At 45.0% G+C, this 286,294-nt stretch overlaps 5 protein-coding genes and 1 long non-coding RNA gene across 20 annotated transcripts in view; 3 read left to right on the forward strand and 3 right to left on the reverse strand.

Moving 5' to 3' along the window:
• The window catches only part of CD99 (CD99 molecule (Xg blood group)), a 52,131-nt gene extending 22,688 nt beyond the window's left edge, over nt 1-29,443 (forward strand). Inside the window, exons 2-11 of one of the 8 annotated variants that reach the window (XR_003117349.1) lie at nt 2,248-2,280; nt 5,448-5,495; nt 6,779-6,823; nt 7,472-7,540; nt 9,707-9,754; nt 10,520-10,570; nt 14,048-14,161; nt 21,188-21,206; nt 26,316-26,369; nt 28,909-29,443. Coding sequence is in view for 7 of the 8 variants with exons in the window: in XM_025372043.1 (XP_025227828.1) it covers nt 2,248-2,280; nt 5,448-5,495; nt 6,779-6,823; nt 7,472-7,540; nt 9,707-9,754; nt 10,520-10,570; nt 14,048-14,161; nt 26,313-26,369; nt 28,909-28,934 (491 nt within the window). In the remaining variant the exon portion in view is untranslated. Of the gene's footprint in view, nt 1-2,247; nt 2,281-5,447; nt 5,496-6,778; nt 6,824-7,471; nt 7,541-9,706; nt 9,755-10,519; nt 10,571-14,047; nt 14,162-21,187; nt 21,796-26,312; nt 26,370-28,908 lie in introns of those variants that run through there. The other 7 variants (XM_025372043.1, XM_025372044.1, XM_025372048.1 and 4 more) reach the window with 7 other exon arrangements.
• Nucleotides 29,444-42,635: 13,192 nt separating this feature from the next.
• XG (Xg glycoprotein (Xg blood group)) lies at nt 42,636-108,647 on the forward strand. 4 transcript variants are annotated; one of them, XM_025373602.1, is made up of 11 exons: nt 42,636-43,618; nt 63,617-63,662; nt 67,310-67,333; nt 75,454-75,516; nt 82,741-82,806; nt 87,527-87,589; nt 90,259-90,309; nt 98,873-98,917; nt 100,363-100,398; nt 103,509-103,625; nt 106,510-108,647. In XM_025373602.1, the coding sequence occupies exons 2-11, from the start codon at nt 63,650-63,652 to the stop codon at nt 106,524-106,526; spliced, it is 495 nt and encodes a 164-aa protein (XP_025229387.1). In that variant the 5' UTR covers nt 42,636-43,618; nt 63,617-63,649; the 3' UTR covers nt 106,527-108,647. The 4 variants fall into 4 exon arrangements, with proteins under 4 accessions (XP_025229387.1, XP_025229384.1, XP_025229386.1 ...); XM_025373599.1 differs by having other exon boundaries at nt 42,781-43,618; nt 63,617-63,658; XM_025373600.1 differs by having other exon boundaries at nt 42,786-43,618; nt 63,617-63,658; nt 82,741-82,803.
• LOC112616614 lies at nt 104,162-120,390 on the reverse strand. The gene is made up of 3 exons (XR_003117679.1): nt 120,357-120,390; nt 107,630-107,890; nt 104,162-104,509 (listed from the first exon to the last, which is right to left on the reverse strand). It is a non-coding gene; the product is annotated as an uncharacterized LOC112616614 (long non-coding RNA).
• Nucleotides 120,391-139,728: 19,338 nt separating this feature from the next.
• On the forward strand, nt 139,729-178,517 carry GYG2 (glycogenin 2). Its single transcript, XM_025372467.1, has 10 exons — nt 139,729-139,821; nt 139,945-140,086; nt 149,106-149,280; nt 150,123-150,285; nt 151,894-152,020; nt 155,324-155,546; nt 156,981-157,181; nt 171,653-171,757; nt 173,042-173,146; nt 176,884-178,517. Exons 1-10 carry the CDS (start codon nt 139,815-139,817, stop codon nt 177,043-177,045), a joined length of 1,410 nt encoding a protein of 469 aa, XP_025228252.1. The 5' UTR covers nt 139,729-139,814; the 3' UTR covers nt 177,046-178,517.
• Nucleotides 178,518-199,798: 21,281 nt separating this feature from the next.
• ARSD (arylsulfatase D) lies at nt 199,799-225,947 on the reverse strand. The gene is made up of 10 exons (XM_025372463.1): nt 225,810-225,947; nt 222,870-223,019; nt 219,063-219,184; nt 217,779-217,901; nt 212,169-212,592; nt 209,950-210,086; nt 206,484-206,618; nt 205,634-205,796; nt 204,745-204,866; nt 199,799-203,423 (listed from the first exon to the last, which is right to left on the reverse strand). The coding sequence occupies exons 1-10, from the start codon at nt 225,851-225,853 to the stop codon at nt 203,047-203,049; spliced, it is 1,797 nt and encodes a 598-aa protein (XP_025228248.1). The 5' UTR covers nt 225,854-225,947; the 3' UTR covers nt 199,799-203,046.
• A 5,293-nt stretch (nt 225,948-231,240) lies between these two features.
• On the reverse strand, nt 231,241-262,992 carry ARSE (arylsulfatase E). Of its 5 annotated transcripts, XM_025372460.1 has the most exons (12): nt 258,925-259,160; nt 255,078-255,120; nt 254,541-254,826; nt 253,217-253,388; nt 250,353-250,474; nt 248,058-248,180; nt 244,250-244,673; nt 241,346-241,482; nt 238,100-238,234; nt 234,869-235,031; nt 233,504-233,625; nt 231,241-231,621 (listed from the first exon to the last, which is right to left on the reverse strand). In XM_025372460.1, the coding sequence occupies exons 4-12, from the start codon at nt 253,348-253,350 to the stop codon at nt 231,263-231,265; spliced, it is 1,719 nt and encodes a 572-aa protein (XP_025228245.1). In that variant the 5' UTR covers nt 253,351-253,388; nt 254,541-254,826; nt 255,078-255,120; nt 258,925-259,160; the 3' UTR covers nt 231,241-231,262. The 5 variants fall into 5 exon arrangements, with proteins under 5 accessions (XP_025228245.1, XP_025228246.1, XP_025228243.1 ...); XM_025372461.1 differs by lacking the exons at nt 254,541-254,826; nt 258,925-259,160 and adding an exon at nt 262,831-262,920; XM_025372458.1 differs by lacking the exon at nt 254,541-254,826 and having other exon boundaries at nt 258,925-259,291.
• Between the last annotated feature and the right edge of the window lie 23,302 nt (nt 262,993-286,294).

Below are 286,294 nucleotides of genomic sequence, written 5' to 3' on the forward strand. Positions count from 1 at the left end.
AAAAAACTAGCCGGGCGAGGTGGCGGGCGCCTGTAGTCCCAGCTACTCGGGAGGCTGAGGCAGGAGAATGGCGTAAACCCGGGAGGCGGAGCTTGCAGTGAGCTGAGGTCCGGCCACTGCACTCCAGCTCGGGCGACAGAGCGAGACTCCGTCTCAAAAAAAAAAAAAAAAAGAAAAAGTAATACAACTTCAAAAAATACAGTTATAGATGTCTATGGAAACATATGAACACGAATGCATATATATGTGTGTGTGTGTGTACATGCCTTATGGTTTATTCCAGATCAGTAGGATCCTCCCTTGCTACTGTCTAAAGATCTGCCGCATGCTGCAGGAGGAGCTGTAATTGCATTTGTTATGTCTGGCAAACGTCCTGTTGTAGAAAAAGCCATTTCAGGGCTCTGAGGTTGTGGAAACAACTCCACTCTGGTTGCTGGCATGGGGCCCACAGAGCTGTTCAGAGGATTTAGTCTACTTTCTACTTACTGTTGACACACACAGAAACACACAAGCAGCCATGGGTACACACACACAGACATACAAGCAGACATAGACACACCTACCTGTATGTACATACTCAATACACGCCTTCACACTATGCACACCTACCCATACGCACACGTGCACACAACTACATGTGTGCACACAGCACATGCATACATGCACCTACGCATATGCACACATGGAAACACACCACACTACACACGCACGCACAAACCCACAAATGCACACACCTACACGCATGCACAAACCCACAAATGCACACACCTACACACGCACGCACAAACCCACAAATGCACACACCTACACATGCACGCACAAACCCACAAATGCACACACCTACACATGCACACACAAACGCACCTACACATATACACACATTGACACATGCACACACACATGCATGCAACTGCACACATGCACATGAAAAACATACACACTACATCCGCCTACACATACACACACAAACCCACATATACATGCACCTACACATATGCATACATAACACCTACACATTTGCATACAGAACCCACACATACATGCAACTATCCATAGGCACACAGAAGCAGGTACACACTACACACACCTGCATATGCACACACAAACCTACACGAACATGCACTGACACATATGCACACAGAAAACACTGAGACACTGCGTACACACACACACAGGCACAAACCCACAAAATGCACCTCCACAGTTTCACAAAACACGCCCACACAGATGCACATATGCAAACCCACTCATACATGCACTTGTATATATGCACACACAACACATACATACACATATACACACACAGAACCCACCTACACACCCCATGCATGCACACAAAACCCACAAATACATACCTTTGCACTGCAAATGCCCAAATATACATGCACACGCACACACACAGCCCTGTGACATATGCATGCCCTCTTCATTTATACACACAGGAGCGCGGCCCGGTCGCTTGCACCTGCTGTGGAACTGGACACATTTCTGTTGTTCACAGGGCTCCCGCGGGTTGTCCTTGGTTGTTCCTCAGCACCCACTGCAGGTGTTTCCTGACGGTTGAGAGGTGTTGCACGCCTTTGGTGCTGAGGAGTGGGGACGCTGGATGGTGACGATTATCCTAACTCTTCCTCCGGTTAACCAAACAGTCCAAGTCGACTTTTCCAAATTTTCCTGAATTTGGCTTTTCTTCAGTGCGCCAGAGATGGCCACGTTGAAGTAGCATTGAAATTCTTGTAATTAACAACTGTAGAAACAGGATAGCCTATCAATAATTGAGCGTGACAGTTTCCTCATTCTGTGAGATTCCATGAGATTTTTTTTTAAAAATTGTCTAGTGTTTCCGCTATATTTTGGTTTGTAATTACAGGACAGTTGCCAATAAAAAATGGAGAATTTTGTTCCCCATGTTCTTTTCAGTACATATTCAAAATTGTTACTCCTCTGTTTCAAAGGAACTGCCTTTTAGGAATAATACACAAAATGATCACGTTTTCCCACTATTTTAATTTCTACTAAGCTCAAAGGTCATTGTTTCTTTAAAACCTAGGCTAACATATTCTTACTTTTAGGCATGAAAGTGAATATTTAGAATGAAAAGAGAAATCACAGCACCTTGTAAATTTTTTTAAGTAGCTGTTTTAAATGTCACAAAAGTCAAAATCACCTATCATTTTTTATCTCTATAATTTTCAAATTTATTTTTATTTTTCTTGTTTCTAAGTTGACTCTTTTTTTCCCTCTTAGATGATGGTTTCGATTTATCTGATGCCCTTCCTGGTGAGTAACAACATCAATTTTTAAAATCCTGTCAATATTTTATGTTAACATAGTAAATACAGGCACATCCCAGACATTTCCGGCTCAGTTCTAGAACACCGCAGTACCGGGAGTCATAGCAATTTTTGGCTTCCCAGTACATATAAATGTTATATTTACTCTTGACTGTAGTCTGTTAAGTATGCAATAGCATTACTTCTAAAAACAGTATACTCTAATTGAAAATAACTTATTGCTAAAAAATGCAGATACAGAGACAGGAAGTGGGGCATGTGCTGTTGGAAAGAATGATGCCGAGAGTCTGGCTTGGCGCAGAGGTGCTGCAGACCTTCTGTTTGTAAAACACATAGTATTTGCAAAGCACCTTAAGACAAAGTGCAGTGAAGGAGGTCTGCCTGTATGTGTCCACCTGCCTTATTCTAAAAACTAGATTCATAGATGACAAGGAAAAGCAAGATGCCCTCGTTAAGATAAACGAACCACCCTGGTGGAATAATTCACACTCCTGTGATGGTCGAAGGCCGAGCGAAAACTTGCCAGGTGCTTGGGGAAGGGGCTAGAGGAGGTGAGCAAATGGAGGTCCCCCTGGAGAGAGGGGCGTCCAGTCCTGGCGTCCTCCCTCTCAAAATCGGCACCCACTCTCTCCATGGGGCCACTCCTTCCTTTTTCTGCAGCTCTTCCTGTCCCCCGCTCCTCACCCAGAGCCCTCGGTGAAGGGCATGGGAAAAGGAATTGAAGGAATCCGTCTTATCACTCTATCTGCTTCTGGGTCTTGTCATCCCTTTGTATTTGTTTCCTGGGGCTGCCATAAAAAGGTACCACCAACTGGGGGCTTAAACCACAGGGATTTACCATCTTCCAGACCTGGACAACGGAAGTCTGAGATCAAGGTGTAGACAGACCCATGCTCCCTCTAGGGAGCTCTAGGGGAGGGTCCTTCCTGCCTTTCCCAGCTCCTGGGGACTCCAGGTGTCCCTGGGCTTGTGGCCGCATCACTCCAGTCTCTGCCTCCTTCTCCATGGGGCCTCCTCCTCTGTGTCTCTGTCTCCTTTTCTTTCTTTTACAAGGACACTTGTGATTGGGTTTAGGGCCACCATACTCCAGGATAACCTCATCTCAAGATCCTTCTCAAGCACATCTGCAAAGACCCTATTTCCAAATAAAGTCTCAATACCAGGTTCTAGGCTTAGGATGTAGATATGTCTTTTGGGGGAACCACTGCTCAATCCACTGCAGTTATATCCAGTTCTTTTTGATGGCTCTAGGGGAGGATCCTTCCTGCCTCTCCCAGCTTTTGAGGGCTCCAGGTGTCCCTGTGCTTGTGGCCGCATCACTCTAGGCTCTGCCTTTGTCTACACTGGTCTCTTCCCTGTGTCTCCATGTATCCAAATTTCCTTCTTATAAGGGCACCAGTCATTAGGATCTATCCTAATCTGTTCTAACTTCATCTTAAGTAATTACAACTGCAAAGACCCTGTTTCCAAATAAGAGCACCTATTGAGGTTTGGGGTGGATGTGGATTTTGGAGGAATGCTCTTCAACCCAGGACAGCCCTCTTCACTTTTTTTTTTTATTTGTTTTTGAGATGGAGTCTCTCTCTCTCGCCCAGGCTAGAGCGCAGTGGCGCGATCTTGGCTCACTGCAACCTCCACCTCCCAGGTTCAAGTGATTCTCCTACCTCCACCTCCTAAGTAGCTAGGATTACAGGCATGCACCACCATGCCTGGCTAGTTTTTGTATTTTCAGTAGAGATGGGGATTCACCACGTCACCACGTTGGTCAGGCTGGTCTCGAACTCCTGACCTCGTAATCTGCCCACCTTTGCCTCCCAGAGTGCTAGGATTACAGGCATGAGCCACTGAGCCTGGCCACCCTCTTCACTTTTTTATGTTTTACTTTTTTTTTTTTTTTTTTGAGACACTGTCTCACTGTGTTGCTCAGGTTGGAGTGCAGTGTTGGGATCTTGGCTCACGGCAGCCTTGACCGTCTGGGCTCAAGCAGTTCTCCCACCTCAGCCTCCTGAGTAGCTGGGACTACAGGCATGTGCCACCTCACCTGGTACAGTAAGCAATACGGGGTCTCACTACGTTGCTCAGGTTGGAGTGCTGTGGTGGGATCTTGGCTCACTGCAGCCTTGACCATGTGAGCTCAAGCAGTCCTCCCACCTCAGCCTCCCAAAGTACTGAGGTGTGAGAGGATTGCAGACGCGAGCCACTGCACGTGGCCAGCTTTTAATTTTATGTCCTGTGGTGCAATGCCGATGGTTTGAGAGAAACAGTGCTAATGGGGATCATCTCTTTCCTGATCACCTACCCCTTCTTAGCCCTTGGGAACAGGTGTTCACTGCAGTGGGAGGTGCCCTTAGTCTTAAAACCTCCACCTGATTTGCCTGATTGACTTCCATTCCCAGAGGGGGCAGCCTAGGCAGAGGCCTGACAGAGCCAAAAGTGTGTTTCATATGAGAAATGTGAACAGCCTTTCAACCATCAATCCGGTGTCTCCTTCTCATGCATAGATCTTGGGCTCTGAAAGGGCAGTTTTTCTCCTAACTTTGCCATTCTCCTGCCTTCCTGGCTTACATCTCGGTCACAGTCCCATTTAATGTCAAGAAGTGGAAAAGGGCTGGGCGCGCGGTGGCTCACGCCTGTCATCCCAGCACTTTGGGAGGCTGAGGTGGGTGGATCACCTGAGGTCAGGAGTTCGAGACCAGCCTGGCCAACATGGTGAAACCCCATCTCTAGTGAAAATACAAAAAATTAGCCGGAAGTGATGGCATGCGCCTGTAAACCCAGCTACTCGGGAGGCTGAGGCAGGAGAATTGCTTGAACCCAGGAGGCAGAGGTTGTGGTGAGTGGAGACCACACCATTGCACTCCAGCCTGGGTGACAGAGCAAGACTTGGTCTCAAAAAAAAAAAAAAAAAAGAAAAAAGTGGAGAAGGGGCCCCTGGTCTCTGTGGAAACCATGGCTGGTAGCAGCCTCTGTGCCTGTCTTCTGGGCTCAAGAGTCATCCTGTGAAGCTCAGCCCACTTGGGCTGGAGAGGGAAAACAATGCTAAAAACATTCTCCAGCTGTTTCCAAGAAAGTGAAACAGCCTTCACCACAAAAGAGTTGACACTTGTTTTCCCAGCCGCAACTTTGACTGACTAAAATGTCTTCTCTCTTTAGACAAAGAAGGCAAGAAACCCACTGCAACCCCCAAGAAGCCCAGTGCTGGTGAGAAGGACTTGTTCCTAGTATGCAAAGAAAAAGAACAAATCATTTTCTGTCACAGCAGGACGGGACTTAGGCAACTAGAAAGAAGAGAGAAGTGATTGGAGTGCTCCGGGCGGAGTCTGGTTCATGCTGGAATTGTGTTAGGATGTGGACATTGCATCTGGTGATTCCAGGAGACAATGGTTGCTGATGTGAAATGTTTTGGGGTCATTGGGACAATATCTCCGGGTGCTTTTATTCTAAGGATCTGAGTTACTCTGTCTTTAGATTTTCTTCTCCCTTTTTTTTTCCGGCTAATTTTTTGTATTTTTACAAAATGCAAAAGTCAGAAACAAAAGTCAGAAACAAGGGCCACATGATGGAATTGCCCAAGGGTCAACCCCACTGGTGGATAAACAGAGTAAAAATGATGCCCAAACTTATGGCATCACTGTCTTGTCTTAGCACTTCTGAGTTTTCTAATATAAAACACGAATAGCTCCACTTCATTACTGGACTTGCTGTCTAGAGTGTCAGCTCATGAGCAGAGGGACCCCGTGTCCCCAGATCTTTGAACGATGCAGTCGTGCAGACAGCACCCAATGAGTAGGTGTTGAACGTCTGGATTTGTACTATTACAGTCTCCTTGAGGAAGGGACTGGAAATTCCCATACGTGACTCAGGATGGCTCAGTACGTGCTGTTGGGTGGATGCCAGCAACCATTCCTCCATCTTAGTTGGGTATTCAAAATCATTCTTCCTACTAGAAGACAAGCTCTGAGGCCATGGTGAATTGTCACGTCCATTGCAGAGCACATGTGGGTTGCCAGAGCCGCATTTTAGACACCCTCTAGCCTAAATCTGATCGCAGTCATCTGTCCTCTTCTCTTAGGGTCTGCCTTTCAAAAGTTGTTAGGGACCTGGGAGGAGAGGGTGATGGGATGGGGAGTCAACAGGAGAAAATCATGTGCAGGTGGAATTGGAATTTCACCTTGGTCCAGGCAACACAATTCATTTATAAATTACTTTATTTCTGTCTCTCTCTCCCCTGCCCCTCCTCTGAGAGCTTCTCTCCTAGCTCTTTGTCTCTCTGTGTCTCTTTTTGTTTTTTACTCTTTTAGTCTGAGAGAATAGTGATGTAAAAATGGTCAGGAATTCACTTTTTCTAATGAGATCCTGGTCAAGCTGATATTCAGAAAAGTATTCAGGAATGTGGGGCTGTGGTGTTTTTTCGATCTGTTCATGATCATTCTTCCTCGTTTCGCTCTGAAATTTGGTATTAACTGCTTTTTTCCCTCTTTTAGGGGATGACTTCGACTTAGGAGATGCTGTTGTTGATGGAGGAAATGGTGAGTATTATCCTTTAATCTCTTCTGCTCCTGGCCTGCTTATTATCACCCAATTATGATCATTTCAGAGAGAATTCTCCCATTTAAATTATAAAGGGAGCCAGCTTTCACAGTGGAAACCTAGGGAATAGGTATGTTGGTTTGTTCTTGCTGTTGTCGTTGGGTTTTTCTTTACAACCAGTACATGTGCTTTTATTGTAAAACTGTTACAGCCTTTGGAAGGACATGAGACACATGTGCCTACCCTGGCCAGGGCTGGCCTCACGAGCATGTGACCTGTGCAGTGGCACGGGACCCCATGGCATGTTGGTTTGACATGGGCACCATACTGGTTTACTGTTCTGGTGCCGCCGTCTTGGAATACTTAACAGAATTTGAAAAATGGGTCCCACCTTTTTATTTTGGCCCCAGAAATTCTGCAGCTGGTGTGGATACCCGCTTTAATTTTTATTGAACATACTTGAAATTAAGAACTGTGGCTCAAAGTTGATGGGAGGAAATTGGCAGGAGACTGTGTGTATGGGTATCCCCACCAGGACAAAGGCCAAGGTCCAGTTTCTGCTGAGGGAACCGTCTGTATGTAAACTGATGTTTCATTTTCTTTACTGCAAGGCACTTACCATTGCAACTCTCATCTTTCACAAACAGACGACCCACCACCACCGAACCCACCCAAGCCGAAGCCAAATCCAAACCCCAACCAGGCCGGTTCCTCTGGTAAGAGTCTCTGACCCTGTGAGCTGTCTCCATGTTGTTCAGAATTCAGTGATATTTATGTCAGCCGAGACGAGGTGATTAAGGATGAATGTGTGCTTACTGTTGACTGCCTGTGTTCATGTAGTGGAAAAGGTACCTTTCAAAAATAGATATTCAGCTTGGATTTTAGTTTTAATTTGCTTTTTTTTTTTTTTTTTGAGACAGAGTCTCGCTCTGTCACCCGGGCTGGAGTGCAGTGGTGCCATCTTGGCTCACTGCAACCTCCACCTACTGGGTTCAAGTGATTCTCCTGCATCAGCCTCCTGAGTAGCTGGAATTACAGGCACACACTGCCATGCCCAGCTAATTTTTGTATGTTTAGTAGAGTCAGGGTTTTGCTGTGTTGGCCAGGCTGGTCTCGAACTCCTGACCTCAAGTGATCTGCCCACCTTGGCTTCCCGAAAGTGCTGGGATTACAGATATGAGCCACTGTGCCTGGCCTAGTTTGCTACTTTTACTTCCAAGTTCCATCTTATGGAACTTCTAAAAAATTGAATACAAGAATTTAAATATAGACTTAATAAAGAGAAAAGTATTGGCATACACATTCCTTATGGAGAAGCTAGTGTGTTTTAAATCTTTTTGCCCTTAAATATTTAAGAAAAAAATATTTTCTGACATATTACAGCATTTTCAGTGTAATTTGAATAGCACCAGTTTTTTTTTAGCTGAATGATTGTTGAAAGTTTATATGCTTAGGGTTTTTTTGTTTACATATTTAATTTTTAACACAGAAATATATTAATGATGTCCACATCTTGTTGACATTTTGATGGTGATTAGTGCTAGTATTTTATGTATCTTTTTTTTTTTGAGACAGGGTCTCACTGTGTTGTCCAGGCTAGAGTACAGTGGTGTGATCATATTAAACATAGGAGCATACCACAGCCTCCAACTCCTGGGCTAGAGAGATCCCCCTGCCTCAGTCTTTCAAGAAGCTGGGGCTACAGGCACACAGCACCGTGACCAGTTAGTTTTGTTATTTTTTGTAGAGATGGGGTCTCAGTATGTTGCCCAGGCTGGTCTGAAACTCCTGGCCTCAAGCAATCCTCTTGCCTCAGCGTCCCAAATCTCTTGAGATTATAGGCATGAGCCACCTCACCCAGCCTATATATTAATCTAAATGAAATAAATTTTAAGCAAAGTTCCAAGTCTTTTGTTTATACTGCATTGTAACATTACTTTTTGCTTACTGATACTCCATGAACATTTTTCCATGTCACATAATCATTTCTATCGTATGACTTTTACCGATAATCATGTACTATTACATACTACATATATAATTATATACTTCCTCTAATTCTGAAAATGTTGTGTTTCTTCTGGCATTTTAGAATTATGAATTAACAAAGCAAATCTGAGTCAACTCCATGCACTATTTTTATTCCTTCGAAGAAATTTCTAGCATTCAAGTTGTTTAGATCAATGTGTATGAGTACTTGTATAGCTTTTGACCTGGTTTTTAATTTGCTGCAGAATTTTAGCAATTTATTTTGATGCCAGGGGTGTGTGCAAATGTCCCTGTCTTCACACCATCTCCAATATTAGTTATCACCTAGGAAACCTTTGCAAATAGTGTGAAATATTCTGTCAACTTTCTCCTGGTTTCATGACTTTACTTCTAAAATTAAAAAAAAAAACAACCTGCATCCATTGGCCGTGGGTACTTCTTATTTTGTGTATTGTATGCTTTGCCTTTTATTCTTATATTCTGATATGACATTATTGATTTATAAACCTTCTTCATTTATTTACAGACATTAAATATTGCCAGCATGCAATATTATGCTCACGTTTTTCCACTTTATTTATGATTTTTTGTTTTGTTTTGTTTTGAGACTGAGTTTAGCTCTTGTTGCCCAGGCTGGAGTGCAGTGGTGCCATCTTGGCTCACTGCAACCTCCACCTCCAGGGTTCAAGTGATTCTCCTGCCTCATCCTCCCAAGTAGCTGGGATTACATGTGCCTGTCACCACACCCAGCTAATTTTTATATTCTTAGTAGAGATGGGGTTTCACTATGTTGATGAACAGGCTGATTTTCCTGAGTTTTTCCTTTATTCTAAGACATGAAGACCCTTGGAGGAGTTCCAGGTTGACAGATGATGCTGTATTTTCTTTCCTAGGTAGCTTCTCAGATGCTGACCTTGCGGATGGCGTTTCAGGTGGAGAAGGTACAGTTACCTTGTTTTCTGTCTCTTTTCTCTCCATCCCATGATGCCCACCTGCTCTGCAGAATCACTACAGGGTCTAAACTCTGAGCCCTCTGTGAACTCACAGTGAAATGTTCAGTCATTTCTGTGGGAACTGCCCGTTTGCTGAGGCTTCAAGGTTGTGGGAAGTAAAGGCTGCCCCATAGAGGATCGGTCCTGGGAGAAGAGTTCAGGGCCCAGGCAGCTGTCCCACTTTTCTGAGGGACAGGGCCTGTTGAATGGGCCCTTCTCACCACCTCCTCACCCATCCATTCACCTGTGTATTCTTTCGAATAGCTAGTGTTGTTTCAGCTTCGTTTTATTGGGCTGTTTTCTGTAATTTAAGGAACGTGAATATTAAAGCCCTAAGAATAAAGAGAGAATGCCTGGGAGTACAGGTTCTCAGAGTACCCCTGGAGTGTAACAGGCAGCACCCCAGCTCTGTAGCTGGGTAACATGCACTCCCATAGAGTGTAACAGGCAGCATCCCAGCCCAGCTCTGTAGCTGGGTAACATGCACCCCCACAGAGTGTAACAGGCAGCACCCCAGCTCTGTAGCTGTGTAACATGCACCCCCACAGTGTAATAGGCAGAGGCAGGACTCCAGCTCTGTAGCTGGGTAACATGTATCACCGTAGAGTGTAAGAAACAGGACCCCAGCCTCTTCACGGTCCTGGCTGTGAATTTTTCCTTGATCCTGAATCTTCCAGATGCAGATTGTCAGCAGATGTTGCTTTTGTGTTGCAGGAAAAGGAGGCAGTGATGGTGGAGGAAGCCACAGGAAAGAAGGGGAGGAGGGTAGGTGCACCTGGCTTCTGCCATTTTTCTTCTTGTCTCTCCCATGTGGTGTTGAGAAGGGGAAGCAGAATGTCTGAGAGCTGGCGGACTACACTGGCATCGGCCTCCTGAAGCTACTGGCAGGAGACACGGGTGTTCTGTGCCCAGTGCTCCCAAGCGGTATAGCCACAGAGGTCCCCCCAGCAAACCAGCCCTGCTCCAGGTGCCCACGTGACCCAGATTTTACATTTGGTCACCTGCCCATGATGTTCTGGCTGGCGATCTGATCCCTACATCATGCTTAGCCTTGTCCTTGTGTTTACTAAAGCTCCTACACTCACCCTAACGATCAGAAGCTTGTGACGCGGCATCCTCGGTTGCGCTTGGCCCTTGAGAACGTCAGTGACCAGGTGGGAGGTGGGAATGTGGATTGCTCCCACCCTGGCTGTAACAGGCATTGTGTTCTCCATGAAAGTGCCGGTGATGTATCTCCTGTCTCCTTTTTCATAACCTTTTCCCTTAGATGGGACAAGAAAATAACAACAGAAAGAATTCCTTTTAAAACTATAAAGAAAAAAAAATGAGGTAAGAGAAAGAGAAAATAGGGAGGAAGGAAGAAGGGAAGGAAAGAAGGAAGGAGGGATGGAGAGAGAGAAGGAAGGAAGGAGGAAAGAAGGGAAGAAGGAAGGAAGAGAGGGAAGGGAGGAAGGAAGGGAGGAGGAAGGGAGGGTGGGAGGAAGGAAGGAAGGAAAAGAGGGAGGGAGGGAGGGAGGAAGGAAGGACAAGAAAGACGGAGGGAGGGAAAAGAAGGGAGGAGGAAGAAGGAAGGGAGGGAGGGAGGGAAGGGAAAGAGGGGAGGGAGGGAGGGAGGGAAAGAAGGAAGGAAAGCAGGAGAAGGGAGGAGGAAAGGAAGGAAGGAATGAAGGAGAAGGGAGGAAAGGAATGAAGAAGAAGGGAGGAAAGGAAGGAAGGAGAGAGGGAAACAGAAGAAAAGAAGGAAAGAGGGAAGGAGAGAGGAGAGACAGAAGAGAGGGAGGGGCGAGGACAATAGCTTCGTATTTTAGTATCTCACATCTCTAAAATTCTCAGGGACTTTGCTTCTAGCAAAATGCCTGGTTTTAAGCAACTTCTTTGGCAGAAGAGGTACTAACTTGGCCAAAGATTTTAATACCTGTTTGCCATTTTAATCGCTGATAAAATGTGAATTCTTGAAATACACAACGAATGTTTGTGGAAAAAGAAAAGTGGGTAGTCTACCCTTGTTTTAGGTAGTTATTATTTTTATGGATACAGTTCTTGAATTCTAGGCTTTCTTTGAAGAGGTAGTAATCTGTCTGTAGCCCTCACCTGGGACTACACGGTCATTTAAAAAAAAATCGCTAAGAAAAGCCATGTCTGGCATGTTTATGGCAGGCCGTCGCTCTTGGCCTTCCGGAGAGTTCATGTTTACTATGCCACTTCATCAGGGAGGGGTAGTTAAGCTTGAAAAATCTTTCCATGACATGACTGTGTCTTGCACATATTAAAGACTGGCCGAGTGAACACACCACCCACAGACCATGTTTGGAGCCAGTGTTTTTGCTGAAAGTCAGACAATTCTCCTTCCCCGTCACCGAGGGCAGAGAAGACTCTATCTGGAGAAGGGTCCTCTAAAGCTCACATCTGGCATTTGGAATTAAGAATCTCTTCATCGGCCGGGCGCCATGGCTCACACCTGTCATCCCAGCACTTTCATGGCTCACACCTGTCATCCCAGCACTTTGGGAGGCTAAGGCGGGAGGATTGCTTGAGACCAAGAGTTCGAAATCAGCCTGGCCAACATGGTGAAACCCCTTCTCTACAAAAAAATACAAAAATTAGGCCAGGTGTGGTGGCTCACGCCTGTAATCCCAGCACTTCGGGAGGCCAAGGTGGGTGGATCACTTGAGGTCAGGAGTTTTGAGACCAGCCTGGTTAACATGATGAAACCCCATCTCTACAAAAAATACAAAAATTAGCAGGGCGTGTAGCATGCACCTATAGTCCCAGCTACTCGAGAGGCACAAGAATTGCTTGAACCCGGGAGGCAGAGGCTGCAGTGAACTGAAATCGTGCCACTGCACTCCAGCCTGGGTGACAAAGTAAGACTGCATTTCAAAAAAAAAAAAAAAAAAAAAATTAGCCAGTGGTGGTGGCACATATCTGTAATCCCAGCTACTTGGGAGGCTGAGGCAGGAGACTAGCTGGAACCCGGGATGCAGAGGTTGCAGTGAGCCGAGACTGCACCATTGCACTCCAGCCTGGGCAATACAGCAAGACTCTTGTCTCCCAAAAACAAAAAAGAATTATTGCTGGAATGACATTTAAAAAAAAAATAGGCTGGGTGTGGTGGCTCATGCATGTAATCCCAGCATTTTGGGAGGCCTAGGCAGGCAGGTTGCTTTAGGCTGGAGTTCAAGATCAGACTGGGCAACATAGCAAGACCCCAATTCTATAAAACCACAATAACTAACCAGACATGGTGGTGCATACCTGTAGTCCCAGCTACTCGGAAGGCTGAAGTGGGAGGATCTCATGAGCCCAGGAAGATTGTGGTGAGCTGTGATTGCATCATTGCACTGCAGCCTGTTTGACAGAGTAAGAACCCATCTCAAAATAATAAACAATAATAATAATTAGTTAAATAGCTATGGATTTAAAATATTTGCATTGAAACCCAAAGCTGTTTTCAGGGGGTGAAAAAGGAACATTCTAACGATACAGAATGCTGTGGCAAAGCACCAAGCATTGCAGGGCTCTGCTGCTTCATCTTCTGCCCCTATCTGGGCTCTTTTCTCCAGGTTTCATGTCCAGCTCTCTCTTTCTTTTTTGTTTTGTTTTGTTTTGAGATGGTGAATTGCTCTGTCACCCAGGCTGGAGTGCAGTGGCACGATCTCGGCTCACTGCAACCTCCGCCTCCCGGGTTCAAGCAATTCTCTAGACTCAGCCTCCCGAGTAGCTGGGGTTAAAGGCGCCCGCCCCTACTCCCAGCTAAGTTTTATATTTTTCATAGAGACAGGTTTTACCATGTTGACTAGGCTGGTCTCGAACTCCTGACCTCAGGTGATCCACCCGCCTTGGCCTCCCAAAGTGCTGGGATTACAGGTGTGAGCCATTGCGCCCAGACCCAGCTCTCTCTTTCCATAGGTCTTTGTCTGTCTTTGTCTCTGCCTTGGTTCTGCTGAGCTTCTTCCTGTACCTCGCTGGCCTCTCTTCATGTCTCTTTTCTCCCTGCTCCACTCCCTCCACGGTCTGACCAGGTCTGCCCAGCATGGCTGGTGATGGGAGACTGTGCCTTGCTTTGCCTTCCTGTGTACCATTCTCGGCGTGCTCCCTTTGCAAATCGGTCAGCTCGGGTGACTGAGATGTTCTGAGGATCTTGGTGCTCTCAGACTGACTGTCTCTGCCAGCCACTGCTCCCTGGGATCTTCTCGGCACCGTGCGTGTCTCAGTCATGATGCTGTGTGCTTCCTCCTGCAGCGGACGCCCCAGGTGTGATCCCCGGGATTGTGGGGGCCATCGTGGTCGCCGTGGCCGGAGCCATCTCTAGCTTCATTGCTTACCAGAAAAAGAAGCTGTGCTTCAAAGAAAACGGTAAGGCTCGCTCTGCCAGTGCCGCCCCTTCATGCCTTGCTGATTGGAAAACTGTGCTTTCTTTAAAAGGCAGAGACCAAACTCGGGCTGGCACGAAACAGGTGCACGATGACTGGTGGTTCGTGAAACCACTAAAACTTTGGAATCAGACCTTCTGGCTTTGATTCCAGGGCTGTTCTGCCTTGTGTTTCGTTGTGTGAAAGTTTACAAGTTCCTCACTGCTGCAGTGCTTGGGTTTTTTATGTCTACAAAGTGGGAAATGGTTGGTACATACGCCGAGGAATTGTTGCAGGGGCTAGAGACAGTCCTGCAGGAAAGCCTCCACAAGTTTCCCTGCAGAGAGCAAAGGTGGAAGACACTTAGCTCTGATGATTCCTGCCTTGTTATTTACAATCAATGTCATCATTAGGAGGAGAGCCGTGATGAGGGGGCTGTCACGGTCCTTTCTTCACCCAGGAGAGTTAAGTTAAAACCCAGCACAAGGCCGGACACAGTGGCTCACAGCTGTAATCCCAGCACTTTGGGAAGCCAAGATGGGTGGATCATGAAGTCAGGAGATCGAGACCATCCTGGCTAACATGGTGAAACCCCATCTCTATTAAAAATACAAAAAATTAGCCGGGCATGGTGGCGGGCGCCTGTAGTCCCAGCTACTCAGGAGGCTGAGACAGGAGAATGGCATGAACCCAGGAAGCAGAGCTTGCAGTGAGCCGAGATCGTACCACTGCGCTCCAGCCTGGGCGACAGAGCGAGACTCCGTCTCAAAAAACAAAACAAAACAAAAACCAGCACTGCAGATTCCCTTTCTGTTAGTACTGAAAACCCACACGCACCCAGGACCTGGGAAGTTTCTTGGGTCGGGACTAAAATTTACAGGGGAATTAGGAGGAGCACGTACTCACCATTGCAGTCCTCCTAGGCCAGTCAGCAGGCTCTTTGGGATCTTGTATTCAAAAGTCCCTAAATCATTTAGGATCCGCTGTGAAGTTGGGAAGTAAACCCTGCTATTTGGAACACAGCTAACGTGCATGCATCACTGGGCAGTTATGTTTAGCTCTGGCCTCCCTCTTGCATGACCAAGCAGTGTGGTTTGCAGGGATCTCATCGACCGGGAACAGCTACTCTTATTTTTCATTTTTTTTCTTGAGGCAGAGTTTTGCTTTGTTGCCCAGGCCGGAGTGCAGTGGCGCAATCTCGGCTCACTGCATCCTCCAGCCCACCGGGTTCAAGCAATTCTCCTGCCTCAGCCTCCTGAGTAGCTGGGATTATAGGCGCCCGCCACCATGCCCGGCTAATTTTTGTATTTTTAGTAGAGACCGGGTCTCACCATGTTGGCCGGGCTGGTCTCCAACTCCGGACCTCAAGTGATCCACCCGCCTCAGCCTTCCAAAGTGCTGGGATTACAGGTGTGAGGCACCACACCCGGCCAACAACCACTGTTTTATGGAGGAGCCTCTGGGGTCCTTCACGCCTCTGGGTGTCTGAACATCTCACCCTACTTAGATCTTAAGTCCTGACTCATTCTTGGTCACTGATGTCATCCACCCAAAGCACTGCTTCCTGAAGATTTTAGGGAGATTCCTAGAACATTTGAATAGATGCTGGTATGGACAAAGTTAGACCGTAGGGGTGGAGTTTCCCCGTAATCTCCCATCATTCCAGCATTTGACATCCACAGACGTTATTTAGAGTGTAAAATGGAGAGTCCTAAACAGCTTTCAGGTCTCAAGACTTTAAATGAGCTGCGGGTGTTTATATTGCCATTCTTGCTATGGGGTTTTGGGCAGTGTGTGGAAGACAGTTGCCTCCTACCTGCTGGGTGGACTAGTGGGAATGGTGTTTGGTTGTTTGTTTGTTTGTTTATTGAGATGAAGTCTCAGTCTGTCACCCAGGCTGGAATGCAATGGCTCCATCTCAGCTCACTGCAACCTCCACCTCCCGGGTTCTCCCACCTCAGCCTCCCAAGTAGCTGGGGTTACAGGTGCACACCACCACGCACGGCTAATTTTTGTTTTTTTAGTAGAGGTGGAGTTTCATTATGTTGGTCAGGCTGGTCTCGAACTCCTGACCTTGGGTGATCCGCCCGCCATGACCTCCCAAAGTGCTGGGATTGCAGGCATAAGCCACCGTGCCCAGCTGGCATTTCGCTGATTGAATGGCAGTGTTGAGCGAGGCCCAAATGGACAGATTACCACCTTCAAGGAGATGTCTATAAGAGACCTACAATTAGAACCACGTTGGAAAAAAGCAAACAGCAAAACATTCTTCTCCCCTCTTGCTGCTTCTAGAAGTAGCAGAGAGGTTAAAACAGTAGGGACACAATGAAAGGGAATTTGTGTTTGCTTTTCAATGACATTTCTTTTTCTTTTCTGAAACTGTTCAACTCACAGCGTAATATTCAACCAGGAGGTATGGAAGGCTTGTTTGCCAGGACAGGATGTGTAATATTCTAGATGTTTTATTTCAAACTCTCGTTTTTTTTTTTTTTTTTTTTTTTTTTTTTGAGACGGAGTGTCGCTCTGTCACTCCGAGTGGAGTGCAGTGGCGCAATCTCGGCTCACTGCAACCTCTGCCTCCTGGGTTCAAGCAATTCTCCTGCCTCAGCCTCCCAAGTAGCTGGAATTACAGGTGTGCATCACCACACCCGGCTAATTTTTGTGTTTTTAGTAGAGACAGGGTTTCACCATGTTGAACACACTGGTCTCCAACTCCTGACCTCAGGTGATCCCCCCACCTTGGCCTCCCAAAGTGCTGGGATTATAGGCGTGAGTCAAAGCACCCGGCCTCTAGCTCTTTTTTAGAATCCCAGATAATTGTTGAACACTTTCGCATTAAACTACAAAATCTCTGATTGATGATTCTCTGAAAATCTTTGGGTCAACCCAAATTGGATTCATGAGTTGCAAAGGATGTTTATTATCTTGTGCATGCGGTCTTAGGAACTTTTGGGATCTTGTAATGCTATTTCGTATTCACATCCTGTATTAGTCTGTTTTCACACTGCTCTGAAGAACTGCCTAAGACTGGGTAATTCATGAAGGAAAGAGGTTTAATTGATTCACAGTTCAGCATGGGCGGGGAGGCGTCAGGAAACTTACAATCATGGCAGAAGGGGACGCAATGCACCATCCCATTATCATGAGAACAGCATGGGGGAACCTCCGCCATGATTCAGTGACCCCCACCTGCTCTCTCTCTTGACACCTGGGGATTATGGGAATTACAATCAAGATGAGATTTGGGTGGAGACACAGAGCCTCACCATACCACATCCCAAGACACACAAACTTGGGAAGGCACCCAGGAGGCTTAATAGGCTTGATTTTGTCAAAAATTTGGAAATAGAGTTGGGAAAAGGAAAAACAATATTTCCTCTGCCTTATCCGCGCCCCCACCCCTGGGTCTTGGTCTTGGGTGGGAGCATTATCTTCATTTATTGCAGGAGTTGGGGCAGGCATGAACAATGAAAGCTCTCACTGAGTAGAAACAATTTTCCTAGATTTTTCAAGAACAAAAGCAAATGTGTCCCGGCCTGGTGGCCCACACCTGTAATCCCAGCACTTTGGGAGTCCGAGGAAAGAGGATCGCGTGAGCCCAGGAGTTCAAGATCAGCTTGGGCAACATAGCGAAACCTCATCTCTGCAAAAAATGTAAAAAATTAGCTGGGCGTGCTTGCATATGCCTGTGGTCCCAACTACTCTGGAGGCTGAGGCATGAGGATTGCTTGAGCCCAGGAATTGGAGGCTGCAGTAAGCCATGATTGCACCACTGCACTCTAGCCTGGACGACAGACAGAGACCCTGTCTCTAGATATAAAAATAAAAATAACTTTTTGTTTTGTTTTGTTTTTTTTGAGACGGAGTCTCTCTGTGTCAGCCAGCCTGGAGTGCAATGGCGCGATCTCGGCTCACTGCAGCCTCTGCCTCCCGGGTTCAAGCGACTCTCCTGCCTCAGCCTCCCGAGCACCTGGGACTACAGGCGTGTGCCACCACGCCCAGCTAATTTTTCATATTTTTAGCAGAGACAGGGTTTCACCGTGTTAGCCAGGATGGTCTTGATCTCCTGACCTCATGATCTGCCCGCCTTGGCCTCCCAAAGTGCTGGGATTATAGGCGTGAGCCACTGCGCCCGGCCCCCAAAATAATTTTTTTTAAAAAAGCATCCTTTCTGAAGAATTGGCTCAGGGGAGTCCAAGATTCACTTTATACTACTGAGATGCTAGGGTAATTTTCTTCTAATATTTTCCGTAAGTCTTTAATTCTGATGCCAAATTAACAGAAGGTCCAACTTTCAATTCCTGGTTTGCTTTCTAGTTGTCCAGGGATTGATTTTCTTGGCCTTTTGTAAATGCACAAATCAAAGGACCAAAAAGAAAATAAATAAAGCATAGTAAGAGAAGCAAGAGATGGTGAAACCCCATCTTTACTAGAAATACAAAAATTAGCTGTGCCTGGTTGTGGGTGCCTGTAATCCCAGCTACTTGGGAGGCTGAGGCAGTGAATTGCTTGAACCTGGGAGGCGAAGGTTGCCGTGAACCAAGATTGTACCACTGTACTCCAGCCTGGACAACAGAGCGAGACTCTGTCTCAAAAAAAAAAAAAAAAAAAAAAAGAAAAAGAAAAAGAAAACGAAAACAAGGCACTATTCTATAAATGCCAAGACACTGCCTCAAAAGAGGACTTTTCCAACTGCATCCACTCACATCTTGGTTTTTATACCTGAATTATAAAATGAGTTTAATGTTTATCTCAGTGACACAGTTTTATTAGTAGACATGGAATTGTGATGTTGGATCGAGGTATCCGGAAGACAAAAGATGTCAGAGCCCTCAGCCTCTGTGGCAGGATTTTGCTTTATGGGTTTGATTTCTGGGATGGTGATTTTGAGATCTTGCAATCCCATAGGTTTATGGGGAGCTTGGCGATTTCATAAGAAGGATGTGAGTATAGCATGCCCCGGTCCTTCAAGAAACCATGGGCCAGGCGCAGTGGCTCATGCCTATAATCCCAGCACTTTGAGAGGCTGAGGCAGACGGATCACCTGAGGTCAGGAGTTCGAGGCCATCCTGACCAACATGGTGAAACCCTGGCTTTACTAAAAATACAAAAATTAGCCAGGCATGGTGGCGCACACATGTAATCCCAGGTACTTGGGAGACTGAGGCAGGAGAATCGCTTGAACCCGGGAGGCAGAGGTTGCAGTGAGCCAAGATCAAGCCACTGCACTCTAGCCTGGGGACAAGAGCGAGACTTTATCTCCGAAAAAGAAAAGAAAAGAAACCATGCCCAGTTTTGGGGATACCGTTACAGACTCATTTTCCAGGACTGTGTCATGGCATTGAAATTTTCGGTGTTTGTTAAATTTGCATTAAAATTAGTCCCAGGCAAGTGGGTAGACATAGGTGAGTCTTCCGCATCTTTTCAACAAGGAGATGCCGTCATCAAATCCTGTAGCTTGATATAGGTTTATCGAGAAGCTTTGCAGTGTTATGTTTTGGGGCTCACGGATTAGAAACTCCTTGTGGGATCAGACAGCTCTGTCGTATGTTGGTGCAAAACTTACTGCGGTTTATGCCATTAAAAGTAATAGCAACATAGCAAGACCTCATGTCTACAAAAAATGTACAAAAAAAAAAAAAATTAGCTGAGTGTGGTGGCTCTCAGCTAATCTTTTACCTTTTTTTTTTTTTGTAGAGACACAGTCTTGCTATGTTGCCATTACTTTTAATGGCAAAAACCACAATTACTTTTGCACCAGCCTCCCTTCTTCCCTTCCTACAGATTTGAGTTGGTGGTGCTTGGGCTTCTCCTGGTTTTTGTCCACATGATATGAAGGGGCCTGTTTAAGCTGCTTCTCTCATGCGCTCGGGTCTCTGACTTTGCATCTGGGTGTGTTGGCTTCATGGAGGACCTGGCTCAGACCACTAACCGCACGGAGCCTGACCGCTTCTCACAGAGCCCAGCTTCCGTGGTTGGCACGGGGTGTTAAGGACGCTGTCCTTTGGGTGTGGTGGCTGGTCCTAACGCTGTGTTTACCAGGGTCCTGGGCTCACAGTGGGTTTCTTGAGGCTTTGGCAAGATGGGCTATTGGCTCTCCCTGCCTCCTCCTTTCTCTTCTTCTCTGCCTTTCTTCCTTCCCTCCTCCTTTCTTTCCCCCTCCCTCCTTCTTTCCTCTCTTCCTTCCTTGCTTTTCTCTTTCTTCCTTTGCCCTCAATTCTTCTTTTCATTCTTTCTTGAACTCTCCCTCTTTCTTCCCCCCTCCCTCCCTTCCATCCCTCCTTCCCTTCCATCCCTCCTTCTTTTCCTCCTTTTTTCCTTTTTCTCTCTTCCTTTTCTCTATCTCTTCCTTTCTTCCTTCGCTTTTCTTCTTATGTACCTCTTTCTTTTTTTCTCTCTCCCTTCTTTCTTTCCTTCCATCCCTCCCTCCTTCTTTCCTTTTTCTCCCTCCATCCTTCCTTTTTTCTCCCTCCATCCCTTCCTCCTTTCCTTCCTTCCTTTCTTCTTCTCTCTATTCTTCCTCTCTTCATCCATCTCTCCTTTTCTTACATGCCTCTTTCCTCCTCTCTCCTTCCTTTCCTTCCTTCCCCCCTCCTTTTCTTCCTTCCTTCCCTTCCTCCCTCCCTCATTTCCCTCCTCCCTGCTTCACTTCTTCCTCCCTCCTTTCCTCCCTCTCTCCATACCTCCCCCTTTCCTTTTTTCCAACCTCCTTCCCTCCTTGTTCCTTCCCTCTCTTTCTGCCTTCCTCCCTTCCTTTCCCCCATCCCTCCTTCCTTCCTCCCTCCTGCCCTCCCTGTTCCCTGCCTCCCTCCCTGCCTTCCTCTGTCTCTCCCTTCCTCCACTCCTTAATTTTGGTTTCCGCTTCCCACTCTCACACTTTCAGCTTCTTACCCCGTTACCTCCTTGCTCAGAGCAGCTCTTTCTAACACCTCCCTGCCGCTGGGGGCCCAGCGCACAGCAAAAGCAGACCTAGCACCAGTTTACTTTTTTTATTTTTATTTTTTTTGTCTCTTTCAACCTTCCATTTCAGATGAGCTGAAGACCTAGGGGTGAGCAGAGAACCCAGCCCAGGCCTGCGGAGCATCCTGACCGTAATCGTTTTATCTGCTAAGAGGCAGCCTTAAAGCAAACCCTTCCATCTGCCACTCCCCTCGCCCCGCTGGCAAATTCCCACCACAATGGGATTCTCACTCACGTGACAGATTCTCTGCCTTCAATTCCATATGCTTTTGCCTTTCTTGATGCACAGAATCTCATTATAGCAAATCATATTTCTGCACAAGAGCTTCAGAAAATGAAGTACAGATATGTTCTTTTAAACGTAAATGTAACAGGGCAGTGACTTCCATGTTTTAATGAGTTTTGTCCCCAGGTCTATCCCTGCCAAGGGAACAAACTGGGACCCGGGGTGGCCACCCGCTTCCCTGCAGTATCCTAGGTTAAGCTCACTCACGTCCTAAGGATTTGACTTTCCAGGTCATGCATGGATTTTTAAATCTTCAACCTTTTCAGCCCTTGACTTGCATTTCTCACTGCACTTCCTATGAGGCGGTTCTTAACTCTTTCTGTGATCAGTGTTCCAAACAGGTGCACATCTTGGTTCCTAGAAAAACAAAATTCATATGTTGAGGAATCACCCAAACATCTCCTGATCTTCATATTCTAAGGCCTGTTGGGAATTGGTGGGTGGTCAGGTCCCTATTCACATGTCTGAGCACAGAGCCTCCCCAGGCGTCTTCTTCAGATTCTCCCATATGCCTGAAACACACAGATTGTACCTGGATTTTCCTTCCGTTTCCGAAGTCCACCAACTTGTTCTTCAGCGTAATTGATTCTAACTTTTTCTTTCTTTTACTTACTTCTTTTTTTCTTTCTTTCCATTTTTTCTTACTTCTTTTCCTTCTATTTATTTTACTTTTCTTCTTTGTTATATGTTATTTCTTTTTCTTTTTTTACTTTTCTTCTTTTTTCATTTTTCTTTTATTTATTTTTTGAGATGAAGTCTCACTCTGTTGCCCAGGCTGCAGTGCAGTGGTACAGTCTTGGCTCACTGCAACCTCCACCTCCTGGGTTCAAGCGATTCTCCTGCCTCAGCCTCCTGAGTAGCTGGGACTATAGGCACACACCACCACACCCAGCTAATTTTTGTATTTTTAGTAGAGACAGGGTTTCTCCATGTTGGCCAGGCTGGTCTCAAACTTCTGACCTCAGGTTATCTGCCTGCCTCAGCCTCCCAAAGTGCTGGGATTACAGGCATGAGCCACTGTGCCTGGCCCTTTTTCTTTTTTCTTATTCCTTTTACTTTTCTTGTTTCTTGTTTCTTATTTCTTTTTCTTTTTCTCTTATTTCTTTTTTCTTATTTGTTTCCCTTTTTGCTTTTTCTTTTTTTATCTTACTTATTTTACTTATTTTTCTTTTACTTTTATTCTCCATTTTTATTCATTCTTTTCCTCTTATTTCTTTGACTTTTCTGATTTTTTTTTTCATATTTTCCTCTTTTTTCATATTCCTTTTGCTTTTTTCTTATTTTACTTTTCTTATTTGCCCTCTTGTGGAAATGAGGCACAGCCTCCCTTATGGTTTAGCGGTAGTTCTAGCTGAGCACGGATGGTTTGATCCTCCTGTGTTGGGGCACTGTATGGTGTGAGGGCACAAAATCCTGACCCACATGGGTCTGGTCACCTCACAGAGGTCACCTTTACAGCCCCCCACTCTTTGAAGGATGTGTCCCAAGGTGTCTCAAGTCTGATGCAATGAAAGCTTCCCCCCAGTGACCACAGAACTGAGTCCAGAATGTCCTGTGTGTTTCCCAAAATGTCTGTCCTAACACCATTTAAAGATTAGCCACTGCTAGACAGTGATCCGCAGGTATATGGTTTCAGGATTGGCCCCAAGTGCATGGTGTGTGTGTGTATAAATATATATTCACAAAGCATAGGGACCCATTAAAGGCATATTACTTTGCTTAATGGTTCTAATAGCTAAAAATGATTTCTAACCTGAAAGAAAAGCACCACGAATTGTTTGAAGTTGACTTGTCAGATGTGGCGTGCTTGGTCTAAGTTTTGACAGGAAGGGTATGTGGGTGGGGGTGTACGGAGCATCTCATGAGACCAGTTCTCCTGAGAGGTCCGTGATATTGGAACTGTTGCCCCAGATGGACTTTGCCCTTGTGAGACTTTATTCTTTTCAATTGACTTTTTCCCTCTTTAAAACTTGCCAGCTTTTATGTAGTGTTTTATAAAATTACAGGAATAAAAAGAATATCTTTTATGCTTTTTAACCAATGAGGGGGGAAGGAGAAATTATTTGTCCTCTGAAATGAATGCACGTTTTCAGTTTCTAGCCAGGACAGTTGGCTGCAAAATGCACCCGTGTTGACAACTTGCCACCAGCAGAGAACAAATCACATTTGTGCTGAACATTTTCAGATCGTTTCGAATGTTCTCCTCTTTGGGGGTTTTTCCTCTCTTTCTTTTTCTTAAATCATAGAACTTTGGCCTCTTTATGTGGGAGTCATTTAGTGGCTAGGGAAGAATGGATGAAACCATGAGTTCGTGTAGTATAAACTGGCGAGGCTGCCTCTGCTGCTAGCTCGGCACGGTGGTTCACACCTGTAATCCCAGCACTTTGGGAGGCTGAGGCGGGCGGATCACGAGGTCAGGAGATCGAGACCATCCTGGCTAACACGGTGAAACCCCGTCTCTACTAAAAATACAAAAAATTAGCCGGGCGTGGTGGCGGGCGCCTGTAGTCCCAGCTACTCGGGAGGCTGAGGCAGGAGAATGGCGTGAACCCTGGAGGCGGAGGTTGCAGTGAGCTGAGATCACGCCACTGCATTCCAGCCTGAGTGGCAGAGCGAGACTCTGTCTCAAAAAAAAAAAAAACAAAGTTACATTGCTGCACCATACAAACGTGTCCCTTTATGAAGGCATTCGAACCACAGATGGGGCCGTTTTACAAATAGTACGGTCTTTGTGAGTGGGAAACGCATGGCCACAGATTCAATGAGCTGCTTCTGCTGCTTCTCTTTGTGTTGAAAACGTAGGTGTTTCTTCACACCAACGCTGGAAAGAAATAAATATATATAGATCTGTGCATCTCTTACGCGTTTCCAATTCTGTTGGCTTATGCTGTGCGTCGGAAAAGAAGCGACACCGACAACATTTGGGGAGATGACCCTGTTTGCATTGTGGCATGTTTGAAACATTTTTTAATAGAAATTTGGGAACAGAGGGCCGGGCGCCATGGCTTAGGCCTGTAGTCCCAGCACTTTGGGAGGCTGAGGCGGGCGGATCACGAGGTCAGGAGATTGAGACCATCCTGGCTAACACGGTGAAACCCCATCTCTATTAAAAATACAAAAAATTAGCTGGGCATGGTGGTGCGTGCCTGTAATCCCAGCTACTCTGGAGGCTGAGGCAGGAGAATCGCTTGAACCCAGGAGGCAGAGGTTGCAATGAGCTGAGATCGCGCCACAGCACTCCAGCCTGGGCGACAGAGCAAAACGCTGTCTCAAAAAAATACTAATAATAATTTAAAAAAAAAGAAATTTGGGAATAGAAACAAGACTCGGAAAAATGCTGGAGGAGGAAGAAAACTGGGTACACGAGACCCCTTGGCTCTCTTGTCCTTTGATGGCTGGGGCGGCTCTTAGTGGTCTGAGTCCTCACTTATCTCACTCTGCATTCTGGGGGAGGTAGAAGGCGGGGTAGGAGAGCCGATTCAACCTGAGAAGGATGATCAGTGGGGGTTAGATAAAGGAAGAAAGTCCCCTTTCCCCAGGTACTGAAAAGATGTTAATCTGCTGAGATTCTCTGCATTTATTTTTATTTATTTTAATTTTTATTTTGGGACAGTCTCGCTCTGTCACCCACGCTGGAGTGCAGTGCCATGATCTTGGCTCACTGCAACCTCCGCCTCTTGGGTTCAAGTGATTCTCCTGCCTCAGCCTCCCAAATAGCTGGGACTACAGGTGCACGCCACCACGCCCGGCTAATTTTTGTATTTTTAATAGAGACAGGGTTTCACCATGTTGGCCAGGATGGTTTTGATCTCTTGACCTTGTGATCTGCCCACCTGGGCCTCCCAAAGTGCTGGGATTACAGGTGTGAGCCACTGTGCCCAGCCTCTGCATTTGTTTTTATTTATTTTTATTTTAAGACAGTCTCGCCCTGTCACCCAGGCTGGAGTGCAGTGGTGCGATCTCAGCTCACTGCAACCTCCACCTCCTGGGTTCAAACGATCCTCCTGCCTAAGCCTCCCGAGTAGCTGGGCGTACAGGTGCACGCCACCACACCCAGCTAAATTTTGTATTTTTTAGTAGAGACAGGGTTTCACCATGTTGGCCAGGCTGGTCTCGAACTCCTGACCTCAAGTGATCCACCTGCCTCAGCTTCCCAAAGTGCTGGGATTACAGGCGTGAGCCACCGTGCCCAGCCATCTGCATTTGTTTGATGAGTTTGGGGGCAGTTATTAAGAATCTTATTTTCATAGATGCATGTACTTTTTTTTATATATGTATAGAAAGGGCTTCCATGTGCATGTTCCTCAGTGTTTAGGGAGAAGAAAGCAACCCTTAAAATAGAGGAAAATAAAGCTGCTTGGATTACCCTGTTGAAGTTTATCTCTGCCTGTGCCATGCATGAAAAAATACTGGCAGCCGGGCGCGATGGCTCATACCTGTAATCCCAGCACTTTGGGAGGCCGAGGCGGATGGATCACAAGGTCAGGAGATTGAGACCATCCTGGCTAACATGGTGAAACCCCATCTCTACTAAAAATACAAAAAATTAGCTGGGTGTGGTGGCGGGTGCCTGTAGTCCCAGCTATTGGGGAGGCTGAGGCAGGAGAATAGCGTGAACCCGGGAGGTGGAGCTTGCAGTGAGCGGAGATCGCACCACTGCGCTCCAACCTGGGTGACAGAGCAAGACTCCGTCTCATACAAAAAGAAAAAGAAAAAATACTGGCAAAGTCTTCACTTAGTTGAGTGTTAGACTCCATATTCCCAGTGGGTCTTGGGGTTCAGAACTGAGTGCTCTCATCCAAGCAATAGGAGCGTCAACCTCAGGAAAGCCCAAGTATTTTGTGTGTATTTTGAGGAGAGGGTTCTCTGTCGCACTGAGCCTCTCTGTGTGTTTTCTTCTTGTTTTCAGCAGAACAAGGGGAGGTGGACATGGAGAGCCACCGGAACGCCAACGCAGAGCCAGCTGGTAAGAAGGACGGGGAACAGCGGTCCGCACATGTGGCCAGTGTTCCCATTTTATCTTCTCCATGCTCTCCCATCTTGCTATCCTGCTCACATTCTCAAATTTGGTTGCATGGCTTTGAAGGTCTTCCTTTATGTCTCGTTGCTTTTGAGGGATACTTTCAAGAGACAATGAATGTATAAACTTCCTAGGGCCTGGGCCTTCAGAGAAGACCTATATGTGCCTAAGTCTCTGTTTAACAAAATATTAAGGAAGATTTCCCAGGAGTTCGAGACCAGCCTGGTCAACATGGTGAAACCCCGTCTCTACTAAAAATACAAAATTAGCTGGGTGTGGTGGTGGGCGCCTGTAATCCCAGCTACTTGGGAGACTAAGGCAGAAGAATCACTTGAACCCCAGAGGTAGAGGTTGCAGTGAACCGAGATTGTGCCACTGCACTCCAGCCTGGATGACACAGTGAGACTGTTTCAAAAAAAAAAGTTCCAGGTGGCACACGATTGTTGCATCATCGGGAAGTCCACAGCTGGCTGGCGTGCACTGGGAATTAAAAGTCCTCCTGAAATGTATCTCCTGAAATGTAACTTGTCAAGTTTTGCTGTCAACTTTTTTTTGTTGTTAGAGATAGGGTCTCACTTTGTCGCCCAAGCTGGAGTGCAGCGGCACGATCATAGCTTACTGCAGCCTCGACCTCCTGGGCTCAAGGGATCCTCCCACCTCAGCCTCCTGATTGTCTGGAACCACAGGCGTGTGCACCACCATGCCCGACTGATTGGTTTTTTTATTTTGTGGAGACAAGGTCTCACTAGGTTGCGCAGACAGGGTGTCACTATGTTGCCCATCCTGACCTCAAGCAGCCCTCCCACCTCAGCTTCCCAAAGTGCTGGGATTCCAGGCGTGAACGACCGCACCCAGCCTGCTATCACTTTCTACAACTCCTCTCAACCAGGTGGAAAATGTGGTTAAGAAGATGCTATTTAATTCGTGAGAAGCTTCTCAGGGTAAAAGGCATTTTGCCATTAGAAGCACTTTTGAAAATGGCGAGAAAGACATTTCTGTGTGTATATATGTGCGTGAGTTTTGTCTTTCATTTGTACGTCATTGGAACCTTCTCATTTGCCTGAGAGATGCCACGTTTATTTTTAATAGGAGCTGTCAAATTGAGATGTATTTTTAGTGAAATGATTTAAAGTATTTTAATTTTTTTTCTTTTTGAGATGGAGTCTCTCTCTGTCGCCAGAGTGCAGGGGTGCGACCTCTGTTCACTGCAGCCCCCGCCTCCCGGGTTGAAGTGAGTCTCCTTCCTCAGCCTCCTGAGTAGCTGGAACCACAGGCACCTACCGTCGTGCCCCACTAATTTTCTTTCTATTTTCAGTAGAGACCGGGCTTTCACCATGTTTTCCAGACTGGTGTCGAACTCCTGACCTCAAGTGATCTGCCCACCTTGGCCTCCCAAAGTGCTGGGATTACAGGCATGGGCCACCGTGCCTGGCATTCAGTTTTAAAGATAGAGACTTCTAGAAAGTTAGTGTCTCCCCAGATGCGGTGGCTCATGCCTGTAATCCCAACACTTTGGGAGGCTGAGGCGGGCGGATCACCTGAGGTTGGGAGTTCGAGACCAGCCTGACCAATATGGAGAAACCCCGTCTCTACTTTAAAAAAAAAAAAAAAAATACAAAATTAGCCACGCGTGGTGGCACATGCCTGTAATTCCAGCTACTTGGAAGCCTGAGGCAGGAGAATCGCTTGAACCCGGGAGGCGGAGGTTGTGGTGAGCCAAGATCGTGCCATTGCACTCCAGCCTGGGCGACAAGAGCACAACTCTGTGTGAAAAATAATAATAATAATAATAAGAATAAAAGAAAGTTAGTGTCTTGTTGAGTGCTCTTTCGAGTCAGGGAAAGATGTTTAGAACAAGCTATATCTTGAAGAGAAAAGGAAGATTTCTTCTGCCCACCAATGAAGTTGTCTGGCTTCAGTAGCCAGTACATTGGTATATATGTGTGGGGCCCTCATTACCTGAAGGGCTTGGCATTCCAGTGTTTTCTGCCAGCCTGTTTGGAAGAAAAATACCATTGTTCTTAATTCCTTCTTCCAAATCCCGGCTTCTCCCTCCAAAATAATTTTAAGACTGACATGCAGAATAAAGTTTCCAAAACTTAAATGAACGGACCAGAAAATCTCAGCCTGGCATAATTGCAAATCAATAAAAACTGCACACTCTCATTTAGAAGATTTATTCTTCCATTTGGTAAGTTATAGGCATTTGTTACTATCTCTGTGACGTCGTTAGTGGAAATTGCCTTCTGCCGTTTTCCTTCTGCTTTTTCTGCAGTACCTTTTTTTTTTTTTTATATGAATGGCATCATTCAATGAAATTGATTGAGTTGATTGAGAGTTAGGGTTTTGCTTTTTCGTGATGAGTTTTGGGCCCATTTTTCTTATGCAGAAATAAAACCACCGGCTCCTGAAAGTTTTAGGAACTGTGTCCACGTGAGTGCTCAGGGAACTGGGAATGACTTTCTCTTCTCTCTGTCTCTCACAGTTCAGCGTACTCTTTTAGAGAAATAGAAGATTGTCGGCAGAAACAGCCCAGGCTTGGCGGCAGGGTTAGAACAGCTGCCTGAGGCTCCTCCCCGAAGGACACTTGCGTGAGAGCAGAGACGGAGGCCTTCTGTTCACGGCGGATTCTTTGTTTTAATCTTGCGATGTGCTTTGCTTGTTGTTGCTGGGCGGATGATGTTTACTAATGATGAAACATCCAAAGGGGGATAGGCACTTGGACCCCCATTCTCCAAGGCCCGGGGGAGAGGGGTTTCCCATGGGATGTGAAAGGCTGGCCATTATTAAGTCCCCGTAACTCAAATGTCAACCCCACCGAGGCACCCCCTGTCCCCCAGAATCTCGGCTGTTTACAAATCACGTGTCCATTGAGCACGTCTGAAACTTCCCTGGTAGCCCTGACTTTTTTTTTTTAATTAAAATAAGGTAAGCCCTTCAATTTGTTTCTTCAATATTTCTTTCATTTGTAGGGATATTTCTTTTTCATGTCAGACTAATAAAAAGAAATTAGAAACCAAGTACTTTTTTTTTTTTTTTTTTTTTTACTTAAGTGTTTTGCCATGGGTGCATGTTAAAGAAGGCTGTGGTAATTTACAGGATGGGTTCCAAGTTCTTTTTCTGGGGCTTTAAGGCAAATTTTCAGCCTAAGTGTTAGCTCTTTATTTCCAAAATGTCCTTGTTGGGCTCTTTTCCTTTCCCATGTCCTGCCACATTGGGACGGGTGCTCTTCTGCACCCAGATACTCCCAGCCAGATACTCTTCTCCATCCAGATACTTTGTTTCCAGATACTCTCCCCGCAGCTAGGTACCCTGCCCCGAGTCCAGATACTCCCTGCTTCCAGATACTCCTGTATATTCAGATACTCGTCTGAATCCAGCTACTCCCTACATCCAGATACTCTCCTCCATCCAGATTTTGGTTCATAGCCAGGTGCTTCCTGCATCCAGATACTCCCTGCATTTTGGTACCCCCACTGAGTTCACATACTCCCTGCGTCCAGTTGTTCCCCTGAATCCAGATACTCTATGAATCTAGGTACTTACTGCATCCAGAGACTCCTCACATCCAGGTACTCTCCTCCATTGAGATACTCCCTATATCTGGATACTCCCTGCATCCAGATGTTCCCTTTCATCCAAATACTGTCTTCCATCCAGATACTCCCTTTCATCCAATTACTCCCTTCCATCTAGATACTCTCCTTCATCCAAATACTCCCATCCACTGTTCTCTATCCACATACTCCCTTCCAGATACTCTCCTTCATCCAGATACTCCCTTGTATCCAGGTACTCCCTGCATCCAGATGCCCCCTGCATCCAGATACTCCATCCAGGTACTCCCTTCCATTCAGTTACTCTCCTGTACCCACATACTCCCTTCCTTCTAGATACTCTCCTCCATCCAGATACTCCCTTTCATCTACTTTCTTCCATCCAGTTACTCTCTTCTATTCATGTATGCTTTTCCTTCCACACACCCCCTTCCAGATATTTTCCTCCATCTGGATACTCCCTTCTATCCAGATACTCCCTCCCATCCAGTTACTCTCCTCCGTCCAGATACTCCCTTGTATCCAGGAACTCCCTGCATCCAGATGTTCCATGCATCCAGATATTCTCTGTATCCAGCTACCCCCTGTATCCAGGTACCCTCTGAGTCCAGATACTCCCTGCTTCCAGATACTTCCCTGCATCCAGGTACTTCCTGCATCCTGATACTCACCTGCACCTAGATACTTCCCTGTGTTCTCTTGAGTTTCATATGGGTTGAATATCACAAATTTACGAACAGTCTGTCCAGTGTTTACACAGTGTGGAACTACTTCGATGTGAAAGCTGGGTTTAATGTGGGGGTAACATAGCCTTGTGGCTGAGAAAACCCTCGTACCCTTTCTAACAAGTTGGGATTAACCGAAAGCCTGTTCTCTTCTCTACAATACATGACAACTTTTCCACATTGAGAATTGTTTCCCCATTAAGGCTTTCAAAATACATGTCTCTATGAAAGCTTGGAGAGGGCTCCACTTGCATTTTGTGCTAATCTCATAGAGATCTAAAGTCCTGATATTCGGAATGGGATTGACTTCATAAACTTTCCTCCACCGGAAAATGAGGATATCATCAGTATGTCCTCTGTCGCACAGGCAGGCTAACGTGAAGTTGTTAAAATAGTCATGCAGAGAAAGGCAATTGCAAGGGAATGTTCATTTTGCCACTGATGATGGTGTTAAAAACTGCTGCACGTCACAAAAGCTAGGTTTCCCATGTATCTGTCTACGCAAAGGTATGGTGTTACCATACCCGTGTCAAAAATCGTCTGATTTGGGGGGAAGAGGTTGGATGAAGGAGTCAGTCATAAATGCTGGGTCTTTCCCATTTCTAAGCTCAGAAACTCTGCCTTCAATTTCAGTTCTGGTTGGGGGTCATCCAAGCAGTCTCCCTGCTGTTGAGGATTCAGCACCTTTTTACCTCCCATCATTCTCAGGATATTGATGGGCACAGCCAGCTGGCTTTTTCTGGCATTGGAGTTATTTCTTCTGATTTTGATACTAGTGGTAACTTGGAGTGTGTGAAATCGGGTGAATACAGTGGCAGGAACCCCTTGGTTATTTATCTTACCTTTTCATTGCTTCCTTGAGCAAATACCTATAGGATGCCACCTGTGGTGCAGGTGTGTGGAGATGACCTTCTAGATTCTCCAGGATGTATTGACACATCACAAATGCCTCATCCTGTCCACCCTTGAGGGGGCCGACCACGGATGTGAATGTTTAATTTTTTAAGGATACTGTCAGTCCATTCCCCATAGAAGTTTCGCAAGTGCCTGGGACTTGAAAGATGTCTCAGATCTGTTTCCTAAGAGCCCTACAAACTCTCTGATTATTGCCAATCTCTTAGTTGAAAAATGATATCAAATGGACTATCTTCATAAAATCATCTGCGTTCCATTTCTGGAAAACGTTTAAATTGCCCTTTGTTTTTATACAGGTGTTGGGTCCTTTTCTTATTGATCTATAGGGGACTGTTTACATATGAAAGGTAGTGCCCTTAGTGAAGTAGGTGGTACATATTATTTTTCACTTAATCCTTAGTCTGGTGAATCTTCAAGGGCCGAAAGCTGGATTAACGAGCATGCCTGGCCGCTTTGCGGAGTGACCATCACTTGTTATAAAGTTAGAGGGTGGTGTTTCTAGTCTTCCCCAATGAATCATCAAGAATTGTCTTCGAAGTCAGATTCTTCACACCAACTAACTTTAGAATAATAAAAAGAAAAAATACATTAAATCTGTTGTCATTCTATGAATAACATTGACATTTTTGTAAGTATTATAATCATACTATCCACAGAAATGGCTCATTAAACAAGAAGCAGAATAATAAGAATAGTAAAAAAAAAAAAAAAAGGGTTTTTTTTTTTTTAAGATATGTCAAATTAGGGCTTATTTACAAATAAATCTATACTTCCAAGAAATGTGTCAACAAGACTTTTTGTGGAGGGTGGATGTCCATCTTTGTAGATGATTCATTTTAATTTCTCATGGACATAAAAATAAACATGATTTTATTGAGAGTGGGTTATTTGAAAACTAAAGTTTAAATTATATGGCTTGTTGGATCATTAAATACCTGGGTAAAACAACTCTTTGTTTCATTATTTTGGAACTTCTATGTAAAGAAAGTCCAATGATTTTGGGAATGATGATTAAAAAGTTATTTAAGGGCTGGACATGGCAGCTCACATCTGTAATCCCAGCACTTTTGGAGGCCTTGGCAGGCAGATCACTTGAGGTCAGGAGTTTGAGACCAGCCTGGCCAACATGGTGAAATCCCGACTCTACTAAAAATAGAAAAATTAGCCAGGTGTGGTGATGCACACCTGTAGTCCCAGCTACTTGGGAGGCTGAGGCAGGAGAATCACTTGAACCCAGGAGGCGGAGGTTGCAGTGAGCCAAGATCGCCCCACTGTACTCCAGCCTGGGTGAAAGAGCAAGACTCTGTCTCAAAAAAAGAAAAAAAAAAAAAAAAAGAAAATAAAAAAGAAAAAAAAAATGATATTTAAGGACTAATAGAACATAGAATAAAACACTTTATAAATTTTTGAAATAATAGTGTTTGGAATAGTATGGTAGTTGTTGGTATGAGAGCCAATCTCTAACTTCTTAAGGCGAGAGGCTTTTCTGTGATTTATTCTGCAACTGTTTACTGAGCTTCAGTACATGCTGGGCAGTGTCCGTAAACAAAAAGACCCTTGACACATTCATTCTTTTTAACAAGGCAGAAGATCCATTGCAACCTGGGCCATAATGTATTCAACCAAACCACTTAAGCTGTGGTCAAGTCTTCAGTGTCGGGAAAATGTGGTCCATCTTGTACATCTTAGGAAGTACATGATTGTGAACTCATGTAAGTGAATTTGTTGTAATCTCAAAGGTAGCTTTCTTAGGTTAAAAAAAAATGCATGTTTAATTGTTTATGGACACTGTCAAATCACTCCCCCAGACATTGTGCAAATTCACAGGACTCGAAGGATGCTTCAGATCTGTTTCCTAGGAGCCCTGCAAACTTTCTGGTCACTGCCAATCTCTCAGTTGAAAAATGATATCAAATCAACTCTGTTAACATTGCATTTCTCTTACCTTGACTGAGGTTGAGGGTCTGTGTGTTGAGAAGCCATTTCCAGAAACCACTTGAACTGCACTTTGTTCATTTTTATGTGTTATCAGTCCATTTCTTATTGATCTATAGGAACTCTTTACATATGAAAGATAGTGCCCTTAGTGAAGTAGACAGCAAGTATGCCTTTTCACTTTATCCTTAGCCTTTTGAATCTTTAAGTGGCATTTTATTTTTCATTCTAGTATTTACTATTTTTATGTGGTTAAATGAATGGTTTCTGGTCTTCCTGTAATATTTAGAACAGCTTTGCCCATACTCAACGTTACTAAAAAAAAAAAAAAAAAAGAACACTCATATTCTTCTAAAACTTCTGTGGGAATTTTTTTCTCTGTTACATTAAAATATCTGGGCTCCCAGGGATGCACTTTTTGTATAGGAAAGAGGAAGAGATTCATCTCTATCTAGTATTTCCCCCACCATGGGGTAATCTCATTATTCTCAAACCGTTTACTGAATAATCCATGTTTTCCCCACTGATTTGAAATGCAGTTTACATCACGCGCTAACTCCCTGTATGTCCCACGGGTTGGTGGGGAGACTTTCTGTCCTCTCCTGTCTCTCACTGATCACTCTGCAAATGAGGTAATGCCACATGATGTTAATGACGGTAGCTGGAGAATGATAGTTTTTCATGTATGACAAGGCTCACTGCCTTTCCCATTCATCTTTTCAGGATGTTGTTGGCCGTCTTTTGCTGTTTAATTTTTCATTTGTATTTTAGGATCAGCTTGCCCATTTTCTAAGAAAAACCCTGTTAATATTTTTATAAGAATTACATTAAATTTAGATTAATTTAGGAATGTTTGTAGTCTAGAGTATAAGAATAAAATACATCTTTCTCTCTCTTTTTCTTCTTTTTTTTTGAAATGGAGTCTCACTCAGTTGCCAGGCTGGAGTGTAGTGGTGTGATCTCGGCTCACTGCAACCTCCACCTCCCGGGTTCAAGCGATTCTCCTGCCTCAGCCTCCCAAGTAGCTGGACTACAGGTGCACCACCATGCCCAGCAAATTGGTGTATTTTTAGTAGAAACGGGGTTTCACCATGTTGGCCAGGATGGTCTCAATCCGTTGACCTCATGATCTCCCTGCCTCAACCTCCCAAAGTGCTGGGATTACAGGCATGAGCCACTGTGCCCGGCCCAATACAGCTCTTTTTTTAGTTGACTTCTTTTGTATCTCTTCACAGCGTTTTCACATTTTTATATTGATTTGTACCTTTCATATTTTATATATTTAAACTACCTACTTATGTTAATTCTGTGCCATACTAACTTCCTTCATTCATGATTCATACGGGCATACATACAGTCATGGATACAACAGGCTTTCATCTATAAAATTATGAAAAAATGTGTCTATTCTCTTAACATTTTGTGGGGATACAACAGATTTTCATATATAAATCATGAAAAAAATGCATCTACTAACACTTTGTGGAGGTACAACAAGTTTTCATACATAAAGTAATGAAAAAATGTATTTATTCTTCTAACGCTTTGTGGGGATACAACAGGTTTTCATATATAAAATTATGAAAAAAATTCTTCTAACAATTTTGTGGGGATACAAAAGGCTTTCATATATAAAATCATGAAAAAGGCCGGGTGCAGTGGCTCATACTTGTAATCCCAGCACTTTGGGAGGCCGAGGTGGGTGGATGAAGAGGTCAGGAGATTGAGACCATCCTGGCCAACATGATGAAACCCCGTCTCTACTAAAAATACAAAAATTAGCTGGGCATGGTGGCATGCACCTGTAATCCCAGCTACTCGGGAGGCTGAGGCAGGAGAATCGCTTGAACTCGGGAGGCGGAGGTTGCAGTGAGCCGAGATCGCGCCACTGCACCCCAGCCTGGCGACAGAGCAAGAGTCCATCTTAAAAAAAAAAAAAAAATCATGAAAAAAAAAATTCTTCTAACACTTTTGTGAAGGTTACAACAGATTTTCATCTATAAAATAATGAAAAAATGTATCTATTCCTTTCTTAAGAACATTTGTCAGGAATGGGTATGAAATTCAGTCAAGTGCTTTTTTGGGATGCAACATGATGACTGCATGGTTTTCTACTTTGACCTATTAATCTGGTGAATTAAATATAATGACATAAAATCGATCATCCTTCAATCCAATCTTATTTGGTGTTACACTTTAGTTTTGTTATTTTCTTTAGGATTATTGTGTCAACATTCAAAAGTCAAATTCATGTGTGTTATATGTTTGCACGTAATATATTTCAATATTGTGCTTTCTTCATACATAGATTTTGGTGGATTTTCTTCTTTCTGTTGTGGAAAATCTGATTGGCTAAAGTTTTCTGGGCATGGGGTGTGTGTGTGTGTGTGTGTGTGTGTGTGTGTGTGTGTGTGTCTGTGTGTGTTTTAGAGGGGGCAAAGGGTTTTTGTTTCTGTCTAATGGAGAGACATTTGTATTTATTTATTTAGAGATGGAGTCTCACTGTGTCGCCCAGGCTGGAGTGCAGTGGCACGATCTTGGCTCACTGCAACTTCCACCTCCCAAGTTCAAGCGATTCTCCTGCCTCAGCCTCCCAAGTAGCTGGAATTACAGGCATACACCACCATGCCTGGCTAATTTTTGTATATTTAGTAGAGGTGGGGTTTCACCATGTTGATCAGGCAGGTCTTGAACTCCTGACTTCAAGTGATCTGCCTGCCTTGGCCTCCCAAAGTGCTGGGATTACAGGCATAAGTCTCTGTACCTGGCCAGGAAATGAATTAAAAAAAAAAAAAAAAGGCCGGGCGCGGTGGCTCAAGCCTGTAATCCCAGCACTTTGGGAGGCCGAGGCGGGTGGATCACAAGGTCAGGAGATCGAGACTATCCTGGCTAACATGGTGAAACCCCGTCTCTACTAAAAATACAAAAAAAAAAAAAAAAAACTAGCCGGGTGTGGTGGCGGGCGCCTGTAATCTCAGCTACTTGAGAGGCTGAGGCGGGAGAATGGCATGAACCCGGGAGGCGGAGCTTGCAGTGAGCCGAGATCAGGCCACTGCACTCCAGCCTGGGAGACACAGCGAGACTCCGTCTCAAAAAAAAAAAAAAAAAAAAAACAAAAACAAACAAAAAAAAACTGTCTGTATTTCTACTTCTTCATTGGAAAGTCATTCATACTTACTTAAGTTTTCAAATATCACAGTGCAGATTAGAGCAAAGTAATTGTTTATAATCCTTCCACATCCTCCAAGTGTATGGAGAAGCTCGCATTCTTCTTGTTTTGTGCTGTCATTATTTTAGTTGGTTATCTTCGTCAGTTTTAGTTTTCTCAAATAATGTTTAAATTATGTGACAAACCATTTCTCAAGTTTTAATGCATTAATTTCCTCCACCTGCCTTTCTGGGGTTTAATGTGATATCCACTCTCCCCACAGGATGACTTCTTGAGTTGAATGTTCATTCCATGTATTTTCATTCTTTCTTGCTTAATGTTGTAAGCACGTGAGATTCTAACTTTTCATCTGCGTGCTGCAAGCTCTCAGGTTCTTTCATGGAGAGCTTGTATCACGGTCATTTTCTAGTATTTAGCATTTTTGGCTTTTGTTTCCTGTCAACCCAACATTAAAAGTTTTTAAAAATATCTGGGTGATCTTGTTGCTTTGTTTGCTTTCCTGGTTTCATTATCCATTTTCAATGTTACTGCTGTGAATTTGCACAGTCTCCTTGGGGAGTGATTTGGCTGTATATTAGTCAGCGTTCTCTAGAGGTACAGAACTAATGAAATATATATATATATACACAAAGGGGAGTTTATTAAGTATTAACTCAGATGATCACAAGGTCCCACACTAGGCCGTCTGCAGGCTGAGGAGCAAGGAGAGCCAGTCCCAGTCCCAAAACTGAAAAGCTTGCAGTCGGATGTTTGAGGGCAGGAAGCATCCAGCACCGGACAGAGATGTGGGCTGGGAGGTTGGGCCAGTGTCTCTTTTCACATTGTTTTGCCTGCTTTATATTCTAGCCTCGATGGCAGCTGACTAGATTATGTCCACCCAGATTAGGGTCGGGGGGGGGGGCCTGCCTTTCCCAGCCCGCGGACTCAAACATTCATCTCCTTTGCAACGCCCTCACAGACACACCCAAGAGCAATACTTTGTGTCAATCAATCCAATCAGGTTGACAGTCAGTGTGAACCATCACAGGCAGTGTCTACAAACAATGAAACATTTATACACCTTTCTACCTAATTCCTGCCCATTCCTGACAAACATTCCTAAGAAAGGAATAGATTGATTTTTTCTTGATTTTATATTAGACCTGTTGTATCCATGTCTGTATGTGTGCCAGGGTGACTCACAAAGTCAGGAAGTTAGTGTGACACAGAATAAGAATATGTTTATTCTTTTATTTTTTATTACTTTTTGTTTTTGAGACAGAGTCTCACTCTGTCCCGCAGGCTGGAGAGTGCAGTGGCCTGATCTCAGCTCACTACAACCTTCACCTTTCCGGTTCAAGGGATTCTCCTGCCTCAGCCTCCCAAGTAGCTGGGATTACAGGCACACGCCACCACACCCGGCTAATTTTTGTATTTTTAGTAGAAATGTGGTTTCACCATGTTGGCCAGGCTGGTCTCAAACTCCTGACCTCAGGTGATCCATCTGCCTCGGCCTCCTAAAGTGCTGGGATTGCAGGTGTGAGCCATCACGCATGGCCTAGAATATTCTTAGTCTTATTTCCAATTTTACAGCAACAGCATCTCTTCTGTCTTGTTTCTACTTAAAAAAAACAGTTTGCTAAAGCTTTCTTTGTAGTGCAATTGTGAATTTTCAGGAGCATCCCATGAACATTGAAAAGGAGACGCATTTGCACTTTTTAACGTATCGAGGATGTGAAAATTAAAATCAGCTTTGGAAATTCTGCCGTGTCTGTGAGCTCCCGGCATTTGATCAGTTGAGGCTTCGAGCGGGGAAGTAGAGTGCTTTTCCCCTAATGTGCTCTGATCTGGAGCCTGCGTGTGTTACCACTGGGCACACAGCCTGCCCCGACCAGCCATCTGGCTGCAGATGAGCTATGTGGTCACGTGGTCCTTGTGGTTACTTTAGTGAAGCAGAGGTGATAAAACTGTGTTTCATAGGACTCGCACGACACACAGCTTTGATGTCGGCAAACTAGAACCCCGGCGCCAAATCTGCCCACAGTGAGTTTTTGTACAGCTTTCAAGGTAAGAATTTTATTATTATTATTGTCGTTATTGTTGTTTTGAGATGGAGTCCCACTCTGTCACCCAGGCTGGAGTCCAGTGGTGTGATCTTGGCTCACTGCAACCTCCACCCGCTGGGTTCAAGTGATTCTCCTGCCTCAGTCACGAGCAGCTGGAACTATAGGCATGCGCCACCACGCCCGGCTACTTTTTGTATTTTTAGTAGAGACAGGGTTCACCATGTTGGCCGGGCTGGTTTCGAACTCCTGGCCTCAACGATCTGCCTGCCTCTGGCTCTCAAAGTCCTGGAATTACAGACATGAGTCACGGTGCCCAGCCAAGAATGGTTTTTACATGTCTGAATAATTTTTAAAATTCCAAAGAACAATAATATTTTGTAATGCATGAAACTTATGTGACACTCAAATTTTTATGTCCATAAAGTCCACTTGGCACACAGACATTGGTTACATATTGCGGCAGAATCGATATGGTTTGCAAAGATAAATGCCTTTACTATCTGACCTACAGAAAAGCTTATCTACTCTTGCCTTAAGAAGCATGTAAAATACAACACTGTCTGGCACATGGTAGGCATGGTGGAAATCATAGCAATTATTTTGCAATCTGAGAGGATTTCCTGAATTTAACCATTTAACCTAATTCCTCACTACCTTTTCGGAAACATTTTTTTTTTTAAATTAAGGTGAAATTCACAATCATAGAATTAACTGGGTTTTTTTTTGTTTTTTTTTGTTTTTTTTTTTGACACGGAGTCTCTGTTGCCCAGGCTGGCGTGATCTTGTCTCATTGCAACCTCTACTTCCCAGGTTCAGGCGATTCTCGTGCCTCAACCTGCCAAGTAGTTGGGATTACAGGCAGTCACCACCACATCTGGCTAATTTTTGTATTTTTAGTAGAGATGGGTTTCATCATGTTGGCCAGACTGGTCTCTAACTCCTGACCTCAGGTGGTCTACCAGCCTCAGCCTCCGAAAGTGCTGGGATGACAGGAGAATTCACCATTTTAAAGTGAACAATTCAGGGCGCTTGCTGCTTTCACAGTGTTGTGTGGCCACCACTTCTACCTAGTTCCAAGATAATTTCACTGCCCCCAAAAGAAATCCCATTAGCAGCTGTTTTTTATATTGGCTTCCTGGGGACTGTCATAAAAACATGCTTCAAACTGGGGAGGGGGCTTGAAAAACAGATAGTTAAGCTGTCACAGTTCTGGAGCATAGAGGTCTGAAATCAAGGTGCAAACAGGTTGGGTCCCTCCCTCCCTCCCTTCCTTCCTTTCTCTTTCTTCCTTTCCTTTCCTTCCCTTTCCCTTTCCTCTTTCTCTTTCTTTCCTTCTTTCCTTCTCTTTCTTTCTTTCTTTCTTTCTTTCTTTTTCTTTCTTTCTTTCTTTCTTTCTTTCTTTCTTTCTTTCTTTCTTTCTTTCTTTCTTTTCTTTCTTTTTCTTTCTTTCTTTCTCTCTCTCTTTCTTTCTTTCTTTTCTTTCTTTCTCTCTTTCTTTTTCTCCTTCCTTCCTTCCTTCCTTCCTTCTTTCCTTCCTTCCTTCCTTCCTTCCTTCCTTCCTTCCTTCCTTCCTTCCTTCCTTCTTTCCTTCTTTCTTCTCTCTCTCTCTTGCTCTCTCTTTCTTTCTAACAGAGTCTCACTCTGTTTCTGTTGCCTAGTCTGGAGTGCAGTGGCACAATCTCAGCTCACTGCAACCTCTGCCTCCCGGGTTCAAGCGATTCTCCTGCCTCAGCTTCCCAAGTAGCTGGGATTACAGGCTCACGCCACCATGCCTAGCTAATTTTTGTATTTTTAGTAGAAATGGTGTTTCACCATGTTGGCCAGGCTGGTCTCGAACTTCTAGTCTCTACTGATCCACCCACCTCAGCCTCCCAAAGTGCTGGCATTACAGACGTGAGCCACTGAGCCCAGCCAGCAGGGCTGATTTCTTCTGACGCTGTGAGGTAGAATGGATTCCATGCCCCTCCCATTGCGTCCAGTGGTTTGCTGCCAATATCCCTTGGCTTATAGGTGCATCACCCCAATCTCCCACTTCATGTTCTCAAGGCCTTCTCCCTGTGTGCATGTCGGTGTCCAGATTTCTCTCTTCTTTTAAAATACCAATCATATTGCATTGGGGCCCATCCTGTTCCAGTATGACCTCATCTTAACTAATGATTAGGTTAGTGCAAAAGTAATTGCGGTTTTCGCCTTTAAAAGTAATGGCGAGGGGCTGGGCACGCTAGCTCCTGCCTGTAATCTCAGCACTTTGAGAGGCCAAGGTGGGTGGATTATGAGGTCAGAAGTTTGAGACCAGCCTGGCCAACATGGTGAAACCTCATCTTTACTAAAAATGCAAAAATTAACAGGCTGTGGTGGTGCATGCCTGTAATTCCAGCTAGTCAGGAGGCTGAGGCAGGAGAATCACTTGAACTCAGGAGGCAGAAGTTGCAGTGAGCAGAGATCGAGCCACTGCACTCCAGCCTGGGTGACAGAGTGAGCCTCTGTCTCAAAAAAACAAACAAACAAAAGTCATGGTGAAAATTGCAATTGCTTTTGCACCAAAGTAATACATCTGCAAATATTTTATTTCCAAAGAAAGTCACATTCTGAAGTACTGAAGGGTAGGGTTTCAATATATGAAGTTTGGGGGGGACAAAATGCAACTCATAATATACCCATTCCCATGTCTTTCCAGCCCCTGGCAACCAGCAATGCGCTTTCACTCTCTGCAGATTTGCCTGTTCTGGACATTTCAGAGAAATGGAATCCTACACAATGCGTTCTTCTGTGTCTGTTTTCTGTAACTCAGCATCCAGTTTTTGACTTCCATCCACTTTGTAGCAGGTGTCACAGTGTCAGTCCTCTTTAGGGTCAGGAGACTTTGAAGGAAGTATCTTTCTAAATGCATCAACTGCTTCCTGGACTCTACCATTCAGAGTTTAGAGATTGCACAAGCTAACTGCCTTAGAGCATTTCCCCCATATGCATACACACACATGCACACACATGCACACACATGCGCACACATGCACACACATATGCACACACACGCACATGTGCACACACATGCACACACATGCACACGCTCACACACTCACACATACATGCACACGTGCACCTGCACGCACGTGCACACGCATGTACACACATGCACACATGCACACGCACGCACATACACAAATATGCATACCCACACACATGCACACGCACGTGCACACACACGCACACACAAATGCACATACACACATACCCCTGTTTGCACAGGAACTTCATCCAAGTGGCTTACCTTTATAAAGACGTTGCAGTCCAGGCACGGTGGCTGTAATCCCAGCACTTTGGGAAGCCGAGGCAGGTGGATCACTTGAGGTCAGGAGTTCAAGACCAGCCTGGGCAATGCAGGTGAAACCCTGTCTGTACTAAAAATACAGAACTTAGCCGGGCGTGGTGGCAGGTGCCCGTAATCCCAGCTACTTGGGCGGCTGAGGCAGGAGAATTGCTTGAACCTGAGAGGCGGAGTTTGTAGTGAGCCGAGATCACATCACTGCATTCCAGCCTGGGCAACAGAGTGAGACTCTGTCAAAAAAAAAAAGAAAAAAAAAAAAAAAAAAGAAAAGAAAAGAAAAGAAAGGAAGGAAGGAAGGAAGGAAAGAAAGAAAGAAGATTACATAGAAGACAAATCCCAAACACCAGATCAACAACATGAACAGATGTAGCACTTCCAAGTGCTCACATCTGCAGAGAGAAAAGTCCAAGGTTTATTTCTCCTTTTGGGTCTGTTTGCCATGAATCCTGCTTCTCCAGGAATTCAGAAGCTGCCCTCATAACTAAGACTGACTTTCCCCTTTCTCCTGCAGCTAATCTACTTACCAGAGGACTTCAAAGCTGTTTGCAAATGCTAACTTTGTAAGTTCTTGCCTACTGCTTCGGGGTAGGTAGAGTGTAAGGGTTAACCTACGAGTTGTATATGGATAAATTAGACACAGTCACAGATCTGCAGGGAAAAATATAATAATAACCATTGTGAAAGCAGGATTAATCATCAAACTGAGCTATCCAGTCATAGTTCTTCTCCAGGGAGATTTCAAATAGAAGATGTAAATTTTGGTAGTTAGATAAAATGTCTCAGATTTAAGTGAAAGCCACAAAAGTCACGTGTCATCTGCTTTTCCTGAACAACAGTCTCTGCTGAAATATTAGTTCTGCCACCTACAAGACAACTGAAGGCTGAGGATGATAAATCCGTCTCGGAAGTCGCTGAGTTTGTTAGGTATAAAAGCCAAGACTTCAACTGAGGTCTTTGCACTGACATGTGCGTTAGCCCCACACTGGGTATCGCTGGACGATCACGTACTGCAGGAGGAAGATACAGGCGGCCAGTGTCTTCTCTGCTTTCTGGGTTGGTGACTTTGAACTTGCTACAGCTCCCACGCCCGCAGCGAGCAGAGTTGCCAAGCAAGTGTGCCGGCTTCCAGAAGCCTGAGCTGCCCGTTGGCGCTGGGGAACCACCCCGGTGTCCCCATCCTCTGCGCTGCTGCAGATTGGTGGGGCAGCCCGGGGAGGCTGGCTCCCAGACGTGACTGAGCGTGCCTACACTGGTCCCACAGGTTTTCAGCTGTGGAGTTTGGGATCTGAGCTTGGAGCCCATTTGTTTCTGGCAGTTCGGTTCATATTTTCCACTTGAAGACATCACTTCCCTTCCTTCCAAGCTGGGAGACCAGAAGTCAACAACAGGAGGGTGGAGAGGCCAGATCTCACAATCCGCTTGGCTGGGGAGTCCGCTGAGGTTCTTGCATCCTGAAGCAAACTATGGAGAGCTGGTGGGGACTTCCTTGTCTTGCGTTCCTGTGTTTTCTAATGCACGCCCGAGGTAAGACGCATTTTGCTTTGAGGGAGATCTGCCTGGGCGTGGATTTTTCTCTTCTTGCTTTAAGAAACTCCTTCCAAAGGAGTTGCTGTGAAGTGAATGGGGATAATTTGCCCAATGGGATTAGAAAGGAGACTAAGAGGGATGGGTGGCTGGGAGGGGAGGGAGAGGACTGGCTGCTCCAATTTGGAAACTGGGAATTAGATCCAGAAGGGCAGGATGTTAGCTGATAGAATTTAGATATTCACCCTATTTTCCTGTTTTGATCCGTGTGTCCCAAGCGTTTAAAAAATGACCTATTTAACTCCATGATTCAAGCATGACTGGGCATGTGGGGAATGTCAATCATTTCTTTCTGATTTTAAAAATTAGTTCTGACCATTTCCACATGGTAAAAATAGAGCTGAAACTACTTCATCCCATGGGGCAGATTATTAGAGATTCGTTTGCCAGAAGGGTTGCATTTGTTCAGATTTTTAAGCCTTTTCCTAAACACTGTCATTCATTCTTGCAAATTAAAACCACCTGAATAGTTTTACATCAAAAACTTCAACATGAACTTGCAGGCTGGCTGTCCCAGACTCCAAGATTAGAGTTTTTAGTTCCGTGTGAGGACCTCTTTGAGAAACTCCAGTGAATTCATAAAGAATAGGATTTGAACAACAATTGAGTAAGTTTCTTTGGTCATTTTAATGTGGCGATTCCAGAGAAGGGAATACCCAGGCGAATCTTAACAGGGAGAAGTATTTCTGCTAGGAATGAAAACACATCATTCAGATGTTCCTGTGGCAGCACTTCCTGTTTATCCTGTTTAAAGACTTGGATGTAATTAAGATTGGAGTTGGCTGTTTGCGGGCAGAGGCAATGCTGGGATGGATAGATCCTGGTGGACATAGTCTGGGATCTGCAGTGAGGATTTTGTATTATTCCGTGCTGTCTTCAGGTCTCACCTAGTGAGTGGATGATGCGGCAATGCATTCATTAGTTTCTGTTTACAGGGAGATGTTCGACAGTAAACCCACCTCCTCAGAAAAGTACTTCCAGGACTTTATATCATTCACAGTAAGAGCCAAAGGTTAAACATATCCCCCTGGGCGAATCAACTTCTACAAAGTGCAGTATACAGACAGTTCCCAACTTACGATGGTTTGACACGATGGTTCAATTTAAGATTTTTCAACTTTACAATGGTGCAAAATTGGTATGCATTCAGTGCAAACTAAAACTGTACTTTGAGTACCCCTAAAACTGTTCTTTTTTTTTTTTGAGATGTAGTGTTGTTCTGTTGTCCAGGCTGGAGTGCAATGGCACAATCTCAGCTCATTGCAACCTCCACCTCCTGGATTCAAGCAATTCTCCTGCCTCAGCATCTCAAGTAGCTGGGATTATAGGAGCCTGCCCACCACACCCAGCTAATTTTTGTATTTGTAGTAGAGACTAGGTTTCACCATGTTGGCCAGGCTGGTCTCGAACTCCTGACCTCAGGTGATCCACCTGCCTCGGCCTCCCAAAGCGCTGGAATTAAAAGTGTGCGCCACCGTGCCCGGCCCCATACAGCCATTCTGTTTTTCACTTTCAGTGCAATATTCAATAAATTATGTGAGGTGTGCAAAACCTCATTACAAAGTCGACTTTGTGCTAGATGATTTGTCCATCCATTGGCTGATGGAAGTGTTCTGAGCACTTTCAAGGCAGGTAAGGCTAAGCTATGGCGTTTGGTAGGGTAGTTGTATTAAACGCACTTATGACATAAAATGTTTTCTTTTTTTAATGCGTTTTAACTTTTTTTGAGGGAGGGGCCCACTGTGTCACCTAGACTGGAGTGCAGTGGTTCCATCATAGCTCACTGCAGCCTTCACCCCAGGGGTTCAAACAAACCTCCCACCTCAGCCTCCACAGTAGCTGGGACTACAGGCATTTGCCGCCATGCCTGACTAGTTTTTAAAACTTTTTGTAGAGATGGGATCTCACTATGTTGTCCAGGCTGGACTTGAACTTCTAAGCTCAAATGATCCTCCTGCCTTGGCCTCCCCAAATCATGAGATTGCAGGCATCAGCCACCACACCGTGTCCTGTGCTAAATTCTTTGAATGACACCAGCACTTCCTATGCACTAGGCATGGATTAACTTAGTTGATTGTCCCTCAGCCCTATGACGGGAGTGTCGTGCCTGATGTCATTTTACAGATGGTGTATTAGTCAGGGTTCTCTAGAGGGACAGAGCTGATGCAATAGAAATAGATATAGAGAGAGGAGTTTATTAAGTATGAACTCACATGATCACAAGGTCCCACAACAGGCCGTCTGCAGGCTGAGGAGCAAGGAGAGCCAGTCCAGATTCCAAAACCGAAGAACTTGGAGTCTGATGTTCCAGCATCCAGCACGGGAGAAAGATGTAGGCCGGAACACTAGGCCAGTGTCTCTTTTCACATTTTTCTGCCTGCTTATGTTCTAGCCACAGTGGCAGCTGATTAGATGGTGCCTGCCCAGATTGAGGGTGGGTCCGCCCCTTCCAGTCCACTGACTCAAATGTTAATCTCCTTTGGCAACACCCTCACAGACCCACCCAGGATCGATACTTTGTATCCTTCGATCCGAGCAAGTTGACATTCAGTATTAACCCTCACAGATATGGGTAAACTGAGGCACTGAGGATTTGGACGGGGGCAGCTGGCAGCAGAATTTGAGCTGTCTTGCAGCTCTCTCTGGGAAGACTCCAATGAGCATCCTGCTCTATCCCAAGCCTTGTCTTCTGAAAATCAGAATCTTCCCTTCTCGGAGTGTTACAGGAAAAAGGTCCGGATCCAGAGCCCAAGACAGGGTTCTTGGATCTCACTCAATAAAGAATTCAGGGCAAGTCTGTAAAGTGAAAACAAGTTTATTAGGAAAGTAAAGGAAGAAAGGAATGGCTACTCCACAGACAGAGCAGCCCTGAGAGCTGCTGGTGGCCCATTTTTATGGTTATTTCTTGATATGCTAAAGAAGGGATGGATTATTCATGCCTCCCCTCTTCAGACCATGCAGAGTTCCTGACATTGCCATGGCATTTGTAACTGTCATGGCGCTGGTGGAAGTGTAACAGTGAGGACAACCAGAGGTCACTCTCGTCACCATCTGGGTTTTGGTAGGTTTTGGCCGGCTTCTTTATTACAACCTGTTTTATCAGCAAGGTCTTTATGACCTGTATCTTGTGCAGACCTTCAATCTCATCCTGTGACTCAGAATGCCTTAATCATCAGGGAATGCAGCCCAGTAGGTCTCAGCCTTCTATTGCCCAGCCCCTTTTCAAGATGGAGTCGCTCTGGTTCCAGTGCCTCTGACACAAGTAGCACCCCATAGGGACGTTACAGGAGGGACTGGAAAGAAAGTGAGGTCTGGATCAGGGCCCTTCTGTGTAAATACGATGATGTGAACTCAACAGCTGGGTATGTCCTGGGTAATTCATTAAATGCACAGATGACCCTGTTACATCCTCAGCCATCACCAGCTGGAAACGGAGCACATTCCCAAGATCCCAGAAACATTCTGCAAGGCTGCTGGGATGATTGCTATGAAGTACTTAAGAAAACAGATTATTGATCAGAATAAATAGCTAATGCATGTGGGGCTTAATGCTTACGTGACGGGTTGATAGGTGCAGCAAACCACCATGGCACATGGTTACCTATGTAACAAACCTGCACATCCTGCATCTGTATCACGGAACTTAAAATTAAATAAAGAAAACAGAGTATTGTTAATGGTTAATATACTATAAATCATTATTATTATTACTAAATTATCAACACAAAACAAGATAATAATAAGAATATGGTCATATTCCTAACAGAGGTTCACATTTTAGCAGCCCCACATTTCCACTGTATTTAATTAGTATTTGCCATCCAATCCAGAGGGACATGAAGGAACATGAGACACAATCAGGTCTTCTAACAGCTGAGAACCAGAAGTGGAAACATCAAAGGGCAGTGTATGAAATGTCATTTATTGAGGGAAAAAAAGAAAATTATAGGGTTTGATAGAAGAAATAAGCACTAGTGTTAGATAATCAGTAGGGTGACTTTAGTTTACAATAATCTATTGTAGATTTCAAAATAGAAGAGTTGGAATGGTTCTAACATGAAGAAAAGACAAATATTTAAGGTGGATGGATATCCCAAGTACACTGATTTGATCTTTACAAATTATATAAATGTATTAAATTATTATATGTACCCTGAAGCTATGTACATCTGTTATGAATCAATTAAAAATAAATTAAAAGAAAAGAAAAGGATACATGTCCAGGATATACACCAGCTAAGACAGTCTCTTCCAAGTCTATTGTATATTGTTCCCTTATCAGATTTGAAACCTGAGAGTTCCCTGACCCCCCTCACAGGACGTGCGACAGGGATGTGGTTCATCTGTTTGACCGCCACACACTGAAACCTCTTATGGGAGGCAGAGCTTGCAGATAGGCAGATACAGCAGCTAGCATGAGTGTTTTTGAGCTCTGGGCTCCATGGTAGCATCTAGGGGTGGGTGCCTGTGACCCCTGAAGCCCCAGTGGGTGTGTTACGGTGCTCTTTTAGCTCTGCCATCTGCAGGTGGCTTAAGTGTTAACTATTAAGTGTTAACTAGCTCAGTGCCCTCTTGGTGCCCGGGTTCTTTTTTTTTTTTTTTTTTTTTTGAGACGGAATCTCTCTCTGTCACCCAGGCTGGAGTGCAGTGACCGGATCTCAGCTCACTGCAAGCTCCACCTCCCGGGTTCCCGCCATTCTCCTGCCTCAGCCTCCCAAATAGCTGGGACTACAGGCGCCCGCCACCACGCCCAGCTAGTTTTTTGTATTTTTTTAGTAGAGACGGGGTTTCACCGTGTTAGCCAGGATGGTCTCAATCTCCTGACCTTGTGGTCCGCCCATCTCGGCCTCCCAAAGCGCTGAGATTACAGGCTTGAGCCACTGCGCCCGGCCAGTACCCGGGTTCTTGTCCAGCGTCCAGGAAGAATCAGGTCACACGAACAAACTGAAGGATGGTAAATGCAGAAATGTTTATTGCCAGATGGAGATGACTCTCAGTGGGATGATTGGGGAGCTGGAAAGGGGATGGAGTGGGAAGATGATCTTCCCCTGGAGTTTGGTTGTCCTGCGGCTGATCTCTTCTCCAGCCATCCCCAGCTGAACACCTCTCAGTGTCCTTCTCTTCTCTCCTTCTCTGCTGTGCTGCTCTTCAGTTCCTCTGCTTTTCTGCTCATCCGTCTGTCTGCACGTGGGGTCTGGGGTTTGGGGTTTGGTGTTTATATGGGTACAGGGCAGGGGTGCATGGTGGGTCAAAAGGCAACATTTGGGCACAAAAATAGGAATTTCCATTTAGGACGACAGGTTTCCAGGCTTGAGGGTGGGGCCTTTGCTGGGGAACTGCCCTCTTCTATCTAGTATCTTCCTGCCTCCTGTCCGTATCAACATGACTTAAAATGTGTGTGCATTTGTACAGAGCTGTGTTTCTATGTAGAGACTAAAAAAACTTATGAAAAAGACCACTCAGAGCTCTGAACAGTAGCACATCATATTTCTGAGTACTTCCTGTTGAGTAAAGATACGTCAGCTGTTGTGACAAGTACTTTTCATTACTTGCTGCATTAGGTTGTCACAGGCTGTTTAGTTGACTTCTAAAAACTGGGATATGGGGAAGTTGTGGGCCGGGCACAGTGGCTCATGTTTGTAATCCCAGCAGTTTAGGAGGCCGAGCTGGGTGGATCACTTGAGGTCAGGAGTTTGAGAACAGCCTGGCCAACATGGCAGAATGCTGTTTCTACTAAAAACACAAAAATTAGCCAGGCATGGTGGGGGGGTGTCTGTAATCCCAGCTATTCAGGAGGCTCAGGCAGGAGAATCGCTTGAACCTGGGAGGAAGTGGTTGCAATAAGCTGAGATTGTACCACTGCACTCCAGCTTGGGTGACAGAGTAAGACTCCATCTCAAAAAAAAAAAAAAAAAAAAAAGTTATGATGATCGCCTAAGGTAAGAAGCCATACCATGCCAGGGTACAGAACCCCAAACCACGCCAGCCTCATCCTATGTCTCAGTTATGTTTTTCTTGACTTGCTTCCATTCTGGTGCCCCCTCTCTCCCTGCCCCCTCCTTCTCTGCAAGCATCCTTTGATCTAGCAAATTTGTAGCTTGGAAAGGGAACCACAAATGGGTCATTTCCCTGCCATTGTTACCTTGGGCATTGCAGCCATTTAGTGCGGTGATTCTCTGTCTTTGATGTGCAGGTCATCACCTTGAAGGGAGGAGGTATTAAAAGCACCACCCCGGTCCCCACCCACTGAGATCTTTATTCAGTAGGCGCGGGTCGGGCATTTGGGAGCTGGGAGACCTGCATCTTAAGAAGCACCCCAGGTGATGCCCAAGCGGAGCTATGTGCTTCTTTTAAGAGATGATGACTCTGTGTGCAACCATCTGGTTACCTTTGGGTGGAGTCTCATGGATCCCTGCCACAGTGGGGAGGCAGCTCTGTGGTCTCCAATTCAGTCATGTGTCATTCAATCTATGCAGGCCCAAGGTGACACCCCCAGGTACAGATGCTGCCATCCAGCCATTCTCAACCAGGGATCATGTTTATCCACAGGGACACTTGTCAATATCTTGAGGCAGGGATGCTCCTGGCAACTAGTGGGTGGAGCCCAGGGATGCTGCTCAACACCCTGCAGTGCACAGGACACCCCACAGAAAATAATGATCCAACCTCATATGTCAGTAGGACTGAGGTTGAGGAACCTTGCCTTAGCATGAGAGATACTGTCTGTCTGTCTGCCTATCTATAGATCTATCCATCATCTACCATTATCCATCGACCTATCTGTCTCTACTATATCCACCTATTATCTATCTGTCATTTATTGATTATCTATGTCAATGATTTTTCTACCTGTCGTTTATTATCTATCTCTGTCAATGATTTTTCTGTCATCTATCTATCTATCTATCTATCTATCTATCTATCTATCTATCTATCATTATCCATTGATCTATCTGTCTCTATTATATCCACTTATTATCTATCTAATCTATGCGTTGATCTATCTGTCAAAAATTTTCTCATTTATTGATTCTCTATCATCTATCATTCTGCCTACTTATCTAACTATCCAACTCTCATCTCTATTCTCTATCTGTCTGTCTATCTACTTCCCTAACCAACTCTCATGTCTATCATCTATCATCTCTCTGTCTATCATCTATCTACCTATCTATCTTTCTACCTACTTCTCCAACTATCCAACTCTCATCTCTATTATCTATGTATCTATCTATCTATCTATCTTTCTACCTACTTCTCCAACTATTCAACTCTCATATCTATCTATCTATCTACCTATCTATTTATCTATCTATCTATCTGATTATCTATCTATCTATCTGTCTATCTATCTATCTATCTACTATCTATCCATCCATCTATCAACCTATGTATCTAGCTGTCCATCATCTATCTATGACATTCTTCTGCTCCCCAGGGATAATTGTGTTCCTCAAGTAACACTTGGCAATGTCTGGAAACAGTTTTGGTAGTTGCACGGGGATGGGTGTTCTGGCGTCTGGTGGGTGGAGACAAGGCATGTTGTTCAACACCTTACAGTGCACAGGACAGCACCCATGACAGAGAGTTATGCAGCTCCAAGCGTCATTAGTGCTGTAGTGGAGAACCTGCTGTTAGTCATAACTTCTAACCCTGGGAAAGGGGACAGGTTGGAAATGTCATGCTCCTGTACACTATAGGAGGTATAGTTGTCTGGAGGTATAGTTGTACCGTACAGTATAGGAGGAATGGTATAGTTGTCTGGGGCATTTTTAAATGGATCTGACTGTCAGAATGCACTTGTAGGATCTTTCCCTCATACGGCATAGAGCCGTTGCACATATAACCCAGAAGCTAAGCGTTCCATAGTTTCCTTGTTGGAGTAGGAAGGGGCTGTGCAGAAACAGTCTATGGCTATTTGGCACCTGAGTGTGAAGGCATCTGGCAAATATTGGAGCACATAGTCCAAGAAATGTCTCCCCTTCCTTGGATAACAATTGACCCTTCCTTTGAGGCCCCCCCAATTCCAGTCATTTTCTTCACTCTTATTGGCATACAGGGGATAGAAAAGTGGGGTTCTGCCTCCAGATGGAGCTCTCCCAGACACTGCTAAGCTTCTGGGAATTCCCCCGATGGATCAGGGGCCAGAGGCACTTAAACCTGTCAGCGATGTGTCCAGCCCCAGTGCTGAGGCTGGGAAACTCTGCTGTGGCCTGTGAATCCCAGCCTCTGGGAGGCTTCAGATGTTTAAAAACCCAAGAGGAGTCATCACATCCACAAAAATCTTCACATTTTTATGTGGCAAAATTAGATTTTATAAAAGCTTTAAAAACGTTTGCAAATCTATCTGTCTCCCAAAAAACAGCACATGCTGGGATTGGGGTGATTTTTAAAATTTTCTTCTTCTTGATCTTTGTTAATATGTATATGACTCAAGTTTCTCCAAAGAAATAGAACCAATAAGATATGTTTATATCTAACTCTATATATACCTATATCTCTATCTGCCTTTCATCTGTCTCAAAAGTCTACCTATCTATTTATCATCTCTTTATCTCTCTATTATCTATCTGTTCATCTATCTCCAATATCTATCTTCAATATCTATCTATCTATCTATCTATCTATCTATCTATCTATCTATCATATATCCCATCTACCTATCTATTGACCTATCTATCTAAAATACATTTGTTTTCCTTACTTGGGAGGCTGAGGCAGACAGATCCCTTGAGCTCAGGAGTTCAGGGCTGCAGTGAACTATGATTGCACCACTGCACTGCGGCCAGGGCAACAAAGCTAGACCTTGTCAGAAGAAGGAAGAGGAGGAGGAGGAGAAGGAGAGGAAGGGGAAGAGGAAGAGGAAGAGGAAGAAGAAGAAAGAAGAAGAAGAAGAAGAGGAAGAAGAGGAAGAGGAAAGGAGGAAGGGGAAGGGGAGGAGGAAGAAGAGGAAGACAAAGAGGAACAAGCAGAAGCAGAACAAAGAAAGAGAAAGAAAGAAGAAAGAAAGAAAACAAAACAAAACAAAACAAAACAAAACAAAGAAAAAGAAAGAAGTGCATTTCAACCTAAGAACATTTCCTTCAACCCGAATGAATGCCTCCTGAGGTTTTTCTAAAAAATATTTTCTTATTGTATTATAATCACAATAAAACGCAATTATAGCCCCACACAGACCTGCTGATCCAGAATCTGCATGTGGCTGGATTCTGGGCTGATCTGGAATCTTCATGTGGCTGGATTCTGGGCTGATCTGGGCATGGAGGTATGTGTCTGTAATCCCAGCTACTCAGGAGGCTGAGGTGAGAGAATTGCTTGAACCCGGGAGGCAGAGGTGAGCTGAGATTGCGCTGTTGCACTGCAGTGAGCCAAGATTGCACCGATGCACTCCAGCCTGGGTAAAGAGCAAGACTGTCTCACAAAAAAAAAAATTAAGGAAGAGTGTTATTCAGGGCATGGGCCAGGCACGTGATGTTGCTGAGATGAAACTGTCTCTCCAGATTGCCAAAGCCTGGTTGTCTCCACTGAACCAGGCTGTCCAATGGCATCCCCATTGTTGTTGACCATGTCCCATGGTTTAACTCTGTTGTGAGCCAAATTGTACCCTCCTCAATTTTACAAATGGAAGTTCTAACCTATAGGACCTCCAATTGTGACTGTGTTTGGAGATGGGGTCTGAGATGGGGTTTGGAGATGTGTTTGGAGAGGGGTCTTTAAAGAGGTGGTTCAGGTGGGGTGCGGTGGCTCAGGCCTGTAATCCCAGCACTTTGGGAGGCTGAGGCAGGCAGATCATGAGGTCAGGAGGTGGAGACCATCCTGGCTAACACGGTGAAACCCCATCTCTACTAAAAATACAAAAAGCACACACACACACAAAATTAGCTGGGCGTGCCTGTAGTCCCAGTTACTTGGAAGCATGAGGCAGGAGAATTGCTTGAACCTGGGGGGCAGAGGTTGCAGTGAGCCGATATCATGCTACTGCACGCCAGCCTGGGTGACAGAGCTAGACTCTGTCTCAAAAAAAAAAAAAAAAAAAAGTGATTCAGGCAAAATGAGGTCACTAGGTTGGGCCCTGATCCAACAGGACTGCAGACCTTATAAAAAGAAGAGATGAGGACACAGACATGCACAGAGGGATGACCCTCTGCCCATGCCTGGGTCTCAGACGTCCAGCCTCCAGGACTGTGGGAGAATCAATGTCTGTGGTTTACAATCCACCCAGTCTATGGTAGTCCATGATAGCAGCCTGCAATGGACTAAGACATCTCATAAGAAGAGCAGATGAGGACACAGACACACACAGAGGGAGGATCACATGGGGACACAGGGAGAAGATGGCGTCTACAAGCCCAGGAGAGAGGCCTCAGGAGGAACCAGCCCTGCCCATACCCTGATCTCAGACGTCCAGCCTCCAGGACTGTGGGAGAATCAATGTCTTTTGTGTATCAGCCACCCAGTCTATGGTATTCTGTGATAGCAGCCTGAAATGGACTAAGACACCTCATAAGAAGAGGAGATGAGGACACAGACACACACAGAGGGACGACCCTGTGAGGACACAGGGAGAAGACAGAATCTACAGCCCAAGGAGAGAGGCCTCAGGAGGAACCAGCCCTGCCCACACCTTGATCTCAGACCTCTGGCTTCCAGCCTCCAGGACTGTGGGAGAATCAATGTCTGTTGCTTATAAGCCACCCAGTCTATGGTATGCTGTGACAGCAGCCTGAAATGGACTAGGATACCTCATAAGAAAAGGAGATGAGGACACGGACATACACAGAGGGACGACCACATGGGGACTCATGGAGAAGATGGCATCTACAAGCCCAGGAGAGAGGCCTCAGGAGGAAGCGGCCCTGCCCACACCTTGATCTCAGACTTCCAGCTTCCAGGACTGTGGGGGAATCGAGGTTGTTATTTAAGCTGCCCGGTCTTTGGGATTTTATTGTAGCAACTCTGGGAAGCCATTACCAAGTCTCTGTCCTGCAAAGTGAGATCCATGGATCTGTAGCCTTGACATCCCCCGGGAGCTGACGAGAAACACTGCGCCTTGGGCCCAGCCAGACCTGCTGAAGCATAGTCTGTGTGTCACCCATGTTGTGAGGGATCCGCGTGCACGCCACTCTGGGAAGACTGGTTTACCACACACCGTTGACAAGTGCCCCATTGCATGGTCTGTGGTATTTTCCTCAAGTTTTCCTTGCTCCAAAGATGTCTTGCCTTTTGTGATGAATGATGATTCCTTCCTCTTTGAAACAAAATACTTCAACCTCTGGAGACACTGTCTGTTGTGCTACAGACATACACTGAGGCCTGAATTCTCATTGCCAATGGTTGCTCCAATAGAGCTTCAATCTGCAACTGCATAATACGGTCACTGGGAAGTCAAGAGCGGGGCCAATTGGTTGACCTTCTGGGGAGAGGCTGGGCTGCTCGGATGCTGAGACCGTGGAGGATTCATGGGTTCTGAGGAGCAGATCATGCACCAGGGTGGCCTGCTCAGCTCCGGCGTCTACAGCCGCGGTGAGCTTGAGTGTTAGGGAGTCCCTGGATATTCATGTTGAGGTGTGCAGGAGGAGACTCCAGCTGTGTTTGATTTCCTGCCCTGCTGCAAACAAAAACTTCCTAACCAATTAGAAAACAGAATGGATTTCATCTTATCCATGGGGATAAAGTGGAACTCATCCCTTGGCAAACAAGGCCCACTGGGAATAAGATTCCCCATTGGGGCAGCAGCCTTCCTTGTCACTTTCTGTTGTAACCTACAGTCCTAACCTAATCATATTATTTAATGTTTTCTATTCCGTGAATCATGCCGTCCTGGGAGACAGTGAGATGGAGCAAAGACACGCCTCTTCGGGGCCTGCCAGGCACTCTCCCTAGCATGGAAATAAAGGAAAACCTTGAGTTCCTTCAAGGGAAATGTCAAGGGAAATTCCAGGCACCTCACTGGCCTTGAGAAGTACATGGAGCAGCTTAATAAGCAAGAAGGTGATTGCAGTGTAGAACAACAGCCAAGGAAGAAAGGACCTCAAGATGTTTAGTTTCCTGTAAAGACTAAAGATAACATCCTTTTTTGAGAGGAGTCTTGCTCTGTCACCCAGATTGCAGTGCAGTGGTTCAGTCGGCTCACTGCAACCTCTGGCACCTCCTGGGTTCAAGCGATTCTCATGCATCAGCCTCCCAAATAGCTGGGACTACAGGTACGCGCCACTACGCCCTAATTTTTGTATTTTTAGTAGAGACAGGGTTTCGGCATATTGGCCAGTCTGGTCTCGAACTCCTGACCTCAGGTAATCTGCCCGCCACGGCCTCCCAAAGTGCTGGGATTCCCAGTGTGAGCCACCATGCCCAGCCAAGGTAACATCTTACTATATGGCCCTGAGTTGATCTTCAGGAACCCAGACCCCCGCCAAATAAAAAATGCCATCTGCTGACTTGTAGTCGAGTAAGAGAAACTGAGGCCTGAATTCTTATTGCCAATGTTTGTTCTAAATTCCTTCCCTGGAGCGTGTGGTGGCGGGAGGGGTGTGGAGGGGGGTGCAGGGAGGTGCTGGAGGAAGTCATACCCATGGGCCAAAACTAGCATTCATTTTTGCTGACCCCAAATGTTCACACAAAGCTTTACCTCCTTAACCGATGACAAATCAGAGAAGCTTTGAATCCTCATTAGGTCCCTGCTTCCAGGTACCCCACCTTTTTAGGTCAAAGCAATGTATAGCCTGCATGTATTATGGCTTTGCCTGTAACCTCTGCCTCCTTGCCGTTGAAAACCCTCACCTACTGGCCACCCAGGGGGTTGAGTCTTAAGGCATCAAGGAAGTTGCCTGATGCCCTCTAAAGAGCTTGGAATAAATGCCTCACTTCCTTACACTGCAATCCCGATGGCAGTGTTCGGCTTTACTGCACTGGGCTGGTGGACCTGAGTTGAGTTTGTTGGAGGTGTTCGAACCAGGGCAACCCCAGCTTGAGTAGGGGCTGGGTAAAATGAGGCCGAGAGCTGCTGGGCTACATTCCCTGATGGTCAAGGCATTCTAAAGGTACAGGATGAGATGAGAAGTTGGCACAAGATTCAGGTCATAAAGACATTGCTGATGAAACAGCTTGCTGTAGAGAAGTTGGCCACATTTTACCAAATCCAAGATGGCGACGAGAGTGACCTCTGGTGGTCCTCACTACTACCTTCGCACCGGCGCCATGACAGTTTACAAATGCCATGGCAGTGTCAGGAAGTTACCCTCTACGGTCTAAAAAGAGGAGCCATGAATACTCTACTCCTTGTTTAGCATAGCATCAAGAAATAACCAGGCCGGGCGCGGTGGCTCAAGCTTGTAATCCCAGCACTTTGGGAGGCCGAGACGGGCGGATCACGAGGTCAAGAGATCGAGACCATCCTGGCTAACATGGTGAAACCCTGTCTCTACTAAAAAAATACAAAAAGCTAGGCGGGCGCCTGTAGTCCCAGCTACTCCGGAGGCTGAGGCAGCGTAAACCCGGGAGGCAGAGCTTGCAGTGAGCTGAGATCCGGCCACTGCACTCCAGGCCAGGCGACAGAGCGAGTCTCTGTCTCAAAAAAAAAAAAAAAGAAATAACCATATAAATGGGCCGCCAGCGGCCCTGGGGCTGCTCTATGGAGTAGCCATTCTTTATTCCCCTACTTTCCTAATAAACTTGCTTTCACTTTATGGACTCACCACACATTCTTTCTTGTGCAAGATCCAAGAACCCTCTCCTGGGGTCTGATTTCAGGCCCTTTCCAGTGACAAGTTCAGTCACAAGAACCATTAGCATATGCTTTCTGTATATTCACATATATAGTTTGTAATTGCTGAGCTGGAGTCAAAGAGAAACCTTAGGATTTGCCTGAAGGAAGTTAAGATTTGTTCTTCTCGGGGTCCCTGTGCCAGGTTTGTAGAACCTCAGAACTTTCCCCTCGGTGGGCTTCCTCAAGCTGAGAAGGGTTCTATGGGTTTAAGACCCACTAAGTGGCTTCAACCACAGCAGCTGACCCCAGAAAGATTGGTTTAAATGAACCCACACTTCAGAGAAAACCAGTACAATCCTATGTAAAGAAAGAAAAAACAGGCGGGGGACAGTGGCTCATGCCTGTAATTACAGCACTTTGGGAGGCCGAGGCAGGTGGACCACTTGAGGCCAGGAGTTCAACACCATCCTGGCCAATATGGTGAAACCCCGTCTCTACTAAAAATACAAAAATTACCTGGGCGTAGTGGTACGCACCTGTAATCCCAGCTACTCGCGAGACTGAGGCAGGAGAATCGCTCGAACCAGGGAGGTAGGGGTTGTAGTGACCCAAGATTGCGCCATTGCACTGCAGCCTGGGCAACATAGTGAGATTCGATATCAAAAAAAAAAAAAAAAAAAAAAAAAAAAAAGGATAGGCGCGGTGGCTTATGCCTGTAATCCCAGCACTTTGGGAGGCCAAGGTGGGCGAATCACGAGGTTAGGAGTTCGAGACCAGCCTGGTCAACATGGTGAAACCCCATCTCTACTAAAAACAAAAAAAAAAATAGCTGAGCATAGTGGGAGGCGCCTGTAATCCCAGTTACTCTGGAGGCTGAGGCAGGAGAATCGCTTGAACCTGTGAGGCGGAGGTTGCAGTGAGCTGAGACTGCGCCATTGTACTCCAGCCTGGGCAACATAGTGAGGTTCTATATAAAAGAAGAAAAAGAAAGAAGGAGAAAGAGAGAAAGAGAGAGGGAGGGAAGGAGGGAGGGAGGGAAGGAAGGAAGGGAGGGAGGAAGGGAGGGAGGGAGGGAGGGAGGAAGGAAGGAAGGAAGGAAAGAAGGAAGGAAGGAAGGAAGGAAGAAGAGAACAATTGCTTTAAAGGGCTTTGTTTCTCCAGGGCACGCAGATCAAAGGATATTGGATTGAATAGTGAAACAGAAGAGCCTGTCTGAATTTGCTAATGTGGTTGCACGTCCTGTGATGACTCTAATTCAATTCCGTGGTGTACAAATTCTGCTGGCAATAGCGGTAATTGGGGTCAGGGATTTAGACAGTCTCTGTGTGTTCCTTTTTATTTTCTGCTCAGAGCCTGCCGGGAGCTGATTTTCTTCTTTAGATTGAGGTAAATAATTCAATGGGAAGCAGGGGTTTTGCTGTGGGTCAATTGCTCTCCTGTGCTGCGTGGCAGCTGTGCTGGTGGCAGCTAATGTTCAGTGGTCATTGGCCTTGACATTGCATTATTATTATTTGAGCAACGGTACGTTCTTTGCTTGGCAAAATTGCTGTTTGTTATATTGACTTTCTGGGGTCGTGGCCCCTGATGTGTTACTGAAAATCATGGACACGAAGCAGATGGATTAATTGGAGAAAAGACATACAAATGTATTTAACGTGTATACAGGGGAGCATTCAGAATGAAGACCCCAAGTTACAAGGGGAGATTGTCTATTTTTATGCTTTGGTTCAACCAAGTCTGGATAGCTGTGTAGAAATAGGGTTGGACAAAAAGGGCCTGATCCAATGCTGAAGGTCTGAGCGGGGAAACCCAGCCAGGCCTGTGTGTCTAGATTCTTCTGGGCCTCTCTCTCTCTCTCTCTCTCTTTTTTTTTAGACGGAGTCTCACTCTGTTGCCAGGCTGGAGTTCAGTGGCGCAGTCTCAGCTCACTGCAATCTCCGCTTCCCAGGTTCAAGCCATTCTCCTGCCTCAGCCTCCTGAGTAGCTGGGATTACAGGCGTGCACCACCACGCCCAGCTAATTTTTGTATTTTTAGTAGAGACGGGGTTTCACCATGTTGGCCAGGATGGTCTCGATCTCTTGACCTCATGATCTGCCCTCCTGGGCCTCCCAAAGTGCTGGGATGACAGGCGTGAGCCACTGTGCCCGGCCTCTTGGCCTCTCTGAGCAGCACTCCTTCCTTCCGGGTACGGGGCTGGCGGCTTCTCTGGGATGGGGTCTTAGGACGCCCAAACAAGGCAGGTCAGGGAATTTCCTTATGGCCACTCTTTGTTCGTTTTTTTTTTCGAGACGTATTCTCGCTCTGTCGCCCAGGCTGGAGTGCAGTGGCGTGAAATCGGCTCACTGCAAGCTCCGCCTCCCGGGTTCACACCTTTCTCCTGCCTCAGCCTCCCGAGTAGCTGGGACTACAGGCGCCCGCCACCACGCCCGGCTAAATTTTTTGTAGTTTTAGTAGAGACGGGGTTTCACTGTGTTAGCCAGGATGGTCTCGATCTCCTGACCTTGTGATCCGCCCGCCTCGGTCTCCCAAGTGCTGGGATTACAGGCGTGAGCCACCGCGCCCGGCCTGTGCCACTCTTTATACAGATAGGATAGAGGGACAGTTAGAGTCCTGTTTTTAGGTTTTATGGCTGGCTTTGGGGGAGAGGTGTTCTTGTTTCTGGGACCCGTCTTGGGAAGAGGGATTCTAGTTCCTTCGGTGCCTCAGGGGAGAATGGGACTCAGAGACCGAGGGGCTGGAGAAGTTCCCAGAGAAACGTCTGCTTCTGAGGCTGCTGCTGAGGCCTGCCCTTGGCGGTCTTGTTTCGTAAGCCTGAACCACGTAGGTCTGAATCAACGTCAGGAATTTGGGTGGGGGGGGGGGCAGGGCAACTCCAATAAGAAGCATCTTTGACTCTGGCAGAGGTGGAATTTGGGCCCAAGAGGGGTTTGGTGACTGCGGGCTACAGAAGAATGCTTCAGAGCGCTGTGTCACATGGCTGGGGTCCTGAGCACAGCTTTACTGGGGGCTCATGTGTAACGCTCGGCCCTCCCATCCACCAACAGGAGCCACTTAATCGACATCTCCAGGATGCCAGCAACCGAGGACCATTGTCACAGTCCCAGCACAAAATGAGGCTGCTTTCTTCTTGGGGGTTTAGGGATCCCAGAACACAAGGATTTGATTAAAAGCTGCTGAGTTCACTAAGTATAAGCAAAGCAAATCGGAAACAGATCTCCTGTTCCTGCCCCGTCTTATGTTCCCGGTGGAAAATAAACCCCGTGAAAGCAATAGCATCATGTGCAACCCCGACCTTGGAGACAGAGACCCCAGAGTTAGCATCGTCTACCTGGGACATCTCCCAGCCCAGGGTTCTTACTCCAGGCCGATGAGGACCCCAGCCGTGGCTTTGCTGTAACTTCCCTGGAGAGGAGAGAGGACGGGGGCCCTGCCTGGGAGATAGATTTCCTGCCTGGCGTGCAGGACTGGAGACTGTCTCAGTGCCCAGGCCGCCTGATGCTGGCCAGAGTCCGCCTTGTTTATGTAACGAGGTCTGGGTGTGACCGACAACAGCCTCGTGTGTATGAGTCATGAATGCAGCAACTGCTGGCTGCAGTGCAACCCCTGAAACCAAGCAAAGCCTAAAACCCCCAGGCTCTACTTCCTCTGTGACACTCCCCACCCTCAATTCCCGTCATCCCCCAGGGTCATCCAGAGCATCTCAAAGCTGAAGGAACCTCCGCTGCAACCTGGCCTCCTGCTGCAGGATGAGACGAGCTGTGTGCAGCCCTCCCATGCCGCCTGCCTGTTTTATGCAACAGCATTTCAGAGAGGAGGGACTGGGAGGGGAGAGATAACACTGAGGCCTTTGGTTATTTAGGGCAACAGCAGGGAGTGGCCGGGTACACGGATTGGGAGGAGATTGTTAAGTAGTTGCTGAGGGGATGCCTGGAATTGCTGGGATGGGCCGAGATACAACGCAGTGAAAGATATTGGTCAACGGTGAACACAGATTGGAATGGAAATTCTCAGGGTGTGTGCATAGCCAAGACGCTTAACTCTGGGGTCCTGGACAGGTGTCTTGACTGGAACTGCTGGCAGCCTTGGACGGGAGATGTCGCACGGATCCAAGAGGCTGAGGCGGCTCCTGTCCCCGAGCCCAGTCTGAGCAGCTTGGACCATGATGACCAAGAGAGCTGGAGGAGGCCAGGTGCAGTGGCTCACGCCTGTAATCCCAGCATTTTGGGAGGCCAAGGCAGGCGGATCACTTGAGGTCAGCAGTTCGAGACCAGTCTGGCCCAACATGGTGAAACCCTGTCTCTACTAAAAATACAAAAGTTAGCTGGGTGTGATGGCATGCACCTGTAATCCCACATACTTAGGGGGCTGAGGCAAGAGAATCGTTTGAACCCAGGAGGTGGGGGTTGCAGTGGGCTGAGATTGTGCCACTGCACTCCAGCCTAGGCGACAGAGCGAGACTCCATCTAAAAACAAAACAAACAAAAAGAAAACAACAACAAATAGGGAGAATGCTGGAGGGAGCAAAGAAGGGCTGGGTTGTTCTTCAAGGCGAGCCTGCAGTGATCACTGGCAGCAGAGAACATCATCTGAGAGGGACGTGGGGCACCCAGAGTTTGAGAGAAATGGCTGTGTGGGATTTGACCTGCGATGGCACCACCAGCTCCCAGCCTCCAGTCTGGGCCCAGGGGCAGCTGCTGTGTGTGCCCTGGGCTCAGAGTCCCCCTTCCCTCCAAGGTTTGTGACTCTGTCCTGATTGGGGGCTCCTGTCTGGGGATGCACGTTCGGCTCTGGAGAGGCCCTGATTACCTCCACGAGGAGCTGCAAACCTGCCTGGGTGGCATCTGGCTGGAGCCATGCCACAGGCTGTACGAATCTATGTTGGAGCCCTTGAACCTTCCCACAGAGCAAGCATCACCCAGGCAGACAGATTTTTGGGAGGGAGACAGACATCAGAGCAGGGGAGAGCCAGCACCGAGGGCTCACCTGGTTCCCCCAGGCTTAGTCTCCTCCATGGCTTAGTGTTTGAGTGAGAGGTTGTCCCCCCTGGACAATTCTGCAGATTCTGACTCTGCTCCTGCCTTGCCCTGAACGTCCCGGAACCTCAGGTTCTTCCTTTGGGAAATATGCATGCTGGTCATACCAACATCCTCGGGTGGGCGGATGAGATGCTTGGGTGCCTGGTATTATTGCAACAGAACTCAATGCATAGTAACTGCTGATTCAATGTGCTCCTGGCTGCATCCTCTACTTCCTGATAAATTCTCTGGTGGTGTTTTCTCTACAAGGTTAGTACTGGCAGGGGGCAAGGGAGGAATAAGAGCAAGGTGTGCATATGTGTCAGCAAGAGGGACTCTTCATCCTCACAAATTCTGCAGTGTGTTTTTAATGATGAGTCACAAAGATGTGAATGTTCTCTTCTCTCTGCTGCAGACACATTCATTAGGTTAACTGCTTTTGGATCAGGTAGGAACCTCAGCTTGTCCACAGAGGTTGCTTCCTGACCCTGTATTTGTCAGCGTAGGCTAGCTGCTGTAACAAACATCCCCCAAAGAATGAAAAGTTTGTTTCTTTTTTGTGTTGCAACCAGGTGAGGTGGCAAAGGTGTCCTATGTTCCATATAGTCTCTCAGGGATCCAGGATCCTCACATTGTTATGCTTCACCTTCTTCTAGGGCAGCCCCTCTCAACGTAGACTCTGTGTGGGGTGGGGGGCGGGGGGCAGGAAATGCCAGTTCTAAGCTGTGAGTGGTACAGTCCAGAGTCCAGGAGAGAAGTCTATGTGCTTGGAGAGAGGCTTCCTTCAAAGTTTCCTGGCCATGAGCAGGAATGAAGCTCTGACACAAGTTGCAACGTGAATGCAACTCAAGAGCATCATGCTCAGTGAAAGAAGCAAGGCGCAAAATACCACATATTGTAGGATTCTATTTACACGAAATTCGCAGAACAGACAATTCATGGAGACAGAAAGTGGATTAGTGGTTGTCAGGGGCTGGGGAGGCGGAAGGGGAAGTGACTGCTGAATGGGGACACAGGTCTTCTTTTGGGTAATGAGTATGTTCTGGGACTAGGTGGAGGTGGTGGTTGCATCTCCCACGTAGCTCATAGTCAGGTTAGTTTTAGTGCTCTGGGTGACCCTAGGCTTGCAGGAGGAGGGGAGCAGCATGAGGTGAGGAACAAGGGGGATTCTGGCTTTTCTATCATGGGGTGACTTATGCCCTGTTTGCTCCCAATAGGTCAAAGAGACTTTGACTTGGCAGACGCCCTTGATGACCCCGGTAAGTGCCGATATTTCAAGGGGAGCCTTCTCTTTTCAGCTTGGATCTAACAGCATCAGCTGTATAGTTACTTTGGGGTTGGATTGGGCCAGTGTTGGGAATGTCTTGGTGTTGAGAGCTCTGTTCTTCGTGGGAGATTACAAACGCCTCGAGACAAATATTTACACACTCTCTAAATGTCTCAGACTCATTTCTTGGTAGGTCTGTGCTTCTAAACCTGTGGTTTAGGAATATGCTAGTATTTTATTATTTTATTTTATTTTATTTTACTTTATTTTACTGAGATGGGAGTCTCGTTCTGTTGCCCAGGCTGGAGTGCAGTGTTGCAATCATAGCTTACCACATAGCCTCAACTTCCCGGCTCAAGTGATCCTCCCACCTCAGCCTCCCAAGTAGCTGGAACAACAGGTGTGTGCCCCCATGCCAAGCTTTTTCTTTTCTTTTCTTTTCTTTTCTTTTTGTAGAGACGGATTCTCACTACGTTGCCGAGGTTGGTCTTGAACCCCTGGGCTCAAGCAATCCTCTCAAAATGCTGGGATTACAGACGTGCACCAGCATGACCGGCCCAGTTTCTGCTTTTCTTACACTTCATTTCATGTCCCTCATTGTCCTACACCCTGGTCCCAATCCATGGCCTCCAATCTCTCCTCCCAGAGCACACTTCATTCTGTTCTCCCATCAGCTTGTCTGATTACTTTCACTCATGGGGCTGTGAGTTTTTCTTCTCCAGGGTACTGAGGACCTGGAATCTTCCCATTCTGTGTTTTATCAGTTCAAGGTCAGCTGGAACATTTCTGACTGACCAGAATGCTGAAAATATGCATCCTGGACCCTGCAGAAAGTCCTGCTCGAGGCAGACAGTCTAATTGAGATTCAAACATTTATAGTGAAAGAAAAATAATCTTTTATGTACACAGAGGAAGACTCCATTGGGCTTTAGCATTGGGAACAACTGGTCGACCAGGGCAGTTACATAATGGTGTTTGCTGGAGGAAGAGAGAATGATAACCAGATCTGATCCTAAAAAGCCGACAACAAGATAATAGGAACTCATCTCTCTCCCAGTTTTCTGCGCACAGTGATGTTTTTGCTAATAATGATCCTACAAAGCAGATACAAAATTGTTGTCTGTGCAACAGGAAAATGTAATGACCCACCCCAACATGAAGTTGCCATTTCTCCCATCAAGTTAGAAAAGATGAAGATTGAATCTTACCCTGTCAAGGCAGACTGAGGGGTGGGAGTTGGAGGCAGGTGTGTGGTTGCAACCACTTTGGAAGCATTGGGGGATTTTCTCCAAAATTCAGACCGAGTGTGTAGCACCAGCATTTGGTTTGGACAAAGAATGAGGCATAGCTGCAAGAGAACCCTGTGCAATAGTAAAGGACGGGCTGGCTGGTAGGCTCAGATACAGAACAAGACATGTTACTGATATGGAAGATCACTGACATGTGACCCCGGAGTTCCACTCCTAGACAGGTACCCAAGAGAATTGGGAGCAGGGACTCAAACAGATATTTGTGTACCCATGTTTACAGCAGCAATCTTCACAATAAGCCAAAGGTGGAAACAACACAACTGTCCATCAGGAGATGAATGAATGAACGCAATGTGGTCCCTCCATGCAACAGAATATTATTTGGCTGTAAAAAGGAAGAGGGGTTCGGATACATACTACCTGAGCCTTGAAAATGTGCTCCGTGAAAGAAGCCAGGCACAAAAGGCCACAGGGTGTAGGATCCCATTAATATGAAATATCCAGAACAGGCAAATTCAGAGAGACAGAAAGTGGCTTAGCGATGGTTGGGCTTGAAGAGGGGAGAAAAGGGAGGGACTGCTCGTGGTTATGGGGTCTCCTTTTGGGGGGATGAAACTGTTCTGGAACAGATAGAGGTGGTGATTGTATAGTATTGTGAAAATATGAAACACCATTGAATTGTACACCTTAAAATGTCAAATTTTATGATATGTGAGTTTCATGTTGATTTTTTAAAAATCACAGAAATAAACTTCCTTGCCACTCACCTGTTACTACCTTTTCATTGCTCACCTAGAAGACTGTCAGTGCCTGCAAACACATCTTTGAATGCATCATTTTGCTGCCAAGAGCCCCCCATGAATGGGCAGGCATGTGCCTGCTCATCCACAGCCCTTCCATATGGGAAGGAAGCCCCAGTGCACAGGAACCACAGTCACCTGTATGGCGACTGTGGGGTATTCGCTTTTCACTGTCTATACTGCTTGGGCTTTAAGAAACTCTGTGAGTGTATCACTATTTTAAAAAATCTTTATAATTTTACATTTTAAAAAGAAGATGGAGAAAGGAAGGATGGGAGAGAGGGAGGGAGGGTGGGAGGAGAAAGGAAGGGAAAAGGAAGAGAAGCAAGAAAAGAGAAGGAAACAATGAAAGGAGGGAGGAAAAGAGGGAGGGAGGGAGGAAAAAAGGATGGAAAGAAGGAGGGAAGAAAAGGGAGGAGAAAGGGAACGATGGAGGGAAGGAAGGAAGAAGAAAGGAGATGAGATAGGAAAAGACTGAGGGAAGGAAGGAAGGAGGAAGGGAAGAAAGGAAGAAAGGAGCGGGGGAAGGAAAGAAAGACAGATGGGGGAAGAAAGGAAGAAGAAGGAAAAGAAAGAAGGAAGGATGGAGGGAAGGAAGGAGAGAGGGAGAGAAGAAAGGATGGAGGGGAGGAAGGAAGAAAGGAGGGTGGGGAAGAAGAAAAGAAGAAGGGGGAAAAGGAGAGAGGGAAGGAAGAAAGGAGAGAAGGAGGGAAGCAGAGGAAGAAGGAAGAAGTGAGGGCAGGAAGGGAGAGGGAGGTGGCAGGAAGGAGAAAAGGCGATGGGAAACCTTCAATTAAAATACAGGACATGCGAAATCGTATGTCCCCTTTGGAGCTTCAGACTCTCCTTTTTGCAGTCTCTGCACCCCCAGTGAATGCCCCCACCACACGTATACCCCTGTGTTCCAGCTTCCTCCTACCAAGGCAATGCGAGGCTGTTATGTGAACCATGCTTTCAAATACACTGTTTCCTCTGTTTGGAAGAAGTCTGGCCATTGCACAGCCCTGAAGCTCCAATTTTCCCAGCCATGGCCGACTCCACCTCCTTTGACTTATCTTCCTCAAACCTCCTCCTGCCCCTGTCTGCCCACCCTCACTGCACACCCAGGTTCACTGAGCAGGGTGGTCACAGGCTGCACCCTGAGCACTCCTGACCTGATAGCCACATCCATACAATACATGTTTGCTGAATGAATAAATGAGTGAATGAAAGAAAGTGAGAAAAGCCATCATTCTAGAAGCTGAAAGTCTTTCTCCATCTTTTCTTTTGCCTCCCCCTGCCCCGCTCTCCACCGTCCAGCTCTATGGTGGCTCTACGGGCAGGTAGCTCACTTACTTGTCTTGGATGTTCTCAGCTACTTTGGCCATCCTGTGGGCATCCTCACAGCCTCAAGGGTGGATTGTTTTTGAATGGATTTTAAGGGTGTTTTCTTGCTTTTCTTCTGAATACAACATGGAATTTGTGTCCATATCATTTACTTTGTATTGCTTTGTCACTCCCTTTTCATCTTTCATCAGGGCATTCATGGCCTTTCTTTGTGCTTCTGATGAATCTTCAATGCATATTGAATTTATTTTCTCTCTTTGTTCACAGAACCCACCAAGAAGCCAAACTCAGGTGAGTGACTCTTTGGCTGGGAAAAACTGAGGCAATGTCCTTGAACTGATGCTTATGGAGGGATGGTTGAGGATGTTTTACAGAACTGTGGGGTGTATGAAGAAGATGCAAAAACTATACCAGATAGTAGATATTGAAAGCAAAATGTGGTGATTAGGGAAATGCAGATCACAACCACAGTGAAGCACCACTTCATACTCACTGAGATGGCTAAAATCTAAAATGGAAAATAACAAGTGTTGGCAAGGATGTGACAAAACTGCAATGTTTGTACATTGCTGGTGGGAGTCTAAAATGGTACAGCCACTGTGAACAAATTCTTTGGTGGATTCTCAAAAAGTTAAATATAGAATTACTCTGTGAACCAGCAATTCCACTCCTAGGTATGTACTCAAAATAATTGAAAACAAGGGTTCCAAGAAAAATATGTACACAAATGTTCACAGCAGCACTATTCATTATAGCTAAAAGGCAGAAATAACTCATATGTTCATCAGTGGAAGGAATGGATACACAAAATGTGGTCCATCCACACAATGGAATACTATTTAGCCTTGAAGAGGAATGAAGCACTGAAAATTGATACAAAGTGGTTGAGCCTCAAAAACATTTTACAAAGAGAAAGAAGCCAGACACAAATAATCACATAGTGTATATTTTTATGAAAATGAAATTTCAAGAATAGGCGAATCCCTAGAACCAGAAGCAGTGTCGTGACTGCCAGGGGCTGGAGGGGAAAGGGACAGTGACTGCTTGATAAAATCCAGGTTTCTTTTTGGGGGGACAAAAGTGTTCTGGAAGTACACAGAGGTGATGGCTGCACAACACTGTGAATGTTCTAAATGCCCCTGAATTGTTCACTTTTAAATGGCGAATTATATGTAAATTTTGCTTCAATTTATTTATTTATTTATTTTCAATTAAAAAGGTAACCTTTGGCCAGGGGTGGTGGCTCACACTTGTAATCCCAGTGCTTTGAAAGGCTGACGTGGGCAGATCACCTGAGGTCAGGGGTTTGAGACCAACCTTGCCAACATGGTGAAACCCGGTCTCTACTAAATATAAAAAAATTAGCTGGGCATGATGGCACATGCCTGTAATCCCAGCTACTTGGGAGGCTGAGGCAGGAGAATCACTTGAACCTGGGAGGCGGAGGTTGCAGTGAGCCGAGATCACACCACTGCACTCCAACCTGGGTGACAGAGCAAGATTCCGTCTCAAAAAAAAAAAAAAGAAAAGAAAAGAAAAAAGAAAAAGAAATAACTCCCAGACTTCTAGCAGACTCCTTGACGGCCTTCCTGACATGAGAGATGTCAGCAAGTCAATGGACAGGCATTTATAGGTTGTTCAGGAAATGTTCACTATCAAGCAAGAATTGAAAATGCAGCTAAATTGCTGTTGGAGAGTGATGATAGCGTAAATATTTCCAACAAGGAGCTCTGCAATTCTTGCTGAAAAATCTTCCAAATGATGCTCTGCCTTAAGAAGAAATTCACACCCTGAATAGCACAGCAGGATGCGAACAGCAATGCCAGCCAAAGACATTGGAAACAAGCCGGTAAAACTAAGTGATTGTTAGCTGTTTAACAAAATAATAACTGGTGTTAACAACAAAGTGAAACTTAATTTCTATAGATTAGGCTACCTTCACAGAGAGGATAAGAAAGGGAAGAAGTGAGTAAAAGTAGTTAGATGTTGCTGGATTTTGACATTTTAAGGTTAAGTGTTCCTGTTAAAAATAGAAATTGAACATATAACTCCTGAACTAGTGGAGGAAAATGAAGAATGAAGAATAAAATTAAATACAAAAAAATGAAGAATAAAATTAAATACCAAAATTAGCCAAGTGTCGTGGTGAGCGCCTGTAGTCCCAGCTACTCAGGAAGCTGAGGTGGGGGGATCACTTGAGTCCTGGAGGTAGAGGTTGCAGTGAGCTGAGATTGCGCCACTGCCCTTCAGTCTGGGTGGCAGAGCCAGGCTTTGTCTCAAAAATAAAAAAATAATAATAATAAAATTAAAAACTGAATACTAAATGGAAGTTAGGAAGGAAGGAGTTAAAAAAGAAGAAAAGTAAAATAAAATAGTAGGAATAGTGTATCCTTAGTTTTGTTCGATGTTCAATGATTTGATAAATCTGTAAAAAGAGATTAGATTATGCAATTTAAAATGTTTCATGCTATTTACAAGAGAAGTGTTTGCAACAAAATGCCCAAGGGAAGGTGAAAATAGCTAGGAAAAAAAAATGCGCAAAGCAAATACCAATAGAAAGAAAGCTAAGTTGGGCTAGCAAAATCAGACAAAATAACCCTCGAGGTGCAAACAACTTTGAGGCCCAAATAGAGGTTCTTCACACTAAAAGAATGATTCTCTGAATGATAATGGAATCTTGACCCAGCCTGCACCTCAGGTTAAGTCAAAAGTGGAAATTTAAAGATCTAAGTGTGAGATATTAAAAAGCATTTCCCCAGAAATACCAGGATCTGTAGATGGAAATGTTATTAAGAAATAAGATGTGGAGCTGGGCGTGGTGGCTCACACCTGTAATCCCAGCGCTTTGGGAGGCCGAGACTGGCGGATTTCTTGAGCCCAGGAGTTTGAGACTAGCCTGGGCAACATAGTGAGACCCCATCTTTAAAAAAAATTTAAAAAAACATTAGCTGGACATGGTGGCATGCACCTGTGGTCCCAGTTACTCCGGAGGCTGAGGTGGGAGGATCACCTGTGCCCAAGAGAGGTTGAGGCTGCAGTGAGCCATGATCACGCCACTGCACTGCAGCCTGGGTGATAGAGCGAGACCCTGTCTCAAAAGAAAAAAAAAAGAAATGAAAACCATAGCTCAGAGACAGAGAAACTGAGCAATGCATAGGTTCAGAAGGGTTTGAAACAGACTGACTAAATTGTGTCTTGGCATATGAGACAGGTCGCAGTTATAAAACAATGAGAGAAGAAACCAAATTCCACATAGGCAGGACTGAGACAATTGGCTGTTCTTGTGGATGATATGTGATCAAATCTCAACTTCATGCAAAACTTTTTTTTTTTTTTTTTTTTTTTTGAGACGGAGTCTCGCTCTGTCACCCAGGCTACAGTGCAGCGGTGTGATCTCACCTCCCTGCAAACTTCTCCTCCAGGGTTCAAGTAGTTCTTGTGCCTCAACTGGGACTACAGGCATGTGCCACCACGCCTGGCTAATTTTTGCATTTTTAGTAGAGATGCGGTTTCACCAAGTTGGCCAGGCTGGTCTCGAACTCCTGACCTCAGGTGATCTGCCCATCTCGGTCTCCCAAAGTGCTGGGATTACAAGTGTGAACCACAGCGCCCGGCCTCATGTAATACTTAAAAATGAACTACAGGTGGATTACAAACCTGAATGTAAAAGAAAAAAATTTTTTTTTTTTTGAGAAATAGAGGGAAATATCTTATAACCTCAGGGTTAGGAGTTTTTCTTAGATAAAATACAAAAAGCATAACCATGCCTGTAGTCCCAGCTACTCAGGAGGCTGAGGCATAAGAATCACTTGAGCTTGAGAGGCGGAGGTTGCAGTGAGCCAAGATCCTGCCATTGCACTCCAGCTGAGGCTACAGAGTGAGACTCCATCTCAAAAAAAAAAACAAAAAAAAAAAAAAGCATAACCTTTAAAAGTGGGTTAGACTATGCCTACATTTTAAAAATAATAACCATAATAATAATAATGTTCTGACTTCAGGCTCTAAAAATGTCAAAAGATGAGCTGTCAACTGGAAGAGGCTCCTTCCTGCCCGTATCACCAGGGAAAGTTTAATATGCAAAATGCAGTCATCCTTCAGAATTCATGGGGTATTAGTTTTAAGACCCCTTCTTCCCCGCAGACACCAAAATCCACAGCTGCTGAAGTTCCTGATATAAAATGGTGCAGTATTTGCATATAATGCAAGTATATGTTCCTGTATATTTTTATTTATTTATTTATTTATTTGGAGACAGAATCTCACTCTGTTGCCCAGGCTGGAGTGCAGTGGCGTGATCTTGGCTCACTGTAACCTCCACCTCCCGGGTTCAAGAGATTCTCCTGACTCAGCCTCCCAAGTAGCTGGGATTACAGGTATGCGCCACTATTCCCAGCGAATTTTTGTATTTTTAGTAGAGACGGGTTTTAACCACGTTGTCCAGGCTGGTTTCGAACTCCTGCCCTCACGTAATCTGTCCACCTTGGCCTCCCAAAGTGCTGAAATTACAGGGGTGAGCCACAGGGTCCAGCCTGTGGTATACTTTAAATTATCTCTAGGTTACTCATAACTCCTGATACGGTGTAAATGCTATGCAAATAGTTGTTATACTATATTATTATTATTATTTTATTATTATTTTTTTTTGAGACGGAGTCTCGCTCTGTCGCCCAGGCTGGAGTGCAGTGGCCGGATCTCAGCTCACTGCAAGCTCCGCCTCCCGGGTTCCCGCCATTCTCCTGCCTCAGCCTCCAGAGTAGCTGGGACTACAGGCACCCGCCACCATGCCGGGCTAGTTTTTTGTATTTTTAGTAGAGACAGGGTTTCACCGTGTTAGCCAGGATAGTCTCTATCTCCTGACCTCATGATCTGCCCGCCTCGGCCTCCCAAAGTGCTGGGATTACAGACTTGAGCCACGGCACCTGGCTATTATTTTTTATTTGTATTACTTTTTATTGGATTGCTATATTTTATTTTTTGAAATATTTGCTTCTTTTTTTTTCTTTTTTCTTTTTTTTTGAGACGGAGTCTTGCTCTGTCACCCAGGCTGGGTGCAGTGGTGCGATTTCGGCTCACTGCAACCTCCGCCTCCTGGGTTCATGCCATTCCCCTGGCTCAGACTCCCAAGTAACTGGGACTACAGGCGCCCGCCACCACGCCCGGCTAATTTTTTTTTTTGTATTTTTAGTAGAGACAGGTTTTCACCGTGTTAGCCAGGATAGTCTGGATCTCCTGACCTCCTGATCCGCCCGCCTCGGCCTCCCAAAGTGCTGGGATTACAGGCGTGAGCCACCGCGCCCGGTCGAAATATTTTCAATACAAGACTAGTTGGATCTATAGATGCAGAAATTCTGGTTACAGAGCACAAACTGTGTATAGATAGCTCCTACCAAAACAGACGGATAGCAAAAAAAAAAAAAAAAAAAAAAGGAAAGAAAAGAAAAGAAAAAGAAAATAGAGGAGAGCGACTATAAGGCGACTAAAAGAAGAGGGATATGATCATTGCATTTGCTGAAAAGAAAAATTCAAAGAAGAGGGAATTACACAGTTGACCAGCTGATGTGTGTAAGAAATGCTCAGGGTCACACATAGTCATTGAAAGTCAATTTAAGCCACTGTTTAAATTTAAATCAATTTAAACAATTGGGCTTTTATTTTCTAAAAAAAAAAAAAAAAAAAGTCAATTAGGCTAGGCAAGGTGGCTCACGCATGTAATCTCAGCACTCTGGGAGGCCGAGGTGGGTGGATCACAAGGTCAGGAGTTTGAGACCAGACTGGCCAATATGGTGAAACCGCGTCTCTACCAAAAATACAAAAGTTAGCTGGGTGTGGTGGCAGGGGCTTGTAGTCCCAGCTGCTCAGGAGGCTGAGGCAGGAGAATCGCTTGGACCCAGGAGGCGGAGGTTGCAGTGAGCCGAGATCATGTCATTGCACTCCAGCCTGAGCAACAGAGCAAAACTCCATTTCAAAAAAAAAAAAAAAAAGGTCAATTAAAGGTGTGGCAATGGCGATTTGAGACAGCCCAAGAGCTGACCAATCGCTGGTGGGATTATAACCCTGTCAAAGTCCTGAAGAGACCTTCAGGGACATCCGAATATGAGCATATCTCCCTTCTGATTCTGCTTGCGGTGCACACACAGCAACAGCACAACCACGTGGGCATGGGGGAAAGCTGGGAAAGCTGGTGGCCCCATTGTTCATAAGAGAAGAAAGAACATGAAATGCTCACCAGTGACATCATCGTGGAACAGGGGCGATGGTGCTGCTGATACGAATGAAGTGGGTCTCTAGCACCAGTAGGAATACCTCTCAAAAATATCACAAGCAGTTTAAAAGACAGGCAGAGGAAAGGTAACCAAAGGAAGACAACACTGATGTCCATTTTAACATGCACCAAAGAAAACTATAGCTTGATTATGAACGCACACACACACGCACTTGTGTAATAAAGTTTTTTTTCTTTTAGAGGTGGGATCTTGCTCTGTTGCGCAGGCTGGAGTGCAGTGACATGATCATGACTCACTGCAGCCTCGAACTCCTTGGCTCAAGTGATCCTCCCACCTCAGCCTCCCAAGTAGCTTGGATGATAAGCATGCATCGTCATACCCAGTTATTGCTTATTTATTTATATTTTTTGTAGAGATAAGTTCTTGCTATGTTGTGCAGGCTGGTCTCAAATTCCTGGCCTCAAGTGATCCTCATGCCTCAGCCTCCCAAAGTGCTGGGATTATAGGCATGAGCCATTATGCCCAGCCTGTAGTAAGAGTGGTTTAAAAAAATCACCTAGAGGCAGGGCGCGGTGGCTCATGCCTGTAATCCTAGCACTTTGGGAGGCTGAGGCGGGAGGATCACGAGGTCGGGAGATCGAGACCATCCTGGCTAACACAGTGAAATCCCGTCACTACTAAAAATACAAAAAAAATTAGCCGGGCATGGTGGCAGGCACCTGTAGTCCCAGGCACTCAGGAGGCTGAGGCAGGAGAAAGGCATGAACCCGGGAGACAGAGGTTGCAGTGAGCCGAGATAATGCCACTGCACTCCAGCCTGGGCAACAGAGCGAGACTGTCTCAAAAAAAAAAAAAAAAGAAGTATATTGGTTCAGTCTGGAAAGATGGAACAACTTGAAGCAAAGGCGGGAAGACTGGAATCAGGGAGGGGGTTTCCAGGTCACGAACAGGTGAGAGACAAAACAGTTGCCTTCTTTTGAGTTTCTGATGAGCCTTTCCAAAGGAGGCGATCAGATACGCAGTGGCCTCAGTGAGCAGAGGGGTGACTTTGAATAGAATGGGAGGCAGAGGCCCTAAGCAGTTCCCAGCTGGACTTTTCCCTTTAGCTTAGTGACTTGGGGGCCCCAAGATTTATGTTCCTTTCACAGTGTGTGAGTGAGAGCACTTGGAAACTGAGAAGTGGAAGTGTGGCAGGCCAGGTCTCACTAACACAGGCCCCCACGACACCTGTTTCAGTATTGACTGACGGGTTAAATATTAAAAGCCAGCGCCCTTATACAAAGGCTGGAAGGTAACAAAAGCCCACCAAGAGTTTTTCCCAGGCCTTCCCTGGGCCTTAAAGGATGACAAAATAATGAAGAAATTCTTCACAGGACCCATTTAGGATTAAACAAGTTTTACTGGGGGTCTGCAGAAACTCCCCAGACCTCCACAAACAAGCTTATTGGGGCTTTGAAGGAACGCCCCAAACCTCCGTGACTTAGCAGGAGACAAGATAAGGGTAATCACCGCAGCACCTGGACCCACTTCGATGAAGTCAATTTACTGAGGCTCCAGAGGAAGGTCCTCAGGACTCACACCTTAGTTATAGATGAAAAGAAGTTAATCACTTATATCTTTAGATAAATGCACACACGTATATCCACATAGCTTGGAAGGTATATAAGCTCTGGAAAACTAATTTTGAGTTAGTCTGGTGATACTTTCCAGGGCTTCTCCCTGTAACAGGTTGCAGAAATAAAAACTTGCTTCCTGCCCAGCTCACCTGTGTTTCATTATTGGGCCGTGAGAAATAGCAGCCCAGTTTGGTCCGGGAACAGAAGGTTTGGTGTTATTTTCATCACAGGCGCTGGACTGTCAGTAATGTATTCCACGACAATTCTTAGATTTCTTTTTTGTATGGCTTGCTCCGTCATGGCAGACAGCTACACTGGCTTCTGGCCATAGAAACGAACTTCTAGTAACAAAACGGACACCTCTTTTTTTTTTTTTAAGTTTCAGGATTCAAGGCTTTCTATCTGCAAAGTGATTTTTAAGCAGACAATGGCAATCTATAAACACACCGTGGGCAGCAAATGAGAACAAACTGCAAGGTGGACAGTCACGCTGAGGTGCTTGTTTCCGCAGGCTGCTCCTAAGGGAAGGACAATTTTCTCCTCTAACAGTGCAATGTCGTTTTCTCCACAGATATCTACCCAAAGCCGAAACCACCTTCCTACCCACAGCCCGAGAATCCCAACAGCGGTGGAAGTAAGAATCCGCAGGCCTGAAACTCTTCCTCAGTCTGCTTGCATGATGTTTGCCGTTTTATTTACTAGCAGGTTTAGCCTGGCTGCATTTGAAATATGTGTGTAATAGTTCCCTTACTGGGAATGTACTTTCCTTCCTCACTGGGGGGAGCAAGAAAGTCCAGTGGACAGAAACAATCTCATTTTCCCTTTGCTTTGACATCTGGAAACCACTAAGATGTACTTGTAACCACCCAACTGGTTCACTTTGTTGGCTGCCTAGACAGAGCTGATTTATCAAGATAGGGGAATTGCAATGGAGAAAGAGTCATTCATGCAGAGCAGGCTCTAAGGGAGACCGGAGTTTTATTACGACTCAATTCAGTCTCCGGAACACCTGGGGAGCAGAGTTGTTAAGGATAAGTTGGCGGCTAGGGGCTTGGGAAGCAGGGAGGGCTGATTGGTCAGGTTGGAGATGGAGCCATAGGGGGTTGAAGTGAGGTTTTCTTGCTGTTTTCTGTTCCTGGGTGGATGGCAGACCTGGTTGAGCCAGATTATGGGGCTGGATGGGACCAGCTGATCCATCCAGTGCGGGGGCTGCAAAAATATCTCAAGCACTGACCTTAGGTTTAACATCACAATAGTGATGTTACCCCCGGGAGAAACTTGGGGAGGTTCAGACTCTCGCAGCCAGAGGCTGCATGAACCCTAAACTGTCATTTCTAACCTTGTAGCTAATTTGTTAGTCCTGCAAAGGCAGACTGGTTCCCAGGCAAGCAGGGGGCCTTTTTGGGAAAGGGGTATTATCAATTTTGTTTCAGAGTGAAACCATGAACTAAATTCCTTCCAAAGGCTAGTTTGGCCTACACCCAGGAAAGAGCAAGGACAGCTTAAAGGTTAGAAGCAAGATGGAGCTGGTTAGGTCTGACCTCTTTCACTGTCCTCATTTCCTCAGTCATAATTTTCGCAAAGGCGGTTTTATATTCAAAGAACACTTTGCATTATCATCACAGAAAGCATATCAGGCTGCGAGACAAGTCCTTTTTCTCACTTGTGTTCAGTGCTCCAAATACCTTTGGCTTAACCATTCACAAAACTCCACGTGTGCCGTGCACTTTATGTATTTCAGAGTTGGTTTCTCCGTTTTTTCTAACATTTGGCAGACAGTTTTTTCCACAGATTTATTACACTCACTGAAAAATATGCAATTCAAAAAAAGAAAGAGAGTGAACGAGAGAGAGAAGAGTGGGTGGTAGGGAGAGAGAAAGAGAAAGAGAAAAGAAAGGGAAACGAAGAAAGGAAAAGATAGATTCTGGCCATTAAAGTTATCAGCAGTTCAACAACCTTAAAAACCTAAATGTTTGCCAGGCAGAGCAGCGTGAGGCTGGCTAAATCAAGAGGGGTTCTGGAAGCTTCCTGGTAGCTTGTTCTGGCTTTATACTTTTCCAGCTTAACAGCGTGTCCATTCATTGCAGACACAGCACATTCAGATGGACAAAAATGATCTCCTCTTACAAGGAGTCATTAAAAATAGAGACCAAGACCCAAGGGAGATGATACCCACTTGAAAAACAACACTTCAGGCCGGGCGCGGTGGCTCCCGCCTGGATTCCCAGCACTTTGGGAGGCTGAGGAGGGTGGATCACCTGAAGTCAGGAGTTCGAGAACAGCCTTGCCCACATGACAAAACCCTGTCTCTACCAAAAATACAAAAATTAGCTGGGCATGGTAGCATGCGCCTATAATCCCAACTACTTGGGAGGCTAAGGCACGAGAATCGCTTGAACCCAGGAGAGGGAGGTTACAGTGAGCCAAGATTGCACCACTGCACTCCAGCCTCGGCAACAGAATGAGACTGTCTCAGAAACAAAAAATACCACCTCACCCTTAACTGCATTAGCCAGCTATCTTTCTTTTTTCCCCATTTCATGATGAAAATCCCAAACACCACCCACCTTTTTCTCCCACTATTTCCTCCTAGTCTTTGGAAAACCATTGTCCCACAGATCATGGCAATGTTGCAAGGTACTCATGGGAATTCCACAGGGAACGTGTTTCTTGCTGAAACATACTTGGGAAACACCTGGTTAAACAGACTGCTGTGGGCTTCCCTCCCAGAGAATTCATCAGGACTTAAAATGCGCCGCTGGGCATGATGGGCCACGTCTGTAATCCCAGTACTTTGGTAGACTGAGGTTGGTGGATCACCTGAGGTCAGGAGTTCAAAACCAGCCTGGCCAACATGGTGAAACCCCATCTCTACTAAAAATACAAAAATTAGTCGTGGCCTGTAGTCCCAGCAACTCGGGAGGCTGAGGAGGCATGAGAATCACTTGAATCTGGGAAGCAGAGGTTGTAGCAAGCCGAGATGGCGCCACTGCACTCCAGACTGGGCAACTGAGCGAGACTCCGTCTCAAAAAGAAAAAGAAAGAAAGAAAGAAAGAAAAAACTTAAAATACGAGATCCTTTAAGACGGGCCATCTTCAGAGTGTGAACACTCAGCCCCTCCCACAGCAAAGTGACTCATGAACCCCAACAGGAGGGGAAGTGAGGCTCAGGCTGGGGAGGTGACCCCCCATGACTCAAGCCTCAATCTCCTGATGCTTGCCCGACAAAGAGGAGGCTTTCTTTCCAACTTTGGTTTTTCATGTTGTGCTTAAACCCAGCCATGTTGATGCCTTTAACATGGCAGTCCTGAATTATTAATTAATACTGTGTGGATCCAAAATATCTGAGACAGGTCTCAATCAATTTACAAAGTTTATTTTGCCAAGGTTAAGGACATGCCCGTGACACAGCCTCAGGAGGTCCTGATGACAAGTGCTCAAAGTCATCAGGACACAGCTTGGTTTTACACATTTTAGGGAGACATGAGATATCAATATGTGTAAGAAGTACATTGGTTTGATCTGGAAATGCGGGACAACTGGAAGCAGGGGCTTCCAGGTCAGAGGAAGATAAGAGACAACTAGTTGCATTCTTCTAAGTCCTTGATGGGCCTTTCACTGAAAACTCAATACACATGTGAGACGGGGCAAAGGGACAGCTCACTGGGCCTCAATCTGGCCCAGTGAATCTGCATTTTTACACCAACAGTAGGACAGAGGAAGCAATCAGACATGCGTGTGTCCCCGGGGAGCAGAGGGATGACTTTCTGTCCCACACCCGGGAAGACGGGCTCTCAGTGTACATTGCCAGGCTGAAATTCCTCAGAACTGTTGTAGGGTAAACAAAACAGTTTACTTTCCTCAGATTGTGAGGACAGTATGTAGCTTTTAAAAAACTTAAAAAAAAATTTTTATAGCTATCTTATTTAGAAAGAAAATGGGAGGCAGGTCTGACTTTTTTTTTTCCAGCTTGACTTTTCCCTTGGCTTAATGATTTTGGGGTCCCAAGATTTATTTTCCTTTCACAATTGAACATGAGAACATGGAGTATTTGACACAGGAAATGAGCAAATTTAACGTACGCACCAAAGGAAGAGGAAAAATGAAGCTGGTTGGAACTTAATTATGGATACTGTGGTTCATGAGCAGAAATTCCCCTTAACCAGTGTTCTTGCCCAGGCTAGCCCAAATGAGCCCAGGCTAGCCTAGATTCCCCAATGTGTATCTTGAGAAAGAAGAAGAGCCCTAGAAAACAATGTGTAACATCCCTCCAAGATGGGGTGTTCTGGAACAGTCTCTCAGACAACGAAGGCAATTGTTGATGGGCAACATTGGGAAGACCCCAGAGATGGAATGTCCTAGGCCTTTCCAAGTTCTCTTTCTCATTCTCCCTCCATTGACTTGATAGGTGGCTGAGGATTTATAAGTATTTACCACACATCAACCAGCTTTCTCAGGATGACTCCAGTCATGCTTGGAGCTCAGTGGTCTCTTTCCCTTAGTATTTGATCTAGAGGAACCCAAGATTCTCTCTGTGCCCTTTGAAATGCAGCACATTTTTCTTGGCTTCCATGAGCTCCTGTGGCATTTCTCAGGCCAACTGTTGACTCTGCTTCTCATGTCTGTGCTTGTCCCTTTGAGAGATGTCAGCGTCACTTCACCAATTCTTTTCTCTGACCCCAGCAGCTCCTATCCATGTTTTTTTTTTTTTTTCTCAGACAGAGTCTCACTCTATTGCTCAGGCTGGAGTGCAATAGCAGGATGGCACGATCTCAGCTCACTGCAACCTCCGCCTCCTAGGTTCAAGAGATTTTCCTGCCTCAACCTCCCAAGTAACTGGGATTACAGGTGTGCAACACCACGCCCAGCTAATTTTTGTATTTTTAGTTGAGACGGGGTTTTACCATGTTGGCCAGGCTGGTCTCAAACTCCTGACCTCAGGTGATCTGCCCGCCTTGGCCTCCCAAATTGCTGGGATTCCAGGTGTGAGTCACCACGCTCGGCCCCATGTTGTCTTGAAAGTAACAAGACAGGCACGGATTCTGTCTGAGGCAAGCTGTTATGGGATGGATTATGTCTCCCTGCAAATTCATAGGATGAAGTCCTAACCCCCAGTTTCCTCAGAATGTGACTGCCTTTGGAGATGGGGCCTTTAAGAAGGAGATTAAGGTAAAATGAGGTCACTAAGGTGGGTCCTGATCCAATAGGACTAGTATGCTAATAAGAGGAGACGAGGACATAGACACACACAGAGGAAAAATTATATGAGGACACAGGGAGAAGACGGCGTCTACAAGCCCAGGAGAAAGGCCTCAGGAGGAACCAGCCTAGCCCACACCTGGATCTCAGACGTCCAGCCTCCAGGACTGTGGGAGAATCAACGTCTGTTGTTTATAAGTCACCCAGTCTATGGTATTCTGTGATAGCAGCCTGAGATGGACTAAGACACCTCATAAGAAGAGGAGATGAGGACACAGACACACACAGAGGGACGACCCTGTGGGGACACAGGGAGAAGACGGAGTCTCCAAGCCCAGGAGAGAGGCCTCAGGAGTACGCCCAGGAATCCATGCAGTTGGAGGTTGTGTGTGTGAACGAGGGGGGGAAGCTCACAGAGGATGGCGTTCTGAGGGAGGACTGACCTCACAGGGAGGCACCCAGAGACTTCCTGAACCAAGCCACCGATATGCAGCTTGTGAGCTCCAGGCAGTGCCTTCCGGCCTGGAAACCAAAGCTCTCTTGTGTCCAGTCCCCACTCCTCTGGCCCCCAAGTTTCCATAATCCCCCACAGTTGTGTCATTTTAGAGACCTCAAAAGAGAGTCTAGGTCGGGTGTGGTAGCTCACGCCTGTAATCCCAACCCTTTCAGAGGCCGACGTGGGCGGATCACCTGAAGTCAGGATTTCAAGACGAGCCTGGCCAACATGGTGAAACCCTGTCTCTACTAAAAATACAAAAACTAGCTGGGCATGGTGGTGCATACCCGTAATCCCAGCTATTTGAGAGGCTGAGGCCAGAGAATCGCTTGAACCCAGGAGGCAGAGGTTGCAGGGAGCTGAGGTCGCAGGGAGCCGAGGTCACGCAGTTTCACTTCAGCCTGGGCAAAAAAACAAAATTTCTTCTCAAAAAAAAAAAAAAAAAAAAAAAGAGAGAGAGTCTAGGCAGGGCATGGTGGTCCATACCTGTAGTCCTAGCTATACTCAGGAGGCTGAGGCAGGAGGATCACTTGAGCCCAGGAGGTGGAGGCTGCAGTGAGCTATGATTGACCACTGCACTCCAGCCTGAGCAGCAGAGCAGCACCCTGTCTCGAGAGAGAGAGAAAGGGAACGAGAGAGAGACTATTCTGAGAAGTGAAAAACTAGTCATTCTCAGCCCAGATTTCCAGTGTTCTGAGATGCCTTTCTGAAGGCTTTGAGAACAACATCCTTGTCTTTTTTGTGAATTAAAGTAGTTTCACTCTTGAGCCAATGTGGATAAGCACTTGCCAGGTACTGGCAGTGCCAGGTACCAGGAATATAAAATGGGTACAGAAAATAAAGTTTCCAGCCAAGTGACAAAAAGGTGTTGGAGATACAGACTCATGTTGTGCAAAGAGCTTGCACTGATGATTTCATTTCAGCTGCTTGAATAGAATCAAAGGACACTTAAGCTGAGACAGGAGGGATGAGCTAATGCTTTTCCAGGTGACAAATGGATTCTTCCAATATTTAGGGAGTGTGTAAAGTGATGGACAGGAAACAGGAGGGGCCATGACAGAAGGAATGTCACCTGCAAAAGTCCTGGGGCAAGGCTGGGAGTGGGGGCTCATGCCTGTAATCCCAGCACTTTGAGAGTCCAAGGTGGGCAGATCACCTGAGGTCAGAAGTTCAAGACCAGCCTGGCCAACATAGTGAAATTCCATCTCTACTAAAAATACAAAAATTGGCCAGGCGTGGTGGCACACACCTGTAATCCTAGCTACTCGGGAGGCTGAGGCAGGAGAATCATTTGAACCCAGGAGGCAGAGGTTGCAGTGAGCTGAGATCGCGCCAGTGCACTCCAGTCTGGGCGATAAGAGTGAAACTTCGTCTTAAAAAAAAAAAAAAAAAGTCCTAGGGCAGAAAACTCATGGTAAACTTCAGGAACATGCAAAAGTCACTGCAAAAAGTTTTAAGAAATTCAAATGTAGCCAGGCTCAGTGTGGCTCATGCCTATGATGATTCCAGCTCTTTGGGAAGGCAAGACAGGACGGTTGCTTGAGGCCAGGAGCTTGAGACCAACCTGGGCAACATAGCAAGCCCCTGTCTCTACACAAATTTTAAAAATTAGCCAACTGTGGTGGTGTGCACCTGTCGTCTGAGCTACATGGGCAGCTGAGATGGGAGGATTGTCTGAGCCCAGGAAGCCGAGGCTGCAGGGCACTGTGATTGTACCACTGCACTCCAGCCTGGGCAACAGACCAAGACCCTGTCTCAAAACAGCAACAAAACAAATTCAAATGAAAGGGTGTAACTCAAGCAAGATGGAAATACAATACACTATCAAAAGGTCAGATGTTTTATCCTAATATTGGTGACTGACTTCTGTGCCTAAACAGGGAAAGGTCAACAACACACTTTCTGCCCTGTTCATTTCAGAGAGCCCTGGACTTCTTGCGAAAGCACCAGTGGTGTAAGTTTAGGGCACAAAAATAAAAGTTTTTTTTTTTTTTAATTGTAAGCTCTGAGGTGGTATTATGAATATTGTCTACATGATGAATAAGCTCCATAAAAGCAATGGGCAGTTACATCTTTTCTGTATTTTGGCATTCTTATTTATGGATGGTATCTACCTGAAAGATGTCATTATTTTTCTGAAATCATCCTGTTGTTTTTCAACAGATATCTACCCAAGGCCAAAGCCACATCCTCAACCCCAGCCTGGCAATCCCGGCAACAGTGGAGGTAATGAGTATTTTTAAATTTATTTTTTAAATTTATTTTTATTTTATTATTTTGTTTGATTCTATGTTATTTTACCATTTTATTTGATTCTATGTTATTTTACTTTATTTTACTATTTTATTTTATTATTTATTTTGGAGACAGTGTCTCGCTCTGTTGCCCTGGCCAGAGTGAAGTGATGTAATCACAGCTTCGAACTCCTGGGCTCAAGTGATCTTCCTCCCTCAGACTTTCAAGTAGCTAGGACAACAGATGTGCACCACCATGTGTGGCTATTTTTTAAATTTTTTGCAGAGACAGGATCTTGCTGTGTTGTTCAGGCTATTCTTGAACTCCTGGCCTCAAGCAATCCTCTGCCTCAGCCTCTCAAAATGCTGGGATTACAGGCACCAGCTATTGTGGCCCAGCCTGGTAATCAGTATTAAAATCCACTTTAGAAGTGTCTGGGGCCAGGCACAGTGGCTCAGGCCTGTCATCCCAGCACTTTGGGAAGCCGAGGTGGGCGGATCACTTGAGGTCAGGAGTTTGACACCAGCCTGAGCAATATGATGAAACCCTGTCTCTACTAAAAATACAAAAATTAACCGGGCATGGTGGCACATGCCTGTAATCCCAGCTACTCAGGAGGATGAAGCAGGAGAATTGCTTGAACCCGCAAGACACAAGACACTTGTGTCTCCAAGTGTCACTGTGGAGACACAGTGAGACTCCGTCTCAAAAGGAAAAAAAAAAAAAAAAAAAGAAGTGCTTCACACCTGTAATCTCAGCACTTTGGGAGGCCGAGGTCTCCTCAGGCAGATCACCTGAGGTCAGGAGTTCGAGACCAGCGGCCAACATGGTGAACCCGTTTCTACTAAAAATACAAAATTATCTGGGCACAGTGATGCGTGCCTGTAATTCCAGCCACTGGGGAGGCTGAGGCAGGAGAATTGCTTTAACCCAGGAGGCGGAGGTTGCTGTGAGCCAAGATTGTGCCACTGCACTCCAGCCTAGGTGATAGAGTGAGACTCTGTCTCAAAAAAAGGGGGGGGGTGGTTGGATACAAGTATTATTTAATGACTTAAAAATTCTCATCTCCATGGTGAAAGACCAGTCGCTTTTGAAATGCACAGACATTGTTTTGCGAGGAGTTCAGTTCTTCTATATCCACCAGCACCTGGGGATTACATTTAGTTGATAGTAAATACATTTAAATTTTTTGATGACATTGACTGAAAAAACCATGCACACTAAGACGTTTCAAGTTATGATGGAGGAAGGCAATTTTTTTCTTGTTTTTTTTTTTTTTTTTTGTTGTTGTTGTTGGTCTGTGTTCTGCTCACTTATTCTTCCCTCTGCAAGAGTTATCTGTGGCCACTTTGCCTGTGTTCCTACAGCGCTTCCCATCTCCACCTTGGCAATTGTGTCTCGTGAACGTGAGATACTCAGGAAGGAGATGCTGGTCTGTAAAGTTGGAAGAGTCTCAGCGATTCCATTGTTGGGGCAAATGTGTGCAGATCAGGGAAGCTAAGATACACTGGGTGTCATCTTCTCTCTACCTGCTTTAACCGTTGGGAGTTCCCCTGATTCTGATTGTTTCAGGACGTTGCTTGGATGTTGTCATATTCCTAGGGTTCAAGGCACTCTTCATGAAATCCAAGGAAACAAGCTTTGGGTATGTCCCAGTGCCATTTCCCTTGGGTCTTGCAACTGAAGAATTGTGTTTCTTCCCTAGAAAAACGAACACACTTTTGCCCACTCACTCACCTCCTGCAAGTCTCCAAAACCACAGCATTTTATCCTAGACTGTATTCCCCCAGGAGGTGGTTCCTTCTGCATTCCTGTACTCCATACTACTTGATATGTTCTTACATGCAACGCCATGCAATTGTGTTTAGTTGATTCCTTTGAATTCGAATGAGAACTCTACATGGGCATGGATTTTTGCCTTTCATTCACTGCTGCATTCCCCAGTCTGGAAAGCTATGCCTGGCACACAATGAGTCTTGGATGAAGGTCAGTTAAGTCATTAATGCTTGAGTCCCAACAGGCAAACAGCTGGATTCATGAATGAAAGACTTACCTCTACATCCCTTCATCAGGGTGTAGAGCTTCAACTCCATTTCCTGGAAAGCTCCACAATAGCTCTTCCTCCTCAAAAGGCTCTGGTCTTGTGATTCATAGCATTCGTCCACCAAGACATGAATAAAGGATCTTTATGTCAGAGGTTCCCTGTTCAAAGCTGCTTTAGAGACCAGGCGTGGTGGCTCATTCGGGTAATCCCAGCACTTTGGGAGGCCGAAGTGGGAAGACTGCTTGAGGTCAGGAGTTCAAAACCAGCCTGGCCAACATGGTGAAACCCCATCTCCATTAAAATACAAAAACGAGCCAGGAGTGGTGGCGGGAACCTGTAACCACAACTCCTTGGGAGCTCGAGGCAGGAGAGTCACTTGAACCCGGGAGACGGAGTTCAGTTGGAGTTGCAGTGAGCCGGGACCATGCCATTGCACTTCAGCCTGGGTGACAGAATGAGACTCCATCTCAAAAACAGTAAAAATAAAAAAGCTGTTTTAGGAAACATCCCTTTTTTATTATTTTTTGAGACAGGGACTTGCTTGGTTGCCCAGGCTGAAATGCAGTGTCGGGATCACGGCTCACTGCAGCCTCCACCTCCTGGGCTCAAGCAATCCTCTGACTTCAGCCTCCTGAACAGCTGGGACTACAGGCACACAGCACCCCACCTGGCTAATTTTTTCTTTTTCTTTCTTTTCTTTTCTTTTTTTTGTGTGTGTAGGGACAGGGTTTCCCTCTGTTGCCCAGGCTGGTCACAAACTCCTGGCCTTAAGTGACCCTCCTGCCTTGACCTCTCAAAGTGCTGGGATTACAGATGTGAGCCACTGAGCCCAGCCTAGGAAACAACCTTTTAAGTCAGGTGCAATGTCTCCTGAACTCCCCAGAGCCTCTGTGCATGCGACTGGACTTCAGCTTCACAGACCTGTGCGACTGCAGGATCAGATTAGGGCACTCACTTACCGGCAGTCCCGCATTTCTGGAGCGTCTGTGCTGAGGGAACGGTCCATGCTACAGCAAAGCAGAACAACCACTCTGCCTTTTGTATTTTATACTTTTTTTCTTTTTTGAAACAGGGTCTCTCTGTGTCACTCAGGCTGGAATGCAGTGGTGTGATCACAGCTCACTGCAGCCTCCAATTCCTGGACTCAAGCGATACTCCTGGCAGATGGGACTACAGGCGCACACCACCACGCCCAGATAACTTTCTGTATTTTTTGTAGAGATGGGGGGCCTCACTATGTTGCCCAGGCTGGTCTCCAACTCCTGGCCTCAAGCAGTCCTCCCGCCTCCACCTCCCAAAGTGCTGGGTTGCACCCAGCTTGCATTTCACATGCTTAATAAACCCAATCAGCATGTTTCCCACCCGCAGAGTGACAATAGTGCACGTTAGCAAGGATTTCTTATAGACCAAGACCAAAGACCTAATTACTTATCTATTGACCAATCTTGGAGAGGAAAGGCAGAGTCCAAGGCTTAATTCGGGGTCCAGGAACCATAAGAGGAAGGTCTCCTTGGATCTCATTTGAGCCTGAAGTAGTTCAGTCTATGACAGACACCGTCAGAGGGCAGAAGCGCAGGTGAACGCGGCAGTGGGAACTTTGTCAGGGTAGCAAAGGACGTCTTAGGCAATGAGGCTTGCAAAGCAGCCTTGGGTTATTGAGAAAGCTCTCTCAGGGTGGATTCTCAGGGCTCTGGGATCTTCTCCGTCTTGCAGGTGCCTCTGTTTTTTGGGAGGAAGCAGGTAGATCTCATGTGTCAGGGCAATAAGGAGCAGGAATGAATGGATGAAACAAATCTATTGGGGTGGGTAGTGGCTGTGCCCTGGGGAGCCGAGAGAGAGACAGGGGGATGGTGCTGGTTTCAGACAAGATAGTTGAGCAGAAACTTGAAAGAGAAAAGGAGAGTGGATTGTGGGGACCTGAGGAACTGGAATTCTGCCTGGGAAATCGGCCACTGCCAACGTGAGGGGTGGGGTTAGGAGCGTGCCTATGGTGATGGAGAAGCCTGGGGGAGGTGCCTGGTTGATGGGACGAGAGGAGCCATCAGCAGAGAAGGAAAAGCCCAGAGTCTCCTTCCAGGCTTGCTTAAGGACTAGGGAGGGGCAGGATATGAGATGATGTTGGAGGATTCTGAGCAGGGGACGGGCCTAGGTGGGAGGCGGGGCAGAAGGAGAGCTGGACGAGGACATGGTGAGAGGTGACGTTGGCTCATCCAGGAAGGACGGCCAGGAGGGAGCAGAGGGAAGGGGCGCGCAGAGGTCCCAGAGGCAGGGGCAGCGGAGAACGTCCAGGGAAGGAGGGAAGGGCAGGGGATTTGGAGACGGGGCACCCTGAGAGAGAGAGAGGGATCCAGGCAGCAGGCAGACACCACAGCCGGAGCTTCACCCCAGCTCAAGGTTGGCCCTGGGAGGGCTTTGAGCGGAAGGTGGGCAAACAGCTGCAATAGGAGACCACACTGCAAACGTTCTGGGCCCTGCACACGCCTCCTTGCAGGCCAGGCGGCCAGCCCACAAGGTAATTTAATTCCTGGCGCCTGTGGGCGTCCTGGAAAGAGCCAGTTGGCATCGGAACGCTCTTCTCCAAAACCTGTCCCAGTGCCCCCAACGCGGACCTGGTGTGAAGGGGACCTTTAGAGAGGTCGCGTTAGCAATGCCATGTGCTCTGCCCCACAGGTTACTTCAATGATGTGGACCGTGATGACGGACGCTACCCGCCCAGGCCCAGGCCGCCTGCAGGTAGGTGCCGAGCCTCTCCAGACGCGACACATTGTATTTGCGCAGAGAGGGTGGGATGAGAGGCTTGAGATTGGGGATGAGAGGCCTGAGGTTGGGGCAGAGTTGGTCACGGGTGGACGATAGGCTGGTGCAGGGGATGACAGAGAAGGCCCCATGGCCGCATCAGTGGGGTTTGCGGTCTGGGCATCTGTCCACCTCTCCAGGCTGGTGGGCTGGATGGAAACAAAATGAACAGGTAGAACTGGAGGGTCCACTGAAACACCTGTGGTCATTTCTGTTTAGACTTGTATAGTGTAAGTGTGGCTGTATATGTCCAGACACACCTTTATATAGCTGCATGCTTCTCAATCTTCATTTGTGTGTATATGAAGGTTTATATATCTTTATATTTGTGTGTGTGTATACTTTTAAATATATACAAATACATTTACATATGTAGGTATACGGGTTTTTTCATGTGTGTATATACATGCTTTTGTATATATACACTACGTAGATACCTTTCTATGCTTTTATATATGTATATTCCTGACTTTATATATATCCTTATATATATCTTTACATAGGTACATGTTTTATATGTGTATATATATCTTTATATTTATATGCAGATATATGCTTTTTATATATATTTATGTATTTATATGTATATCTTTTAATATATCTTTTAAAAATGTATCATGTATATCTTTAAATACATATACATTTTATATATATTTTTATATTTTATGTGTATGTTACATAAATATATATCTTTACATATATAATTACATATATGCCTTTATATATCTTTATATATGTATATATACACCTTTGTGTGTATGTGCTTTTATTTATGTATGTATATATTTATATATACACTTTTATATATACATATGTATATCTCTTTATATGTGTGTATAAATGCCTTTATATATGTACACATATACCTTTATGTGTATATACTTTTATATATGTTATATATACACACACACTTTATATATACATGTGTATATATGTTTATATAGGTATATGTCTTTATATATGTATATACATTTTTTTTTTTTTGACTCGGAGTCTCGCTCTGTCACCCAGGCTGGAGTCTGGAGTGTAGTGGTGCAATATCGGCTCACTGCAACCTCTGCCTCCTGGGTTCAAGCGACTCTCTGCCTCATCCTCCCGAATGGCTGGGATTACAGGCGCCTGCTAGCACACCCGGCTAACTTTTGTATTTTTAGTAGAGACGAGGTTTCACCATTTTGGCTAGGCTGGTCCTGAGCTCCTGACCTCGTGATTCAACCGCCTCGGCCTCCCAAAGTGCTGGGATTACAGGCATGAGCCACTGCACCTGGTCTATATGTATATCTTTTAATGTATCTTTATATGTCTTTAATATATCTTTACATACATAAACATTTTATATACATTTTTATGTTTTATGTCTATGTTATATAAATATATATTTTTATACATATATAATTATATACCTTTATTTATATATCTATATATATACATATATACCTTTATGTATATATGCTTTTATATATGTATGTGTACATTTATATGTACACTTTTATATATGCATATGTATATGTCTTTATGTGTATAAATATCTTCATAAATATATTTATATATCTATATACAACCTTTATATAGGTATAAATATCTTATATAAGTATATATTTTATGTGTATATATGCATTCTTTGTATATACACACATTTGTAAATGTCTTTCCATATATGTATGCATATGTAGCTTACATATGTTTCTATACTGTTATGTATACATGTATACCTTTATATATATGTATACTGTTTTATATATGTGTATATAGGTCCCTTCATGTATATGTATATATACATTTAGGGGTGTGTGTATATATACCTTTGTATATGTACATATATCTTGATACACACAGACACATATAAACACTTCTAATATGAAGTTTTCTCTATAATTGGAGGTGAATGTCTACCAAGAATCTTTCATATAGAAATACAAGTACAGACAATAGGAGATGGAGATGCATACAACATTGGGCTGAAGAGTGTGATCTTTGAGGCTTTATTTTCAAGCATGTGAGGTTTCTGGTCTGTTTAGTTTTGCAATTTTATTTTAGAGGACATAAAGGACTTGTCCCACATATTTTGCAAAGCTGGATCTGCATCCTTCGGACAACCAGATTGCATCCAGTCATCTTTTCTGCCGTGTTTACTTGCAATAAATAAAGAGCACTGTCTTAGAATTTATTACAATAACAATCAGGAATAAACTAAAATTACTAGTTATTTTTGAAAGGAGAAACTAAGAATATTTGTGATTGAGACCATCTGCTGCAAGGTCCTCCTAATCCGGAGTAGGGGTGGCTGGTCTCTTATCAGTTTCTCGGCAGGAAGCGGGTGCGCCTGCGTGAATTTGGAGTCCCCGGGGTAAATGTTTGTCCTGTGATGCCAAAGTGTTTTTATAGCTACAGCTCAGTGTTGGCATGAGTTTTCCCACGGGGAAGAGGACGCTTTGGTGGGGCCACCCTTCACTCTCCCCTACTGGTCACTCTTTGGAGCTCTCTTGGCAGTGACACGTTCACACGACTTGTTGCCATTCCCAATGAGCTGGACAGACCAACACCTGCAGGAAACGCCACGCTAGGACACCTGAACATCCCTCAACTCTACCTTCTCTGTCTAACAGGAGGTGGCGGCGGTGGCTACTCCAGTTATGACAACTCCGGCAACACACATGGTACCCCCACATCTGGGCACGCGGTGGTGGGCGGAGGGTGGGAGGGGTCGTCTTTCCAGGGCTCCCGGTTGCATTCTGCCCTGGGCCTTCTACCTGGAGTCTTTGGTGAGTGGGGTGCTGTGTGCCGGTGCCTGGTCTTCTGAGAACCTGTCTGTGCTGGACTGTTCTGCTTCTGTTCCCCAGGAGGGTGGGTGCAGCCACACGTACACACACACACACCTTTGTTTAGGTAAAAGTAAACAGAGCAAAGAACTATACAACTAATTAGAGAGAGACAGCATCCAACAAACTGGAAATTCTTTAGGGGCGCAGCTCACTTACTTCAAACAGAATAGAAAACACTTTCAATGGCCGGGCTCGGTGGCTCATGCCTGTAATCCCAGCACTTTGGGAGGCCGAGATGGGAGGATTGCTGGAGCCCAGGAGTTTGAGACCAGCCTGAGCAACATGGCAAAACCCTGTCTCTACAAAAAATACATATATACAAAAAGTAGCCAGGCGTGGTGGCATGTGCCTGAAGTTCCAGCTACTCAGGAGGCGGAGATAGGAGGATCACTTGAGCCCAGGAGACTTCAGTGAGCAGAGAGAGATAAGATTGTGCCACTGCACTTCAGCTTGGGTGACAGACTGAGATCCTGTCTCAAAAAAAAAAAAAAAAAAAAAAAAGATAACTCTTTTGGTCGGTGATTATGCCCAGAATGAAAGCAGTGTTCTGCAGGAGCCATAAACAGGCTCTTGGCTTGGTTGAGTTTTTCTCATGGAGATCAGGGGACCTTGAAACCCTCAGATCCTCTCCGGATTGGAAAAGGAGGACTGAAGCAAAATGTCATCCCTGAGAAAGAAAACAAGAACAAAACACTCTGGAGGCGGATTTTAAACCATTGTCTCCATTTTAACATTTTCCCTTTGTTAAGAGTTTTGCACACCTTCAATGAATTGAGTAACCATCTTCTTTTCTTTTTTTCTTTTCTTTTCCTTTTTTTTTTTGAGACAGAGTTTTGCTTGTTGCCCAGGCTGGAGTGCAGTGGTATGATCTCTGCTCACTGCAACCTTGGCTTCCTGGGTTCAAGTGATTCTCCTGCCTCAGCCTCCCAAAGTGCTGGGATTACAGGCATAAGCCACTGCGCCTGGCTAATTTTTGTATCTTTAGTAGAGATGGAGTTTCACCATTTTGGTCAGGCTGGTCTTGAACTCCTGACCTCAGGTGATCTGCCCTCTTCAGCCTCCCATAGTGCTGGGATTACAGACGTGAGCCACCGCGCCTGGCCTTGAGTAGCCATTGGTTAAAACTAATATGTGCCAAGAGCTCTGGCAAGGTGGGAAGTACTTTTTTTCTTTTTTTTTTTTTTTTCAGATATGGTCTCATTAGGCTTTGTGAGAGCCAAGGCTCTTGGCTCCCTAAGTTTTCTCTGAATCTCTGACACGAGGCAGCTTAATCAATAGGAGAAAAAGCATACAAATGTATTGAGTGGATATACACGCAAACCTTCAGAACCAAGACTCAACCACCAATGGGATGCAAAAGCTTATAGAGCATCTTTTTTAACTTTGATGTCAGGTTCAGGGGTCCTTGTGTAGGGTTGTTATATAGGTAAATTGTTTGTCACAGGGGTTTGGTGTACACATTATGTCATCACCCAGGTAATAAGCATAGGTAGTTTTTCCATCCTCACTCTCCTCCCATCCTCTGCCCTCAAGTAGGCCCTGGTGTCTGGTGTTCCCTTCTTTGTGTCCACGTTGTCAATCGAGAAAAACGACGAGACGAGTCTAAAAGATTTATTTGCCAAAGTTAAGGTTAAGGACGCGCACCCAGGAGACTGGTCTGTGCCCTTCTTTGAAGATGATTTTGAAGGCTCCAAATTTAAAGGGGAAAGGGTGGGAAATTGAGAAGTACATAATTTTCATGGAAGTGGGAGGTAGGGAAAATAGTTATTCATGCTTTTGTCTGGCTCAGTGCATCTGTGTTTTTTACATAAGATGACATAGACAAATGGGGCAGAGGGAAAATGCAGGGAATCTGCATGTTGCATAAGATAATCTGGACAAAATGGGGCAGGGGAGCAATCACATATGATTTGTGTCTGGTGGGCGGGGGTGACTGCACCTGTAAAGATAAGCTATCGATTTGCATTGTCATGGTGAAATCTTCACAGCTCACTAGGAATTTCCTTGTGGGCAAAATATGGGGGAGACGTGTAGCTTTTCATCTTGTAGCCATTTTATTTAGGAACCAAAATGGGGAGGCAGATTTATGTGACCCAATTCCCAGCTTGACTTTTCCCTTTGACTAAATGAATTCAGGATCACAAAATTTAATTTCCTTTCACAGTGCATACTGTGTGTTTAGCTCCCACTTGTAAATGAGAACACATGGTATTTGGTTTTCTGTTTCTGCGTTAGTTTGCTTAGGAGAATGGCCACCAGCTCGATCCGTGTTGCTGCAAAGGACATGATCTTGTTCTTTTTATGGCTGTGTAATATTCCACAATGTACGTGGGCCACATTTTCCTTATCCAGTCTACCATTGATGGGAACCTAGGTTGATTCCACGTCTTTGCTATTTGAGTTTGCTATTTGCTGTTCTTTGCAGGAAGAATGTGGGCTCAGAGCATGGCCCAAAATAGGTGATGTTGGTAAAGCAGGTTTAACAGGTGGCAAGCCAGGTGATGAGAGGCAGACAGGAAAAGGCCTGGCTGCAAGGGGGTCCTTGTTATGCAGATAAAGGTTCCCAGGTACCAGCACTCAGAGACAACCATGGTAAATGTTTCTTTTCAGACCTGTAAAGGTGTCAGAGTCTCAGTTTCTCTCTCCTACATCCAGGAAAAGCTTAGAAAGGGAGGGCCTGGCTGCAACAGCAAAGATCCTCTACAGACGCCAATTTCCCCACCTCAGTCTGCTGGCCCTGGAGCGGCAATTTCAAAATAAGGCAAAGCGATATATTTTGGAGTAAAATATTTTGATGTCTGTCATCTTCATTACCTCTGAAGCGAGTGTTGTCATCAGATCCGTTCAACAAAATGAAAGCAATGCATGACGCTCGACTGTCCACTTCAAAGGAGCAATAGCTGTGGCCCTATAGGTAGCTCATCCTCAGAACTCACTCCCTGTGACATAGACAAGCTTCAGGGTGGGAGGGGGCTCATGACAAGGTGCTCATTACCTGGGGTCAAGAACTGTCCACTTTTGGCTGGGCATGGTGGCCCACGCCTGTAATCCCAGCACTTTAGGAGGCCAAGGTGGGTGGATCACTTGAGTTCAGGAGTTCAAGACCAGCCTGGGCAAAATAGTGAAACCCTGTCTCTCAAAAAAAATGCAAAAATTAGCTGGGCATGGAAGTGTGTGCCTGTGGTCCCAGCTACTTGGGAGGTTGAAGTTTGAGGCTGCGGTGAGCCATGATAGCACCACTGCCTTCCAGCCTGGGCCATGGATTGAGACCTTGTCTCAAAAAAAAAAAAAAACCAAAAAGAATTGACCACCTTCAACTCAACGTACTATGAGTTCCTTCCACCATCTTTCTGTAACTACCTAAGGGGTTCCCCTTACCTACTACCTAGGTAGACCTGGTTTATTAAGATGGGAATTGCAATAGAGAAAGAGTTTAATTCACACAGAGCTGACTGAACGGGAGCCTGTGAAACGGTTATGCTGTCTGGGGTACATACCCTGGGGTTCGTTGTTGCACGCTGAGAAAGAATTCAGGACACAGACACATGTGGGTGGGTTAAGGAATTGAAAGTGTAATAGAAGAAAGGGGGGGGAGAGAGGGAGAGAGAGAGAGAGAGAGAGAGAGAGAGAGAGAGAGAGAGAGAAACATCTGAAAAAGTTGAGAGGTTGTAGACCACAGCAGCTTTTATAGGCAGGCTGGAGGAGGCGGTGTCTGATTTACATAGGGCTCACAGATTGGTTCCATCAGGTATGACTTCTACATAGTGTGTGGGGAAGGCTGGTGGCCCCACCCTAATCTTATTATGCAAATAGGCTTTCCAGTTGGTCAGTGCCATCTTGTCTGCTTCTTATTGTACATGGGGCTGACAAAGAGGAGGGAAGATGAAGCCGCCATCTTGAACGTGTCTAGGCCCTAGTTCCTGCCGGCATTCACCCATGCAAGCTCCTAGCTGGCTTGTCTATGTCTGCAGCTCAACTTTACAGGCTGCTCTTTGTTAGAAAATTATTTGGGGCTGCTTTTCATTAAAAAGAAAAGCCTTACTGAGGACTCCCATACCCTTGCTATGTGCCTAAGTAATTAAGTAATTCCTTCTTAACTCCTATACCAACTGCAGTTTTTGCTTTTTTTTTCTTTAAACAGGGTTTCATTTTGTTACCCAGGCTGGACTGCAGTGGTGAAATCATAGCTCACTACAGCCTCAACCTCCTGGGCTCAAGCAATCCTCCTGCCTCAGCTTCCTGTGTAGCTAGGACCACAGGTGTGTGCCACCACACCTGGCTAATTTTTAAAAATTTTTTGTAGAGATGGGGTCTTACTATGTTGCCCAGGCTGGTCTTCAACTCCTGGCCTCAAGTGCTTCTCCCACCTCAGCCTCCCAAAGAGCTGGGGTTACGGGCATGAGCCACTGCACCTAGCCAAGACTGGAGTTTTATGACTCAAATCAGCTTCTCCCAAAATTTGAACACTGGGATTTTTAAAGTATAATTTGGCCGGCAGGAGACCCGGGAGCGGGGAGTGCTGAGTGGTTGGTTGGAGGTGGAATGACAGAGGATGGACATGGGTTCTTCTAGCTGTCTTCTGTTCCTGTGTGGGACAGCAGAGCTGGCTGAGCCACATCACCAGTCTGGGTGGCGCCGGCTGGTGCATCTCAATGCAGGGTTTAAAAAATATCTCAACTTCAACCTTAGGTTTTACAATAGTGATGCCATCCCTAGGAGCACCTGAAGAGGTTTGGAATCTTGTGGCCTCCGGCTGCATGGCTCCTAACCTATTAATATAATTTCTAATCTTGTGACTACTTTGTTAGTCTTTCAAAGACAGTCTGATCCCCAGGGAAGAAGGGAGTTTGCTTCGGAAAAGGGCTGTTATCTTTGTTTGAATGTTAAGCTGTAAATTTCTCCTATGGTTATCTGAGTCTGTGTTCAGGAATGAACAAGGGCTGTTTGAAGGCTGCAGGCACGATGCAGTCGGTTAGGTCAGATCTCTTTCACTGTCGTAATTTTCTCACTGTTATAATTTTTGCAAAGGCGGTTTCAACTTTACTGAAAATGTGAGGCAAAGACCAAATTTAATATTTTTACAGAAAGCCACTGGGAGTAGTTTTTTATTATTTTATTATTTATTTATTTAGAGACAGAGTCTCAACTCTGTTGCCCAGGCTGGAGTGCAGGGGTGCAGTCATAGCTCACTGCAGCCTCAAACTCCTGGGCTCAAGAGATCCTCCCACCTCAGCCTCCCGAGGAGCTGGGGCTGCAGGCACACACCATCATACCCAGCTAAATTGAAAGAACTTTTTTTAGAGATAGGGTCTCACTGTTGTAACTGCCCAGTGGGTTTACCTTGCCCCCTGCCTAGACAGAGCTGATTTATCAAGACAGAGGAATTGCAATGGAGAAAGAGTAATTCATGCAGAGCCAGCTGTGCCAGAGACCAGAGTTTTATTAGTACTCAAATCAGTCTCCCCAGGCATTCAGGGGCGAGTTTTTAAAGATAAGTTGGCGGGTAGGGGCTTGGGAAGCGGGGAGGGCTGATTGGTCAGGTTGGAGATGGAGCCATAGGGGGTTGAAGTGAGGTTTTCTTGCTGTTTTCTGTTCCTGGGTGGATGGCAGACCTGGTTGAGCCAGATTACCAGTCTGGGTGGTGTCAGCTCATCCATCCAGTTCAGGGTCTGCAAAATATCTCAAACACTGGGCTTACGTTTTACAATAGTGATGTTACCCTCAGGAGCAATTTGCAGAGGTTCAGACTCTTCAGCCAGACGCTGCACGACCCCTAAACCATAATTTTTCTTTTCTTTTCTTTTCTTTTTTTCGAGACAGAGTGTTGCTCTGTTGCCCAGGCTTGAGTGCAGTGGCGTGATCTCGGCGCACTGCATCCTCCGTCTCCCTGGTTCAAGCAATTCTCCTGCCTCAGCCTCCCCAGTAGCTGGGACTACAGGCCCACACCACCATGCCCGGCTAATTTTTGTATTTTCACTAGAGACGGGGTTTCACCATATTGTTCAGGCTGGTCTTGAACTCCTGATCTCAGGCTATCCACCCTCCTGGGCCTCCTAAAGTGCTGGGATTATAGGTGTGAGCCACCGCACCCTGCCCTAAACCATAATTTCTAATCTTGTAGCTAATTTGTTAGTCCTACAAAGGCCGACTGGTCCCCAGGCAAGAAGGAGGTGTTTTCAGGGAAAGGCTATGATCAGTTTTGTTTCAGAGTCAAACCATGAACTGAATTCCTTCCCAAAGTTAGTTCGGCCTATGCCCGGGAATGAACAAGGACAGCTTAAGGGTTAGAAGCAAGATGGAATCAGTTGGGTCTGGCCTCTTTCACTGTCGTCATTTCCTCAGGTACAATTTTTGCAAAGACGGTTTCACCATGTTGCCCAGGCTGGTCTTGAACTGGGCTCAAGCGATCCTCCTACCTTGGCCTCCCTAAGTGCTGGGATTACAGGCCTGCACCACCATACCCGGCCCACCTTGGAGTGTGTTATGTAAAGTGAGCTGTCCCCACACCCCTACAGCCTATGAATGAGCCTTTTCACCCCATGCACGATTCTCTAAAAATTCCCTCTACAGAGAGAGAGCTGCTCAGGACATTTCTTTTTTTCTCTGGCATACTCATCAGTTAGAAAGAAATGATTCAGCAAGTGGCTCTCCAGAGAGCCCTGATCGTTTCCCGTTTTCCTGTGAAGTTAGTCTCAGTAGGTCTGCACTGTGCCATTTTTTGGGGACCATTATCTGGCTCCCGAATGGATCAAAGCTTACTGGTCAGGGTGCTGCTGTATCCCTGGGGCAAAACTGCCGGAAAATAGCAGATAGCCCTGTGGTCCTTGGCAGGGCCAGCTGGGCCAAGCGCATCAAGCGTGCATGAGGCACAGCCCAGTTTTGGGAGCATGACGCTTGTTTTCGAGGATGCCTCTGCTTCCCTTCCTGCCTGGACCCCTGCTCTCCAGCCCCAGCAAAGCGAGGCTGTGATCAGTGCTCGGATTAACAGTAGCATGGAGCTGCTGGCTGGGATGCAAGCCGCCGCCATGGGATGAGTTACACGGCTTCTCCCTGCATCCCTGAAGGAGGCAAAGAGTGTTAGGCCTGTGCTAACTTCATGCAGAGCACTGAGGGGTGGGGCTTGACCTCGGCCGGCCGCGGAGGGAAGCCCAAAGTCTGGCCTCCCTGCGGAGAGTGGGGAGAAAATGTTGCACTTGTGGTCTTTAAATACTAGTGGACAAGTTTCTCTAACACCCAGTGTTTTCGTCTGCTAAGGCTGCCATAGTAAATTCCTACAGTCAGGAGGGCTGAAGCAAAAGGGATTTCTTCTCCCACAGTCCTGGAGACTGGAAGTCTGAGATCAAGGTGTGGGCAGGGCTGGTTCCTCCTGAGGCCTCTCTCCTTGGCTTGTAGACACCATCTTCTCCTTGTGTCCTCACAGGGTCATCCCTCTGTGTGTGTCTCTGTCCCCATCTCTTCTTATAAGGTCTGTAGTCCTATTGGATTAGAGCCCACCCTAGTGATCTCGTTTTATTTTAATCACCTCTCTAAAGACTTTGTGTTCAAATACAGCCACAGTCTGATGCCCTCGGGATTAGTACTGTGACCTGTGAATTTGGACGGGAATATAGTTCAGCCCATAGAACCCATTATCCACATAAGTCATTTCACTTCAAAATCAGCACAAAGCATTAGTTTAAAAATCTCAAATCTGTATTTTTAAAAATTTCTCTTAACACGTTAGAAAAATGTAGAAAAACTTTTTTGTTGTTGTTTTTCTGAGACAAAGTCTCACTCTGTAGCCCAGCCTGGAGTGCAGGGACGTGATCATAGCTCATTGCAGCCTCCACCTCCTGGGCTCAAGCATTCTTTTGCCTCAGTCTCCCAAGTAGCTGAGACTACAGGTGCACATCACCACACCCGGCTAATTTTTTTTTTTTTCAGTAGAAATGGAGTCTCACTGTGTTTCTCAGGCTCCAACTGAGCTCACGTGGTCTTACCGCCTTGGCCTCCCAAAGTGGTAGGATTACAGGTGTGCGCCACGACACCCAACCTGGAGGAATTTTTTTTTAAATGGGTTATGATTACTATTTGTGGCCTGTATTTTCTTCCTATTCTCTTTTTTTAACCAACATTTGCTGGCATTTTTTTTTACGCCCAAGGAAACACATTTGCCCATCTATGTCAGGCCTCGAGACCCTCAGGGATGTACATCTAATGCACCTTCAGCCACCAGTGTAAACAGTAAACAGGGCCAGACGACACCTGTGCACCTTCCCTGGCCTTGGGAGAGCCACTGGAATCTCTGCAGCCTTTAAGAGCATCTTGCTTCAGGTTTGCTGACCTGCTTGCTTCTGTGAGAGCATGTAGATTTCCTGAGCAATATCTAGCATTTCATGGTCTCTTTTCTACCCTTCAGGAAGACGGGGCTATAGACCCAACTCTCGTTATGGAAATACTTATGGTAAAGGAATTATGTCTTACAGAATATGTGAGGCAAAGCTGTCCATTTGCAAATAACTAACACACTGTCTGTACTGATGGGAAGCTGATGCTTTTATCCAATGCACAACAACTAACTGGCGATTCGGGTCTCTAATTTGCATTTTCCTTGGTCATCCATGCTGGGGGGAGATGTCGTGCATGCCCTGAGGACTTAATTTCTTGAAAGGAACTCTGGCCCACTTACAGGTGGTACTGGGTGCATGTGTGTGCACATGTGTGTGTATGCATGTGTTCACACACAGGTATGCTTGTGTGTATTGTGTGCGCATGCATGTGCACATGTGCATGTGGATTTTGTAATCATGCTCATAAGTGCATGTGGATTTCATGTGCACATGTGCAAGTGTCGGTGTGCACACATGTGGATTGTTTGAGCGCATGCATGTTTATATGTATGTGCACAGATGTGTTGGCATGTGCTTGTGCATTTTGCATGTGTGCATGTTTGTGCTTGGGTTGCATATACATTGCATGTTTCCCGTGTGTATCCATTCACATGCATACATTTAGGGTGTGCAAGCGCATGTGTGCACGTGGATAGATGCAGGAGTGTGCATCTGGGTGTGCTCGTGTGGTGCATGTGCATACTGCACGAATATATCATGTGTATCTGTGCATGTGGATTGTGCATATACATGCGTGTGTACAGGCATGCACATACACACATGAATGTGTTTGTGCATATTTGTGTGTACATGCACGTGTTTATGCATACATGTGTTAACATGTGCACACATGTGTACATGTGTATGTTTAGGCGAATTGTGCTTTATATGTGCTTTTGTTGCCTGTATGTGTGGTATGTGCATGTGTGTGTATGTGGGGATGTGTAGGATGTGCACGTGTGCTTTGTGTTGCGTTTGTATTTACGTGTTGCACATGTGTGTAAATGCGTGTGTGCATGCACATGTGTATGCGTGCTTGTCTGCCTGTGTGTTGCACGTTTGTTGCATGCTGCATGTGTGTATGCATGTGCACACACATTTGTGCATGTCAGTGTGTATGAATGGCACATGTGTATGAATGGCACGTGTGTATGAATGGCACGTGTGTATGAATGGCATGTGTGTGTGTGCATGTGTCTCCATGGAGTTGTCAGCCTGTGTGTGTTTTGCATGCGCACATATGTAGACTCCCCAATGCCGAAATTAAGGCTGCATCTCCCTCTCCCTGGTATTATCCCCATTCCGCTAATGACCATTAGACATGGCATACACATTCACATTCCTCCTCCTTATGCTCCTTATGCTGCTTGGCTGTCCCCCTCCCCCGTCAAGAATGTAAATTCCCTGAAAACAGGGATCTGTGTGCTGTGTTCACAGTCGCATCCTCGACAGTGCCCAGCAATAGAAGGCACTCCGTAAGCTCTGCTGAATAAACACGAACGTCCTTTTCCGCTTACAGGTGGAGATCACCATTCAACGTATGGCAATCCAGAAGGTAACTGATTGACTCACCTTGTCCCAACCTTTAATAAGAGCACACTCTCCTAAATCAGTGCTGGGAGGAGCTGTTTGGGCTTCTGTTTCCCAACCTCACGACTTTCATGGAGCACTCACACTTTTTTTGTATATAAAGTAGCTTCTGAACAACAATATCTGACCTTCAGCACAGGACCAATCAGAGTTGAGAGAAAGGAGAGGCAAGCATTGGTTTTCGCTGCAGAAGATGCCCCTTAGCTCTCAGAGTAAGGCTGTGAATGAGTGCTGAGACCATTGCACTTCTCCCAGTACCGCCATTACTCCCCTTTCTTTGACCAGCACTAACTTGAAACCCAAGAAGGACAGAAGAAAGGAAGCTATGAACACTCTGCCCAAAGAAGCCATCAGAGTGCACTGTCAATCCCATCTCAGGTCAAAGGAGGGAGAACTTGAAGCCCAGAAGGCTGACTTTGTGTCCTGTGTTGCTGGGAGAACAGGTTCCCCATTCCCTAAGAGTCATACTCTTGGAGATTTGGGCTGACGCCTGCTTGAGTTTAAGTTGAGAGTAAACGTGCTCAACCCCAAGGCTCTTGTGAGTTTTCAATGATGGGGGAGGAGAAAGTGATTGAAGCTGACCTCTGCCTTTCAATGAACATGCAGAGTACTAGTATCAATATTTTTGGGGTATGTTGGCATCCTTAGAAAAATTTATTGATTCTCCTTTTTCCCTCTATGGTGTAAAGTGAGGTCCAGGGATGGAAAAGGCAAGGCAAATAGACAAGTAATTGCAGTCAGATCTGATGAAAAATTTGCTGGAACATATGGGATCCTGTAGCAAGGCAGAAGGGATACTCCTAGACTGGGTTAGGTGAGGGAGGTAGGGCTTCCTGGAGAGAACAATATCCAAGCCAGTCCCCCAAAATATGGGTGAGAGGTGTCCAGGAGAAGAGTGAGGTGTCAGGGAAGATAGTGTACTAGGTAGAGCTGGATACACACGTGGGGACACCAGAAATTGTGTAGCCAGGGTGTGGAATGCAACAGGAACCAGGGAAGGATGCAGTGGTGACCAGGAAAGACCGCCAGGTTAGCAGAGGTGGAGTCTGCACTTCATAGAACCTTCATGGGAAAGAGCCTGCCCCTGTTGATGTGTGGGTGAAGAATGGACCTGAGGGGGCTCACTAAGGCCCAGGGAGACCCCCTTTCAGACCAGTTCAGTACCCCTTGGAAATGATGGCAGGCTGAATTAAAGCCTTGGCAAGGGAGGCAAAGAGAAACAGTCAGCTTGGATGACCACTTTTTAATAACAATTGATTGTACTTGATTGATTTGTAAGAGATGGGAGAGAGGAAAAGGTACGTATCAGTCAGCTATGCTGTGTCACAAAAGACCCCAAAACTTAGTGGCTGGAAATAACAAGCATGTATTATGTTCATGATTATGTGAGTCAGCAATTTGGGCTGAAACCATTCTAGTGGTCCTCCTGGTCTCTTCTGAACTCCCTCTCTTGTGTGCAGTCAGCTGTAGGTGTGGCCAGAGCTTTGACCATGTTTCCCACGTCTTCTTATATATCTGGGGCCTTAGGTGGAATGGCTCATCTCAGCTTCATGTGGGCTGTCACATCCCTCCAGGAAGCCAGGCCAGGCTTCATCACATGGTGACCAGGCAGGGTACCAAGAGCATGAAGAGAAGCGTGCCTGGGCTTACAGCCACCACCTCTTCACTTGTGTGGCATTCTGTTGGCTAAGCCTGGATTCTCAGAATGAAGATGCAGCTCCACCTCTGGATGGGGAACACTGTGAAATCGTACTGTGGAGTGTGTGCACATAGGGAGGGGAGGAATAGAGAGCTGTCTCTCCCAGGGGGCAGGGGGCAGCGGGCGGCAGCATCAGCCCTGGAGCAGGTTCGTGCGTTCAGTGACGGCACTCTTCCCCCCAACATGGCAGCCTCATTCGTGGAGCAGCCTTGTGTCCCTCACCTATGCCATGCCACGTACTGGCCCAGCTGTTCAACCCAGTCTGAAGAAAGGCATGCCTGGAAAGGGTGGCTATTTCAAATGGAAATTGTGGTGTCTTCCTTTTTCCCTTTGGAAGTGTTGCTTTTTGCCACATCAAGCTCCTTCTTCTTGTTCTTTGTGCAGGAGTACCAAAGCTCTGGGGTCATTTGCCATCGAGGCACTGAAGATGCATCTGTGCAGTGTGTGCTTGGGTCTAGAGTTCCAGCATGCCTTTGAAAGCAGGCCTCTCTGGCAATTTTTCGTTGAACAATATTTTTGCATGAGTGAGCGTTCTACATCTAAAAAGGCACAAAATAGTTTTGACATGTGCCTGTCATCTCAACTACTCAGGAGGCTGAGGCAGGAGAATCGCTTGAGCCCAGGAGTTCAAGACCAGCTTAGGCAACATAGTGACACCCCATCTCTAAAAAAATAAATCAGGCCAGGCGCGGTGGCTCGCCTCTGTAATCCACACACTTTGGGAGGCCGAGGCAAGTGGATCACCTGAGGTCAGGAGTTCGAGACCAGCCTGGCCAGCATGGTGAAACCCTGTCTCTACTAAAAATATAAAAAGTAGCTGGGCGTGATGGCATGGCCTGTAGTCCCAGCTACTTTGGAGGCTGAGGCAGGAGAATCACTTGAACCCAGGAGGAGGAGGTTGCAGTGAGCCGAGATCACACCACTGTATTCCAGACTGGGCGACAGAGCAAGATTCCATCTCAAAAATAATAAGAAAAAATATTAATAAAATTAATTAAAAGGCATACACGAATTGACTTCAACAAACAAACAAAAATGCCAAGGGCCTCGTCTGTGCAAATCCTGGCCTTGGATGTCTCCAGTGGTAAAATGTGGTTGCCAAGCTTGGCTCTTTGTGAAAACAGAATTACTTCCTAAGGTGTTTTTTTTTTTGTTTTTGTTTTTTAATTAACTTTCTCTTTTTTTTTTCTGTGAGTACAAGGATGGGAAGGGATGTGATGGAGAAGTTATTAGATAGGTGCAAAAGTTATTGCAGTTTTTGTCATTACTTTCAATGGCAAAAACGGCAATAACTTTTGGACCAACCTAAGATTTAAGCAGTTTTCCTGCAGCCGTGTTTTTCTCACTCGCGCTTTGCTTTTTCTCCACTCCTGCAGGCAATATGGTAGCAAAAATCGTGTCTCCCATCGTATCTGTGGTGGTGGTGACACTGCTGGGAGCAGCAGCCAGTTATTTCAAACTAAACAATGGGAGAAATTGTTTCAGGACCCGTGGTAAGTTTGGCTCTGAACATTATTTTCCTTGTTACTAAGCCTGATTTTTTTTAAAAAATTACTTTCAGATGTCTGTCACTAGCAAGGTTATTTCTGGTTAAGTTCAATATACATAACTTGCCTAATCATGTGATTTTTTAACATTTATTTTTATTTTTTTTGAGACAGAGTTTCACTCTGTTGCCGCGGCTGGAGTGCAGTGGCACGATCTCGGCTCATTGCAACCTCCGCCTCCCGGGTTCAAGAGATTCTCTTGCCTCAACCTCCTGAAGAGCTGGGACTACAGGCGGGCACCACCACGCCTGGCTACTTTTTGTATTTTTAGTAGAGATGGGGTTTCATCATGTTGGCCAGGCTGTTCTTGAACTCCTGACCTCAAGTGATCTGCCCGCCTTGGCCTCCCAAAGTTCTGGGATTACAGGTGTGAGCCACCGCGCCTGGCCACCGATTGGGTTTTCCCGGTCAGGTGTAAGCTGTACCTTCCCCTAAACCTGGTTACAATGACACTGGCACATTATCTGCCTGATGTAAAAGAGGGGGAGAAAGAAAGGAAAGAAAAAGAAACAAACAAAAAAAATTACTAAGTTACATTGCAAGACTATAAGCATGGCGGTTGATTTAACTAGCCAAATACAGTTCTGTTCTGTTTTGTATTCAGTGACATTTTCGTCACAGGTGAGTCAGGAAAAATATCTGGGTTGAATGTGAATGTTTTCCACAGAACCCGACCCGCAAAGAAAACTACCGAATCACTAAATTTTAAGCCTCTTGATGGAATTCCAAAGCTGTGCTCAGACCATAGGGGAAAAGAAAGATCTGCTGTGGCTTCTTGGGTTTGAAGAATCACTGGGGATTTGAGAGCAGAGGATGCCCTAAAGAAATCTCTGAAACAACAGTCAGGGATTGTTTTGTAGACAAAAGAGTGACACAGATCTTTAACTGGGGGTCTCTGGAGGTTTGGTTTAAACCTCAGGCCACCCACATCAGAATCTGTCTGAAGTTTGCCCAGGGCCCTCTAAATCATACCTTCTTTGTGTCCCTAAAGGAAACCAGAAAGGGATGCCCATTCCTACGGTGTTTGCTTTAGGATTTGCATTTGGCCTCAAAAATCCTAAAACCTTCCCCTGCGCTCCCTCTGCTGGTAAATGGGCAGTATCAACCATTAGCTAATGAACCTCAGGGGTCAGCCTCCATCTACATTACACCCCGTCCTGAAATTTTGGGAGGAAACTGAGTTTCTGAAAAACAGTCTTATTTCCCTGGCAACCTGACAGCAGATTCTTGGGTTCAGTGACAACACTCTTTCACCAACATGGCAGCCATCATTAATGAGACACCACGTGTTAATTTCAGTAGTATTTGTGGCAGTGATTTGTAAGCCTTTGTTAACCAAGGGCTGAAACTGAGTGAGCAGAGAGAGGCACCCGTCTCCACAAGCACAAAATGTAAAGGCAGGGAACAGGGGACATCCACAAACTCAATAATCAAGGCAAATATATTTTAGTGCAATATTTTTAAAGGAAAATCATTGGACTGGGGGCCAGCTGAGTTTCTGAAATAGGTGTAGTTTTAAAAACGTGGATGATGCCTGCCCCATTTATCTGAGGTGGCAGCATGTTTTTGCTAAAGGGGTGTAATGTCTTGAAGCTCTTTCATGCCTTTTGGCTACCTGGTAAGTATTTTGTCTACTTTCTCCATTGTACTTCAGTGATACCCTTACCAAGTATTCCCAAGCACCAAGTTTATCTTCCCTTCCCTTAAAGTTCCTGAGATCAGAAAGGAGGATGTAGACAGAGTGAGATGATATTAGGGAGATCTCTTCAAGGTGAGCAGTGACATTTATGTGGATCCTGGGCTCATATCATCTTGCTGGCTGTAAAACCTTTATACTATCTAGGAAATATGTGTATGACAGCACTATGTAGGGGTTTGGTATCAAATGGGGCTCAGACCTCTGTGAACTTGACTCTAAGGTTCCAGGCTGCTGCTAATGGTACCCAGCTGTCCACCTATCCTTAGTTGGGCCAATAATTTTCTCTCTCTCCTAAAGGATGATGTGCATGGTATACTAACCATATCCATGGTGATGTGGTGCAGTGCACAACCTGTGGAACTGTATACATGCTGAGGCCATACACTGAAGCTTGCATACTTTGTAGAGAAAGAGTTGTAGTAATGGAGCTACATAGATGGCAGCAGATGTCTGTCACTTGATGTGGACTTTTAAGAATCGTACTTTGCTTTTATTTTGTAAAGTGGAGCAAATGACAACACCACTTCAGAAGTTATAAAGACCAAGAAGGCCATATTAAAAAAAAGAAATTCCTACAAATATTAGTTTTAACCAAAAAGAAAGTTACTCAATTCATTTAAGATCATCAAAATCCTTAACAAGTGGCAAAATGTAAAAAACAATGTTTAGAAAACTAATATTTGTTTCCAGATATGATTTTAACAGTTTTAAAATATTTTCTATTTTTAATTTTTCCAGCTTTATTAAGGTACAGTTGACAAATAAACGTTGTATATATTTAAGATGTACAACTTCATTGCTGCATCATTTATTTGCTCTAATCTATTTCCTTCTGCTGAATGTAAAGCAAGTGTCATGTAGACAGCACATAGTTGGATCTTGGTTTTCTTTTTTTGAAGTAGATTTTTCATTCTTCTAGCTTTATTAAAGTATAATAGACAAATATTGTATATATTTAAGATGTGCAACTTCGTTTCTGCTTCATTTTTTTTCTGTTCTAATCTTCCTTCTGCTGAATCTAGAGCAAGAGTCTCTGTAACAGCATAGAATTGGATCTTGGTTTTCTTTTTCTTTGTTTAATAGACTTTTTTTTCCCCCCACAATGACATTTGTTTCCAATCTGCCTTTCAGAACCAGAAAATGTCTGAAGACGTTGAGATCCCCTGATTACTTTGAGAAAAACAACTAAAACAAGAACCCTGTTTATCACTGTTGTGGAAATTTCCTTTTATTCTTGACACAATTTGATGACCTAAAGTGTGTTTTCTTCTGTGTGAAGTACGTGAGCTGCCTCACTAAGCATTCCCAACTCATTGGATGTGATGTGGTTATAGAGATAAATTAGGCAGCTAGACCCTGCATTCTAAAAAAGGATTGCTTGATCTGTTGGTTTGGCCATTCATTTGCACAAAGAGACTGTGGCTCTCTGTTCTGAGATCTTCAGCTACCTCATGGTGCAATAACACACACATGCTTAACCATGTTGACGGCACAAAGCAGTGAGCAGTAGGGAGGCAGAGTATCTTGGTGGGGAGGGGATGCTATCAGCTTCTGGGAGATGGAGAATATCGTTGAGTTTCCAAAGATGCTGGGCTGGGCCTGTGCTAAATTCTTCAGTGTTATAAAAAATCATTGAGCATTCACTATTGCGGATGAAGTGGGGATGCATTATTTCTGACACCCACAAGCAGGGTTTGAGCATCCTTTCAGCTTTGATGTATCTGCACATAAAATTATTATTACCTGAAGAAAATAAGGCTGCATTTTGAAATGCTAAGTGCAAAGCGACTGATGTTAAAACCATCTGGGGGAAATCTTGGGATACTTTTTCCTAGAAAATCACATGGTTTTGATATGTTTTGGCAGATAGGAGACAGAAATGGTGATTATCAGGTGTTGAGTCCTTTTGTAGTATTTGTAGTCTTTGATACTCTGTAAGTACTGGTTCCTAAGGCAACAACATTGCATTCCTTGGTTTATACTTTTTCTATTCACCAGAGTAGGAAATCTTAAATCCTTAGGCATCCAAGAAGTATACTAGCTTTTTGCTTCTCTTTTAGAAATACTTGTGGGGAGAGAAAAAAGGATGGTTTGGGCATATTGGTATAGTTTGAGGAAACTAAGGTTAATGTTCATGTAACATTTAGACTTCGCCATAAATATCAGAACCAAAGATTGAGACATTCATGCAGAGTCTGGAATGTATATACGGGACCCATAAAAATTCCCAGTATACATGTTTTATGCTCACCAATATGAACTGGGGTCTTCAAAGAAAGAAGGTTGAAAGTGGAAAGCCCTTGAAAGAGCTCCCCAATTTGTAAAATATCTTTAATCATTCACGTTAGGGATCTCAGAGCTGTGGGTCTCAGATTGTGGATTCATGCATCCTTTGTGCAATTTGAAGATAGTCCGTATTTCCTATTTCAGTATTAGGTCCTGCAACACTTTTCAATTCTTGTAGAAGGTGTTTTCAGGAGTGGTGATGTCTGATGCCCAATTACTATTTTCTCTATAAGAGTTTCAGCGTAAGCTTAATTAAATTCTTGTGAAAAAGCCTCTGTGTTTTTAGTTGTATATACACACACATACCTACTTAAATGGAATCTAAACATTTTTAGCCTTTAATCCATTCCATTTTCTAAAACTGTCATAAACCATTTTTGATCATTTTAAATAAATGTAAAAGAAAAAATAACTGGATTTGATTATTGCATAGTTTTTTCTATATTTCACAAATAAATTTTATGAAATGGCTGTAGAAGTGGCCCCAAAATTATGAACCTTCATAGCTGTGAATAATATGCAACAAATCTCTTTTAAAGCTCAAGATAGATTATGAACATATGAAATACATAGAGTTACCTAATAATGAGATAAAATTCACCTGGGGGACAAGGATAATGTTCAACCTACTTAAAATGAAAATATTTGAATAATGACTGCTTGGGGGAACCTCTCTGAGGGGTCATGAGGATCACCTGTTGGGTATTCTGTTTTCATGCTGAGAAGGTGAGAATTGAACAGATGAGAAAAGCCTTGATAAAATGTCATCTCCATGTATTTTAGAGAAGGATAACCTTGATTGTACAGTTGACCCTTGAACAACACAGGGTGAACTGCATAGGTCCACCTATATGTGAATTTGCTTCTGGCTCCGCCATTACTGAGACAGCAGGACCAACCCTCTGTCTACTCAATGTGAAGCTGATAAGGGTGAAGACCTTTATGGTGATCCACTTCCACTTAATAAATAGGAAACTCATTAATTTTAACTTCCTTATGATTTTCTTCATAACATTTTCTTTCCTGTAGCTTACTTTATTGTAATAATATGGTATGTAATACATATACAAAATATGTGTTCAACTGTTATCAGTAAGGCTTTCAGTCAACCAGTATGCTATGAGTAGTTAATTTTTTGGAGAGTCATAAGTTATACATGGGTTTTCAACTGTGCGGAGGGTCAGTTCCTCTCACTACCCCACCTGGTTCAAGGGTCGATTATATGGTGTTAAAAGCCACACTTGCCTCCTCTTTGTGGGGACTTGAATGCGTTTGGTGGTCAACGGATAAATATCTTTGTGTTGGAATGAAGAGAAGCCATGACTAATTTAGTAGGGTGAAGAGGAAAATCACAAACACGTGAGCTATATTTTTGTTTATTTTTTTCTACACAGGCTAAAAAATAACAACTTTTTTACCCAAGTATAAACCACTATATGAAATTGTTCTAGTTGTATGGGAGAGGAAAGTATGATTCTGCTGATTTGCCTTTGACTACTGGAATTGGAATATCCAGTTACACACACACACACACACACACACACACACACACACACACACAAGCACAGTATTAACACACTGATACGTGTTGAATTATGTCCCCTCAAATTCATATGTTGAAGTCCTAACCCCTGGCACCTCAGAATGTGGCCTTATTGAAAATAAGGCTCTTGCAGAGGTAACTAGTTTATTGCAATGAGGTCATACTGGAGTGAGGTGGGTCCCTAATCCTATATGCCTGGTGTCTTTATAAGAACGTGGGATTTGGACACAGGTAGTTACATAAGGAGAATGCTGTGGAGTGATGTTACCACAAGCCAGAGAACTACCCAAAGCAAGGAGAGGACCCTGGAACAGATCCTTCCCTAGAGACTTCAGAGGGAGCATAGCCCTGCAGACACCCTGGTTTTGGACTTCTGGCCCCTAGAACTGTGCACGAAGAAACAAATGTCCATTGTTTAGGCCAATCAGTTTGCAATACGTTGCTATAGCCGCCCCATGGAATGAATACATACATTAACACATGCTGTGTACATGTTTTTTTCCCCCTAATTTAAAAAAAAAAGATGGGGAATTCATTTAGCTTGCCTATAGAGGTAGTATGCAAGATTAGTCAGGGTTAAATTCCAGACTCTGACACTCAATTTATAGATTCACATCCTGGCTTCTCCATTTCAAGCTGTGCAAACTTAGGCAAGTTATACCACCTCTCTGGGCCATGGTTATCCCATGTCAGGGGAAAAAAGGGAGGTGTCCTAAGAAGATCTTCCTCTCCAAGATGTGTTGAGGATATAAGACTCAATGTGTGAAGGCTGATATAAGACTCAATGTGTGAAGGCTGGGCGCGGTGGCTCATGCCTGTAATCCCAGCACTTTGGGAGACCAAGGCGGGTGGATCACCTGAGGTCAGGAGTTTGAGACCAGCCTGGCCAGCATGGTGAAACCCCGTCTATACCAAAAATACAAAGAATTAGCTGGACATGGTGGTGCACGCCTGTAATTCCAGCTACTCGGGAGGCTGGGGCACAAGAATCACTTGAACCCGGGAGGTTGAGTCTTCAGTAAGTGGAGATCACACCACTGCACTCCAGTCTGGGCGACAGAGTGAGACCCTGTCTCAAAGAAAACAAAAACAAAAACAAAAACAAAACAAAACAAAACAAAACAAAAAAAAGACTTAATGTGTGAAAAGCATTCTAAGTGGTGCCTGGGAGGCAGTAAGGGCTGCCCAGGGGTTGGGGGAAAAAAAATAAGCTTTTCTTAGTGTAAATAAAATCAATCTCATTGAAATATATATGGCATTTCTTAGAATTGGCTCAGAAGCAACAAACATGAAAAAAAGCTCAACATAACATCACTGATCATTAGAGAAATGCAAATCAAAACCACAATGAGATACCATCTCACACCAGTCAGAATGGTGATTATTAAAAAGTCAAGAAACAACCGATGCTGGTGAGATTGTGGAGAAATAGAAACACTTTTACACTGTTGGTGGGAATGTAAACTAGTTCAACCATTGTGGAAGACGGTGTGGCAATTCCTCAAAGATCTAGAACCAGAAATACTATTTGACCCAGCAACCCCATTGCTGGGTATATACCCAAAGGAATATAAGCCATTCTATTACAAAGATACATGCACGTGTATGTTCATTGCAGCACTATTCACAATAGCAAAGATATAAAATCAACCTAACTGCCCATCAATAATATACTGGATAAATAATATGTGGTACACACACACACACACTCACACACACACACACGCACGCAGCTATATACTATGCACCTATATAAAGGAATGAGATCATGTCCTTTGGAGGGACATGGATGGAGCTGGAAGCCATTAACCTCAGCAAACTAATGCAAGAAGAGAAAACCAAACACTGCATGTTCTCACTTATAAGTGGGAGCTGAACAATGAGAACACATTGACACAGGGAGGGGAACAACACACACTGGGGCCTGTTGGCAGATGGAGTGTGGGGAGGGAGAGCATCAGGAAAAATAGCTAATGCATGCTGGGCTTAATACCTAGGTAGTGGGTTGATAGATGCAGCAAACCACCATGACACACGTTTACCTATGTAACAACCTGCACTTCCTGCACACGTACCCTGGAACTTAAAATAAAAATAAAAGAATTGGTTCAGAAGTCAAGACCATGAAGTCAAGACTGTTCAACCTAACTAAAAACACAGTCTTAGAGAATGCACACGTTGTCCACCCAAATCCCTTCTTTCTGTCTTAATAGTTTCAATAGTGCTATATTTCTGGTGTATGGAGCTGTGGCCATGGTTCCTCAGCTGAACTACATTTCCCAGCATTCCTTGTGGGTAGGTGAAGTCACATGACTGCACTCTGGCAAATGGTGAGTCACTTCTATTTCTGAAGATGAAAGATACTTTCATTATTTAACCAAAAATCGTCTTCCAGCATGAGGAACATCACGGTGAGTCAGTCTTGCATTTGGAGAGAAATTACTGTCAGGACCCAGTAGGTCTAATGGAAGAACCCTTTCCCTGTGTTTTTTGCATGCAAAAAGTATCTGAGGGAATAATTTAAATTTAAATTTTTCTTGGGGATCCAGTTATCTATCCAGAGAATTCCTGGGAGCCCTGTGAGAACCTTTACACATCCCCCCAAACCTTGCTTTACTTGAACACCGAGAACATAAAGATATTTTTTGAAAACTTTAATTTCCCCCTCAATTTTTTTTTTTTCTGATACATACATTTTCTTAAGTTAACCAAGTCCCCAAGTTTTCTCATTAAGTCTTCAAACAACATGAGCTTTGTCCTCTCAGGATAATTGCTAAGAATCAGTAGTTCTTTCTGATATTTTTTGCTGGAAGAATTTTTGCTTGAATTCCACAGGCATTCAGCTCCCTGAATGCATAGATGATGTTTTGAGCTGCCTGGGGAAGATTCTCCTCCTTCTTTCCAGGATAAATTCACCTTAAATATTTGCTGATCATTCATTATATTGATGGGGGGAGTACAATTTACTAAGACTTTATGTTTCTGCAGACATTTTGGAATTTGACTTTCAAATTGTGTGTGTGTTTTCTGACATGCTCATTTTGGAGACTTTTCATATAATCTGTATGTGCAACTGTTATTTTATCCACTTTCAGATAATTATATGTGGATTTCGTTGCTTTTTCTTCCAGAGATTTTAAAGACTAATTTACCTTAACACATAAATCAGTTTCATCAACATTCCTTCTGATTTCTAGCACGTCTCCACCTTCTAATGCATTTATCTTCAATGACAAGGGCTCACCATCCACCGCATCATCTCCAAGAACAGCAGTCTGATCTGTCTTCAGCAAGTATTTTCTAATATTGTTTGTGTTTGTTCATTAAATTCACTCACTCTTTCTTTGCATCCATTGGCTTCTTGGGAAATCAGGTTTATGCATCTATGAAAATGGAAATTTTCATTCACACTATCTTTTATCGCCATCTTAAGTGAGACTCTTAAATCTCATAGGTCTTTCCATGTCACTCATTGACGTATGTCATGTTGAAGTGTATTGTGATGGGGCCAGTGGATTTCAAATACCATCAAACTTTTTCCTCTCTAGTATTTCCAAACAATGACATTTCTTTTCACACATGGACAGATATGGTCCTCCTCATTTTAACAGTTCTTCTTTAGGATTCAAATTCTAAAACCACCAGCAGCAAACGATGTAATTCTTTTCACCAAAAGCAAATTCTTGCTCTGAACCCATCAAAGTTTTCAGTACACACTATTTTCATACAGCCCTTGATTTTTTTTTTCAGTTAAGTTCATTTAGATGGTCAGAAATGTCAGTTAAGCGTCATTTGAAGGTAATAACTAACCTTGAAAAACTAGTGGCTTGGGTATAGATTTCCAAAAAATTAGACTGGGCGTAGTGGCTCACACCTGTAATCCCAGCACTTTGGGAGGCCTAGGTGAGAGGATTGCTTGAGTCTAGGAGTTCAAGACCAGCCTGGGCAACATAGTGAGACCCCATCTCTAGTAAAGATTAAAAAATTAGCTGGGCGTCGTAGTGCACACCTGTAGTCCCAGCTATGTGGGAGGATCACTTGAACTCAGAAATTCAAGACCATAGTGAACTGTGATAGCATCACTGCACTCCCGCTTGGGCAACAGAGTGAGACTGTCAAAAGAAGGAAGGAAGGAAGGAAGGAAGGAAGGAAGGAAGGAAGGAAGGAACGAAGCAAGGAACGAAGAGAGGGAGGGAGGGAGGGAGGGAGGGACAGAGAGGGAGGGAGGGAGGGAGGAAGGAAGGAAGGAAGGAAGAGAGGGAGGGAGGGAGGAAGGAAGGAAGGAAGGAAGGAAGGAAATAAATTTGATTCTTTCCGCCCATAAACTTGTGATGAAGCACCAGTTTTGGAAAGCTGCCCTGCTTTGGTGGAAATAGCAGATGGCAAGATTCTGATACCTTCTACTATGAAGTTCAAAACAGTCAGAAGTGGGCAACTTGGTTTTTCTGAAATGTATCATTCTGATATCAGACTCAGGCCTAGAGGAAATTTTTTAATGCCTCTGACAGATCTAAAGCACATGTTCTGAGAGCACCATGCGAAAGCGGCCGCTGTCCTGTTCGCTTGGCTTCATTGATCCAAATCACAGGGTTGACGATTTTCCTTCAAATGGATACAGTGAGGGATTCTGCAGCTATATGAGGCATTTGAGTGAAGGTGATACTTGCTTCTTGACTGCACAGATGCCACTTTTTGCCTTTGAGGACTTGCTAAAGAGTTCAGACTTTTCCTCCTGTATGTTTTCTGTGCACAAGTCATGTTTTGTGGTGAGGACCATGGATTTTATTTCATTTTTTTCATAACCTTTCTATGCATATGAGACCTTGAGGCTGCAGAGAAAGAAATTATTGGGATAAACAAATCCAAATGGAAATAGGCTCATTAGTTTAGCTAAGGAGAACACTTCTGTTGTTTTAATGACGTTCAAGCTTTAATCACAGAATTTTCGTGCAAAAGAAAAACTACACATATTATATACGTGCGTGTGTGTGTATCTCCTGTAAAAATAGAAACAATATATTGTATTAAGGAGGCCTTATAGCTTCAGAAATTTTTTTTTCAAATATTATTCTTAGGTCTGTAGTATGAAAGTTCTTTTAAAATAAACTGTACAACAATTTCACAAAATATTCAAAATAAAAAAGAGGGAGTGTAGGATATTAATTGTCACTAAATTTAATAATTAAAATACTAAAAATTTTACGAAGGGGTGACCACACTAAAATTCATATATACCCAAAGATCTTTTAAAAATTAGATTTTTCAGGCTGGGTACAGTGGCTCATGTCTATAATCCCAGCACTTTGGGAGGACAAGATGGGAGGATCACTTGAGGCCAGAGGTTGGAGACCAGCGTGGGCAACAGAGCAAGACCCCATCTCTACAAAAATTTTGTAAAAATTAGCTGGATGCAGTGGTGTGTGCCTATAGTCCTAACTACTTAGGAGGCTGAGGCAGGAAGATCACTTGAGCCCAGGAGTTCAAGACTGCAGTGAGCTGGGATTGTGCCACTGCATTCCAGCCTGAGGAACAGAGTGAGACCTTGTCTCTAAGAAAGAAAAAAAATTTTGAACATTACAAAAGCCTACAATCTTTTTGAAATTGATTACTTTAGTTAAATTCTTCTCCATTCAGTGTGATTTTAGAAGTAATCCTTTTACATCTGGAAAATGAAGAATAATTTATTATTTCGCCCAGAGAATGATAAATCGATCTATCAAAATACAGCAATCTAGAAAGCTAATAAATAATGTTCTAATTAGGAAGACCTACTGCCAGTAGGAGTAATAGATAATAACAATACTATTTGCTTATTCCTTTTATTTTAGTAGAAAAATACGCTTTTAAAATAATTTATGTACTTATTTATTTATTTTTGAGATGGAGGCTCACTCTGTCACCCAGGCTGGAGTGCAGTGGCATGACCTCAGCTCACTGCAACCTCTGCCTCCGGGTTCAAGCGATTCTCCCTGCCTCAGCCTCCTGAGTAGCTGGGATTACAGGCACCCACCATCATGCCCAGGTAATTTTTGTATTTTGTTTTGTTTTGTTTTGTTTTTTTTGTTTTTTTTTTGAGACGGAGTCTTGCTCTGTAGCCCGGGCTGGAGTGCAGTGGCCGGATCTCAGCTCACTGCAAGCTCCACCTCCCCGGTTTACGCCATTCTCCTGGCTCAGCCTCCGGAGTAGCTGGGACTACAGGCGCCCGCCACCTCGCCCGGCTAGTTTTTTGTATTTTTAGTAGAGATGGGGTTTCACCATGTTAGCCAGGATGGTCTCGATCTCCTGACCTCGTGATCCGCCCGTCTCGGCCTCCCAAAGTGCTGGGATTACAGGCTTGAGCCACTGCGCCCGGCCAATTTTTGTATTTTTAGTAAAGATAGGGTTTTGCCATGTTGGCCAGGCTGGTCTTGAACTCCTGACCTCAGGTGATCCGCTCGCCTCAGCCTCCCAAAGTGCTGGGATTATAGGCGTGAGCCACTGTTCCCGGCCTTTTAAAATAATGTAAATACTTTACACATGTACATATAAAAATGGATGTTGGTTGGGTGTGGTGGTTCATACCTGTAATCCCAGCACTTTGGGAGGTCAAGGTGGGTGGGTCACTTGAGCCCTTGAGCTTTGGAGTTTGAGACCAAGCTTGGTGATACATGGAGACTCTGTCTCTACAAAAAATTTAAACATTAGCTGGGCATGGTAGTACATGCCTGTGGTCCTAGCTACTGGGGAGGCTGAGGCAGGAGAATCGCTTGAGCCTGGGATGTTGAAGCAGTAGTGAGCTCTGATTGCACCATTGCACTGAAGCCCAGGTGACAGAGTAAGACCCTGTCAAAAAAAAGGATGTCAGTGTTAATGAGTTGTTTATAAAGATAGAATTAGAGTTCCAGGGATGACTGGGGAGGTCTAGTGTATTATAACCCCTACCATGTGCCCGTCAGGGACTGGTACTTAAAAGTCTAAACAGTAACTGCAGAATTTGAGAGGTGTATAAAGAGAGTCTCTCAAATAGTGCTTAGTCATTAGTTCAGCGATGGTCAGTTTGAGCATAGCTATAAAATTAGCTTATCACGGTGAAAAGTGTGTAAGCATCACTATCTTGTAGCATGTAGTTTCCCAGCAGGGCCATGCGACACCCAGTGGACATTTCTGAATTGTACATTCAAAAAAATGTTACCACTGGCTGAACGTTTTTTTCATTTAACATAAAAGTTAGTCTTGGGGGTGTCATTCAATGCCTTTTCTGCTTCCTTCAGAATTATAAAGGCTTCCGCCACAACTTTGATCTGAGCCCAGTTATGAACTTCATACAAAGCTGCAGAGAGGAGCCTGTGTCTGTTGAAGAAAGGCTCACGAGGTCCCATGGTAAGGGGAGAGGAGCTGGGGTAATGAGGAAGAAAGGCAGCTTTCCAGGGGCCGAGTCCAGAAGACCAGACTTGTCAGAGAACGGAACTAGCTTGCCCATCTCAGCCCATGAGAGAGTTTCACACCACGTGCTATTCTGGTTCCACACATTGAAGCACTTGGGTGACTTGGAATGGCCTCCATCTAAGCTGCATCTTCCCTCACAGTTCCAAATATAAATGCAATGCATTCCCTGGGTTCCTGCCAGCCGTTGTCATGTTTTTGCTTCACAGCTGTCTCCTCCCCGCCCCCTGTCCTGTTCATCTGCCCCTTGCTAAACAGATATTCATGAAACGTGACTGCTTGTTTATGAATAGCTGGGATGTAGACATGACATATGGAAAGAGAAGCTGCCAATTTTTCCCCAACCAAAAGTGAAAACAGTGCTTGGACCTAACAAGCATAGAACGTTTGATCCCATAGCAGAGCTGGTGGGAAGGCTGGGGGCAAAATCTCACACTGTCCACCATTGGCTGTAGACCAAAGGGAGGCTGCAGGGAGGTGGGGCCATTTCAATCGCAGGTCCCCACTCACTATGAGCACTTCCTCACCCACATCCTCTGTTTTAATCTTTTCTCTCTATCTCTTATCAACTTCCAACATATGATAAAGTATCACCTTTTATTGTTTCTCTCCCGGCTCCATCACCCGCTAGAATGCAACTGCTACAAAGGCATGGATTTGTCCCCAGTTTCCAGAAACATGACTGGCATGTAGTAGATGCTCATTAAAGACTTATTTATTTATTCATTGAGACAATGTCTTGCTCTGTTGTCCAGGCTGGAGTGCTGCGGTATGATCATGGTTCACTGCAGCCTCAAACTCCTGGGCTCCAAAGATCTAGGCTCTAGTGATTTTCCCACCTTGGCCTCCCAAATTGCTGGGATTACAGACTTGAGCCACCACGCCTGGCCCTAAAGACTTATTAAACACACAGGAAAATGAATGAGTGAAGCCGTCGTTCAGGCCACAACTTTAATAATATTAAAGAGGAGATATTTTCTTTTGGTATTCTAGCTAAAGACTTTTTGGATGAGATGGATAAGGATATTAACAAATGTGTTTTTTAAAAAATATATATATACATATTACGAAATAAAACATCCGGAAGACCTCCATAACTCAAGGAACCAATATTCTACAAATGACCCATGTGTGAAGTGGCAGAATCACGAATGGATAAAAGGTTTGTCTGAAGCTTAAGATAAACCTGTGGGTTTTAAATTTATAGACTTTAAAAATTCAGTGATAGGATTTCAGATTCCACACGACCTTATCTTTGAGAAGCTAATGATGATCAAGTTTTGTCATCGAAGGAGAACATTCACCGTGATTTGAAAAGATGACTAAAATACTTTTTCTAACTATATATCTTCATGAGGTTATATTTTCTTCATCTACTTTAACCTACTTTAACCTGAACAACGTAAGGAATGTTGATCTGAGAAACTGGTCATCTCCTCATAAGTCAGATATTAACACAATTTGTAAACATGTGAAACAGTACTCTTCCCCTATGAAAATTTTTCCGTTTGAAAAAATACATCCCATTTTTCATAAAATTACATTATTTAAAATGTACTGGATTTATCTTTAAAATTATTAATTAGTCAAAAACTTCATTTTAATTTCAGAAAATATAGAAATGTTAATTTTAATTTATTACAGCATTAAATTTAATGCAATGTAATTTAATTACAGAACATATAGACATTTACAATGCACAAAACCAAAAGGCCCTTAATCATTGTTAAGAGAGCAAAAGAGGCAGGACACGATGGCTCATGCCTGTAATCCCAGCACTTTGGGAGGCTGAGGCAGGTGGGTCACCTGAGGTCAGGAGTTTGAGACCAGCCTGGCCAACATGGTGAAACCCTGTCTCTACTAAAAATACAAAAATTAGCCATGTGTGGTGGCACATGCCTGTAGTCCCAGCTACTCGGGAGGCTAAGATAGGAGAATTGCTTGAACCTGGGAGGTGGAGGCTGCAGTGAGCTGAGATTGTGCCACTACACTCTAGTCTGGGCAAGACAGAGTGAGACTCTGTCTCAAAACAAAACAAAAAAAGAGGGCAAAGGAATCCTGTGACCAACACGTTTCACAATTTCTGCTTGATTTTATAAGTGATGGCACTTTTCCCCTGAAATCTCTGCAGTTTTATAAATCTCCCTCCCTATCTGACTGCCTCAATCCTTTTCTCTCTCTGCCAACTCAAAATGGTTGAGGCAATAAAGACAGCATCCGTAACAAGATGTACTTAGATTCAGGACCTCTGGGCTGGGTCAATTTGAGGGCTTAACAATGTCCTCCAGTAGCCAGGTTCTCTGTGTCTTGCAGTCCTGTGTTTCATGAGTCATCAGCCCATTTCACTCATGGCAGAAGATGGCTGCTGTACCTCCAGCCATCACAGCCTTATCCACTAATATATGTAAGCCCAATTAAGATCATTTCCTCCCAGATTTTCTCTTTTAAGAGCAAAGACATTCTTTCAGGGCTCACCCCCAATTCCTCATCCCTGATTTACACACAGCCCCTAACTAAAAGTAATCAGGTGTAGCCAGGCATGGCGGCTCACACCTGTAATTCCAACACCTTGGGAGGCTGACTCAGGAGGACCACCTAAGGTCAGGAGTTCAAGACCAACCTGGCCAACATGGTGAAACCCTGTCTCTACTAAAAATACAAAATTAGCCAGGCATGGTGGTGGGCACCTGTAATCCCAGCTACTTGGGAGGCTGAGGCAGGAGAATCGCTTGAACCCAGGAAGTGGAGGTTGCAGTGAGCCAAGATCATGCCATTTCACTCCAGCCTGGTCGACAGAGTGAGACTCCCTCTCAAAAAAAAAAAAATAAAATAAAAAAAGAAAAGAAAAATAAAAAAGCATGAGAAAGCATGAAGGAACCCTGGGAAAAAACACAGGCTCTGCCAACAGTAAGGAAAAATGATGGTTGACTGGGAAGCCAGTAGCACGTGCTGCCAATCATTTGCTTATTTTGTGTCAAGTTGTTTGCCAATGTAGTTCTTTATATGTTATATATTATTATGTTAATCTTTGCCAAAATATAAAATATTGAGATGTAATTGCAATTGTGACCCACACACATACATGTAGATGCATGTTCTGTGTATCGCAAATGTGTTCTCTCATTCTGTACTTGTCTTCAGTTCTTAGAAACTTTGTTACAATCATGTTGTGCAATCAAATAGCTTGGCACAAACATCTGTTTTGTTCCTTCTGAGTTTGATTTTTGTTGTTGTTGTTTGAGACAGAGTCTTGCTCTGTCACCCAGGCAGGAGTGCCGATCATGGCTTACTGCAGCCTTGAACTCACAGGCTCAAGCAATCCTCCCATCTTAGTCTTCTGAGTAGCTGGGACTACAGGCGTGTACCAACACTCTCGGCTAATTTTTTTTTAAATTTTTTGTAAAGTCGGAGGGATCTCACTGTATTGGCCAGGCTGTTCTTGAACTCCTGAGCTCACGTAATCCTCCTGCCTTTACCTCCCAAAGTGCTGGGATGGCAGGCATGAGCCACCATGCCCAGCTGCCTGCTGGGTTTCAATCCTTCCTTTCCCAGCACGCATGTAACTTGAAGAGGGTTTTGTAACTAACTCTCCAATAAAATTGTCCTGGGCGTATAAATGTCTTGACGTTTTCTTCTAATGCCTCCCTAGGAAAACTGGCACACACCTGTTCCCAGCAACACGGAGGAGAGAAAGGTTTACTCCGAATGCACCCACGACAAAACTCACCTGCTGCCAAGCTCTCCGTGGCTTCCTGGAGACCAACACACACAGGAACAGAAGCCCGGCAACCCCCAGGGGAAGATGCCTCCTCCGGGTTTAAAAACGGAGCTACCCTTTTGCCCGGGGATCATGAGCCTTGCCTTGTGACTTAGTGCCTTATACTCTGCTTTCAGAGCACCAGTTCTCAGTGCAACGGGAGAAACAGGCGGGTGACGAGGGTGGGGTGATTTATGGGACAGAGAATGGTGCAACACCTACCCTTGTTTGTGTTGGGAGACAGAGGCCTCCTGCATGCCCGAAACATGTTGTTTAAACATCCCTGCAGTTGCGCCAATGTCTTTTTCTCTCTGGCTGTTTCAGCCCTTTTCTATCTCTACTAAATCCATGCTCCCCCCTCTCCAGCCCTCCTGGCTCCAGCTACCCTCCCCAGCGCCCTCAAATCTCGGAAATGCAAGCAGTGCGTCTCAAGCCTGGCTGTGCGTTGGGAACTCCTGGAGGCCTGGTTCACATAGCTGGGTCGGGGGAAGCCCTGGGATGCAGGGTTCTGATTTCAGAGTTCAGATGCCTAAGAATGTGCATGACACAGTTTCCCAGGTGATGCTGATGCTGCCGGACCAGGACTGAGCCTGCACATCTCACCCCGAATTCAAAATCAAAAGATGGGGTGAGGGTTCTCAGCCAAACGCAGCCTGAGATTCTATTTTGGAGACCGCTGTTCCAGAGAGAAGCGCAGTGCGCCTGACACTTGGTGGGTGGGGCCCAGGGACACTGCTCAACACCCTGCAGGGCACAGGACGCCCCCAACAGACAGTCATTCAACTTAAATATTAATAGTGATAAAGTTGAGAAAGACTCTATCTATTGTCTATCTATGTATCCATCTATCCACCCATTCATCTATCATCATCATTTATCTATTACCTATGTATCATTTCTCTATTACCTGTCTATACATCTAGCCATCCATCATCCATCTATCATCATTATTTATCTATTATCCGTCATTTATCTAATATCTGTCTTCCTATCTATGTATCTATCTTCATCATCATCATCAATCTCTTATCTATCTGTTTATCATCTATCTCCATCTATGTGTCTATGTATCTGTATATCTATCATCTATTTATCACCTATTTCTCCATCCTATCTATCATCTATCTGTCCATCCATCCTATCTCATCTATCATCTACCTATGTATCATCTATCATGTGTCTACTGATCTATTTATCTATCCATTATCTATCTATTTATTTATCATTTATCTAAACAGTGACTCACAGTCGCAGACTGATTCTGCCCCTGCCCCCACCAGGGGACACTGTGCAATGTTTGAGGTCAGTTTTAATTGTCATTACTGGAAAGTGTGCTAATGGCATCTGGCAGATGGAGCCCAGGGACACTGCTCAATACCCCACAGTGCACAGGACGGGCCCACCACCGAGAATCCCGCCCTGAATGCCACAGACGCCTTGGTGAAAAACTCCAGGAGTAACTTCCATCCAACCTTGGGAAAGGGATCAGGTTGACAATCACATCATTCTGAACAGTCCGGGAGGCAGGAGCTGTCTGAGTCATTTGTAAATGCACCTCTCATTAGAACACTCGTAAGACCCTTTCCCGTAGGAGGATCCTCCCTTACCCAGAGCAAGATCACAGCACTCCACGGTTTCCCTGCTGGAGCAATGAGAAGCCAACACAGGCCCCATGGAACGAGTTGGCAGCACGAGGCTGTGCAGACATCTGGCAACTATTGGAGCCAACAAGGAGAAAGCATAGAAGCTGGGAAAGTCTCCCCTTCCTTGCACAAGAACTGAGACTTCCTTGGAGGAGCCAGCTTCATTCTGGCATTTCTCGTCTTCGGGGCTGGCATCCAGAGGATAGAAACCTGAGGTCGTACTGGCAAAGGGGGCTCCGCCGGGGCACTTCTCGGCTCCTAAGGATTTCCCCAATGACTCAGAGGCTGGACAGATTTAAAAGTGGACCCCCTATGGAAAATGGTACAGAGATTTCTCAAAGAACTAAAATTTTATCTACCAGTTGATCTAACAGTTCCACTACTGGGTATTCACCCAAAGGAAAACAAGTCATTATGTCAAAAAGACACACCATTCACAATAGCAAAGATATGGAGTCAACCCAGGTGCTCATCAACAGGTGATTGGATACAGAAAATGTGACTTATGTGTACAATGGAACCGTATTCAGCCATGCAAAAGAATGAAATTCTATCTTTTGCAGCAACATGGATGAAACTGGAGGCCATTATCTTAAGTCATTATTATACTGAGAAAAATAACGTCAATTACCACATGTTCTCACTCTAAGTGGGAGCTAAATAATATGTCCACATGGACATAGCGAGTGGATTAATAGACGTTGGAGATACAGAAGGGTGAGAGAGTGGGAGGATGGTGGAGAATGAGAAATTACTTAATAGGTACCATGTACACTATTCAGGTGATGCTTACCCTGGAAACCCAGACTTCACCACAACTCAGTATATCTATGTAACAAAATTGCACTTTACCCCATACATTTACACAAATAAAATAAATCAGTAAAATTTGATATGTAAACCTGTTTAATACAAACGAATGCAGAAAAAAATGTTGTAATAACATAAAAAATAAATAAAGGTGCCCTCTTGATGCTTACTATGCCTGCAGATATCTCACAAAGCCCCAGTAGCCGCGAGGAAAATGCTTGCATGCAGCCTGCTGGAGGTCAGAGACAGCCTCCACTGTTTATTTACAGCTCTGGGTCCATCTATGAAGTAGAGCTAAAAACACCACCGATACCTGTCCCCAAGGCTGAGCTGATGCAGGAACAGCCCTCAGCACAGTGCCTGGTATCCACAGACCATCGATCATCCTAGGTATTAATCTAGATCAGGAAGTCCTGACTGTAGCTTGCATTGATCGCCATTGACAGTTTCGGCAAGAATCTGGGTTCCTTTGCCGTCGCTTTCTGATGGTCACGTGAAGGCTTTTCTTCTCCAAGTAAGTTCACTCATTCAACTCATGCACTCATACATGCATGCATTCACGCATTCATTCACTCATTCAACTCATACATGCATGCATTCACACACTTATTCATTCAACTCATGCACTCATACATGCATGCACTCACACAATCATCCCTCATTCAACTCATGTATTCATACATGCATGCATTCACACATTCATTGATTCATTCACTGAATTCACTCATACATGCATGCACACTTTCACTTATTCATTCATTCATCTCTTAACTTGTCCATGCATTCAATTCATTCGTTCACTCATACATAATACATTAATTCATGAAGTGTTTGCAATCTTCACTCATGTGCGTGCATTAACACACATGCTAGTTTGTTCAGCTCATTCGTGTACTCATACATATTTATTCACTCATTCATTCATCCACATATTCACACTTGTCATGTATTCTGTTCATTCACTCACACACACACATTCATTCCTGTATAAATGCATGCCTTCATGTGCTCATTCAATCCTGCATGCATGAATTCACTCACTCACTCATGCAGGCATGAACTCACCTGCTCACTCATTCATGCACTCATGCATACACGAATTCACTTGTTTACTCACTCATACATGCACTTATACATGCATGAATTCACTTCTTAAGTCATTCATGCGCTCAATCACGTATGAATTCACTTGTTCACTCATTCATGCACTCACTCATGCAGGCATGAATTCACCTTCCACTCATTCATGCACTATGCATGCATGAATTCACTCGTTCACTCAATCATTCATGCATTCAACTCATTCATTCACTCATTCATAGATTCATGCCTTCATTCATGCATGCATGCATTCACCTGGTTTTTCCACACAGTCACACCTCCATTCATGCATATATCTCTAAATTCATTCACACATGCATTGGCTCATTCATGCCTTCAACTCGTGCATTCACGTGTGAATGCATTCATTCCCTCCTTGGCACAAACATTGATTCACTGGTTCATCCATTTCCTGGCTCGCTCATTCATGAGTAGTTGTTTGTTCATTCACGCCTCACATGTACTCACGCATACATGCACTCACGCATACATGCACTCACGCATGCATGCACTCACGACATGCGTACAGCCAGTCACTCGCTCGCTATGCATTCAACAGCTGAGATCTGAAACACTCATTTATTCTCTCTTTCGTGCACTCATTCATTCATTCATTTATGCGTGCAAGTATGCGCACGTGCATTTTTTATGCATTCAACAAGATCGCGTATGAGCCCTGCCTTCTCCCTCTGGGAGGCTTCCAGAGCGGCCTCCACTCTGGCTGCGCGCTGGCCTTGGGCCCGGGGCCTTAAGTCATCGTAAACATTTACTTTGGGGCCGGCTGATTAAAGGTTAAATGTCCAAACCTAGAAACCGCCGACTGCCGAGGGGGCCGCGGCGGGCGAGGGGCGGGGCGCGGGCGTGGATCGCAGCCCCTGGCAGTTCCCGGGTCTCTCTCCCCGGCAGCCGGGGCTGGGCACCAGGCGGCGCGCGGGCTTGCGGGCAGGGGCTGCAGGGCTGAGGAGAGGACCCGCGCCCGCGGGGGCTGGGCGGAGGCGGGGCCGGGCTTCCGGACAGAGGCCAATCGCTGCCCTCGGGGCCTCCAGCGCCGGCCCTGGGCCGAGGCAGGCAGAGCGCGGAAGAGGTGCGACGGGCTGTAGTCGGGTGAAGGGGACCGTGGGCAGTGGAGGAGGCCCGGGCGCGGCGGGGGGCCGGGGAGCGCAGAGACTGCCCGAACGCCTAGGAGGTCTGGCGGGTGGGTGGTGTACAGTGGGGCGGGGGCGGAACCCAGAGGCCGGGGCTGGGGGCTGGGGGAGGGGCGCCGGCCTGGAGTGCAGAGGAGGGGCGAGGGGCGCGGGGGGCTGGAGGTCAGAGGTTGGCCAAGCGCGAAGGAGGGGAGGGGTGCGGGGCGCGGGGGTAGGCCAGGGGCGCTTAGGGGTGAGTGCGCCGAGCCGGGGCACCGAGTACTGGGGAATACAGGCCGTCCAGGGCGCGGCGGGGCGTGGGGAGACGGAGGCTGCCCCAGTACAGAGGACAGACGGGGGCGGGGGCTTAGGGCTGGGAGGCTTGGGGTGGGGGACGCGGACCCAAGGCAGAGGCTGCGGGAGCGCGCGGTAAGGGAGAGGTGCAGGGCGTGGAGGGGCCTCGGGGGCGCTTGGGGAGGATGGGCTGCAGGCCGAGACGGGGAGGAGCGGCGGCGAGAGGCGCAGGGGTGGGCGGGGGCGGCACTGGGGTGACGGGTGAGGGGGCACCTGGCCAGGGTGCGCGGGCAGAGGCAGCCCAAGCTCGGAAGAGGTGCAGATACTAGGGTCCGGGAGCGCAGGGGTGGGCCGGGGAGTGGAGAGGGGTGACCAGGGGGCGCCAGCTGGAGTGGGGGATGAGGGTACCCAGAACTCCAAGCAGGTGCGTGGGGCGGCGGGCAGCTGCTGACACCGCTGAGGTCGGGTGGTGTCCCAGGGACGGTGTCGTTGCTGGGCGCATGGGTGTTAAGAGGCAGCGGGGTCGCAGGTGACTGCGAGGAGGACAGGGGGTCAAGGGGCCCTTGACCAGAGGGCAGGAAGCTCACCTGGAGCGCCAAGGAGGAAGTGCAGGGCGTGGGGGTCGCGGGGGCATCGTGGGAGGCCGGGGCCCCGTGGGGCGCAGGTGACATGGAGTGGGTAGGAGGCCGGGGGTGACACCGGCGGGGCCTGCAGCTGAGGGTGTCGAGACTGCCACGCTGTCGCCCCCAGGCCTGGAAATCGACGCGGATTCCTGGAGACGGCGCCTCTGCTCCGAGAGAGTTCGTTCGTGGCGAGGAAGTCCACCCACTGCTCCCATGTCGGGTGAGTAGCGCAGGCTCCTTCAGTTCAGCCTGCCTATTCTTACTGGCTTGGGAGAGAGATTGGTCTGTACTGGGGAGAACCCCACGTTGACCGCAGGATTGCCCCAAACTCCGAGTCTCCCCCTCACTGCCTCGCCCAGGTCTCTCTCTGGGGCTGGAGGGAATGGCCAGTCCGAGGCTGCTGCAGACATCAGCCTCAGCTGCCGGGAGGGGGTGATTTACAGTAAGTGAAGGGGGCCTTGGGATTTCACCAGTTTCCTTTTGTAAAATGCAGTCCTGAAAGTTTCAATGGGCTTGTTTCTTGGGAATAGCATTGAACTGCCTGAGACTGTCACTGCCTGGAAGGCCGATGGGAAGAAGTCTGTTCTCCTGAAACGGCCCTAAAGCTCTGGGAAGAGGCTGCCTTGAGTTCTGAGAGTTCAGACCACCGGTTTAATTTCTGTTTCCAGTACAGATACAGGGATGGCCCAGCTTGGTGGCTCAGGCCTGTAATCGCAGCACTTTGGGAAGCTGAGGCAGGAGGACTGCTTGAGGCCAGGAATTGGAGACCATCCTGGGCAACATAGGGAGACCACATCTCTAGGAAAAAAAATTTAAAATTTAGCTGGGCGTTGAGGCAACTGCTTGTAGTCCCAGCTACTAGGGAAGCTGAGGTGGGAGGGTCCTGAGCCCAGGAGTTCCAGGTGGCAGTGAGCTATGATTGCACCACTGCACTCCAGCCTGGGTGACAGAGTGGGACCCCGTGTCTAAAAAACAACAACAACAACAAAATAAGAATCCAGGTTAATCCTCCTGCAGGCAAAGGGCTGGCTGGCAGGAATGGCAGGAAAGGCCTGCCCCCCAAGGACCGGTGAGCCCCATCTCCCAGCCCTTGGGTTTTGTGGACGTCAGATAGACCAGTTGACTTAAGAGGCCTAGATATGTGAACATAAAGTGTAACCTCATTCCATAAGAAAGATACTGCTTCTATTTTTGATCATTAAATCATCAAGACACCTCCTTCTTGTACCAGATCACACTGGATCATTCATGAGTGCATTTTATGTATTTATTTTAAAATGTATACTTTTTAAAATTTTGTAGAGACAGGGTCTTGCTATGTTGCCCAGGCTGGTCTTGAACTTCTAGGCTCAAGCAGTCCTCCTCCTTTAGCCTCTCAAAGTGCTGGGTTTACAGGCACGAGCCACTGCGCCTGGCCATGAGTGCAATTTAAAACACACAAACAAAACAGATTACTTTTTTATTCAGAGGAGAGATTTGGTAAATCACAGAGATGCTTTTATCCTGTTTTTTCCCACTCTGGACTTAGAGAGGAAAATTGTCGGGGCAGGAATCTTAAGGCTGTTTTCACGAGGTGTACTGGAAGAGTCTGTTCCAAGGAATGGTAGAAAAGATTCTCTGTTCTCGGGACGCGTTTGGAGCTCTCTGAAGTGAAAGCCACACGTTTCCCCAAGCCTGCTAGGGTCTGTATAATAGCAGCATTCAAGACGGACATTCGCATACATCTTGGTCAGCCTCGTGCCAGAAGAGAAGACTCGACTCTTTGCAGAAAACAAAAACCACCTTTGAGTAGAAAAGGGCTGAGAAGGAAGCTGCTAAGGTTATTTTGAGGGGTGATCAGAAGATTCCTTGAGTGGAGGGGGGCAAGCAAGGGGTAGAAAGAAACTGTTGTCACAGATTCATAAAATTCTCAGCCACTACAATCTCCAGGCTGGACCTGATTTTGTGACAGTGTCTCCTTTTTGTGGGCTGTAGTGCAGTGACAGGTTTTCTTGCTGTTTTTCCCCTCCGTGCTGTTGCTGAAAGTGTCCGCCGCAGAGGCACGTGGAGTGGAAACTCCCTCTTTGAATGCAGTAGCATTGGATAATTGTGGATGTTCTCTGGCGCCGCACCAGGACTTGATCACCAGTTGTTTCTTCAAGGCAAGGCGATGTGGAAGCTAAGCACCTGTCAATCAATGTTTCATCTTCTGTTCTATTTCAATCCGCTGGTCTGTCTTTGCACTTTAGATGGGTTTTACAGTGTCCTGGATGGGAAGCGGCTAACCTTCAGGAGGTGCACATTTTTGCTCCAAAGCAAAAGTCTGAGTCTCGGATTCCTTGTTGCTGGAGAGAGCTCTTGTGCCAACTGGTGTTGTCTTGTCATTGTGTGACTGTGGTCAGAATTCCCACCACTCTAAACCAAAGAGAGAAACAGGGTATCCAGTGGTTCCGTAAGACTCTCACTCTAAATGTGGCCCTGTCTGCATTCTCTTTTGGGTTTGAGATCAAGGTAGGTGTGGGCAGGGCTGGTTCCTCCTGAGGCCTCTCTCCTGGGCTTGGTCCTTACAGGATCTTCCCTCTGTATGTGTCTGTGTCCTAATCTCTTTTTTTTTTTTTGAGATGGAGTTTTGCTCTTGTTGCCCAGGCTGGAGTGCAATGGTATGATCTTGGCTCACTGCAACTTCTGCCTCTTGGGTTCGAGTGATTCTCCTGCCTTAGCCTCCCAAGTAGCTGGGATTACAGGCGCCCACCACCATGCCCGGTTCATTTTTGTATTTTTAGTACAGATGGGTTTTCTCCATGTTGGTCAGGCTGGTTTCGAACTCCTACCTCAGGTGATCCACCTACTTTGGCCTCCCAAAGTGCTTGGATTACAGGCGTGAGCCACTGTGCTTGGCCTAATCTCCTCTTCTTATAAGGACACCAATCCTATTGGATCAGCGCCCACCCTAGCGACCTAATTTTATCTTAATCTCTTCTTTGAAGACCTTATCTCCAAATACAGTCACATTCCGAGGTCCTGGAGGTTATGACATTCATATATGAATTTTGGAGGTGCACAATTCAGCCCATAATAGGATAACTCATTTATTTGAATAATACTGTGTTTTTCTACTGGGGTTGCCACAACAAAGTCCCACAGACTGGGCGGCTTAAACAACAGACATTTACTCTCCCACCGTCCTGGAGGCTGGAAATCTGGGATCAGGGTGTGGGCAGGGCTGGTTCCTCCTGGCGCCTCTCTCCTTGGCTTGTAGATGTTGTCTTTCTCTATATCCTCACAAGGTCATCCCTCTGTGTGTGTCTGTATCCTCATCTCCTCTTGTTATGAGGCCAGCAGTGCTACTGGATCAGGGCCCACCCTAGTGACCTCATTTTAGCGTAATCACCTCTTTAAAGACCCCATCTTTAAATACAGACACATTCAGAGGTCCTGTGGGTTAGGATTTCATCCTAGGCGTTTCAGGATGGGTTATCATCTGTCTATAATACTCATTAATCGTAATGTTTTCCCTGAGGTCCCCATGAAGAGCTATAAAGCCAGTGCACGTGGTTATCAATCAATGATCACTCTGCCATTTCTCTTAGTTGTCGCTGAGATCCTCATGAAGAGATAAAAAACCAGCGCACATGGTTCTCAATCATTGATTACTTTGCCAGTTCGCTTAGTTGTCACTCACGTCCTGATGAACAGATAAAAAGGCAGCGCACACGGTTATCAATCATTGATCACTCTGTCATTTCTTTTAGTTGTCACTGAGATCCTCATGAAGGGGTAAAAACCAGTGCATGTAGTTATCAGTCATTGATCACTTTGCCATTTCTCTTAGTCGTCACTGATGCCCTCATGAAGAACTATAAAACCAGCACAGGTGGCGATCAATCACTGATGACTTTGCCATTTCTCTGTGTTGTCTTCGGCACCTTGCTTTGGGCCAATTCACTTGCATCATCCTTTTCTCTAGACAGCCAGAGGGCCCTCCCTGGCCATGGAGAGGAGACCTTCTTACAGGTCTTGGAACCCTCAGATAGCTCCTCATAAGCCTCAGGATAATAGAAGAGGCTGCATATGACCTTGTGATCTGGGCCCTCTGACCTCTTCTCTTTCTGTGGGTTCTTGTTCTCCAGCTGCTGTTGCTATGCTGTGAGGATTCGTACTCCAGGAATGCAGCAGGCAACCTATCATCTCCACCTCTGGCCTTGGCTCATGGACTTTTTCTGCCTTTTCCTTCTTCGCCTTATTATTTTTAATTCAGTCTCCTATTGGAGGCAGGAGACAGTAGCTATTTTGAGGGCTTTTGTGGGTGTTGGAGTCAGAGGTGATCTCAGACATTTAATTGATTGTTGAAGCCCAGGTTTACTTGTTTTGGAAGCACATTTCTGTGTTGGAAAGGGAATTAATGACAGTGCATAGGCATGCCCCATCTAGACACTCCTGGATGGATGGGAGCCATATACATTCTTGTTTATTGATCCATTGATTTCTTGATGGATAAGTTCTTCCTGGTCATTTATCCCTGAGCTTAGATGGTGCCCTTTGAAAAACTGCTGCCAGCCATAGGGCTTCCCTTGTGGTATTGAAACACCCATTTCTTAGGGCTGATGTGTCTCATGGAGCCGTGGGTGTCTGAGGACAGAGCTTGTACCTTGTCAACTGCTGGGCCCAGCATCCAACAGATTCTCATGCATAGGAATTGCCTGGGAAGTGAATCCACAATGAACGTGTAATGCACTGAGAGCAGGTCATTAGGTCCACATAGACATCTTCTGCCCCTTCACCTTCTTTGTCTTCTGCCTCCAGCTTCAATCCTTCACTCTTTCTCTAAGCAGTTGCCCTTGTGTGGGCAGCTTATGGCACAGTACTGTGGACTGGGGTAAGCAATGTCCCCCATAAAACTCATGTCCCCCCAGAAGCTGTGAATGGGACCTGTGAACCCAAAAGTATCTGAGACAGGTCTCGATCAATTTAGAAAGTTTATTTTGCCAAGGTTAAGGACATGCCCATGACACAGCCTCAGGAGGTCCTGACAACATGGGCCAAAGGTGGTCGGGGTACAGCTTGCTTTCACACATTTCAGAGAGACATGAGACATCAGTCAATACATGTAAGATATACATTGCTTTGATCTGAAAGGGTGGGACTACTTGAAGCAAGGGGATTGCAGGGGGTGGTGCCAGGTCATAGATAGATTTTTAAATGTTCTGATTAGTCGAAAGAGTTATTATCAGTAGAAGAGAATGTCTGGGTTATGATAAGAGGTTGTAGAGACCAAGGTTTTATCACGCAGATGAAGCTCCAGGTAGCAGGCTTCAGAGAGAATAGATTGTAAATGTTTCTTATCAGACTTGAGGTCTGTGTTGATGTTTATGGTTGTCAGCTTTTCCTGAACTCCAAAATGGAGGAGGGTATGATGAGGCACGTCTGACTCTCTCCTCGTTATGGCCTGAACTCGTTTTTCAGGTTAACTTTGGAATGCCCTTGGCCATTTAGGTAGTTGTGAGGCCTAGAATTTTAGTTTAGATTTACAGACCTTATTTGGAAACAGGGTCTTTGTGGATGTAATTAGTTAAGCATCTCAAGATAAGATTATCCTGGAATATTTGGGTGGGCCCTAAATCCAATGACAGGTGTCCTTCTGAGAGATAGAAGAGACACGGACACAGAGGAGGTCATGTGGAGATGGAGGCAGAGGTTGGAGTGATGTGGCCACAAGCCCAGGGACATCTGGAGCCACCAGGAGCTAGAAGAGGCAGGAAGGAGCCTTCTCTGGAGTTTGATTTTGGAATCCTGGCCTCCAGAGCTGTAAGAGAGGAAATATATGTTCTTCAAGTCTCCCAGTGTGTGGTACTTTCTCACAGCAGCCCCGGGAAACTCATTCGTGGGTTTGCTAGGGAAAGGAGTCAGCGATGAGCCCACCAGTAAGCAAAATGAGCACAGCAGGTCAGATGGCACAAGAGACGAAGGGTCCTGTGTCATGGGAGGTGAGGGACTGTGATGAGAAGGGTCGTCTTGGGAAGCAGAGTTTGCAGGAAGATCTCCGAGGGATGGGTGGTCTTTCCCACGGCCACCATGTGCCTGGAAGGAAAGCGAGTTCCAGGCGAGTTAAGGGAGTGGTAGTAGCCCCATGGTAGTAGCACATATCATAGAATGTGCTTGAAGACCCAGAGGGGTTGAGCTGGACGTGGGGACTGAGTGTGGGGGATGCGATGACCAGCAGTCTGGGCCTGGCTTACATTTGCAGACAATGAGAAAACCGTTGGTGTTGGGTTGGCTTCCAGGGCAGCTGATGACTTTCACTGTGTGTTGGGGGTAGAAAATGTGGTTTTTAAGGGCTGAGGAGACAGATAACAGGGACCAGAATGTACAGGGTGGAGCAGAGAATGCAAAGGAGGGAAGTTGTGGCTCAGGGTGGTTGATATAGAGACCCATTTTAAATGTTTTCTAGTCTGGTGTGGTGGCTGGCTCACACCTGTAATCCTGGCACTTTGGGAGGCCAGGACGGGAGGATTGCTTGAGGCCAGGAGTTTGAGACCAGCCTGGGTGACAGAGCAAGAGACCCCCATCTCTACAGAAAAATTAAAAATAAATTAACCAGGTGTGGTGGTGAGCATCTGTAGTCCCAGCTACTCAGGAGGCCGAGGTAGGAGGATTACTTGAGCCCAGGAGTTCCAGGCTTTAGTGAGCTGTGATGCTGCTGCTGCACTCCAGCCTGGGTGACAGATAGAGCAAGATCCTGTCAAAAAAAAAAAAAAAAAAAAAAAAAAAAAGGCCAAGCACAGAGGCACACCCAGCACTTTGGGAGGCTGAGGCAGTTAGATCGCCTGAGCCCAGGAGTTCGAGACCAGCCTGGGCAACATAACCTGTCTCTACAAAAAATATAAAAAATAACTGGATGTAGTGGTATGCACTTGTGGTCCCAGCTACTCAGGAGGCTGAGGTGGGAGGATTGCTTGCTCCCAGGAAGTCGAGGCTGCAGTGAGCTGAAATCATACCACTGCACTCCAGCCTGGGCAACAGAGGGAGATCTTGTCTCAAAAACCACCACCACCACAACATAACCAAGAATCCCAACACTTTCTGTTGTGCCTCTCTGTTAAGATCTCAGGTTAATTATGCAAGAGTAGAATGTGGGATTGGAGGCAAGTGGACTTCTCCTTACCACAGAATTCAAGTCATAAATGCCCTGCACAGACGAGGCTTCTGGGGCTCTTGGGGAGACCTAGGACGTGGGCAATAGGGATCTGAATCTACCTGGTGGAGCTCATGACCCAGGTCAGACGATGCCAAGTTTCATTTTATACATTCTCTGTTCTTCCTCTCCACTCCTTAAGAGTACAGGTCAGTATGTGGGATTGGAGACTCTGGACTCTTCCTTACTGGGGTATGGGAGTTGGCACGGCAAATACTCTGCAAAGCTCGTTCTTGCAGGACCAAGCATCTAAATAGCAAGGTCTAACCTCAGTCATCTGTTTCTGGAGGAAAATCCCAAAGCCTGGCCTTTGGAGTGTAATTTAGCCCTCATTCTCAGATTCGGTGGTGAAGTTCAGAGGGGAACCAATCCCTCTAAGCATCTCGAAGATGGACAGAACAGTCAGCTCAGGAGGAAATCTCAAAACAACAGCCCCTCTCGGGAGTTCTCTTACCTTTGTCATTGTAGTTCCTAATGATGCACTCCTTTTCCTTTCTGTTCTTTAATTCACATGGTCCTTAAACATGGTTCCTCGGATTTCAATAATCTATACATTGAAGATTACAAAGAAATCTTAATATCGCCAATGAAAGGCTAAAAATTGTAAATGGCACTTTGTTTTCAGTTTGACATTATTTTGCTGATGATTCTTTTCATAATATATGTGATTTGATTTATCTTATTTTTTACTTTACCATCTGCTTTGCAATTAAATACACACCCACCCACACATACCCACACACACATACACACACATTTTATTTTCAAAGACAGGGCTCTGCTCTGTCACCCAAGCTGGAGTGCAGTGGCACAATTATATCTCACTGCAGCCTCCAACTTCTGGGTCAAACAAGCCTGCCATCTCAGCTTTCCAAGTAGCTGGGACTACAGGCATGTGCAAAAAATATATTTTTAAATTAAATGAATACAAATCCATTCTTAGTATGAAACGCATACTCAAATACCTGCCTGAGAAATGGTACATGGTAGATAACTGTGCAGCAGATGTGCTAATTGGCCTGGGAATAGAAATTTAGCTATTTGGTCTGGGTATACAATTTTAGGTTGAGGACCATTGTACTCAGAGGTTAGATATGGTGCTTTGTTTTAGTGTCCACTATTCACGATAAGAAGTCTCAGCCTCATCCTTCATAGGATTGACCTATATTTTTATTTTACTTTCATTTTCTTGGCATTTTCATGATGCTCTCCTTATCCTTGGTGCTTTTAAATTTTAGAAACATATTGTCAGGATAAGGACTGCTGATTTTCTTTCTTTCTCACTCTCTCTCCCTCTCCCCTCCTTCCCTCCCTCCCTTCCTTCCTTCCTTCCTTCCTCCCTCCCTCCCTTCCTCTCTCTCTTTCTTTCTTTTTTCTTTTTCTTTCTCTTTTGCTGCGTACTCTCTGGGCTTTTTAAATCTGAAGACTTTCTGCTATTGAGAACATTTCCTGTTTAATTTCTTTGAAATCTTTTCTTCTATTTTTTTTCTCTTCTCTTAATCTGAAATTCATGTTGGTGAACCTTTTGAATCAGTCCTGTAGGCTTCTAGCTTTCTGAAATTTTCCATTTATCTCTTTATTCTACTTTCTGAGATTTCCTCAATGACATTTTCCAAACCTTCTGTTATTCCGTTTTCATTTTAGCAGATCACTTTTTTTTTTTTTTTTTTCGAGATGGAGTCTCGCTCTGTCGCCCGGGCTGGAGTGCAGTGGCCAGATCTCAGCTCACTGCAAGCTCCGCCTCCTGGGTTTATGCCATTCTCCTGCCTCAGCCTCCCGAGTAGCTGGGACTACAGGCGCCCGCCACCTTGCCCGACTAGTTTTTTGAATTTTTTTAGTAGAGACGGGGTTTCACCGTGTCAGCCAGGATGGTCTCGATCTCCTGACCTCGTGATCCGCCCGTCTCGGCCTCCCAAAGTGCTGGGATTACAGGCTTGAGCCACCACGCCCGGCCGCAGATCACATTTTTAACTTCTAATAACTATTTATTATCCTTGAAGTGATCTTTTTTTTTGAGACAGAGTCTTGCTCTGTCTCCCAGGCTGGAGTGCAGTGGCATGATCTCGGCTCACTGCAACCTCCGCCTCCTGGGTTCAAGAGATTCTCCTGCCTCAGCCTCCTGAGTACAGGGATTACAGGTGCACACCACCATGCCTGGCTAATTTTTGCGTTTTTAGTAGAGACAGGATTTCACCATGTTGGTCAGGCTGGTCTCAAACTCCTGACCTTGTGATCCACCCGCCTCAGCCTCCCAAAGTGCTAGGATTACAGGCATGAGCCACCATGCCCGGCCGCAGTGATCTTTTCTATAGCATTTGATTCTTGGTTTATAGATGTATCCCTCTCCCCCTAATCTTTTGAAAGATTAATTAGCACAGTCAGAATTTTTATGTCTGCCTGTCTGTTCCTTGAATTTCTATTCCATGAACTGTCTGGTATTTCTGGGGTTCTTCCCACTCTACCCCATAACTTTTCAGTTCTGTCTTTTGTGATGAAGGTGTTTTTCAAATACCTGGTAATGCTTTATATCTACATGTATAAAAATGAGGAATGTCAGTTGAGCTGTGCCCACTTGCAAGGGTTGCCAACTTGTCTGAATTTGTCAAGGTTATGTGAGAGGTTAGGAATTCCACTTCTGTGTGGTGGTACTTATTTTTTTCTTGGGCTTCTTGTTTCCTTTAGAGTAGATCCTATTATCTGATTTTGCCCCTGGTGATGGGTATATTTGGCTTCTGAGAATTCTGCAGAATTTCAGTGACTTCTCCAGTTTCTCTTATTGGCTGACAGTTTTCTCCTGCCTGCTTGTTGGTTTGGGGTTCATACTTGCCTTCCTTAGCACACTTTTTAGTTTGTTCTCCTTTTATCTCAGAAGGAAGGAAAGAGAAACTAGGAGCTCCCCATCCACCGTCTTTGCTTGGAAGATTCCCGGTTTACACTTTTAATTATGTGGTTGAATTGATGAAAACGGATGGACCTTGAAAACATCATGCTGATGGAAAGAAGTCAGACACAAAAGGCCATATGGTGCTTGATTCCGTTTACATGAAATATGCAGAACAGGCAAATCTACAGAGATAAAAACTGAATTGGTGGTTGTCAAGAGCTAGGGAAGGGAGAATGGGGAGATACTCCTTAATGAGTGCGGGGTCTCTTTTGAGATTAGATAGAGGTGGTGGGTGTACAACATTGTGATGAATTGTGTTCTTTACAACGGCGAATTTTATGTCATGTGAAATTTACTGTGATAAATAAAAAGGAAATATAAAATTATTCCATTTTCAAAAGGTTACATAGTGTTTGATTCCATTTATAGGAAATATCCCAAATAGGAAGATAGAGATAGAAAGCAGACTCATGGTTGCCAGGGCTGGAAAGAGGGAATGGGGAGTGACTGTGTAATGGGTACAGGGCCTCCTTTTGGAGTGATGAAAATGTCCTCGGATTGCCTGGAGGTAGTGGTTGCACAACATTGCGCATGGACTAAATGCGAGTCGCTTGTGCGCTTTAAAATGGTTTGTTTTATGTTATGTTAATTTCCCATTAATTTTTTGAGAGTTTGCATGGAAAGGTGAAGCTCTAAACAGGTCGTATGTTTAGGTGTGGGGATACTCATTATGCTGCTTAGAAATTATGTTCACACTTAGGGCTCAACACTGGGGGTTCTACTTGGTAATTCTTTCTGCCTCCACACTCTTTCAAGATATGGATCAGAGAAACCCCATATCTTGGGGTGAGGACGGGGTAGGGGATTGGATCTCTGGCTCTGTTTTGGGCATTGTATGATTTTCGAGGTCCGTGGGTGAAGCTCACACAGTCCCTTTACCTTGGCCAGCTCTGGGCTTTGCAGATGCCAGTCCAGAATGCCTGCTTCCTCTCCCATCTCTCTCCTCTGCTTAGAGACAAAAGAGCCTTACAGACAGCTGAACAGGTCCATGACAGCTACGCCTGTTCTTGGGAAGTAATTTTGATCAGAGTTCAGGCCTTTGGAAATGTCTAAAGGAGTAGTAATCACCATTATTATTTTAAAGCTAGTAACTAAGAAAACTATAGATTATAGATAATGTGGTAGAGATAATTTATAATCTATAGACTGTAGCTGGACAGGTAGATGATTGAAAGATTGATAGATATAAATAAGTAGGTACAGAGAGGACACATACATGATAGGTAGATGATAGGTATGGATAGACGGATGGATAATAGGAAGATGATAGGTAGAGAGATGATGGAGACAGATAGATGGATGATAGACAGATGATAGATATATAGATGATAGATAAATAGATATAGATGATATATGACAAATAGATGATAGAGATAGATGAATTAGCTAGATAGATAATAGAGATACATGGTAGTAAGATAGATAATAAATAATAGATGTGAAGAGGATTGGTAGATAGGTGGATGGATGGATGGATGGATAGATGATAGGTAAATGGATAGAGAGATGATGGATGGATGGAAGGATAGATAGATGAATAGATGATAGAGATAGATAGATAGATAGATGGAAGGGTGGATAGATAGATTATAGTAAGATAGATAATAAATAGATGTACAGAGAATTGGTAGATGGATGGATGGATGGATGGATGATAGATGGATAGATAGATTATAGATGGATGGATGTATAGATGATAGATAGATAAGGATAGATAGACACATAGATAATGGATGGATATATGACAGATAGATGGATGGATGGGTAGATAGAAATAGATTATAGTAAGATAGATAATAAATAATAGATGTGCAGATAATTGGTAGATGATAGGTAGATGGATGGATGAATGGATGGATAGATAGATGATAGATAGGTACATAGATAATATAGATATTATCCAATGATAGATAGATGATGGATGGATGGATAGACAGATGATAGATAAATAGATGAATGGATGGATGGACAGATGGGTGGATGGATGGATAGATGGATGATGGATAGATGGATAGACATGGACTGATGACAGGTATCTTTTGTTCTACAGAATTAAGTTGTAAAGTTTGCTGTCTGTAATTCTCACTCCCAATGGAGATGCCAGGAATTCTCGCTCTTTCTTCGTGCAAGGGTGGGGAGGAGGAGTCAACAGAAGCAGCTGTAACAGGCGCATTTTGGAATTTACCCCATTGGAATGTAAAGGTCAAGGAGGCAGCCCTGGGCCACACGTCTGGGACACTTGTGTTTGTTATATTTAGTGCGAATTGTGGGTTGACTTTGCTTGGAGTGCTGCTTCTGGGGAAGGCGCCATGGTCGCCTACGTGCTGAGCATTTTAATTTCCATAGACAGTACACTGGGCTGCACACTGCATGGGACTTCTCGGCGTTGCTGGCTGCCCTCCTGACTGTTGTCTTTCCCCTGGCAACAGGGGCCTGCGTGCCCAAGAATCAAGTGGTTTAAAAGTCATTACCAAAGTTCACATCAGTCTTGCCCACAGAGACTTAAAACTGTCATAAATTATATCTGCTGTGAGAGTTCCGTCCTCTCATATTGAGGCATTAGGAAACTGAGCACATTCTGCCAAGTGAACAGCATACTTTTCCTTTTGTTGTCTCTACCGCCTCATACATCCCTGAGTTGAACTTGAAGTCTTTGTAAGAAATGGTCTGTCCAGAATTTAAATAACATGTTTGGGTGCTGCTTTATGAAGCACGATCCTTTCCTTTCCTTTCCTTTCCTTTCCTTTCCTTTCCTTTCCTTTCNCCCTTCTCTTTCCCTTCTCTTTCCCTTCTCTTTCCCTTCTCTTTCCCTTCTCTTTCCTTTCCTTCTTTCCTTCTTTCCTTCTTTTTTTTTTTTTTTGACAGGGACTCACTCTGTTGTCCAGGTTGGAGTTCAGTGGTGTGATCATGGCTCTTTGCAGCCTTGACCTCCTGTACTCAAGCGATCCTCCTGCCTCAGCCTCCCAAGTAGCTAGGACTACAGGCGTGCACCACCTCGCCTGGCTAATTTTTTTTTTTTTCAGTAGAGATGAGGTCTTGCTGTGTTTCCCAGGCTGGTTTCAAACTCCTGGGCTCAAATGATCCCCCTTCTTTGGCCCTAGCACTGGGATTACAGGCATGAGCCACTGCACCTAGCCTAGAGCACAGTTCTTTTGAGTGAGTTGGATTTTACATCTTTGCTGTAACTCAGGTCATCAAACCATCACTTCCACTTTTTGCCTTTTGTTTTCACCTAAGATCTAAACACTTTGGGTGAGTTTTCAAGAGTCAAACACAACATAAAATAAGGGATAGTAGCTATGAGTTTCCATGGCATTGCAGCGTCAGGAAATGGGCATAGCAGTTGGGTTGACTTTGTCCTTCCTACTCCTCCTGTGGTTTGTTTTGTTTAGAATGAAAGGAAGCATGTATGCGAATTAGAATACTGAATATTCACTGCAAGTCCTGATTTTCTTTTTTTTTTTTTTTGAGACAGGGTCTCACTCTGTCACCCAGGCTGGAGTACAGTGGTGCAATCATGGCTCACTGCAGCCTCAAACTCCCAGGCTCAAGTATCCTCCCACCTCAGCCTCCCAAGTAGCTGTAACTACAGGAATGCCACCACGTCCAGCTAATTTTTGTATTTTTCATAGAGACAGAGTTTCACCATGTTGCCCAGGCTGGTCTCGAACTCCTGAGGTCGAGCAATTCACCTGCCTCAGCCTCCCAAAGTGCCGGGATGACAGGTGTGAGCCATCACGTCTGGCTCAAGCCATGATTCGTGGGAGAGGAGAGGAGGTGACTATGGCCCCATCACCCCTGCTGTCCCTCAGAAGTGTAACTCTGGTGTTTTTTGTTGATTTTCACAGTGACTGATCAGGCTTTTGTCACACTGGCCACCAATGACATCTACTGCCAGGGCGCCCTGGTCCTGGGGCAGTCACTGAGGAGACACAGGCTGACGAGGAAGCTGGTGGTGTTGATCACTCCTCAGGTGTCCAGCCTGCTCAGGTAAGGCTCAGCGATGCGGCTTGTGCCCAGCTGGGTCCTATAGAAGGAGGGTCACCTCTCCCCCCAGAGGTCCTAGGAGTTATTCTGACGACTAACCGCTCTTCTTCACAGGCCTGGATGGCCGGCAATCATGATGGGCATCTGACATTTGTAACGAACCTTTGAATCATGTGAAGATAGGTGTGTGATCGGCTTCACAATACTTTAAAAAACGATGCTGGGTTTGGTTACAGTTCATTCTCCCAATCATGGAAATTGAAAACTCAATTTGTTTATTTGTTTTTGAGACAGGGTCTCGCTCTGTCACCCAGGCTGGAGTGCAGTGGTACCATCTCGGCTCACCGCAACCTCTCCCTCCCGGGCTCAAGCGATCTTCCCTCCTCAGCCTTCTAAGTAGCTGGGACCACAAGTATGTGCCCCCATGCTCGGCTATTTTTATTTTTATTTTTTGTATTTTTGGTAGAGACAGAGTTTCTCCACGTTGCCTAGGCTGATCTTGAACTCCTGGACTCACTCAGTCCACCTGGCTTGGACTCCCAAAGTGCTGGGATTACAGGCATGAGCCACGGCACCTGGCCAAGGAGTCTTTTTTTATAATTTCCTTTTATAATTCCCTTTGTCTTTAATTCTCGAATAAAGAAAATACGTAAATAAATGCCTCTAATGAATAAAGCATAAGGCTTCTCTTAAATGTCATACGTTATGTAAGCAATAATCTTTTTCTTTCATCAGCCATGGACCACTTAGAAAAACTGATTTTATATGAATGGGACGAGGAGGCATTTAATATGGCAGATGTAGCAGGAATTGAATGTCATATTCTTTGACAATGAAATAATAAATCCAGACATTAATAGCTAAACTAAAAAGAGAACAAACAAAGAAAAAACCAACCAATGTGTCCTCAGACGTTTTAAACTAGGAGTACTTTCCTAAATAACTCAATCCAGGTACAAATGAAAGCTTGAATTATGTACTATTTCAGAAAATCACTGCAATGTGAGTGCTTCCTATACAAAGCAAAGAGAGCAACTACAGTGGTACAAGAAAGAAAATTCAAATCAGTGAAGACATTAGCCACTTCAAATAGATATATGTTTATATACATACATGTGTGTGTATATATGTTTATATGTATACATGTGTATATGCATATACATACACGTGTATGTATGTATATATACATGTATATATTTATACGTGCATGCATATACATGTATGTATACATGTTCAAATATATATGTATATACATATAAAAATATATATTTGAACTGGATAATCTCATCGCTGATTTAAATTTAAAATATATATATACATATATATTTGAACTGGATAATTTCAAATATATATATTTCATATATACATATGAACTGGATAATTTCACTGATTTAAATGTAAAATATATACATACATATGTGTGTGTGTATATATATAAAAATATATTTATTTATTTATTTAAATTTTTTGAGACAGAGTCTCACTCTGTCATCCAGGCGGGAGTGCAATGGCGCGATCTTGGCTCAGTGCAACCTCCACCTCCCAGGTTCCAGTGATTCTCCAACCTCAGTGTTCTGAGTAGCTGGGATTACAGGCATCCAACGTCACGCCCGGCTAATTTTTGTATTTTTAGTAGACACAAGGTTTCACCGCATTGACCAGGCTGGTCTCAAACTCCTGACCTCAAGTGATCCACCCGCCTCGGCCTCCCAAAGTGCTGGGATTACAGATGTGACTCACCGTGCCCAGCCCCAAATATTTTTAAAATAATAATTAAAAAAAGCAAACAGCATTAAAAAATTCATAAAGATAAAACGATAAAACTAATCTTTGGGAACAAGAAACAAATTCAGGGATTAGATTAACAAATCTTCAGGGAGGCCAAGGTGGAAGGATTGCCTGAGGCCAGGAGTTTGAGACAGTCTGGGCAACATAGCAAGACTCTATCTCTACAGAAAATAAAAAGAGTTAGCCAGGTGTGGTGGTGCGCACCTGTAGTCCCAGCTACTCAGGAAGCTGAGGTGGGAGGATTGTTTGAGCCTAGAGGTTCGAGGCTGTAGTGAGCCGTGATCGCACCACTGCACTCCAGACTGGGCAACAGAGTGAGCTCTTCTCTCTAAAAATAAAAATAACAAATAAAAATGAATCTTTTATTTGAGAAAACATAAATGTGCAAAATTGAAATTAGAAAGAAGTCATTTGGAGACAGTTTTAATATCGAATACAATATAGAACCCTTATGGTAATAACGTTGGGAGTATTGAAGAAGGGCTTGATCCTTCTCAGGGAATCAGTGAGATGTTGGTTGTTGTCATCAGGAGAAATAGAAACCTTCTGTTTGACAATAACTATGAGAAAAACTGAAAATGTTACCAAAGGCTTATCTTGTAGAAAGGCCCTGGTTTGGGCAATATTAAGGGAAGTTCTGTTAAATTGCTCATGATGAATTAATTTCCCTGCTACATAAGCTATCACCGAACCTAGCAAAAGATGAATATGTTCACTTATTTTAAGAAACTGTTATAATCTTGACACCCAAACTTGATTTATAGGCTTGATTGTGTTTACATATGAATTGAGAAAGCCCTCAAATACAGGATGTTAATAAGGCAACTCTAGCCCTGTAGTAAAGAAATAAATAGTGCTTGCCCTAAGAAAGCAAAGATAGGTTATTATTGTAAAATCTGTTAATGTCATTCATCACATTAATATGTTAGAGAAAATCAATGATAAGATCCTTTTAAAATAAAAGCTAAGCATATAACAAAATGAATTCCAGGCTGGCCACGGTGGCTCATGCCTGTCATCCCAACCCTTTGGGAGGCTGAAGCAGGTGGATCACTTGAGGTCAGGAGTTCGAGACCAGCCTGGTCAACATGGTGAAGCCCCATCTCTGCTAAAAATACAAAAAAAAAAAAAAAAAAATTAGCTGGGTGTGGTGACAGGCATCTGTAATCCCAGCTACTTGGGAGGCTGAGACAGGAGAATCATGTGAGTCCGGGAGGTTAAGGTTGCAATGAGCCGAGATGGCGCCACTGTGCTCCAGCCTGGGTGACAGAGCAAGACTCTGTCAAAAAAAAAAAAAAAAAAAAAAAAAAAAATCCACATAGATTATAAATATAGAGGTAAACATTTAAAACATAGAGAAATCTTATAAGAAAATAGATGGAAGTTTCTCAGTACTGCTGCTATCTGGGACTGGAGGGTTCCATGTGGTGGGGTGTCCTGTGCACTGTAGGGTGTTGAGCAGTGCACCTGGGCTCCGCCCACCAGATGCCGACAGAAGTTGGCAGTTGTGACAACTAAAAATATCTCCACATATTGATGCAGGTGGATGTTTCATTCATCTGAAAGCTGGAAATGCTGTTGTAAATTACACAAGATGGAAGAGGACACCAGAATTGCTGTGTCAGAGATACTATGTGTTAAAGTAGAAGATAAAACAACCTGAGGGACACATTTACAATATTATAACGGAGGGGTTCTTATTGTCCATCACATATGAAGAACTCTTAAAACACTTGAGGGGTTTGCACTGGCTCATCTCTAGCACGCCAGAAGCAAAGATAGACAGACAAATACAAAAATAGGTATTATCATGAACAACCGGCTGGGTATGGTGCCTCACACCTGTAATCCCAGCACTTTGGGAGGCCGAGGTGGGCAGATCACTTGAGGTCAGGAGTTCGAGACCAGCCTGACCAATATGGTGAAACCCCGTCTTTACTAAAAATACAAAAAACATTAGCTGGGCGTGGTGGTGCCTGTAATTCCAGCTACTCGGAAGGCTGACGCAGGAGAATTGCTTGAACCTGGGAGGCGGAGGTTGCAGTGAGCCCAGATCGTGCCACTGCACTCCAGCCTGGTGGCAGCGAGACTCTGTCAAAAAAGAAGGAAAGAAAAAAAAGCCTGACTATATTAAGGTCCAAAAATGAATGCACCAGTGAGTGGAAACGTATATAGCACATCCAGCGGGTTCCCTGTTTTATTTTAAAAGCCGGCGGGGGCAGGGGGATAGAAAAATGCTGTTAAAGAGTATAATTGAATTGCTTGTAACACAAAGTATACATGCTTGAGGGGATGGATACTACATCTTCCATCATGTCATTATTACTTGTTGCCTACCTGTATCAAGGTAGACTTAAGGTCTACTCAAGAGGAACTTTAAAATATTCAGAAGCAACATGGCAGAAATCGTGGGAAGGTTCAGTGCTGCAGGTTGGGTTGAGGTTTTGTAGGCCCTTTTATTATATATTTCATAGTCATGGGGAGAACTGAGGGATGGCGCTCGGCGGTGCTCAGGGCAGTAGAAGATGAGCAGTGAGCAATGACCATAAATGACCAGGAGTGTGGGTGGTGGGAGATCGTCCCTCACCCAGGCTGTGTGGTACAAGCGTGTTGTGGAGTGATCTTGTAGGGAAACCATGCCAGGAGCCTGCGTTTATAGCTTTAAACTAATGGTATTCATGAAACATAATTCGGCTTCCAGGAGTTTATTTTAGGAAAATGAACAGAGCTGAACAAAAGGATGTAAGGACATAAATGGCAGTGCCATTTGTAGCGAGGTGGAGTGCTGTTTCTCTTGCCCTCCCCATGGCCCGGATCTTTATGCAACTGCGGTGAAGATGCCATAAATTCCATAAATAACCGGGTCAAAAGCAGAGGGAGATTTGCTGAAGGAAGGGTACTTTTTCAGAGAAATAGTTACCTTGAATACAGAGCAGTGAAATCTTACAAATAAATGTCGAGTCCAAGAGAAATGCTAAACGATAGAAAAGGTCCGAGAGCTTCAATATCTGTCAAATAGGAGAGGAAAGAAAGAAAGAGAGAAAGAGAGAGAGAAAGAAAGAAAGAAAGACAAAGGAAGGAAGGAAAGAAAGGAAGGAAGGAAAGAAGGAAGGAAGGAAGGGAGGGAGGAAGGGAGAGAAGTAACTCCTATTATATTTCAGCTCTGAGAAAAAGTTTAGATTGAGAGTGTTCCGGTTATTGAGCAGAGTGGATGAAGAAAGCCAAATGTAGACACAAAGTGGTAAAATTTCAGAACAGCAAAAATGAAGAAAAATCCTAAATGCCTTTCTGTATCAATCTGGTTGAGATAATTGATGGCTCAAAATTCTGGTGCAAGATAACTTTGAAATGAAAGTTCTGTATTCAGCTTTAGTACTGTAATTTGAAAGCAAAACAAAGGCTTTTCAAATTTGCAAACGTTAAAAATGTTATCCCTCAAAGACCGTTGAGGAAAAAGTTAGTTGATTGACTCCAGCAAAATGGTATGTAATCCAAGAAAGGCGAGAGTAGCCAAGCACAGTGGCTCATGCCTGTAACCACAGCATTTTGGGAGGCTGAGGTGGGAGGATCGCTTGAGTCCAAGAGTTCAAGACCAACCTGGACAACATAGTGAGGTCTCATCTCTACTGAAAAATTATTTTAAATTGCTGAGTGCAGTGGCACATGCCTGAAGTCCCAGCTACTCAGGAGGCTGAGGTGGGAGGATCACTTGAGCCCAGGAGACTGAAGCTGCATTGAGCTGTGATTACACTACTGCACTCCAGCCTGGGTGACAGAGCAAGACCCTGTCTCAAAATAATAATAATAATAATAATAAAATAGAAGAGAGCACACAGGAAGCAGTGCTGAATAAATAAATGTATAAAACAGAGTTAAGTCTGAATGTGTTAGTGCATAGTTACGAAAATAATCTGAAATTAACATTTCACATGGGAGGTAATTGAAAGAGCAGAGCAGAAAGAGAGAATGAGCATATGTTCATGTTTTTGTTTCTTCTGGGAAGAAGACATAGGTAATGACTACCTTTATATGTGATAGAAAATATAAGCTTAAATATGTGTGCTGACAGTTGAAGGGTGGTTACCACCAGAAAACTAGAAAAGATTTGTACAAGTTTCAGAGCCTTAATGGGAAATGCATGGATTGAAGAAAACCTGATTCATGCAATCAGAGGTGGGTGGGAAAGAATTACACTGAAGAAGTAGAAAAGTCTGATATATGTAAAAAAGGGAAAATAATATGAAACGAAACTGCAGGACTCAATCCAAATATAACAGTGATCATAATAAACATGAATGGATTAAAATTCCTTTTAAAAAAGGTAGACTTTCTGAATGGGAAAATAAACATAAAATCCAGACATATAGTAGTGCAGGAGGCAGCTTAATTAAAAACAAACAAAATGTTGAAAATAAATGGATGCATTTGATATCATTCTGTTCCACTATCCAATCTAAGTAATGGTCAATTGTTTTATAGATTGCTCTTCAGTTTTGTTTTTTTTTTTTTTTTTGAGACAGAGTCTCACTCTATCCCCCAGGCTGGAATGCAGTGGCGCAATCTCAGCTCACTGCAACCTCTGCTTCCCAGGTTCAAGTAATTCTCATGCCTCAGCCTCCAGAGTAGCTGGGATGACAGGTGCCCACCACCATGCCTGGCTAGTTTTTATATTTTTAGTAGAGATGGGGTTTCACCTTGTTGGCCAGGCTGGTCTCGAACTCCTGACGTCAGGTGATCCACCCGCCTCGGCCTCCCAAAGTGCTGGGATTACAAGCGTGAGTCACTGTACCCAGCCTTCAGTTTGGTTTTGTCCAGTGTTTTCTCAAGATTAGATTGAGGTTATGCATTTTTGGCAAAAAAATCATCAGAATTGGTGTAAGTGTTCAGTGTGTCATGTTACGGAGTGCATGGTGTCTTTATGTCCTGTCCTGGTGATGCTAAATTTGATCACCTGGATTAAGTGGTGTCTGTTGGAGATCTCCACTGTAAAATTATTATTTTTTTCTTTTAGTAATGGATAAATATCTTGGGATAGACATTACACAAACAGCCTGTTTCTTCTCTAAAAATCAGTGAGTCTTGTCTGCAATAGTTGTTACTATAGTGTTTGCCTAATCGTGATTTTCTATTTTCTACTTCCCTCATTCCTTCTATTTCAATTACTTGGAATTATGTTGTAAATTCAACCTGCCCCTTCTTTCTCACATATTTGTTTATTCAATAGTTATATTAGGTCAGGCATGGTGGCTCATGCCTGTACTCCCAGCACTTTGGGAGACTGAGGCAGGCAGATTGCTTGAGCCCAGAAGTTTGAGACAAGCTTCGTAAACATTGTGAAACCCCATTTCTACCAAAAAATACAAAAAATTAGCCGGGCATGGTGGCGTGCACTTGTAGTCCCGGTTACTTGGGAGGCTGAGGTGGGAGGACCACTTGAGCCCAGGAGTTGGAGGCTGCAGTGAGCTATGATTGCACCACTGAACTCTAGCCTGGGTGACAGAGTGAGACCCTGTATCAAAAGAAAGCTTATATTAGTGTAGGCTCATGAATATTTATTTCATATTTTGGGCTTGTTGTTTTTTGTTATTGATTACATTATTTCAGCTTTGGTAATTGGGTGCTTCTCCTAGCTGGCCCCCTGTATTCTTTCAACATGCCCCCATCCTTTTTCTAGCACTTGCTTAATTTTTCTGTCATCCCAATATGTTCTAGACTATGATGAAGTGGGATTTAAGCAAAAATAAATAAATAAATGGAACAGAGCAAATTTCACTTTGATAAAATGTACAGTCTTTCAAGCTTCGAGTCTCAAACTTGTGTGCAACTAACAATGTAAGTTTTGAATACAGAAAGTAAAAATTGATAGAGACAGTTATGGACCTCTGTTAGTTTCTACCAGCTCAGCATTTACATTTCTCTGCCTCTGCAGTTTACAGGGGGAAGCTGTCTTCCTAAGAGATGGCCCAAGTGCGTGCATCTTAAGACAGTTCTGTTCAATTTGTCACATTTTTCAAGTATGCATGCATTTCTTTTTCATAACATTAGCATTTATTGCTTTATATGAACACCATATTGAAAGCCCAAGCATTCAGTTTACACACAGAAATTATGCAATTATATATCGCTTCACAAAGGCAGTGAACACATTACATTCTACAAAATCTACTTCACAGAAATTTAGAAATTCTACACACCAAAAGGTACAGCTGAAAAAACAGGTATAAATTTGGCAGCTAGTAATTTTGACAGGGAAGTTGCAGCTTGCATGACTTTATTTTTTTGTTTGTGTTTTGAGACAGAGTCTCACTCTGTCGCCCAGGCTGGAGTGCAGTGGTGCCATCTCAGCCTCCTGCAACCTCTGCCCCCTGGGTTCAAGCGATTCTCCTGCCTCAGCATCCTGAGTAGCAGGAATTACAGGTGTCCACCACCACGCCTGGCTAATTTAAGTTTTTTGTTTGTTTGTTTTTGTTTTTTGTTTTTTTTGAGATAGAGTCTTGCTCTGTCACCCAGGCTGGAGTGCAGTGGCGCAATCTCAGCTCACTGCAACCTCTGCCTCTTGGGGTCAAGCAATTCTCCTGCCTCAGCCTCCCGAGTAGCTGGGACCACAGGCGCCACCACACCTGGCTAATTTTTGTATTTTTAGTAGAGAAGGGGTTTCACCATGCTGGCCAGGCTGATCTCGAACTCCTGACCTCAAGTGATTCGGCCACCTCAGCCTCCCAAAGTGCTGGGATTACAGGCGTGAGCCACCGCGCCAGGCCTTGCATGACTTTAAATATATGAATATGAAAATATTGAACTTAGAGTAATCATTGTGCTTTGTGTTGATTGAAAAATATAACACTGGCTATCGAAGAAGCATGTTCAAAGATACTTAATTCACTTCAAAATGTCATAGAAATTGTGGTGGTTTCTATGCATCCCTAAAGCTTCAGTCATTTAGCTCAGGTACATTACTAAAGTAATATATTAATTCTTCCGGTACGGTGGGGTTTCCTACCATTGACATTTGCATTCAAGCATGCGTAGGCTTTTGGGCACAAATGGACGGTGTGCACAGCTCTAAGGCATCCGTGGAAATGTGCTCTGAACATGGAGACTGCAGTGAGGGCCGTGGGGATTCTCTCTGCGTTCCATGTTTGTGAGCAGCAAAACAGCACCCTTTTGAAGGAGGAGGTGGTTCTATGCTAAATATTAACCTACTGTCCTACTATTTGGCACATGTCTGTTCCAGGGTCATCCTGTCGAAGGTGTTCGATGAAGTCATTGAAGTGAATCTAATCGATAGTGCAGACTACATCCACCTGGCCTTTCTGAAGAGACCTGAGCTCGGGCTCACCCTCACCAAGCTTCACTGTTGGACTCTCACTCACTACAGCAAGTGTGTCTTCCTGGATGCAGACACTCTGGTGAGTGAAGACTCTCTGCTCGATAGGAAACCCTCCAAGACCACATCTCTGTCCTTAAGCAGGCTGGCAACTTTTTTTTTTTTTTTTTGCAACACATTCACTCTGTCACCCAAGCTGGAGTGCAAATGGCACGATCTCGGCTCACTGCAACCTCTGCCTCCTGGGTTCAAGTGATTCTCCCACCTCAGCCTCCCAAGTGGCTGCGATTACAGGCACCCGCCATCATGCCCAGTTAATTTTTGTATTTTTGTGCAGACTGGGTTTCACCATGCTGGCCAGGCTGTCAGCTCTTATTGGTAGATTCCTGTGAGGTCATGTGCATTTCTATTTCTAACACAGATGTTCAGTCTATTATAATCAGACGTAACATACCCCTGAGCACTGTGCTAGACCCTGCTGAAGAGAACGGGGGATTGGAAGACATGTTCCTACCCCAGGAATGAATTATAACTACAGTATTTTACACACACAAAATAGAATCATTAGGGAAAAAACTTGCGGCTGGGCACAGTGACTCACGCCTGTAATCTCAGCACTTTGGGAGGTTGAGATGGGTGGATCACTTGAGGCCAGGAGTTCGAGACCAGCTTGGCCAACGTGGTGAAACCCCGTTTTTACTAAAATTACAAAAATTAGCCAGGCATGGTAGCAGGTGCCTGTAATCCCAGCTACTCAGGAGGCTGAGGTGGGGGAATCGCTTGAACCTGGGAGACGGAGGCCACAGTGAGCTGAGACTGTACCACTGCACTCCAGCCTGGGCAACAGAGCAAGACTCTGTCTCAAAAACAGAAGCATTGGTAAAAGAAGCATTGCGGCAGGTTCTGCGTGTTTTGCTTCACCAGGTGCTGTCCAATGTCGATGAGCTGTTCGACAGGGGAGAGTTTTCTGCGGCCCCAGACCCCGGATGGCCGGATTGCTTCAATAGCGGGGTGTTTGTCTTCCAGCCTTCTCTCCACACGCATAAACTCCTGCTGCAGCATGCCATGGAACACGGCAGCTTTGACGGTAAGTCAGGGCAGCCTGGATGCTTGGGGAAGAGAATGGGACTGCTGCCGGGACCCGCATCGCAGCCTCACCCCATTTCCCCATATCTGGGAATGGCCACTTGAAGACTGAGGTGGGAATTGAAGAATATGGCCAGTCAGGGGTGTAGGAAGAGATCAGGACGCTCATAAGGAAATATGCAGTTGAGAGAACCATTGGAAATATCCTTGCTGAGTAGAAAGAACGGTTCGACAATCCAGTCATATAAAATAGGTGAGCAAATCCTTCTCTAAAGGGCCGGATAGTAACTATTTTCAGAGTTGCACGCCTTATGGTCTCTGTTGCACACACTCAGCTCTGCAGATGTGACCCGAAGTCAGCCGTGGACCATATAGTCACGCCTCATTTAACGACAGGGATGCGTTCTGAGAAACGTGTTGTTAGGTGATTTTGTCATTGTGTGAACATCCTAGATTGTATCTACACACGCCTGGATGATATAGCCTACTGTATACCTAGGCTGGAGGGTAGAGCCTATTCCTCCTAAGCTACAAACCCATATAAGCATGTGACTGCACTGAATGTTGTAGGCAATTGTAACCTAATGGGAAGTATCTGTGGTTCTAAACATATCTAAACATCACAAAGGTCCAGTGAAAATACAGTATAAAATCTTGTGGGACCACCGTCATATGTATGGTCTGTCTTTGACCGAAGCACTTTTATGTGTTGCATGACTGTACTTGGCATTGAACATGGGCTGGCCGTGGTGGCTCATGCCTGTAATCCCAGCACTTTGGGAGGCCAGGGCGGACAGATTGCTTGAGTCCAGGAGTTCAAGGTGACTTGAGACCAGGAGTTCAAGACCAGCCTAGGCAACATGGCATCTCTACAAAAAATACAAAAATAAGCTGGATGTGATGCTAGCACCGGTAGTCCCCACTCCCTGGGAGGCTCAGTTGGGAGTAGCACCTGAGCTCAAGAGTTCAAGGCTGCAGTGAGCTGTGATTGCACCACTGCACTCCAGTCAGGGTGACAGAGTGAGACCCTGTCTCAAAGAAAAAGAAAAGAGCATGGCTGTGTTCCAATAAAACTTTATTTACAAAAACATGCACAGAGTGTAGTTGGCTGAGCCCTGGTAGAATATAGGGAGAATTAAAATGAGGCAACCCGAAGCAGGTGTTTGTTCAAATGGGCGTCAGTAGAGAGGAAATGTGCTGGAAGTTTTGTAAAGTAAAAGAAAATACTGGACCAGTGAAGAATTGCCTCTAGGTAAAGGGGAAGAGTTAATAAAACCGGCAAAAATGGTGGGAAAAGCATTGTCACTACCAGGGAGAATTCATTAGGGGACCAGTGGAGTGCTCTGGACTCCATGTGCAATTTTAGCATTCATTCTGGGGGCTCCTGGTGGAGAATTTTGGAGGGAATATGCACTTATTTTTATCAATGGCTTGGGTTATCAGTCCTTTCTGAGAACCAAGAGAATGTGTTCAGTTGACAGACGGAAGAAATGGAATTAGTAACCCCGAAGGCAAGTGTTTACGTTGAGAGCTTCAGGCACATCTGGCATTCTTGGAGTGGACCAAGCCATACTTTGCTAACCTGCTTTTATGTTTGCTCATTATGTAGGGGCGGACCAAGGCTTACTGAATAGTTTCTTCAGGAACTGGTCAACAGCAGACATCCACAAGCACCTGCCGTTCATCTATAACTTGAGTAGTAACACGATGTACACTTACAGCCCTGCCTTCAAGCAGTAAGTTCTCCACCCTGGCGAATCCTGCCAGATCTGCCGATACCAATCCACCTTCCCTCCTGGAAGATATACCAGCTGTTGGTGTATTTAAAAACTTATCCATCTATCTATCTATCTATCTATCTATCTATCTATCTATCTATCTATCTATCTATCCATCCATCCATCCATCCATCCATCCATCCATCTATCCATCCATCCATCCATCTATCTATCTATCTATCTATCTCTAGGTAGATCTAAATATCTATTTATCTGTATAGATAGATACCTATGTCTATGTGTCTATCTATCTAGATGTCTATGTCTATATAGATATGTATCTGTCTATATAGTTATCTATATAGGCCTAGACATCTATCTATTATCTATCTATCTATCTATCTATCTATCTATCTATCCATATCTATCTAGATCTGGATATGTATCTGTATATATAGATCTATCTATCTATATCTATATATGTACCTATATCTAGATCTAGATATCTATCTATATATATCGATCTATCTAATCTGTATATCTATGTAGATATTTATCTATCTATATAGACCTAGATATCTATCTATCTGTCTGTCTATCTATCTATCTAATCTATCATCGATCATATGTATCTATCCAGATCTGAATATCTATCTATAAACATCTATCTATCTATCTATCTATCTATCTAGATCTAGATATCTATCTAGATCTACATCACTATATAGATACCTATTTCTATCTATCTAGAACTAGATATCTGTGTATCTAGATATCTATCTAGATTTAGATCTTCATCCATATAGGTATCTATCTATATCTATCGATCTAGATCCAGATATCTATCTATATACGTAGATCTATATATCTATATCTGTATATCTATCTAGATCTAGCTAGGTATCTATGTATATACATGGATCTATATATCTCTCTATATGTATCTAGATCTAGATCTCTCTCTATATAGATCTATCTATCTATCTAGATCTAGACCTCTATCTAGGCGTCTATCCATCTATCTAGATCTAGACATCTCTCTGTATATTAATACATAGATCTATCTATCTCTGTACATCGTTATATATGTATACACACACACAGAAACACGCACACCCGTATCTCGTCTCCTGCTTGCTGATTGCTGTAAATGATAGGTAGTCAAGGCTCTACGACAGTGATTCCCAAAGTGTAGCCCGAGGAACCCTGACCCCACAACTCTTTCAAGTGTCTTCAAAGTCATAACTACTTTAAAAAAAGAATTTGAAGATGTGATTTTTTTCCCTTTTTGCTGCCATTTTCTCATGCATCTATGCTGAGATTTTACAGACACTACATGGCATGCAATGAGGTAATACCCTGAACACAGATGGAGCTAGGAGGAACCAGCTGTCGCCTCTTGGGAAAATAGATGGCACTCTTCTCACAATGATTTTTTTTAATATAGAGATTTTTTTCATGAAAAATCATGAAATTTATGTTACTGCATAATGGTTTGATTTTTTTAAAGGGATTGATAAATATGCTTTCTAATTTCTCAGTTTTAATCTCGATTATTGTAAATATGGAGAAAGAGAATCCACAGGGACATGACTGAGGACAGTGGCTCACGCCTGTCATTTCAGCCCTTTGGGAGGCCGAGGCAGGCAGATGACTTGAGCTCAGGAGTTTGAGACCAGCCTGTGCAACATGACGAAACCCTGTCTCTACGAAAAAATAAAACAAAACATTAGCTGAACGTGTTGTCGCACACCGCTAGTCTCTGCTACTCGGGAGGCTGCGGAGGGAGGCTCACTTGAGCCTGGAAACTGGAGTTTGCAGTGAGCCGAGATCATGCCACTGCACTCCAGCCTGAGTGACAGAGCAAGCCTCAGCTCAGGAGAAAAAAAAAAAGAAAGAATCCACATGGACAAAGCTCTTTGAGTTCCTAAGAGGTTCAAGGGTGAGGGGACCAGAAACTCTGAAATTCACTGCTCCAGAAGATGTGGCTATAAATGAAAATGGAGAATCTGAGAATCACATTGGGAATGAATAATTGTAGAGTCTGCATTCTCTACACAGGACACGGTGTCCCTAAGGAAGAGAAATTGATTCTTGGGAGTGAAATCTTGTTATATTTTAATGTATAATCACAGATGTAATGTACAGAACATAGATATGTCATGTGACTTTTGTATTCATATTTCATGAGGAGGTGATCCAAGAAAAAAAATGTTTAAAAAGGCTCCTGGAGGATGGTGATGATGAACAACAAAAAAGTTGGCAAGGGGAAAATTTTAAATCCTGTAAAAGAGAAAAAAAGCAAATTGCCTTGCTGCTTGCATTATCCACTGTAACAGCTATTTTTTTTTGCCCCTGTCATTTTAAGGATACGATGATTTGGGCTGCTGTACTTTGCGTTTTTAAAAAACTGATTTATTTTTCCTGTTTTGGGAAAAAATCTCAATGGATTACGATTATGTTTCTTGATATATAGAAAATAAAATAACTGCAAAAACTGTGATTTTAAAAGTATATCTTTATGCAAAATAACTGCAAATGAAACTACTACTACTATGCTGATAGTAGTGGAGTAGTATTATTGATGATATATTGATTACTATCTTGATAGTAGTGGTATGCTATTATTGCTCATATATTGATTACTGCATTGATAGTACTACTATATTATTATTGATTATATATTGATTACTATCGTGATAGTATTTTGTTATTGATCACATATTGATTACTGAATTGATAGTAGTAGATGTTACTATTGATTATATATTGATTGCTATGCTAATAGTAGTATATTATTGACATATATTGATTACTACATTGATAGTGGTAATTATTATTGATTATATATTGAGTACTATTATATATTGATAATAATAACATATTATTATTGATTACATGATTACTACATTGATAGTAAGAATATATTGTTATTGATCATATATTGATTACATGCATTGTAATCATATGATCATGATCGTATTGTAATCATATGATCATGATCATATTGATTACATGCATTGATAGTAGTAGTGTATTATTATTGATTATATATTGATGACTATGTTGATAGTAGTAGTCTATTATTATTGATCATATATTGATTACTACATTGGAAGTAGTAGTGTATTATTATTGATTATATATTGATTACTATGCTGATAGTAGTAGTATCATCAATAATAATAATCAATAATGGAAACCCATTGGGACAAGTCCTTCAGAGGCTGTCTTTGAGGAGCCCCACGGTAGTTGGATGCTTTCTGGGTATCTTTTATCACATTAGAGTGGAAATCAGAATCCCTTCTGTTTTCTTCTCAGATTTGGTTCCAGTGCAAAGGTCGTACATTTTTTGGGGTCCATGAAACCTTGGAACTACAAGTACAATCCACAGAGTGGCTCAGTGTTGGAGCAGGGCTCAGCGTCCAGTAGCCAGCACCAGGCGGTGTTCCTTCATCTCTGGTGGACGATCTACCAGAACAACGTGTTGCCCCTTTATAAAAGTGCCCAAGCCGGGGAAGCACACGCATCTCCTGGTCACACAGTAAGTGGAGAATTCCCTTAAAACCCATAGCTGAGGACAAGGAGAACATCCTTGTCACCAAGGTCTGGCGTGGTTTTTTTGGAAATGCCCCTTTTTTGTCTAAGCACTGTATTTCATGTAAAAGAATACTGAGAAGCAAATACCTTTAAAAAAAATTTTTATGTTTTAGCTCAAAATAGAGAATGCCTAATGAGTAGATATCTTGTTTTGATTTATAGGCCTGGTGCAGAAATAGGTTATTGAAATTAGCCATCCTCATCAGAGTAACAGACACTCATGGACAGGTGGTTCACAATGACTGATTACGATGTCATTTGGGCCAACGCTTTCCACTTGAAAGCATCATTTGAGATAGCAATTGGAGGACGTGTCTGAAGAGGATTTTGTAAATTTTTGATTGACACCAATTTGATTTCAGAAAATATAATGATAGCCCCTAGATGTGCTAAATCGTGGAGTATCTGCAGTGTGTTGAATGTGGACTGCATCTGCCTCGCAGAAGACCTTTTGCAATTAGGACTCAGGAAACTTTTTATTCCTAATGGCTTTTTTCACTAAAGTAAAAAAAAACTTGAGCTTTTTTTTTTTTTAAATTTTACTAATGCATTTGTACTAGAGTACCAGAGTATTTTTTTTTTTTTACTAGCGTAAAGAAAACTAGAGTTTTGTTTGTTTGTTTTTTGAGACAGAGTCTTGCTCTGTTACCCAGGCAGGAGTGCAGTGACGTGATCTCAGTTCACTGCAATCTTCGCCTCCCGGGTTCAAGCGATTCTCCTGCCTCAGCCTCCTGAGGAGCTGGGATTACAGGTGCCCGCCACCACGCCCGGCTAATTTTTGTACTTTTAGTGGAGACGGGGTTTTGCCATGTTGGCCAGGCTGGTCTTGAAGCCCTGACCTCAAGTGATCCACCCGCCTCAGCCTCCCAAAGTGCTGGGATTACAGGCGTGAACCACCCATCCCGGCCTTTTTTTTTTTTTTTTTTTAAACTAGAGTATTTGCTAATACAACAGAGTCTGCTGTCGGCACATACGTTGCCTGGGAAACGGAAAAGCATCCTATTGTAATTTTTAGTATGCTTTGTTATTTGGGTGGAGCTAGGGGCTACTTTTTAAGGACTGCTGAAAATATCTCTCAGCAAGTGACACCAGCAAGTGGGCGTTTATGTGTATTCACTTCACAAACATTGACTTGCCACATGTTTCCTGCTGGGCGCTTTGCTAAGTACTGGATTACTAAGTACTGGAGTGCATAGGAGGGAACTTTAAGGCTTAGTGTCAAATGGTTCTGAGAAAGAAAACATTTAGGACAATTATTTAGTGATTGGGATGGGAGCTGGGAGCCCTGGCTACACAGGGCCCCACCCCATCCCCCAGGACAGCGGGTGAATTGAGGAGACATTGGGAAGACTCGCTCCGTGTGTCTATTTTTGTGCAGCTTTGCCTCAGTGATGTGGGGGCGCTGTGTACAGATTCAGTATCTGGTGTTGGAGAGCCATGTGCAAACTCAACACCCAGTGCCGGCGTGCTGTGTGCAAATTCGCCACTGGGTTCTAACCAGCCTGCTCAGGGCCTTCCGGAGCCGACCCAGATGGTGGATGAGACCCTGTCCCTACCTGAAGGACGCCGTTCAGAAGATGTAAGTACCTGCATTCCTCACAGGTGTGATGGAGAGTCAGACACTGGCAAGCAGTGAGAGCGGAGAGAGCCGGCTTCCCTGGCTCTCTGGGGAGGGGAGATGGAGGGGAAAGGCTGGTCTTTAGTTTGCTGTGGCATTCAAGGCTCCTGCATTTATTTGCATTATGGCACGCCGAATCAAGCTCACCTGCAGAAAGATGTCTATGCCCCAGTCCCCAGGATCTGTGAATGTCACCTTGTGTGGCAAAAGGGAGTTTGCAGTTGTGATTAAAGAGGGACCTTGCGATGGGGAGGTATGGTCTTGGATTATGGGAGTGGGCTCTTAGTCATCACAAACCTCCCTTCAAAGAAGAAGGCAGACATGTGAAGGTCAGAGAAGGAGTGTGAAGCTGGAAGCAGAGGCCAGAGAGAGAGGGGACTGGAAGAGGCTGGGCTACTGGCTTTGAAGATGGAAGAGGAGGCCACGAGCCAGGGAATATGGTGGCTTCCAGAAGCCTGAGAAGGCAGGAAATGGATTCTCCTCCAGGTCTCCAAGAAGGAACCAACCCTGCCGACACCTTGATTTTAATCCACTGGACTTCTGGCCCCCAGAACTATCAGATGGTCAGTCTGCCTTGGTATAAACCACCCAGTTTGTGGCCATTTCTTATGTAGCAGCTTCAAAAAACTGATGCCACATGGAGACAGATGCTCACTCTTATGCAGTTTACAGATCCTGGGGGAGCCAGAGCTCGTTCAGGTTCAAAAAGTGAGGCTTCCATCAGTGCCCCTTCAACCCAACTGCCTGGCCGTGCATCCTGAGCGGTTTCAGCCGAACTCCTGACTTGAACAGTGGTTCAAATGAAGATGGATTCCTGCTGGGGTTCAGTGTTCAAATGCACAGTGGTGTCTATTGAGGCTGAGTCTGCAGCACTTTGTCCCCATCAAAGAAAGATGAAAATACACCTTACTTGCAAAACAAATAATGGAGGCCGTCATTTCTCCAGCTCCAATTTCTAGGCGAATACTTTGGAATAATATCTTGTGTTTAAAGATTTCTTGGGGCCAGGCATGGTGACTCACACCTGTAATCCTAACACTTTGGAAGGCTGAGGTGGGAGGACTGCTTGAGCCCAGGAGTATGAGACCAGCTGGCAACACACTGAGACCTCATCTCTACAAAAAAAGTAAAACAATTAGCTGGGCGTGGATGTGTGCACCTGTAGTCCCAGCTACTTGGGGGGCTGAGGCAGGAGGAACACTTGAGCCTTGGAGGTTGAGGCTGTAGTGAGCTATAATCTCACCGGTGCACTCCAGCCTGGGTGACAGAGTAGACACTGTCTCAAATTAAAAAAAAAAAAAAAAAAAAAAAATTTCTTGTTTTAAATCTTTATCACTCATCCTAACAAGTTTCTCAACAGAATTATTTTGAGATCATACTTAGGGAAGGGTCTGGGGACTGGGCTGAAGGAAAGCGATTCTTGCCTGTGGATTTCAGATAGCTCCGGGAGAGCTGTTTCTTGTTGCTTATAAACCAGTGACCTTTGCATTTTGCACACATTGCTGTGGAAGACACCACACGCTTCACTGTACTATGGCGTAAATGATGCTCTGGCAACTTTATGCATTAATAATGTCGGAGTGGTGATTTCACATTGACCCAAACACGTTGAAAAGATGTTTAGGTTCAGATGGTGAAAGCTGAGGAGGTGTAAAATTCGCTTTTCTGGTTTTTCATTCCTTGCGGTGTGCCCTGAGCACGCCATAGCCTGGGTCTGGCCGCAGGACGTGCCTCATGTGAGTAAAGTCAAGGGCCTCTGCTTGTTCCTGCTGGAATGTGAAGAATTCCATCGGTTGAGCTCTTGCATGATGTGCAAAACGGCTGCAATCGTGCTGAGCCGTGCTCGTATCAGGATGTCTAAGGAAAAATCGCATTTACATTAAATGTTTAGTAGGCAACCAAGTTTAGACTAAACCAAAGAGTATCCGAGAATGCTGTGGCATTCAAGGCTCATGCTTTTATGTGCATTACAGCACCTTAATGCCAATAAAGGGGAACTCTGATCCCCTGTTGATGTGTGTTGAAAACAATTGAATGCTCAAACTCCTCGCCTAAAAAAGAAATATTATTGAATGCTTCGTAAAAAAAGATTTAGGAAGTGTATTTTGCCAAGGTTAAGGACACACCCGTGACACAGCCTCAGGAGGTCCTGACGACATGTGTCCAAGGTGCTCGGGGCACAGCTTGCTTTTATACCTTTTAGAGAGTCATGAGATATGTTTAAGAAGTACATTGGTTCAGTCCGGAAAGGTGGGACAACTCAAAGTGGGGAGGGGGCTTCCAGGTCATAAGATAGAGGCAAATGGTTGCTTTTTTTTTTTTTTTTTTAGTTTCTGATTGGCCTTTCCAAAGGAGGCAATCAGATATGCATTCATCTCTGTGAGCAGAGGGGTGACTGAAAGGAATGGGAGGCAGAGGCCCTAAGCAGCTCCCCGCTGGACTTTTCCCTGGTTAGTGATATTGGGGTTCCAAGATTTATTTTCTTCACAAGTCTCTATTGAGTCCTCAGAAAACGGTTGTCAAACCATCTTTCTGATTTCCGGTTATGTAATTTTTTTTTTTTTTTTTTGAGACGGAGTCTCGCTGTGCTCCCAGGCTGGAGTGCAGTGGCGTGATCTCGGCTCACTGCAAGCTCCGCCTCCCGGTTCACGCCATTCTCCCGCCTCAGCCTCCCAAGTAGCTGAGACTACAGGCGCCCGCCACCACGCCCGGCTAGTTTTTTGTATTTTTAGTAGAGACGGGGTTTCACCATGTTAGCCAGGACAGTCTCGATCTCCTGACCTCGTGATCCACCCGCCTCGGCCTCCCAAAGTGCTGGGATTACAGGCTGGAGCCACCGCGCCCGGCCTCGGTTATGTAATTTTAATCTTATTCTGTCACTGAATCTTGTACATTAGTGGTTTTGCAAACTGTGGCCTGAGGTTTCTCTGAATAAGGATCATTTTAGAGGACTGTGTTTTTGCAGATGATCTTAAAAGCATTCTTCTTTTTTTCTTTTTTCTTTTTGTTTGTTTTGAGACGGAGTCTCACTCCATCGCCCAGGCTGAAGTGCAATGGCGCGATCTCAGCAGCTCACTGCAACCTCCACCTCCCGAGTCCAAGCAATTCTTCTGCCTCAGCTTCCTTAGTAGATGGATAAGCATGGGCCACCACATCCAGCTAGTTTTTGTATTTTTAGTAAAGACCAGGTTTCACCATGTTGGCCAGGCTGTTCTTAAACTCCTGGCTTCAAGTGATCCACCTGCCTCAGCCTCCCAAAGTTCTGGGATTACAGGGGTGAGCTACCACACCTGGCCATTACAAGCATTCTTAAAAGTTTATTCTGAACCACGGTGGGCACTGCCTCATTCGTAAGGGCAGCCACCCTCTTTCAGAAGCAAGTGTGTATTCTCTACCCCTCAGCCCCTTGAGGGATTTCCATGGATTGTCACAGCCCCTGAAAACAAGCTTCCCAGGGCAAACAGTGGTTTTCCAGAGACTCCAAAAGTGAAAACAGTCAGGACGCTCCAGTCCCAGCTCCAGCCCAAGTTGTAGCCATGCCAGTCTGTGCAAAAACAGGACCATTTCCAGAGTGAGAGCACTTAGCACTTTGCTTTCTCTAAAACAGTGCCCATCATGCTCAATTCATATTAATCTCAATGGAATTGTTGCCGTGGATTTTTCTTGACATAAGTCACTTCTGCTTTTTCTAGGGATTCGTAATTGTCGATGAGGTGGCAACTTAAAGAATAGATATGTAGCTTCATGTTTGTCCGTCCGTGAGCCACATTTCAATCAGAGCCAGTCAAGCCAAACCAAGGAGAGCCTTTCCCGTGGAGGGATTGGGGCTTCTGAGGAGGGATTGGGGCTTCATGATGACAGGATTGAGGATCATCCTGCCGTGATGTCCAAGGAGATGAGCAAAGACACAAAAGCACATTCATTTCACCCCAGTTAGGTGGTGTCTATTATCAAAAAGACAAAAAATAACCAATGCTGGTGAAGATGTGGAGAAAGGGGAACTCTTCTCCACTGTAGATGGGGATTAAAAATAAGCACAGCCAGGATGGACAAGAGTATGAAGGTTCCTCAGAAAACTACAAATAGAACTACCACATGATCCGGCCATCACACTACTGGGCATTTATCTAAAGGAAAGGAAATTAGTATATTGAAGGGACATCTGCCCCCCGTCCATGTTTTTGCAGTTTATTCACAACAGGCAAGATACAGATTCAACCCAATTGTTTGTCAAAGGATGAATGGATAAAGAAAATGCTGTGTATAGATATACCATGGACTACTATTCAGCCATAAAAAAGAAGGAAATTCATCATTTGCGGCAACATGGATGGAAATAGAGGACATTATGGTAGGTGAAATAAGCCAGAAACAGAGAGTTAAACACCACATGTTCTCACTCATCTGTGGAAGCTAAAAACATTTAATCTCACAGAAGTAAAAAGTAAGGCCAGGCATAGTGGCTCACTCCTGTAATCCCTGCACTTTGGGAGGCTGAGGCAGGATGATTGCTTGAGATCAGGAGTTTGAGACCAGCCTGAGCAACATAGCAAAACCCTGTCTCTACAAAAAAATACAAAAATTAGCTGAGTGTGTGGTACTCGCCGGTGGTCCCAGCTACTCGCAAGGCTGAGGTGGGAGGATCGCTTGAACCTGGGAGGTTGAGGCTGCAGTGAGCCGAGATCATGCCGCTGCACTCCAGCCTGGGCAGCAGAACGAGACTCTGTCTCAAAAAAAAAAAAAAGAAGTAAAAAGTAGAATAGAATGTACTAGAGACTAGGAAAGGTGGGGGAAGGAGAAGATAGGGAGAGATTTGTTAAAGGATACAAAATTACAGCTAGACAAGAGGAATATGTTGTCATATTCTATAGCCCTGTAGGATGACTGTAGCCAACAGTAATCTATAGTTTCAAATAGCTGGAAGGAGGATGTCGTATGTTCCCAAAAGAAAGAAATGATACATATTTGACATGGTGGATATGCTAATTACCCTGACAGGATCACTGAACCTTGTAGGTATTGAACCATCCCTGTGTACCCCATAAATATGTACAATCATTATGTGTCAATTTTTAAAAAGTAATTATAAAAAAAAAAAGTATGTTCAACAGCCAGCAGCCACGAGAAGACCATCAGCTGGTTTCATCCGCAGCAAGAGATTGCAGTGCCCGTTGGACGTTTTTGGCATGGCTCCAAATCCCCACCCCATCCTCAAGGGGCAATACTGCAGAAAGGAGGAGGGTGGGAACACATTTCTCAAGAATTAGAGAATCGCCAGTTTCCAGGGCCCAGAACAAGACCGAGGAGGAGATGAAGATCACCCTTGCAGGTGGAAGCTGTCCCTGTCCGGGTAGTGCTGGGGACAGTAGGTGGCCCTTCTGCTGTCTGTTTGAGCATGAGCTCAAGGCCAAGGGTAAGGTGAGCGGAGATGACCCTCAGCTGGGAGAGCGTACTTTGTTTAGGGTATTTAAGCAGTTCTCAAAAGTGATTGCAGAGCCTGTATCTCCCATCTCAGAGGCTATGCCCAGCCTCACCCTCCCTCCAGCCCACCGTCATGCCCACCCTTGGGCTTCAAAAGCATCAATGGAAGATGATAGTGCAGTACCCAACTACAGACCCTTAAATGAATAAACTGCACATGCACATCGCAGAGGGGGCAGCAAGGGAGACGGAAACAGACAGATCCAGCTCAGATGGAATTTGATCTGTAGGAAAGTGATGAAGTGAAGGAGGGATCTGTCCGCCCTGCAAGCGGCCCCAGGCACGGCGTGAAGGGGAGGCAGGGAGAGGTCACACTGGCCTCAGACTTGGACACTGAAATGTTTAGTTACAGCAGGAGCAGGGACGCCTGCGTAGGTCCTAGGGAAAGGAGGGGACACCCAGGCATTGGAGACCCAGTGTGTAGAAGACTGCGAGACCCGCTCAAATGTTTAGCAGAAAGGAGGAGAAATTCAAATAGAGAGATTCAGGAGTGGGAGGAAAAGGTGGAGGTGAAACCAAAGCTGTTTAAATACAGATGATCTTCGATTTACAGTTGGTTTACATCCCAACAAACCCATTGTAAACTGAAAATATCTTAAGTCAAAAATGCATTTAGACCAGGTGCAGTGGCTCACATCTGTAATCCCAACACTTTGGGAGGCCAAGGCGGGCAGATCACTTGAGCTCAGGAGTTCAAGACCAGCCTGGCCAACACGGTGAAACCCCGTCTCTACTAAAAATACAAAAATTAGCCGGGTGTGGTGGCGTGTACCTGTAATCCCAGCTACTTGGGAGGCCGAAGCAGGAAAATGGCTTCAACTTGGGAGGCGGAGGTTGCAGTGAGCTGAGATCACACCACTGCACTCCAGCCTGGGCAACAGAGCAAAACTCAGTCTCAAAAAAAGAAAAAGAAATATAAGCATAACCTTAAATAACTGGGGAATGTTATGTTGGCTGACTGCAACACAGATACAAAAAACTCTGACAGAATAAAAAGAATACTAACAAAAAAGGTATTTTGGGCAGGGCACGGTGGCTCACACCTGTAATCCTAGCATGTTGGTAGGCTGACGCAGGCAGTTCACTTGAGCTCAGGAGTTTGAGACCAGCCTGGCTAATACGGTGAAACCCCGTCTCTATTAAAAGTACAAAAATTAGCCGGAAATTGCTTGAACCCGAGAGGTGGAGGTTGCAGTGAGCTGAGATCGTGCCAGTGCGCTCCAGCCTGGGCAACAGAGTGAGACTCTGTCTCAAAAAAAAAAAAAAAAAAAAGGTATTTTGGAGTTCCTGTGTCCACATAATTTCATCCTTCGATCTCATTCCCCATTCTCCCCACCTCTCCATCCTAATGTAGGTGAATAGTGGGTTGGGGAAATTGACCTAAACACATTTGTTATGGTCTATATATTTTCTGATGAGGGTATTTTTCTAAAAACAATGAAATCTTCAGGCTTTTAAAGGGAAGGGACTGGGGAGAGAGGGGAGGGAGAGCGTCCGGACAAATAGCTAATGCATGCGGGGCTTGAAAGCTAGATGACGGGTTGACGGGTGCAGGAAACCACCATGGCACACATACACCTGTGTAACACACCTGCATGTCCTGCACATGTATCCCGGAACCTAAAGTAAAAGCAAAACAAAACAAAACTCTATTTAACAAAAGGTATGTTGATTGATTGGAGATTATTATATTACTGTCACATTTTCCAAGATAATATTTAATAACACTGAACAAGGAGTTGAAAATTTGAGCTGTTTTGTATACTAGTTTTGTGACTTTGGATAAATCAATAAATATTTCTGAACATCTTAAAAAAAAAAGGGAGGGATGCTGTCTATACGGTATCTGATATATAGCTCACCCTCCGCATCTATGGGTTCCGTATCTGTGGATTCAACCAAGCTTGGATCGAAAATATTGGGGAAAACAAAATTGCATCTGCACTGAACATGCACAGACTTTTTTCTCTTGTTATTATTCCCTAAACAATACGACATAGCAAGTATTAACATAGCATGTGCATTGTAATAGGTATGGTAATTAACCTAGAGATGATTTAAAGTCTGTGGGAGGATGTGCATTGGTTATGTGCAAACACAATATTCCATCTTGTATCAGAGACTTCAGCGTCCGTGGATTTTGGTATCCCCAGGAGGTCCTGGAACCAATCCTCCGTGGATATCAGGAGAAATTCCATTTCATTAATTCGCACCCCAGGTGGTCTTTGAAATGAGTTGTGCAACATCACTGTCACCTGCTGTCCGTTTACTGAGTTACTCTGGGTATTTTATTTAGGGGAGCTGAAACACAGATTTAAAAATAAAAGGTTATTTTCATTGATCGCAGTAATGTCATAAAAGCTGAGTGTACGTCTGGAGCTCTTTAGTCCAGTAGCTCCTTTGGTATATAGAATGATGGCAAGGTTGACGTGTTTTGGTTTTGTTGTTGTTGTTGTTTTTGAGACAGGGTCTCGCTCTGTTGCCCAGGCTGGAGTGCAGCGGCACGATCTGGGCTCACTGCAGCCTTGACCTCCTGGACTCAACTGATCCTCCCACCTTCTCCCAGGTAGCTGGGACTACAAGAGGTGCCACCACGCCTGGCTGATAGTTTGTATTTTTTGTAGAGACGGGTTTCACCATGTTGCCCAGGCTAGTCTTAAACTCCTGGGCTCTAGTGATCCGCTCATCTCGGCCTCCCAAAGTGTTGAAATTACAGGCGTCAGCCACCGTGCCTGCCCCAGATCTGTGTTTTTAAAAGTAAAGCTGAATATTAATTTTTTCCACATACATTAATGTATTAAGGAAAAAGTTGCAATTAGTATCTTCTCCAGTGTTTTGTCTTCTAGTATTTGGGGTAGGGAAATGTAGTCAATTAAAAGATCACAGATGTCCTTCAGTTTTTTTTTAAGCTATCAAGTTTTTTTACTCTTGTTTGTAGCACATCTTATTTTATTTATAATATACTTTTTTGTTGAAGTATGCCCTACTTTTTTTTTTTTAATTAATTTATTTTTTGAGACAGAGACTCGCTCTGTCATCCGGGCTAGAGTGCACTGGTGCGATCTCGGCTCACTGAAGCCTCCACCTCCTGGGTTCAAGCAATTCTCCTGCCTCAGCCTCCCAAGTAGCTGGGACTACAGGCGCCCGCCACTACACCTGGGTAATTTTTTGTATTTATAATAGAGCCGGGTTTTCAGCATGTTGGCCAGGCTGGTCTCGAACTCCTGACCTCAGGTGATCCACCTGCCTCAGCCTCCCAAAGTCCTGGCATTACAGGCATGAGCCACCACGCCCTGCCTCTACTGGCATGTGTAGAACTGTTGACTGTGTCCCATATATCTATGACACAGTTATCTGCATTTTCTGTCAATCTTTCTCCCCATACTTCAGTCTGCTGACTTATTTTCTAGTTAACTGATCTCTTTGGCTATGTCTAATCTGTTGTTAAACCCACATTCTAGTTTCAGTTATTATGTTTTTAGTTCAAATTAACATCAGATTTTTAGTTCAAATTAACATCAAATTAACATCAACGTAGTTTCAATACTACCTTGAATATTTTTATCTTTTTCCCCACTTTATTTAAGGTATTTCTCACATTTAATTATAGTCCATGTCTGATAAATTACATATCTGGGTGGTTTCAGGTGGGTTTGGTTTTGTTGTTTACTTTTGTTTGCTCTTGATTTTCACTCATTTGGTCTTTTCTTGTTGTGTGATAGTTAATTTTTTAATTGACAACCAGACAGGGTAAATGAAAAAAAATTGCAAGGACAATGTGTAGCTCTGAATCATATTATCATAACCCAAAGAAGATTTGTTTTAATTCATGTGATTTGATGTGATTTGTTCATACCCTCACGTAGTTTGCCCAGACCCTATCTGGGGCTGAGCTGGAGGGAAATCGGGCTTCAGTGTTTGTGAGGACCAGTCTATTTCTGGTTCTCCTCTCAACGACGCCACAAATAAAAGCTTGTGGTGTGTACCGGGGTCCCTCATCTGTCCTGATTATTAATAGTTATGGGCCCCTCAGCCTCCTAGCACTGCTGGCAACTCTGTTTAGTTTCTCAGCTTCCCAGCCTCTTATTTGCCCTGAGTGGAAGTAAGGCACCAAATGTAATGTTTACCTCTTCTGTTTGTCTCTGATATCTTCACTCTTAATTTTGTGCTGCTTTCGTAGCTCTCTGATGTACTTAAAAAACGAAATTCTAGACCAGGTGTGGTGGCTCACACCTGTAATGCCAGCAATTTGTGAGGCCAAGGCAGGCAGATCACCTGAGGTCAGGAGTTCGAGACCAGCCTGGCCAACATGGTGAGACCCCATCTCTACTAAAAATACGAAAACTGTCCAGGCGTGGTGGCATGTGCCTGTAATCCCAGCTACTCGGGAAGCCGAGGCAGGAGAATCACTTGAACCCAGGAGGGACATGTGGCAGTGAGCCGAGATGACGCCACTGCACTCCAGCCTGGGCAACAGAGCAAGACTATGTCTCAACAAAAAAAAAAAAAAAAAAAAAAAAAAAAATTCTATATACATTATTTGTGCAGCCTTTTTAGGTATTTTTGGCAGAAGACTTAGTGTGAAACAACAGCTTCACCAATTGCTGAAAGTGGAAAAAATCTCATTTCAGTTCCTGAACTGATACATATATATTTGTATTTTTAGCGTTTACCACCTCCGGCAGTAATAACTTTCACAAACGTATAGCCCATAATGGAAAGGAGTGCTTCATTTTTTGCTGTGAATATTATCTCCTTGGATTGTGTACTGGAACATTGTGTATCTGTTGTCTATCTATTCCCTGCCTCCTCTGCCTTTACGATGTCCTCTCTCAGCTTTCATCTTCCCAGACAGAGCATTTTGTTTTAAGCATCTCTGCATATCTCAGCCTCTCTCTCCAATGAGCTGAGAATTCTTCTCTGGCCTGCCTCCAGTTTCAGAGTCTCTTCTTTCAAGGTGACCCCATCTTCAGTCAGGCTTTTAGGGGATTAAATCAGTAGAACAGTTATTACCTAAGGATAAAAAGCAATGCAGTTTGTAAAAGTCACATTTTATATTCATGCGTTCACAAGCTTGCCAAAAATGTTCTGAAGAGCAGACTTTGAGATTGCTGCATTCTCATCTTAAAATTTCTCTCTGCATGATACGCAAGGAGGAAGTTTCTACTTTTTACTAGTAAAAATAATGGTCATATTTATTCATAAATGTTGGTTTATGTTTCAGTCGTTAATATTAATTGTTAAGTAAGCCTGTGGGTCTTGATTAGAAACATTAGCAAGGGCTGGCTGAGCTGCTTCTCTTCCTCGTTTGAATTCCTAAGATTAACACATCTGCAGAAGGCAAGCTGAAAACGTCCATCATTATTTCATCCTTTGTAATCAAACATATAACCCGGAGTTAAATCCTTTCCAAGGAAGGATTATACTTCATGATCGGCCCCGTGGAACTTATTTATATGTTTATTGTTGGGAGAAATTAGATTACAGAAACAGATTGACATTTTCCCTAATCCAATTTAAGGAGTTGTGTTTTGAGCACTTCCTCTTTGCCTGTCTGGCTGCTTCATTTATCCATCACAATAAGTGTCTGTGCGACATCTCACTGAAAGCCCCATGACTCAGCGAGTCATTTCTCCAGGTCCTTTTCCTTGATGTGTCAGTATTCAAATCCAGGACATCCCTCTACCAGCCCTGGTTGAAGAAAGAAATTATTCATTTTTATGGGATTCATATGGTTTATGATAATGCAGTTATTGCATTCATCATTTTTTCCCGAGACCCATTTTGGTGTTTGTTGCAGACCCTGGAAAATCATGTACATTGCATACAGCCGAAGGGCAAGGCTTGGCAGACACAGAGGCACATATCCAAATCCCGCTCTCTCACTTGCTAGCTCTCGTGTGTTCTCGTGTGCTCTTGTATGTTGGACAGTATCTCTGTCTACAGATTAAACTTTGCAGCAGTAAGAGGGAAGGCTCAACCTGTCTGCCTCATAGGGCTGTGGGGATTAAAAGGAATCATGGCTGAGAAGCTTATGAGTGTCATTCAGCACCCAGCCATGAGCATCTACTAAAAAAGGAGTCCTGTTATCATGGTTGTCTGATGTCTTTGACAACTTAGAATTTTGTATTACACCATAATTCTTAGAACTTAATTTTATGTTTGGATTTTACATACGTAGCTGAGATCTGAAAGAAGAAGCCCATATTTTATTTAATGTCAATTTTTAAAAATTTCTCTCCAGCTGTATTGAGGTACCACTGACAAATGAAAATTGGTATGTATTTAAGGAGTACAATTTGATGCTTTGTTGTATGTGTACATTGTGAAACAATCACTGCATCAAACTAATTAACATTTTCATCACCTCACATAAATGCTGTTTTCTCCTCCTCCGCCTCCTCCCCCTCCTCCTCCTCCTCCTCCTCCCCCCCCTCCCCCCCCTCCCGTTCTTGGTAATGAGAACATGTAAGATCTTCTCTCTTTTTTTTTTTTTTTTTTTTTGAGACAGAGTCTCGCTCTGTCGCCCAGGCTGGAGTGCAGTGGCCAGATCTCAGCTCACTGCAAGCTCCGCCTCCCGGGTTCACGCCATTCTCCTGCCTCAGCCTCCCGAGTAGCTGGGACTACAGGCACCCGCCACCTCGCCCGGCTAGTTTTTTGTATTTTTTTAGTAGAGACGGGGTTTCACCGTGTTAGCCAGGATGGTCTCGATCTCCTGACCTCGTGATCCACCCGTCTCGGCCTCCCAAAGTGCTGGGATTACAGGCTTGAGCCACCGCGCCCGGCCAAGATCTACTCTCATAGCAAATTTTAAGTATACAATCCTATATTGTGATCTGTGGTCACCATGCTGTACGTTAGATCCCCAAAACTTACTTATCTTGTATAACTGAAACTTCATATTCATTCCTTCACTAACTTATCTTCATTCTAAGCTCCCCACACCAGCCCCTGGCAACTACTGTTCCACTCTATTCTTCTGTGAGTTATTTAAATTGCGCTTTCATAGGTTGGGCATGGTGACTCTCACTTGTAATCCCAGTACTTTGGGAGGCCGAGGCAGGCAGATCACCTGAGGTCAGGAGTTCAAGACCAGACTGGCCAACATGGTGAAGCCCCGTCTCTATGAAAAATACACAAAAAAAATTAGCTGGGTTTGGTGATGCGTGCCTGTAATCCCAGCTACTCGGGAGGCTGAGGCAGGATAATCACTTGAACCCGGGAGGCAGAGGTTGCAGTGAGCCGAGATTGCACCACTGCACTCCAGCCTGGGTGACTCTGTCTCAAAAATAAATAAATAAATAAATAAATAAAATAAATTGCACTTTTGTGATTATGAGTTAAAATGGTCAAATTTTTTAAAAAGTTCATGATTACAGTGTTCTCTTTTACATCTTAAAGTTTCACTAAATCCCACTAATAATGACTTTGGGGGGTGTCCAATTTTTATACCTTTTTTCTATTTCTGTGCTTCCATTCCTTTGCCTTAGGGCATTGCACATGCTGATCTGCTTTCACATGCATTTTTCAGCATGTTCTTCTTCTTACTGCATTTCCAGTCATTCTACATCATTGGCTTCTACTCGTCCTTCAGGCTTCATTTTAGGTATTACTCCTCCAGGAGTGTCTCCCCCTTTAGACCAGGTGAGGTTTCTTGATAACATTTTCTTTCCTAGAATTGATAACCATTTTCTTTCCTAGAATTTCTCATGGCTTACCATTTTGTATTTGTTATTTGTTGATTTTCTGTCTTCTTTGACAGTAAGCTTCATGAAGGTGTAGATCGTATCTGTATAGGCCACTGTTTAATCTTCACTACCTACCGCTCCATAAACACCTGTGAAATGCATACATTCATGCCTCAATTAGGAGAATGAACTGGACATTCTCCTAAAAGGGAATGCTAGGATCAGAAATTTGGGAGCTGAGTATCCAAGTGACTGATCTCCACCCCAGCTGACATCACTCAAAATCTCTGGGACCATGGCCTGGGAGTCTGCATTTGAAGGATTACAATTCTCTTAAGTTGGTGTGGTGCAGCCAACAGGGGCTCATGTTGAGGCTCAACCCTATCCACCCCCAAGAATTCCACAGTGTGTTTTCAATGAGGATGTCAGTATTCTGTGATCTCTGTTGCTCACACTCATTAAGCTAACTGCTTTGTGACCTGACCTGATGGAGGCCCCAGTGTTTGGACACAGGTTTGCTTCTTGACCCTGTATTTGTCAAGGTAGGCTAGCTGCTATAACAAACAGCCCCCAAATATGTAAAAGTTTATTTCTCATTTGTATCACAGCCAGTTGGGGTGGCCAAGGTATCCTCTACTCCATGCAGTCTTTCAGGGATCCAGGATGCTCCTATTGTGCACCACCTTCTAGGGCAGCTCTTCTCAAGTGAGACTCCTTGGGAGGATTAGGCACTGTTGCTGATGGCAGCCATTGTACATAATGCATTAAGTTATCTCCTCCACATCTAGAATGGTGTTAGATATGGACCATCCTTGGGAGAGTTGAGAGAAGAGTCACCTGATTTGTTCTCTGTTTGGTTCTATTTTCTTATGGAGGCCCAGTTCAGAGAGGGTGGAGGGATCTTGTTTTTCACCTGGCTGGTGGAAGAAGAGAGGATAGGGATATCTTATTCCTGTCATTGCCCAGCCCAGAGGTGACTCACATCACCTCCTCGCATTCACTCAATCTGCTTGTGAGAATCACTTCCATGGTCCTGTCCAGGTGCAAGGAGATCACAAAATGCACTTGAACATTAGCCCGAGAAGAAGAAGAAGAAACGAAGACAGGTATTGGTGAGCGTGTCACCTTGCCCCAGACCTATCCCGTATCAAGTTGTATTTGCACCATGGAGGCAGAAAAAAATAGAGTGGGTGTTTTCAATTAAGTTGCATTTATTTGCACAAAGGTTTGACTTAACTTGCCTTTGCTCTTTCTTTATGACAGATGATAGATTGTCCTGAAATTGAGACTCCTGCCGTGATAACGTGTGACCCACTGTCCCAGCCTTCCCCTCAGCTTGCAGACTTCACAGAGACTGAAACCACCTTGGTATTCCTCATCTATATGACCTACACATGGCCAGCTCTCTTATTGCTTGTTATTTTCTCACAGTGTCTATCACCATTACATACCAGTGGGGGCCATATGCTTTTAAAAATTCCTCCCATTTTCTTTTTTGAATGGGTTCTCCCACCTGGAATAAGTTGTGTTGTAATTAGTCTATTTCTCTATTATGCAGCTGGATAAGGAATCTGGCTGTCTTTTCGAACTTACTGTGGGCTTTTCTTTTTGGTCATTTTGTTATTCTCTTCCACTTTGCTTTAAAAAAATTAGTAAGAAAAAGATACAGCATTAAGATGTCATCTATGTCTCCATTAATTTTTTTAAACTTTTGATAGGACTTGCACCATGTCTAAAATCAGTATTCCGTGACTATGGATTTTATTTTAATTCTTTTTTCCCCTAAATTTACCCTTATGAATCTGGGCTTTTATTGCCATATATCATCAGAAAAGTGGCTTTATGGACACCCCCCTTTTTTTTTAAACTCTCAGAGAGACTATCTTAGTAAAATGCTTCTGTAGGCATTTGGTATAAACAAGTCAAATCTCTCTCTGAAAATTTAACTTTCAGGAATTGCATAAGAACTTGTAGCATCTCCTCTTGTCTGAGACGTAGTGGATGGCTCAGAAAAAGTGAGGGGAGAGAAGGTGAGGTATTTTTAGCATTCCCAGAAAAAAAGATCGAGCGCAGCCCATTAATTTTTTTAAAAAAGTTAATTATAGGGCCAGGTGCGGTGGCTCATGCCTGTAATTCCGGCACTTTGGGAGGCCGAGGTGGGTGGATCATAAGGTCAGGAGATCGAGACCATCCTGGCTAACACAGTGAAACCCCATCTCTACTAAAAATATAAAAAATTAGCTGAGCGTGGTGGCAGGCGCCTGTAGTCCCAGCTACTCGGGAGGCCGAGGCAGGAGAATGGCATGAACTCGGGAGGCGGAGCTTGCAGTGAGCTGAGATCACGCCACTGTACTCCAGCCTGGGCAACAGAGCGAGACTCCGTATCCAAAAAAAAAAAAAAAAGTTAATTATAATAAAGATGGGTTCTTGCTATTTTGCTGAGGCTGGTCTTGAACTCCTGGGCTCAGGCAATCCTCCTGCCTTGGCCTTCTAAAATGCTGGGATTACAGGCATGAGCCACCACGCCTGGCCTCAACCCAATAATTTGATTTTATTTTACCCCAGGATAAAGAGTTCTTCGTCATTTAGATTAGAGCTACAGTTCCCTGCAGCCCACCGCAGACTAATGATTGAATGGTTATGTTTTAGCAGCCAGCAAATAAAGTCGAAAGTGTCCCATCCGAGGAAACCTTTGAACCAAGCCAGGAACTCCCTGCTGAGACCATCAGGGACCCCAGTCTGCAGGATGCACTGGAGGTGGTATCCAAATTCTTCCCCTTGCCCAAGGCTCCCAGTGGGGGCCATCTACCGTCACTGAGGTCAACTGCATGCACACAGCAGCTGTTAATTTTTCAGCCTCATTTAACAAAAGATAAGAATGGACTTTCCTCTTCCCCTGCCTCTGATTCTTCTGTCTTCTCTCTGGCGTTTGCCTGGGGTGATCGGCTGACTCTCTTTTGCCATCTTCAAGTCTGATCATCACACCTTTTCTCTCTTTAAAAACTGTTCTGCAAAAGTGATCAGGAGGGAAGCTGAGGGACTATGGTAATTAATGCATAGCAATCCATTTTCTGAAATGAAGAGATTAAAAGCTGAAAATTGGAGGGAGTGGGGCATGCAAATGTTCAAATCCAAATGGGGCATGCAAATGATTTCTTCTTTCGGGGTGAAATGAGAGATGCATGCTTTCTGTTCCTTTCTCTTAGAGATGTTCTCATCTTCAACTACATTCTCTCCATGAATGCATTTAATGAAAGCAGTTGCTAACGTTTTCTCTTTCTCTTTAAGCATGATCTAATAATGCCATTTGGTCTTTAAGTAATAATCAATACAGCTCTAGAGCTAGGTTTAGGTCTAGACTGAAAGTTGGTATTGAATGCATACTTTAGAATGTGACCTACTATATCATAAATGTTTTTGTTGGCTAAATGCCTTCCCTGGACAGTCACCCTTGGAGAAAATGTGAAAGTTTTTTCCTCATTCTTACTTGGTTAATGTTCAAATGCAGCATTTCGAACTTAATTTCTAGAGCTATTGGTTGAGGTCAAGATTTCTTATAAACATGTGAATGTATCCCTTCGGCATGTTCCACCCTTGTGGTCATCATTTGAGGCTCTATGAATTGAATCTGTAGTTATTAGTGGGTGACAGGGCATCAGTGTGAGGTTGGGTAGACCTACGTTGGACAGCTCAGCCATGTGATAGGTTTGGGATCCTGGGTGAGTTCATTACTTTTTCTTTTTATAAATTATTATTATTATTATTCAGAGACAGGGTCTTGCTCTGTAGCCCAGCCTGGAGTGCAGTGGCACGATCATAGCTAAACAATCCTCCTGCCTCAGCCTGCCAAGGAAATGGGACTATAGGCATGGGCCACTGCAACCAGCTAATTTTTTATTTTTATTTTTGTAGAGTTGGGGTTTCACTATGCTATCCAGGCTGGTCTCAAACACCTGGCCTCACGTGATCCTCCTTTTTTGGCCTCTCAAAGTGCTGGGATTACAGGCATGAGCCACCGCGCCCAGCCTGAGCTCACCACTTTGCTTCAGTGTTCATGAGGTGGAGGCTGGGCTGCCCGCCTCGCAGAATTGGAAGGAGGGGTATTAAAAAGGAGAGTGGTCTTGGGAAAGCCCTAGTTAGTGCTTGGCTCATAAAGATGAGGAAAATCTCAGTCATTGATTTGCTAAACTGGGGCACTTTGACCTTCTTCTCCTGTGTGTCCACACTGTCCTCTAGGGGACCTTTATTTAGTATCTTGTATAATACCCTAATTCATCACATTGGAGCAGCTTGTTGTTTTCTTGGATACTCATCTCTTGTTAGCAGAAATGTCACAATCACTGTGCTATTTTGTCTTGAAAACTAGTATGGGGTTGGGTGCTGTAGGTCCTGTTAATTCCAGAAACATTTCATTCTCAGGAACTGAATAGATCTAAATGCAAGTGCCTTAGAGGGGAGAAATGCTGCAATATCCTGAAGTGGACTTTTAAATGTATTTGTTAACTCTTGCTATCACCTTAATCAATAGGATAGCTGTCTTTAAATAAAATATAATATATGGGAACGAGTGTAGAAGGCAGAATCTTATATGTAAAAACCTTTTAAAAACACTGTGACAAGTAATTAGAGAAGAAAGTAGTATATACTCATGGTGTAAAAATTCAAATATATCTTTCTATATATCTATATACATATCATGTATCTATCTATCTACCTCTTATCTGTTTTCTTTTTTTTTCTTTTTCTTTTTTTTTGATGGAGTCTCACTCTGTCGCCCATTCTGGAGTGCAGTGGTGCGATCTCAGCTTACTGCAACCTCCGCTTCCCAGGTTCAAGTGATTCTCCTGACTCAGCCTCCTGAGTAGCTGGGACTACAGTCGCCCATGACCAAGCCTGGCTAATTTTTGTATTTTTAGTAGAGATGGGGTTTCACCATGTTGGCCAGGTTGGTCTCGAACTCCTGACCTCAATTGATCCACCCACCTTGGCCTCCCAAAGTGCTGGGATTACAGATGTGAACCACCACACCCAGCTATCTATGTGTTTTCTATTTGTCATCTATCTCATCTATATATCCATTCATCCTCACATCTAGATAATAGATACATAGTTATAGAAGAGATAAATGATAGGTAGTAGATAAATAGAGATGATAGATAAATGAATGATAGAGTGATAGAGAGAGAGATATTTTAGATAAACAGATAAATGATAGAGTGATAGATGATAGATAGAATGGATAGATGGATGGATGGATGCATAGATGGATAGATAGAGTGATAGAAAGTACATAGGTAGAGATCACAGATAGATAAATAGGTAGATAGACGATGGAGTGATAGATGACATGATTTATTGATAAATAGAATGGATGGACAGATGGATGGATGGATGAGTGGATAGATAGAACATAGGTAGATAGATGAGACAGATGATAGATAATAAATGGTTGGTAGATGAGATAGATGATAGATAGATAGATAGATAGATAGATAGATAGATAGATAGATAGATAGATGTGTGTGTCTATTATTGTTACCATCTTTAAATTTTTAAAAGTCTTTTTCTAGTTCTTGGTAAGAAGTGTCTAAAGCAAACGTATTTATTCTTTTTGTTGACTCATCTGAAAGCCAAACAAAAGTGTGTGTGTGTGTGTGTGTGTGTGTGTGTGTGTTGTTACATGCTTGCATATTCATCTATTTTTTCATATGTCCCTTAAGAAGGGAGAAACTCTGCATTGAAAAAACTATCAGAATTATTATTTAAATTCCTTTGCCAAGCAGTCCAAATTATTATAGGCTTTACTTACGTGAGGTGAGTTTTTTTTTTTTTTCATTTAACGTAGTTTGGTTATTCACTGTCATACAAAACAGAAGTTTTGGTGGGTGACAGTACTAAGTAGTGTGTGTGTTTAAAATGGTTTAGTGGCTAGAAATGAAAACAATTCAGGAAAAAGAACACATACAATTACATTTTATAAAATTTCAAGAAAACTTAAGCAAAAAAATTATCTTCTAAGCATATTAAACTAAAGCTAGTGTGTATTTAGCTCAAAAGAAAAGTGCTGCTGGGTGTGCAGGCTCACGCCTGCAATCCCAGCTCATTGGGAGGCCAAGGCAAGAGGATTGCTTGAGCCCAGGAATTCAAGACCACCCTGCGCAACATAATGAGACCCCATCTGTGCAAAAAATACAAAAATTAGCTGGGCATGGTGATGTGCACTGTAGTCCCAGCTACTGAGGAGGCAGAGGTGGGAGGATCTCTTGAGCCCAGGAGGTCGAGGCTGCAGTGAGCTATGACTGCACCACTGCACTCCAGCCTGGACGACAGAGTGAGACCCTGTCTCATTAAAAACAAAGTGCTAGTGATTCGCAGTCTCTTTTAGAGAACTGAGATGCATCTTTCTGCAGAACCCACACTGGATGGGTTTTAGCAGTCTTTCCCTCGATAACGGACAGCTGCAAAAACCATCTCCCACTGATTATCTTCCCTAGGTCGACCTGGCCGTCTCTGTTTCCCAGATCTCCATCGAAGAGAAGGTGAAGGAATTGAGCCCAGAGGAAGAGAGGAGGAAGTGGGAGGAAGGCCGTATCGACTACATGGGGAAGGACGCGTTTGCCCGCATCCAGGAGAAGCTGGACCGGTTCCTGCAGTAATCCGGCAGCTGGTGGGCGTTGTGTATAGTTAGACAATGTCCTGTTGGGTGATCCTCTTGTGTGGAGATCTCCTCTGGTCCTTTCAAAGGAAAACGCTGTTGAACCTTGTGCCTCTATTTATGCTTAATCCATTTGAGTGCCTCACACAAAAAACGTAGAGTATAGAAATCCACCTTAATGCCCCTCGCCCCAACCCCTCCACCAATGCCTTCTGGGCTTTCTTCAGAGGTCACGTCTACCCTTGAACCTGTTGGCAAAAGTGAGCAGTAATAAAATTCTAGTAGACCCTTGATGGTGGTGTCTGCTGTTGCCCGAAAGACCTCTGAAGTACGCTGGAGCTGTGTTGTACAGGTGCTATGAGACCTACCCTATTTAGAATTAAACCTCACTGCAAATTTCCTCCCATTACTAAGCTAACAACACTAATATACGTATTTAGCACCTCTGAGGCTTTGCCAAGGAGATCCGTTTCTGTAGGGCTAAGGAAACATTCAGACATGGTGACTTTGACTCTCATTTGGACTTGGCGAAGCGTATCCGAGAAACGCCCCGGCTGTGGTCTCTCTGCTTTAAATCCTAACAGGACTTCCTAGAGCGTTGACAGAAATTCTACTTGTGGACTTAGGGAAGAAAGGTTGTAGGTGGCTTGGGGGATGCAGGTGGCTTAGGGGATCTAAACCGATTCACTTGCTGGTTGAGAAGAATCAAGGGCTTGTCCCCAGACGATTTAGAGCAACAACTTGCTCAGGATAACAGGATCTAGAGATGCTCTCTGCTTGATGACAAAAGTCAGGGTGCAGTCGGTCCACCTTTGACTGCTCTTGGCTTGGTCTCTACCCTCACTACCTCAGTTCTTAATAACTTAGTGAATCACTGCGCTCCTCAAAGTCATTTCCACTCAGCTCTTTCCAGAGAATTCTCAGTTTTATGAGATGGGACACTTTATTCCACGAGAAAGCCTCATTGTCAGAAGTATCTTCATTCAATGGGCACAGTATGCTGTGTATCTCAACAGGTGGCTGTCGGGGGCCACCGAGAGTGTCCTTAAAAATGGGTATCGTTGTAATAAAGAGAGGAAAGTGCAATTTTTGAAGTGTTTGGAAGGTTTATTTATCATGCACATCCCAGGGAAAAGCAGAGAGTAAATTAGAGATGGGATAGGAAGGTTGTGGGAGAACTCGATTCTAGCCTGTATCAGCTGGATATGTTTACGTGGAGAGGAGTGGCCACTTTTTAGGTCACCTGAAGCAGTTTAGCCTTTGGATAGAGGAACCTGCCTGAATTTATGGCATTAGTGGTGGCATTTTTTTTGTGCAAGATGTGATGGAGGGGCTGTTTCTCTTTCCTTGTGGTTGGTTAATAATCTTCAGTCTCAGAGGGCGATGTTCATAGGATATTTCAGGGGTTCATTTAAAATAGCCATATGGCTACAGTCTCAGGTGAGTCAGGGTTGGATGGTCATTGGCTTTCAGAGGGAGACCACAGGAATGTTCAGGGAAGAAATGTCAGCCTCTCTGAGGGCCAGAACTCATGTTCACAGGCGGTGACGAGTTGGCTTATGGAGTGAGTCCAGTCTGGAATTCTGCCATACATTCTAGCCTGTATCATCTCATTTGGACAAATGCTGACACGTTTAAATTAAAATGTTAAAAAACAGCCATGTGGTCTCCTTCCAGTGTGTCTGCCTGTTTCCTGCGATATCAGAGTTATATTTTACATTAAACCAAGGGCAGGGCCTTTCTATTTCATTTTCGGCCTTTTCTATTGTATTTTGTTTTGAAAATAGTAAGCATTAGGCTGGGCGTGGTGGCTCACTCCTGTGATGCCAGCACTTTGGGAGGCTGAAATAGGTGGATCACTTGTGGCCAGGAGTTCAAGACCAGCCTGGGCAACATGGTGAGAGCCCGTCTCTACCAAAAACACAAAAAAATTAGCTGGGCATGATGGCACATGTCTGTAATCCCAGCTACTGAGGAGGCTGAGGCACAAGAGTTGCTTGAGCCAGGGAGGCAGAGGTTGCAGAGAGCTGAGATCGTGCCACCATACTCTAGCCAGGGTGACAGAGTGAGAATCTGTCTCAAAAAAATAAATAAATAAAATATAATATTAATAATAATAAGCATTATTTGAGCTGGAATTGCAAGGTAAAACTTTAAAAGTAAACAGTAAATTATTTTATTTTTGATTTGAAATGTTTTTTAATTGTCATGTAATAATTGTACATTATTACGGGGCACATAGTAAAGTTGCAATACATGTAATGTATGCTGATCAGGTTGCGGGAATTAGCATATCCATCTTCTCCAGCCTGTACCATTTTTTGTGTTGGGAACATTCAGTATTCTACTTCTATAGACATATATTTGAAACTATATATGATTTTGGGCTGTAGTCATCCTACAGTGCTATATACCAGCGGTCCCCAGCCTTTTTGGCACCAGGGACCAGTTTCATGGAAGACAATTTTTCCAGAAACCAGGCTTGGGGGATGGTTTGGGGATGATTCAGGTGCATGACACTTACTGTGCACTTTATTTCTTTTTTTTTTTTTTTTGAGACGGAGTCTCGTTCTGTCGCCCAGGCTGGAGTGCAGTGGCCGGATCTCAGCTCACTGCAAGCTCCGCCTCCTGTGTTTACGCCATTCTCCTGCCTCAGCCTCCCGAGTAGCTGGGACTACAGGCGCCCGCCACCGCGCCCGGCTAGTTTTTTGTATTTTTAGTAGAGACGGGGTTTCACCATATTAGCCAGGATGGTCTCGATCTCCTGACCTCGTGATCCACCCGTCTCGGCCTCCCAAAGTGCTGGGATTACAGGCTTGAGCCACCGCGCCAGCCTGTGCACTTTATTTCTATGATGATTACATTGTAACATGTAATGAAATAATTACACAACTCAGCAACTTGTAGAATCAGTGGGATCCCTGAGCTTGTTTTCCTGCAACTGGACAGTCCCATCCGGGGTGATAGGAGACAGATCATCAGGCATTAGATTCTCAAAAGGAGCACGCAACTTAGATCCCTTGCATGCGCAGATCACGGTAGGGTTTGCATTATTACGAGAATCTAATGCCGCTGCCGATCTGCCAGGAGGCAGAGCTCAGGTGGTAATGGGAGCGATGGGGAGCAGCTATCAATACAGATGAAGCTTTGCTCACTCACCCGCTACTCACCTCCTGCTGTGCAGCCCAGTTCCTAACAGGCCTTGGACCAGCACTGGTCTGCAGCCCAGGAGTTGGGGACCCCTGCAATAGAACACTAGAACTAGCTTAAAAAGTAAAAACTAGAGCAGAGGATACCAGAGGCCGGGAAGGGTAGGGAGAAGGGGTGATAGAGAGAGATTTGTTAAAGGGTACAAAATTACAGCTAGATAGAAGGAGTCAGTTCCAACAATAAATTTAAATTATCAGATGGATTTTTCAGAATTGCTGGTCACAGTAAAATGCATAGAACTGTTTACTTAACCCTTTGTAATCTTGTAGGGTCTCTTTAGGAAAGGTACCCATTTTCTGAACTTTGCTTTGTCAATTTCATTCATTCATTTATTCATTTGTCATATGCATATTGAGTGCTCTCTTTATACCCAGCTCTGTGACATGGGATAAATCAATATACCATAAGTTTGTGAATATACACTTTATTCCATGAGAAAGTCTCATTGTCAGAAGTATCTTCATTCAATGGGCACAATATGCTGTGTATCTCACCTGGTGGCTGTCAGGGGCCACCGAAAGTGTCGTTAAAAATGGGCGTATTGATTGACGTCACATGTGTCCCTAGAATGTATGAAACCAAACCATGCTCTGGCCACCTTGGGCTCATGTTGTCAGGACCTCCTGAGGCCGTGTCACGGGTGTGTGTCCTCAACCTTGGCAAAATAAACTTTCTAAACTAACTGAGACCTGTCTCAGATTTTCAGGGTTCACAGGTGCAGTGCTCAGTATGTGGGTGGTGGGTTCATGCATACCCCATACCTCACTACCACTGAATATGCCCTAGTAGCAAACTGGCACGTGTACCCCTTAGACCTAAAATAAAAGTTGAAATTATTTAAAAATAAATAAATAAAGGTTGTGAGATTATTATTTGGTGGCAGGTGGAAATGATGTGGGAAGGAAAGGATTTCTAGATCTATTGAATTGGCAGGGTGGATTGATGCCTATAGATCCACAGGAACAAGTTATAGTATTTTTGTTCCTCAAAGTAACTTGGTCAAATCCTGCCGAAACGTTTGGCTGATACTTGGAAGCACCAAACAGGTCCTAGTGTTAAAGCGTTTTGGGGTGGAACTGTAGTTTGAAGCAGAAAGGGGTTTCTTTCTGACCACCACTGTTGAATTAGGAAAAGCAGAGCAATTCTTTCTGGTTTCATAGACCTCTGCTCTTTAGTGTACAGTACCATTTTAAAAATTATTTATGTATATTTGGCCGATTACAGTGACTCACACCTGTACCCGGTACTTTGGGAGGCCAAGGCAGGCAGATCGCCTGAGGTCAGGAGTTCAAGACCAGCCTGGCCAACATGGTGAAACCCCGTCTCTACTAAAAATACAAACATTAGTCAGGCATGGTGGTGCATGCATGTAATCCCAGCTACTCAGGAGGCTAAGGCAGGAGAATCGCTTGAACCCAGGAGGTGGAGGTTACAGTGAGCTGAGATTGCACCACTGCACTCCAGCCTAGACAACAGCGTGAGACTCTGTCTCAAACAAAACAAAACAAAACAAGCCCATAATAGAAAAATAAAATAATTAAATAATCTATTTTAATTATTTTGTTTTATTTTATTTTATTTATTTTATTTATTTTTTTTGACACGGAGTCTCACTCTGTTGTCCAGGCTGGACTGCAGTGGCCTGAGCATGGCTTCCTGCAGCGTCCAACTCCAGGGCTTAAGTGATCCTCCCACCTCAGCCTCTCAAGTAGCTGAGATTACAGGCCTGTGCCACCACACCCAGCTAATTTTTTAAACTTTGTAGAGGTGGGGTCTCATAGGAGTCTCACTATGTGGCCCAGGCTGGTCTCCAACTCCTGGCCTCAAGCAATCCTCCTGCTTTGGCCTCCCGAAGTACTGAGGATTACAGGCCTGAACCACTGCACCTGGCCCCCATTTTTTTTAATAGATCAAAGGAGTTGCATAGGTTTATAAACTTGATGTCTTCTATCCCTGCTCTATCCATCATCCTAAGAAACAAAATGAAGTTTTTCTTGGCACAGACAATACCTGTTGGAAGCACATTCATGGAAATCCAGCTATACCCAGTATGAGACATATACTGTGCAAGAATATACTTTCCATAGGATTGTAGCCTGCCTTGAGGATGCTTGCCCTGGTTCCGCTGCATAGCTGCTAAATGCCGATGCTCTGTGAGTCTGCCGTTACTGCGGCATGCGTCGCCCAACACTCAGCTGCACAAAAGAGCTTTTCTGTTCCTCTTTCCCTCCCTAGCACACTCCTCTTGAATATCACTACTATGTTTTGATTGTTCAATATGTAAAAAGCAGTCCAATGTATTATTTTTTTAGTGTTTAAAGGGTTCCTTTTTTTTTTTTTTTAACGACACAGGGTCTTACTCTGTTGCCCAGGCTGGAGTGCAGTGGCGTGATCATATAGCTCACTGCTGCCTCAACCTCCTGGGTTCAAGTGATCCTCCCATCTCAGCCTCCCAGGTGGCTGGGACTACAGGCAAGAGCCACCATGTCTGGCTCAAATTGTACCAGATTTACCAGTGGGACTCTCTTTAGATGGATTCTTAAGTCTATGAACTGATCCCATTAGTCTTTTTTAATTTTTCTTTTTATTCATTTTTGTTTAAGACAGAGTCTCACTCTGTCATCCAGGCTGGAGTGCAGTAGCGCGATCTCGGCTCGCTGCAGCCTCCACCTCCCGGGTTCAAGTGATTCTCCTGCCTCAGCCTCACGAGTAGCTGGGATTATAGGCACGTGCCACCATGCCTGGCTAATTTTTGTATTTTTAGTAGAGACGGGGTTTCACCGTGTTGGTCAGGCTGGTCTCAAACTCCTGGCCTCAAGTGATCTGCCTGCCTTGGCCTCCCAGAGTGCTGGGATTCCAGGCGTGAGCCACCGTGCCCAGCCCCCATTAGTCTTTGATCACTTCCTTGCTTCCTGGCAAAATGAGATTCTCCAGAACCATCATAGATTTTCTCCCCTCACACCTGGGGCCAGACATTTCTCCAAGGTCTTATTTTTAAGAACAAGCCAATTTTGATGTTCTAAATTGACTTCACACCTCATCAGGGAAACGCAGCCAGTAGTTTCAAAACATCTTTGTAACAAATGAACGCTAAGCCCCACATCTTCTCTCCTTATCTATAAAATAGGGATTACAATACCACATGCTCATGGGAATTTTCTGAGGATAAAATGAGACAATGAACGGAAAGCTGTTAGCACAGTCTGTGGTAACTATTAAGCATGAAAGCATGAGCTGCTGCTTTCATTGTCAACATCTGATTGAAATCTTGTTTTTGAGACAGGGTCTTACTGTGTTGCTTAGGCTGGAGTGCGGCGGCACCATCAGGGCTCACAGCAATCTTGAGCTCCCAGGCTTAGGTCATCCTCTTGCCTCAGCCCCTCAAGTACCTGGGACGACAGGCATGCACCACCATGTGCAGCTAATTTTTTTTTAGTAGAGACAGATTTCACCGTGTTGCCCAGGCTGGTCTCGAACTCCTGGACTCAAGCGATCTGCCCACCTCTACCTCCCAAAGTGCTGGGATTACAGGAGTGAGCCACCGTCCCTGGCCTTACTGAGATCTTTAGAGATACTGCCAATAACTTGGGTTTTAAAAATTATATTGCTTGAGCCCGGGAGGTGGAGGCTGCCGTGAGCCAAGATCATGCCACTGCACTCCTGCTTGGGTGACACAGCGAGGCTATGTCTAAAAAAAAAAAAAAAAAAAAAAAAAAGGAAAAAAAAGAAAAAAAAAAACCTTAAAAAAAAAAAAAATTTTTAACTGTGTGTGATAATGTTTACAAATTTAGCCAGCCTATGCAACATAGCAAGACCCTGTCTCTACAACAACAACACAAATAATTAGCTGGGTGTGGTGGTGTGTGCCTGTAGTCCCAGCTACTCGGGTGGCTGAGGTGGGAGGATCACTTGTGCCCAGGAGTTTGAGAACACCCTGGGCAACGTAGCAAGACCCCAGCTCTATAAAAATACACAAATATAGCCAGGCATGGTGGTGCATGCCTGTAGTCCCAGCTTCCTGGGAGGCTGAGGTGGGAGGATTGCTTGAGCCCAGGAAGTCAAGGCTGCAGCAAGCCATGATCGCACCACATACTGTGTAGCCTGGGCAACAGAGCAACACCCTGTCTCAAAAAGGAAAAAACTTAGAAATATTAGTAAACATGCTAGACACCTGTTCATTAATTCTGCTTGAACACGTGCTGAAGGAAAAGAAGTGACTTGAATAGAGCTATGGGCTTTTATCCAGCACATCTGCTCCAGACAGCCCCTGTGCACAGGTATTTGATTCACTGTGGCACAGCAGGATCCGAGTTTTGTAAGATGAGAAGAGAGGGGTACATGTTTTTGAGGACTGGCCCACATTTCACGTTTCTGGCCAGGTACAGTGGTTCTCGCTGGTAATCCCAGCACTTTGAAAGGCCGAGGCGGATGGATCACTTCAGGTCAGGAGTTCGAGACCAACCTGACCAACATGGTGAAACCCCATCTCTACTAAAAATATGAAACTTAGCCAGGTGTGGTGGTGCACTCCTGTAATCCCAGCTACTCGGGGGACTGAGGCAGGAGAATCGCTTGAACCTTAGAGGCAGAGGTTGCAGTGAGCCGAGATCGTGCTACTGCACTCCAGTCTGCGCAACAGAGCAAGACTGTTTCAAAAAAAAAAAAAAACAGATTACGCTTTTCTTCATCTTCAGCTGTTGCGAAACCTGGCACCGTGTCCATTGGAGGCTGTCGTTGCCGTGGTTTAAATACCTCTTTCTTCCATTATGGGTGCAATCCCTTTTCAGCACTCTCAGTATGGTTGATTTGGCAAGGCTTTGCGATATGTCAAGGTTCAGGGGAAAGTGGGGTAATGAAAAAGGAGGAGAGGAGAAAACAGAAGAGAAAAATACAGGAAAAGGAGGCAAGAGTTGAAGCAACATAAACTGGGGTCTCTCTTTTTTTATTGTACTGCAAAACACAAAACATTAAATTTACTATCTTAACCATTTTCAAGAGTACAATTCAGGCCAGCTGTGGTGGCTCATGCATGTAATCTCAGCACTTTGGGAGGCCAAGGTGAGTGGATCTGTTGAGCTCAGGACATGGAGATGAGCCTGTACAACATGATGAAACCTCGTCTCTACCAAAAAATACAAAAATTAAAAAAAGAAGCGGGGGAGTAGAGTGAAGAGTTGAGTAGAGTTAAGTCTAATCACATTGCTGTGCATGGCTCTTCAAAACGTTTTCATCTTGCAGAACTGAAGCTCTGTGCCTGATAGCAGTGGGGAAGATCTCAGTTACCCTGAGTTCCCAGTGGCGAATCTGTAGGGGTGTACAGCAATTTCAATCCTTGCCTCCTCGGAAGAAAGAATTTGACTGAGGGCGTAAGGCAGAAAAAGAGACCGAGGCAAGTTTCAGAGCAAAAGTGGCAGTTTATTTTAAAAAGCCTGAGAACAGGAAGAAAGGAAGGTACTCCTGGAAGAGAGGCAAGTGCACAGCTGAAGGTCAAAGAGAGCGAGAGGGAGGGAGTTTAACCTGGACCCTGGGAGTTTACATGCTGGCCTCTTTCTTACCCGTGATTCTTCCCTTGGGATGGGCAGCCCACATAAGCAGTGCCCTCCTCACCCTTGGAAAGTGAGCATGTGCAGTGTGTTTAGGGAATGTACGAATGCCCATCTGAGGCTTTCTTCCTTCTCTGGTGGAGGCTCCCGGAAGGTCATACTTCGCCATTTCATCTCTTTTCCCTGGCATTTACAGTTAGTTAACACTTTAATGTTCATAGCTGTGTTACTGGAAAGGAGTCCAGATCCAGACGCCAAGAGAGGGTTGTGGAGCTCGTGCAAGAAGGAATTGAGGGCGAGTTCACAGAGTAAAGTCAAAGCAAGTTTATTAAGAAAGTAAAGGAATACCTGAATGGCTCCTCCATAGACAGAGCAGCCCCGAGGGCTCCTAGTTTCCCATTTTTACGGTTATTTCTTGGTGATGCGCTAAACAAGGGGTGGATTATTCATTCTTTCCCTTTTTAGACCATATAGGGAAACTTCCTGACGTTGCCATGGCATTTGTAAACTGTCACAGCGCTGGTGGGAGTGTAGCAGTGAGGACAACCAGAGGTCACTCTTGTCACCATCTTGGTTTGGGTGGGATCTGACTGCAACCTGTTTTATCACCGAGGTCCTTTGTGACCTGTATCTTGTGCTGACCTCCTGTCTCATCGTGTGACTAGGAGTGCCTCACACACCTCCTGGGAAGGCAGCCCAGCAGGTCTCAGGCTCATGTTACCCAGCCCCTATACAAGATGGAGTGGCTCTGCTTCCAATGCCTCTGATAGTGTCACAGCCCATGCTCACTCATATTTGGCTCAGAATAAGTCTTTTCAAATATTTTAGAGTTTTCCTGTTTTTATCAGCAGCATCTTGTCTGATTCCAATGAGGAGCTCTTGAAAACTAAAACCAGGAAGTCTTCCCCATGGGAGAAGCACCCCCAAATCTCCTCGTTCTCACCAAGCAGGCACACTGGCGGATCTTCCTTTCCTCCCCGCCCTCCCCTTCTCCTCCTGCCCCACCTGGTGTTTCCTTTTCCGCGAATGCTCTCCATTCTCACAGTTCCCTAACTCTTGGCTCTGCAGGAAAATGACTTCACAGGAATTTCTCCTTGGAAGGATTTTATAACCCAACGGATGTACCCTGATGGGACAAAACCCAGGGGTGAAAAATTACAACAGCAATGTTATTGGCAACAGGTCCCTATCTGGATCCCAAGAGAGGGTTCTTGGATCTTGGCGGCCAGAAAGAATTCGGGGCGAATCCATGGAGTAAAGTGAAAGCAAGTTTATGGAGAAAGTAGAGGAATAAAAGAATGGCCACTCCATGGGCAGAGCAGCGGCGTGGGCTGTTGGTGGACTTTTGTAATGGTTATTTCTTGATTGTCTGCTAAACAGGGGGTGGGTTATTCTTGAGCTTTCTGGCAAAGGGGTGGGCAATTCCCAGAACTGAGGGTTCCTCCCCTTTTAGATCATATAGGGTAATCTCCTGACATTGCCGTGACGTTTGTAAACTGTCCTGGCGCTGGTGGGAGTGTCTCTTAGTAGTCTGTGCTTTCTAATTAGCATGTAATGAGCTGTGAGGATGGCCAGAGGTCACCTTTGTCACCATCTTGGTTTTGGTGGGTTCTGGCTGGCTTCTTTCATGCAAGCTGTTTTATCAGCAAGGTCTTTGTGACCTTTGTCTTGCGCTGACCTCCTGTCTCATCCTGTGACTTAGAATGCCACACCTCCTGGGAATGCCACTCAGCAGGTCTCAGCCTCATTTTACCCAGGCCCTATTCAGGATGGAGTCACTCTCATTCAAAAGCCTCTGACAGCAAGACTGAAATAGCTTCAGTAGGGCCCATCCATGTCATGGGCAATTTTGAACCTTTCCTTTCTTCCCTCATTACCGCCCTCTAACCCAGTTCACGTCATGTGACTTGGTGACTTGGCCTCTGTCCAAGAACACTGAGACACCTTATTTGTCATTTTGTACACTGGTCAGTGATCTTGCATTCAACTGGATTTCTTCTCTCAGAGGAGAGTCCATTGGGGATGAAGTGAAGGGTCAAAGGCCAGCCAGAATTCATAGGATAGAGTCGGCAGAGAGCCTGGAAAGCGGGAATCTTGTTGGTGGCTGGCAGAGAGGCCAGTCCAGGCATTCTGCCCTTCAGGAAGTTGTGTAGAGCCTCGCAGAAGACAATGGCAGCTGTTTGGGCATTCTTTGGCAGTGTTGTGGATTTGGCTGTTGCTGTGGTCTCAATGCTTGCCTTGAACATTGTGTGCCTTGAACATTCATGTGTTGAAACTTAATCCCCAAAACAATAGTATTAGGAGATAGTGCTTTTAGGAAACAATTCAGGGTCTAGACTCATGAATGGGATAAGTGTCCTTATAAAAGGGACCCCAGGCCAGGGGCTGCGGGTGGCTCACGCTTGTAATCCCAGCACTTTGGGAGGCCGAGGCAGCTGGATCACCTGAGGTCAGGAGTTCGAGACCAGCCTGGCCAACATATAGTGAAACCACGTCTCTATAAAAAACACAAAAACAGGCATGGTGGCGCACACCTGTAATCCCAGCTACTTGGGAGACTGAGGCAGGAGAATCGCTTGAATCCAGGAGGCGGAGGTTGCAGTGAGCCGAGATTGTGCCACTGCACTCCAGCCTGGGTGACAGAGTAAGACTCCGTCTCAAAATATAAAACAAAATAAAATTTAAAATAAAATAAAATAAAATAATGAATAAAATAAAATTAAAAAGGTGAGCCATTGTGATGGGTGGAAATCATGTAAACCTGGACCAACTTAGGCAAAGATGTTGATGGGACATCACAGGTAACAGCCATTCCTCAGAGACTACCTGCCAAATTGCTCCCCAGCTGTCTCAGTCAATTTAAGCTGCCGTAAGAAAACCCCATAGACTACATGGCTTATCCCAACCAGCATTTGTGGCTCACAGTTCTGGAGGCTAAAGTCCAAGGTCAAAGAATGGCAGATTCAGTGTCTGGTGAGGACCCACTTCTGTTTCCTGCTCCAGGCTAAATGGTAACCGTAATAGGTTTGTCGCACGCAGCATGTCTATACCACAAGACTCAGGGCTGCAGAAAAGAAAGAGGTTTAATCATAGGGTCACCAAATGAGGAGATGGAAGGAAACCTTAAATCACTTGGGGTCAGGAGTTCGAGACAAGCCTGGCCAACATGGCAAAACCCCATCTTTGCTAAAAATATAAAAAATTAGCCAGGCTTGGTGGCAGGAGGCTGAGGCAGGAGAACCGCTTGAACCCGGGAGACGGAGGTTGTAGTGAGCCAAGGTCATGCCACTACACTCCAGCCTAGGTGACACAGCAAGACTCTGTTGAAAGAAAGAAAGAAGGAAAGAAGGAAAGAGAAGGAAAGAAAGAGAGAGAGAGAGAGAAAGAAAGAAAGAAAGAAAGAAAAAGAAAGAAAGAGAGAGAAAGGAAGGAAACAAAGAAAGAAACAAAGAAAGAAAGAAAATGAAAGAGACATACAGAAACATTCCATTGGTTACAGCTCAGCGTTTGCCTTATTTGAACATGGTTAGAACAGTTGGCTCCCTGTGAGTGGTTGAAGTATGGCTGCTGGGATTGGTGGAGATGTAGCTATTGTTACAGAAGCATACTCTTAAGTTAGGTGATATGGTTTGGATCTGTGTTCTCACACAAATCTCATGTGGAATTGTAATCTCCAATGTTGAAGGTGGGGCCTGGTGGGAGATGACCGGATCGTGGGGGCGGCAGTTTCTAATGGTTTAGCATCATCTCCTTGATGCTGTTCTCATGACGGAGTTCTCGCGAGATCTGGTTGTTTAAAAGTGTGTGACACGTCCCCGCTCTCTCTCTGTCCTGCTCCAGGCATGGTAAGACATGCTTGTTTTCCCTTTGCCTTCTACCATGACCGTAAGTTTCCTGAGGCCTCCCCAGCCATGCTTTCTATACAGCCCGTGGAACCATGAGCCAATTAAACCTCCTTTCTTTATAAATTACCCAGGCTCAGGGAGTTCTTTATAGCAGCGCAGGAACAGACTAATACCTTAGGTTTTCAGTCCACCTGCCTACCTGCCAAGTTAGGTTACGGTTCACCCGCAAGGACTCAAGTATGTGAGTACGGAGACATTCTTAGGCCAGATTTTAGTTTGCTTTAACAGTTCAGATTCTTCTGCGTCCCTGTATCTTCAGAAATAAGGATGTTCCCTACCATTTGATCCAACAATCCTACTGCTGGGTACCTACTCCAAGGAAAAGAAGTTACTATTTGAAAAAGATACTTGCACACACATGTTTATAGCAGCACAATTCACAATTGCAAAAAATGTGGATCCAGCCCAAATGCCCATCAATCAATGAGTGGATAAAAAAACTGTGATATATATATATGGATGATAGAATACTACTCAGCCAAAAAAAGGAATGAATTAATGGCATTCACAGCAGCCTGGATGGAATTGGAGAGCATTATTCTAAGTGAAGTAACTCAGGAATGGAAAACCAAACATTGTATGTTCTTACTCATAAGTGAGAGCTAAGCTATGAGGATGCAAAGGTGTAAGAATGACACAACGGACTTTGGGGTCTTGCGGAGAAGGGCTGGAAGAGGGTGAGGGATAAAAGACTACACATTGCGTTCAGTGTACACTGTTCAGGTGATGGGTGCACCAAAATCTCACAAATCATCACTAAAGAATTTACTCATGGCCGGGCGTGGTGGCTCATGCCTATAATCCCAGCACTTTGGGAGGCCGAGGTGGGCAGATCAAGAGGTCAGGAGATCGAGACCATCCTGGCTAACACCATGAAACACCGTCTCTACTAAAAATACAAAAAAAAAAAAAAAAAAAATTAGCTGGGCGTGGTGGCGGCGCCTGTAGTCCCAGCTACTTGGGAGGCTGAGGCAGGAGAATGGCGAGAACCCGGGAGGCGGAGCTTGCAGTGAGCCAAGATCGCACCACTGCCCTCCAGCCTGGGCGATAGAGCGAGACTCCGTCTCAGAAAACAAAAAAAAAAAACAAAAAAAAAACCCAACTTACTCATGTAACCAAATACCACCTGTTTCCCAAAAGCCTATGGAAACAAAAAAATTTAACAAAATTTTTAAAAATAAATTAAGGATGTTTCTTTCCTCTGGGTATTAAGGCACCTTTCAGATCAGGGTGGTTTGCCCTGCTTCAGGAGAGAAAGATGAGAGGAAGGTCAGAGAGACCGTCCCGCTTCTGCTGTTTTCTCCAATGCCAAGGGGCCATGGTTTGGAGCGACATGTCCTGAAACCCCTCATAAGCAACAGAAATGAACCTGGATTGCGTAAACAACACCATCCATGCATGGTGAGTGTGTGGGGTCATTCGGAGAGTAAGGAACATGGAAGGGCTAGTGTTATAAAATGGCGGAATCAAGAACCGCCTGTGGAAAGCATGCAGCGGTGGCTTTATGGGATGACTATTGTGAGATGCTCAGGGTGAACATGGGAGGATCCAAGCCTGAGACCCTGGCTCCTCCTTGGCTTGGGTCGGGGGAGAGCAGAACACCTTGATCTACTATCCCACCTTGTTCCCTGTAGGGAAGTAGAAGAGCCATAGCCACATGAGGTGATGTCAGTAAGAGTGAGATTGCTGTGTGACACCGCCACATTCTCCCTTCCTGATTCTCCAACCTGATCAGAATGTGGCTTTGTTCATAGACTAATGGCTAAATTGGCAAAATGCCCCAAGATATGGAGTTGCAAAAGAGCCATGATTGCTGTAGAAGCTGTGATCTGCAAAGCACTGAGAGCAGATGCCTGGCTCATGTCAAGCACTCAATAAATGTCACAACTGTACTCATTATTTTTTATCCTGAGGCCACATCCTGGCACAGGGAGAAGGGTGATTATCCATTATCCGAGGTCTAGCTGTGGGTTGGGATGGCAGTGCATTCGCTGTTTCTTATGTTTCTACTCAGGAGGCTGAGGCAGGAGAACTGCTTGAACCCACGAGGTGGAGGCTGCAGTGAGCCAAGATCATGCCACTGTACTCCAGCCTGGGCAACAAGAGTGAACAAAACTCCATCTCAAAAAAAAAAAAAGAAATTTTTGTTTTGTTTTGTTTTTTTGAGATGAAGCCTTGCTCTGTTGTCAGGCTGGAGGGCAGTGGTCCGATCTCGGCTCCCTGCAACCTCCTCATCCCGGGTTCCAGCGATTCTCCTGCCTAAGCCTCCTGAGTAGCGCAGGCATGTGCCACCACGCTCAGCTAATTTTTTTTTTTTTTTTGAGACGGAGTCTCGCTCTGTTGCCCAGGCTGGAGTGCAGTGGTGCACTCTTGGCTCACTGCAAACTCCACCTCCTTGGTTCATGCCATTCTCCTGCCTCAGCCTCCCGAGTAGCTGGGACTACAGGCCCCCACAACAACGTCCAGCTAATTTTTTTGTATTTTTAGTAGAGGTGGGGTTTCACTGTGTTAGCCAGCATAGTCTCGATCTCCTGACCTCGTGATCCACCTTCCTCGGCCTCCCAAAGTGCTGGGATTACAGGCGTGAGCCACCGTGCCCAGTCAATTTTTGCATTTTTTAGTAGAGACTGGGTTTCACCATGTTGGCCAGGATGGTCTCCATCTCTTGACCTCGTGATCTGCCTGCCTCGGCCTGCCAAAGTGCTGGGATTACAGGCATGAGCCACCCCATGCCCGGCCGGAATTTGGCAAACTCAATCAAGTTTTTTAATTTTTTTATTATTATTTTTTTAATGGGTCAGGCTTTTGGTGTCTTATCTAAAAAGTTTTCCTAACCCAAAATGGAAAAGATTTTCTCCTCTGTTTTCTTCTGCACGTGTTCTAGAGTTTGCACTGACACTTGGGTCTCTGATCACTTTGAGTTAATTTTGGTGCAGGGTTTTCCATTCATGGAACATGCAGTTGGATTTCTAATAGGTCAATATATGAAAAATTTCCCGCTGCAAAATTTTTCTTTTCTTTTTTTCCCTTTTTGTTTGTTTGGTTTTTTTTTTTGAGACTGTCACCCAGGCTGGAGTACAGTGGTACTCACATGATAAGCTCGCTGCAGCCTTGACCTCCCAGGCTCAGGAGATCCTCCCACCTCAGCCTCCCAAGTAGCTGAGGCCACAAGTGTGTACCACCACACCTGCCTGATTTTATATTTTTTGTACAAACGGGGTCCCACTGTGTTGGCCAGGTTGGTCTCGAACTCCTGGGCTTGAGTGATCCTTCCACCTCGGTCTCGCAAAGTGCTGGGATGATAAGCATGAGCCACTGCACTCAGCCAGTTTCTAGTCTGGATATTTGAGTGGACTTCCCAGCTCCCACACAGCATGCTCATGCTCCAGCAGAGCTTTCGTGTAAGACTGTGAGAGTGCAAGGAGAGAAAGGGCATGCCGCCAGCGTTGCAGCTTCTCGAGCTTCTCAGGGTCTCCTTCGTTCTGTTTCATGGGTTGCACACCAAGAAGGGCGAGAGGAATCTTGGTTTCGGGGGCCTCAAACCAGACATTGAGGAGGTGGGGGAGGCGGTTGCCACTCCGGTCCTTCAGTGCATCCAGGCTCTCTAACTGGTTAGGCCACTTGCAAACGTGCAAACCTCAAGTAAAGAAACAGACCCTGGGATCAGGGGGGAGGTTTAAACTTTAACTAGCGCATCATAAATCCCAGCCCTTATCTCGAACAAGAGTCGAAGACCAGACTTGCAGGCATCTCCCAAGATAAAGGCAGGCCCGCTGCAAGGCAGCTGTAAGTCAGCTCTCCTCCACCCCTCTGGCTGGCCCCTCCTTATCGGAGTCCTGCTTCCTTCCTCTTTAAATCTGCAGACAACGCTGCTGCTCTGCAGGTCTCTGCATATTCCCTCGGCTCACAGACTGGCTGCATACTTGGTATTTTCAGAGTTACATTTGCAACACATGACTGGGGAAATGCATGAAAAGAAAATGATGCAAGAATTCAATGCGGACACTTTTAGGTGAGGAGATGTGACAAAAAGTCTCTGCCTGGCCAAACTGTAGCCAGGCTCCTGAAGCCCCTGCCAGGCCCGGTTGTGCGTTTCCCTATAAAATTAGATTTCAGCAAAGTAACTGCTGAGACACTTTAGTGAGAAGCCGCCACCCTTGATACCAGGTTCCTCATCGCCCACCACCCCCGGGTGATGTCTGACCCCCCCGGTTGGCTTTAACAAGAATTCTGTGAGGTTGGTTTAGCCAGAACCCGCTTCACCTCTGATGTTTCCTTGTGCTTTGCCATCTACACACCCGCTGCCTGCCCCGTGGCTGTACATTCTCACTTGCCCTTGCTGTATTCATATTGGACGTTGAGCCAGCTGCTCTCCTACACTGTGAACCCCCATTGCAGTGGTCCCTGTACTTCACATGCTAAGCCGGGATAATGTCTTCATTATCTTTTTGGTGATGCTTTCACAAGTATGAGGTTCGTGCAAAAGTAATAACTGCAATTACCAACCTAATATCACTGAATAATTTTTTTCTTTAACAAAGATTTTGTTCCTGGACGAATGAACGAGGGCTGGCTGCTTGTTCTTGGGGTTCAATAATGAGGTGCAGACAGATTGGGGAGAAGGGAATTTATTTCTGCAACAGGTTACAGGGAGGTCAGATTAACTCACCAGGTCAACTCAAAGTGACAAGTCGTTTCTCCAGGGTTTCTGTGCATTTTAAGCTCTATGCCCACGTGTATGATTGCGCCTAGGAGCCGGAGTATTTCAGTCAGTCCCTATCTAATCTTTAACTAGGGTGTGGGGTCTGCGAAGTTTTCTCTAGACACTTAGAAAGTTTCTTAATCTTCAGTGAGCCCTGGTATGAGGTGTATGTGTAAGAATGCTTTTATTATTCGATCCGATTTTAGGGTCTGAGGAAGCTCAGGCAGGGCCTTCATAGATTTGTTTTGGCATTTCGGCTGTCCTTCCTCAGCACACTTTCTCCAGTTCTTTAATGTTTAACTTATGCATTCATCAGAATTATAATAAAGCGTTAGTGGAAAAACTGGTTGCTCCGGCTGCTGATGGAAACCTGGCATGCCACCATTTGACTCAAAGGGAACCTAACTCTCAAGGAGCCATAATCTCAGCACTTTGGGAGGCCCAAGTGGAGGATTGCTTGTGCCCAGGTATGCGAGACCAGCCTGGGCAACATAGGGAGACCCCATCTCTATACATTAAAAAAAAGTCAGGCATGGTGGCATGTGCCTGTTGCCTCAGCTACTCTGGAGGTTAAGGCTGGAGGATCGCTTAAGCCTGGGAGTTGGAGGCTGCCGTGAGCTGTGATTGTACCACAGCACTCCAGCCTGGGCAACAGAGCGAAACCCTGTCTCCAAAAACAAAACAAAACAAAAAACAAAAACAAAGAGCCATACAAGAAAGTTTTAAATAATGTATTTGTAAAAGCCCCAGTGGGGTTTTCTGCAGAAATCCTGGGTGCTTATAAGCCAGCCAGAACCTCTACCTTTAAAGCATATCTGTTCATGTCATAGGTCTTACAGGTGTGGAGGAAAGTTGAGGTTTTTAAATTTAAAAAAAATAAAAAAGAAGATGAGCAGTTCTGAATCTTCTTTTTTTTTTTTTCTTTTGAGCATGTTCTCTGGGTGGGGAATGTGCTATGGTTTTTGAAAACAAAGAAGAAAACATGTCGTTCTTCTATTCCAGGTTCTCACGACGGCCTGGGGGAGTGTGATTTATTCTTTTTTAATGGATAGCATGAAGGTGCTCTTTGCCCAAGTAGTGGGATGGGGTGACCATGGAGGCCAAGGACAGAGGGTGAGATATTCAGCCTGGAGATGACCTTTAACCTCAAGGCTTTCTTCCTTTTAAAATGTTTGCTGTTTGTTTTGTTTTTGTTTTTGTTTTTGTGTTTTTTTGAGACGGAGTCTTGCTCTTGTCGCCCAGGCTGAAGTGGTGCAATCTCGGCTCACTGCAACCTCTGCCTCCCAGTTCAAGCAATCCTCCTGCCTCTGCCTCCCAAGTAACTGGGACTACAGGTGCGCACCACCACACCCAGCTAATTTTTGTATTTTTTATAGAGATGGGGTTTCACCATGTTGGCCAGGCTGGTCTTGAACTCCTGGCCTCAAGTGATCCACCCGCATTGGCCTCCCAAAGTGCTGGGATTACAGGTGTGAGCCACTGTGCCCAGCCAAATGTTTGCTTTTTTAACAATAATTTTTTGTGGGTTTTCGTTTTTGTTTGTTTTTTTTTGAGATGGAGTCTTGCTCTGTTGCCCAGGCTGGAGTGCCATCTCAGCTTACTGCAACCGCTACCTCCCAGGTTCAAGCAGTTCTCCTACTTCAGCCTCCTGAGTAGCTGGGATTACAGGTGCCCACCACCATGCTTGGCTAACTTTTGTATTTTTAGTAGAGACGGGGTTTCACCATGTTGGCCACTGTGGAACTCCTGGTCTGAAGTGATCCGCTCACCTTGGTCTCCCAAAATGCTGGGATTACAGGCATGAGCCACTGCACCCGGCCAATTGTATATTTCAAAATAACTAGAGTAGTATATTTAGAAATGTTCCCAACACAAATAAATGATAAATATTTGAGGTAATGGATAGCCCAGTTACCCAGATTTGATGACTACACATTGTATGCTTGTATCAAAAATATCACACCAACCCCATAGATATGTGCAACTGTGATGTATCCATAAAAGTTAAAAGTTTTAAAAATTGCCTGGCACAGTGGCTCAAACCTGTAATCCTAGCACTTTAGGAGGCCAAGTGGGAGGACTGCTTGAAGTCAGGAGTTTGAGACCAGCCTGGGCAACATAGAGAGACCCCATCTCTACAAAGAATACAAAAATTAGCTGGGTGTGTTGGTGTGTGCTTGTGGTCCCAAGGGAGCCTGGGAGGCTGAGGTGGGAGGATTGCTTGAGCCCAGGAATTCTAGACCAGCCGGGGCAACATAGCAAGACCCAGTCTCTACACAAATTTTAGAAAATTAGCTGGAAGTGGTGGCATATGCCTGTGGTCCCAGCTAGTTGGGAGGCTGAGGTGGGAGGATTGCTTGAGCCCAGGTAGTTGAGACTACAATGAGCTGTGATGGTGCCACTGCACTTCAGCCTGGGCAACAGAGCAAGACCCTGTCTCAAAACAAAACAAAAGAAACAAACAAAAAACCCTCAGAACTAACTGTTCAGATTTAAAAAAAGGTGACTGTATGATTACATTAGGCCCACCCAAATAATCCAGAATCATCTCCCCATATTAAGACACTTAATTTCATGAAATCTGTAAAGTCTGTTTTGCCATGCAATGTGATATGGTTTGGCTGTGTCCCCATCCAAATCTCATCTTGAATTCCTACATGTTGTGGGAGGGACCCGGTGGGAGGTAATTGAATCATGGGGGCAGGTCTTTCTCATGCGATTTTCGTGATAGTGAATAAGAGTTTCCCTGCGCAAGCTCTTTTCTCTTTGCCTGCCACCATCCTTGTAAGACATGACTTGCTCCCGCTTGCCTTCCACCATGATTGAGGCTTCCCCAGCCATGTGAAACTGTGAGTCCATTAAACTTCTTTCTTTTGTATATTTCCCAGGCTTGGGTATGTCTTTATTAGCAGTGTGAAAATAGACTAATATACAAGGTGACATTATACAAGGTGGTTAAGGGTTGAATGGTGTTTCCTCCCCCACAATTCATAGGTGGAAGATCTATCCCCTCTCCCCCATCTGTGAATGTGACCTTATTTGGAAATGCAATATTTACAGATGTCATTAGTTTCGATGAGGTCATCCTGCAGGAAGATAGGCTGTAATCCCATGACTGGTGTCTTTATGAAAAGAGGAAGTTTGGACAGAGACAGACACAGAGGAGAACACCATGAAACCATGGGGCAGAGACTGGAGTGATGCTGCCAAAAACCCAGGGATGCCTGGAGTCGCCAGGGTCTGGAAGAGGCAGGAAGGATCCTCCCCTATAGCCTCCCATGGGAGCGCAGCCCTGAGACACCTTGATCTCAGCCTCCTGGACTCCAGGACTGGGTAAGGATAAGTATCTGTTGTTTAAGCCCCTGGTTTGTGGTAACTTGTTGTAGCAGCCACAGAAAACTAATTCACACATACTCATAGGCTCCAGGGATTCTGATGTCTGTATCTTGAACAGCATGAGGGGTCATTATTAAGCCATTGGCAGGGCTTTGGTTCTGATTGTGGCCATGGATTGCCTTTGGTCTGTTGGACACGTCCTCTTCTCTGGAACGGCCATGCCAACTTCATGTGATTAGATTAGGATGGGATTCTAAGGTGGATATCCCATTCCAACCATGGGTGGACATTTAATCCAGGAATGGCCAAGTCCTTCAGCCATAATGATTGGTACCAAGATGGGTGATATTGTTTGGCTGTGTCCCCACCCAAATCTCATCTTGAATTGTAGTTCCATAATGTCCTAAACATTACAAACTGTAAATATTAGCTAACATGGCAAAAGGGACTTTGCGGCTATAATGAGTTAAGAATCCTGAGATGTTGGGAGGCTGAGGCAGGCAGATCATGAAGTCAGGAGATCGAGCTCATTCTGGCTAACATGGTGAAACCCCATCTCTACTAAAAAAAAAAAAAAATACAAAAAAGTTAGCTGGGCGTGGTGGCGGGCACCTGTAGTCCCAGCTACTCGGGAGGCTGAGGCAGGAGAATGGCGTGAACCCAGGAGGCGGCGCTTGCAGTGAGCTGATATTGCACCATTGCACTCCAGCCTGGGCAACAGAGCTGGACTCCGTCTCAAAAAAAAAAAAAAAAAAAAAAAAAAATCCTGAGATGAGGAGATGATCCTGGATTATCCTGGTGGGTTCTAAATAATCACAAGAGTCCTTATAAGAGGGAAGTAGGAGTGTCAAAGTCAGAGAAGGAGATGTGAAGAGGGAAGCAGAGGTCAGAGAAAGAGAGAGACTGGAGGATACTGTGCTGCTGGCTTTGAAGATGGAAGAAGAAGCCATAAGCCAAGGAATGCCACAGCCTCTAGGAGAGGGAAATGCAAGGAAATGGATTTTCTTTTGGAACCTCCAGAAGGAACCCGCCTGCTGACACTTTGATTTTTCAACTTCTGATTACCACAACTATAAGAAAAATTGTGTTATTTTAAGCAATTAAGTTTGTGATATATTTTGTTACAGCAGCAATAGCAAACTCACACACTCCTCTAATGGTCTTTTAACCTCAGGTCCTGTCTCTCTCTCTTTTTCTTCTTCTCCTCTTTCCCGTCTCCTCCTTCTTTTTCTCTCATTCTCTTTCACCCCATCTGTTCTCTCCAGAGGGGCAGATGAACTTTTTCTTTACATGGGGGCTCCTGACTCCATAAAGAAGTCAGAAGCTGCCAGGTCTCCTAAGTCTAGGGCAGGAAGGATAGTATCAGCATCACTTCTGCTGCATTCTGTTGGTCAAAGCAAATCAGAGGCTCATTCCAGATCCAAGGGGAGGAAAAAGGCTCCAACTTGTAGCTGGGCTCATGTGGAAGGTAACGGGAGGACCTGGCAGCTGTTTTAAGACATGTACCACATCTAGATTTCAACCTACAGAAAAGTCCAAAGATACACCAACAGCAGCCCAAGTTAGTCAATAGAAGCTGGCTCAAGGCTGCCCCCTTTAGGTGGAGACTAACCAGCTCCCTGACATCCTTCAGTGAACTGCACCTTCCTCCTTTTTGCTGCCTGGAATGTCTACACGCTGCCTGGAGCTGTGGCAGCCATCTTGTGACCATGAGGCAAATCCTATGTGCAAGAGCAGGAAGCTGGAAAGAACCTGCCATCCCTGGATTGCTTCGTCTGTGACTCCCATTACCTGGGAGAGAACACATCTTTCTCTTGTTTAAGGTGTTCTTATTCCCAGTCTCCCTTTCTCCCCCGTATAACCCTAAAAGTACAGGAGTACACTTGTGACTGTAACTTAAGTTTTTCAGAATGGGGGAGTTTAGATTATTTAGTCCTCTCTCCATGAATCACTAGTGAATAGCAATGCCAAGTGAGTTCCTTCAAAGCTAGGGGGTGAAGGGGTGGAGGTGGAAAAGTAGGATTGCAGATGGGAAATAAAAACAAACAAATGACACCATCCAGGGAGATTTGTCATATTTTATTCAGTAGTTCGGCTGCACTGCCAGCCTAGGGATGCACTTGATTCCCGAGAAACGCGAGTGTCCTATTCGCAGAGTCATCCATAGGTACCTGCCCCCTGGACTGCAGCAACTTTATTACCTTAACTAGCACAGAACAGAGGTTGATTTAAACTCCTTACATTCACTTCTCAGATCAATGAATGGACAAAGAAACACCTCATGGCTCTGGGAAGGCATGTTGAGACCCGTTTTTGCAAGTCCTAAGGAATGGAAGAATATAGCTGCCAGGTATCCCAAGTCTAGGGCAGGAAGGGTAGTATCGGCATCACTTACACTGCATTCTGTTGGTCAACGCAAGTCAGAGGCTCAGCCCAGATCCAAGGGCAGGGAAGAGGCTCCATCCTGTAGTTGGGCTCACTTGGAAGGTAATGGGAGGAGTTGGTGACTGCTTTAAGACACATACTGTATCTAGATTTCAACCTACAGAAAAGTCCAAAGATGCACTCACAGGAGCCCATTAGTCAACTGAAGCTGGCTCATGGCTGCCTTCTTCAGGTGGAGACTAACCAACTCCCTGACGCCCTTCAGTTAACTGCTCCTTCCTTTTTCCTGCTGTCTGGAATGTCTGCATGCCATCTGGAGCTATGGCAGCCTTCTTGCGACCATGAGGCAAACTCTACGTGCAAGAGCAGGTAGCCAAAAAGAGCCTGTCAGCCCTGGGCTTACATCCTGCTTCCCAGGGAGCTTGAAGATAGCAAAACCCACAACCATTTTCATCAAATGCCAGGAAATTCTTAGGCTGGGATCGTTTGAATGGTTGAGTGTGAAAGGCTTGTTATAATGGGCTTGTTGAATACAGTGAAAGATGAGATGGCTGTTAGCTGCCTCCAACCCCCCGTGTCCCATGCTCCATAGATGTTTCTTTTTTTTTTTTTTTTAAATCATTTTTTGGTTATTCCAGGTATCTCCTGTGTGTCCCTCCAGATCCCTCTCCAGCCTTAGAAACCTGAACTCTATAAATGTTGCCTCTCTCCACTCATCTTCTCTTTGGCTTCAGGTTGAGTTCAGCCAACAGATGCCCCTGTAGGATTTGGACACAGCGAGCCAGGGGAGAGGGGCATCAGCTGCCTGGTTAGCAGGGCTGTGATGATTCTTCTACCCGTGACCCTCACTGCTGTGGACAGCCCGTTGCCTCTTCCTCTGGATTTTGGAAGCTTCCATGCCGAGGTCTGAAGGTGGCTCCCTGCCTCCCACTGATGTCCCTAGAATCCCATCCTCACCTAATACCTGGGATTGAACACTGCCTTTCTTAGTCTCTCATTTCAATTCCCAGTATGCTTCCTGCAAAGACCTTGATAGATGGACTCAGGGGAATAGTGCAAGGTCCTCCCATCCCCAGTATTGGGATCTGGGGGTAGGGATCCCAGGTTAGGACTACGCTTCTATCATCAAAGCCACAGAGCGAAGAGGTGACGATGAAACACACTAGAACTGACTTAGAAAACACACTGGTCAAATCTTAGCTATTCGAGGAATGTAGGAAGAAGAGCTTCCTTCTCTCTGTAGGTCTGAAGGTTCCCACGGCTGTCTCTTTGCCCAAGGGGCAAACTTTCCATCTGGGCATCTTCTGTGCATCTGAGGATCATTTGCCAATTATAGGCAATGGTAGTACATGTTTCAGTGCAGAATGAGATAGAGTCGTTTGACAATAAAGCGATGCATCAAAAACCTCAGTCAACTCAGTGTTTTCTTGTTTTCCTGCTGACTAACCTAATTCTGGTTTCATACAGGGCAGCCAGGTGCCCACCTAAAAGACTGCACTTCTCAACTTCCAGTTGTTTCTATGGATAATGGTTGGAAGCAGAAATTGGGTTGGGGCTTCCAGATAATCCCCCCTCACAGAGACTGCTTCAAGAGGAAGGGATGCCCTTTGGTTCTTTCTCCTTCCTGCTGCCTGGAATGTGATGTCTGGCACTGTGGCAGCCATGCTGACATAACGAGGCTCTCTGCCAAGCTAAGAGTGGCAGAGCTGGGAGTTGAAAAGAGCCTGCTAGCCTTGGGTGCTTCCCTTGATCGACTCACTACTTGGAAGAGAACACACCCTTTTCTTGTTCTTTTCTTTAAGGCTTTTTTTGTTTTTAAGGCAGGGTCTTCCTCTGTCCCCCAGCCTGGAGTGCAGTAGTGCAATCATAGCTCACTGCAGTTTCAACCTCCCAGGCTCAAATAATCCTCCCACCTCAGTCTCCTAAGTAGCTGAGACTATAGCTATGCGCCATGACATCTAGCTAGTTATTTAATTGTTTTTTGTAGAGATGAGGTCTCACTGTGTTGCTCAGGCTGGGTAGGTGTTTCACTCCTAGGCTCAAGTGATCCTCCTACTGTGGCCTCCCAAAGTGCTGGGATTACAGGTGTGAGTCACCATGCCTGGCTTTGTTTAATGCATTCTTTTTTCCCAGCATCTGTTACCAGCAGCCTGAAGCCATTTCTCTAACAATATCAGGAAGACACATGGACAGAGACCCTAATGTATGAAAAATGCATCAACCCTTTGAGATCAACGAGCCCTCAAAAACAGACACTGAGAGCTTTAACTTTCCTCCACTATGTGAGAGTAGGAACAGACACTCTTCCCTGTCCGTTTGTAAGGCTGTTATGTCATCTAGGTGATGAAATGGCAATAATGCTTTAAGACAGAGGGGTGAAAACATTGGGCATTGGCACAGCGACAAACCCTGAGACTTAGTAGAGGAAGAGGAGGCATCAGTGGGTGCCTACTGGGATAGTCTCATTTCAGAAATCAGAAAATGGAGACCCTAGATGGGCACAGTGGCTCACGCCTGTAATCCCAGCACTTTGGGAGGCTGAGGCAGGTGGATGATTTGAGGTCAGGAGTGCGAGACCAGCCTGGGCAACATGGTGAAACCCTGTCTCTACTAAAACTACAAAAATTAGCTAGGCATGGTGGCAGGTGCCTGGTGCCTGTAATCCCGGGTACTCAGGAGGCTGAGGCAGGAAAATCGCTTGAACCCAACAGGCAGAGGTTGTAGTGAGCAGAGATCATGCCATCGCACTCCAGCCTGGGGGACAGAGCAACACTCCGTCTCAAAAAAAAAAAAAAAGAAAGAAAGAAAATGGGGACCCACTCTCAGTCCAGGGCATGTTCCTTGCAAAAAGGGAAGCCGAAGATTGAACCAAGCTTGGAGAAATTTGTCTGCAACGCAGTCAGGCTCTCCTGGATCCTCTCTCACAGTCCCGGCATTCGGGGGGTGCCATCCCCATCCTCGTGGCATGAGCAAAACGGGAAATGTCCGCAGCACGGCTGCAGCCACGGCTTCCACAGGATGTTGCTCGTGGAAAACTGCTGGGGCACAGGACTCAGGGTGTGCCGATGCTCCGACACCGCCGCACCCACCCTTGCTATCACGGCGTGGTACAGGGGCTCGGAGTCGGGGGTCAGGGGCCGCGCCTCGGAGGGGTCCCTGGAGAGGTCAAAGAGCAAAGGGGGTCTGTGATGGGTCACGCCCTCCCCGGAGCATGGACAGACGCCTCGGCCATAGCAGGCCCCCGCTCCCTCAGGGTGGAACTGCGGGGTGGTGTAATGAACCTTCCAGACGCTTCCACCTGGATGCAGACAAGAAGGGAGTCAGGGTGGCAGAAATCCATGCAGGTGTGAACACAGGACGCAGGTGTCAGCCCTGTGGAATCAGCATGAACCTCGCTGTTCAATGAAAAGGAGGGGGAACACGAGGCAGTTCACACAATCACAGCCTTCAGCTTGTCAAGTCGGAGCATGTGTGTGTGTGCGCGCGCCCATGTGTGTGTCCGTTTGTGTCTCTACATCGCATGCCCCAGGCAAAGGGACTCATTGCAGAACGCTCACTGTGGCTGCTTTCAGAAATCAGAATCATAGAGGTTCCTTAATTCTTACCCTTTCCCCTGTGTTGAAACTGTTCAGCGTCGATCTACTACCTTTCTACACAGAAACACCCATGATATTTTAAACAGCATGATTGGGTACTTAGATCTATCTATTGCTACCTATTTATCAATCCATCCATTTATCTTACCTATCGATCTCATCTATCATTATCTATTTATCAATCATCTATCTACCTACCTATCATCTATCTGTTTATCTATCTCCTATCTATCTATCCACCATCCGTCTACCATCTACCTATCTACCTACATATCTATCATCTATCTACCTATCTACCATCTATCATCTATTTATCTATCAACTTAATCTATCACCTATCATCTATCTATTATCTATCTCTCCATCCATCTTTCTTTTTTCTAACAGCCCACCAGATATCTCTATCTACCTTTCATCCATCTATCTATCCATCCATCTATTCATCCACCCATGAACTGATTCTACTTTTTATCTATCATCTATCTGTTTATCTATCATCTATCTTATCTATCCATCATCTATCTTATCTATCACCTATCTATCATCTATCTCATCTATCCATCCATCATGTATCTTATCTATCATCTATCTTATCTATCTCTATCTCTATCCATCCATCATGTATCTTACCTATCTATCCATCCATCATCTATCTTATCTATCCATCATCTGTCTCATCTATCTATCCATCATCTATCCATTATCTATCATCTATTTATTCATCCATCATCTGTCTTATCTATCCATTATCTATCTTATCTATCTATCCATCATCCATCTCGTCTATTTATCCATCATCTATCCATTATGTATCTATCATCTCTCTCTCTCTCTCTCTCTCTGCCCTCCTCTCATCTATCTATAATCTACTCATTGGTTTATTTATCTCTATTTCTATAGGTATCTGCCCATCCATCCATCCATCCATCCAGCCATCCATCCATCCGTCCATCCATCCACACATCCACACGACCTATTGGCTGTTTCTCTGGACCTCCCTGGCTGTGGGCAGCGTGTACTCACTGTCCCTCTGGTGCCAGCGTGCTGCGTGGAGATGCTGCCCACAGTAATGAAACAGGAACTCATGTGCCGAGCGCGCCTCAGCTCCCTGCAGCAAGGGCACCAGGCTGTGGCCGTCGATCACCCTGATTTCATGAAGAGACCACGGGAGCAGAGTCAGACCACGGGTTCCTAGGCAGCCTTTTGCACCTGGGAACACATCTCCCAGAATGCAAGGCTCCCCAGCAAATGGAGCAGAGATGAGCGCTCTCTCCAGTCGCTGTTCAGATTGCAGGTTGCTGAGCAGGACACATGTGGTTATTTCAAGACACAGTGTCTCTAAGTGTAGGGGTCATTTGTTATGCGGCACTGCATAAGCAAAGTGCACATGCACACACACACACACACCTACACACACACACCTACACACACCCCTACACACACACACCNTTTTGTATTTTTTGTAGAGATGGGGTTTCACCACGTTGGCCAGGCTGGTCTCGAGCTCCTGACCTAAGGTGATCCGCCCATCTAACCTCCCAAAGTGCTAGGATTATCAGCATGAGCCATTGCACCCGACCTGTTCTTACTTTTTAATCATAACAGACCCCAAGATATATGGTCACATGGGTAAAGGAGACAGTGGTGCATGCCTGTAATCCCAGCTACTCGGGAGGCTGAGACAGGAGAATCACTTGAATCTGGGAGGAGGAGGTTGCAGTGAGCCGAGATCGTGCCATTGCACTCCAGCCTGGGCAAGAGTGTGAGACTCTGTCTCAGAGAGAGAAAAAAAAAAAAGCTTATTTATGTAACCAAACACCACCTGTTCCCCAAAATCCTATTGACATAAAAAAAATAAAAACTAAAAACAATTTTAAAAAATCAGGGAACAGGTGGCCTTATCTCCACATACCTGTCCTGGGGCACCTCACCACCTGCCAGCTGAACCACAGTAGGGAACACGTCCATCAGGCTCGTGGGCTCTCCAATCACTCGGCCAGCCGGGAGCACCCCGGGCCAGTGGAAGATCCCGGGCACGCGGATCCCACCTTCCCATCCTCCCATGCCCTTCCCACCTGTAAATAAAAGACATCATTAGGATTTTGCTGGAAACTGCCCAGTCTATACACACACCTGGATGTATCTGTGCATAGGTGTGTGAATATGCACAGCCACCCGCACGCACACACGCACACTGCGGCAGCCAGCCCCAGCCTCCCAAACACAACCACAGCAATATTTCCAGAATCGTGTTACTCCCCGGCCTCTTGAATATCAGTGGGTCACTGTGGCTGATTCAACTGTTCTAGTCACTCTATGCTACCTTTATTTAGAATAAAAGAATGTATTAAAATATTCATTAAATTTAATGATTTAAAAATATTTGTTAACTATCAATAATTTTTAAAATATGTATTAATATTATGCATCAATATTAATTGATGTATTTAAAATACTAAAGTTAAAATAGTAATAAATTTATTAAATATTTAAAAATTAAGAATAAAATAAATTTTAATTTTATCAGAATTATTTATTTATACCTCTCTCTATTCTACTGAAGTGTAAACCCTTTAAAGGAAGGGGATGTGACTTTTTATCTGCCTGCCCTGCTCATCTAGGTAGAACTTGTACTACAGTAGGTGCTCAATGCATTCTTTTTGAAATGAGCAAACTCATTCTCAGTTCAACTTGTTCTTGGACCCTCAGTGGTGGGAGCTATTTGGTTGAATGCATATGTGTCCCCGATGTCCACAACTCACCTTTGTAAATTCCGTTCCATCCCCCTAACTGGCTGTGTCCATCTCTTGCCTCTAAATGTCCTCCATGGTCAGAGGTGAAATACGTGAATGTTGAGTTCTTTAAACCATTGTCTTCGATGGCATTAAGAATCTTACCTTTACAGAAAATGGAAAGTTTCAGGACCAAGAAAACAAAGCAGCATCTGCTAGTTCAATGCACTTCTTCCTTTCTGCATGAGACACCTCTTGCCAGGAAGTCATAAGAAGAGACCACAGTTACTTGAGGCCATGGTTACGATGTGATCCCAAAGTGTAAGACATAGCTAATCATTGTGATACCACAGGACTGTTTACAATGCAAACCAATAATAAAAGTCTAAGCCCCCCAACGACTGATGGACTCTCCCTTCAGCCAAGGCTATTCCAAAGTTAACCTGAAAAACTAGGTCAGGCCAGGCATGGTGGCTCATGCCTGTAATCCCAACAAACACTTTGGGAGCCTGAGGTGGGTGGATCACCTGAGGCCAGGAGTTCAAGACCAGCCTGGCCACTATGGTGAAACCTCATCTCTACCAAAAACATAAAAATTAGGTAGGTGTGGGGGTGCACGCCTGTAATCCCAGCTACTTGGGAGGCTGAGGCAGGAGAATTGCTTGAACCCACGAGGCAGAGGTTGCAGTGAGGTGAGATTGCACCACTGCACTCCAGCCTGGGCAACAGAGTGAGACTGCCTCAAAAAAACAAAACAAAACAAAACAAAACAAAAGGGTGCCGGGCACAGTGGCTCACGCCTGTAATCCCAGCACTTTGGGAGGCCGGGGCGGGCAGATCACAAGGTCAGGAGATCGAGACCATCCTGGCTAACACTGTGAAGCCCCATCTCTACTAAAAACACAGAAAAATTAGTCAGGCATGGTGGTGGGCAACTGTAGTCCCAGCTACTTGGGAGGCTGAGGCAGGAGAATGGTGTGAACCCGGGAGGCAGAGCTTGCAGTGAGCCAAGATTGCATCACTGCACTCCAGCCTGGGTGACAGAGCGAGACTCCATCTCAAAAAAACAAAACAAAACGAAACAAAAAACAAAAACTAGGTCAGGCCATGATGGAAAGTGGTGGGGGTGGGGGGCGGGGGGTGGACATGCGTCATGATACCCTCTTCCCTTTGGAATTCAGGCACAACTGACCAGCATTCACATTAAAACAGAGACTTTATGACCGGGAGAAGGCCAGGCACGATGACTCATGCCTGTCATCCCAGCACGTTGGGAGGCTGAGGCAGGAAGATTGAGCTCAGGAGTTCAAGACCAGCCTGGTCAACATGGTGAAACCCTGTCTCTACAAAAAATACAAAAATTAGCCAGGTGTGGCGGCACATGCTTGTGTGTAGTCCCAGTTACTCGGAAGGCTGAAGTGGGAGGATTGCCTGAGCCTGGGAGATCAAGGCTGCAATGAGTCAAGATTGCACCACTGCACTCCAGCCTGGGCAACAGAGTGAGACCCTGTTCGAAAAAAAAAAAAAAAAAGACTGATAGAACAGACTCTTTAAGTCTGATAAGAAACATTTACCCTGTATTCTCTCTGAAGCCTGCTACCTGGAGGCTTCTTTGGCATCATGAAACCTTGGCCTCCACAACCCCTTATCAAAACCCAGACATTCCCTTCTATTGATTCTCAGATAATAACTTTTTCAACCACCTGCCAATCAGAAAATCTGTAAATCCAGCTTTGACCAGGAAGTCCCCCCTTTCAGTGGTCTTGCCTTTCTGGACCGAACCAAGGTACGTCTTACACATATTGATTGATGCCATATTTCTCCCTAAATGTATAAAGCTGAGCTGCACCCTGACCACCTTGGGTACATGTTCTCAGGACCTCCTGAGGACTGTGTCATGGGGTCACTGGTCACTCATATTTGGCTCAGAATAAATCTCTCCAAATATTTTACAGCGTTTGACTCTTTTGGTCGACCCCAAGATACCACCAATACAAAACACAGAATGAACAGACAACACCAAGAGGTTGCCGATGGGCATGCTTTTTTAAACATAGTGCCGTGTGTGTGTGTCACATAATAAAGATGTTGGGGAGAGGGAAATGGTGAGACTCAGTGATGACAGAACCCCGTCTATGTAGGAGGAAGCAGGGCTGTCACTAGCATCTATGGGCATTGGCATCTTGGAGGTTAATGGCTCAGCAGTGCAAAGGATGCCCTGCAAACCAAGCAATTGCTTTATCCCTGGAGGCCACTGGTCACTGAAAGCACTGAAAGTCAAAATGATATAAACCGCATGGTCATCTGTAACTCTGAAAATGCAGACTTTGAAGACTGCTGTAAACTGAAAAGTATCTGAGGCAGCTCTCAATCCATTTAGAAAGTTTATTTTGCCAAGGTTAAGAATGCACCCAAGACACAGCCTCAGGAGGCCCTGATGACATGTGCCCACTGTGGTTGGGGCAAAGCTTGGTTTTGTATACTTTAGGGAGACATGAGACATCCATCACTATATGTAAGATGTACATTGGTTTGAGCTGGAAAGGTGGAACAACTGGAAGTGGGGAATTTAAACATATTCCGATTGGTAATTGATTGAAAGAGTTATCAATAGAAAGGAATGTCTGGGTTATGATAAGGAGTTGTGGAGACCAAGGTTTTATTACGCAGATGAAGCCTCCAGGTAGCAGGCTTCAGAGAGAATAGACTGTAAATGGATCTTATCAGAGTTAAGGTCTGTGTGGATGTTCATGCTGGAGGGGTAGAATGAGGCAAGCCCAACCCCCTCTTCCCGTCATGGCATGATCCAGTCTCTCAGGTTAAATTTTAGGGTACCCTGGCAAAGGAGGGAATCCATTCAGATGGTTGTGGGGGGCCTTTGAATTTATTTTTGGTTTACACTGTGAACCAATCCCGCCCTATCACTGTGCTCGTCTCAGGAGATACGTTCAGATTCTGCAAGGATTTTAACATCTATGCTCTCTTAAGAATCTGCAGCCTCGTTGGTCCTCTCCAGGGTTTCTTCAAGGCCATAGAAGGAAGGTGACGTCTCTGCATTGTCCCAAACTTTATTGCTTTAGTTTCTGTAACTTCTTTTTTTTTTTTTTTTTTTTGAGACGGAGTCTCGCTCTGTTGCCCAGGCTGGAGTGCAGTGGCACGATCTCAGCTCACTGCAACTTCTGCCTCCTGTGTTCGAGTGATTCTTGTACCTTAACTTCCTGAGTAGCCGGGACTACAGGTGCGCACCACCACGCTGGGTTAATTTTTGTATTTTTAGTAGAGACAGGGTTTTACCACGTTGCCCAAGCTGGTCTTGAACTCCTGACCTCAGGTGATCCGCCTGCCTTGGCCTCCCAAAGTGCTGGGATTACAGGCGTGAGCCACTGCCCTTATTCTTTATTGCAACCTGGTTCATATTCAGATGGCCAGTCTGTTACGCCCCATGTTCAAACCTGAGGCCGAGGGTGGAGTGAGGATCTGTGGTACCTTGACTTACCTATAAGCCAGTCCATCTCCTCCACATTATCACCGTATAAGCCATGCTGACTTTTCCCCAGGAATGCACTCGTGGTCACAAGGGGAATGTGCACATGCAGCAAAGAAAGGAAGAGGAGAAATGGCCCATGCTTGTGTCTGAAACATGAAAACCTCGTTGAGAATACACAGAATACACAGTACATCAAAGGGACCCCTGCACCCCTATGTTCACTCCAGCACTATTCACAAGAGCCAAGGCAGGGGATCACCTTCTGAGTCCATCAGTGGGTGAACACAGAAAAAATAGATGGTGGGCCAGGCGTGGTGGCTTGTGCCTGTAATCCCAACAGTTTGGGAGGCTGAGGCGGAAGGATCACTTGAGGCCAGGAGTTCAAGACCAGCCTGGGCAACACGGTGAAATGCCATCTCTACCAAAAATAGAAAAATTAGCTGGGCATGGTGGCTTGAGCCTGTGGTCCCAGCTACTTGGGAGGCTGAGGTGGGAGATGGCCTGAGGCTGGGAGGTGGAGCTTGTAGTCAGCCGTGATCACACCACTGCATTCCAGCATGACCCTGTCTCAAAAAAAAAAAAAAAAAAAAAAGAATATATTGTATATGTCCACAATGGAATACTATTCAGCCATAAAACAGAATGGAGGCTGGGCACGGTGGCTCAAGTGTGTAATTCCAGCACTTTGGGAGGCTGAGTCTGGCAGATCAGTTGAGGTCAGGAATTCAAGACCAGCCTGGCCAACATGGTGAAATGGTGAAACCCTGTCTCTACTAAAAATAAAAAAATTAACAGGTTGTGGTGGCAGGTGCCTATAATCCCAGCCACTCAAGAGACGGAGGCATGAGAATTGCTTGAGCCTGGAAGACAGAGGTTGCAGTGAGCCGTGGTCACACCACTGCTCTCCAGCATGGGAGACAGAGCCAACCTTGTCTCAGAAAGAAAGGGAATACCTGGTCTATGTACATGATGGAATACTATTCAGCCATCAAAAAGAATGGAATCCTGTCGTTTACAGATGAAACAGGAGGTCGCTATGTTAACTAAAATAAGCCAGGCAGAGAATGACCAATACTGCATGTTGTCACTCATATGTGGGAGCTAAAATAATTGATCACATGAAGATAGAGAATAGAATGATAGAGACCTGGGAAGGGTGAAGGACAAAGAGAAGTGGTTTAAAGAGTACAAACATATAGTAAGCTTAAAGGAGTACATTCAATGTCTGACAGCAGAGTACGGTGACCAAAGCTAACGAAATGTATTGTACTCAGGAGATGGATATTGTAAGTATGCTGACTTGCTCGCTATTCAGTGTATATACATAACAAAATTTCACACATACCCCATACATTTGTACAAATTTAAAAGTAAGGGCCAGGCATGGTGGCTCACGCTTATAATCCCAGCACTTTGGAAGGCAGAGGTGGGAGGATGGCTTGAGCCCAGGAATTCAAGACCAGCTTGGGCCATATAGTGAGACCTTGCCTCAAAACAAAAACAAAAACAAAAATGAGACATTAGAAAAAGGCCAGGCACAGTGGCTCACTTCTGTAATCCTAGCCCTTTGGGAGGCCAAGATGGGAGGATTGTTTGAGCCCAGAAGTTTGAGACCAGCCTGGGCAACACAGTGAGACCCCATCTCTACAAAGAATGCAAAAAAAGAAGTTTAAAAAACTGTCAATAAAAATGTACAGAATCCAATGGCATGTATGTCAATGCTATTCGAGCCATCACATGACATCCACAACGAGACTCTCATATGGGAAACCCAGTCGTATGAAAAGGTTGGCTTCTGCATACCCATCTCCTCTGAGGGTTTGTGTCTGAGATCCCAAAGATAATAACGAGACTCTCAGATACTCTGAGCAGTTACCGCCTTTTTTTTTTAATTAAATTTTATTTTTATTTTTTTAGCGACAGGGTCTCACTCTGTCACCCAGGCTGAAGTACAGCGGTGTGATCATTGCTTACTGCAGCCTCGACATCCGAGGCTGAAGCGAACCTCCCACCTTAGCCTCCTGAGTAGCTGGTATTGCAGGCACACACCACCATGCATGGCTAATGATTTTATTTATTGTAGAACCAGTCTTCCTATGTTGCCCAAGCTAGTCTAAAGCACCTGGGCTAAAAGATCCTCCCATCTTGGCCTCCCAAAGTGCTGGGTTGACGGGCATGAGCCATCGCGCCCAGCCCCATCTCCTCTTTAAGATGCGATGGTTGCTTACCTTTCAATATAGGAAACAGCTTCCTTTAGCATAAGACTCGCTGTTTTCTCCAGAACCATGGGTTGCTCCGTGACGTCATGGTTTCTCATCAGGATACAGTTCCAGCGTCTCACAAACCCGAAGCTGGAGTACCAGGAGATGAAAAACAGGAAGAGCACGCAAGCCATGCCAGTGACCACTCTCCCGGAGACAGAGATGAAACCGCAGGTCTTGCCGGCAGCCACGGTGAGAATCCCCAGCGCCAGAAACTGGGTGTAACCCCAGAGCTGCGCCCTCAGGGCGGCGTCCACTTCGGGGGGCCTGCCTGGGTCACAGTCGTTTGTGAGCGTGAAGGGCATGCCGTAGAAATAGTCAAATCCATGGTTCAGGGGGTGGTGGCAGTGATCCCCGCGGGATGCACAATTCACACCCTGGTGCCATTTTCCTAAAAGAAACGCAAAACGTTCAACAGAGACCCGCTTTGAAGCAGCCCTGTCTATTGCAAAGAACCTTGGAATCATTCCGCGTCGGCAGGAAAAGAAAAGTCTGCAAAGAACAAAACTGGAAATGGAAAGGCAATGAATGGACTGGATACGGGTGTTTAAATGAACGCATTCTAACCCGTGGAGACTAATGAATGATCCATGTCAGAACCGTTGGCAAATGATTAAAGGTTTAAGACTTTCCCCGGCGCGGTGGCTCACGCCTGTAATCTCAGCCCTCTGGGAGGCCGAGGCGGGCGGATCACTAGGTCAGGAGATCGAGACCATCCTGGCTAACACGGTGAAACCCCGTCTCTACTAAAAAAGATACGACACAGGTGACGGGAGCCTGTAGTCCCAGCTACTCGGGAGGCTGAGGCAAGAGAATGGCGTGAACCCGGGAGGCAGAGCTTGCAGTGAGCTGAGATCCGGCCACTGCACTCCAGCCTGGGCGACAGAGCGAGATTCCATCTCAAAAAAAATATATATATATACAAACAAATAAAAAAATAAAATAAAAAAGGTTTAGGCCGGGCGCAGTGGCTCAAGCCTGTAATCCCAGCACTTTGGGAGGCCGAGACGGGCGGATCACGAGGTCAGGAGATCGAGACCATCCTGGCTAACACGGTGAAACCCCGTCTCTACTAAAAATACAAAAAAATAGCCGGGCGCGGTGGCGGGCGCCTGTAGTCCCAACTACTCGGGAGGATGAGGCAGGAGAATGGCGGGAACCCGGGAGGCGGAGCTTGCAGTGAGCTGAGATCCGGCCACTGCACTCCAGCCTGGGCGACAGAGCGAGACTCCGTCTCAAAAAAAAAAAAAAAAAAAAAAAAAGGTTTAAGACTTTCCAGAATGTTGCTCTTACAGGCTTGCAACCCTAGACCATTTTGCTATTAAATAATTTACAAAATATCATTTATATATATGTAATACATGTATTTATATTATAGGATATATATTACTTATAATATAGGCTTTATATATCTTATATATGTAATATATAACCTATATAAATATAAATATTTATAATGTGATAAATATAAATATTTAAAATGTGATCGTTATGTACCTTTCAATATAACAGTTGCATACATTTGAAAATATTTATATTTATATATAAATACAAATATGTTATGTATTATATACATTACAAATATACATTGTTATATATTACATAACATGTATTACATATTATATTATACTGAAAAAAGAAAATCTTTATAATGTAAGAATACACAATACATCAAAGGGGCCCTACACATAAATTTATATATATAAATATATACAGAAATACAAATAGATAAAATATATTATATATAACCTGTATTCATATCTCAAAAAAGAGAAAATTATTTACCTGTATATATAGGTTATATATATTTATACATTACCTATGTATATATAAATATAATATAAATAAACTATATTAATATTTATACATAGGTAACATATATAATCTGTATATATATAACCTGTATAACTATTAATATTTATATATACATAATTAATATATAAATATATATAACCTATATATACAGGCAAATAATTTTCTTTTTTTTGAGATGGAGTCTCACTCTGTCACCTAGGCTGGTGTTCAGTGGCACAATCTTGGCTCACTGCAACCTCTGCCTCCCAGGTTCAGGAGATTTTCCTACCTCAGCCTTCTGAATAGCTGGGATTGGAGGCATGCGCCACCATCCCTGGTTAATTTTTTGTATTTTTAGTAGAAATGGGGTTTCTCCATGTTGGTCAGGCTGGTCTCAAACTCTTGACCTCAGGTGATCTGCCTGCCTCGGCCTCCCAAAGTGCTGGGATTATAGGCGTGAGCCACCGCACCCGGCCACAAGTAAATAATTTTAAGTAACATATATATTACCTAAAATATATAAGTATGTATTACCTATATATTATATATATCATATAAAATATATACTTATATATTTTATAAGGTTATATAAGTTATATATAAGTAATATGTTACATATATAAGTAAATATAAGTATTATAAGTTATATATAAGTATTAAAATATATAAAGTATATAAATATATATTAAGTGTATAAAAATATAATTATGTTTTGTATGTATATAAATATATGTTGCTTAAAAGGTAACCAGTTAAGTCGACTCCTGAATAATTCTGTAACATAGTAGCAGAAACTGGCTCTCTCCACCAACTTGTAATCAAAATGCCCTTATACAACTTTTCCTAAGGCAGTAACTGTTAGAACAGTATCATAGAGGTAGAACGTGGGGAAGCCCACACCTCAAATTTCAGGAGAATGTCCAAGAACTGGGCTGTCCCTGTGGACCTTCTGTCCATCTCACGTCCAGACCATCCGCCAACTCAAATTGAGGTACAGAACAGATGGGAAAGGCTTCAAGGCCCTATTTGCCCTACTTGAAACTAGAGGAGATCAGGCCAGGTGCGGTGGCTCTCACCTGTAATCCTAGCACTTTAGGAGGCAGAGGCGGGTGGATGGCTTGAGTCCAGGAGTTCGAGACCAGCCTGGGCAACATGGCAAAACCCCATCTCTACTAAAAATACAAAATTAGCCGGGCATGGTGGCAGGCACCTCCTCAGCTACTCAGGAGGCTGAAGTGGGAGGATTGCTTGAGCCTGGGAGGTAGAGGTTGCAGTGAGCCAAGATCATACCACTGTACTCCAGCCTGGGAGACCCTGTCTCCAAAAAAAAAAAAAAAAAAAGGTGGAGGAGTTCAAGCTGGTTTCTCCCCACTTCCTCCTGACCACTCCTCACAAACTGTCCTCAGAACTCCAGAACCCGTAAAAATGTATCTTTTTCCCAAACCCAGACACACTCCTATTCCCCCTTCTTATGTTTAAAGGAAAAAAATATGCTTGGATGTGGTGAGGAGTGTCTCTGGAACATGAACAGGCTTTCCCCAAAACAGACTGAGTGTGTGAACCACAAAATGAAGACTCTTAGAAGAAATGCTAATGTTTACCAAGATGCAGAGGTATGCAAGGTCTGCAATCTTGGTAAAGAAAAGTAAATCCACTTATATAGTTAACAAAAGAAAGAAAAATTGGCTGAGTGCAGTGACTGACACCTGTAATCTCATCACTTTTGGAGGCTAAGGTGGGAGGCCAGGAGTTCAAGACCAGCCTGGGCAACATAGCAAGACCCCATCTCTACAAAAACAAGAAATAAAATTAGCTGGGCATGGTGGCGCGTGCCTGTGGTTCCAGCTAGTTAGGAAGCTGAGGTGAGAGGATCACCTGAGAAGACCTATCTCAAGAAGAAAGAGGAAAGAAAGGAAGGAAGGAAGGAAGGAAGGAAGGAAGGATGGATCCACCCTCAGAGTAGGAGATACACAGAGTTCTACAGTATAAAGCACTGGCCCTGTAATCCCAGCACTTTGGGAGGCCAAAGTAGGTGGATCACTTGAGGTCAGGAGTTCAAGACCAGCCTGGCCAACATGCTGAAACCCTGGCTCTACTAAAAATGCAAAAAAAAAATTAGCCGAGCATGGTGGCACATGTCTGTGGTCCCAGCTACTTGGGAGACTGAGGCAGGAGAATCGCTTGAACCCAGGAGGTGGAGGCTGCAGTGAGTTGCAATCACGCCACTGCACTCCAGTCTAGGGGACAGAGCAAGACTCTGTCTCAAAAAAATAAAATAAAAAATAAAAGAAGAAAAAAACTTTAAAAAAATTTAAAAATAAAAATAAAGTGGCAGGAAACTTGAAAAGGAGGAACAATGGTTGTCCTCCTTTAGAAAACCACAGTTTTGAACAAGTTGGGATGTTGCGGCTCCTGTGAATGGGACAGTGGCTTTGAGTGTGAGAAAAGCACAGAGAGGAACTGGGGACCCTGCACAGAGATCTCACCACCAGGTCAGGGCGGTGACCTCACCACACCATTGAGCTCTCATGTTCTCATGTATATGACGGGGACAGCACCTCTAAACCCACAGGCTGGGCAAGGAATGAAGGAGGTAACCAGCAGACTGCCTGGGGCTTGGCGGCATAAACCAACATCTCCCTCCTTTCCTCTCCATGCAGAAAGGAGTCTAAGGGGCAGGCCTGAGCTAGTGCCCCTTACAAAGGCCAGCTTGTAAGATTCCCCGTGGCTGGTGTTTGAGATCTGGATTTCCAATGGAGAATTCACACTATTAAAGTAATAAGCTGACTGTGCCTAAACTATACGCAAAAGCAGCATGGTTCATGCTAAGCACCTCTTTCGGTTCTGGGAGTCTGGAATTTGGGTAGCTGCCAGGCAGTGAGTGCCTGCAGAACCAGCCCCCAACAGAAACCCCGGGGCGCTGAGTCTCCGGGAGCTCCCCTAACGGACAGCATTCCATGCTGCTGTTAAAACTCATTTCTGGGGGAATATGGTGCATCCTGTGTGATCCCACTGGGGGAGGATTCTTGGGAGCTTGTGTCTGGTCTGCCCTGGGCTTCATTCCATGGAATTCCCATCACTGATACTGCCTCACCTCCTTTGACTGTCATCAATTACTCATGAGCGCGACTGCATGCCAAACCCTCCTGGCAACTGTCTGAACTTAAGGGTGCTCTTGGAGACCCCTGGCATGCTGTCTGTTATACTGGGTGCTCTTGGAGACCCCTGGCATGCTGTCTGTTATAAAGAGGGCGTTCTGCCCTGCCGGGGCTTGTTGTCTAAAGGAAGGCAGTGTTGGTTAACTCTGGGGGTTTTGAGATGGTGAGTGGCCATGCAGAGAAAGATAATATCTGAAGAAGGTCGTGATAAATGGGGACAAGCTGAAGACTGACAGGTCCAGAGAAGAAAAGAGGGCAATCTCCTAGGATTTTGAATTTAAAAAGAAAAAAAAAACTCATCAAAAACTGGGGACAATCCGATAGGCCTGAGATGGACTAGGCACCAACTTCTGATTCAGAGGACACAGCATTGTTTTCCTTTGCAGGAAAACGGGATTTTCTTTTTTTTCTTTGAGATGGAGTCTCGCTCTGTCACCCAGACTGGAGTGCAGTGGCGCGATCTTGGCTCCCTGCAGCCTCCGCCTCCCGGGTTCAAGTGATTCTCCTGCTTCAGCCTCCTGAGTAGCTGGGATTACAGGCGTGCACCACTGCACCCGGCCTGGGATCTTTTTTATCACGAATCTTCTCAACCACCGTATAATGTTAGGCTCCCACATATCCACACCTATGAGGCCAGTTGCATAGCCACGCTGCTGCAAGATTCTTGCAAAAGTGGTTTCGTTCTCAGGGAGACCACCTGAGCCAGCGTTCCACTGAAGGGCCCGGTATCCATTGCTGGCTTCCATGCCTGTGGGGCAGGGAAAAGAGGAAGAATTTACTTTCCCTTCTCTAGATGAGCACTTCTCAACCGGGGGGATTTGGTGTCTGAGATCTGGATTTGTGCACCCGAGCCAAGCTGCTATTATCTATCATCCATCTATCGTGTATGGAGCTATCAATTATCTACCCATCTATCATCTGTCATCTATCTACCTACCTACCTACCTACCTACCTACCTACCTATCTATCACACTATTCTTGAAATAATAAGCATGGCCAATGTCTGGAGATGTTTGTGGTGTCACAACTCAGAAAGGGTGGGGTGTGGTGCTACTCGTTATCGGGAGCATGGAGCCCAGAGATGCTGCTCAAGACCCGACATACAGTGCACAGAACGGCCCCACCAGAGAATCATCTAGCCCCAAATGTCCATCATGCCAAAACAGAGACACCCTGCCTTAGGATGACAGACTCTACGTGATCTATCATACGTCTATCTATCTGTTTACCTAGTTATCACCTGTCACCTGTCTATCTCAATATGTATCCATCATCTATCATCTATATCTATCCATCTATCTATGTATCTATTATCTATCATTATCATTAATCATCTAGCTATCAATCAGCTATCATTATCTATCATCTATCTATCACTTATCTATCATCTATCATTATCTACCAGTTAGCTATTATCTAGCTATCAATCATCTATCATGTCATTATCCATCATCTATCATTATGTATCATCATCTAGATATCTAGCTATCAATCATCCATTATCTGTCATTATCATCCATCTAGTGTGTATCTAGCTATCAATTATCTATCTATTATCTATCTATCTGTCTGTCTATCTATCATCTAGCTGTATCAGAGTGACTTTCAACTTGGGGAAACTTTGCTCTCTCTAAGAGACACTTGCTCTTGTGATCAGTCGTACTGGCTCAGAATAAACCTCTTTAAAATATTCCAGACTTGGTTTTTCTGTTCACATCCTAATGATCACAACTTTTATGTGTATGCACACAATACAATATTCCTTACATAAATACAAGGAAGATGATGAATTGCAGATGATCTTTGTACTATGCCCCTATATCTTCACCATCAGTACTCAACTGTTACAGATGATAGAATGAGTGCACACAGATGTACCCATTTCTCCATCATCTCCATGACACCAACCTGATCTGAAAGAATGTCTCCCCGTGAGGAATGCAGCTCGGCTCGGGGTGCAGAGCGGGGCGGCCGCCAGGTGCTGAGTGAGCCTCACACCTTCCTCTGCAAGTTGGTCAATATTCGGCGTTCTGAGCAAAGCACACACATGTCATTGTTGGAAGGGAGACGTGCATTTGGCTTAAGCAGATCCCTGCTCTGAAAGGCAGAGGAATAGACTGCAAAGACTTCACCGGATTTCAGAATTAGTAGCATTATGGTCTCCTGTAGAGGCTGATCGACCCCTGTCCTAAGTTTGGTGTTGATGTTGAGATGGATGACGTCACACACACACACACACACACACAAAGTATATGAGACAATTTATGACTCATATAATGAGGCTTTCCGGGGAGAGCAGGGCAGGCCTTCCAAGCTCATGTGAAATTAAGGAAGCAAGGAAAGGAGATTTTTGTTTTTAATTGTGGTGAGGGTGTGGGGCTGGGATGAGGGCTCCCATGCAAGGGTGGGGGCATTTATGGTCTGAATCTGCCGTCAGCACTGAAGGAGACAGTCCCTGTGCTTTCTTATCTACTCGTCCAGATGTGGAGCCAGACAGAAGAGGCCTAAAAGCTTTCAGCATCAGATATCAAAAAACAGTGAGGGCCGGGCACGGTGGCTCATGCCCGTAATCTCAACACTTTGGGAGGCCTAGGCGGGCGGATCACTTGAGGTCAGGAGTTCAAGACCAGCCTAGCCAACATGGTAAAACTCCATCTCTACTAAAAAAAACACAAAAATTAGTCAGGCAAGGTGGTGCATGCCTGTAATCCCAGCTACTCAGGAGGCTGAGACAGGAGAATAGCTTGAGCCCAGGAGGCGGAGGTTGCAGTGATCCGAGATCACACCACTGCACTCCAGCCTGGGTGAGAGAACAGAGTGAGACCCTGTCTCAAAAAACTAAAAAAAAAAGGAAGGAAGGAAGGAAGGAAGGAAGGAAAGAAAGAAAGAAAGAAAGAAAAGAGAAGTCAAGAAAGAAAGAAAGAAAGAAAGAAAAAGAAAGAGAAGTCAAAAGAAGCATCCACATAGAATGGAACCTATGGAATATGACTTGGCCACTGCAAGGGGTGAGGAACAGTACTGACACTTGCTGCCACGGGGAGGAGCCCTGAAAACACTGTGTTCTGTGAAAGCACCCTGACATAAAAAACCACAGGTCATATAATTCCATTTGTATGAAAGGTCCCTAACAGGGCAGTCTATAGAGATGGAAAGTATATTAGTGGCTGCCAGAGGCCGAGGGTTAGGGTGCTGAGAGAGTTGGAGGAGTGTTAGCTGGGGCTGCCGTAACAAAGTCCTACACAGCTGGCAGCTTCAACACCAGGTATTGGTTGGGTGCAGTGGCTTCCGCCTGTCATCCCAGCACTTTGGGGGGCCAAGGTGGGTGGATCACTTGAGGCCAGGAGTTCGAGACAAGCCTTGGCAACATAGTGAAAACCTGTCTCTACAAAAAAATACAAAAATTAGCTGGGCATGGTGGCATGTGCCTGTAGTCTCAGCTACTCAGGAGGCTGAGGTGGGAGGATTGCTTGAGTCCAGGAGACGGAGGTTGCAGTGAGCTGTGATCACGCCACTACATTCCAGCCTGGGCAATAAAGTGAGACCCTGTCTCAAAAAACAAAACAAAATAAAACAGAAAAACAAACCCAGTAGACATTTATTCGCTCACATTTCTGGGAGCTGGAAGTCTGAGATCAAGCGTGGGCAGGGCTGGTTCCTCCCGAGATCGCTCTCCTGGGCTCGTAGACACCATCTTCTCCCTGTGTCCTCAGGTGGTCATTGCTCTATGTGTGTCTGTGTCCTTATCTCCTCTTCTTATGAGGACCCTAATCTTATTGGATCAGGGCCCACACTAGTGACCTCATTTTGCCTGAATCACCTCTCTAAAGACTCAGTCTCCAAATAGAGTCACAGTCTGAGGTCCTGGGGATTAGGACTTCAATGTAGGCATTTAGGGGACACAGATTTGCCCCTAGCTGAAGGTGATGGCTAAAGGGGTGCAGTTTCTCTGGGGGTATGTAAATGCTCTAACATGGTTTGTGGTGATGGATGGACAGCTCTGTGAATAGACTAAAAGTCCCTGAACTGTACCCTGTAAACAGATGAACCACATATTCTGTGAATTACAACCAGGCCTGCTCAGGGTGTTCAAAAGGGGATCCCTGGACAGGGGGCAGATTGATTGATTGATTGACTGATTTAGAGACAGGGTCTTGCTCTGTGGCCCAGGCTAGAATGCAGTGGTGTGATCTCAGCTCACCATAACCTCCACCTCCTGGGCTCAAGCCATCCTCTCTCAGCTTCCCGAGTAGCTGGGACTACAGGCGTGTGCCACCACACCTGGCTAATTTTTTGTATGTTTCATAGAGACAGGGTTTTGCCATATTGCCCAGGCTGGTCTCAAACTCCTGGGCTCAAGTGATCCACCTTCCTTGGCCTCCCAAAGTGCTGGGATAACAGGCGGGAGCCACCGCGCCTGGCCCGCACAGGGCACACTGCTGCAGGTGCTGCAATGTCCACTGCAAAGAAGGGAGGCCTTGCTCTGCGGGGACCACTCCTGAGGTTGGCAGCGATTGAAAAGCAGACGCAGCCTGCACTCTGGGGCGATCCTTCTAGGAGAAAAGCCCACTAAACGGAATAAGGAGGTTTCTCACCTTTTCTCCTGTTGTAGAAGGCACGTGAGCACCACTCAAGCACTCTGCTGGTAAGGCTGGCATAGAGGCTACTACTCTGTGTTTGCACATGCCACTGCAGTGAGCTGAATGAATGGGGGTCTGCCAACCGATCTGTCCACGTGCTGACTCCCCAAACCTGTGTGTGGGACCTTGCTTAGAAAAACTGTCTTTGGAGATGTTGTTAGTTAGGTATCCCGAGATGAGATCATTCTGATTTAGAGAGGGCCCTAGATGCAATGACCAGTGTCCTTCTAAAAGACAGAGGAGGAAACACAGACACAGAGGAGAAGGCCACGTGGGGACGGAGGCAGACACTGGAGTGATGTGGCCACAGGCCCAGAGATGCCTGGAGCCCCCAGGAGCTGGGAGAAGCAGGAAGGGTCCTTCTCTACAGCTTCGCAGGGAGCTCCGTCGGTGTCTTCATCTCCTCTTTTGGCAATCCATATCAGATTAGGGCTCACCCTAAGGACCTCGGTTTAACTCAATTACCTCTTCAGAGACCCCATCTCTGAATACGGTCACACCCTGAAGTACCGGTGGTTAGGGCTTAAACCTACAAATTTGGAGGAGACCAGAATTCAGCCCGCAACAGATGGTGTTTGCAAACGTACTCAACAGAAGATGAGACCTTTACAGTGGGCGGGCCTTGCTGCAGTGACCTGTGTCCTTATAGGACGAGGAGATTAGGACACAGACGCAGAGGAGGAGGCCGCGTGGAGACGGAGGCAGAGACTGGAGTGATGGGGCCACAAGCCCAGGGACACCTGGAGCCCCCAGGAGCTGGGAAAGGCAGGAAGGATCCTCCCATAGGGCCCCCAGAGGGAGCCCGGCCCTGCCCACACCTGGATTTAAGGTTTCTGGTCTCCAGACCTAGGAGAACAAATTCCCTTTGTTTTAAGCTACCCATTTTGTGGTAATAATACATTCACCCACTCACCGCAGTTCTGCATCGTTTAAAAGGGCCTTTTTACCTGTTGGTAGTTTTTTGTGGTGTTGAGTTCTGAGGTCCTAAGGAGTTTCCTAATTTCTCTAGGCAGATTTTAAATGCACCATTCAGTCAAACTCACATAACATCACCACCAATAACAACAACCAGCTGTACCTCAGGGTGTTGTTCCCATAGCAACCGAGATCCCCAATGCCTAGATCATCTGCCATGATCAGTAGGATATTTGGTCTAAAGGCATTTGCAGTCTTAGGTTCACACGTCTTCAGAAGCAAGCATAAAAACAGCAGCACCAGCAAAGAGTCCCTGGAGAGAAAGTGAAACAGAAATGAGCATCTACAATTTGGCACGGGAAGCAGGCATTTCAAGGCAGCTCGCTGGGAAGGCAAAGGTCTTATCACTAAATTAAGACGTTCAGCTTTATGGGAGGTTATTATCCCGGCCTGAATTAGTGCACTAGTGTCCCCGGACCAAACGAGGGTCAGACTGCTATTTCTCGTGGCCCAGTAGCGAGATGCAGATGAACTGGGAAACAGGAGAGCTTTTAATTCTGTAACCAGTTACAGGAGGAAGGCCTGGAAATTCTCTCCCAACGAACTCAACATTACAAAGCTTTCCAGAGCTTATATACCTTCAAAGCTCTGTGTCTAAGGGTAAGTGTGCATTCATCTAAAGACATAAGTGATTAACTTCTCATCTGTAACTAAGGGCTGAGTCCTGGAGACCTTCCTCTGGAGCCTCAGTAAATTGACTTAATCTAGATGGGTCCAGGTGCTGGGGTGATTACCCTTATCTTGTCTCCTGCTAAATCACAGAGTTTTGGGGAGTTCCTTTAGTCCCCAGTAAAGCTTGTTTGTGGAGGTCTAGGGAGTTCCTTAAGACCCACAATAAAACTTGTTTAATCCTAAATGGGTCCTGTTAAGAATTCCTTCATTATCTCCTCATGCTTCAAAGGCCCAGGAGAGGCCTGGGCAAAACTCTTGGGGGGCTTTTGTTACATCCCAGCCTTTGCATAAGGGCACTGGTTGTTTCAGCTTTTAAGATGTAACTTCACCACTCGGTCAGTGCTGAAACAGTTGTTACGGAGGCCTGCGTTAGTGAGACCTGGCCTGCCACACTAGACCACACAGTTCAGAACAAACTGGAATGGAGTCACTCGTGCTAACTGCCACATCATCAAGCTGAACAGGGAAACAGGCCAGTTTTCCGAAAAAACAGAAGATTCGAGCAAGCAAAAAGAAGATGTGTAGTTCACCTGAGCTAAGAAAACCTCCCATGCTTTAACCCTGTAAGAAAAGTCACTTGGAAACAACCAGTCTGCTTTATTATTCTTTTTGTTTCTTGTTTTGAGATGGGGTCTTGCTGTGTTGCCCAGGCTGGAGTGTAGTAGCATGATGGTGGTTTACTGCAACCTCTGCCTGATTCTGAGGTGGGAGGATTGGCTCAAGCAGTCCTTGAACTGCAGTGGATGGATGGATGGGTGGTCGCTTAGTGCTGGGGGATGGTCCTTGAACAGCAGTGGGTGGGTGGTGTCTTAGTGTTGGGGGATCATGGCCGTGCTCTCTGGGGAGGGCACGAACGAGGGGTGTGTCTCAGGGTGCTTGGGGGGACACGGCTGTACTGGGGAGCAGGGGAGGAATAAGGCCATGGGGAGGGATCCCGTGTGGCCAGCAGGGTAATGGCCACGGAAGGGGACAGGATGGGGCGTGTCTTGGAGGGTGGTGAGAGGCAGGGCAGCGCTGCTGAGGCAGGAGAATAGGGTCTGGAGGCAGGGAACCTAAGGGTTTTCATGCCGACTTCCTAGAACTAAATTGAAAGGAAAATCCTAATTTTCCTTTTTTGTTCATTTTTAAAATTTTTATTATTATTATTTTTTTGAGACAGAGTTTCACTTTTGTTGCCCAGGCTGCAGTTCAATGGCATGATCTGGGCTCACTGCAACCTCCACCTCCTGGGTTCAAGCGATTCTCCTGTCTCAGCCTCCTGAGTAGCTGGGATCACAGGTGCCTGCCACCACGCCCGGCTAATTTTTTTGTAGTTTTAGTAGAGGCCTGGCCTAATTTTTGTATTTTTTGTAGAGACGGGTTTCACCATATTGCCCATGCTGGTCTCAAACTCCTGACCTCAGGTGATCCACACGCCTCGGCCTCCCAAAGTGCTGGGGTTGCAGGCATGAGCCACCTCTCCTGGCGGGAAAATCCTAACTTTCCATGCCTAAGTAACAAAACGACCAGAGGCTTCCCTTTGACCTTTTCTGCTGGGCAGATGGTAGATTGGCTGTCTGCAACCAATCAGACTGATTTCGGGTCCAGTCTTCCTTTGCAACTTTGTGACTTCACCTTAGTCTCTGATTAGTTGGTTTTTGCAACCAATCAGATGTTTGCACAGGACTGTGAATTTTGCAACTTCAGCCTCTGGTTGGCTGCTGTCTGCAACCAATCAGACTAATCGCGGGCCAACACTTCCGTTACATGAGGTGAGGATGAAGTGGCCAATGGGAAACTTCTAGGGGGTATTTGGACCCAAGAAGATTCCGTACCCGGGCTCCTGAGCCGCTGCTTGGTCGGCTCCCACACTGTGACGTGTCCTTTCGTTTTCAATAAATCCCTGCTTTCCTTCTTTTGTTGCTTCATTCTTTCTTTGCTGGGCGTTTTGTCCAATTCTTTGTTCAAAACGCCAAGAACCTGGACAGCTTGCAGTCACGACCCTCTACCGGTGGTGGAGGAGCCAGCAGGGCGTGACCGACCCAGTTTCCACTCCCTCCAGGCCCCGGCCGGCCTTCCTCCGCCTTCCCTTCCCTTCCTCCTTTGTTCTCTTTCCCTGCCCTTCCGGCTTCCCTTCAGTTCGGTCTCCTCCACTCCCCCTCGTCCCCTCAGTCGCCCCCTATCCCTGGGCTCTGCTGTCTGGCGTCTTTCCCGAGCACAGAACGCGCCTCCAGCTACATTTTGGGGACTACAAGGCACCGGACACAACCACGCCCTTTACAGGGGCCCAGGCTCGCCTGGGGCGCCCCTCGCCGCGCTCGCGACCCCCTCCCCAGGTCCCCACCCCAGGCCTTAGTGTGGGCCGCGTCCCGGGGTCCCTGGCACCTGGCACCTGGCGGCGGGCGCCGCGCGTCCCCTCCGCGCGGCGGCTCGCATGGTCGAGCGCTGTCCCAGAGCGCAGGACCTTGCCCTTCGCACTCCGCGCCTGGGCTCCGCTAGTGCCAAGGCTTCCGCCCTCTCAGCTCCGGGATCTGGGGTGTGCGCCCGCCCCTCCTTCATCCGCGTCATCTCCTGGCTCTCGGGACCTCCGGAACCTGCGCTTGGAAGCAGGTTTTCCCAGGTCGTCACACGGGGAGGCCGGGGCTAAGGAGGAGCTGATTAAACCCAGTTACGATTGACCGGGCGCGGTGGCTCCCACCTGGGATCCCAGCAATTTGGGAGGCCAAGACGAGTGGGTCACCTGGGATCAGGAGTTCGAGACCAGCCTGGCCAACATGGTGAAGCCTCGTCTCTACTAAAAATGCAAAAATTAGCTGGGCGTGTAAGCTGACTTACAGAGTGACAGTCAGTCCCAAAGAATAAATAAATGAAAATGAAAATGAAAAATAAACCCAGTTAGGTTTGAGCACAGGGAGCCCCTTTTCTTTTTGTCGGGGAGGGTCTTAGGACCTGCCCAGAGCGATCAAGCTGCGATTTCAGTTTCTCAAAACTTGGTGTTTGAAATGTCTGTTCCGGATGCTGGACTTGTTCTCTAAGTCTGGAACGGGAATGCTAGTTGGGCCCTTTTTTCTTCTTTTATTACTATTATTATTGTTGTTTTGAGATAGTATCTCACTCTGTCATCCAGGCTGGAGTGCAATGGTGGGATCCTGGCTCACTGCAACCTCCGCCTCCTGGGTTCAAGCGATTCTCCTGCCTCAGCCTCCCAAGTAGCTGGAATTACAGGCACGCGCCACCACGCCCGGCTAATTCCAATTGTTATTTTTATCTTTGTTCCTTTCATGAGACTGCTGTTGAAATTACTCCTTCTGATTAACCTCCGGGCCCTCGACCCCTCCCCATCTTTTCTGTGACTCATCCTTTTGTTTTTGAATGATGCAGTTTTGCTCATTACCCTGTCACCTAATTCTTTTTTTGTATCTTTGGCTCCCCTTTTGTTGTTTGTTTGTTTTGTTTTTAACTCTTTTGACCTCTAGAAAGGTCAAGGCTGAGAGTTGAGGCTGCAGTGAGCCTTTGTTTTTGTCTCTCTTGACCTCTAGTCACTGATTTTCTCAAGCCCCTTCATGTCTTACCTCACCCCCTCACATCCCATAGAAAACGCAAGATCTGGTCAAAGTATAAATTCGTACTTTGTAGGAAATGCTAGCTTACAGACCCACTTTCCCTCAAAGGGGGTTGCTTAGGTTCTCTTCCACTGGTCAGGGGCAAAATGATTCCATAGTCTTCAAGATAACAGCACTTTCTTCTTCCAAGGCTGAGACTGTCAAGGGTGAGGCTGTCACCGCCTCCCAAGGAAGTGGAACTACAGGTGTGCACCATCACCCCTGACACATTTTTGTTAATTTATTTTTTTGGTAGAGACTAGGTCCCACTATGTTGCATAAGCTGTTCTCAAACTCTTGCCTCAAGCAGTCCTCCTGCTTTGGCCTCCCAAAGTACTGGGATTACAGGTGAGCCACTGTGCCTGACCAGCCACAAGACTCTATGTTGGGTGTATAGGTGGGAAGTATATCCAGGTCCTCCTCACCATTATTCTGCCTCCAACATTTATGCCATTTTTTTTTTTTTTCCTTTGCAACTCAGTTCTCTATGCTTACCAAATGGAATCAGTAAGGTCGGGGAGGGGGGGTGGAAGTTTGTGTTGAAAACATGGATTCAGAAGCCCCTCCTTAAATTCACTGAGTAAGGATTTTCATAAATGAGGGAGCTGCCCCACACGCCCCTGGGATGGGATGATGGGGGTGCTTGTTCACGACAATACAGTCAGGAGCCCCCCTCCCTGCATTTAGTGAATTGGAATCTCCCAAAATGGTGCTGGGAATTCTATTTAGAAAAGACCATTCACTTTTAATTGGCAAATTTAGTTCATTTACATTGATTACGCTGGCCATCTGTCTGGAGCTAGTTCTTGAGCACTGTTTATTGCTTCTCTCTTTGTCCTGTTACTCTAAAAGAGCTTTTATCAGACAGGCTTGGTGGCTCACACCTGTAATCCCAGTACTTTGGGAGACTAAGGGGAAGGATTGCTTGAAACCAGGAGTTTGAGAACAGCCTGGGAAACACAGAGAGACCCTGTCTCTACAAAAAAAAAAAAAAAAAAAATTTAAGTTAGCCGGGCATGGTGGTGTGCCTCTAGTCCCAGCTACTTGGGAGGCTGAGGTGGGAGAGTCACCTGAGCGCAGGAATTTCAGGTTGCAGTGAGCTGTGATTGCACCATTGCACTCCGGACTGGGTGACAGAGCAAGACCCTGTCTCTAAAAAAATTTTTTAAATAACTTTTTTTTTTTTTAATCTTTGAGGGCTTCCCAACTGGGATTTCTTGCTGAGCCTCTATCGCACAGATGGAGAAGGCCAGGCCTAGGCCTGGAAGGAGGCGGGCAGGAGACAGGCCAGAAGCAGTTCTGCAGGGAGGTTTAACAGGGGTGGAGCAGAGATTTGATCCTTGGAAGAAATTCTGTGCTGCTGGGAGTTGAGATTCCTGAGAACTAGCGAGAAAAGAGCTTTGGGTGCGCTTCGGTAAATTATGTAAACACACTGAGCTGTCTTGGGTGCCCAGGATTTGGAAATGGGGCCTGGGGGCAGTAGGAGCTGGTGCTCCAGAAGTCATATTTGCGGGAGGTTGTGGGGATGGAAAGGGTGGGTAAGCCCTGACCCTGAGGGTCTAACATGACTTTCAGCACATGGAGCCTCCATGGGGACTTTGGCTTCAAAGCCATCAAGGTCAAGAGTGTGGCCAAGTGTGGAGACAGAGGTGACTCTCCCCAGTGGATGCTGAAGAACTTAAAGGTGACTCTATGGGCTGGGAACATCCGGCACAGCTGACCCGAAGTACTGGGTCTTGTTCCAATAGCCATGGCGATGGGAAAGCCATAGGGGTTAACTGGTTCTCCCTGCCACCCCTTCCTCCCTTTCTTCCTTTTTCTTTTTGCTTCTTTCCTTTCCTTCCTTCCTTTCTTTTTAGAGATGAGGTCTCACCCTGTCGCCCAGGCTAGAGTGTAGTGGCACGATCATAGCTCAGTGTAGTCTTGAACACTTTGGGAGGCCAAAGGCTCAAGTGATCCTCCCACCTCAGCCTCCCAAGTAGGTGGGACTACAGGCACGTGTCACCACACCTAATTATTTAAATTTTATGTGGAGGCAGGGTCTCGCTATGTCGTCCCAGCTGGTCTGAAACTCCTGGCCTCAAGCCATCTTAGTGTCCTAAAGTGCTGGGACTACAGATGTGAGCCACCACACCTGGCCTACTATTTCTTTCTTGACTCAAGAGAATTGGCTGGAGATGGATTTGACTTTTTTGGTCTCTACGCACAGTCTGAATTCTTGGGGGCTGATATGGATTGGATAAATTGAGGACACGTTCTTGAGGTGGTGACAAGGTGGGGCATTGCTCATCACATACCTAGGCTTGGAAGAGTGGGAGGAGCGACCTGTTGCTTGAACCTGGAGACAGAAAGAACTACTGGAAAGACCTCCTTACTCCCAGGAGAGAATGTGCTGGGGACTGAATTGTGTTGCCCTCAAATTCACAGGAATAAGGTTTTTATTCATCCTTTAAAATGAGGTCACAAGAGGGGGCCTCTTCCAATAGGAGTGGGGTCCTTATAAGAAGAGATTAGGGCCGGGCGCAGTGGCTCAGCCTGTCATCCCAGCACTTTGGAAGGCCAAGGTGGGTGGATCACTTGAGGTCGGGAGTTCCAGACCAGCCTGGGCAACATGGTGAAAACCCGCCTCTACTAAATAATACAAAAATTAGCTGGGCGTGGTGGTACACGCCTGTAGTCCCACCTACGAGGGAGGTTGAGACAGGAGAATCGCTTGAACATGAGGCAGAGGTTGCAGTGAGCCGAGATCACACCATTGCACGCCAGCCTGGGCAACACAGCAAGACTCCATCTAAATAAAAACCCCCAAAAAACAAGAATCAGAGGTAGGACACAGACAGGCACAGAGGGATGACTGTGTAAAGACATGGGAAGAAGGCGGCAGCTGTGAACCGAGAAACAGGTTCTCCCCAGACACAGATGCTGTCATGCCATGGTCTTGAACATCCAGCCTCTAGAACTGCAAGAAATATTCTTGATGATACCCAGTTTATGGTATTTTCATTCTAGCAGCCCAGACAATTAAGGCACAGCCTGATTATGCAATGACCTCGCAGCTCAGAGCTGGGGCGAACCCTGCCTGTACAGTGCGGCTTCCACAGCCTGAGTTTGCCCACATCACCTGGGGCATTGGGGACAAAGGAAAACCACTTGAAAACAGTTCCAACGGGAAGCAAGTTCATCCTTGTGGTTTTAAACAATAAACACACACTATAAATGGGCACCACAGACAAAGCCACATCAGTGTCAGTTTTTATATTTGGGGCCTATCTCCTGTTCATGTGCAAATCTGTAAGTCACAGAGACACCTTTGCTGGGACTTGGGCTGTTTGGGGCTCCAGGGCAGCCTCTTCCAGACCGAGCTGGGGTCCATTGACAGAACCCTCCCCGACTCCAGGAGATACTTTGCCTCTCCAGTTTGGGTGTCTGAGTGATCATTCAATGATTTATTATTGTTTGTTTGTTTATTTTTGATGAGACAGTCTTGCTGTATCACCCAGGCTGGGGTGCAGTGGTATGATCTCAGCTCACTGCAACCTCCGCCTCCCGGCTTCAAGCAATTCTTCTGCCTCAGCCTCCTGAGTAGCTGGGATTACAGGCGTACGTCACCACGCCTGGCTTCTTTTTGTTTTGTTTTGTTTTGATAGAGACAGGGTTTCACCATGTTGGTCAGGCTGGTCTCGACCTCCTGACCTCAAGTGATCTGCCCGCCTCTGCCTCCCAAAGTGCTGGGATTACAGGCGTGAGCCACTGCACCTGGCCAATGTTTATTGTTCATTTCTACTTTTTCTTGCCTTTTTCTTTGTTTTCTTCACAGGGAGAAACTATTCATCCTTATGCAAATAGATATCTTAACATGACGCTGAAGTTTGTTTCATTTTTTTGTTTTCTTTCTTTTTTGAGACAGGGTCTTGCTCTCTTGCCCAGGCTGGGGTGCAGTGGTGCAATCATAGCTCAGTGCAGCCTCCAACTCCTGTGCTCAAATGATCCTCCTGCCTTAGCCTCCTGAGTAGCTAGGACTACAGGCATGTGCCACCATGCAGGCTAATTTTTTTTATTTTTGTTTTTGTAGAGCTAGAGTTTCATCATGTTGCCCAGGTTGGTTTTGAACTCCTGGCCTCAAGTGATCCTCCCGTGGTGGCCTTCTAAAGTGCTGGGATGACAGCCACCACGGTCAGCTGGTTTGTTTCAGTTTGAGTGACAAAATTTAGGAATCGGGGCTCCAGCTTTTCATTGCAGACATTTATTGTGGGCCGTCTTCCCTAAGGCACCAGCAGAGGGGGAATGGGCCACAGCAGGGCTGCAGCCATGGTCTCCAGATGTTGCCCAGCCTGTCCAGCTGCAGAGGAACCGGGCTGAGTGTCCGCTGGTGTTCCCGCACAGCCCGCTGGACTCGCTCCATCACCTGAGAGAACACAGGCTCTGAGGCTGGTGTGAGGACGTGGGTCTCAGAAGGGTCTCTTGAGAGGTCAAAGAGCAAAGGTGGATCGTGGTGGAGTACTTTTTCCCCAAAGCATGGGCAGACTTTTCTTCCATAGCAGGCACCGGCTCCCTCTGGCTGGAACACCGGGGTCACAAAGTGGACTTTCCACGTGGTTCCTTCTGGTGGAAAGACAATAATTACCGAGTTGGTATAGAGAGATAGGGCGCAGTGCTGGAGAATGGCATCTTCATAAGGGCTAAAGGGTAGGAATAACCCAAGCGTCCATTGGATGCATTGGATGGACAGATAAACAAAACATCGTACATCTTACATGGAGTACTGTGTAGCTATGCAAAGGAATGACACACTGACACCGGCTGCAACATCAATGAACCCTGAAAATACTATGCTCAGACAAAGAGGTTACAAAAGAGCACACATTGCGTGATTCCATTCATATTGAATGTCAAGGATAGGGAAACACATAAAGACAGGAAGTAGAGTAGTGGTTTCCAGGGTCTGTAGGGTATGGAATGGGGAGTGACTGCTGATAGGCAGTGTCTGCTTTTGGGGTGATGAAAATGTTCTGGAGCTACACAGACGTGGAGGTTGCACAACACTGTGAAAGCACAAAGTGCCTGTGAATTGCACTTGGTCAGTTTTTTTTTTTTCTTTTCTTTTTTTTGAGACAGAGTCCTGCTCTGTCGCCCAGCCTAGAGTGCAGTGATGCAACCTCCGCCTCCTGGGTTCAAGCGATTCTCCTGCCTCAGCCTCACAAGTAGCTGGGATTACAGGAATGCACCTGTAATTGTTCACAAAGAAGATGAAATCATTTTAAGGTCAGGTGATTAAAACATTTGGAAGCACATCTAGATGCATAAAATAGACTACAAAAGGCTGGACGTGGTGGCTCACACCTGCAATTTCAGCATTTTTGGAGGCCAAGATGGGTGGATTACTTGAACCCAGGAGTTGCCTGGGCAACATACTGAGACCTTGTTTCAATTTAATAAATAAAGAAAAATTGGAGGCCAGGCATGGTGGCTCACACCTGTCATCCCGGCACTTTGGGAGGCCGAGGAGGGTGGATCACTTGAGGCCAGGAGTTCGAGACCAGCCTGCCTAACATGGTGAAACCCCAACTCTACTAAAAATACAAGGAATTAGCCAGGTGTAGTGGTGGGCACCTGTAATCCCAGCTACTCAGGAGGCTAAGGCAGGAGAATCATTTGAACCTGGGAGACTGTGGTTGCAGTGAGCCGAGATCGCACCACTGCACTCCAGCCTGAGCGACAAAGAAAGACTAGTCTCAAAAAATAATTACAAGAAAATAAGAAAAAAAGGAGACTAGAAAAGTCTTGAACACATGTGTGTGCAAGTATGTGTGTGTGTGCATGTGCGTATGCATGCACATACGTGTGTGTGATGATGACAAAAGTTGCACTTCATATAGCGCAGGGAAGAAAGAATGAAATACAGCCCATACATGGTGTTTAAACTATGGGTAACAACTCCCCATCGTTTGAAGACGATTGACAGGTGATCTCAGAGGCATGTCGCTGGAATGAGAGGGACACATACTGACAAAAACTAAATTTAAAAAGCTCGTGGAGAGGCTGGGTGCGGTGGCTTACGCTTGTAATCCCAGCACTTTGGGAGGCCAAGGCGGGCGGATCATCTGAGGTCAGGAGTTCGAGACCAGCCTGACCAACGTGGTGAAACCCCATCTCTACTAAAAATACAAAAATTAGCTCGGCGTGGTGGTGGGCGCCTGTAACCCCAGTTACCCAGGAGACTGAGACAGGAGACTCGCTTGAACCCGGGAGGCGGAGGTCGCAGTGAGCCAGGTTCGCGCCACTGCACTCCAGACTGGGGACCGATCGAGACTCCACCTCGGAAAAAAAAAAAAAAAAAAAAGCTCGTGGAGAAAAACGGAAGCGTGGAGACGTGGAGATGGACTCTGGAATGCAGCTCCACCCCCAGCCTGTTCTAGGGCATGGTGCTTTCCTCCACAGAGGGACTCTTTCCCGAAGGCTGTTAGGAAGGGGCTCCCCTACTCACTGTCCCGTTGATGCCACCTGGCTGCATGCAGGAACCCCTCACAATAATGCATCAGGAACTCATGGTCTGAGTGCTGGGCTGTCCCCAGGAGCAAGGGCAGAAGGTCTTGGCCGTCAATCACTCTGCAGGAAGGAACATGGCATGGCTCAGGGTTGGAACAGGGACTTTGGACATCTGTCCCTCCAACATCCATCAGTCCCAACCCCAGGTGCTGCACTCTATGTTGTATCAGTGGAGGGAAAGTCCGGGTGTGAGCGCAGATGGATGGAAGGCATGTGTGTGCATTAGCACGCTTAGAAGAAGAATGCAGCAGCGGCCCACGTTAGTCACCACCAAACGTCACCTTTGGCTAAAAAGTAATTAATTGGCCGGGCACAGTGGCTCACATCTGTAATCCCAGCACTTTGGGAGGTCAAGGCAGGTGGATCACCTGAGGTCAGGAATTCGAGACCAGCCTGGCCAACATGGTGAAACCCCGTCCCAGCTAAAAACACAAAAATTAGCCAGGCATGCTGGTGCGTGCCTGTAATCCCAGCTACTCGGGAGGCTGAGGCAGGAGAATCGCTTGAACCCAGGAGGTGGAGGTTTCAGTGAGCCGAGATCGCGCCACTGCACTCCAGCCTGGGCGACAGAGTGAGACTCAGTCTCAAAAAAAAAAAAAAAAAAAAAAAAAAAAAAAAAAAAAAAAAAGCTGAAAGAGCCAGCGCCCAAAGACTGGAAGGTAACAAAAGGCCACCAAGAGTTCTGCCCAGGCCTTTCCTGGGCCTTGAAGCATGACAAAATAATGAAGGATTCCTAACAGGACCCGTTTAGGATTAAACACGTTTTATTGGGGGTCTGAAGAAACTCCCCAGACCTTCACAATGAAGTTTTATTGAGAGTCTAAAGGAACTCCCCAAACCTCCATGATTTAGCGGGAGACAAGATAAGGGTAATCACCCCAGCACCTGGAACCATTTAGATTAAGTCAATTTACTGAGGCTCCAGAGGAAGGTCCTCAGGACTCACACCTTAATTATAGATTAAAGGAAGTTGAATCACTTATGTCTTTAGATGAGTACACACTTACATGTGGACATACAGCTTAGAAGATATAGAAGCTCTGGAAAACTTTGTAATTTGGAGTTGGTCTAGTGATAATTTCCAGCCCTTCTCCCCGTACCTGGTTACAGAAATAAAACTCCTTTCTTTCCTAGTTCATTTGCATCTCGTTATTGGGCCATGAGAATAAGTAGCCCGACCCTCGGATTGGTCTGGGAACAATTTCATGGACGCCTTACTGCAATGCCAGAGTGACATTTTCATTTGTCGTAAGTGTTGCTGTGTCTGTGCAAAGCTGAATTGTTTCTTTGGGTTGTTCTGTACCTGTCCTGGGGCACCTCACCGCCCGCCAGCTGGACCACAGTGGGGAACACGTCCATCAGACTTGTGGGCTCGCCAATCACTTGGCCGGCCGGGAGCACCCCGGGCCAGCGGAAGATCCCGGGCACGCGGATCCCACCTTCCCATCCTCCCATGCCCTTCCCACCTGTGTTTGAACACAGACAAAAGAAAGTGGTTAAAAAACAGAAATAGATGCTCAGCCTGGGTGCTTTAACTTTTCTGCATGTTTCACTTGTTTTAAGTTTCTCTCTCCCTGAGTCTCTCAGTTTCTCTCTCTTTGTTTTAGTGACATTAAAACATTCAATCTCATGTAGTTCCCCTGTAGAGGTTTGATTTTATATTTTTTATTAACCTTGTTATTGGTTAGTGTGCATTGGATTAAGTTAGGTCCTTCACTGCAAATGACTGTTGTCCTTCTAAGAGGAGACACAGACACAGAGCGGAAGGCCACGTGGAGACGGAGGCAGACTGGAGTGGTGTGTCCACAAGCCCAGGGACTCCTGGGGCCCCCAGGCGTTGGCAGAGGCAGAAAGGAGCCTCCCCTAGGGCTTCTGGAGGGCACACTTCCCTGAGACACCTTGATCTCAAACTCCTGGTCTCCAGGGCCAGGACAGGATAAATTCCTGTTGTTTAAACCGCCCCAGTTTATAATACTGACGTTCTTCATGGCACAGAGAACCAGACTGGGTAGAGGATACATTAACATCAATGGCAATGAGATAAAGGTTTCTGAGGAGTCAGGCCTTCAATGTGAAGTTGTTTTGGAAAGGCATTAGTGGATGTAGCTGGCATTTATATATCCCGTTTTACATGTGTACTAGACTGATGGATCCATCTACTTCAAAGCAAATATACATCATAGGTATATTTGCCAACATCAGCCTACAAAGGTTCTTTCAAGGACTGAAAAATAAAGCTCTGTAAGCAGGGAGATGACAAAATGTGTAAGCACAACAGTGTGAAGTCATGTACACAGGGCAGCACATTTTAGAATCTTTGTGGGACATGAAATAATGGCGTGCTTGGAAACAATGGAATCCAGGTTTGAATATAATGTGGCCAGCTAGGTGTCTACCCTTCTTCCTTTTTTTTTTTTTTTTTTTTTTGAGACAGAGTCCTACTCTGTCACCCAGGCGAGAGTGCAGTGGCACAATCTCAGCTCACTACAACCTTCACCTCCCAGGTTCAAGCAATTCTCTTGCCTCAGCCTCCTCAGCTGGGATTACAGGCGTGTGCCACCACGCCTGGCTAATTTTTGTATTTTTAGTAAAGATGAGGTTTCACCATGTTGGCCAGGCTGGTCTCAAACTCCTGACCTCAAGTGATCTGCCTGCCTCGGTCTCCCAAAGTGCTGGGATTACCGGTGAGAGCCACTGCGCCTGGCCTTATCCTTCTTGGATGCATTGTCTGAAGGTAAAATTCAAACCTGAGTCCATACAATAGAATATATTCAGCCATGGAAAGGAATGAAACATTTCCACAACACAGATGAACTTCAGAAACATCACGCTAAGTAAAAGAAACCATTCACAAGAAAACCCACATATTGCATGATTTCATTTACATAAATGTCTAGAGTAGGAAAATACACAATGATACAAAATAATGTTGTGGCCAGGCATGGTGGCTTACGCCTGGAATCCCAGCACTTTGGGAGGCCCAGCTGGGAGGGCTGCTTGAGTTCAGGAGTTTCAGACCAGCCTGGGCAACATAACACGACCCTATCTTTACAAAAAATAATTTAAAAAATTAAATAGTAAACAAACCAAAAACAAGTTTTTGGGTGATGGATGTTAGCACGGGGGACAGGGAGTGACTGCTATGAGTACAGGATTTTTTTGTGAGGTGGTGAAATGTTCTGAAAATAAACAGTGGTGGGCCACATGATGATGGTTACACAACTTGATAATCTAAAAACTCCTTAATTATGCACAAAAACGTGGCAGGCCAGGTCTCACTAACGCAGGCCTCCGTAACAACTGTTTCAGCACTGACCGAGTGGTGAAGTTACATCTTAAAAGCTGAAACCACCAGTGCCCTTATGCAAAGGCTGGGATGTAACAAAAGCCCCCCAAAAGTTTGGCCCAGGCCTCTCCTGGGCCTTGAAGCGTGACAAGATAACAAAGGAATTCTTAGCAGGATTCGTTTAGGATTAAACAAGTTTTATTGGGGATCTGAAAAAACTCCCCAGACCTCCGTGATTTAGCAGGAGACAAGGTAAGGATAATCAGCTCTGGCACCTGGACCTATTCATTTATTTATTTATTTTATTATTTTTGTTGTTGTTGTTGAGACGGAGACTTCCTCTATTGCTTAGGCTGGAGTGCAGTGGCACGATCTCAGCTCACCGCAACCTCTACCTCCCAGGTTCAAGCGATTCTCCTGCCTCAGTCTCCCGAGTAGCTGGGACTACAGGCGTGTGCCACCATACCCAGCTAATTTTTTTTTTGTCTTTTTTTTTTTTTTTTTCTTTTTGTGGAGAATGGGGTCTCACTATATTACCCAGGCAGGTCTCGAACTCCTGGGCTCAAGCTATCCTCCCGCCTCTGCCTCCCTGAGAGCTGGGATTACAGGCATGAGCCACCGCGCCTGGCCAACTAATTTTTGTATTTTTAGTAGAGACGAGGTTTCACCATGTTAGCCAGGTTGGTCTCAAATTCCTGACTTCAGGTGATCTGCCCGCCTTGGCTTCCCAAAGTGCTGGGATGACAGGCGTGAACCACTATGCCCGGCCACCTGGACCCATTGAGATTAAGTCAATTTACTGAGGCTCCAGAGGAAGGTCTTCAGGACTCAGACCTTAGTTATAGATTAGAAGAAGTTAATCGCTAATGTCTTTAGATGAATGCACACTTACACGTAGACATACAGCTTAGAAGGTATAGAAGCTCTGGAGAACTTTGTAATTGTGAGTTGGTCACGCAATAACGTCCAGGCCTCCTCCCTGTAACCGGTCACAGAAATAAACTCCCTCCTCTCCCAGGTCATCTGCATCTCAGTTTTGAACCACCAGAATAAGCAGCCTGACCCTCAGTTTGGGCCAGGAACAAACATTCAAACTGGAGTATGTCAAATTATCACTTTTGCCCTGGAGAGGAAAAGTCACTGTCCTTGAGCAATAATATTGACCCTCCTGGAAGAGACTGCCCTGTTGGGAATTGCGGGGAAGAGATAAACTTGCAAGATGAGGATCTGGGAGCATCTTAGCCTCACCTTTATAAATTCCATTCCAGCCACCGTACTGGGTGTGTCCAAGTTGATTCTCTAGGGAACCCCCGTGATCTGATGTAAAATAAATGAGGGTGCTGTTGGTCAAACCTTCCATATCCAAAGTGTCAAGGATCTGTCCTGCAAAGAACAGGTGTTTTTGAGGCCGTCAAAATAGGAAAATATCAGAAATGAAGCCCGAAGTGTATGCTTTAGTATTTGGAGGCTATCCACAAGAATGAATCCTTAGTTTTAACGCATAATGGAAGTCAGTTGTTTAAATTTGATATCATTTATTGGAGATTGATGTCTGACTTTATGTGCACCCCATCCTTTGCTCAGAATTTTAGGCAACCTACAAGGACAAAATATCAAAAACTTAAAAGTGCGGCATGTCGGCTGGGCGCAGTGGCTCACACCTGTAATCCCAGCACTTTAGAAGGTCAAGGCAGGAGGATCATTTGGGGTCAGGAGTTGGAGACCAGCCTGGTGAAAGATGGTGAAACTACATCTCTACTAAAAATACAAAAATTACCCGGGCGTGGTAGCACATGCCTGTAGTCCCAGCTACTTGGGAGGCTGAGGCAGGAGAATAGCTTGAACCCGGGAAGTGGAGATTGCCATAAGCCGAGATCACACCACTGCACTCCAGCCTGGGTGACAGAGTGAGACTCGGTCTCAAAAAAAAAAAAAGAAAAAAAAAAGTGAGGCATGTGAACATTCCAGAAAAGAAAGCATAGGCTGAAAATGCAGACCAGTCCTCAGCAGGGACGCTGAGCTTCTTGCAGTCACACACGAGGGCACTCGTGTCATTAATGCCACTCACAGTTGGCCGGGCACAGTGCCTCATGCCTGAAATCTCAGCAATTTGGGAGGCTGAGGCAGGAGGCTCGTTGAGCCTATGAGTTTAAGACCAGCCTGAACAACATAGCAAGAACTCGTCTCTACAAATAATAAAAAAATTAGCCGGGTGTGGTAGCGCACACCTGTGGTCCCAGGTACTGGGGAGGCTAAGGTGGGAGGATTGCTTGAGCCTGGGAAACTAGGGTGCAGTGAACCATGGTTGCACCACTGCACTCCAGCCTGGGTAAGAGTGAGACCCTGTCGACTAGGCGCAGTGGCTCACGCCTGTAATCCCAGCACTTTGGGAGGCCGAGGTGGGCGGATCATGAGGTCAGCAGTTCGAGACCAGCCTGGCCAACATGGTGAAACCCCATCTCTACTAAAAATACAAAAATTAGCGAGGCATGGTGGCAGGTGCCTGTAATCCCAGCTACTCCGGAGGCTGAGGCAGGAGAATCTCTTGAACCCGGGAGGCAGAGGTTGCAGTGAGCCAAGACCGTGCCATTGCACTCCAGCCTGGGCAACGGAGTGAGACACCATCTCAAAAAAAAAAAAAGTGAGACTCTGTCACACACACACACAATTAACTTTTTGTCCTTCCTTGCCTAGCTTGTTAAGGAAACAAAATGTTTTAAAAACACATCTTTCGGCCGGGCGCGGTGGCTCAAGCCTGTAATCCCAGCACTTTGGGAGGCCGAGACGGGCGGGTCACGAGGTCAGGAGATCGAGACCATCCTGGCTAACACGGTGAAACCCCGTCTCTACTAAAAAATACAAAAAACTAGCCGGGCGAGGTGGTGGGCGCCTGTAGTCCCAGCTACTCGGGAGGCTGAGGCAGGAGAATGGCGGGAACCCGGGAGGCGGAGCTTGCAGTGAGCTGAGATCCGGCCACTGCACTCCAGCCTGGGCGACAGAGCGAGACTCCGTCTCAAAAAAAAAACAAAAACAAAAAAACACATCTTTCACCCAGATCTCTGATGGCAATTATTCTGAGGATCCTGGGATTCTCAAGCCCACCACCACCTAAACCCTGGGATCCCTAAGTTCTTTTTTGGGAGGCAGGGATGTGCTGTGCCCATATACAGGTACTCACCCAGCCCTGACTCACTCAAGCGATATTCCCCTTCCATCCTGTTCTAAACCCAGGAAATATGATGAGTGAATGAGGCAAAACAATCCAGACCCACAGGAGTTTACATTCTCCTGGGGGAACATGGAAAATCGACCCACCTAACACATGGTCATGAAGAGAAACAATGGCGGTGCTGTGTTAGGAAAAAAAGAAGAAAGAAGACAGAAGAAAGAAGAAGAAGAGGAAGAAGTGGAAAAGGAAGAAGAAGAAGGAGGAGAAGGAGGAGAAGGAGAAGAAGGAGGATGAGGAGGAGGAGGAGGAGAAATATGAAGAAGAAGAAGAACAAGAAGAAGAGGGGGAGGAGGAGAAAGGAGGAAGAGGAGGAGGAAAACAAAGGCAAAACCAAAAAGGACCACAGGAGAATGGGGGAGAAGATGATTGGGGAGGAGCTACGTTAGGGGTGAGTCAGGGCAGGCTCTGAAGAGGAGCCAGCGAAGCCTGAGGAGGCATTCCAGGAGGGAACAGCAGGTGTGGAAGCCCTGACAGGGGACAAATGTGAAAGATACTGTGTGGTGTCCACGTGGCCAGAATGCAGCAGGTGGGGAGGACAAAGGGGTTGGGTGGAGATCAGACTAGGATCTGGGCAGCAGCAGGTCATGGGGCTTTTGTAGGCGAGAGGAGGAAATGTAGTCCTATTTTCAGTGCAGGGGAGCCACTGGCCACTCTACAGCAGAGAGGAATTTTCTCTGCTCTTTCTTTCATTTGTCTACCACACGACGATAGGATGTAGACATCTTTGGGGCCAAAATTCTGTATGCCACTTGGGAGTTAAGACATGGAAATCTCTGAGGTCATTATTGTATCTAACACATGGGGATTAAGACGTGGACATCTTTGGAGTCATTATTCTGTCTTCCACATGGGAATTAGGATGTGGACATCTTTGGGGTCATTATTCTGTCTCCTACATGGGGATTAGAAAGTGGCTACCTTTGGCCATTTTTCTGTCTACCATATCAAGATTAGGACATGGACGTCTTTGCAGCCATTATTCTGTCTAGGGAGTGGACAGCTTTGGGGCTATCATTCTTTCTGCACATGAGATTAAGACGTGGACATCTTTGGTCGAATAGCAATGCCTTCCATGCACGTGTTATGGAATTCACTCTCTGCTAATGGAGTGAAGATCTGTCCTATAATATTTTGGACTCTTAAAATCCAGTCGCACTGCAATCGCTATTCTGCCTCTTCTGTCTTTAACCTTCTCGTTCTTTGTTTCCTTTCCTGCTTCTCTTGCTGGAGGGGAAGCAGCCCGTTTTCCCTGGAAGGGCACTTACCTACCATCCAGTCCATCTCCTCTACGTTGTCCCCATATAGCCCGTGGAGACTCTTCCCGAGGAAGTTCTTCATAGTGATAAGAGGGATGTGGACGTGCAAAAAGGAAACAAAGAGGAGGAAAGGCCCATGCTTATTCCTAAAAATAAATACAAAGCAATTAAGGTTACTTTTTTGGTAAAACAGAGATTGAAGTCCTGTAGATACTAAATATGGATCTCACTTGTCACATCCTTACTCAAATGTCTTCTCAACTCTGCTCACCAAAAAGAAACACTCAAAACTCTTCTTCAACAGAAAAATAATTCTTATGTTTAACAATCTTCCTTTTTTTGTTGTTATTTTAAAGACAGGGCCTTGCTCTGTTACCCAGGCTGGAGTGCAGTGACATGATCTCAGCTCACTGCAGCCTCAATCTCCCAGGCTCAAGTGATCCTCCCACCTCAGCCTCCCAAGTATCTGGGGCCACAGGCATGTGCTAACAGGCCCAGCTAATTTTTTTTTTTTTTGGTAGAGACAGGGTCTTACTATGTTTACTAGGGTGGTCTTGAACTCCTCGGCTCACATGACCTGCTCCTGCCCATCTCAGCCTTCCAAAGTGCTGGATTACAGGCGTGAGCCACCATGCCTTTCTGGTCTGTTACCTCTCTCTCTCTCTTTTTCTTTTTTTTTGAGATGGATCCTGGCTCTGTCGCCCAGGCTGGGGTGCAGTGGCATGATCTCAGCTCACTGCAACCTCTGCCTCCTGGGTTCAAGCAATTCTCCTGCCTCAGCCTCCCAAGTAGCTGGGATCACAGGCATGCGCCACAACGCCCATCCTGTTTAAGACTCATTAACATCATGAATTTTCCCTTCCCTTCTGAAATCTATTTAAAAATCCACACTGGGCCAGTCGTGGTGGCTCACTCCTGCAATCCCAGCATGTGGGGAGGCTGAGGCAGGAGCATTGCTTCAGCCTAGGAGTTCAAGACCAGCATGGGAAACAGCAAGACCCCATCTCTACTAAAAATACAAAAATTAGCGGGGTGTGGTGACATACACCTGTACTCCCGACTGCTCGGGAGGGTGGGGTGGGGGGATCGCTTGACCCTGGGAGGAGGAGGTTGCAGTGAGCTGAGATTGCACCACTGCACTTCAGCCTGGACAACCGGAGTGAAATCCTCTCTCAAAATAAATAAATAAATAAATAACCATGCTGATTTAGTGCATCCTTTTCTCCCTGAATATTATCATGTTCTAACTCTACATACGTAATGCAAAGTTAAAAGAACTGCAGGTTACTGTCTGACATGACTTTTGTTTTGTTCAGTTATTTCAATATATATTTTTGACCTCGAGCCTTAACTTATAGAATAAGTGGTGTTGCACATTCAATTTTCTTTATAATTGCTATCATGTAGTGAGGATTAGGACATAAAATAGTTATAAAAAGCACACTTTAAAAATGAGGCATATTGGGTTATTAATATTATTTTCATTGTCCTCCTTGAAAGTAGTGCTTTAGCTTCTCCCTCCCTTCACCTGGCCTTCATGGTCTAATCTAGATCCTTAAAGCATTAGAGCAATGGTGAAGGTGTTAGCCTTAATTAGAACACATCGGGCTGGGCATGGTGTCTCATGCCTGCAATCTCAGCACTTTGGGAGGCTGAGGCAGGAGGATAGCCTGAGCCCAGGAGTTTGAGACCAGCCTGGGCAACATAGCCAGATCCTGTCACATTAAAAATCAAAAAGAACGCAACAGTCTTACCTGCTTTAATTTGCAAGCTAATTGTCAATGTCCTTTCTGTCATACATTAGGTATTGCCATGAAGAACTCTCTAAGAGGCTGGGTGCAGTGGCTCACGCCTGTAATCCCAGCACTTTGGGAAGCCGAGGTGGGTGGATCACTTGCGGTCAGGAGTTCAAGACCAGCCTGGCCAACATGGCAAAACCCATCTCTACTAAAAATATGAAAGTTATCTGGGCATGGTGGTGCATGCCTGTAATCCCAGTTACTTGGAAGGCTGAGGGACGGGAATCGCTTGAACTCAGGAGCAGAGGTTGCAGTGAGCCAAGATTGCACCACTGCACTCCAGACTGGGCCACAGCTTGAGACTCTGTCTCAAAAAAAAAATTTCTTTTTGACACAAGGCCTTGCTCTGTCACCCAGGCTACCTTCATAGCCTCACTACATAGCCTCAACCTCCTGGGCTCAAGTGATCCTCCTGCCTCAGCCTCCCAAGTAGCTGGGCCTACAAGTGCATGCCACCACAGCCAGCTAATTTTTAAAATCTTTGTAGAAATGGGTTCTTGCTGTGTTGTCCAGGCTGGTCCCTAACTTCTGGCCTCAAAATATCCTCTTTCCTCAGTCTTCTGAGTAGCTGGGATAACAGGTGTGTACCACTATACCCAGCTCAGCTGTAACAATGTTTTAATGGACACAAGGCAAGTCACAAGGCTCCACGGACCCTCATCTATGCCCCATTTTTACCAAAAAATTGTCCTTCTAGGTCATGGCTATCCCATTCTTCAAATGTCAATTAAAGAAGAGGCTTTTTTTTTTTTTTTTTCTTTGAGACAGGTTTTCCCTGTGTCACCCAGGCTGGAGTGCAGTGATGTGATCTCAACTCACTGCAACCTCCACCTCCCAGGTTCAAGATTCTCCCACCTCAGCCTCCAGAGTAGCTGGGATGACAGGCACGCACCACCACACTGGGCTAATTTTTGTATTTTTAGTAGAGACGGTGTCTCACCATGTTGGCCAGGCTGGTCTTGAACTCCTGACCTCAGGTGATCCTCCCACCTCGGCCTCCAAAACAGCTGGGATGACAGGAATGAGCCACCATGCCTGACTGAAGAAGACTATTTAGGATGCATTTTCATTCCAAAGCTGAGTGCTTGGAGGAAGCTGACACTTTTCTGCTGACCTTTTGAGAAAGGACGCCACCTCCTGCAGAATAAGGGGCGTGGTTTTCTGGAAGCGCATGGGTTGCTCTGTGATGGTGTGGTTTCTCATCAGCAAGCAGTCAGCATGGACAATCAGAGCACCCACAAAATAGGAGCCTGCGAGGAGGAGGACGGCCCAAAGCGCTGACCAGATGACCGGCGTCCACGAGACGGGTATCAGGTGTGTGAGCTTCCCTGCTACCAGTGTGAGGGCAACCGAGGCCAGGACTTGGAAGAGGAAGTTGAGTTTTTGTTCCAGATTGACACGCTTCTCTGAGAGTTCCCAGTGGGCGCAATCACCCATCAAGGAGAAAGGCATTCCGTAGAAATGGTCAAAGCCATGGTGGAGGGGGTGGTGGCAATGATCGCTGGCTGACTCACAGTTGAGACCCAGATGCCACTTTCCTGAGAGGCAAAAAGGATGTTGATGTGACAAGCATCTGAGCACAACTGGACATGTCGATATTGACTGTTTGTCGCATTCCTGGTACTCTGTTAGACACTGGGGGGCCGGGAGATTGCAGAGAAGTGTGGGCAGCACTAGCTGTTACTTGCACCCCGCAATCTGGCCTCATCGTTTCAGGGGAATGAGGACCCCGTGTGTCAGCTTTAACCAAAATATGAGTTACCTGTGACAGGTGGAACAAATTACTGTAAAACTGTTCACTTAATACAGCAGAAATGTATCCTCTCCCAGTCCTAGAGAGCAGGAGTCTGAGATCGAAGTGTCTCCAGGCCACACTCAAATTGGAGGCTCTAGGGGAGGATCCTTCCTGCCTCTCCCAACTCCTGAGGGCTCCAGGCCTCCCTGGGCTTGTGGTCGCATCCCTCCAGTCTCCATCTCCATGTTTCCATGGCGTTGTCCTCTGTGTGTGTCTGCCACCTAATCTCTTGTCTTATAGGGACAGCAGTCTTTGCAGTAGGACCCACCGTAGAGACCTCATCTTTACTTGATTATATCTGCAATGACTGTTGTGAGCTGGATCCTGGCCTGCCTCAAATTTCTGAGTTGAAGCCCTAACACCCAGGACCTCAGAATGTGACTGTGTTTGGAGGCAGGGTGTTCAAAGAGATAAGTAAGGTAAAATGAGGTCATTGGTTTGGCACTGATACGGTTTGGCTGTGTCCTCATGCAAATCTCACCTTGAATTGTAATAATCCCTATGTGTCAAGGGTGGGGCCGGGTGGAGATAATTGAATCATGGAGGTGGTTTCCCCTATACTGTTCTCACGGTAGTGAATGAGTCTCACAAGATCTGATGGTTTTATAAATGGGAGTTCCCCTGCACATGCCCTCTTGCCTGCTGCCATGTAAGACATGGCTTTGCTTCTCCTTTGCCTTCCACCATGATTGTGAGGCCTCCCCAGCCATGTGAAACTGGGAGTCCATTAAACCTCTTTTCTTCATAAATTACCCAGCCTTGGGTATGTCTTTATTAGCAGCGTGAGAACAGACTAATACAGGCCCTAATCTGATAGAACTTGTGTCCCATAGGAAGAGGATATTAGGGCACAGACACATGCATACTCTCTCCAGAAGCTCTAGGGAGGATCCTTCCTGCCTCTCCCAGCTGTGGGTGGCTCCAGCCATCCCTTGGCTTGTGGTCACATCACTTTAATCACACTGCTTTCTCCTCTCTGTGGCCCAATCTTCCTGTACCTCCATGTTAAATGAAGCCTTGTCCTTGCACAGTGGGCCCAGCTGGATAATTCAGGATCATTTTCTCACCTCAAGATCATTCACTTAATCACATTTACAAAGACTCTTTTTGCATATAAGCTAATATTTGCTAGATTCAGAGGTTAGGGCCTGACATCTCTGGGGACCATTATTTAGTCTATTGCACCTTGTTCTGCAGTGCAATGATGAAGGCCAGAAAGCACCATGTGATATCATCAGCATGGGCAGAAGACTTCTGGGCTTTGGAATTGTCCTCTCTTTGAGAAACCACTATCATAGTGGCCATGGTTGAAGTCGGTGGTGGGTTTCGCAAGGTGCACCTTTCAAATTCAGTCAAAGCATAGTCTTTGCTTCCATGCGGCCACTACTATGGTGTTGACAAAGAGATGTCAAGCACTCCAGTGCTGTCTGCCATCTGGAAAACCTCATGATTGCCCAATGAATATCCCATAAGGATAGACTCTTCTGTTTTAGAAAAATTATAGTTGGCCGGGCATGGTGGTTCACAACTATAATCCCAGTCCCTTGGGAGGCCGAGGTGAGAGGATTGCTTGAGCCCAGGATTGCTTGAGACCAGCCTGGGTAGCATGGGAAGACCCTGTCTCTACAAAAAAAAAATAGAAAAGATTAACCAGGCATGGTGGTGCAAGCCTGTAGTGCCAGCTGCTTGGGAGGCTAAGGTGGGAGGATCACTTGAGTCCAGGAGGTCGAGACTGCAGTGAGCCATAACCGCACCATTGCCCTCTAGCCTGAGTAACAGAGTGAGTACCCTGTCTCAAAAAAAAAAAAAAATGTCTATTGGAAAAAATGCACCTTTGTTTGACAGTGATGACTGAATCTCCCCAGATTTTTTTTTTTTTGGTAAAAAATTAAAGAACATTTTATAATTTTTAATTTTTAGAAATATATAATTTATTGAATTTTATATTCATTGTATCCACTAGTCATGTAGTTTGTTATCAATAAATGGAACTATTGATAAAAATCATTACTATAACACAATAATGATAATGGCAACTTGGTCTCCTCTCAAGGAACTATTGCCATTAATTTTGTTTTTCATCCAATACATAACATGCTTTGTTGACTTGTAGAAGAATAACCATGTTAGTTATGGAAGCTGACAGGGAGGTATAATTCTAGTAGACATCTTCATACACACTGAAGGGAAAAATAGGTAGCATTACAGACCTTTTTGATAAAAGAATGTATTTTTTTTAATTTTTTTTTATCATGGTCTACGAGAACATTGTGTGAGATGCCAAATATTTCATTCAGGTGATGTTCCTTTTCTTTCTTTCTTTTTCTTTTTTTGTAGAGACAGGGTTTCGCCATGCTGCCCAGGCTGGTCTCATACTCCTGGCCTCAAGCGATCCACCCACCTTGGCTTCCCAAGGTGCTGGGATTACAGGCATGAGCCACCGCGCCTGACCAGAGTCACTTTTGTAAAGGCACTAATCCCACATATGAGGCTCCACCTTCACAACCTCATCACCTCCCAAAGGCTTCACCTCCTGACTCCATTACCTGGGGGGTAAGAGTTTCAACACAGGAATTTTAGGGGGACACAAACATTTAGATCGCAGCACTAAACTAGCTCAATTGATCCATAAACCAACCATGAAAGAGCTGAAGGTGTTCAGTCTAAGACACTAATGTCTAAGACACAAAGTCCATGTGAAGGGCGGGAGAGGATCCCACAGAACAAAGAAGCGATTTCGTGTTGTGCAACGGAGCTTGGAGCGTATGCCATAGGCATGAGCACATTTTATTTCTTTTTCAAATTTATTATTATAATTATTTTTTTGTAGAGGTGGGGTCTTGCTATGTTGCCCAGGTGGGTTTCAAACTTCTGGGCTCAAGCACTCTGTCCACCTTGGCCTCTCAAAGTACTGGGATTATAGGCATGAGCCACCTTGCCTGATCTGGTATTTCTTGAGTATCTACTTTGCAGTAAACAACCTGGAAAGTAGGTTCCTAGATATATGCAGCTTTCTGTCTAGTGGAAAATCCCACAGCACCTCACCCATTTTCCTTTCCAAACTTTTTAGCTGAATGTCCCTTCCATATAAAAGTCATGCGCGTACCACTTTTAAAAACGTACATACCTATGAGTCCAGTGGCATAGCCTTTCTCTTTCAATATTTTTGCAAAAGTTGTCTCATTTGTTGGAAGACCTCCAGATGCTCCAGTCCATTGAAGAACACGGTAACCAATGCTGGAAACCATCCCTTTGAGCAATTATTAAGAAAAAGAACTACTGTTACACATTTTTTTTTTCTGTTTGTTATTTATTATTTATTTAAAAATAGAACGCTTGGTAAAAGTCTCTCTTACTTAAAATTAAATTGAAAATGGACTTCCTATATGACTTTGCCTAGTGGGTTGCATTTTTGGCAGCAAAGTAAATGATTAATTTGTTGAAAACGTTAGTGAGAAGATGGACTTTCCTGTTATGTGCAGGTTATAAGTAATATAATTCAGTGAAAAAGGAATACAAACTTACAATGTTTTTTTTTGTGTTAATTAATTTATTTAGAGATGAGGTCTTGTTCTGTCGTCCAGGCTGGAATGCAGTGGTGTAATCAATGCCCACTGCAGTCTCGACCACCTGGGCTCAAACGAGCCTCCCACCTCAGTTACCTGAGTAGCTGGGACTACAGGTGCGCACCACCACACCTGGCTAATTTTAAAATTTTTTGAAGAGACAGGGTCTCACTCTGTCACCCAGACTTGAGTGCAGTGCCATGACTATAGATCACTGCAGCCTTGAACTCCTGGGCTCAACTGATCCTCCCACCTCAGTCTCCCAAGCAGCTGGGACTATAGGGGCACACCACCATGCCTAGGTAATATTTTTAAATTTTTTGTAGAGATGGGATCTCACTATGTTGCCCAGGCTGGTCTTGAACTCCTAGACTCAAGTAAATCCTCCCACCTCAGCCTCCTAAAGTGTTGGGATTAGAGTCATGAGCCATTGTGCCTGACCTAAAAATGATTTTATAATTTCATCAAACTCTTGATATAATCCAAAGGTTCTCAAACTTGTCTGCCCATTGGAATCGTGTGGGGAGCTTCAAAATATTCTGATGCCTGGTTATCACCCCAGGGGTGCTAATTTTTATCAGTCTTGGGTGGAACTTGGGCTTTCGGATGGTAGGAATATCCTCTGGATGATTCTAACGTACTGACAAGGTTGGTAGCCACTGATAAAATTTTATTCTGCTCTCTAGACATTCCAAATCTTTACCCAAGGGTTCGTTTGTATGTTTTGAGACAGCGTCTTGCTCTGTCACCCAGGCTGGAGTGCAGTGGCGTGATCTCGGCTCACTGCAACCTCCACCTCCCGGGTTCAAGCAATTATCCTGTCTCAGCCTCCCAAGTAGCTGGGACTACAGGCACTCATCATCACACCCAGCTAATTTTTGTATTTTTAGTAGAGACGGGGTTTCCCCATGTTGGCCAGGCTGCTCTCGAACTCCTGACCTCAAGTGATCTGCCTGCCTCGGCCTCCCAAAGTGCTGGGATTATAGGCATGAGCCACCACACCCAGCCTCTGCCCAAGTGTTTTAAAATGTAGGTGTTACGTATCATTATTATTATTATTAAAGTTTTATCATTATTTAGCTATGGCAAGGCCAACAGATCAGGAGATGACTGTCATTGGAGATATAGTTTATTACTCACAGTTCTTGATAGTTTATTACTCACAGTTTAAGAGGAGGCAGGGGTGAGCCATGCTGTGTGATTATATGGGGAAGCTTCAGGGTTGGTCAGGAGGCAGAGGGAGTGAGGGGAAAGCATGGAAAAAGCCTTTCTTATTTATTGTTTTTCTTTTTTGGAAAGCAATTGGCAAGGTAGGGTAAGTCGGCTTAAGACTGGCCAGTTTGTACAATTTCCGTGGGCTTTCATCTGTAGGGGCTGTCCCTAGAAAGCTGGTACCTGATTCTGGGGGGATTAGGTCAAAGAGAGAGTGGCCCCATATATGAAAACCTCATAAAGGTGATGGTTAGGGGTGTGTGCTCTGGATTGATTGGTTTATCTATGAAAGGTGCACTCCCAAGTGACTTGTTTGCTGTCTCTAAGAACTGGCTAGCCCTGGGAGGGCCAGTCCTGCCAAGGTCAGCAAAGCCCTAAGATGTCAAAGCATCAGAATATAAAAGCTGCCTGGGCACGGTGGCTCATGCCTGTAATCCCAGCACTCTGGGAGGTCAAGGAAGGGGGATCTTTTGAGCCCAGCATTTCAAGATCAGTATGGGCAAGATAGAGAGAGACACTCCCGCCCCACCAATCTCTATTTAAATTAAAAAAAAAAAAACTAATAAAAAAACCAAAATGTAAAAACTAAAAACTATGATTAATACACCAGGCTGCACCCTAGTGCAGTTGTAAGAGAGACTAACCTGATCGAACAGGGTATCTGCCCGTGAGGAAGGCAGCTCTGCTTGGGGTGCACAAAGATGCGGCAGAGATGTGTTGGGTCAGCTTCACGCCGTCCTCTGCAAGGCGGTCAATATTTGGAGTCCTATGGAGGGACAAATTAACAGCTTTACTTGTTAAAATTAGACAGGATTTTCATAAGCACAGCTACATGCTACTTAATAGGAGGTCTGCTGGTCATTGTAGAGCACTTCAAGATGTTCTTAGGAATGACCTAAACGTAATGTCAAAGATTTCTAATGTTTTCTGAACCTTCAAGGAAACATCAACTCATTTAAATAGAAGTGAGTGGCTGGACGTGGTGGCTCATGCCTGTAATCCTAGCACTTCGGAAAGCCAAGGCAGGAGGATTGTTTGGGGCCAGGAGTTCAAGACCAGCTGGGCCAACATGGCGAGACCCTGTCTCTACCAAAAAAAACCTACAAAAATAGAAAAATTAGCCAGGAATGGTGGCACATGTCTGTAGAACCAGCTACTTGGGAGACTGAGGAAGGAGGATTGTTTGAGCTCAGGAGTTCGAGGCTGCAGTGAGCTGTGATTGCAACACTGTACTTCAGCCTAGGTGACGGAGAGACAACCTGTCTCTGAAATAAATAAATGAATGAGTAGATAGAGTGACTAAGTTTCCATAAGGCACTATTGGTACTGAGAGAGCAACCTCAGAGGGAATGCAGAACTGAGAGCCCAGGGCACCTTCTCCGGGACTCACAGTGTTCATGAGAAGGTTTGACTTCATGGACGCCAACACACTGTAAGTGCTACATGAGGGTGGAAGGCTGGAATTCAGACAGGAGGATGGACTAGCTCTAGCTCATGACAGATGGACACACCAGATTTTGGCATTAAGAGGGTGTGGACCCTCCTAATGAAAAGCAGAGCTTTCCAGCAGGGAGGATTGAAATCCCGCGTGAGTGCTGGGCTTGGCTAGATGGATAGGGTTGGGAGTGAGATGGAGATCAATATTGATCTTCCGCTTACAGGCAACGACACTGATGTCTTCTGTATGTTTGTTTATTTGTTTGTATTTTGAGACTGAGTCTCACTTGGTTGCCCAGGCTGGAGTGCAGTGGCACTATTTGAGGCTCACTACAACCTCTCCCTCCCGGGTTCACGTGATTCTCCTGCCTCAGCCTCCCAAGTAGCTGGGATTACAGGTGCCTGCCACCACTCCCAGCTAATTTTTGTGTTTTTAGTAGAGACGGGGATTTCACCATGTTGGCCAGGCTGGTCTTGAACTCCTGACCTCCAAGTGATCAGCCTGCCTTCGCCTCCCAAAGTGCTGGGATTACAGGCGTGAGCCACCATGGTCAGCCTGTTTATTTTTTGAAACAGGGTCTCACTCTGCTGCCCAGAGCGCAGTGGTCTGATCACAGCTCACTGCAACCTCAAACTCCTGGGCTCAAGTGATCCTCCCACACCTCACCCTCTTGAATAGCTAGGATTACAGGTGCATCCACCATGCCTGGCTAATTTTTTTTTAATTAAAAAAATTTAAATGTGCTGGGAGTGGTGACTCACATCTGTAATCCCAGCACTTTGGGAGGCTGAGGCAGGTGGATCACGAGGTCAGGAGATCGAGACCATCCTGGCTAACACGGTGAAACCACGTCTCCACTAAAAATACAAACAAATTAGCGGGGCATGGTGGCGGGCACCTGTAGTCCCAGCTACTCGGGAGGCTGAGGCAGGAGAATGGCGTGAACCCAGGAGATGGAGCTGGCAGTGAGCCAAGATCGTGCCACTACACTCCAGCCTGGGTGACAGAGCAAGACTCCATCTCAAACAAAAAAAAAATTAATGTTTATATTTTGTAGAGGTAGGATTTCACTGTTTCCTAGGCTGGTCTTGAACTCCTGGCCTTCAGTGATCCTCCTGCCTCAGCCTCCCAAAGAGCTGGGATTACAGTCATGCCCGGCTGATAGCATTTCTAAAGCATTGTCCGTTATGTACTGGGTGGATAAAAATCATATTTAAAAAATGAAACGAGGACGGGCACAGCGGCTCACACCTGTAGTCCCAGCACTTTGGGAGGCTGAAGCGGGTAGATCACTTGAGGCCAGGAGTTCAAGACCAGCCTGGCCAATATGGCAAAACCCTGTCTTTACTGAAAATACAAAAATTATCCAGGCGCGGTGGCGGGCGCCTGTAATCCCGGCTACTCTGGAGGCTGAGGCAGGAGAATCACTGGAATCCCGGAGGCGGAGGTTGTAGTGAGCCGAGATTGCGCCACTGCACTCCAGCCTGGGCAACACAGTGAGACTCTCTCAAAAAAAAAAGAAAAGAAAAGAAATGAGGTCAGGTATGGTGGCTTACATCTGCAATACCAGCACTTTGGGAGGCTGAGGCGTGTGGATCACTTGAGCCCAGAAGTTGGAGACCAGCCTGGGCAACATGGCAAAACTCCACCTCCATAAGAAATTTAAAAATTACCCAAGCATGATGGTGGGCACCTGCAGTCCCAGAATTACTCGGGAGGCTGAGGCAGGAGGATCACTTGAACCTGGGAGGTCGAGGCTGCAGTGAGCTGTGATTGTACCAGTGCAATCCAGCCTGGACCACAGAGCAAGACTTTATCTCAGATAGACATAAAAATAAATAAATAAAATAAAAATAAAAATGAAATGAGCAGTCCTATGTAGGATGGATTGAGGTGGGGTTAGTGCTGGCGTGGGAAGAAGGTAACATTAGGGAGTGTTAGAAAACACAGAAGTGCAGAACTCTTGAAGTGTGAACTGCCAAGATCAAGGGTTATATGCATTTTCAGTGGCTTCTCTTTCTTCTGGTGTCTGCACTGGGGGCACCAGGTGAGTAGTTCTCTGTCCCTTGCCTCATGGTGGTGTTGCCATAGCAGCCAATGTCCCCGATGCCGAGGTCGTCTGCCATCAGAAGAAGGATGTTCGGTCGGGAGGTGGAAATGTTGCTGGAGGCTGATGGCACCAAACCTAGCAGCACAGACAGCATCCCGGCCAGCCAGCTCCTGAAACACAACCGGTCAGAGACTGCATCACGCTCCTGTCCATCTCGCTTGCAGAACTTGTGTATGGGGGAAGTTGGCATTACTATGTTAAGAGGTATTGATAGTATCATCACATTTCAGAATAGCTTTGAGGACATCTCTTAGGCATTTGATTGTTTTTCTCTGGTTACAATTAACTGATACTGTTGATGACTTTATTTGGCCTTTAAGTGTTTTTTTTTAGATGCTCTAAAGTCTGTTGTTTTAAACTCGTGATTAACAGAAAGCCTTGGTGGGGTGCAGTGGCTCACTCCTGTAAGCTCAGTATCTTGTGAGGCCGCAGCGGGTGGATTGCTTTAGCACAGGAGTTCAAGACCAGCCTGCGCAACATGGTGAAAACTCATCTCTACAAGAAATACAAAACTTAGCTGGGCGTGGTGGCATGTGCCTGTAGTCCCAACTACTGCAAAGGCTGAGGTGGGAGGATTGCTTGAGCCTGGGAGGTTGAGGCTGCAGCGAGCTGAGATCACAACACTGCAGGGCAACAGAGCAAAGCTGTCTCAAAACTACAGCAACAGCAACCATAAAAAGCGGAAACAGACAGAAAGCCTGCCTTGGTCATGGTTTCTTGGATGGATCGGGTCCTCAGAACAGCTATTGTCCCTTCTCCGTTGCCTCTTCTTCATTGTTCTTCCTTAAGCAAATTGTGTTGAATATAGGGAATGGGGGCTAGGGTTAGGGGTTGGACCACCCAGCAGAGCAAGGAAGAGACACAAGCTTGGGGCAAGGTGAGACCACAGTGAGCTGCTACTTGTGAGTCTATGAAAACCCTCTGTGCATTGCAGCACGCAGATGAAAATACCCACGACTGACTTCTTTAGCCCACTGGTATCTGATGAGAAGTGGGTTTGAAGGTGAAGGAGGTTCTAGCCTGGAGGAGAAAGCCCTGGTAGTTGCGTACTCTGAGGGAGCATTTCCACAGGGCTTGGTGACATACAGCCTGCCACTATCATTGCTGCCTCTTTCATCGATGCCACCCTGGGAATGCATGTGGACAGCAGGGCCATAGTGTCCCAATCCCCAGTGGGATGCAGTAAAGATGTAATCTGAGTCTCCAAGAAGGTTTGCAGTAGGGGAAACTCTGATTTTCCCTGGAAAACCAGATACCTGGCCGATGGTAGAGGTTGATGCCCACCTGATTTGCAAAGAATTAAATACAATTCCCCCTGAGGCTGCCTGGGACAACATCAGATCAAGGGAGCATGGAGCACATCTATTAATCACGGGTCTCATGCTTCATTCTCCAGATGCAGGATCAATCACTATCAGTGCATTCTGAGAAAGAACCATCAAGAGATCCAGAAGTGGTCAGGCGTGGTGGCTCATGCCCATTATCCAAGCATATTGGGAGGCCAAGGTGGTAGCATCACCTGAGCCCAGGTGTTCAAGACCAGCTTGGGCAACATGGTGAGACCCTGTCTCTATATAAGAAAGGAAAAAAAGTAAGACGAAAAGGAAGGAAGGAAGGAGAGAAAGAAAGAAAGATAGATAGAAAGAAAAAGAAAGAAAGAAAGAAAGAAAGATAGAAAGAAAAAGAAAGAAAGAAAGAAAGAAAGAAAGAAAGAAAGAAAGAAAGAAAGAAAGAAAGAAAGAAAGAAAGAAAGAAAAAAGAAAGAAAGAAAGAGAGAAAGAAAGAAAAGACTACTAATGAGTGCATATAATTGTATCTTACCAAGAATGGTGCAGATGTAACATGTTGTCTCTATCTCTACTTCCTGTAAGACATAAAGATGTCCACAATCACATTGACAGCAGAAATTGAACTGATTATAAATAAAACAGTAAGTAATTAGAAAGGGGAACTTTGATTCCCGTTCATGATATCAATAGCAAAAATATCTTAAAACAATGACCAAAATGTCATAAAGGAATGCTCTTCCTGAGTGAAAAGGCTTCAAAAATGTTTAATACTATGTTAAGAATGTAAAGCATGTTTCAATACACAGCCAGATGGAGTCTTCAGAGAAAGAGGAGGAAAGTGGTCACAGGGTCTCCATCCCCTTTACCAGCTTTCATAGCCCGTGAGTGATGTGGTCAGGGCAGAAGATCGCCAAGTGAGGAGAGAATCCCAGTGTCCGGAAGCAGCTTCTTTTGTCTTCTGCTTCCTGAGCCCAGGGCAAGGGTGATTGCTAATGTCCAGAAACGCAGAGAGAGTCCTGATTTGGAAGGGGGAAGCGGGGCAAGATCAAAGCTTGGATGATACACGAAAGAATCTGAGTAGAGGGTATGAAGATCAGAAATACAATGAGAGGCTGGGCGTGGTGGCTCATGCCCGTAATCCCAGCACTTTGGGAGGCGGCAGTGGGAGGATTGCTTGAGCCCAGGAGGTGCGGACTTGAAAACAGAACTGGGAGTGTCAGTATGAAGGAAAAAGGCCTAGAGGACTCTACAGGCACTGAGTGCTGCATGAAGGAGAGACGCATTCGCCTTCTTTGCTAGGGGCAGGTGCTGCAGGAAGACGGGGCGACCATTGCCCACACCTGGAAATGTTCTGTGCATGGAGGGAAACGGGCGACCCCAAAGCACAGAGGGGCGGCCCCTCAGTCTCTCCAAAAAGTGAGGGAGAGCCCGGGGTGGAGAGCCCAGGGTGTAGAGCAGGAAAGGAATGAGATGGAAGATAACAATTAGAGTTGCAGACAGCAAGAGGCCACCTTCAGGGTACTGCAGTGGTCTCACCCCATGTGGCTTGTGCATGGGACTGAGGACAAAGCTCGGATTTTTCTTTTTATCTTGCCTGAATTCCTATCTAAGGGGTCTGGAGAGTCGTGCACTACAAACCATAAATTCTCATCAGAAGGGTTTCATTTAACTATATATCGTGACTTACTTTCCAATCTGACTCCGGCATAACATGGGACAAATAAGAAAATCAAAACATTTTACCCCAAAACATGTTTCTTTGCCATATCTTGGAATGGTGCTGTAAAGCTGTCCTTTGTGGGGAAAAATTTGCATCTGTAAAGATGTAAATAATTTCTATTCACATAGAAATTCACATCTTTTTCTTCCAGACCTTACCAATCCTGAAAAGATTAACTAAGACTCTAGCACCTTTTAAAGGTCTGAATAGTGTCATCTAGTGTCTCTAAGGGCAGCCACTGTAAGACTCCAGAAGAACCTTGGTCTCCACAATCTTTTATCTTAACCTGAACATTTCTTTTCTAGGGATCCCAGGTTTGTTTGTTTGTTTGTTTTTTCTTTCTTGAGACGGAGTCTCGCTCTGTTGCCCAGGCTGGAGTGCAATGGCGCGATCTTGGCTCACTGCAAGCTCCGCCTCCCGGGTTCAAGTGATTCTCCTGCCTCAGCCTCCTAGGATCCCAGGTCTTTAGACGAACTCAACCAATTGTCAACCAGGAAATGTTTAAATCTATGTATAAGCTGGAAGTCCCCTGGCTTTGACTTGTTCCACCTTTCTGAACCAAACCACTGTATTTCTTAAATGTATTTGATTGCTGTCTCATGCCTCCCTAAAATGTATAAAACCAAGCTGCACCCCAATCACCTTGGGCACATGTTCTCAGGACCCCCTGAAGACTGTGTCATGGGTCATGATCATTCCTATTTGGCTCAGAATAAATCTCTTCAAATATTCTACAGAGTTCGCTTCTTTTCGTTGAGTGGACGTGGGCATGCCTAGAAGATAAAGAGACAGGAGCATGCAGATGTGTTGGGTTTCTGCCTGTGAGTAACCAGGGGAGTGACCTGGCCACTTTTAGAAGGGCCAAGCGGCCAGTGAGTGAGGACACACTGGAGCCAGCAGGCACTGAGAGCCTAGAAGTGGCCATGGTGGCTGTCCTGGTGAAACCTGACCAAGGATAGACACAGCTGGTGTGGGAGCGGGGAGGGCAGAGAGGAGGGGTGGGCAAGGTCCGAAGGGCTGCAAAACCCCAGGGTGTGAGTGGGAGAGAAGCGATTGGTTGAGGGATTTCCCCTTATCGCCTTTTAGGGGATGCTGGGAGGGGTGTTTGCTCTTAGCAGGATTCAGGGACAAAACCAGTCTTCTGAGAAAGACAATGAGCTTTCTGAAAGGAAAATAAATCTTGAGGCCCGCAAGTCACTAAGCTAAAGCTAAAAGTCAAGCTGGGAACTGCCTAGGGCCTCTGCCTCCCATTCTAGTCAAAGTCACCCCTCTGCTCACTGAGATGACACGTATCTGATCGCCTCCTTTGGAAAGGCTCATCAGAAACTCAAAAGAAGGCAACTGTTCCTCTCTCACCCTGTCTGTGACCTGGAAGCTCCCTCCCGGCTTCCAGTCTTCCTGCCTTTGCTTCAAGCTGTCCCGCCTTTCCAGACCAAACCAGTGTGCATCTTACATTATTGATGGATGTCTAACACTGAATTGCTACATCTCCAGTAATTTTCCGTCTGTTGAAGAGAAAAAGACCTCAGATATCATTTGTGCTTTGTTTAGAACACAGAAGGAAGGGATAAGGTGTACGCCCTGCTCATGAGGTTTGTTTGTTTGTTTGTTTGTTTTACCCTAGAGAGCACACACAATTCTCATATTCTAAAAGCAATAGCAAAAGACGCAATTACTTTCCACGAACCTAATGGCACCTCCACCGGGAAATAGATTGATTTAAAATTGTACATGGAGAGAAAACCAAAATGAGCATTTAACACCCTCAGCTTTGCTTTCTGACCTACAATGCCACGCTGCCGATGGTCAGAAAACTGAATAGAAGCAAAATATTGTACAAATGTAATGAGAAAACCCCAAACCACCACCCAATAGGGGAAGACGGTTTGCAGCAATCCTGCCCAGCAGCGGTTTATCTCTGGGTGTGGCGATTTAGTTAAAGTGTTCTTTTTCTAATTTTTCTTTTCTTTTCCTTTTTTTTTTTTTTTGAGATAGGGTCTTGCTGTCTCACCTAGACTGGAGAGCAGTGGTGCGATCATAGTTCACTGCAGCCTCAAATTCTTGGGCTCAAGCGATCCTCCCACCTCAGCCTCCCAAGTAGCTGAAACTACAGGCACCTGCCACTATGCCTGGTTATTGATTTTTTTTTTTTTTTTTTTTTTTAAATAGAGGTGGGATTTCCTCTTTTGCTCAGGCTGGTCTCAAACTCCTGGGCTCAAGGGATCCACCCACCTCGACCTCCCAAAGTGCTCGGATTACAGATTTTAGCCACCGTGCTCGACCTAATTTTTCTTTCTTCTGCAATGTTATGTACTTATAAGTAAAAAGATGAAATTTTTTCTTGGAGAAAAACGTTAAAAAAAATAAAGAGATGGTGATAAAAGCCTTGAATGAGTTTAATTTTGGAAGCTGTGACATTGAGGTGACCCAGAGCCTGGGGCCTGCCCAAGGCCTCTCCTGAAGATTAGAAAACAAATCCCCCTTTTCCAGGAAAGAGCTACATTCCTAGGCCTGTAAGTCGCTGGTACTGCTTTATAAAAACAAACTGGGCAATTATTCAGAGACAGAAAAGAGAACGGGGAGCTCTTTGTTCACCACACTGCCTCATGCCTGGGGCTGGAGTCCCATTCCAGCACAAACGAACATTCACAGGACTCACCTCTGCTCCTGGGTTCCCTCCTGAACCCCCGATCAAGAAGAGGAAGGTTCTCTTCCAAAGGAAGCAAGCGTGAAGGCAGAGAGCACTCCCACAAGGCTTTGAGCTGGGAATGATTGACTTTGAGTTTGTTTTTCCCATGTCAGAAGATCAGAGAGAGTCAGGACAGACCGAGGGAGCACAGACTCCCCCCACATCGCAGCATGGGGGAGTCTCAAAGCCACGCCCACGTCTACCAATCCAGTGGTCAGTTTCCTTAGGTTTTTATTTTGTTTTATTTTTTGTAGAGACAGGGTTTCGCTATGTGGCCCAGGCTGGTCTCAAAGCCCTGAGCCCAAATGATCTGTCCTCTTTGGCCTCCTGAAGTGCTGGGATTACAGGCGTGAGCCACCACGCTCTGCCAGTGTCCTTAGGTTTTTAAGTGACTGCCTAGCTGTTACACAGGGCGCTTGCTATAATATGATCATATCCAGCCTGGCATGGTGGCTCATGCCTGTAATCCCAGCGCTTTGGGAGGATGAGGCAGGAAGATTGCTTGAGGCCAGGAGTTTCAGAGCAGCCTGGGCAGCAAAGTGAGATGCTGTCTCTTCAAAAATAAAAAAAAATTAGGCTGGGCATTGTGGCTCATGCCTGTAATCCTAGCACTTGGGAAGGCTGAGGCAGGAGGATCGCTTGAGCCCAGGACTTCGAGACCAGCCCGGGCATCATAGCAAGACCCTGTCTCTACAAATAATAAAACAATTAGCCAGGCACGGTTGCATGTGTCTCTAGTCCCAGCTACTCAGGAGGCTGAGGTGGAAAGATTGATCCTGGGAGGTTGAAGCTGCAGTGTCACTCCAGCCTGAGTGACAGAGCAAGACCTGGCCTCAAAAAAAAATTGTTTTTCAAGAAGTTATTTGTTTAGTGGTAAATGAAGTAAATAAGAAATAATAAAGATAAGATAAGAAAAAAAAATTTTTGAGTAAACAAACAAAGAAGTAAAAAGGCCAGGCACAGTGGCTCATGCCTGTAATTCCAGCACTTTGGGAGGATGAGGTGGGCTGATCACTTGAGCCCAAGAGCTCGAGACCAGCCTGGCCAACATGGTGAAACCCTGTCTCTACTGAAAATACAAAAATTAGCCAGGCATGGTGTTGCATGCCTGTAATCCCAGCTACTCGGGAGGCTGAGGCAAGAAAATTGCTTGAACCCGGGAGTTGGAGGTTGCAGTGAGGCGAGATCGCAGCATTGCCCTCCAGCCTGGGCAACGGAGAGAGACTCTGTCTCAATACTACTACTACTACTAATAATAATAATAATAAACACTAAAAAGAAAAGAAAATAAAAAAATAAAAAGAAAAAAATAAGCAAAAAAAAAAAAGTGAAAAAAGGATTATTTTCAAGCAATGCTTGATTTTAAAACAAAAAGATGGGCTGGGCACGGTGGCTCACGCCTGTAATCCCAGCACTTTGGGAGGCCGAGGCGGGCAGATCACCTGAGGTCAGGAGTTTGAGACCAGCCTGGCCAACATGGAAAAACCCCATCTCTACTAAAAATACAAAAATTAGCTGGGTGTGGTGGCGCACACCTGTAATCCCAGCTACGTGGGAGGCTGAATAGGAGAATTGAACCCAGGAGGTGGAGGTTGCAGTGAGCCGAGATTGTGCCACTGCACTCCAGCCTGGGCGACAGAGTGAGACTCCGTCTCAAAAAAGAAAAGAAAAGACAAGACAAGATCAAGGGGGCAGGAAGCAGTTTCTGAGGCACTGCATGATCATTGTGGGGAAGTTACTCTATGGAATGGAAACTTACACAACGGTCCCTATTATTCAACCATCTTTGACTTACAAGGACGGGGTTCCATAGAGTTCCTCCTGCTGTCTCTTCACAACTTCACATGCAGCCACATACTGGGTCTGTGAAAAGTCACACAGCCCGCCTGACCTCACTTCCTCCTGACGTGGCTGTGGAAACCACCCTGCTTCCTGGATGAGGAGCTGAAACGCTGGCACACTCCGGCCTGACTCATTTTTACGAGTAAACGGTTTTGATGGCATGTCTCCAAATGAGTATTAGGAGGGGTGTCAGAAACGCGTTCTTTTCCTGCCACAGGTGTGTGCCCTAATGGTAATTGCTTTGACTTTGTGATTTTTGGCAACAAATCTTAAGTCATTTCCTCGTAGGGGGCCTAAAGGAATATTTTCATCTATATTTCAATTTGTATATTCATATTTATTACATATAATATATAATAACTTTTGTATATCATACATAGTATAAATGTATGTAAAATGTGTAAATAAGGCTGGGCGTGGTGGCTCACGCCTATAATCCCAGCACTTTGGGAGGCGGAGGTGGGAGGATTGCTTGAGCCCAGGAGTTCAAGATCAGTCTGAGCAACAAAGTGAGATCCTATCTCTAGAAAAAAAATCCAATAATAATAATAAAATAAAATTTATAAATATAATATATAATATATAAATATATAATAAAGCATAATTTTTCTTTATTAAATATGCATGTTTTTCTTTATAAAAATAATATACACTTTAAAATATATATGTACATATATGTATAGATACATAAAATATGTACATGTATGTACACATATACATAAAATACATGTTACAAAATGCACATATAAATATAAACATAAAACATGTAAACATGTAGATATAGACATCTATATACATGTTTATATGTTCACGTCTTTTTATATATGTACATGCATATAATGTATATATGTACATGGATGTATATATAACATACATATATACATAATATATATACATATAAAGCATGTACATCTATACATTAATATATGTACATTTTTTAATAAAAATGTTTACAGTGTATGTATAGTACATATACACATATAAAACAAGTACATATATACATATAACATACATATGTATATGATTTTTCTAGGAAAAAGCATATTAAGGGCTGCTTCTGACTTGCCTGGGGAACATGGTTGTGTTTGTTTTATCTGGCTGGTTATTTTGGTGTCTAAATATAGGACCCTCAATCATGGTTGAACAGTCGTATGATGTACGGTTATATATCAAGTCTGTGGCCTACCTCTGAAGTGATGTATTTATGTATTTAGCGACACAATAAAAGCAGATTTTTCTTTTCCAAAGAACTCTGCACTTTAACCCTTAGAATGTTAAACATTTTGGTCCAGATTGAGTTTTTACTACTGAATAAAATTTTCTACTGTTTCATTCTAAAGATACAAGATATCTTTAGAAAGAGACAAGGCTGGGCGCGGTGGCTGACGCTTGTAATCTCAGCTGGCACACTCTGGCCTTTGGGAGGCCGAGATGGGAAGATCACTTGAGGCCAGGAGTTTGAGACCAGCATGGACAACATGGCAAGATCCTGTCTCAATTTAAAATAAAACAAAATAATAAAATATAGACTACAATAAAATATAATACAATACAATACAAGTAAAGACAAAAGAAAAAGACGAGGAAGCGCCCATGCGAGACTGACAATGTAGCCTTTGATTCTCTTCCCGCCCTGATCTCAGCCCCGGGCTGCGAGCCTGTGTTCAGCATTTTGCCTGGGCCCTGTTCCCAAACCCAATTTCGCTTTTCACCTCCAGTATCTCCTCAATGTTCAGTGCATGTGCCTTCAGCAGCGCTAAGATAAGAATCTAGTGTGGATGCCATGTCTCCCATTTGGTATATCTTTCCTTGTTGCTTTTTCTTACGCATTACGTTTCGAAGTCTCCCATGTAAAATCTGTTCTTGATATTTGCACTGATTATTATCATTATTATTTTGAAAGGAAATTACTTTTAAAACATTGACAGGGACTTGTTTGAAAAGACGCAGTTTGGCACAAAAGAATACGCCCTGGAGCGTCTCTGCACGTGCAAAAGCCGGCCTGTGAGAAGAAGCCCAAGGAAGGCCAGTTACCTGAGATGCAGTTGTGTTAGGGCGACAGCGGCTGGATTCAGCAGGGAGGCTGTTGCTTGGAAGAAACGTCTTCTGCTTGCCAAAACAGACACGCACAGGCTGTCTCGGCAGCAGCGAACGGCTGGCTCACGCATGTGCGTAGCTGATTCACTGTAAAAAGCAGCAACAGGAATTCCGCAGAAACCAAGTTAGGTTGTCCCAGGAACAGATCAGGCAAGTCCCCTAGGAATGTACTGCTGGCTCTTTCAGGCGTCCACAAAAGACCTTCTGTTCTATTTGCAGAACCTCACTCTCAGGGAAGGAGCCCAGACATCTGGTGCTGAACACGGAGTTTTTCAATGGCAGGAAGGTGGAATCCCTTCTGGCTTTTGATCTAGACAGAGTGCATTTTCCAAAATGGAAAAGTGCTTCTCTTGAAATTCATCTTGAATAATCACTCCATAGCCCTTAAATTTCATGCCTTTTTCTTTCCTTTTGCTATTTGCCTCAAACATAGAAAGAAGACAGAAAACGATTCAGGTTACACTTGCAACTATGACTGTGCGTACATAGCCGCAATTATTAGCATATGTATACAGCTGCTGACCCATGTGACTCTGTCACTATCACTTCTGTTTAGCTCTGTGCACCAGTGTGGTTTCTCATCTATTTGCCAGGGAGCGCCATTTCTTTTTTCATATTGAGGCAGAGCATACATTGCAGGCAACGTTAGATGTAAAATGAATCACTTCAAGGACTTTTTTTCAAATAAGAGCTGTCTGCACACTTCTACGTCTTGACTCACAAAAATATTCATCCTAATGCATTTATAGTCTCCATAGCCTGAACATTGCAGAGTTTTGATTTGAGACCCCCGCTTGCCAAAGAAGCCCTCTTACAAACCTGTAGCTGCATACGTTCTTTGTGAGTTTGACACATCAGAAAGAACAAAGCACAGGCTCCATGGGCTTCAGAACACCTAGCACTCTAGGCCAAGTCTACTCGATTATGTTGCTCTTGAGGGAAGGCTGTCAACACTCACACAGTTATTTTTTGCACAAGTTGAACATCAAGGAGACAAAACCAGGATCCAAATTGGAACTCCCAGGTTGCCTGACCTTCAGCCTGACTTTCTGTGTTCTGGGATGAGGCATGGTTACGCCACTACCCTACTATTACATTTGAGGAGGATGATTCTTTATTGTAGGGGCCGTCCTGTAGAATGTTGAAAAACATCCCTGGGCTCCATTCCCTAGAAGCAGGGAGTGACCACCACCTTCTCCCCAGTTGTGACAACCAGAAATATCTCTAGTCATGGCACAATGTCTCCCAGGGTGCAGAATCACTCGGGTTGAAAACACTGGTGTTAAGGACGTACTTTGCAGATGACTGGAGAACACTTAATTACGATCATGCTGGGTAAGCAATTTCAATTTCTTTCTCATACTCCCATGTCCTTCAGAGCTGGTAGCAGAATCAAGTTCCACACCTGAATCTCTTAGCACGAACGTTCTACACCAGTACTTGCCAGCTGCATTTACAATGCGAGCATTCCAAAAGAAATACTCTCTTAGCATCAAGTAAACTCATTTATTCTTTTTTTGTTTTTTTGAGACGGGCTCACTCTGTTACCCAGACTGCAGTGCAGTGGCACAATCACTGTCACTGCAGCCTTGACCTCCTGACTCAAACGATCCTCCCACCTCAGCCTCCTGAGTAGCTGGGACCACAAGCACACGCCACCACATGTGGATAGCTTTTTTTTGTTTTTGTTTTTGTTTTTTTTTTTTTTTTGGAAAATGGGGTCTTGCTATGTTGTGCCCTCTAATCACTAACTCCTGGCCTCAAGCAGTCCTCCTGCTTCAGCCTCCCAGAATGCTGGGATTACAGGTATGAGCCACTGTACCCAGCCTGACAATACATATTCTTTAGCAAAGTTCAGATCCCTACCATAATCCTAACCTTGTCTTCTGCATGCAGCTTTCATCTCTGAACAAGGCGGATATTCACTTTCCCTTGACTCCAAGTTTAACTACAAAGTAAATTGATCTCATTGTTATCTTGGGCACCATGCTAGAATAAGCAAAACAAATACAAGACAACAACAACAACAAAAGTGTAGCCTGTGAGGTTAGAAGCAAGATGGAATCGGTCATGTTCGATTTCTCTCATTATTTATAATTCTGTAAAGGGGGTTTCATCCATCTTTCCCAAACAACCACTTCATATTCCACTCTAGCTGGAATGTATTTATCCTGGGCTATGGTTTAAAGTGTCACTGTAAAGGGTGACCTAAGGAACCACTCCTTTTGGGCAGAATTCCTTCTCTACCCGGCCACCATTTTCCATATTCCTTGCACAGCTAATACTTGAAAATATTCAGCCATAACTTAAAATTTTCCTATGGGTTGCACACAAGAAGACAATCTTGAAATCCGTGTTTCTAAAGTAGTTGCTTCAGCTTTGACATCATGAAGAAAAAGAAATGCCCATGCGGGTAAAATGGATGGTTTGCCCACATGAGAAAATGTCTTATATAGGGTGATGTATTTTTAAGAAAATCTATGGAAAGCTATTTTTATCTCAACTATCATCGTCTACTTTGAACAGAACCTGACTTAAGAAAAGGTTGGCTGGGTGCAGTGGCTCGTGCCTGTAATCCCAGAACTTTGGGAGGCTGATATAAGATTGCTTGAGCCTAGGAGTTCAAAACCAATCTTGGAACATAGTGAGTCCTGGTCTCTAATAATTTTTTTTTTAAATAAAAATGTTGCTCTTACTATTTTATGTCATAAGTATCAAATCTTTTCTAATCTCTTTGGACTCCTAATCTCTCATCCATTCTGAAGATGTGCATGTCAGCATGCATCTAATTTTAAATAGCAATACATTTCTTACGTTGCACATATATTACATGCCCTAAATCAAGAGAAGTCGGTGGAGAGGTACAAAAATACCATTGGATAGAAGGGATAAGTTCTAGTATTTGATAGTACAGTCGGGAAATTATAGTGAACAATGATTTGTCCAGCCTATGACACAGTGAGACCCTGTCTCAAAAATTAAAATGAAAACAAAACAAAATAATGATTTGTTTTATGTTTCAAAATAGCTAGAAAAGAATTGTAATGCTCCAAACACCAAGAAAGTATGAATGTTTGAGGTGATGGATACCCCAGATTCCCTGACTGGATCATGACACATTGTATGCGTGTTTCAAAAGATTACGTATATCCCCAAAATTTGTACACAGCCAGGCATGGTGGTGCACACCTGTAGCCCCAGCTACCATGAGGCTGAGGCAGGAGGATCGCTTAAGACTAAAAGGTTGAGGCTGCAGTGAGCTATGATTGTACCACTGGACTTTAGCCTGGGCAAAAGAGTGAGACCCTTTCTCATGAAGAAAATGTACAATGATGATATATGAATTTTAAAAAATGAGATGGGATTTTCCCCTTGACCCCCTTCATGGGCAGGAACTGGAGTGGCTCATTTCACTCAGCCTGCAGTCCACGGATGACTAAGTGTTAACAGCCCAGCAGAGGGTCAGGGTCACAGCCTTCTGCACCCACCCTTTTTGACACCTGAGTTCTTGTTTGGCATCCAGGTGCTCACAGGAATGGATTGAAGGGTAGTGTATGCAGAGGATTTTACTAGGCGATGGATGTGGCTCTCAGATGGATGTGCTCTCAGCAGAATGGGAGTTGGAAAGGGGATGGTGTGGGAAGAAGGTGATCTTTCTCCGAAGCCCAGTCATCTCTGGCTGGGCTCCCATCTGAAGCTGCACCATCTGAAGTTAGCTTCTATTTGTAGTCTCCGACGCTCAGCCACTTGTATACCTAACGCTCAGCAGCTTGCATCCCTGACTGCTTGCATCAGCTGCTTGTGTTGCTCTGCCAGCGGAAGTCTGGTTTTCATGGGCACAGGATAGCGGTCAGGGTAGGCCAAAAGGGCAATCACTTGGGTTGAAAAATGGGTTCAGCTGTTTTCACTTAGGACCAAGTTTCCAGGCTTGAGGGTGGAGTTTAGCCAGGAGCCCAGGTGTTCTGTATCATTTCCCCCCTCTGGAGAGGCACATCTAACTGCCGTTAGGAAATGGATGACAACCAGTCTTAGCTACTTCCTGCTGAAAGAGGGCGCTGTTTGGGGAAAACGGCAGTCAGATTCCTCGCAGAGGTCTATCAATGGGTCCCCAGCAAAGGCGAGCCATCATCTGAGGCTCCAGCTGCCTGCCCATTTGGAGTCTTGATGGCCTCTAGGTGAAAGAAGAAATAAGCTTTACAAGGTTAAGTAGGCATGGGTCAAACATGTGTATTATACAAAGAAAGAATCCAGTGCCAAACATCTCAGAAACAAGAAGTAAAACTTGCTAACAGCATTGTACCCCAAGCTGCCTCACCCTGGTGAAAGAAAGTAAACCTCGTATGGGTGCAGTTAAACTTTATGAGACAGTAAGTGCTCTTGCCACATCTGTAGGAGTTAACAGGTGAACCTTAGAAATTCTGAGGTTTGTGGGCATGCATGGTGGGCAATAAAGCTTCTGCCTCTTTCTTGTGTTTAAAAGACCAAGGTGGTCATTCTCAGGATGTCCTCTAAAGTACTATCTGGTCCCAGGGTCTGTTTCTGAGTATAAACGGGAGGTGGAAAAGTGTGTTGGTTGCCCAGTCTGAAAGACAGGGAATTAGGCATCCCTCAATTCCCTTTCTTTCAGTGACAACTTGGGGTATGAGGCAGAGAGGAAGTGGGCATCCCCCTTTCCTCTTTTATCTTTTCATCCCCAAGTCCCAGTAACCTTGACAGGTGCCACCCATGGGTGCCAATGTGGCTTGCACCAATGAAGCAGGGAGAGCCTAGAGAATAGGAATTATTTGCATTCACCTATGCCTCTACCTCCCTTACTGTTGACAACCTTTGAGTTTCCTGGGCCTCATTTATGCCATAGAGTATGGCCTCCTTCTGTAAAGTGGGGGTTTAATTGACAGGAATTGGTCCTGCCTATTTACACTGTGCCTGTTGCCTGGCTCAGATCTGGTTTTCCTTTCTAGGGCCTCAACCTGGAGCTTAGAATCGAGTTTGAGACCAAAAAAAAAAAAAAAAAAAAGTATTTCAGGGGCTGCAGAGATTTATTTAGATTAAGTCCCAAACAGGCCTTGCCAAATTTACAGCTAACAGCCCACAGAAGATGCTCCTCTGTCGTTTCCCTATCATAAGCAGAGTGCTGACGTAGAAAGAGAACTCTCTTACTTGGAAAAGAAGAAAAACAACTTAAAGTGCATGGTGGGGGTGGGGAACATGGGGAAAGAGCCTCTTGCTCTTTGGAAATGGGTTCCTTTGATCACTGTATCCCTTCCCCGGTTCAGACTAGTTAGACTTTCATGAAGGGAAAGAGAGCCAACATTCATTTTACCTGAAGAAAAGAGAGAGGTAGCAGGGTCTCAGAAAAGAGACAGATCCAACAATTCCGCATTTTAACCCACGCTTTGTTGTATCCTGGACAAGCCTCCAAATGAAATGGGATTGTTCCCTTGACCCCCTTCATGGGCAGGAACTGGAGTGGCTCGTTTCACTCAGCCTGCCATTCCTGGACAGCTAAGTGTTAACAGCCCAGTGAAGGGTCAGGGTGACAGCCTCCTGCACTTGCCCTTCTTGACACCTGAGTTCTTGTTCAGCATCCAGGAAAAATATGGTCACACGAGCAGATTGAAGGGTAGTGTATGTGGAGGACTTTATTGGGCAATGGCTGTGGCTGTCAGTGGAATGGGGGGTTGGAAAGGGGATGGTGTGGGAAGATGATGATCTTTCCCTGAAGCCCAGCTGTCTCTGGCTGGGCTCCTCTCAGAAGCTGCATCGTCTGAAGTTAGCCATGTCTATCTGTAGTCTCCGATGCTCAGCCGCTTGTATCCCAGCCTTCAGCAGCTTGTATCCCCAACCACCTGTGTTGCTCTGCCAGCTGAAGTCTGGTTTTTATGGGCACAGGATAGTGGGTGGGACAGGCCAAAATGGCAACTATTTGGGTAGAAAAAAGAGGTCAGTCGTTTTCACTTGTGGTCTGAGGTTCCAGGCTTGAGGGTGGAGTTTAGCCAGGAGCCATCCGTTCTGTACCAAAGAGACATAAAATAAGGTAGAAAAAGATTAAGCAAAACTGAGAGAGAGAGAGAGAGAAAGAGAGAGAGAGAAGTGCCTGAACTCTGAGCGGCAACTTCAAAAAACCAGGTAAAGAGTCCCATTAGGACAATAAAGAAGGAACCCAAGTTCATTGTAAACCTACAAATCAGGATGACTAAATGCTGCTTCTAAGGTCCAACGCTGAATTTATACCAGCTCGGGTCCACAAAGAATAAAAGAGGAGACGTAAATGGCAAGATAAAGGGTGAAATCTTCTTCCTTGGTGTGTGCTTTTTATCTCATCTCTAGCCTATCCCATCTTTATTTTATGTAGGGAAAAGAAAGAGAGATCAGACTGTTACTGTGTCTATGTAGAAAGGGAAGATATAAGAAATTTCATTTTGACATGTACCCTGAACAATTGCTTTGCCCTGAGATGCTGTTAATCTGTAACTTTACCCCAGCCACGTTGCCTCAACCTCTTTGCCCCAACCTTGAGCTCACAAAATCATGTGTCGTATAGAATCAAGGTTTAAGGGATCTAGGGCTGTGCAGGATGTGCTGTGTTAACAAAATGTTTACAAGCGGTATGCTTGGTAAAAGTCATCGCCATTCTCTAGTCTGGATAAACCGGAGGCACAATGCACTGTGGAGAGCCGCAGCGACCTCTGCCCTGGAAAGCCGGGTATTGTCCAAGGTTTCTCCCCATGTGAGAGTCTGAAATATGGCCTCGTGGGATGAGAAAGACCTGACCGTCCCCCAGTCTGACACCCGTGAAGGGTCTGTGCTGAGGAGGATTAGTAAAAGAGGAAAGCCTCTTGCAGTTGAGGTAGAGGAAGGCCACTGTCTCCTGCCTGCCCCTGGAAACTAAATGTCTCGGTATAAAGCCCGATGGTACATTTGCTCAATTCTGAGATGGGAGAAAAACTGCCCTATGTCGGGAGGCGAGACATGTTGGCAGCAATGCTGCTCTGTTCTCCTTTGCTCCACTGAGATGCTTGGGCGGAGAGAAACACAAATCTGGCCGACGTGCACATCCAGGCATAGCACCTCCCCTTGAACTTAATTATGACACAGATTCTTTTGCTCACAGGTTTTCTTGCTGACCTTCTCCCTGTTATCACCCTGCTCTCCTACCGCATTCCTCTTGCTGAGATAATGAAAATAATAATCAATAAAACCTGAGGGAACTCAGAGACCGGTGCCGGTGCAGGTCCTCGGTATGCTGAGTGCCGGTCTCCTGGGCCCACTGTTGTTTCTCTATACTTTGTCTTTGTGTCTTATTTCTTTTCTCAGTCTCTCGTCCCACCTGACGAGATATACCCACAGGTGTGGAGCGGCAGGCCGCCCCTTCAATTTTATCTTGATCAAAGTGGGGCATCTCCTAAGGCGTGAGCCATTGGCATTGCCTTATGCATAGCTCCTCTAATCCCATCACAAGCCTTCACATATTAATTACATCAACTCCTGCTGGAACTTTTCCTCTTAATGGCTTTATGGCTGACTGACATTCTGGATTTGCATTTTGATAAGCCATTATTTCTACAATAACTTTTCGGACGTTATCATCTGCAATGGATTTTTGAGCGGCATCTTGCAACCTTGCCGCAAAGTCTGGATATGGCTCTTTAGAGCCTCGTCTGATTGAATTAAAAGAAGGGCAGGAGGTTTCTGGGTCCTGAATTTTTTTCCCAGGCCCTGAGGCAAATAGCCCTTAGTTGTTCAATAGCCTCATTCTGCATTATTGATTGTTGATTAATAGTGCTCCAATTTGGACCTGTTCCTAGCAATTGGTCTGCATCTATGTTGACAGCAGGATAAATGGCCTGATTTTTCTGTACCTGTTGTTGTACTCCATCAATCCACCAGATTTTAAACTGTAGAAACTGAGAGGGTGAAAGGGAAGATTTAGCCAAAATTTCCCAATCATAAGGAATAAGTCTATTTCCATGAGCAATGGAATCTAATAATGTTCTCATATAAGGAGAGTTGGGTCCATATTGTTTAACTCCTTCCTTCATGTCTTTTAACATTTTCATGGTGAAAGATTCATATCTAGGCTCAGTTCGGACAGACGCTCCTGCTTGACTCCCTTTCCCGGCCAGTATCGGTTGTAAAATTACCGGGTATTGCCATGCCTCCAGATCTCTCCGTTTTCTGGCTGTGTCAATGGTTTCTTTAGGAGGACAAGTTAGAACATTTGGGGGAAAATGTTATAATTGTGGTCAAATCGGTCATCTAAAAATGAATTGCCCAGTCTTAAATAAACAGATAAATATAAAGAGCCACTGGCCTGTGTCCAAGACGTGGAAAAGGAAAACGTTGGACTAAGGAATGTTGTTCTAAATTTGATAAAAATGGGCGACCATTGCTGGGAAATGGGAAGAGGGGCCAGCCTCAGGTCCCGCAACAAAGTGGGGCGTTCCCGATTCAGGATTCAGCCGTTTGTTCCTCAGAGTTTTCAGGGACAACAACCCCCACAGCAAATACCACCACTTCAGGAAATCAGCCAATGACAACAATACAACAGCTGTCCCCGCCGCAGCAGGCAGCGCAGCAGGAGATTTCTGTTCCACTCAAATGATTTCTTTGCTCCCTGGAGAGCCCCCACAAAACATTCCTACAGGGGTATATGGCCCACTGCCAGAAGGGACGGTAGGCCTTATTTTAGGAAGATCAAGTCTAAATCTGAAGGGAGTCCGAATTCATACTGGGGTAATTGATTCAGATCATAAAGGGGAAATTCAGTTAGTGATCAGCTCCACTGTGCCCTGGAGTGCCAATCCAGGCAATAGAACTGCTCAATTACTGCTTTTGCCTTATGTTAAAATTGGGGATAGCAAAACAGAAAGAACAGGAGGGTTTGGAAGCACCAACCCTGCCGAAAAAGCTGCTTATTGGGCTAGTCAGGTCTCAGAGAATAGACCTGTGTGTACAGTCACTATTCAGGGAAAGCCGTTGAAAGAATTAGTGGATACTGGGCCTGATGTTTTTATGATCGCCTTAAATCAATGGCCAAAAAATTGGCCTAAACAAAAGCCTGTTACAGGACTTGTCGGTGTGGGCACCGCCTCAGAAATGTATCAGAGTGCTATGATTTTACATTGTCTAGGACCTGAGAATCAGGAAAGTCCAGTTCAGCCTACGATTACTTGTATTCCAATTAATTTATGGGGCCGAGCTGAGACTTGTTACAACAGTGGCATGCAGAGATTACTATTCCAGTCTCCCTATACAGCCCCACGAGTCAAAAAATCATGACTAAAATGAGATATCTCCCTGGCAAAGGACTAGGGAAGAATGGAGAAAGCATTAAAGTCCCAATTGAGACTGAGGAAAATCCAGAAAAAGGAATAGGGTATCCTTTTTAGGAGTGGCCACTGCAGAGCCTCCAAAACCCATTCCATTAACTTGGAAAACAGAAAAGCCTGTATGGGTAAATCAGTGGCCACTACCAAAACAAAAGTTGGAGGCTTTACACTTATTGGCAAAGGAACAATTAGAAAAGGGATATATTGAGCCTTCATTTTCGCCTTGGAATTCTCCTGTGTTTGTAATTCAGAAAAAATCCGGCAGATGGCGCATGCTAACTGACTTAAGAGCCTTTAATGCGGGAATTCAACCCATGGGGCCTCTCCAACCCGGGCTGCCCTCTCCGGCCATGATTCCCAAAGATTGGCCTTTAATTATAATTGAGCTAAAGGATTGCTTTATTACCATTTCTCTGGCAAAACAGGATTTTGAAAAATTTGCTTTTACTGTACCAGCCATAAATAATAAAGAACCAGCCACCAGATTTCAGTGGAAAGTCTTGCCTCAGGAAATGCTTAATAGTCCAACTATTTGTCAGACTTCTGTAGCTCAAGTTCTTCCACCAGTTAGAGACAAGTTCTCAGACTTACATCATTCATTATGTTGATGATATTGTAGAAATGAGGGACAAATTAATTGACTGTTACACATTTCTGCAGATGGAGGTTGCAAATGCAGGCCTGACAATAGCGTCTGATAAGATTCAGACTTCCACTCCTTTTCATTATTTGGGAATGCAGGTAGAGGAAAGAAAAATTAAACCACAAAAAATAGAAATAAAAAAAGACACATTAAGAACCTTAAATGACTTTCAAAAATTGCTAGGAGATATTAATTGGATTCGGCCAACTCTAGGCATCCCTACTTATGCCATGTCAAATTTGTTCTCTATCTTGAGAAGGGATCCGGACTCGAATAGTAAAAGAACATTAACTCCAGAGGCAACCAAAGAAACAGAATTAGTTGAAGAAAAAATTCGGTCAGCACAAGTAAATAGAATAGATCACTTAGCCCCACTCCAACTTTTGATTTTTGCTACTGTATATTCTCCAACAGGCATTATTGTTCAAAACACAGATCTTGTGGAGTGGTCATTCCTTCCTCACAGTACAATTAAGACTTTTACATTGTACTTGGATCAAATGGCTACATTAATTGGTCAGGCAAGACTACAAATAGTAAAATTGTGTGGAAGTGACCCAGATAAAATCATCGTTCCTTTCAACAAGGAACAGCTTAGACAAGCCTTTATCAATTCTGCTGCATGGCAGATTGGTCTTGCTGATTTTGTGGGAATTATTGATAATCATTACCCCAAAACAAAAATCTTCCAGTTTTTAAAATTGACTACTTGGATTTTACCTAAAATTACCAGACATAAACCTTTAGAAAATGCTCTGATGGTGTTTACTGATGGTTCCAGCAATAGAGAAGTGGCTTACACCGGGCCAAAAGAAGGAGTCATTAAAACTCAATATCACTCAGCTCAAAGAGCAGAGTTGGTTGCTGTCATTTCAGTGTTACAAGATTTTAATCAGCCTGTTAACATTGTTTCAGATACTGCATAGGTAGTACAGGCTACAAAGGATGTCGAGACAGCCCTAATCAAATATAGTATGGATGATCAGTTAAATCAGCTGTTTAATTTGTTGCAACAAACTGTAAGAAAAAGAAATTTACCATTTTATATTAGTCATGTTTGAGCACATACTAATTCACCAGGGCCTTTAACTAAGGCAAATGAACAAGCTGACTTGTTAGTATCATCTGCCTGCATGGAAGCACAAGAACTTCATGCCCTGACTCAGGTAAATGCAACAGGATTAAAAAGTAAATTGGATATCACATGGAAACAGGCAAAAACTATTGTACAACATTGCAGTCAGTGTCAAGTCCTACACCTGCCCACTCAGGAGGCAGGAGTTAATCCCAGAGGTCTATGTCCTAATGCGTTATGGCAAATGGATGTCACACATTTACCTTCATTTGGAAAATTGTCATTTGTTCATGTGATAGTTGATACTTATTCACATTTCATATGGGCAACCCCCCAGGCAGGAGAAAGTACTTCCCATGTTAAAAGACATTTATTATCTTGTTTTGCTGTCATGGGAGTTCCAGAAAAAATTAAAACAGATAATGGGCCAGGATACTGTAGCAAAACATTTCAAAAATTCTTAAATCAGTGGAAAATTACACACACAACAGAAATCTCTTATAATTCTCAAGGACAGGCCATAATTGGAAGAACTAATAGAACACTAAAAGCTCAATTGGTTAAACAAAAAAAGGAAAAAGAGAATAAGGAGTATAACACTCCCCAGATGCAACTTAATCTAGCACTCTATACTTTAAATGTTTTAAACGTTTATGGAAATCAGACCACTACTTCTGCAGAACAACATTTCACTGGTACAAAGAACAGCCCACATGAGGGAAAACTGATCTGGTGGAAAGACATCAAAAAGAAGACATGGGAAATAGGGAAGGTAATAACATGGGGGAGAGGTTTTGTTTGTTTTTCACCAGGAGAAAATCAGCTTCCTGTTTGGATACCCACTAGACATTTAAAGTTCTACAGTGAACCCATCGGAGATGCAAAGAAAAGCGCCTCCGCAAAGACGGAAAACCCGCAATCAAGCATCATCGACTCTTCAGGTAAACAAAATGGTGGTATCAGAAGAACAGATGCAGTTGCCATCCACCAAGGAAGCAGAGCCACCGACCTGGGCCCAACTAAAGAAGCTGACACAGTTAGTTGAAAAAAGCCTGAAGAGCACAAGGGTAACACAAATTCGAGAGAATATGCTGCTTGCAGCTTTGATGGTTGTATCAACTGTGGTAAGTCTCCCTATGTCTGCAGGAGCAACTGCAGCTAATTATACTTACTGGGCCTATGTGCCTTTCATGCCCTTAATTCAGGCAGTCACTTGGATGGATAATTCTATTAAAGTATATGTTAACAATAGTGCATGGGTACCAGGCCCTACAGATGACCATGGCCCTGCCCAACCTAAAGAAGAAGAAATGATGATAAACATTTCCACTGGGTATCATTATTCTCCTATTTGCCTGGGGAAGGCACCAGGATGCTTAATGCCTACAACCCAAAATTGGTTGGTAGAAGCACCTACTGTCAGTGCCATCAGTAAATTTACTTATCACATGGTAAGTGGAATGTCACTCGGGCCACAGATAAATAATTTACAGGACTCTTCTTATCAAAGATCATTAAAATTTAGGCCTAAGGGAAAACCTTGCCCCAAGGAAATTCCCAAAGAATCAAAAGACCCAGAAGTCTTAGTTTGGGGAGAATGTGTGGCTGACACTGCGGTGGTATTACAAAACAATGAATTTGGAACTATTATAGACTGGGCCCCTCGAGGCCAATTATATTACAATTGTACGGGCCAGACTCACTCATGTTCACAGGCCCATCTGTCTGGCCCACTAATCCTGCCTATGATAGTGATTTAACTAAAAGACTGGACCAGGTTTATAGAAGGTTAAAATCACCCTATCCATGGAAATGGGGTGGAAAGGAAATTTCATCATCTCGACCAAAGTTAGTTAGTCCTGTTACTGGTCCTCAACATCCAGAATTATGGAAGTTTACTGTGGCTTTTAGTCTGGAAATCAAGTTATGGAAACAAAAAATTGTAAGCCATATTATACTATTAACCTAAATTCCAATCTGACAATTCCTTTACAAAGTAGTGTAAAACCCCCTTATATGCTAGTTGCAGAAAACATAGTTATTAAACCAGATTCCCAAACTATAACCTGTACAAATTGTAGATTGTTTACTTGCATTGATTCAACTTTTTATTGATAGCACCGTATTCTGCTAGTGAGGGTAAGAGAGGGCGTGTGGGTCCCTGTGTCCATCGACTGACCGTGGGAAGCTTCCCCATTCGTCCATAGTTTAACAGAAGTATTAAAAGGAGTTCTAACTAGATCCAAAAGACTCATTTTTACTTTCATTGCAGTGATTATGGGTCTTATTGCAGCTACTTCTGCGGCTGCTGGAATACTTTACATTCCTCTGTTCAAATTGCAGAATACGTAAATAATTGGCAAAAGAATTTCTCAAAATTGTGGAATTCTCAGACCCAAATAGATCAAAAATTGGCAAACCAAATTAATGATCTTAGACAAACTGTCATTTGGATGGGAGATAGGCTCATGAGCTTGGGATATCTTTTTCAGTTATAGTGTGACTGGAATACATCAGATTTTTGTATTGCACCTCGAGCCTATAATGAATCTAAACATCACTGGGAAATGGTTAGACGCCATCTACAAGGAAGAGAAGATAATCTTACTTTAGATATTTCAAAATTAAAAAAACAAATTTTTAAGGCATCAAAAGTCCAGTTAAATCTGGTGCCAGAAACTGAGGCAATGGTGAAAGCTGCTGATGGCCTCACAAATCTTAACCCCGCCACTTGGGTTAAAACCACTGGAAGTTCCACTATTGCAAACTTTGTATCAATCCTTGTATGTGTGTTCTCTCTGTTGTTAGTCTACAGGTGTATCCAGCAGCTCCAGAGAGACAACGACCAGCGAGAACCGGCCATGATGATGATGGCAGTTTTGTCAAAAAGAAAAGGGGGATATGTAGGGATAAGAAAGAGAGATCAGACTGTTACTGTGTCTATGTAGAAAGGGAAGATATAAGAAATTTCATTTTGACATGTACCCTGAACAATTGCTTTGCCCTGAGATGCTGTTAGTCTGTAACTTTGCCCCAGCCACTTTGCCCCAACCTCTTTGCCCCGACCTTGAGCTCACAAAATCATGTGTTGTATGGAATCAAGGTTTAAGGGATCTAGGGCTGTGCAGGATGTGCTGTGTTAACAAAATGTTTACAAGCGCTATGCTTGGTAAAAGTCATCACCATTCTCTAGTCTGGATAAACCGGAGGCACAATGCTCTGCGGAAAGCCGCAGGGACCTCTGCCCTGGAAAGCCGGGTATTGTCCAAGGTTTCTCCCCATGTGCGAGTCTGAAATATGGCCTCGTGGGATGAGAAAGACCTGACCGTCCCCCAGTCCGACACCCGTGAAGGGTCTGTGCTGAGGAGGATTAGTAAAAGAGGAAAGCCTCTTGCAGTTGAGGTAGAGGAAGGCCACTGTCTCCTGCCTGCCCCTGGAAACTGAATGTCTCGGTATAAAACCCAATGGTACATTTGCTCAATTCTGAGATGGGAGAAAAACTGCCCTATGTCGGGAGGCGAGACATGTTGGCAGCAATGCTGCTCTGTTCTCCTTTGCTCCACTGAGATGCTTGGGCGGAGAGAAACACAAATCTGGCCGACGTGCACATCCAGGCATAGCACCTCCCCTTGAACTTAATTATGACACGGATTCTTTTGCTCACAGGTTTTCTTGCTGACCTTCTCCCTGTTATCACCCTGCTCTCCTACCGCATTCCTCTTGCTGAGATAATGAAAATAATAATCAATAAAACCTGAGGGAACTCAGAGACCGGTGCCGGTGCAGGTCCTTGGTATGCTGAGTGCCGGTCTCCTGGGCCCACTGTTGTTTCTCTATACTTTGTCTTTGTGTCTTATTTCTTTTCTCAGTCTCTCGTCCCACCTGACGAGATATACCCACAGGTGTGGAGCGGCAGGCCGCCCCTTCAATTTTACCTTTATCAAAGTGGGGCATCTCCTAAGGCGTGTTTGTGAGAAACAAGACAGAAAAAACTCTCGTGGAGAGAAAAAACCTGCTCTTTTGAGTTTGGTGGTCCTTTGGGGCATGCTTTGTTGGGAGAACAGCAGAAAATATGCAGAGAACTCCAGGGAGTTCTTGGTGGTGATTTGTCACCTTCACCAGGCAAAGGGATGGCTGAGCTGGCCTGGCCGCTAGGGAACTCCCAGACCCTCGAGGAGAGCTATGTCTTCTTATGACTGCAAGTAAGGGATTTACATGGGTTGGGAGAACCACTATTTTTTCCCCCAGCATAGAGATTACTTGTGTTATTTTTTAAAAAATTGATCTATATCTTGTTAGTATAACCCCAGCACTCTGGGAAGCTGAGGTGGGAGGATTGCTTAAGTCCAGGAATTGGAGACCAGCCTGGACAACATGGCGAAACCTGGTCTCTACTAAAAATACAAAAATTAGCCAGGTGTGGTGGCGCACACCTGTAATCCCAGCTGTGCAGGAGGCTGAGCCACGAGAATCTCAGAGCCGGGAGTTTGACACTGCAGTGAGACAAGATTGTACCACTGCACTCCAGCCTGGGTAAGAGTGAGATACTGTCAAAAAAAAAAAAAAAAAAGAAGAAAGAAAAGAAAAACAGCCAAAAAACCTGTAAGTCAGAATTTCTACAGGTTGGCTCTGTACCAGAATTGCCTCAGACAGTTTTTCAAATTGTGGGTTTCAATCCTCCTTCCCAGCTTGTCTGAACCAGGGCATTTAGGTTTGGACTCCATGCAATATTGGTTTTTCTTCAATCTTTCTAGTTGATTGTGTCCAACCACAATTGTGAATGCGTTGCAGCATTCAGCTGTAATTTAGCTTTCTCTTGCTAAATATGTGTAAATATATGGATAATTCTGCAAAAGAACACTTTCCTCAGAATAAAACTTTAATCAGGCTGGGTGCAGTGGCTCACGCCTGTAATCCCAGCACTTTTGGAGGCCGAGGCGAGTGGATCAGGAGGTCAGAAGATCGAGACCAGCTTGGCTAACACGGTGAAACTCCCTCTCTACTAAAAATACAAAAAATTAGCCAGGCTTGATGGCACGCACCTGTAGTTCCAGCTACTTGGGAAGCTGAGGCAGGAGAATTGCTTGAACCTGGGAGGTGGAGATTGCAGTGAGCTGAGATCGTGCCACTGCACTCCAGCCTGGGCGACAGAGCTAGACTCTGTCTCGAAAAAAAAAAAAAGACTTTAATCAATGGTGAAAACAAATGAGAAAATGTCTTGTGAGAAAAGTGCTTCATGAGGAATGCCTAAGCTAATCTCACATGAAACACGTCTCGATACTTCCACATACAAATGCAGGTAATAACGTTCACCCACCTCAGAGGAGAGTGTTGGCGTTGAGGCTTTATGATGTACTGCTTGTAAGATGCATTTAGACCCAAAGGTGGAAGCTGTACTGTAAAGCCTGCACTCATATTTCAAATGCTGAAATTCACCTTGTTATAATTCTCTTCCCTCTTCCCTTCCTTTTAAGCCTAACTGTAGCTCTTAGTTAACTTTTCTAAAAAAAATTATCTTGATGGAAAGCATATTCAATTTTACATAACTCCCTTCATTCCATATGTATGAGTGTCAGTTGAAAGGCTGAGATAAATTATTCCTTTCTTAAATAACTATGTAACAGCTGTCATGGTAGGTTATGTTTAATATAAAAATAATTGGTAGACTAGAACAGTGTCCAGCCTCGGCACTTTAATAGATACTTAATTATAATAATGACAAGAGCAACTAAGGACTATGACAGGATCCTGGAATTGTAGAACCGGTGTCTGCAAATGCAGGAGCTGGGGAATCAACTTGTTGCAAGTGAGTAAAATATGTTAAGTTTCCTGTAATTGTAGTTGAGCAGACTTAAAATTTTAGGTAAGCAATGGGGTTGAGAGTGAAGAGTTGAGTAGTTGTTTTATCTAGTTTTTTGGGTTTTTTTTTTTTTTTTTAGCATGTTTCTAGATTCTTATCTAAATGGGCTCGTACAATACATACTGTTCTGTGTGGCTTCTCATGACATCCATGAATATCGTTGCCTATAGCAATAGTTGATTCCTAGTTATTGTCGAGTTGACTTCCATTGGATTCTGGCTGTCCCGGAGTGGATTTTCCACTCACCTGTGAGTGGATGGACACTTTGGGTGTCAAATCATATTTTCTGTAGTGAATTTTATAGCCATCGGTGGCATTCCTGTTTAAGACTAGTGATGCTAATTTCAGAAAGAGAAGAGAACAAAGTAGACATATCCAAGACCACAGAGGTAGATTGTTTTGTGGTAGAATTAGGAAGTCTATACAAGTAAGTGTGAAGACCCAAAGGCTTGTATTTTATTTTTAACTCTCTAAGAGGGTATTTGTTATAATATCTGAAGGGGACTGTGCATCTCACAGCATTGCAATGAATAAATGAATATTGTATTTTCTTCACTTTTTAAAAAATCCAAAGTTTACTTACATTGTATAATACAAAAATTTTGCCACTTTATAGAGCAGACTTTCTTACGTTACATTTACTTTCATGCTGGGTATATTTCATTTTACTTTGTTTTTTATTGGTAGTGTCTTTCTGAGTAAAAAACAAATAATGAGTTGTTAAGAAGTATCTTATTCAGTGTAAGAACCTAATGGTTAGAAAAGAAAAAGAAAGGTTTATAGTTACTTATTTATAATTTTTCTATACTGCTGAGTAGTTTTCTTTCTACTTTATAGTAATAACATTCCAAGAATTATTTAATATCAGACCATTTGGGGGAAGTTTGGGAATGTGTGTAAATTTCTTTAGAAATCTTTAAAAATTACTTCTATGTGTAGGTGAGAAATCACATAAGAAAGCAGTGATCTAGTAATAAGTTTCTTCCAGCAGTGAATGAGTAAAATAAAACACATAAGGCACTGCTAAGTTTTAATTATTAAACTATTTCAATTTAAAAAATAAAATACTATCAGCTAAGGATAGCATAGCTTATATTCCAAATCAATAACTCTTTGAATGAAAAAGCCAGAATTTTGACTCATTAATATACAATGCAGCATTTGGTGTCATCCAAGAAGACACTTTTTATAACTTTCCCCTATTCTAGTTGCAAGTACTATTTGGTGTCTTTATTCTTTTCTTTGAGAGAGGGTCTCACTCTGTCGTCTAGACTGGAGTGCACCAGTGTGACTGTAGCTTTCTGTAGCCTCGAACTCTGGGGCGCAAATGATCTTCTTGCCTCAGCCTCCCAAGCAGCTGAGACTACAGGTGCACACCACCAGGCCTGGCTATTTTTATTTTATTTTGTTCTATTTTTTAGTAGACACAAGGTCTCCCTATGTTGCTTAGGCTGATCTCAAGCTCCTGGGCTCAAACAATCCTCCTGCCTAGGCCTTCCAAAGTGCTGAGAATACAGGTGTGAGCCACCATGCTGGCCCTCTTATTCTAGTTTTATCACGACTAGTTCTAGTTTATAAATTCCCATTATTTTAACTTTGTTTCACTGTGAGGAGGAGGTCATTCTGCCCCCTTGGCCATGTCTGGGGACATTTTTGTTGTCACATTGGTGGGGCATGGGTGGTCCTGGAACCTGGTGAATGAAGCCCAGGGACCCTGCTCAACACCCTTCAGTGCCCAGGATGGCCTGCGTCCTCCAGAAAAAAAAGTAAGCTCTTTTCTTCCATTCCCTATACCCCTGAAAAACACGCAGTCCTACACGGAACCCACAGTGAATTTTCACCAAGCACGTGGCCACCAAGTCATCCAGCTCCAAATGTCAGCTGGACCAAGATGGAAAAAGCCTGGTCCAGTGCATTTTACCCAGCTCTTCAAAGCCCCTCTCACCCCTGTGTGTCCCCCATCCGTGTGGAGCTTTACTTCTGTAGAGATCCTCAGGAATCGCCTCTGCTCTTGCTGCCTTTACAGACTCCCTCTCTAGGTTTCTGTTCTGAGTCAAGAAAGGAAGAAGAAATTCCAATGAAAAGTGTGATAAATTACATTTCTCCACGTTAAAGTATCAACTGCTGAATCCTGCTGAATTTTGCCTGGGTTGTAATTATGTCTTAGACTTTCTTGTCTAAACTCTTATCATCAAGATGACTTGGTGAAAATTCACTGTAGGTTTCATTCAGGACAGCACATTTTGCAGGTGTGTAGAGAATGGAAGAAAAGAGCTTATTTTTTTTATCTGGAGAACACAGACACTTTAAAGAGTAGCTTCAGTGCCCATAATATTTTTGTTAATGAATGTTAATAGAGTATTTTAATGAATGCAGAGGCTGCTTTGGATTTTATTAGTTGACCTTAAACAGCACTTTGCTCATGTAGCCCGATTTACCTACATAGACTCGGGACTAGTGATGTTAACACCATCCTTCGTCATTGGGAACGGAAAGGTTCAGAGGGTGGTGTCTGGGTAGCATTGCGATTTCCTGAGATGAATGCTCTCATAAAAGTAATTATTGTTTTGGTTTCACCTGCGGTTGGGAAATGCCTTGTAGAATTATACAGTTCTACCATCAAAGTGACCTAGGAAACCAAAATGACTGAGGGCATCTCTCTTGTTATTTTAATTTTTAAAAATTTAAATCTTAGGCTGGATGTGGTGGCTCATGCCTGTAATCCCAGCACTCTGGGAGGCAGAGGTGGGTGGATCATCTGAGATCAGCAGTTCTAGACCATCCTGGCCAACATGGTGCAAACGTGTCTCTACTAAAAATACAAAAATTAGCCAGGCGTGGTGGCGTATGCCTGTAGTCCCAGCTACTCAGGAGACTGAGGCAGGAGAACCGCTTGAACCTGGGAGGTGGAGGTTGCAGTGAGCTGAGATTGCGCCACTACACTCCAGCCTGAGTGAAAGAGTGAGGTGCCATCTCAAAAAAAAAAAATTAAAATTACATCTTAATTGATAAATCATATTTATACATATTTTTGGGGTACATGTGATATTTTTATACCTGTGTACAATGTGTAATAATCCAATCAGAGAAATCAGGATATTTATCACCTCATTTATCTTTTCTTTGTATTGGAAACATTACAATTCTTTCTTCTAGCTATTTTGAAATACGCAGTAAATTATCTAATCTCCCTATTTGATTTTTTGTTTTTATTTTATTTAGTAATTTATTATTATTATCTTTTCATAATAGAGATGGGGTTTCACCATGTTGCCCAGGCTGGTCTCGAACTGCTGAGCTCAAGCTATCCTCCCACCTTGGCCTACCAAAGGACTGGGATTATAGGTGTTAGCCACCATGCCCGGCATATTTTTGTTTTAATAAAATACAGACAAGGTTTCACTATGTTGCCTAGGCTGGTCCTGAACTCCTGAGCTCAAGTGATCCTCCCACCTTGACCTCCCAAAGTGCTGGGATTATAGGTGTTAGCTACCGTGCCTGGCCTATTTTTAGTTTAATAAAATAAATAGAGACAAGGTCTCACTAAGTTGCCCAGGCTGGTCCTGAACTCCTGAGTTCAAGAGACCCTCCCACCTCGGCCTCCCTAAGTGCTAGGATTACAAGCGTGAACCACCACACCTGGCCCCAGTGGCCCCAGTCTCCCTATTTTAAAGGAAACAGCATTCCAGATTCAGTACGAAGACTTGCAAAAGTCACATAGTGAATTAATGTGAAATAGGCATCATCTCTGTTTTTTTTTTTTTTAAGTTAAATTTTAAACAACTATTCTAGGTAAAGTTCATCTTGGCCAAAACCTGTCTTCACCACTGCGGCTGCTGACTTTACCTGGCGGTCACAATTCCTACGAGTCTTTTCCTTCCAGACATCTGCCCCACTTTTATAAACACTCACGAAAAGGGAAATCTTGATGTGTGCATGCGTTAAATAAAAGGTATCATAATGTATATTTCAGAAAACTTATTTAAATGAACAAAATCCTGTACTATGTATCTTGGGAATCTACTGCTCTTACTAGACGTAGAACTGTCTCACTCTTGATCTGATGCATGGAATCTCATAGTAAAAATATAGACCAATGTATTTAGCCAATCTACTTCAAAGAGTGGAGATTTCAGTTGGTTTCAATGTGACTCTACTTAAAGACAATGTTGGATTAAACATCCTTCCTGCATCCTGGCTCCCTGGACTGAGTGTGGGGCTAGAAGCACAAGTGCTTTGCTAAACTTTAGGCTCACTTTTAAATCTTGATATTTAGTGGCAACTGAGGAACACCAATACTTTCAGCAGGACTATGAAGGTAATGTTCTGTGAATTCTTCTTATAACATATATTACCACACTTTAAAAGTTTTTGGTGTTTTGATAGTGAGACATTCTCATTATCCTTAAAATTTACTTTTCCTAGTTGATGGGAAAGTTAAAAATATTTTATGTGCCTATTGATAATTTGTAATTTTTGGGGTCTCTTTTCTAATTTATTTATAGAAAATATGGCCAGGTGGAGTGGCTCATGCCTGTAATCCTAGTGCTTCTGTTCTTGGACCAAACCAAGGGTTTGGCTGCTATTTCTTGCGGCCCAATAACGAGATGCAGATGAACTAGGAGAGAAGAGAGTTTTCATTTCTGTAACCAGGTACAGGGAGAAGGCCTAGAAATTATTGCCAGACCAACTCAAAGTTACAAAGTTTTCTAGAGCTTATATACCTTCTAAGCAACGTGTCTGTGGGTAAGCGTGCATTCATCTAAAGACGTAAGTGATTGGCTTCTTCTCATCTATAACTAAAGTCTGAGTCCTGAAGACCTTCCTCTGGAGCCTCGGTGAATTTATTTAATCTCAATGGGTCCAGGTGCTGGGGTGATTACCCTTATCTTGTCTCCTGCTAAGTCATGGAGGTTTGAGGAGTTCTTTGAGACCCTCTATAAACTTGTTTGTGGAGGTCTGGGGAGTTTCTTCAGACCCCCAATAAAACTTGTTTAATCCTAAACGGGTCCTGTTAAGAATGCCTTCGTTATCTTGTCCTGCTTCAAGGCCCAGGAGAGGCCTGGGCAAAACTGTTGGTGGGCTTTTGTGACATTCTGACCTTTGTATAAGGGCGCTGGCTCTCTCAGCTTTAAATATTTAACTTCACCACTCGGTCAGTGCTGAAACAGATGTCATGGAGGCCTGCATTAGTGAGACCTGGCCTGCCACAGTTTAAGAAGGTCGAGGTGGGAGGATCACTTAAGGCCTTAAGGAGTTTAAGACCAGCCTGCAAAACATAGTGAGATCCTATCTCAACACACAGTAAAACATTGGCCAGGCATGGCGCACGCTTCTAGCCCCAGCTACTCGGGAGGCTAAGGCAGAAAAACTGCTTCAGCCTACAGCTCACTGTGCTCCAGCCTAGGTGACAGAGCAAGACCCTGTCTCAAAAAAAAAAAAAAAAAAAAAAAAGGAAAATGTTACAGATATTTTTTCCTTCCCTGTAACTCCTTTTTGCTTTGTTGATGGTCTGTAAAACTGTTTTCAGTTATTTATATTAGTTTCTTGTGGCTGCTGTAACAAAATACTGCAAACTGGGTGACTTAAAATGACAGTTATCCTCTCCTGGTACTGGAGACCAGAAGTCTGAGATCCAGGTGTGGGCAGGGCTGGTTCCTCCTGAGGCCTCTCTCCTTGGCTTGGAGACGCTGTCTTCTCCCTGTGTCCTCACATGGCCGTCGCTGTGTGTGTCTGTGTCCTCATCTTCTCCCTTTATAAGGACACCAGTCAGATTGGATTAGGGCCAGCCCTAGTGACCTCATTTTACCTTAATTATCATTTTAAAGGCCCTGTCTTTAAATACAGTCACATCCTGGGGGACTAGGAGCTAGGATTTCAACATATGACTTTTTGGCAGACACAGTTCAACCTATAAGCGATTCCACTCCCTTATTTAATCAGAGGAATTTAAATATAGCTACTTTAAAGTCCTATCCTGGCCGGGCACAGTAGCTCACACCTGTAATCCCATCACTTTGGAAGGCCAAGGCAGGCAGATGGCTTGGGTTCAGGAGTTCTAGATCAGCCTGGGCTACATGGTAAGACCCCATCTCTACAAAAAATACAAAAATTAGCCTAGTGTGGTGGCTTGTGTCGGTGGTTCCAGCGACTCAGGAAGCTAAGGCAGGAGGATGACTTGAGCCCAAGAGGTGGAGGTTGCAGTGAGCCAAGATCCCATCCCTTCACTCCAGCCTGGGTGACAGAGTGAGACCCTGTGACAAAAGAAAGAAAAAGAAAGGCAGGAAGGCAGGAAGGAAGGGAGCGAGAGGAGAGAGAAAAGGAAAAGAAAGAAAAGAGAAAGAAAGAAAGAAAGAAAGAAAGAAAGAAAGAAAGAAAGAAAGAAAGAAAGAAAAGAAAGAAAGAAAGAAAGAAGGAAAGAAAGAAGGAAAGAAAGAAGGAAAGAAAGAAGGAAAGAAGGAAAGAAGGAAAGAAGGAAAGAAAGAAGGAAA

Source organism: Theropithecus gelada, chromosome X (assembly GCF_003255815.1).
Source record: "Theropithecus gelada isolate Dixy chromosome X, Tgel_1.0, whole genome shotgun sequence".
Classification (NCBI taxonomy): Eukaryota; Metazoa; Chordata; class Mammalia; order Primates; family Cercopithecidae; genus Theropithecus; species Theropithecus gelada.

Coding starts and splice junctions, on each gene's coding strand:
- XG (XM_025373599.1), top strand. CDS start 43,558: ATGGAGAGCTGGTGGGGACTTCCTTGTCTTGCGTTCCTGTGTTTTCTA. Junction 43,619..63,616: donor TTTTCTAATGCACGCCCGAG/GTAAGACGCATT, acceptor TGCTCCCAATAG/GTCAAAGAGACTTTGACTTG. Junction 100,399..103,508: donor AACGTATGGCAATCCAGAAG/GTAACTGATTGA, acceptor CCACTCCTGCAG/GCAATATGGTAGCAAAAATC.
- GYG2 (XM_025372467.1), top strand. Junction 149,281..150,122: donor TCCTGGATGCAGACACTCTG/GTGAGTGAAGAC, acceptor TTGCTTCACCAG/GTGCTGTCCAATGTCGATGA. Junction 171,758..173,041: donor CAGAGACTGAAACCACCTTG/GTATTCCTCATC, acceptor ATGTTTTAGCAG/CCAGCAAATAAAGTCGAAAG.
- ARSD (XM_025372463.1), bottom strand. CDS start 225,853: ATGCGAGCCGCCGCGCGGAGGGGACGCGCGGCGCCCGCCGCCAG. Junction 223,020..225,809: donor CGCGCGGCGCCCGCCGCCAG/GTGCCAGGTGCC, acceptor CTTTCTCTCCAG/GGACTCTTTGCTGGTGCTGC. Junction 204,867..205,633: donor GGTGAGGTGCCCCAGGACAG/GTATGTGGAGAT, acceptor TCATGAAATCAG/GGTGATCGACGGCCACAGCC.
- ARSE (XM_025372458.1), bottom strand. CDS start 259,062: ATGGGAAAAACAAACTCAAAGTCAATCATTCCCAGCTCAAAGCCTTGT. Junction 238,235..241,345: donor GGAGATGGACTGGATGGTAG/GTAAGTGCCCTT, acceptor TGTTCTTTGCAG/GACAGATCCTTGACACTTTG. Junction 235,032..238,099: donor CTGGAATGGAATTTATAAAG/GTGAGGCTAAGA, acceptor GTTCAAACACAG/GTGGGAAGGGCATGGGAGGA.